General features: G+C 46.1%; 7 protein-coding genes and 2 long non-coding RNA genes across 42 annotated transcripts; 3 read left to right on the top strand and 6 right to left on the bottom strand.

The window, feature by feature from the left end:
* Positions 1–7717: 7717 nt before the first annotated feature.
* On the top strand, positions 7718–19184 carry ARHGEF15 (Rho guanine nucleotide exchange factor 15). Of its 4 annotated transcripts, XM_032617601.1 has the most exons (17): positions 7718–7798; positions 7882–7978; positions 9716–10374; positions 10603–10935; positions 11193–11247; positions 12058–12116; positions 12219–12430; positions 12559–12719; positions 12892–13044; positions 13179–13308; positions 14651–14725; positions 14828–14920; positions 15013–15173; positions 15257–15409; positions 15570–15652; positions 15763–15867; positions 17333–19184. In XM_032617601.1, exons 3-17 carry the CDS (start codon positions 9765–9767, stop codon positions 17482–17484), a joined length of 2535 nt encoding a protein of 844 aa, XP_032473492.1. In that variant the 5' UTR covers positions 7718–7798; positions 7882–7978; positions 9716–9764; the 3' UTR covers positions 17485–19184. The 4 variants fall into 4 exon arrangements, 3 of the variants coding, with proteins under 3 accessions (XP_032473492.1, XP_032473493.1, XP_032473491.1); XM_032617602.1 differs by lacking the exon at positions 7882–7978 and having other exon boundaries at positions 7751–7798; XM_032617600.1 differs by lacking the exons at positions 7718–7798; positions 7882–7978 and adding an exon at positions 8086–8341 and having other exon boundaries at positions 17333–17870.
* An 18131-nt stretch (positions 19185–37315) lies between these two features.
* On the bottom strand, positions 37316–43422 carry KRBA2 (KRAB-A domain containing 2). Of its 4 annotated transcripts, XM_032617648.1 has the most exons (6): positions 42627–43422; positions 41906–42071; positions 40922–41128; positions 40692–40824; positions 40315–40500; positions 37316–39326 (listed from the first exon to the last, which is right to left on the bottom strand). In XM_032617648.1, the coding sequence occupies exon 6, from the start codon at positions 39300–39302 to the stop codon at positions 38067–38069; it is 1236 nt and encodes a 411-aa protein (XP_032473539.1). In that variant the 5' UTR covers positions 39303–39326; positions 40315–40500; positions 40692–40824; positions 40922–41128; positions 41906–42071; positions 42627–43422; the 3' UTR covers positions 37316–38066. The 4 variants fall into 4 exon arrangements, with proteins under 4 accessions (XP_032473539.1, XP_032473541.1, XP_032473540.1 ...); XM_032617650.1 differs by lacking the exon at positions 40922–41128; XM_032617649.1 differs by having other exon boundaries at positions 40692–41128; positions 41965–42071.
* A 1343-nt stretch (positions 43423–44765) lies between these two features.
* Positions 44766–49684, bottom strand: RPL26 (ribosomal protein L26). Of its 2 annotated transcripts, none has more exons than XM_032617753.1 (4): positions 49584–49684; positions 48608–48780; positions 47344–47484; positions 44766–44937 (listed from the first exon to the last, which is right to left on the bottom strand). In XM_032617753.1, the coding sequence occupies exons 2-4, from the start codon at positions 48773–48775 to the stop codon at positions 44809–44811; spliced, it is 438 nt and encodes a 145-aa protein (XP_032473644.1). In that variant the 5' UTR covers positions 48776–48780; positions 49584–49684; the 3' UTR covers positions 44766–44808. The 2 variants fall into 2 exon arrangements, with proteins under 2 accessions (XP_032473644.1, XP_032473645.1); XM_032617754.1 differs by having other exon boundaries at positions 48608–48695; positions 49584–49616.
* A 957-nt stretch (positions 49685–50641) lies between these two features.
* On the bottom strand, positions 50642–54525 carry LOC116746334. The gene is made up of 3 exons (XR_004347678.1): positions 54458–54525; positions 53628–53703; positions 50642–53109 (listed from the first exon to the last, which is right to left on the bottom strand). It is a non-coding gene; the product is annotated as an uncharacterized LOC116746334 (long non-coding RNA).
* A 2299-nt stretch (positions 54526–56824) lies between these two features.
* RNF222 (ring finger protein 222) lies at positions 56825–57462 on the bottom strand. The gene has a single exon (XM_032617763.1). The coding sequence runs from the start codon at positions 57458–57460 to the stop codon at positions 56825–56827; it is 636 nt and encodes a 211-aa protein (XP_032473654.1). The 5' UTR covers positions 57461–57462.
* A 15951-nt stretch (positions 57463–73413) lies between these two features.
* On the bottom strand, positions 73414–73929 carry LOC116746447 (ubiquitin-conjugating enzyme E2 B-like). Its single transcript, XM_032618064.1, has one exon. The coding sequence runs from the start codon at positions 73850–73852 to the stop codon at positions 73415–73417; it is 438 nt and encodes a 145-aa protein (XP_032473955.1). The 5' UTR covers positions 73853–73929; the 3' UTR covers position 73414.
* Positions 73930–74815: 886 nt separating this feature from the next.
* NDEL1 (nudE neurodevelopment protein 1 like 1) lies at positions 74816–135516 on the top strand. Of its 18 annotated transcripts, XR_004347715.1 has the most exons (12): positions 91390–91550; positions 99697–99794; positions 101173–101326; positions 102239–102387; positions 104350–104486; positions 107517–107690; positions 112023–112114; positions 117310–117461; positions 130292–130475; positions 131175–132553; positions 133423–133519; positions 134207–135516. XR_004347715.1 is itself a non-coding variant. In XM_032618053.1 (11 exons), the coding sequence occupies exons 2-11, from the start codon at positions 99709–99711 to the stop codon at positions 124498–124500; spliced, it is 1050 nt and encodes a 349-aa protein (XP_032473944.1). In that variant the 5' UTR covers positions 91389–91550; positions 99697–99708; the 3' UTR covers positions 124501–130717. The 18 variants fall into 18 exon arrangements, 11 of the variants coding, with proteins under 11 accessions (XP_032473943.1, XP_032473942.1, XP_032473944.1 ...); XM_032618053.1 differs by lacking the exons at positions 131175–132553; positions 133423–133519; positions 134207–135516 and adding exons at positions 121034–121068; positions 122043–122105 and having other exon boundaries at positions 91389–91550; positions 124493–130717; XR_004347714.1 differs by having other exon boundaries at positions 131781–131927; positions 132371–135516.
* Positions 132656–270257, bottom strand: MYH10 (myosin heavy chain 10). 10 transcript variants are annotated; one of them, XM_032618040.1, is made up of 43 exons: positions 269843–269984; positions 262828–263204; positions 248206–248362; positions 234527–234554; positions 218665–218767; positions 218027–218056; positions 212024–212116; positions 198684–198747; positions 196879–196977; positions 194941–195084; positions 194592–194687; positions 190072–190190; positions 189289–189441; positions 185472–185645; positions 182932–183105; positions 182084–182198; positions 177654–177716; positions 168279–168472; positions 168065–168186; positions 165422–165491; positions 165173–165333; positions 164052–164160; positions 163816–163947; positions 162724–162930; positions 158654–158791; positions 157372–157495; positions 155911–156082; positions 154305–154517; positions 151794–151938; positions 151006–151212; positions 149806–149910; positions 148516–148668; positions 147924–148172; positions 147429–147641; positions 145650–145862; positions 144424–144585; positions 139803–139931; positions 139354–139442; positions 138325–138448; positions 138047–138255; positions 136618–136726; positions 135068–135240; positions 132656–134282 (listed from the first exon to the last, which is right to left on the bottom strand). In XM_032618040.1, the coding sequence occupies exons 1-43, from the start codon at positions 269856–269858 to the stop codon at positions 134138–134140; spliced, it is 6072 nt and encodes a 2023-aa protein (XP_032473931.1). In that variant the 5' UTR covers positions 269859–269984; the 3' UTR covers positions 132656–134137. The 10 variants fall into 10 exon arrangements, with proteins under 10 accessions (XP_032473931.1, XP_032473940.1, XP_032473933.1 ...); XM_032618049.1 differs by lacking the exons at positions 177654–177716; positions 218027–218056; positions 269843–269984 and adding exons at positions 197848–197926; positions 269575–269791 and having other exon boundaries at positions 198380–198747; XM_032618042.1 differs by lacking the exons at positions 177654–177716; positions 269843–269984 and adding an exon at positions 269575–269697.
* Positions 149889–150999, top strand: LOC116746448. The gene is made up of 3 exons (XR_004347718.1): positions 149889–149969; positions 150198–150274; positions 150765–150999. It is a non-coding gene; the product is annotated as an uncharacterized LOC116746448 (long non-coding RNA).
* Positions 270258–285907: the final 15650 nt, after the last annotated feature.

Raw genomic sequence — 285907 nt, 5'->3', positions numbered from 1 at the left:
CAAGGGGGCACAGCTGTGTGTGAGGCAGCCACCATAGACTCAGAGGCCTTTGGAGTTCCAGTTTGGGTCTTCCTGCTTACCAGCTGGGTAGCCTTGGGCAAGCTACTTAACATCTCAGAGCCTCCTTTGTAAAATGGGAATGATAATTATTTATTGCACAAACCTGAGTGAAAGTGTTGCATTTTCTCTAGATGCTCAATTATCAGTCGCCCTGTGCCCGTGTGTATCCTGTTCCCACTGCCGGTGAAAGTCCTTGCACCCTTATTTTGGTGACCTCCAAATCACTCTTCATCTTGAACTTCATCTCCTGATCCTTGAAGCTTTTTAGCCACTTCCATCCTGCTTTGCTCCTCAGGCATTTACCCTTGTTTCTCATTTGATTAGCAGTTGTTTACTCTGAGTCCTCCAGTACTCTGGGAGTTCTTGGATGCCCCCCCACCCCCGCCCGGGGCTGAGGGGCTGAGTCTGGGTCTTATCTCCCCAGTGTACTGCTAAATCATTGAGCCTCTGGGCTAGGCACGAGGGGTGGAGCAGATAACGGGGCTTCTCAGGAGAGGCTCTGAAAGGGTCCCCTGAAAATTTCCAAGGAATGCTTCCCAAATGCCTCCACCTGCTGGCTGGGATTGACACTCAGAAAACTGAATTCATCTCTTGGTGAGTGTCGAGTCAAAAGACTCAACCAAGCCAAAGAGCGGGAGGAGGAAGGATTTATAAGTAAGGAGAACACAGGGGATCTTTCCCAAAGCAGTGTCTCCCGAACAGCAAAATTGGAGACATTTTAAGCTAAGGATACATGCATATTGGTGAATGGGTTTGGGTGGTGTATGCTTATTCGGGAAGGGGCTTGAGCAGAAGAGGAATCAACATAGAATAGGGGCGAAGGTTGCTGGAGTCCAAGCTTTAGTTGATTGAAGTCTAAAGCATCTGAAGAAGGTTAACATCATTAAGTTCCCACCAGTCTGCGGTTTTAGGCCCTAGTTACTTACCATCCTCCACCTGCATGGGGGACCTTGGTTCCGGTAGAACAACTGAAAAGATCAGATTGTTATGCATATCCCTTGAGGAGGACCTAGGACTGTTTTATCGCTGAATTGTTGCTTCTTGAATGCTTTGCCTTTGTTCCTGCATTCTTTTGTTCCCCTAAGATCATTAATTACTGAGACCTGCTCTAGGGCAAGCATTGTGGCCAGGCTGAGATCACAAAATGGCTTAGACCTAAAATGGCTTCTCTTACGTCAAGAAAGCCATGCGAGGTTCTCTTTCTCCGGGACCCCCTACCCTATCTGCTTATAGGATGAGAGTTCATCATTGTTTTAATCTTTGAGTTTATACCAGTGATTCTCCAAGTGCAGTCCCTGGAGCAACAGCAGCAGCACCTGCGGACTTACTAGAAATGCAGATTCTCTAGGCCCATCCTAGACCTCCTGCACTGAAGGCGGGGGCCTGACAGGGGCTTAACAAACCGTCTAGGTTATTCTGATATGTGCTAAAGTTTTAGAACCACTGCTGAAGTCTCTCATTTTTAATATCCAGATGTCCTACAGATAGACAACTTTTTTTTTTTTTTTTTGCGGTACGCGGGCCTCTCACCGTTGCGGCCCCTCCCGTTGCGGAGCACAGGCTCCAGACGCTCAGGCTCAGCGGCCATGGCTCACGGGCCCAGCCGCTCCGCGGCATGTGGGATCCTCCCGGACCGGGGCAGGAACCCGTGTCCCCTGCATCGGCAGGCGGACTCCCAACCACTGCGCCACCAGGGAAGCCCCAGATAGACAACTTTTAAAGTGTTATTTTTTTTTAAAAATAAGCTTAAGCTTAATTTTTATTTCTTAAAAATTTTATTTATTTTTGGCTGTGTTGGGTCTTCGTTGCTGTGCGCGGGCTTTCTCTAGTTGTGGCGAGCAGGGGCTACTCTGTTGTTTCGGTGGCTTCTCTTGTTGTGGAGCACGGGCACTAGGCGTGCGGGATCCAGTAGCTGTGGCATGTGGGCTCAGTAGTTATGGCTCTTGGGCTCTAGAGCACAGGCTCAGTAGTTGTGGCTCACGGGCCTAGTTGCTCCGTGGCATGTGGGATCTTCCCGGGCCAGGGGTTGAACCCGTGTCCCCTGCATTGGCAGGCGGATTCTTAACCACTGCACCACCAGGGAAGTCCTTTTCCCTGTTTTTTCTTTTAACTGGGTTGTTTGTTGTTGAGTTTGAGTTATTTGTGTATTTTGGATAAGAGTCCTTTATCAGATAAGTGTTTTGCAAATATTTACTCCCAGTCTATGACTTGTCTTTTCGTTCTCTTAATAGTGTCTTTTACAGAGCAGAAGTTTTAAATTATAATAAAGTCTAACATCAATTTTTTTTTCTTTCATGGATCATGTTTTTGGTGTTGTATCTAAAAACTTATTGCCAAACCCAAGGTCACCTAGATTATCTCCTATACTTTCTTTTAGAAATTTCATAGTTTTGTATTTTACATTTAGGTCCATGATCTTTTTTGAGTGTGAATGATGTAAGGTCTGTGTCTTTTTTTTCTTTTTTTTGCGGTACGCGGGCCTCTCAGTGTTGTGGCCTCTTCCGCTGTGGAGCACAGAGAGCCTGGACGTGCAGGCTCAGCGGCCATGGCTCACGGGCCCAGCCGCTCTGCGAGATGTGGGATCTTCCCAGACCGGGGCACAAACCCGTGTCCCCTGCATCGACAGGCGGACTCTCAGCCACTGTGCCACCAGGGAAGCCCGGTCTGTGTCTTTTTTACATATGGATATCAGTTGTTCCAGGAAGTTTTGTTGAAAATTCTATCCTTTCTCCATTGAATTGCTTTTGCTCCTTTGTCAAAAATCAGTTGACTCAGGGAATAGAGCCAATATTTTATCATAACTATAAACGGAATATAATCTATAAAAATTTTGAATCACTATGTTGTACACCCAAAACTAATATAATATGGTAAATCAACTATACCTCAATTTTTTAAAAATATCGGTTGACTATATTTGTGTTGGCCCATTTCCATTGATCTATGTGTCTGTTTTTTCACCAATACCATGCTGTGTTGATTATCATAGGCTGTTATCATTTTTTTCCCCCTGGGTATGAATGTCCTGAGACACGTGTGAGAGGAGTGGAGGGGAAGCACAAAGATGGCCCCAGGTCTGAGAGAAGGGGTGAAACCACAGAGAGGGGAGAGTGAACGATGCAGAGGCCTGGAAGGCACGGAGCTGTGCCTCTTCTGCACCTCTACCTGGGGCGGCCTAGACACCCATAGCTTCATATTGGCTGCCAGGCCCCATACCTGATGTGCTCATCCTCCACCTGGTGGCAGTTGGACAGCATCCTCTATCCTCGCACAGATTAGAACCTGCATGGATTCCCAGAGCAGGCCAGCGTTTCCTCACTGCCCGCTTCCTGATTTATCCCACACCACAGGCAGGCTACCTACCCCTAATAGCTTTCTAGACAGAAAAGAGGGCCTAGGTGTTTTGTACTCCATGAAGGATTCTGTTGGAGTTCAATGTCCTGGCCCTATCAGAGGCCAGTGGGACTCAGCACTTCTTTCATCATGAGCTCCTCTCCCATTGGAAGGGATTTTTTTTGCATGAATTAAGCTTTGTCCCTGCTTGGGTCACATGCTCACCCCTGAACCAATCTCGGTAGCTAGGGAAGAAGAAATGCGCGGACTGGCTGCTTCTGGGCCATACATTCCCCCCAGAATGGGCCATGTGGACCTAGAATGATGGAAGGGCGGGTTCCCAAAAGAAAACTGGGTGCTGGTACCAGAAGAGGGGGAATGGGTGGGGAACTGGTTAAAACTCCTGCCATCCACTCCTCCGCCTGCTCAGAAACCTCAGTGCCTCTACTGCCCTGTCCGGTTGCCTGTGGGGTGGCCTCTACATGTTCCTCCAGCCTCATACCCCTCTTTTCATATCAGCTAAGCTACCCTCTCACAGTTCTCCAGATGGGCCTACTCTCCTCTTCACTGCTTCTCCACTTCTGTGGTCTCCCCAGATGGTCACCCATGCCTTGCCTCTTGGCCTGGCCAAACTTTACCTGATTTTCCTAACAACCAGGTGAGTGACGTAAGGAGGACTGAAGGAGGGTCGAAGCCACCTGATGTGGAGGTAAAAGGGTGAGATAGAAAGACCTAAGGACTCCTCCAACCTTCCAGCAAAGAATCTTTGGGCAAAATCAAGACCAACCACCTTGAAGCTTCTGGGGCTACTTTGTTAATCATTTTTATTTTTTAAGATGTTTATTTATTTTTTGGCTGCACCTCACAGCTTGCAGGATCTCAGTTCCCCAACCAGGGATTGAACCCAGGCCACGGCAGTGCAAGCCCGGAATCCTAACCACTAGGCCACCAGGGAACTCCCCTTAATCATTTTTAAATTGAAAGTATTTTGTTTTTCACAAAGATGTTTACTGCAGCATTAATTGTAATGCCAAAGAGAATTGGCATTATAGCCAATGAATGAATTATAGCGTTTAAGATTCTTTCAACAGTAAGTGACAGAAGCTCAGCTCAAACTAGCTTAAGCACAAAAGGGAATTCAGTGGCCCCGGAAACCGAGCAGTCCAAGGGGCTTAAATGATGTCAGGCCCCCTCCATCTCTTGGTTCTGCTTCCCTCCGGTGTGGGGCTCATTTTCTCTCACTATTGACTAGTTTCCTCCATTGTGGGGAAAGGGAGGCTAAGACACAGATTGCTCCAGACTTATATTATTCCTGCTTTGTGACCTTGGAAGAAAGAGAAAGATGCCCTTTCCCAGAGACCAAGGGCAGGACATCCTGGCATGGGTGATTTGCTCATTCCTGGGCCAGTCTCTGTGGCCAGAGGAATGGGATCCTGTGATTGGCTGAATCTGGTTCCGGGGGGCAGGAGGAGGTTGCTGTGACTGACGGTTGCACCGGAACCACATGGAGTGGGGTGGTGGATGAAGAGTTTCCCAGAAGACTTTTACTGCTGTTACCAGGGTGACAAAATCTAGTTGATGCAATATTACATTCCAGGAAAAATTATAATTACAAAGTCCATGTATGTAGTGACATGGCAAATAGTTATGAAGCAGAAAACAGAATTGAAACTATGATGGCACGTTTGGAAGGTAGAAAAAGAGAAAACTTTTGCTTTGTTGGGGTGGTGGAAGAATGTATCATTATATTAAAAATCTTCTGGGACTTCCCTGGTGGTGCAGTGGTTAAGAATCCACCTGCCAATGCAGGGGACACGGGTGGTTCGAGCTCTGGTCCGGGAAGATCCCACATGCCACGGAGCAACTAAGCCCGTGCACCACAACTACTGAGCCCGAGTGCCACAACTACTGAAGCCTGCGCACCTCGAGCCCGTGCTCTGCAACAAGAGAAGCCACCACAGTGAGAAGCCCGCACACCTCAATGAAGAGTAGTGCCCGCTCACTACAACTAGAGAAAGAGTGTGCGCAGCAACGAAGACCCAACGCAGCCATAAATAAATTTATATAAATAAATAAATAAAATAAAAATCTTCAGTACCTTTGCAAAAATATTTGTACAATAAATAAAAGGTGTTTGTGCAAAAATAATCTGGCACATATCACATGATACGATTTTCAGAGCTAAGTTTCTTTTTGGAATGAGATGGGGCATAAATAGATGGTGATTTGTATAGATCTGAAATGTCATGCTTTTCATCTTTGTGGTTGCTTTGAGCAGGGGGCCAAATGGAACCTCTTTGTCAGGAGTGTTAGAACATTCTCAGTGTAGCTCCAGCGAACTTTAGTTCCCCAAAACATGCTATCCTGCCTTTGGGAGCAGAGGAAGTCTCTCCCCACCAGGCAGGCAGGTGAAAAGCCTTCAGGTGGGTCTCTGATAAGGACAGAGAGAGGACAAGGAAGTAAGCTCAGACGAGCCAGGAAGGACAGGTAAAGGTGCATGGGCGGCCCAGCCCACCTAATTCCCCTTTTTGTGCCCATACCCCCATGCAGAGCTGGGGTGGTTCATGTAGTACCAAGTGCCAAGATGTCTGCAGCCGACAACCAGCATTTTGGGGTTAGTTATCTTTTTATTTTTTTTTTTGGCCGTGCTGTGTAGCTTGCTGGATCTTCCTTCCCCAACCAGAGATGGAACCCGTGCCCTAGGCAGTGAAAGCGTGGAGTCCTAACCACTGAACCGCCAGGGAAGTCCCAGTTATCTTTTTAAATGTTATTTTTGTAAGTAGTAAAACGAATAAAGACACTCCTATTTTAGTAAAAACAAAAAACAGGATTTGTTTTGCTACACACATGTATGTAGCTTTCTTGATAGGGTCTCTGAGGCACTCTTGTAGAGATTTTGTCTCCCTGGAATCTGGGGGGGGGGGGGGTGAGAGAGAGAGAGAGAGAGAGAGAGAGAGAGAGAGAGAGAGAGAGGAAAGGAGAGCCAGGGGAGTAGTGCTGTGGGGAGGATTCAACTCAGTTTGTTCAATTCATCAAAATATTAAGCACCGGGCTTTCCTGGTGGCGCAGTGGTTGCGAGTCCGCCTGTCGATGCAGGGGACGTGGGTTCGTGCCCCGGTCTGGGAAGATCCCACATGCCGCGGGGCGGCTGGGCCCGTGAGCCATGGCCGCTGAGCCTGCGCGTCCGGAGCCTGTTGCTCCACAACGGGAGAGGCCACAGCAGTAAGAGCCCCGCGTACTGAAAAACAAAAACAAAAATATTAAGCACCTCTTATTATGTGCCTGAATTTGTTCCATAATTTTAGGGTATATCAGTGAACAAAAAAGATAAAGATCACGCCTCCAGGAAGCTTACTTTCTTCTTTTTAAAATGTCATCATTTATTTATTGACAGGAAGCTTACTTTCTAATGTGTATGTAGCTATAAACATACTATGTCAATTTAATAGTAATACACTATATGCTATAAGGCATGATTGCTATGGGAAAAAAGGCAGGTCAGGAATGTGACGCAATTTTAAAGAGTGGTAGGGCAGCCTCACTGAGAAGGCGATATTTGAGAAATAAGGTGAGGGAATCTTTCATGGGGATGTCTTGGGAAGGGGGTCTCCAGGCAGAAGACACAGCCAGTGCAAAGGCCCTGCGGCAGGAATGTGCCTCAGAGGAGAGGTTTAGGTTCATTGTTGGACCTTGTCTTTTACTCTGGACTTTGTCTTTTACTCTGAGGAAAAATGAGTTAAAATATATGTTCTAACCCAGTTTTCTGGCTTTTCTTCTTAGTGTCTTGTTTGGAGTGTGTGTTTGTGTGTGTGTGTGAGAAAGTCTGGCAAAAGCAGGCACCTGGGCGTGGGCAAAGGCCCCCTGAGTTCCTAACTGCCCTTGCATCTTCCTCTCATTACCCTACTTCCCAGGCTGGGGTGTGGCTCATTCCGCCCCCTCAGTTGTTTTTATGACACACTCTGAGCCCTGAGAACTCAGCTCTTCAATCACAGAGCAAATTAGAGGTGAGAGGGACCCCTGCCCACTGCCCCCGCCCCCAGGGTACTGGCTCCCAGCCAATCAACATCAAAGCCTCCCAGGGGGACAGGGAGAGTCAGGGGCTGGGACCCTGAGAGACAGGGACTGAGAATGGGGAGCAGGCAGGGGGCTCAACAAAGGGCATATCCACCTGGGGTGCACTGAGATCTCACACCGACCCCTTGGTCCACTACACACACACACTCGCCTGACACAATGGCCGGGTGGGGCTGAGGAACTGGCTTCCTCTGCGGAGATCTCAATCTGGGCCCTCAGTTCCCGCCCCAGAAACACAGGAACAGACCATCAGAGACCTGGCCCTGCGTTCCTTGTTCCAAGGGGCAGGCAGGACGGGCTGAAAACAGAAACCGCTTCCAAAAAGATAAAGGTAAATTTAGGGAGGGGGAAACCGGGGTGGGCGGTGGGGTCCCTTGGTGTGAGATAACGGGCCGACTCATCCCCCGGGGACAGGTTGGATGCGAAAGGGACAGGCTGTCATGCGAGGTGTGGAAGAGATGGTCAGACACGCCGTCGAGGGACACACACCCCATCCCTCAGCGATCCAGAGGTGTCTGGAGCCCACGCCCTCCCGCCAGCCCAGCCAGTGCCATTGCCACCCTGTCCTCACCCCCACCCCTGTCCACCCCCGGCCGCTGTCCACACAGCCATGCGGACCCAGGACAGAACGTGCACATACAACGTACACAAACAGTCCACTCTCCACGGCTGAGTTTCATCCTTTCCCCAGACTCTGTTATCCTCTGAAACCCGGCATTCGGGGTCCCTCACATCTTCCAGAGCCCCAGTGTGCGCATGTGGAGTGTGGTGTGGTTTGAGGGGGGGGTGTCCGGTTGGGAGGAGGATCCGATTCCTGTTTCCTGCCCCTACTCACTCGCCCCGGGAGGTGACCGAGAGTGGAGAGGCCTCGAGGGTGAGTGCTTGGGCCGAGTACCTGGATCCCTACGAGAGGCCTGAGTGGGGGGCGGGGGAAGGAAGTTAGGGCAGGTACCTGAGGGGGGCAGGGATCTCTGAGGGGGGCAAGGCTGGGGAGGAGCTGGCCAGCTGGCGAGGCTACTGCCCTGGGTCACCTAAGGAGCTTCCTGCCAGAACACAGAGGCCATTGAGCTGCAAGACTCCCAGCCTACAGCTCCCAGCCCCACCCTGCATCATTTCTCAAAAACCAATCTGGGGCCTGGAGGGATCTGACTCTCCTGCTGACTCCACAGGGGAGTTTGGGGGCGCCAGGTCTCCCAGCCCGGACCTTGCTGCCTTCTCAGGATTACAGCGCCTTCCTGGCGGGAGGAAGTGAGCCCAGGCCCCAGCGTCTTGGCACCATTGGTCCTCACCTTTAGTCTGGCCTCCTGACCACCCTCTAGGCATCCTGGCGGGACCCAGGCTTCCACCGGGGCATCTCTCCGGGACCAGGTGGGGGGCTGGGAGACAGGCAGGGGTGAGGATGGGGCAGGAGAGACCATGCGGGGGGCCTCCTGGTCTCTTGGGGTCAGAGGCTCCAGGAACCTTCATGGCAGGAAAAGGAGACTAAAAATAATCCGGAAAGGGAGAGTCCAGAGAGAGGAACTGGGAAATGGGGGCGGAGGGCCCGTTGGAGCAGGGAAATAGTGATGCATCCCTCACGGCCCAGGCACGGGTGGGCGCGCAGGCAGACGCACACCGCACATACGCCCCACACGACAGCACGGAACACACACACCCTTGCAGCCCCGTCTCACACAACGCGCTAGACACACTGTGTACTCCACTCTCCCACTGCATACTCGCGTGTAACAGATACACTCTGAAACACACCATCCAGCACCCCGGTCATGTAGCACTAGAAACACACCATGTCCACTCACGCTTAAACCACACACACAAACCTCCACAGCACACACTACAGACACAAAACACAATAAATCAGGTAGACACATAGCGGCTCTACCGGCACACCCCACTGCCCTTACGGATCCAGTTCTCTTGCGCCCCTCCCCCAGCCTGGGTCTCTACCCAGGTGCCCCAACTCTGGCCTCACTGTCTCCTCTGGCCTGACTGGGGCAGCAGAGGCTGAAAGACAGAGCGCAATGGAGGCTGGGGGTGCCAGGGAGGGTTCAGAGTCCTCAGGGAATGGAATAAGGAGGGGTGAGAGGTAAAGGGAGAAGACAGTGGAAATGGGAAGAGAGGAAGTGTACCCACCCGCCTTCCCTCCTGACTCTGAAATCTCGGCTCATTTACTTGCAAACATTTCTGCTCGCAGGCCTCAGTCTCCTCGTGGGCACTAAGGGTCTCTCTTTCTGCCCCTCTTCCTCAGGGGATGACTCCAGCAGTGTACCCCACTCCTTGGAAGAGCTCAGAGGAAGATGTCAGCTCAGTCTCTTCCTGCAGCAACACCCCCTACCCAGAAGCCCCCTCGGATCATCCGGCCCCGCCCCCCTTCTCGCCCCCGGGCTGCCCAGTCCCCGGGGGCCCACCACAACGGCTCCTCTCCACAAGAACCTCCCATCACTGCCAACGAGGCACCAACGCTGATGTGCACCCCCATCTTCTGGGAGCCCCCAGCCTCGTCCCTCAAGCCCCCAGCCCTTCTGCCCCCGTCAGCTTCTAAAGCCAGCCTCGACTCCCAGACTTCCCCAGACTCGCCTTCCGGCACCCCCAGCCCAGTGTCCCGGCGCTCCATCTCCCCAGAACCCGCTCCCCGGTCTCCAGTGCCCCCACCCAAACCCTCCGGGTCACCCCGAACGGCCCTGCCCCTGCTCCATTCGAACCGGGCCCCTGGCCAGGATGGCTCTGCCTCGGCCGCAGGCACCGTGCGGAGACTGGCTGGCAGGTTCGAATGGGGGGTTGAAGGCAAGGCCCAGGCTCCAGATGCCCTGGAGCCGGGTCCTCCTGGGGGACTGGATGTGAATGGGGAGAGAGAGACCACGCAGGGCATCCTCGCTGGAAGTGGGTCCCAGGAGAACGGCACTCCAGGTAAGCCCGGGCTGGCTCAATCCAGCTCCTCTTCTTTGTTTTCAGGGCTTTAAGATTGGGTACTTGAAGGGGCTACTTTTTAAAAACTGGATTCCATGTTTGGAAAATCTGGTTTTCAGATTTCGGGGGGTTTGAAGAGAATCAGGGTAGAGGGGATAGATGCTTAGGGCTGACCTCCACGTTCCTGCTGCTGGGCAGGTTAAGGGAGGACGCCCCTGTCTCCCACAGATGCTGCGCTGGCCTGCCCTCCCTGCTGCCCTTGTGTCTGCCACGTAGCCCGGCCCGGCCTGGAGCTCCGATGGGTGCCACTGGGGGGCTATGAGGACGGCCCCAGGGTCCCCTGCCGGGCCTCCCCACTGCGGACCTCCCGCTCCCGCCCCAGCCCTCCAAGCCTCAGCCAGCCCCCAGTCGTCCTCACGTCCTACCGCTCCACTGCCGAGCGCAAACTCCTGCCACCCCTCAAGCCCCCCAAACCAACTCGGGTCAGACAGGACGTCACCAGCTCCGGGGACACCCCACAGCCAGATCTCGATCTGCCCTCCGAAGATGGAATCCAGACAGGTACAGGGCCCCCAGGGAGTGGACCTCTGGGCTGGGAAGGAGCCTCTGGGCTCCACTGGGTGGAGGTGGAGCATTCTGAACACAAACTCACTACAGCCCCCAGCAGGCCCTGGGCTTCTTGTTCCTTCACCAGCTGCTGCTCTGGGACTGACCGGAGTTGTAGTTTTTACAGTAACAGTCTCTGCTGGGCGGGAGTCAGGAGTCCTGGGCTGGGGATCCTGGAGGCTTTCTCTCTCCTCTCTGGATTCTCTCTCTAGGGGACAGTCCCGATGGCGCCCCTCAGAACGATCCTCCAGCCACCACGGAGGGCAGGTACTAAACACTCCCACCCTTATTCCTACCTGAGAGCAGACTAACCTTCGGGTCCACCTGAATCCCACCCCCACAAGTGTGGAGTGAAGAAGGCCTAGGCCTCTAGGGACAAGCAGTGCCGGTTTCTAATCCCAGCTCTGTCCCTTATCAGCTGTGTGACCTTATACAAGTCACTTAACCTTTCTGGGTCTCAGCCTCCTCACCTGTGAAATGGGGGTAAACATACCAAATACTTCATAAAGTTGTTGGGGTCTGATATCGGTGACGAGCCAGGGCCATAAGAAACCATTTTAGTTCCCCCACTTTGAGCTTCTATCGAAATTATTGCCTGCGAATCCATGTGTCAACCGGGAACATCTCTCCTGTGTTATCTGGGCCTGTTAATCATTTCACCACCATTATCAGAGTTAATCTGGGCCATCCATTTATTCAACATACATTCACTGGAGTTTATTCTCCCGGGCTTTTACTTTGGGTGAAAGGGTGCATGGTGGTGCCGATGACCAGAACAGAGCGGGGAGGTATAAGAGCTGGGTTTGCCCATGTTGAGTTGTACCGAGGCACCCATAGGACATTCCAGACAATGGTCATTCCATGAAAGCCCTGGAGATGGAGGCTTGGAAGTCACCGGTACACAGTAGTTGAGACTGCAGGAATGGATGGGGCCCACTTAGTACAGGGCCTCACATACAACAGGCACATAAAACGATCCGGGCTTTGGTCACAGTCCCTGCACACAACCTGCATGCAGGCCGTGTACCCCCTTACACTGTCACGTGAGGAGCATTCCATCCTTTTCTCTTTCCACAGGGAGGCTGAGGAGCTGGAGGAGCTGAAGGGGCAGAACTGGGAGCTGCCCCTGCAGGACGGTGAGGGTCTCTGCACCTGGGGCGTCCCTGCTGAGACCGTCAAGCAGTGGGCAAGGGTTCCGGGGCACTGGACTTCGCTGATGTGCGACATCTGCTCTCCAGAACCCCTGTACCAGACCTATCGAGCAGCCGTGCTGTCAGAGGAGCTGTGGGGGGTCAGTGAGGATGGGGGACCCTCTTCAGCAAATCCTGGGGAAGCTCCCCCCTTCGCCCGGCCCCCCGGACCTCGCAACACGCTGTGGCAGGAGCTTCCGGCTGTGCGAGCCAGCGGCCTCCTAGACACCCTCAGCCCCCAGGAGAGGCGCATGCAGGAGGTGGATGCACCTGGGGTCGGGCGCGGCGGGGGTGGGGTGGGGTGGGGTGTGGGGGAGGAGCCTGGCACCCGGCGCCTGGGCTGCCTGGGAGCTGGGCTTTCCGCTAAGGCCCTGCTGTTCCTCCTCAGAGCCTGTTCGAGGTGGTGACATCCGAGGCCTCGTACCTGCGCTCCCTGCGGCTGCTGACCGACACCTTTGTGCTGAGCCAGGCGCTCCGGGACACGCTCACCCCCCGGGATCACCACACCCTCTTCTCCAACGTGCAGCGCGTCCAGGGAGTCAGTGAGCGGTCAGTGGGGCCGCCACCTCTCCGCAAGCGGGCCTCGGGAGGAAGCACTCCTCAGCGCTCTCCTGTCCCCGGGCCTCCCCTCCAGGGCCCACTTAGTGCCCAGCTCTTCCCTCGAGAAGCCGGGACACCTGGCTCTCTGACCCCCTCCCTTACTTGTCGCCCACTCCCCCAGGTTTCTAGGGAAGTTACTGTCCCGTGTGCGCTCTTCCCCCCACATCAGCGACCTGTGCGACGTGGTGCACGCCCACGCCGTGGGGCCTTTCTCCGTGTACGTGGATTACGTGCGGAACCAGCAGTATCAGGAGGAGACGTACAGCCGCCTGATGTGAGCGTCCCAGGGGCGGGGCCACGTCACCCGTGCTGGCGGGAGATGGGGAGCAGGGTTGGGGTCCAGGCCAGGGCGGGTTGCGGGGAGATCGGGGCCTCGAGGCAGATGCCAGCCTGCGCCTGCTTCTACAGGGACACGAACGTGCGCTTCTCCGCGGAGCTGCGGCGGCTGCAGAGCCTCCCCAAGTGCCAGCGGCTCCCGCTGCCGTCCTTCCTGCTGCTGCCCTTTCAGCGCATCACGCGGCTCCGTATGCTGCTGCAGGTACCCGTCCTGGCTTGGGCCCTTTTCGGCCCCACCAACCCCGTTGGAGAGCTCACCCCAGGGGCCTCCTGCCCCACCATCACCATTTCTCACGCCACCACAAACACAAGAATCCCCTAAGTCAGGACTCCTAATCGGGGCCTCTCCATCCAGGACCCACCAAGCCCTACCTGGAGCTACCCAAACGTTTCAAGGAGCCGTCTGGGTGCAGGCAAAGAGCCTCTGGCTAGAGACCTGAATTCTAGATTTAGCTCTGCCACTAACTGGCTGAGCGACCTTGGGCAAGTCCCTTTCTCTCTCCAGGTCTCGGGGGGAATGTGATGAGTGGTCTTTGAGGTCCTCTCAGTCCTGCCTTTGACCGTACGACTTCCCAGTGGGGTGATATCACCCTCAAGGAGGCAAAAACTCGTTCTTTGGGGGGCGAAAAAATCTTAAATATTCCAATGGTTTGTGGTACTCCAAAGGGCCAGGGTGTATAAATAGATATACAGTATATTTGTGGTATTAAAATTTGATGGGGGCGGGGGGAACGATTAGGGAAAAAATGTCTAAAAAGATTCCTTAGTGGGTTGATACTGAAAAAAGGGGTGAGAAACACTCTTCTGTTGCAGAGTAGAAGCTTCTCCCTAAACTAGGTCTCCTGATGTGGGGATCTCAATATGAAGAGTCCCCAACTAGATCATCAGTGCGCTTGCCTTATTCAGCTTTATATATCCCCAGTGTAGACAACAACAACATAATAGTGATGATGATATTAATCATAATAGCTAAACAACTGTTGGGTGTCTGTTCTAGACATGGTTCTAAGTGCAATACGCTCGTTTAACCTTACCAACGACTATGTGAGGGTAGGAACTATTATTGACCCCACTTTATAGATGAGGAAACTGAGGCTCAGAGAGGTTAAATAACTTGCCACAGGTCACACAGATAATAATTGATGGAGACAAACTTTAAATCCAGGCACTCTTAACCCCACGCTATATTGTTTGTACTAATAGCTGTGGTCAATAATTATTAAAATAATAGCAACCCTCTTTTCAGCATTTACCATGTCCCAAAGACTATGCTACGTACTTTACGTATATTTGCTTGCAGAATCCTCACAACAATGCTAATGGTATGGAAGGTGGGAGTTCTCCCCATTTTACAGATGGGGTAACTGAGACTCAGAGGGGTAACCTGACTTGCTCAGGGTTATGCAGACAGCGAGTGGTGAGGCTGGTCCCCCAGCCCTGTGAACCCCCAAATGCCAAGCCAGGCAGGGTCCTCTGAGCTGCAGCCCCTCTGAATCCCAGAGCCACAGAGCAGGGGCCCAGTTACCCTTCTTCCTCATCCCCAGAATATCCTGCGCCAGACAGAGGAGGGGTCCAACCGCCAGGAGAATGCCCAGAAGGCTCTGGGTGCTGTCAGCAAGGTTGGAGGGGGATGCTGGGGCTGGAGGTGGTGAGGAGGCGGTAGGGAGGGATGGAAGGGGTGGAAGGGAGTGGGGGTGGGTGACTTGGCTCCCCTTACCCAGATCATCGAGCGGTGCAGCGCCGAGGTGGGGCGCATGAAGCAGACAGAGGAGCTGATCCGGCTCACGCAGAGGCTGCGCTTCCACAAAGTCAAGGTCGGATCCTGCCCGGGCTCCCTGCTTCCCTTTCCCCCGCGGTGGTGCTCGTGCTGCAGGGAAGTCAGAACCTTTTCCCTGCTTCCTCACAGGCCCTGCCCCTGGTCTCCTGGTCCAGGCGCCTGGAGCTGCAGGGGGAGCTGACTGAGTTAGGATGCAGAAGGGGGGGCGTGCTCTTCGCCTCCCGCCCCCGCTTCACCCCCCTCTGCCTGCTGCTCTTCAGTGACTTGCTGCTCATCACTCAGCCCAAGAGGTGGGTCTCAGGGAGGGAGGCAGCCCAGGCAGGATTCCAGCTGGACCCCTGCTCTCCCTCTGAACTTCCTCTTCCCTGGGCAGTGGGCAGCGGCTACAGGTTCTGGACTATGCCCATCGCTCCCTGGTCCAGGCCCAGCAGGTCCCGGACCCATCTGGACCACCTACGTTCCGCCTCTCCCTTCTCAGCAACCACCAGGGCCGTCCCACCCACCGGCTACTCCAAGCTTCATCCCTGTGAGTTGTGTCTCTTTCAGAAAACACCCTGGGGACCCTCACTTGACCTCTCCGAGTCCACCACCCTCCTCCCTAATCTCTCTTCTCCGAAGCCCGTGCCTAACTAACCCCCAGGAGGATCTCCGGGGCCAACTGTGACCCTTCCCTATATTCCCACCAGATCAGACATGCAGCGCTGGCTGGGAGCCTTCCCTACCCCAGGCCCCCTTCCCTGCTCCCCAGGCACCATCTATGAGGACTGTGGTGAGTGTTCCCTAGAGGGGAGGAGGGAAGGAAAAGTGAGTCTTCAGGGGAAAATGGGGAAAAGCTAAAAAGAGTCTGGATCCCACTGTAATGTCACCCACCCTGACCAGATTGTTCCCAGGAACTCTGTTCAGAGACTTCCACACCTGCCAAGACTGAGGGACGGAATCTGGAGTCCAGGGCTCCCCACAAGCACCTATACAAGAGCCCCGAAGGTGAGAGATTCTTTTACTTATTCATTCAATAAGTATTTATTAAGCACCTATGAGGTGCCACTCGCTGTTCTCGGCACCAGTGAACCAAACACGCAGATATTCCTGCCCTGCTGGACTACACATTCTAGTGGAGGAGAAACAATAAAGAATAAACAAGATAAATAAGTAACATATATACAATGGAATATTACTCAGCCATAAAAACAAACGAAATTGAGTTATTTGTAGTGAGGTGGATGGACCTAGAGTCTGTCATACAGAGTGAAGTAAGTCAGAAAGAGGAAAACAAATACCGTATGCTAACGCATATATATGGAATCTAAAAAAAAAAAAAAGGTTCTGAGGAACCTAGGGGCAGGACAGGAATAAAGACAGAGACATAGAGAATGGACTTGAGGACAAGGGGAGGGGGAAGGGTAAGCTGGGATGAAGTGAGAGAGTAGCATTGACATATATACGCTACCAAATGTAAAATAGATAGCTAGTGGGAAGCAGCCGCATAGCACAGGGAGATCAGCTCGGTGCTTTGGGACCACCTAGAGGGGTGGGATAGGGAGGGTGGGAGACACAAGAGGGAGGGGATATGGGGATATATGAATACATAGAGCTGATTCACTTTGTTGTACAGCAGAAACTAACACCACATGGTAAAGCAATTATACTCCAATAAAGATGTTAAAAAAAAAAAAGTAAGTAAATTATACTGTCTGAAGGTGGTAAGTGCTGTGGGAAAACGAAAGTGGAGCAGAGTCAAGGGGAGTCAGGAGTCCCGGGGTTGGGTAGGCTTACATGTTTAAGTAGAGAGGTCAAGGGGGACCTTGTCGAGGAGGCACCGTGTGAGCAGTGACTTGGTGGAGGTGAGGAATTTAGGCACATGGTGTCTGGGGGAAGAGTGTCCCAGAGGGAGGCAGGAGTCAGGCCGGTGTATTTGAGGAGCAGTAAGGAAGCCAGTGTGGCTAGAGGGAGTGAGGAAAACGGGGAGAAGCAGATGACATCATAGGGGTAACGGGGACCAGATCACGTGGGTCCTCGTAGGTTCCTGTAAGGAGTCTGGCTCTCACACTGCGTGAGATGGGCAGTCAACGCAGGGCTTGACAGAGGAGGGAGCCCGATCCTCTTTTCTTTTTTTTCTTTGACTTGTTACTGGAGTAGAGCCTATTAACGATGTTGTGATAGTTTCAGGTACACAGCAAAGCGACTCGGCCATACATATCCATGTATCCATTCTCCCCCAGACTCCCCTCCCATCCAGGCTGCCACATAACACTGAGCAGAAGGACCCCGACCCTCTTTGATGTTGATGTTTCCTCCACCTCTAATGGCCTTTTTACCAATTCTCCAAGGCTTCTCCACTAATCCCCGCACCCGCCATGACCTTCAGGCATTAGACCCCACTGGGACTCCTCTCCGTCCTGACCTGCCCCCTGCCCCGGTCCCACTTAGGCCCTTGTCTCTCTTTCCCCAGGCTGGCTGAAGGGGCTTCCTGGGGCCTTCCCTGCCCAGTTGGTGTGTGAAGTCACGGGGGAACACGAAAGGAGGAAGCACCTTCGTCAGCACCAGAGGCTCCTGGAGGCTGTTGGGTCCTCTTCAGGCTCCCCCAGTGCCCCGCAGCCCTAATGCAGGCTGGGGGGACGGGGTGGCGGCACAAGTTGGGACAGCTGGCAGCCTGGCACAGAGGAGACAGAGCCCATCCATCCATTGGATTTGCTGTCAGTGGAAACGCTACCTCAGTGGCAACCAATAGGGACCGAGCTTCAGGACTGGGCAGCCAATGAAAACAGGGCCGTCTGAGCCCACGCATGAGGGAGAATGAAGATGGCTTGAGTGGATTGCCAGTGGAGACAGAGGCTCAGTGCAGAGTGGCCAGTGGGTGCTGAGCTGGCTGAGCCTCTGGCCAATGAGTATCCCTGCTATGCTCACATCCAAGAAAGAGGAAGCTAGGTCAGTGCAGCTAAAAGAGGGCTGCACTGGAGATAAAGTCCTAGGATAAAATAGCCAACAGCAGGGACACATCCAGCCAAAGAAGATGGGATCTGGGCCCAAGAGACCAGTAGGAACCCTGCTTGGTGCTATAGCAACGACCGTCCTTGCCTTTTGAGTCTGGGAAGTATTAGATTCCATTCCTGGGGTGCCTCCTGTGTCCTCTTAAGCCACTGCCTCTCTTCTAGAAGAATCCAGAGTGTGTGTCTCAGAGAATCTGTGTGTGTGTGCATATGTCTGTATCAAGGAAGGTGATTCTGCCGAACATGGTGTGTGTGTGGTCTTGCCCCCTTCCCAGATGATTGGATCCTCGATTTCTCCCTCACTCCCCATTTTCCTATTAGTCTCCTCAGGAAAGACACTAGGTCTGAGCCCCAGAGGAGAATGTGCTGGGTGTGGTTGGCAGCCAGAGGCCAGAGCTGGGGATGAGAGGCCTGGGTTCGGCCTCCATAATCCCTACCTGCAGATCCTCCAACCTGAACTATAACCAGCCATTAGGCTCAGCCTCGGGCTTCAGACCGGCTCTGGGTCCCAGGGTTGAGTGAAGAAACGGGAGCCGTGGATCTCGGGCCAGCTGAGCCTCTAGGGCTTTCTTGCCTTCATCCCGGTCCTTTCACAGAAACACTGGGCCAAGCAGTGGGGAGAGAACAGAGAACCAGCATTACTGCCTAATCCCACCCAGAGCATCTGCTTCCAGATGAGAGACTGCCCCCGCACAATGCCAGAAGGAGGTGAGGAATGGAGACAGAGCGGAGCAGACAGTTGCTGGCAAGTGGGGGCCCGGGCCTGGCACAAGGTCATCCCTGAGCTAAGCCATCACACCTTCCCTTCAGCTCATGCATGGCAACTTGCCCAGGACAGAAACTGCCACGCCGACCACTGGAGGTGCAAGGACTCTGGGAGACTGAGAGGGAGAAAGGCACTGGCATTTTGGCATGTCCATGACTTTGGGGATTCACCTAGCACAGTGCCTGACATATGAGAAACCCTCAATAAATGGTGGAGCTGCATTGAGGCTCTCCTGGGAGCATGTGCTTAAAGGAGCAGTGGCTTCCAAATGTGACTTTATTAGGGGGGAGGGGCTGGTTGAAAAGGGATCCTTTGAGAGCAGGGGTTAGCTCTGCTGGGAACTGGGGCTTGGAGACCAGGTGCAAGGTGTGTTGGCGCACTCATAGCTCCTGAGGGATCTATGGCGGTGTGATGGGAGGAGGGTTGCAGATGCCGAAGCAGAGAGCTGCTGCCGGTTGGGGAAGAGGACTGGCAGAGCCAGATATGGATGGGGCTCTGGTAGGGGATGAAGATGCAGCAGGAAGGACACAAAGGGCAATCAGTCAGCAATAAAGATCCTTTACTGACCAGCCAAGCATCTCTGTGTCTAATTTATTTCAATTCTACACCTATTTATTGAGTGCCTTCTGTGTGCCAGGCACTCTTCTAGGACCTGGGGACACAGAGATGAAACAGACAAAGGCCTCGACCTCAAGGAGCCTACATTCTGGGGGAGCAGGTGGGGGGAAGTTACTAAGTAAACAAGTTAGTAAATAAGAAAAGATCAGGTAGCAGTGAATGCTATGAAGAAAATATAGCAAAGGCTATGATACAGAGTGCCGTGTGTGTGTGTGTGTGTGTGTGTGTGTGTGTGTGTGTGTGTGTGTGTGTGGCTTTGGGGAAGACCCTGGAGGAGGTAACACTGAGCTGAGACAAGAAGGGAGCATCTGGGAAGATCTGGGCAAATGGCACTCTAGGGGTGGTCTCAAGGGGATTGAAGTCCAGGAAGAGAAGGCAGAGGGCATGGGGAGGGAGCTGGCCTACAGGCTCCTTCCTTTCCTAGTGCGGGAGTCCCTCCACACAAACTCCCCTCTTCCCCCGACATAGAGAGACAGACACACATCCAGAGGCAGACACAAAGCTGCACATGTGCCCCATGTATGTTCCATCTCAACTCCTCACTCTCTCCCCGAGTCCTGCCACTTAAGGCAGCCTCCAGGCTCCAAGTCAGAGGTTCTAATATTGGGATGATGGGGAGATGGAAACCAGTTAAGAATTGTTTGGGGGAAGTAAAGACACAAAATATAACCACATTGTTCCAAAGGGATGGAAAGACAGGGAGTGAAGGGGACTGTCATGTTTCTGTTATCTCAGAGGCCCCTTTCCATTTTGGGGTGACCTGAGTGTGTGTGTGTGTGGTCCTGGAGGGGTCTGCATTCTGCAAGCCTGTTGGAGAGGGTAGAGGGGCATGAAAGAGGCAGATGTGAGGGAGCGAGGACCACCAGTAGCATGGAGAAAGTGGATGGGAGAAGGAATGGGGCCCTGGTAAGAAAGACAGAGAAAATGGAATAATGGATGGTGGGGGCGGGGGAAGGTTTGGGATGTCCCTGGCAGTCAGAGGTTAAGAGTCCGTGCTTCCACTGCAGGGACCGTGGGTCTGATCCCTGTTGGGGAACCAAGATCCAGCACGCCTCGCAGCGTGGCAAAAAAAAAAAAAAAAAAAAGGGAGGGGGTACAGGTGGCAGTAAGTAACTTAGTATTAGTTCCCCTAAGCTCTCTCGCTCCCTTTCCTGAACACCCTCTGCCAGGCATCAACTTCTCTGTGTATACAGCCTCCTCCTGATGTCCATCATCCGCTCCATCCTGTGTTGCTCCTCCCCTTTCTTGCCCCTCTGGCTGCCTTCAGCAATTTCCTTGTAGGTGTGGCATGAAGACCCATGGGAGAAGTCTCTCTCAGTGCTGCCCTGTCTGGCATTCCAGGCACGGTGGTGTTACTAACATCCCAGGTGGTAGAGAGGTACACTGACTGGCTTGGGGCATCCTGGAGCTGCCATTGCCCCATTCCTTCATATTCTATCATTCTGGGGAGGTGGAAGAAACAAACATTTTCACAGGCTTAGGAAAGGCTCACGTGAGGTGGCGGAGGTGACTGGGGAGACAGATTGGGGAAGCCGGGCTCTGGTTGCGAGGCTTCCTCTGAATCAGTACGTGCTCTCTGCACTCACAGCCCTGCTCCTCATATCTGTGGCCTCCATATTTGGGGAGTCGATGATAATGCAGATAGGATAGGGCTCCGACCTCCCTTTGCACTGGCCCTTCTATGGGCTCTGGGCCAACATCCTTGTGGCCATTGTCGCAGGTGAGGCTGGTTGCAATCATGACCTCAAGCAACAGGTGTTTGAGAGGAGCCCGCTTCTCCCCACAGCCTGCTCATTAGCGTTCTCTCCTCTCCTTTTAGCCCCACCGACCCCTCCAGCCCACTTCCTGCGATCCATTCCACAGCCCTTCAACCTGGCTCTCTGTCCATCCCTGAAAGCTTTTCTCTCTCCCTCCTTCCTCGCAGGGCTCGCATCTCGTCAGCTACAGTGGTATCTGCTGGTTCCTGTCCTCCGTGTTGGCCAGTCGCCCAGGCAGGCATAGCATCCCCGTGCAGGAATACCTCTCCTCCGACAGCGTCTCCAGAGAACTCCCGGAGGCCGCCCCGTCCTGGCTCCCCAGTACGCCCTCTCCAAACTACCCGCTCTGCACCCTCCAGCGGCCCGAGAGCGTCCCAGGCCAGAACAAGGGAAGCAGAGGGGCAGAACTCCCCGAGGATTCACTGGGACCCAACCCGTACTCCCCTCACCCCCGGGCGTGGCCAGGACCCTCCACGGCCCCGCCCCCTGGATTGGCCCCGCCTCCAGGCCGAGCTCCGCCTCTCCCCGTGAGGCTGAGCTCTCCCTCTCCCTGCGGTGGACCCAGACCTACTGGACGAGGAGAGCTTCCCGCACCCGGCCTTAGCAGGACATCTGGCCAGGCTCGGTCTCCTGCTTCCGCCCCCACGGAGGAATCCTCACGAAGTTGAGGCGCAAGCTCTTCGTCTGCAGTCAACCGCACGCCGACGCCCCCTCCCCGCGCTGACCCGCCGAACTCTTGCTGTCGCCCCACCTTCCCAGGGCAGGCGTTTAGCAGATTATCAACTTCGGACCCTGTTGGTCACCTGGGCGCTCAGCTCCCGAGCATCGATAATCGGAGGCCGGGTTGGCATTTTCCATCGGTCCCTGCACGCACCTCTGTCACTGGGAACTCAGCCTTGCCTTGATGCTTTTCCAGATTCACAAAGGGAGGCAACCCTGAGTTTAGCCGACTCTAAACTAAGAATGCATAGAGGCAGCCTGTCTGTGTCCTTCAGTTTATTGCCCAGGCCACAGAACTACCCTGAGCTCAGAAGCATTTTCTCTTGGGGAGGAAACTGATTCATTTCTGAAAATTTGTTTTCTATTCATATTTAGGGTGAAAAGAAACAAAGTAAGATGAGAAGAGGTGAGAATCAGAGAGAAGTGCTGACAGGTGTTGGGGAAATGTCAATTAAAACCAATAAACATTTCCTGAATCTCAGCTAAGTGCCCAAGTCAAAAGAAGGATGGAATGGAGAAAGAGGAAGACAAAGTGGGTTAGAGAGAGAGAGAGAGAAGAAACGTAGGAGGGAGGGCTTAGTAATGCAGGGGTCAGATTCTGGCCTGCAAAGGCAAAGCGGCCTTGGATTCAGGAGCAGGACCAGAGACTGATTTTCCATAAAGCTAATATTGCTGATTTTTTTTCTAGGATGCTTTGAATATACCCAAAACTCTCGAGTGAGACTGTCCAGATTCAAATGCTGGCTCTACCACTTATTAGGTCTGTAACCTTAGCCGTGGTTCGATACCTGGTGGGGGAAGATCCCACATGCCGTGGAGCAACTAAGCCCATGCGCCACAACTACTGAGCCCGCACGGCACAGCTACTGAAGCCCACACGCCTAGAGCCTGTGCTCCGCAACAAGAGAAGCCACTGCAATGAGAAGCCCGCACACCACAACGAAGAGTAGCCCCCGCTCGCCGCAACTAGAGAAAGCCTGTGTGCAACAACAAAGACCCAATGCGGCCAAAAATAAATAAATAAATAATAAATTCATTAAAAAAAGAAAAATTAGAAACTGGCCGTTTGTTTTCCAAAGTGTCTGTACCATTTTGCATTCCCACCAGCGATGTATGAGAGTTCTGGTTGGTATCCTGCTCTGTGTCTTGGCCAGTACTTGGTGTTGTCAGTTTTGTCGTTTTTGTTTTGCGTGCCGGTCCATTAGGTTGTGTGGTGCTATCTCACTGTGGTTTTAATTTGTGTTTCCCTAATGACTAATGATGCTGAGTATCTTTTCATGTGCTTCTTGGCCATTCACATATCTTCTTTGGTGAAGTGTCTGTTCAAATATCTTGGCCTTTTAAAAACTGGGTGGGTTTATTTTCTTATTATTGTGTTTTAAGAGTTCTTTAAATATTCTAGATATAAGTCCTTTATCAGATATGTGATTTGAAAATATTTTCTCCCAGTCTGTGGCTTACTTATATTTTCATTCTTCTAACTGCATTTTTCCAAGAGCAGAAATTCTTAATTTTGCAGTCATTTTTAAAACAATATATTTATTTATTTGTCTGTGCTGGGTCTTAGTTGCAGCATGTGGGATCTTCATTGTGGCACATGGAATCTTTAGTTGTGGCATGCGGGATCTAGGTCCCTGACCAGGGATCAAACCCAGGCCCCCTGTATTGGGAGCATGGAGTCTTAGACACAGGACCACCAAGGAAGTCCCTGCAGTCACTTCTTGCTTTGTTTTAAGCCGCCATTTTTTTCTTCCTACTTCTGTTTAGTTGGTATATAGAAGGAAAGGAATGTCCCACAGGGGCAGAACCAAGCAAGCAGGACACACACTTGCAAGTGGGTCTGCCCATCATTCTCCCATGTGCCCAAAGCCTCAAGGTCAAAGGGCATCCTGGGAGGAGAGTGGACCTAGCAACTCAGATCTTTTACAGTCTCATTCTTTACTCAGTGTGTTATCCTTGGGCTGGCAGCATGGGCACCACCTGGGAGCCTGTCCGAAGGGTGGCGTCTGCATTTTAATGAGATGCCCAGGCCAGGAGTACACACATTAGAGTTTGAGGAACACCAGCAACGACAGGCCCACATGAAGGAAGGATGCATATTTCATAGATGTGAAAGGGAGGGAACATTGCAGCCACTGAAATGAATTCTGGCCACTGAAATGTCCTAGCAATGCCACGGGTCTGGGAGCTCACCACAAAGGAGATTCATGCTGGTGTTTGTACCGGGATGAGCTGGCCTGGGGTAGGACTGTTTCTGAATGTAATGCAGGTAGCAAAGCACGTCCACGTGGACAGTCAAGGAGTGACCAATAAGCCTGTGTTCTCGAGTCCATGTTCTAAGCTCAAGTCCATGTTCTCCAGGTCGGCTTTGCCCATGGGCACTGAGAGGCTATTGTCCCCTAAGGATGTCTAAGCACCTGCCCTTACGGATGGAACAGTGGGGCACCGTCCTTCTCAGAAAGCTCCCAGCCTTGCACTCCATTCTGGCTGCATCTCTGTACCTGTGTGAGCAAGTGATCATTATTTGCTGACCACTCAGCTTCCTTTCTTTTGGGGAACGATCCCTCCCCAAATCCATGTGGTTCTGATGGGCTGTCAGTCAAGGCATCCTGGCCAATCAGACTCTTGGGATTTGGAACCCTGCCCAGGAAGAGACAAGGATGGAGGTTTGGGGGGAACAGGAGGGAAACAGCGGGAAGAGAGACCAGCTCATGCTAATGATACGTCCATGCTCCCCTGGTCTCTGTTTAGTTCTAGGCCTGGATGTTCTGCTTCCCCCCCGCCCCGCCCCAAGTCTGTGTTTATTCAGTATCACCTCAATACATTCCTTTTTTCTTAACTTCGTCTGGGTTCGCGCTTGCAACCAAAGAACTCTCACTGATACAAAACCTTGCAAGATAATTGGCCAGGACTTCCCTGCGGTCCAGTGGTTAAGATTCTGCGGTTCCACTGCAGGGTGTACGGGTTCGATCCCTGGTAGGGAAAGATCACTCATGCTTCGTAGTGCTGCCAAAAAATAATTTAATTTAATTTAAGTTAAAAAAAAAAGATAATTGGCTAGCACGGCTGCTAGCTCATAAGGGGTCTTTGTGCCTTTAACCTTGTTGTTAAAAGGCAGCTCTTCTGGGCTTCCCTGGTGGCGCAGTGGTTGAGAGTCCGCCTGCCGATGCAGAGGACACGGGTTCGTGCCCCGGTCTGGGAAGATCCCACATGCCGCGGCGCGGCTGGGCCTGTGAGCCATGGCCGCTGAGCCTGCGTGTCCGGAGCCTGTGCTCTGCAACGGGAGAGACCACAACAGTGAGAGGCCCACGTACCACAAAAAAACAAAACAAAAAAACCCCACTTTAATAAAAGGCAGCCTTTCTGAATAGATGGAGGGGTAGTTGACTTGGCAGAGAACAGCACTTTTATGAGATACAGAACAAGGCGCCTCTTCCTCCAGGCCCCTGGAGCCCCCTTGGCGGGGCTCGGCTTGTTGAGCAGAATGCTGGCTGGAGTTCAGTTCTCACTCACCTCCTTTGCTGCGTGCTCTTGTGCAGTGCCCATCCTGCACAACCTTACGTGGAGACTCTGTTGTCAGGTCGCCCACATTTCCCTTCGGCTCTTTCTCTTCCTTCCGCCTTCTAGTTTACCTCTTCTAGGCTTTTACTGTGGCAACATCAAGGTTGATAACAGCTATGTTTACTTTCATAGCTGTAGTTAAGTTTTCCGTGCTTTGTCCATCTGTTGATTCTAAAAACTGAAACTCGATGAAGAGTGTTTACCTTACATACTGTGACTGTATAAATATCTTTCATTGCAGAGCTAGTAATCACTAACATTATATTTCCTTTCTTGAGGAGATGCTGTTGGACTACTTTTAATTACCTTTTGAAAAAGAACATTTGATACATTCACAGGGTTATATGAAATATATGTTAGTTATAAATGATTCCAATATAATGAATACCCGTGTACCTTTCACCCAACTCAGGAACGTATTACCTATTGCCAATAACATGTTATGTACCAGTGTAACCCTCCCTGTCCCCTTTCCCTGTAAACTGCTTCCTCAGTTTTGCATCAGCGTTGTCCTAACCTGCAGCCAGGGAAGCTCGGGAATTTGCCCACCAATTCCCTATCTGTCATTAGTTCATAGGTCAGCCTCCAGACCCGGGTGACCCTGACCATGGCTAATGGGATGGCACTTGTCCCTGGCAGGGCCAGAGAATGTTTGGGCTTGGGACGGAGAGACAGCCCACAGCTCTGGCGGCTAAGGACAGCCCACGATATAAGGGCCACATTTCTCACCACGTGGACCAGAGGAGGAGGTTGGTTTGCAGAGAAAGAGCAACATGGTCAGGGAAGGGACTTCCCTGGTGGCACAGTGGTTAAGAATCCGCCTGCCAACACAGGGAACACGGGTTCAAGCCCTGGTCCGGGATGATCCCACATGCCACGGAGCAGCTAAGCCCGTGCGCCACAACTACAGAGCCTGCGCTCTAGAGCCCGCGAGCCACGACTACTGAGCCCACGTGCTGCAACTACTGAAGCCCGTGTGTCTAGAGCCTGTGCTCCACAACAAGAGAAGCCACCACAACGAGAAGCCGGCGCACCACAACGAAGAGCAGCCCCCACTCGCTGCAACCAGAGAAAGCCCATGCGCAGCAACAAAGACCCAACGCAGCCAAAATAAATAAATATATTAAAAAAAAAAAAAGAAGCTATATGGGGACTTCCCTGGTGGTCCAGTGGTTTAGGGTGTGGCGCTTTCACTGCCGGAGCCCGGGTTTAATCCCTGGTCACAGAACGAAGATCCTACAAGCTGCACCAAAAAGAAAAAAAGGAAGCTCTATGAATCCTACAGGTTCACAAGACCATTAAGAGAAAGGCCCGTTATCCATGCCTCTGCCTGCTTGACCCGAAAGCCTGTGTCTTAACCTCATGTATGTGTTTAACCTCATGCATGTCTTTGCAAAGTGAACCACCACTGGTGGGATCCAAACTCACATCCCAGATTTGAAAGTCTCCTTCCTCACGAGAATTCCAGAGGCTGACTGAGGTCTGGAAGGCGTGGTGATCAGGCTGCTGCGGGTGACTCCGATTTATTTTCCTATAGCTTAAAAGGGAGCTTAGAAAAATCTTCTCAGACTGTGTGACACGCCCATGTTCTCTCCTCATGCCACAAGGGCCTCTTCATGGGCTGCTTCAGGGCTAGCTGCCCCCAGAGTGAGCCATCTAAGAGAGCAAGCTCCATTGCCTTTTATGACCTAGCCTTGGAGGAAAAACACTGTCACTTTCATCATATTTCTATTTGTTGGAAGCAAGTCACTAGGTCCACCCCACACTCAAGGGGAGGGGAATTAAGCTTCACCTATTGAGGGAAAGAGTATCACGAATTTGCGGGGGGGCTTCCCTGGTGGTCCAGTGGTTAAGACTCCGTGCTTTCACTGCAGAGGTCGCAGGTTTGATCCCTGGTCAGAGAACTAAGATCCCGCATGCAGCCAAAAAAACCAAAAAAAAAAAAAAAAAAGGAATTTGTGGGTATATTTTAAAACTACCAGAGTCTGCCTTCTGGTCACAAATTACTTACATTCCTCCCTCATAACAAATATGCTCACCTATCCCAAGGTCCCTAAGCATCTCATCCCATTCCAGCATCAACCAGCTGAAAGTCCAGACTCTTGCTGTGTTGTAAGTGGGGGAGTTAAGCCCCATTTGTGGAGTCTTTGAGGATTATTCCAACGTGGCTGTGGCAGTGCCACCTGAGAGGCGTAAGAAATTAGAGGTCCTAGAAGAGGGGCGCACGGCATGCCACGCAGGGGCCACATGGGAGGAGCACCCAGGGAGCGGGCTCAACCAAGCAGATGGAGAGCTGAGAGCGAGAGTGAGGACCCGTGGGCAAATGTCTTTACGGGGTCAGGGTGGAGTCCACAGGCAAAAGGCACGAGGGGATTTCATTGGTGCGTTTGAATGTCACTAGGTCACAGAGAGGGGAGACCAAGAGGGGAAATTGTGCCAGGAACCAAACCAGCCTGATCACACTGGTGCACCTGGTTACCTGGTGAAGCATCAGGGAAATATGAAGTTTCAAAATTTTACAATACATTTGCCAGTTGTTATGGGCTGTTGTGTCCCCCCCCCAAATTCATATGTTAAACCGCTAATCCCCAGTACCTCAGAATGTGACTGTACTTGGAGATACGGTCTTTAAAGAGGTGACTAAGTTAAAATGAGGCTATAGGGTGGGCCCTACTTGAACTGACTGGTATCCTTGTAAGAAGAGGAGATTAGGAACAAAGACACCAAGGATGTGTGCTCATAGAAGAAAGACCATGTGAGGACTCAGTGAGAAGGTAACCATCTGCAAACTAGGTAGAAAGATCTCAGAAGAAACCAAACCTATGTACACCTTGATCTTGGACTTCTAGTCTCCAGAACTGTGAGAAAATAAATTTCTGTTGCTTAAACTGCCCAGTCTGTGGTACTTTGTTATGGCAGCCCTAGCAAACCAATACACCATCTCAATCAAGTCCAGGTACAGATGAGGCTCTTTGGATGTAATTCCTTAAGTACAGCTCCTGAATACCCGTGAACTAAAGAAACAAGTGATCATCCCCCGCATACCCAAAATACAATGGTGGGACAAAGGATAACCATTGTAGACATTACTGTTGTTTTTTTTTTTTTGCAGTACGCGGGCCTCTCACTGTTGTGGCCTCTCCCATTGCGGAGTACAGGCTCCGGACGTGCAGGCTCAGCGGCCATGGCTCACGGGCCCAGCCGCTCTGCGGCATGTGGGATCTTCCCAGACCGGGGCACGAACCCGTGTCCCCTGCATCGGCAGGCGGACTCTCAACCACTGCGCCACCAGGGAAGCCCTCTATCAATTTTTTAAAAAGGAGAAAACCAAGTGTGAAGAAAGAGAGAATCTAGAGTTTAATTTTCTACAATGGTGAAAACTCAAGGGTTATACTTTCCTGCCTCCACAGAGCATTTGACAGAAACAGGTTGAGAACCCTTGCTGTACAGCAAGGAATGTCATTGAAGGATTGAACCACTGGGAAGGAAGAATTATTCTCTGTGGGGGACCACTGTTTGAGGGTGAAGCTTGGTCAGTGGGATAGAAACTGTCCGTGGTATTTGTGAGAATTCTGGCTCTGTGTCTGTTTATCCACACAGGGATTTGTCGGACACTAAGTTCTACTGAATCCCTGAAATATACTTATGTACGGAGGGGAAAATGGCACAGGGGCTGGGGGCTTTCAGTCACCTTTTGGGATCTGCAACCTGGGCGATGAAGACTGATTGCATGGGAATTCCCTGGTGGTCCAGTGGTTAGGACTCTGAGCTTTCACTGCTGGGGCCTGGTTTCAATCCCTGGTCGAGGAGCTAAGATTCCCCAAGCTGCATGACGCAGCCATGCTTGCATGGAACCCTGCTTCTGCAAGCCTAAGACTTACTGCCCTGTATCCCCATGTTCACAGGTCCCCAGGCCTAAGGACTGGTCACAAGAAGGCAAAGCTGTCTGTCCTCTTGGTGGGACTCTGACAATTAAAATAATTTGTGGTGGGGTGGAGACACCATTTCAGAGTTACAGAAAAGTTGCAAGAACAGTACAAAGAATTCCTCTATATTCTTCACCCAGATTTCCCCAAATGTTAACATTACTACCTTGCTTTGTATCTCTCCCTCCCTCCCTCCCTCCCTCTCTCTTTCTACACACATGCACACACACATACACACTTATTTTTCTTTACCATTTAAGTCGCAGACATGATGCCCCTTTCCCTCCCAATACTTCAGTGCGTATTTCCTAAAAACAAGGACATTCTCTTCCATAAACACAGCACAAGTCTCAATATCAGGGAATTAACATTGATATAATAATATAACATCAAATTTTGCCAATTGTCCCAGTGATGTCCACTGAAAAGAAAGTCCTGGCTCATGCACTGAATTCACTTGCCATGTCTCTTTCACCTACTTTAACTGCAACAGTTTCTCAGTCTTTGTGTTCCTAACATTGACCAATTATTTCGTAATATGCCCCACCATCTGGATTGGTTTCATGTTTCTTCATAATTACATTCGGGTGATGCATTTTGGGTAGAAACATCAGAGAAATGTCGCTGTGTTCTCAGTGCATCGTATCAGGAGGCACCACGAGTTGTACCAACAATGATGGGATGCTCATTTGATCACTGCGTTAAGGTGGTATCTGCCAGGTTTTTCTACTGAGGATCTTACCAGGTCTATTTCCCCTGTAAGAAGTCCTCTGATGCAAAGGAGGCAGAATGGAGAATGTTCACTGGTGAACTGCAAACAGTCCTTCAAAACTCAGCTTAAGTGGCCTTTGTGTGGGTCCCTTGTAAATCTTTGCTTTGTGCCCTGTTTCAGCATTTAGCACTCTCTATCACGGCCAGTGACTTGATGGTAAACCAGCATGATGTCTGGCACATGGTTGGTGTTTATAAATGTCAAATGGATGGATGAAAGAGAGGCTAGAGAAGTGGGTGGGTGAGGAGAGATGCAAGAGGGAAAGCCAAGACTGATAGATTTCAAGGAGGCTCTCTCCCTCGTACAGAGAATGCCTGCATCTGGAGATGCAGAAGGGTGGCAGCTGCCAGGTGTCAGGACTGGCTCCCTCCACTCCACTGAGGGCAGAGACAGTGTTTCAGGGTTATTACTGGTGATGTGGGTTAAGTGTTGAGGCAAGATCCTAGGGGTCCCTGCAATTAAGGCAGGATTCCTGTCACTGCATCAGGAGAAAGGCATAGGGAAAGGGGATATCCTCCAAAGAAGAGCAAAGAGGGGGGCAAACACCTGGTCACTGCATGGCCCACCTGTGCAAAACCCATGGAGGAAAGGCTCATGAGACCTCATCTGCTAGTCATGTCAAGGGAAGTGTCTAAAAGTGAAAAGAAACCCTAGACCAGCAGAGAAGTTATTCTGAACAAGGAGCTGCTCGACAGAAAGGATGTACCAGTTCAAGTTAAATAGAACAGGAAGATTCTACAAAGGAGACTTGGGGAAGCAAAAGACAAAATGTCAGGACCAAATTTCAAATGGAAAAAGAGAAACTATAATTAGATCTAAACCAAAAAATACATATATTTAATCAATTATAAATAAGAAAAGTAGATATAAGATAAATGCGTCTGTAAAAGGCAAAGCCTCATATTAAAGCCGAAAGCCAACTGCCTCAGGAAGCTCAGATTTCCTGTCCACTTTGTTTGCTAGGAAAACACAGCAGAGCAGACCATCTGGGGTAATTAATTCTGGGGTAAAAATATCAGAGCCTGGGTAAACAAAGATTAGTGCCAAGATAACAATGATAAAGTGGAACCAGGAACCAAAAAAAGAAACCAAGTTTCAATAATTCAAAGGAATAGAATTTTGGATAAAATTCGGAAGAAGATTCCAGGGACAAACTTATTCTGCCATTGGCTAACTTGTGCACAACAGAGGGTTCTTACTCTTTTATATTTCAAAGTATCTCAGGTTTCAAATCAATTTCTGGAAAATTTCTCCAAAACAAAAGGAAAGATGTGTAAAGCACATATTTAAAAACGGCTCCCCTCCCCACCAAAGTGTTTCCCCTTAAAATTCTATTGATACAACCCAAAGCCACCAAATCTGAAAAGGTTAAAATAACTAGGCAGAGGTAACTGGCCCACACAGTGTTGAACCTCACCTTGGCAAACCCTGCTTTAAATGGTCTGTTGCACAAAAGTCCAGAAAGCATGCAGAATAATTTGGAAGCAAGAGTTTAAGTCTGAGCTTCTCAGACACCTCCCCCTTCCTGTCTCAGAGCTAACTAATGACATTCCAACGTGTAGACTCAAAAAAAACTACCGGGAATAGAATCTCAGAAATATCAAAAGAAAATGTTTTTTCTTCCCCTACAGCTGCAAAAAAAGCAGATTCTATTCCACAATATTAGGCTAGTTTTGATAAAGTCATAAGTGGAAAATATTCACTAAAGCATCAGTCTCTGAGTCTCCCATCTTCTCTCAAAATATTTGCAAACCATATATCTGATAAGGGGTTCATATTCGAAATATTTAAGGAACTCCTTCAACTCAAATGCAAAAAAACAAATAGACCAATTAAAGAATAGGCAAAGGGGAACTTCCCTGGTGGTCCGGTGGTTAAGACTGCGCTCCCACTGCAGGGGGCTCAGGTTTGATCCCTGGTTGGGGAACTAAGATCCCGCATGCCACACAGCAGATACCACCTCACACCTGTTCGGAATGGTATTACTAAAAACAAACAAAAGCTAAGTGAGTGTTGGCAAGGATGTGGAGAAACTGGAACTCTGGGACAGTGTTGGTGGGAATGTAAGATGATGCAGCTGCTATTAAAACAGCACGGAGGTTCCTCAGAAAATTAAAAATAGCAATTAAAAGAACATAAGCCAGCAACCCCACTTCTGCATATTTATCCAAAAGAATTGAAATCAGGATCTGTATATGCACGTTCATGTTTGCTGCAGCATTATTCACAATAGCCAAGATGTGGAAACAATCTAAATATGTACTGACAGATGAATGGATAAAGAAAATGTGGTATACATATAATGGAAGTTGATTTTATTCGGGCTTAAAAAAGAAAAAAATCCTGCTACATGTGACAACATGGATGAATCTTGAGGACACTATGCTACATCAAATAAGCCAGTCACTGTGTGATTCCACTCCCACTCACGTGAAGTATTTTTTCAAATAGTCAAACACATAGACGCGGAGACTGAATGGTGGTCGCCAGGGGCTGGGGGGAGGGGGAAATGGGGAGTTGCTATTCAAGGGGGTATAAAGTTTCATCTTTGCAAGATGATTAAATCCTAGAGATCTGCTATACAACACTCTGCCTATAGTCAACAATACACTTCAAGTTTGTTAAGGGGGGTAGATCTCACGTGAAGTGTTCTGACCACAGCAGAAGTGTGTTTGAAAACCAGAGTTGCTCTGTCCACTGCACTCCTGAACCACCCCGGGGGCAGATGGAGAACCGAGGTGCATTCAGCCTTGAAGGGTTGAGTGTGTCCTGACCCAGGGCTCCAGGACAGGCCTGTGGCTTGGAATGTGGCTGGACGTGTGAATATGCAGAGGGCGCTGAACCTTGTGCCAGTGGCGGAAGCCAGGAGGGAGGACCCAGTCCAGCACAGACTCGACTGGGACTTGCCCACATTGGCTGCTTTCCTGCCTCCAAATCTCTTTTTTTTTTTTTTTTGGAGGAAAGGACTTGCCTGTTTGGCTGGTCATCCTGGGTAGAGACGGAGCTCTGTGAAAGCTCCCTAAACTGGACGGAAAACAAGCCCCTCCCCCCATGCCCCTCCTCTCACACACTTTATCACAATTGGGATCATTGTTATCATCATCCCCATTTTACAGGCGAGCTTTGAGCTCAGGGGATTTGTTCAAGGTTACGTATCAAGTTTACAGGCTTGAGCCTGTGGGGAAAAAATGCTGCAGGACCCTCACTTCACTGTTAAGTCAAATCATCTTTAGCCCATTCTCCATTTACTTTTCCTAGTAAAATTGAGTTCCATAGGCCACAGAACAGAATCCCAGAGATTAGTCTTAAAAAATGTTAAGTCTTCATAATTAACAAAAGGAGCCTCAGAAAGATATGGCAATATTCCCTCTCTCCTGCGGACGACGTGGAGGGAGAGACACTGTTTTGCATTTTAAAATTAAGCCAAGGGGAATTCCCTGGCGGTACAGTGGTTAGGACTCCGCCAAAACAAAGCCAAATAATCTAGTTGGACAAGGTATTAAATTAAGATCTTTCTCAAGAACTGATGTTGGAGATTTGTATGAATGTTTGTAACTGGTAACTCATTTTTTCTGTCTTCTGTTAGAATAAATCTGCCCTTGTAAGTATCATTTAAACAGGAGGGTTTTGTAAGTCTTCTAAGACCTTGGAGGTTGTTGCCATACCTCATAAAAACTACCTCTTAAAAAACTGTCATACTGATTGGCTCCTGCTATATGGGTTGAACTGTGTCACCCCAAAGATGCTGAAGTCCTAACCCCCATCTCCTGCCCTGTACCTGTGAATATGACCTTATTTGGAAATGGGGTCTCTGTAGATGATCAAGTTAAAGTGAGGTCATTAAGGGTGGGCCCTAACCCACTATGCTAAGGGGAAATTTGGACACAGAGACAGACACGCACAGAGGGAAGATGATGTGAAGACATGGGGAGAATGTCATCTACAAGCCAAGGAACACCTGAGGCCGCCAGAAGCTAAAAGAGGGGCCTGGAACAGATTCTTCCTCACAGCAATCAGAAGGAACCAACGCTGCTGACATCTTGGTCTCACACTTATGACCTCCAGAACTGCGACACAATAAATTTTTGTGCCACTCAGTTGGTTACGGCAGCCCCAGGAAATGAAAACTGCTGTCCTCAATACAGTATAACCATTACTGTAGTTCCTTATCAGTCAGATATCTGTTAAAACAAGACAGTATCACTAAACATTTTTCTCCTCTCCCCCATGCATGGCAGAAAAAATAAAAACCCTCAAATAACTTGAATCCGTTTCATATAAATGGACAGTCCCGATCTGATTACAAGTCCAGTGCACTTCCATCCCACCACAGCTGCACCAGGGCACAGCTACCTGTTTGTTTTTCTTCTGCAGTTAACCTCTGCTCTTTCCTTTTGGCCGCTCTTCTCATTAATTTATAAGTGCTCTTTTAAAAATTAGGTTCTGTGCACAAAGAATGTCGCCTGCAGTATCAGTAAACAAAGGATGTTGTGACCATCAAGTCATGAGTCCCTGCAGCCGCCCACGACTGTGCACGCTGAGGAGAGTCAGGATGGAGAAAAACAGGATACTGGTCCCTAGTTAAGATGCGTATCAAAGGGATAATTTCAATAAGCCCAGACTCTTGCATCTTCCCATACATAGAAAAGTGCTAAACTCATTAACTTGAGATGTCTGTTTTTTTAAAAAAAATTAGCAGTAATCTTTTGATGTTTGATTACCTGTTTTGTTTTGGGGTTTTTTTTTCTGCCAAAACTGCTATATATCCTGGCTCCTCCCTTACCTCTTTGGACCAGTCCCTCAGAGCTATCTGAGAAGCTGTACCCCGGGCTTAAGTCCTCAATAAGTCTGCTGAATAAGCCATAATTCTCAACTTTTAGGTTATGCATTTTTTTCAGTTGACAGTCCCTTATGTCTGTTTTAGATGTTGCAAGTATTTTCTTCCAGCCTGTCATTTACCCTTTTCTCACTTTTTAAAAGGTATTATTTTTCATAGATATTTAAAATTTTTATGTAGCCAAGTATACTAACCTTTCCTTTTATGGCTTTCTCCATTCCAAGATCCCCCAAATCTCCTTTTCCCCCAATATCTTTTAGTTTTGTTTTTTATATTTAGGGATCAGACTTCATTTTTTTCCAGTTGGATAGCTATATGATCCAGCACCGTTATTTTTTTTTAATTGAGGTATAATTGACCAGCACCATTAACTGAATAATACAACCCCTCCCAGTTGTGAAATGCCCCTTTTATCATAAATTCCTAGAGGCATGGGTCTGTTTCTGGCCTTTATTCACATTCTGACTTCATTTGCCTTTCTTTAGCAACAGGCCACAGAAATGCATATGCAAAAATGCTGCAATGGCCCAGATGGTGGCCAAGTGTAGAACGCAGGCCTGCTTCCTGGGGGTTACCACTTGGTCCTCTGATGCCGTGCAGAGATGCGGGGGGCCAGATCTTCCAAGGTTTCAAGAGGTGCTGGACATCCAGATTTTTATATGAAATCTTCTGTTTTGAAAGTGATGGCAATTAATTTTTTACATTTTAAAAACATTAGGTGGGGCTTCCCTGGTGGCGCAGTGGTCGAGAGTCCGCCTGCCGATGCAGGGGACATGTGTTTGTGCCCCGGTCCGGGAAGATCCCACATGCCGCGGAGCGGCTGGGCCCGTGAGCCATGGTCGCTGAGCCTGCGCGTCCGGAGCCTGTGCTCTGCAACGGGAGAGGCCACAACAGTGAGAGGCCCGCGTACCGCAAAAAACAAAAAACAAACAAAAAAACACATTAGGTGGACAAAATATATTTGCAAATTGAAAGCAGTCAGTTCTGTTCCAGATGCTGAAATGTGTTAATGTAGAGTAAGGCTGGACCGGGTCTAGGTGTCCACTCCCGCTCTCTCCACTGTGACCCTAAGGACCAAAGGAGGAAGACAGATGCAGCAGCTCCGGAAGCCTAGGTTATTTGTGGCCACCCCCGGGAAAGGCAGTAGTGTCATGCCTCATTTCACCTCCCACCCACACGAGTTGATGATGTGGTTCCTGGTTTGCTCCGCAACCAGGAAGTCGGCATGCGGGGAGGGCTGACAACATCAGTCGAGTTGGGCCTCCGAGGCCCTGCTAGCCTGAGTGATACAGAAAGGATGGAACGTGAGGTGCTGGCCAAGGATAGAGGAAGATTCTGGTACCCCCCCAAACAAGCTGGAAAGTGATATCATCTCCTTTCTAATAATAAAGCAGCCTTCCTGGATATCCAGCTTGACACTGTTTAATCAGCAAAGGAATGGCAACGGACAGAGATCTCCAAAGCTCACAAGGAGGATAAGATCTGCTGATAGCAAGGACAACTCACATCTAGAACTTCACATGCAGCGCCAGGGGCAATCAGAATGGTTTTGAGATGCAGGAGGAATGAACGGGAGAATAAGGGACTGCAGCCCCCTTCTCCTCCCAGTGTCCACCTCTGAAGAATCATTTGTTCACTCAGCAAATCCTCTCTGAACACCTCTGATGGGCTATGTACTCTTCCAGGCCTTGAGAATACAGCAGTGCACAGATCCTGGGCATTACTCTCCCCTTTACTCTGAACTATGACCCAGACTGGCCTTTGCTCTATTCTTCTCTGGTTGGAGCAGTGACCTCAGGCCAACTTTTGTATTTTGCTCCGGAGTGCTTAATTGTTTCCCTGCTACTAGTCACTTCCTGGAATGCACTGACCCCTTTCCAAGAATACATGTTGTGCCGTGCCTGAGGTATAGAAAACTGGCAGACTCAGACCCAAATCCCAGCCATGCCTTAATTTTGACCAATTTTAAAAATGTTTCAGACACATCACACAATAATCCCTGTGGGTGCCATTCTGAGAGCAGGCATGGTACACCAGGTTTCTCTTGAAGCAGGCAATCTCTGGGGCATGTTAGATCAACCTCTTCTCGTTATTTGTCCTTCACCTACATCTTTCTCTGATGCCCCCATCTTTTGGGTTATGTGTCTAGAAGCAGGAACAGGCACTAGATATATGTAAGGCAGTCCCACCAGCTCTACAGGCTTCAGACCCCATCAGTTCATGTTCTGCAGGCAAACATACTCTTCCACTGACTGTAGTTGGTAGAACTGCAGCCCCCCAAAAAGATACGTCCAAGTCCAAACCCCTGGCACCTGTGAATGTGACCTTACTTGGAAAAAGGGTCTTCACAGATGAAATTAAGGATCTTGAGGGATTTCCCTGGTGGCAGAGTGGTTAAGAATCCCCCTGCCAATGCAGGGGACACGGGTTCGAGCCCTGGTCCGGTAAGATCCCACATGCCATGGAGCAACTAAGCCTGTGCGTCACAACTACTGAGCCTGTGCTCTAGAGCCCGTGAGCCACAACTACTGAGCCCACGTGCCACAACTACTGAGCCCGTGTGCCACAACTACTGAAGCCCACAGACCTAGAGACCGTGCTCTGCAGCAACAGAAGCCACGGCAAGGAGAAACCTGCACACTGCAACAAAGAGCAGCCCCCGCTCGCCGCAACTAGAGAAAGCCCACTCGCAGCAACGAAGATCCAATGCAGCCAAAAGTAAATAAAAAGGATCTTGAGATGAGATCATCCTCAATTAGGATGGGCCTTAAGTCCAATGACCTAGATTTGGTGTCCAACAGTGTCCTTGTAAGAGACAGAAAATGAGCACACAGACAGAGGGGAGAAGGCCACATGAAGACCCACGTGCAGACGAGGCAGAGAATGGATTTGTGCTACTCTAAGCCCAAGGGATGCAAGGACTGCCGGCAGCCACCAAAGGAGAAAGGCATGGAATGGATTCTCCCTCAGAGCCTCCAGAAGGGACAAACCCTGCCAACACCTTGACTTCAGACCTCTAGCCTCCAGAACTATGGGAGAAGAAAGTGCTGTTGTTTTACGCCTCCACGTTTGTGGTAATTTTTTATGGCAGCCTGAGATCAGAGACCCATGTTGCTTTCCCCCTGTGAGCCAGGACTACCATGGACAGCTTTCCTGAGAGTGTGGCCTTCATTCCTTTCATCTGGGGCCTTGGCAACAGTTCTCAGGTGGCTACACGGTGCCCAGAGGCAGGTGTCTGTTCACCAGCAGAAGAGACCTGGGGCCCCTTGGGAGGTGCTGGGCTCCGCAGCTTTGGGAGGAGTGGAATTGACGTCCTCGTCCACGTCAGATCGGTCTGCTCCGACCTCAGCTCTTTCTTCCTGCCTGATCCAAAGGCTGCTTTCTAGCTGTTCTTCAGCAATTTCTAGTTCTTCTTCTGTTTGTAAAACAGCCACGGTTTCCCGGGGTAAGTGTGAGGAATAGAGTCCAAATTTGGCTTTACAACCAAACATCGCCTCATATGGACTTTGCTGCAAGGAAACATCAAAGGCCTGATTCCTCACCATCTGCATGAATCGCAGGCCTTCGGCCCAGTGACGTGAACAGTTACTCTGCATCCAGGCACTGAGCATGTTCTTGACATCACGGCTTGCTCGCTCCAGGGAGCCCTGGCCTTGCCCAGGGTGGTACTTACCAGGGACAATCTTTAGGTCTGGCCATACCTCATTGAGCTCATTGACAACCTGGTTTGTGAACTCCAAGCCACTGTCAGATTCTAACATCGTGGGTGTACCAAGAATTGTGAAAATATCCAACAGGACAGCGACCACCTCATGGGCCTGTTTGGCTTTTAATGGCCGTAAAATAATAAACTTGGTCAAGTGGTCCTGGTAATATAAAATAAACTTGAACTCACCATCAGCATTTGACTGCATGTCAAGGATTTCAACTTGGCATCTGGAGTCAATGTCCTTAAATGGCATGGGCTTGGGTGCGAGGCCTCTCTTGGATACTGGGTTCTTCTGGTGGCACTGTTTACACAGAGTCAGATATAAGACAATGACTTCTTTGGTGACGTTCCCATATTTTCCTTGAAGCTCCTTGAGCATGCGCGTCCGCCCGCCATGGCCAATACTGAGATGTGTGTCGTGAAGAATGTCAAACAGCTCTTCCTTGTGTACGTAATACCGTATTCGATCTCGTTCTCCGTGAGTCGCCTCTATTAGTTTCTCTGTGCCCTGTACAGAGATCACGTCATACTTTGCTGCACGGCGATAATCACGTGATGACTTCCTCCCCTTCTCCTTAGCTTCTTTCACTTCCTTTATTGTTTGAAAGTACTTTTCTTTGGAAAATACCTTGCTGTTGTAACTTTTGCTTTCCACTAACTTTGTCACGCTGATAAGAAACTTTTCTCTCATGTTACTTATCTCCTTTTCCATTTCACTTGGATTTGAAACCCCAGGGGGATCATTTCCAGCTCTCTGTGGCATCATGGAGAACTAACTGGAAGAAGGAACCTAAGAAAGGTAGAAAGAAACAGAACGAGGTTAAATCTGCTGATATTCCATCTGGAAGACTTTCCCTCTAAAGTTCCTCATCAACTCTTTCATCTGATTTTTGAACGTATGGAAGAAGAAAGATTACTAAAGTAATGGTATAAAGCAATAACAGAATAAAGATAACTAGAGGGACTTCCCTGGTGGCACAGTGGTTAAGACTCCGTGCTCCCAATGCAGGGGCCCCGGGTTCAATCCCTGGTCAGGGAACTAGATCCCACATGCATGCCGCAACTAAGAGCTCGCATGCCACAACTAAGGAGCCCACCTGCCGCAACTAAGATCAGGCACAACCAAATAAATAAAGAATAAAGATAACTAGAGGGCCCACTGGGCCCATTCATAACCAGAGCATGTCAACAGAATTTTAAATCAGCAAGATACATATACAGATATGTAGTAATTTTTGACTTTAGGCAAACAGAGTAATTAATAAAACCGTTAGCTCAAACAGTGAAACCTATTAATTCGTCTTTGCTAACTGAAGAGGAGAGGATAAATGGAAATGCCTAAGGCAATAATAGGCTGATATCTCATCCTCCATTCCTTTTAAAATAATATAAATGCGAGAACGTTGCTAGAAGGAACCCACATAACAATAGTAAGTTGTGAACTTGAAGTTAGCACCAGAGACGGCTTTTCAGCTTTCCTACAATCAACTTAATTTCTTGTGGCTGAAGAGTCTGTCCTCATTTTAGGAGACTCAAGGAGAACGCGGTGGGATTTTGGGGGGATTTTTTTGGCCGCACCACGTGGCTTGCGGCGGGGTTGCAGGGGGAGGGCGGGGGGGGGAACCTTAGTTCCCCGACGAGGGATCGAACCCGGATCCCCTGCAGTGGAAGCGTGGAGTCTTAACTACAGGACGGCCAGGGAATTCCTGGGATATTTTTAAATGATGGTTTTCCCCATCGATTGTACACAGGATTAGTAAATGAAGACAAGTCCTTACGCTGAGGGACTGGCTTCTTGCAACTGTCCAGCATTGTGTCCCTGCTGCAATCCTTCTGAGAGGCCTCTTGACACTTCCAATCTCTGGCCACATCCTCAAATGTCACTGCCTCCTGAAATGACGCCAGCTGCTGCCACAGGGACGGTTCTGTCTCGGGTCCTGGGCTAAGGAGTAGCTGCAGCAGGACTAGGAAAGAGACAGTAGAGGTATTGGGAACAAAGGCGTGCCCACACGCATGACTGAATGTCAGTCATGTGAGTACTACACAAAGAAAAGATAACGGAGGGAGAGGAAAGGTCTCATATCCAGCAAGATGAGTCCAGCTACGTGGGTGAGGAAGAGGGGTTTTGTCCTCCTGGGAGGTCTGTAGGCCTGACCTGTTTTGACACTGCCTGAGCTGAAGCCCACATATTTCCAGAACGAAGCAGAGAGTCCAAGAGGACTTGAGCACTCCAAGGCCGGGAGACACTTTCAGGTACAGGCTTGATGGTTCTGACGAGGCAGCAGGGCCTGTTTCAAGAAATGAAAAGATTACATCTAGGGACACAGAGATATGTCAGGAGATTATCATGCCAAAGAGATACTCCAAATGGAGTCCACACTCCACCGAGATTGGAGAATTCCTCCGGAAGAGAACTTGATACTCAGGTATCTAAACCGAGGTTCCTTAGTTAGAACAACTCTGGAACACAGGATGGTGATGAGGCCAGGGGAAGAGTTCATGTGATGATCACAGGAATTCCAATAATCTTAGGAAAACAAGATCCCCGAGATGCCAGCCATCAGATGAAGAGCTGAGGGGTAGGGCAGAATCCTGAGAAGCAGAGAAAGATGGAAACATTTTTAAATATATATATATATATTTATTGATTTATTTGTTTGGTCATGCTGGGTCTTAGTTGTGACACACAGGATCTTGGTGTGGCATGCATGTGGGATTTAGTTCCCTGACCAGGGATGGTACCTGGGCCCCCTGCACTGGGAGTGTGGAGTCTTAACCACTGGACCACCAGGGAAGTCCCGATGGAAACAATTAAAAGCTCTGAGCAAGAGTCTCAGTTAAGCTGAGCCTGCTTCCAGATCCGTCCTCCACTAAAAAGGCTTCGAATTCCCTCAACTGGCCTCACTGGTTAACCATGGAACATTCCTGATTCTAAAGACACCACTGACTGTAAAACCACTGACATAATGACAATTTTCTTTTGAGAGGAAAAACTGAGGCCCTATATTAAATGAACATATCCAGATGGTTTTTTTTGCCACGCTGCACGGCATGCGGAATCTTAGTTCCCCAACCAGGGACTGAACCCGTGCCCCTTGCAGTGGAAGTATAGATTCTTAACCACTGAGCCGCCAGGGAATTGCCCACACATCCAGATTTTTTAAAGGTGAAAAATATGCATTTCAGGATCGAAGAAACAGAATGTTTATAATATGCTCTTTAAGCCTGAGCTCAAGACCCTCAGTGCAAACTGACATTTTTAAAGGCTCTGAGAAGTCCTGCAGTAAATAAACCAGTCTGTTTCATCCACCAGTCCCATATAATCATTGACATGGGGCTTTGTTTCCCAAAGAATATGTATTACTATACCACAGTCCTTAGAAGAGACTTGAAACCACAAGATATTCAACGGAATCCAGGAGGAGCACCTTCCAGACTCCTCACTGAAACCAGCATCTCTCAGAAATTGGCTGCACTGGCTGCTATTGGAGGCCCTTCAAGGAACTACACGGGAAGGAAAGGCCTCATCTCCATCCTATAAAAGAATGAAGAAGACACGCTAGAAATAGTTTATAATCAAAGGATGGAAAAATCTCAATCTTTAATATGAGAAATGGTCCTTAGCCTATACCATGAAATTCTAAAGCACAGTCCTAGAGTCACATTTGGCTAATAGACGTATGTTGGTTAGTCTACCCAGTGTTTGCTTTTTAAAAATTGAATGGTTTACCTATATTTACAGACTGGGGAGTTCATATAAAAATCTAGGTTTCTGGCTTTCATGAAAAATGGGACGATCCAGTCATACTGGGAGCTTTGCTACTTGGCAACAACTGGCTGGAGTAGAGAGGCAGCCACTCCCTTTAGACAGTCTACACTCTGTTTCCCACAGTCTTTAAGCCAGCTACTAACTATTCACCTTAGCTGCCCACCCCTGTAGTTACCTGAGTTTTCAACACCTGTTCTAAAGCAAAAGGAAAGAAACGAGGCCCCAAAGAAAGATGGCCAACTTCCTGGTGTGATCTGTGCTGGTGGGCTGATAAATGAGCTTGTTTAGAGAAGACTGGAAAGATCTTCCTTCCTCACCCACCTGCGAGTCTTTGCTTTGGCTGTCCCGGACCTGGAACAGGTTCTTCCAAATCACACCCAGCTCAAATCAGCATCCTTCCTGATGCACTCCGGCTGACTGCCATCTCTCCCGCCTCTGAACAGCCTGCACCACTCACTGGAGCGCTTTGCATTTTCAGTCGACTGGTTCAGGTGTACAAACCTAGAAGGCAGGGGCTGAGGCTTCTACCTCGCTGTATCCCCTCAGAGGGCAGATGAATACAGAGCTGAGACGAAAGATGTTCAAAGGGTATTTGTCAAACACTTGGCTTACAGGTATAGAAGAGAGGCTTTGCAGAGACATGGTAAGTCAATTTCTGACGCTATCATTTACTGTGTGAGTAGGCTGGGCAAAGTTACTGAGGCTTCATTTTCCGCAACTATAAAATGGGGAGAATACCACTCTCCATCACAACGAGTTGTTGGGAAGACTCGGTGATAATGCAGTGTCCCCGCACCTTCCACAATACAAACTCCCGATTATTCCCGAAAACCTGGTTCGGGCATCAAGTCCTTTGTGCCGTCCTGGGTTCCGCGGTCTCGGCACCACAGCGCCAGGCTCCACGCGGGTTCCGCCTGCTAGTCGGGCCCGCCCACTCCTCCAAGGGCAGCCAACTCCGGGGGAGGAGTGAAATGAATGAGCCAGGCCAGCGGGAAGAGAGGCCGATCCGGGTGGTTTTGCAAGAGAGGGAGGTCCGGAAGGGAAAAGGAATACTCCAGGGCCGCCGTGCCTGGACCCTGCCCCACCCACGGCTGCGTCCACCAGCGCCGCCCGGTCCTTTCCCGCCCGCGTGGGGCCGCCGCGGCTGAGGCCGGCCGTGCCGGCCGGAAGCGGCTCCGCGCCGGCCGGAAGCCCCGCCCCTCCCGAGGGCCAGTCCGCAGACGCCGCGGCGGGAAGAAACCTTACTCCTTTCCTCGGTTACGAAGGCTGTGTTCGGGGGTCCTGCCCAGCCTGCAGCGTGCTCGGCGGAAGCTGCGGTGAGTGAGATCACCGAGGTGATAGCTGGGGCCGGCCCAGGTGCGACCTTGGCTAAGCCAGCCACTAACTCAGGTCTCCGGCGGCGGCAAAATTGGTCACCTATTTCCACACGTTGTCGTAAAGGCTCCAAGATAAATAAATGCTCGCCTCCAGCCTGGAAAGTAAACCCCATTCATCGTCCTACACGTTTAAATGCTTAAGTCTAGAGTGAGGAAGGTGTTGCCAACAATTACTCTGTGCACGGTATCGCTTAATCCTCTAGGAGAAACTGCATTTTAGGTGAGCACTTTTTGCTTCAGATTGTAAGCTAAAGATTCGTTTTGGTCTAACAGCACTCACACGACATCAGTGCAGAAAACAAGGTTGTAAAGGGGGTCCTCGGGTATTCAGCTTTACCCCAAAGTGCTGCTGCCTCTGTAAAAGAAAATCACTATTTTATCAGTCCCGATCTCGGAATATTGTTAGAAAGCATTTCAATCATTAAAGAACTGGTGCTTGGGACTTCCCTGGTCGCGCAGTGGTTAAGAATCCGCCTGCCAATGCAGGGGACACGGGTTCAAGCTCTGGTCCTGGCAGATCCCACATGCTGCAGAGCAGCTAAGCCCGTGCGCCACAACTACTGAGCCTGTGGTCTAGAGCCCGCGCTCCCCAGCAAGAGAAGCCACCGCAATGAGAAGCCCAAGCGTGGCAACGAAGACCCAACGCAGCTAAAAATAAATTTTTTAAAAAAGAACTGATGCTCAAAGTTGGTTAAAAAACCAACTCTCGGGCTTCCCTGGTGGCGCAGTGGTTGAGAGCCCGCCTGCCAATGCGGGGGACGTGGGTTCGTGCCCTGGTCCGGGAGGATCCCACATGCCGCGGAGTGGCTGGGCCCGTGAGCCATGGCCGCTGAGCCTGCGCGTCCGGAGCCTGTGCTCCGCAACGGCAGAGGCCGCAACAGTGAGAGGCCCATGTACTGAAAAAGAAAAAAAAAAAAAAAAAAAAAAAACCAACTCTCTCTAAACAGTACTTTTCATTACTGGAATCAAGCCATATGATAAGGGTAGTCCACCCCTAGATAGCTAACATCACCTGAACTTCCCTGAAAACTGACCCACCGAAATCTAGTCAGCATCTCAAAGCACCACACATAAACAAAGACTCTTCATTTTAACAGTTTTTAATGAAAGTTGTAAACAAGATCACTTCATTCCTGCATCTTCTCAATTGTTTCTTCCTTATATTTGCCTTTTTCCTTCCCTACTTGGCGAGACTTGGCTTTACGTTCGAGGATCTTTTTGCGGTCTTTGTCCAGTTTTAGTCTGGTGATAACCACCTGCAGACAAATAAGAAAAATGCTCCTGAGCTTTAAACAATTACCAACACAGAACACACGGGAAGCCCAACATTCAGTGCCATTCCCCACACCTGTGGGAGTGGATGCCTAAACACTGAAGCGCCATAAATGATTCTTTACCCCCAAGCCTGGCTTAAATTTAAATGTTCACTAATGCTCAGCCAACAAAGGAGAAGGCAACGTGGCACTGGTGGTTCTTCTCACGTCCTCTTCTGTGCTTTATTAGAAAATCAGCTTTTTCTACTGCAAAACGTTTCAACTATTCCACTCCTCTCAGTTTTATAAGCTAACAAAGTCACACACGTTTTTGTTTCTATAGTAACGTTAGTACCACAAGGTTGGAAATTAAATGTAGCCTTCACATATGCTTCAACCTGCAAAACCTTTAGTGAAGTCATACAACAGACCTTATTCCAACAGATTTGTCACGAAAGACACCCAGATTGTGATAAATTTTAGTCTTAGAGAGGAAGGTGAGGGAAGGCAAAGACAGCACTGAACAAGGTCTGGAAATATAGCATAGCGACCAAAAGACAATCTCCACCGCCATGGAGGTTATATCTAATATGAGATGGAATGCTGGAGGACAGGGGCCAAATCATAATCGAGATCAGGCAAAGCCTCACGGAAAGGTCTATATTTGAACAGAGACCTGATAAGAGGGGTAGAGTATTCCAAACAGAACAGCAAGCACAGAAGTCCAGAGGCAGAAGAACTTCTAAGTTTAACAGGTGTGTTTCTCAAATTTGAGTGTGTCTGGAGGGCTTATTAAAATAGACCCCTGGGTCCCACCCCCAAATTCTGCTTCAGTAGACCTGGGAACAGAATGTACAATTCTATGAAGTTGCCAGGTGATCCTGCCAACCAGCAGACACACTGAGTAGCATGGCTGTAGGAACAGTAAAGAGGCCAGTGGACTAGAACACGGAGAGTGGAATAAGGTGACATCAAGAAGTAGCTGGTGATGGGACTTCCCTGGTGGCGCAGTGGTTAAGAATCCGTCTGCCAATATAGGGGACACGGGTTCGAGCCCTGATCGGGGAAGATCCCACGTGCCGCGGAGCAACTAAGCCCGTGTGCCACAACTACTGAGCCTGTACTCTAGAGCCCACGAGCCACAACTACTGAAGCCCGTGTGCCTAGAGCCCGTGCTGTGCAGCAAGAGAAGCCACCGCAATGAGAAGCCGGTGCACCACAACGAAGAGTAGCCCCCACTCGCCGCAACTAGAGAAAGCCTGTGCGCACTGCAAGGAAGACCCGATGCAGCCAAAAATAAATAAATAAATAAAAAGAAGTAGTAGCTGGTGATCAGTCTTGTAGGCCACTCAGATGGTAACAATATTCTGGATACAATGTGACAGCAGTCAACAGGTCTTATCGACTGATGTGGGGTATATAATAATGACATTTTGGCCTGAGCCATTAGGACAAAGCTGCCACACACAGTGACGGTAACAAACTGCAAGAGGGTTCAAGGATAAAACCAGGAGTTTAAACATGTCAGGTATGAGATACTGATTGGGTATCCAAGTTGACATGCAAACTAGTCAACTGGATATTGAGGTTTGTCAGGAATAAGAGATGAAGATGAGCCACAAAGAGGGAGATCAACTGTCAAATGCTGCATTAAGTTCATAAAACACTAAGAATTGGTCACTGGATTGCTGACCTTGACAACCGCTCATCTAGTGGGGGGCAAAAATAAGACTGCAGTAAAGAATGGGAAAGTCTTCGTTCTTAAGAGATACACACTGAAGTAATTAGAGGTGAAGTGCCACGATGTTTGTAATCCACTAGTGGGTAGGGAAAAGGGCAAAGAAAATGGTAGTTGTGAATTCTAGGTGAAAGATATGCAACAGCTGTACTAGTCTTTCGACTTTCCTGTAGTTTGAAGATTAGATTTGTGGTGCCAACTCAAGATCTTAAAAAAACGAACACCTCATTATTTGAATAGGCACCAAGCACATTTATTACCTTTATATTAAACATATTTTTTTAATTGAGAGAAATTAGACAGCTGTATTGGAGAATTCACATTAAAGTCCAGGACATGAGAATCGGACCATTATCTTCTATTTTGGCTTAGATACCACTATCAATGGGATCTAGACTCTGAGGTCCAGATTTTTTCCATCTGCAAATGACTTAATACCTACTTTGCAGGGCTGTAAATGTGCCTTACTGTTTAGTCAGTTCTGTTTAATACACAGGGTATCAGCTCCATATCTAAAAATTACCCGATTTCCTATATTTTACGACCTATTCATTTTTAGACTGATCCATCAGCTTACTAATAGCTTTTAAGGAAAAGGTACATTAAATACACATACAGAATAACTGTTAAAATTTCCTTCTCCCCTCTCAAGCATTCTTAAAAACACCCACCTTGCTGGGGTGAATGCCCACGTGGACAGTTGTGCCATTAGCCTTCTCCCGCTGCACTCGTTCAATGTAGATGACATACTTCTTCCTGTAAACCTGGACTACTTTGCCAATTTGCTGCCCTTTGTAGTGCCCTCGTACAACCTAAATGCAAATTCAAAAATAAAAGATATATGTGGTTAAAAGAATATTAAACTTGAAAATCAGGAAACCTATGAATCAGATAAACATCATTCACTTTACAGGATCTTCCAATTTTGAAAGACCTAATCATTAATGGAAATGTGCCAATAATTCTATCTCTGGCTTCAATTAACCTGGAAATAAACTATGCTCCATATAAATCTACAGTGATGGACAGTGCATCTTACAACTGATGACCCACCAGCAGTGGTGGGCTTGTTAAAAGGTTAAAAACGAGGAACAAGCCCACCTTGGTTTTTTGTACCAAGTTGACAAGGAAATTGTCACTCCATCTCAAAGGGAACAACAGGCCATAAATATTAAATTCACAACCCATTAAAGGGCCCAGCTAAGTGCCCAAGAGTGGGCAGCAGCTAATATTTAAGGAAACATGCCACTTCTTTCCCTGAGGTTAACTAACATCGTTCTGTACCCGCAAGTCCCAACGACCCTCAGCTTGCCAAAGTGCTTCTGAACAGATGTTTCTTCCCAGTTGCAGAAAGCAGAGGAGACTGCCTCCAAGACCTACTGGCAATTTTAGCACCAGCCCAGGAGCGACAAATGGCTATTCATCTCATGAAATGCTGGTAACGTGTAAGCTGCTTTAGAGACTGAATCTTAATCACTAGCTGCAAGTTACAGCTAAGAAACATTAATAGGAATTTTCGCTTAAATAGACTTGACGGATTATTTACTGGTCCTCTCAAACAATCATATGAAACTACAGCTCAGTTGTAACTTATATATGGATTTTGATTCAGACACAGAATTGTTTACTGGTCCTCAAATGCCTCTCCAATGCCCAAACATACCCAGAAAAAGATAACTCCAAAAGTAAGATTCTGGTTCCAAACCCCCTGTCTTCTGTTTAATTATGACTGCATCTGATGCTTGAGACAACTGATTTTCACCAAAGTGTAAAGGTGAAGAAAGCTGCATACTTTGTGTTTAGTCCCCAGCTCAACTCCTTTTGCAATCCTGTCCTGGGAGCGAACGTCTCAGATGTATCACTCTCAGAATGCAATCCATCGTCTATGCCTAACGTGCGGGATATTCGCCAAGATGACCTGAACACGGCACATACCTGAACTTCATCATCCTTCCGGATGGGCATGGATCGGACATTGTACTTCTGTCTCAGCTCTTTAGAAAGAGGGGAAGACATAATTTTCCTGCGAATGTGGGAAGGCGCATTGAAATGCCTTTTCCGGTTCTTGCTTCGGTCAGAAGTCACAAAGGGATTGAACTTCATTTCGGCTAAATAAAAAGTTAAAAGAGGTGCAAACCCTTAAATGACCAAATCTCACTCAGTTTACAAACAAGTAACTGCAACAATTTCATCTGGAAAGTTTAGAATGCTCACAAAAGCTGTCACATTCTTTAACTTCATCAAAAACTGCTTGTAGTGAATTGCTTTACTGGGATGTTTTCTTTATTTACTTATGGAACAGAAGAACGTTCCATTACCAACACACCTGTTGTAATTAAACTTTTTGTTTACACTCTCAAACTGCATAACTACTGCGTAAGGAAGCTAAAACAGGCCTTATATTTCCGCTGATTTAGGGCAAAGCAGACTGACAACTCAAACATCACATCACGTTTTAGAAAGACCAACTAACGTTAATCTGCGAACTTGAGCGTGAACCCATTTAGCCCCATCCCAAATGAATGAAATCAGGCCCTCATCCCGAACCTGGAAAATGCACATAACTCGGATCCAAAAAGCCTTCCAATGGGCGAGCGCCGTCTGAAAGTTCTGTAGATTTACCAAGAAGCTATCCCGAGACCATTCTTTAGGAAACTACACTGCCCAGACTAGACTCCATCACCATAGGCCCTCTCCCCTTCAGCTCCCGTTGCCAAGTCCCCAAATCCTCTTTCCTCCTCCCTTCCCCACCCCGGCGGGCCTTGAGCTAGAAGAAAGATCGAGACCATCCTGGCCCCCCTTCCCGGCTGCTACTCGGCCACCGGGACAGTATCGGGGCCCCCGGGGTCGAGATACACCGTGCCCGTGAACGGATGGCTGCGGATTATACGCGTTGTCCCAGCAAACTCACCCCTTGGCGCTTCAGCGATGGCCACAAAAGGGAAGAGATCCACACACAGCTTCCGGTTTTGTAAGTTTCCGAGAGGTCTCGCGAGACCGATGTTTCTTGGAGCGAGAGAGGCGCAGAGTTTGAACGCGGACGGAAAACTGGGAAAGAAATTGATCACTAGCGTCATCTCGTGGCTCGGAGGGGAACTGCAGAGCCCTTCTCCAGGTCCTGGTGCCTTCCGTGGGAGCTCTGGGTTCTCCAGCTGCGTCCTCTGGGAACGGTGGTTCCCGGGCAAGTGGCGGGGGCTGCTTGGGGTCTGACTGCCCCGGCGGGTGTTGAGGGAGCTAGCGGCCCCAAGGGACCCGTGTCCCTTCACTCGAACACCGAGCAGCGGGTACTCCCTTAGCCGGGAAAGGGCAGGTCCTATATTTGACCGCCAGGTGGCGCTGGGACTCCGGCCGGCCGGTCACCTCGGTTACCTGGACCCCGGGCCAAAGGCGTGGGCCTGTCGAGTGTGCCTGACAGGTAACCAGCCAGCTCCAGCCGGCCGCCCGCAGCCGCCCCAACACCAATGTGTGTGCTGACTGCTCCGCGGGGCCCGTCCGAGGTTCGGCTCCCACCGGCGAGGGGCCTTCCGAGAACTGGGGCCGCGGGTCCGCCCCCGTCCCGCGGAAGTAGGTCTGAACCCGCGTTTCTAACGAGCTCCCAGGTGATGCCGAGGGTGCTGGTCCGAGACCACACTTTGAGGAGCGCGGCGTGAGGAAGCTTTTCCACGTAGAGAACTGTGCCCTTTTCTTTTTTTTTTTTTTAATTATTTATTTTTGTCTGCGTTGGGTCTTCATTGCTACACGCCATCTTTCTCTAGTGCGGTGAGCGGGCTTCTCATTGCGGTGGCTTCTCTTGTTGCGGAGTACAAGCTCTAGGCACGCAGGATTCAGTAGTTGTAGCTCACGGGCTCTAGAGCTCAGGCTCAGTAGTTGTGGCGCACGGGCTTAGCTGCTCCGCTGCATGTGGGATCTTCCCGGACCAGGGCTCGAACCCGTGTCCTCTGTACTGGCAGGCGGATTCTTAACCACTGTGCCGCCAGGGAAGCCCCCCACTGTGCCCTTTTCTTAATTTTACCGCCTGCTCACATTCAGTTCAGGATCTGATGGAAGCAGGGCAAGGGGGTGCGCCCTCCTGAAGGATTGCAGTGCGGGGTGAACTCCCGCCGCGTGCCTGGCCGCGCACCTAGTAAGCGATCGGTTTCTGTTGAATGAATAACGCAGGTGTCATACTAGGGGAAGACACACGTTTCATGATACTTAAGACGTAGTAAGCTTGCAGAGTCTTAGGGACACCCTTCTACTCACTGCCTTTTTAGCTCCTTTAATCCACCAAATAGCCTTGCCATCCTGGTATTGTTGTCCTGTTTTACAGATGAGGACCCTGAGCCACAGAGAAGTGAGAGGAGCTCGTGCAAGGTTATACAGAACCCATAGGTTATAGACGAACCCATGCAGGCTGGCTTCCCAGCCCCTTCTGATAATTCCCTATATGTTTCCAATTTGTAGGAACCCACTGGGGTCAAGTCAAAAAGTGAGAAACCATATCCTTGAGGGCCCAGAGTGGAGTCGGTGAAGAACATGTGTTTTCATGATTTAAAAATAGTTGTGTTCTTAAATATGCTGTGAAGATATAGCCCCGGATTTTATTTGTTATTCAAAACTTCAGTGAGAGCAGAATTCTGCTGCTGCAATTCTTTTCAACAAATGTTTATGGAACATCTTTCATGGGCCAGCCACGTTGCACCCTGGAGCTACAAAAGGAAATTAGTCAAAGTTTCTGCCTGCAGGAAGCTCACTGTCTAAGAGATGAGATAAACAACAAAATTTACAACCACAGGACCCCAGAGAAGTGCTCGCTGAGCCTGGCTATCCTTGGTGCCTGGGTGCTTCGGGAAGAGAAGAGAACTCTGGGGTCCGGGAAGACCTGGGGTGAAGTCGCCCTTTAGTGACCTTTGAGGAATGTTAAAATTAGCTCCAGGAGGCAGAGAGGGAATAGCCTGAGGGAAGGCGTGGAGGTGTGAAGCCCATGACACACTGTCACCAGGTGCCAGGTCCCTGTGGCTGGCATGAGAGGGATTCAGAGAGGAGCCCATGAGGCTCTGGGGTTGAGCTGAGTTTGACTTGGATGCTGAAAGTCGTAGGGAACTGCTGAAGGCTCCTGCCTCCCTTTCTGGTCTTCACTTTCTCTTTCCTCTTACTGTCTTTACTAGTTTCCTTCATTGCCTCTTCTTCAGGCCTCCCCATCATCTTTCTCTCTGGGGTCCTCTCAAAGGTCCTCTCTGTTTCTTCAGCCTCCCCATCATTCTCCACTGTCACCCAAGCCTCTCAGGCCTCCCTCCCTCCATCCAACACAGTCATCGAAATTAAACTCCAGCCCACCCACCATGTGGAAGCATAACCACTTTATACAGTGTGAAGACTGTTGGAAATTGTACCCACTGATGCAGATGACTGCTAGCCTAGTCATACAGTCTGTTTATCTTCACAAGTGTCTGTTGGACATCATGGCTCCACCCTACACGAACCTCTGGCCACCTCGCCTGGCTGTCCTCTCTCCACATTCTTCTTACGTGAGTCCTTTTTTTTTTTTTCTGAGTCTTAACCACTGGACCTCCGAGGAAGTCCCCAAGTGAGTCCTTTTAAATTGGCTCCTTCGGGTCATTTTGAGGGTGGTCTTTGTGTAGCCCTAAGACACACCAAAGTAGGTATTATCCAGGCTTCATGCCTACATCCCTGGACTAAACTTTTTTTCTGGACCACAAACCGTCACATTTACTTGTTCATTTGTTCATCCATTCATTCCTTCACTCATGCATTCTTTATCCAGCTTCGACTGTTTCCTAAATTCTGTGCCAGACGCTTGGTATGATCTTAGCAAGATCAGTTAAGATCTAGCCTCTCGTCAAGGAGCACATTGTCTAGGAGGAGACGGACTTGTCAACAAACACGCCATCATCAAGTGTCTCGGGAAGATGGTGGAATGCAGCAGGGGACACAGCACAGGTGCGGCCAATTCTAACCAAGGTAAGGGTTGGGGGAGGTTTTATAGGTAACCCATGAACTGTTTCTGGAAAGCTAGGTAGGAGTTTTCCAGGTAGACAATGGGGGAAGCGTGTTCCAGGTGGAGAGAACTACCCAAACGAGAGCCCGGAGGCCTGCACCAGCATTGCTTGTAGGAACTGCCAGTAGGTTGTGTTGAGAATTAGTTGTGGTGCTCCTTTGTTCTGGGTTTGAGGAGGACGAAGGAAAGGGACAAGTTGTGAGGGTGGGCCAAGGTTGTTTATTTTGTATCAAAAAAGGACATTTGGATTGTGAAGGTCAAAGAGAGACTGCCTTCTGCCTTGCAGAAGAGCTGCCCGCGTCCTCAGGCTTCACTGAGGGCAGAGGTCACGGGCCGAGGGGCAGAGCGGTCTCTGATGTGCCTGCCCAGACTCCTGGCAGCTCTGGCCTGGGGCCCACCAGTGAAGTATGGATCCTTCGGCTCGCTGGGTCGGCCTAGACTGTGTATGAGAGTTAAAGGTTATTGTAATGGGAGGTGGCAAAGGGAGTGAGTGTGTGTGAGTGTGAGAGTGTGTGTGTGAGTGTAAAGGCGGGGGTATGCCGCTGGACAAGGGGAGAAAGAGAGGAGTGACAGTTTATGTTTAACCTCGGGGCATCCGTCTGCCTGTCTACCTATCTATGTTATCTTCCTGTAGTGCCCTGACCCCAGGGTGGTTGCTTAAAGCGAAAGATTTTATTTGAGAAAGAAAAGGAAGGATATCAAAGAGGGAATCAAAACAGGGAATTCCCTGGCAGTCCAGGGGTTAGGACTCCCACTCTCAATGCCAGGGGCCTGGGGAGTTGGAGAGCTAAGATCCCACAAGCCGCGCAGCACAGCCAAAAAAATCGAGAAAGAGGGAATCAAAATGAGCACATTAAATGGTGGGGCCCAGAGAAATCCATAGGAACTTAGGAACGCTGAGAATATTAAACATTTTACCTTCCTTCCTGGGTGCCTGTTAAGCCTAAGATGTCATACCTCGAACGACACACATCAGCTGACACGCTGGAACCACGGGTCAAGCAGTCTGGCGGCTCTTGGGGCCGACTCCTCACTAGGCAACAAGTGTGTACACTGAAGATATCTTTAGCTTCTAATATAATTTTTCAATTCAATGTTCAGATAACACCTACATTTACTTGGTTCAAAAATCCCAAAATACCAAAGGTAAAGGGAGAAGTTCCCTTTCCATCCCATCATTTTCTCATCCCCATCCACAGTTCACCACTCATACTAGTTTTTTTGGAATATTCCCAATTGCTTTATGCACAAATAAGCAAATCAGAAAGTAGATTCTTTTTCATTTTTTTGGGCACGCCACGTGGCATGTGGGATCTAGTTCCCTGACCAGGGATCGAACCCGTGCCCCCTGTAGTGGAAGCACAGTCTTTTTTTTTTTTTTTTTTAACATCTTTATCGGAGTATAATTGCTTTACAGTGGTGTATTAGTTTCTGCTGTATAACAAAGTGAATAAGCTATACGTATACATATATCCCCATATCTCCTCCCTCTTGCGTCTCCCTCCCACCCTCCCTATCCCACCCCTCTAGGTGGTCACAAAGCACAGAGCTGATCTCCCTGGGCTATGCAGCTGCTTCCCACTAGCTATCTATTTTACATTTGGTAGTATTTATGAGTCCATGCCACTCTCTCACTCCATCCTAGCTTCCCCTTCCCCTTCCCCGTGTCCTCAAGTCCATTCTCAGCGCACTCTTAACCACTGGACACCAGGGAAGTCCCGGAAAGTAAATTCTTATGCCCCCACTTTCTACACAGGTTGTAGTATCGGATACCCAGCGTTCCACACCTTGCCTCTGCCCATCGGCCATTGGATCTTGGAGACTTTCGGAGTCAGTTTGCAGGTCCTTCCTTGTTCTTTTTACAGCTGCATGACAGTTCCTGCATCTTAAGTTACACAACCAGCCCCTTCTGACTGGCATGCAGGGTTTCCCAATTCTTTGTTTTTAGGAACAACACTGCAATTACATATGTCAATGCCGCAGTATGCAAGTGTGTCTGTCACATACCTTTCTAGAACGGGAATTGCTTGGTCAAAGTGGACATTTGATAGATAATGTCAAATTTCCCCTCCTAGGGGTTTTATCAGTATCCCTTCCTATCAACCTCACTTGCTTCCCTCAGCGTTGGCAGCAGGGTGAGTTTAGACAAGCTAATAGGTGAAAAATGGGATGCCAGCAGAATTGTAATTTGCACTCCTTTCACAAGTGTGGCTGAGTAAATGTTTAAGAGCCATTTGCATTTGTGTTTTCGGATGGTCTTTTTCATTTAAAGTGAATTATCCTAAAAGGCCAGGCTCATCGCTTCCCACATGCATTTACAGTGTGTCTGGAATCTTTGAGAAAATATATAGCTTTTGACATTCTTTGAAAATAAAAGGAGTGCCATCTACAAGTCACGACTGAACAATATGGAAACACTATAGGTATTTCGAAATTAACTTTTGGCAAACACAACAGAATCTGAAAAGGCTAAAAGCAGGTCCCCAGACATTCATGACACTGTTTGAAGCAGCCTGGGTGTGGTTAAAACTGACTCAGTAGAGTCTTCGTAAATTTAACATTTTAATTCCTGTAATAAACATTTTTCCCATGAATCCACCTGTACCTCCCCCAATAGCACCTATGCTCTTCTCTAATCTTGAAAAGAAGCCCATAAGTGCATTAAATCAACTCTCTCTGTGTCCCAATATCCCCTGCAGGTGGATCCCATCCCCGAATGGTCCCCAAATGACCACCATTACAGGCTTTTAGGAACTAGGTAAGAGGGCGCTACTTCTTTCCCCACAGACAGCGAACTGCGCTGGGAGAGGCAGAGGCTGTGGAGAGCTTGGCTGTTGGCACACCTGGGCTCTGAACCACCCATTTCAGAAAACAGCTTGAGGTTTTTGCTGGTTTTAGCCCTAAAATTAAGATGATGGCCCACTGACTTATGGGCCTTAGTAAACAGAAAATAGCTGTCCCCGAATGGCTCGCTCCCCAGACAAGACCCAATCTGAGCTTTTTCTAGTGTCCTCATCAAGGACCCCCAGCATAGGCGGGGTCCCCAGGTGATGTGACCTTGGCCAGCGCCGACAACATCTGGGTTGTCTCTGCCAAGCACCGCTGTCTTCTTCCCCACCCTTCCTCACCCAGCCCAGCCTGGGAATCCACCCCGGGAACTGGCCCAGCTGGTGTGGCCTCTAATGAGTGGTTGGTCATGAGGAAGAGGAGAACCTGGGCTGGGAGGAAGCCCCCAGGTGTTCGTTTGCCCACATAGTTTTCAGCTGACTCAAGTCCCGGCCACCAGGCTTCCCCTGCACTGCCCGCCTTCCACACTATCCTTGAAAACTCCAGGACTCAAAATTTGGACCATTCTTGGGCCGGGGAGGCTTGGGGAGACCTCTGGCTCTGTGGGCCATTCTGCTGGCCTCAGCCTCTGTCAACAAACTTCCGACTCCTGATGTGGCCTCCGCTCCCCTTTTCTGTTCCTTCCTCCAGGAGCTCCCTGAGATCAGCTTCTCCCTCAGGGAACACCTTCCAGGCTGGCACCCCTGCCCAGCTGTGGGGTGTCACGGATGGGGGCTGAGACTCCAGGAAACACAAGTGCCTTTGGCCCCTGCGCCACCCCTTCTGTTTATTGCTCGGAGCGGGTTGGAGGACCCTGGCCGGGAATTCTGACCTGGAGGAGTCCTGCCCTTGGGCCCCTCCAGGATGTACCCCACGCAGAACCCCAGCTGGCCTCAGGCAGGTCACCTGGCAGGTGAGGACTATCCCTCGGGGTTGGTGAGCCCACAGGACGGAGCAGCCGCCCATCTCCCTGCCTTGCTCGGCTCCAGCCTAGAGGAAGGGTCAACATCCCCGGAGGGTATGCCCCTGCTGCTGTTTCTGAGCAGGGGTGTCCATCACGCTTTCCTCCCTGGCCTGGAGCCTGGAGTTTCCATTTCATTCAGCCCAGAGCCTGCTGCTCAGCCCAGCCCTGGCCTCCCTGTTCTCCCTGAGACGCACTGGGAGCAAGGAGCCCGGGGTGGGGAGATGCCACTGGACCTCCAGCCAGCACCGCCCTAACACCCTCTCTGCCCCTGGCCACCCCACAGGGCTCGGCTGGCCCCCACCCCCAGGCAGCCTGGCTGTGTGAGTGGGCAGCTTCCAGAGCGGCCCTCGGGCCGGTGCCCCACTCACGCGTGCTTCCTCACCAGCAGCACCCAGGGCAGGATGGCAGGCACCATGGCCACCACGGCAATGAGGATGATGAGCAGTAGGGCCTGGGAGCGGCTGCAGAACGACCGGGTGGAGCTGGGCACCGGGGAGGCCTCCAAGAGCTCGGCCTGGCTGCGCCCGGGCAGGATGCTGTCCTGCTTCCCCAGGGGCATCCCGTGGCAGCTGATGATGAAGATCTGCGGCTCCTGGAGTAGGCCGGGCGGCGGGTCCAAGGTCAGCTGGACGCCCTGATTCGGGGACGGCCTCCAGAAAGGCTGGGAGAGGGCCAGGGAGTTGGCGTGGCCTAGGGTGTCCGGCGGTGGCACGGGCGGCAGGCCCATGGGCACGGCCAGGGTCTGAGCGCTCTTGTCCAGCTTGGAGGGCCAGGAGGAGCTCTTCTTGCCGAGGAAGGTGACGTAGCGGCAGACGGGGCAGACGACGGTCCTCTGGACCTGCCCGTCCACGCGCGTGGAGAGGAGGTACTTGACCAGGCAGTCATGGCAGAACATGTGGCCACAGCTCAGCGTCCGGCTGGCGCCCTCCATTTCGCGGAACTTCTCGTAGCACACGGGGCACTCGCCGCCCGAGCTTTCCTTGCTCTCCCCCTCGGACATGGCCGCACGGGAGGGCAGGGCCCTGGCTGTGGGCGAGAAGGGCCAGAGCATCAGCGCCTTTCCCTCCTTCGCTCCCCTGCCGGACCCCTCCGGGCCTCCCGGCACCCCGCTGCCTCCGCCCCCTCCTCCCGGGTCCTCTCCCGCTGCTCCTCCTCCAGGGTCTACCGGAAGTAACCCTGGACCCGCCGGAAGCGATGAGGGGCCGCTTCCGGAAGGGGGATTGGGAGACAAATAGCGAGAGCTCCCAGCCACGCTGGGCTCTGGAAGGAGGTGGGTGGCGGGGAAGGTGTAGCCTCCCACCTCCAGCCCGACGGGCACTCCCTGTGAGGTCACCCCCTCCCGCTTCCTGGTTCCAGGCCCGAAGTGGAGGCCGGAGGACCCATTTCCCAGGGGAAGCAGGTGGCTAAGCGGATGCACCCGCGGCCTCAGTGCAGGCCTCAGTGTGGGCGTGTGCCCAGAGTGGCCGTTTTCCAGAACAGCCTCTGCTGCTGCTGCGTTTCCCCGCTCGGGCTGGCCGACCCACTGGGTTGTGTGCAGCCCCTGCGCCGCACTCCTGTGTGCCACGTGTGGCTGTAAAGCAATGAGGGATTTGAAAATGAAACTCCAAACTTAAACATCCAAATGACGGCTGGCTGGCCGCGCGGTCACGTCAGGGAGCTGTGGGCTCCTTCCTTTGCCCATCACAGCTCACTCATCCTTCAGACTCTTCCCGGAGGCCTACCCGAGGCTGCGAGAGAACCTTCTGATTAACCTCTGTGAAGGCAGATTTTCATCCTTCGAGGATACGTCTGGTATTTGGAAATGGCCAAAAGTCACCGGGTGCCCATTCTGGTGAGAAGGCAAATGACTGATCAAGTGGCATGAGATTGTTTTAAATCAAAGATAAGGAGTCACCATGATGCAACAGGTGGGTTTCTAACATTATCTGAGCGCTAAAGAGAGGCTCCAGCGATGCTGTCAGCAACGGCGACATTGTTGGATTTAGTCCAGTTTTCCAAGGTGTAAACCTTGATGGGAAACACCTCTTTGGGTATGTGATGTGGTCCAAGTGTTCTCATTATTCAACGTGTCCCCAGTATCACAGCTGTGTCATCTAAACTCCTCTAGAACAGCCTCTTCCTGTTATTGATATATTCTTCCATCAGTGATGTAGACAGAAGACCCCTGGACACACTGATAACTAGAGCTGTGTGGCAGCCCCCAGGTCTGAGAGATGACGTAGTGAGAACAAGATTAGTTACTAGGAAGGACAAACTAGAGTTGGTTCAATCACAAATCTTTTGGAATCTCTCCCCGCTCCTGGCTTGGTTCCCAGTCCATTTTGCCAAGTTGAAAACTTGGTCCCATAACCAAGAAAGAGCAAAAATATGTAGAGGGAGGGGTAGGGGACTGGGGACCCTGGTGGCAACACCAAAGCCTTTGCAGGGGTTTTCAAGCTTTGGTCTCTGAAGTGGTCAGTGTGGCCTCCAGGCTGGGGTGAGGGTTCAAGTGCTCAGACTCTGAAGCTGGCTTCAAATCCTTGATATACCCAAGGATATATCTGTATAACCTGTCTGAGCCTCGATTTCCCATCTCTAAGGTGGGGTTGATGATAATCGTACCACCTTCCTCTCAGTGTTGTCCAGAGTATTAAGTGAGGTAGCATGAGTGAAGAGTCTGGCTCGCAGTAAGTGCTCAATAAACGGTAGGTGTCATTGTTAAGGCCGGCTGAGCCCTTTCCCCTCCTGGCATCTGCCTTCCGGCCTTCCCTCTCCTCCCCAGATGTTCCTTATTACATAAGTGACTAAAGAATATCACACCCCTGACAGAGGGCAGCTCCCATCAAATTAGAATAACTGAACAGGATGACAATAGATTAGGTAAGTGATGGGCAATAGATCATTAAGATGGTGATTCCAGAGTTTCTCAGACTTTTTACTTTTTTGTTTCATAACACACTTGCAAGTGTCTAAACTGGGGTTATTCTCAGGATGACCTTGATTTTCTTAAGCCGACCAACTGCTAAAATGTCCCCCTGCATCTCATTATTCCCCACAGGCATATGGTGGCAATTCCATCCATCCAATTATTCAACAAATATGTATTGACCGCTTGCTGCGGGCTAGGTACTGAGCCAGGCATTGGAGATAAGCAGTGATCAAGAAAGCCCTTCCTGGGGCTTCCCTGGTGGCACAGTGGTTGAGAGTCCGCCTGCCGATGCAGGGGACACGGTGTTTGTTCCCCGGTCCGGGAAGATCCCACATCCCACACGCCACAGAGCGGCTGGGCCCGTGAGCCATGGCCGCTGAGCCTGCGCGTCTGGAGCCTGTGCTCTGCAACGGGAGAGGCCACAGCAGTGAGAGGCCCGCGTACCGCAAAAAAAAAAAAAAAAAAAAAAAAAAGCCCTTCATGAAACCCTAGAGCCTAGGGGACATTTATAAGTTTTCTTGAAAAAATATTTTTTTAAAAGGAGGGATGATCAATCGCTTAAGTTGTTTGGGTAACTAAGAAGTAAGTTATCAAGACAGGCAAGAGAAGTAAAGCAGGGATTTCCCTGGTGGCGCAGTGATTAAGAATCCGCCTGCCAATGCAGGGGACACGGGTTCGAGCCCTGGTCTGGGAAGATCCCACATGCTGCGGAGCAACCAAGCCCGTGCACCAGACCTAGTGAACCTGTGCTCTAGAGCCCGCAAGCCACAACTACCGAAGCCAGCGTGCCTAGAGCCTGTGCTCTGCAACAAGAGAAGCTGACGCTCATCTACAATGAGAGAAAGCCCACGTGCAGCAACGAGGACCCAATGCAGCCAAAAATAAATAAATAAATAAATTTTAAAAAGGAGAAGTAAAGCAGTTAGATAAGAGAATGCTGGGGGAAGAAAGGACTTCTGAGGCCATTTAGGAAAATCTAGTTTTATAGGTGAGCAGTCCCGGGTCCAGAGATGGGGAAGTGACTTGTTTGAGGTCACCTGGGAAGGAGAATGGAGAGGGAGATGGGAGAGAGAGAGAGAGATTTCATAGATAGTATAGAAAACATTAGAATCAGTTGATAGATTGGGTGGGTGAGTAGATATTAGCCAAATCAGGAAGCACTTTCCTCCTTGGGATGAGAAGGGGAGCAGGGAGGACTGAGTTTGAGGAAAAATTAAAAGGATGCAGGGGATGCAAAAGACATCCCAGGTCCCCACTGGTGGCTTCTCTGTGCAGTCCCTTCCCCATCGTGTGCTTCGGGAGAGGCATGTCACTCACGTCTGGACAATGCCACCCGCCCTCCATCCCCACCTTCTCACCTCCCTTTCTCATTCTCCCTGATGCCTCCCTCCTTGCGTCCCTCCCTTTCTCTTAATTCCATTTCATTCTCCATCCTTGAGTTCCTCTTACGGGCGTGACTCTGTCTCGGGTGCTGGGGCAGGGGAGAGGGCAGCAGAAGAAATGCAAGGAATAATGCTCTGATTTGGGCACAAACTAGCTAAATAACAGTGCAAGACATTATCTACCAAAGGCATCCCCATTGGTGCTTCAGGAAATTTCGGGGAAGGAGGGCTGAAAAGTCTTCCTAGGTGAGATGGGACCAGTGATAAATAATTATAACAGCGACTGTTTATTGAACACTAGTTATGTGCTTAGCATTTTGCATGCCTTCCTCATTTCATCATGACAGCGACTCTGGGAGGGGGATATTATTTCCATTTTACAGATGAGGCTGCCTCTCCAGCCTTCTGGGAGGCAGGGGAGGACGAGGGCCAGCTCAGGGGGAGCCGTCCTCATGAAGCCCCAGTGCCTAGTTTCACCCACAGCAGCCCACCTTGAGGACTGGAGGGGGGTGTCACCAGCCCAGATGATCCCCGCGCCCCACCTTGGGACAGTGAGCCTGTGAGGCAGAGTGAGACTTGTGGGCACCGGGTTTTCCTCCTGGATTCCCAAGGCAAGGCTTTGTTGACCACTTCCTCACCCCTAGACACCACACACACACACACACACACACACACACACACACACACACTCCACACACTCTCTCACACCCTGGCATCACTCCAATGTCAGTGCAGAGCCCTGCCAAGCTCTGACTGGATCCCACTCCTTCCCTGCCCCCAGCCCGGACCCCAGACTCACTTTGGCTGGGACCAGGGCGAGCAGCATCTGCCTCTCCACCCGGGGCCTCCATGGAGCAGGTCTGAGCCACCCAGAGGTGCTGGGCGGGCGGCACGTCCTCCTGCCGCTGTCACTGTGACAGCCGCTGCCTCCAAGGCATTTCCTAGTGACTGAGCAGGTCGGGAGGACAGCACGGGGAAGTGAATGTCGGCCAACCCGTTTGAGGCTGGGAGGCTCCTGGCGTTGCCCAGGGGTTTGGCCCCTGCTGGAGTCAGGTGGTGTCGATGAGGATGCTAGGAGAGGAGGGGCCCCTGCCTAAGGAGGAGCCCAGGGATGAGTGCTGGAGACAAGCAGAGGGTCTCACGATGGAGGCGGTGATCCAGGAGCTCTTTGACTGAGGCTCCCCAGAGATAGGTCTCCTCAGCCCAACAATAAAAGTCATACAGACCTTCAGCCTCCTGGATCCATTTCTGCGATCCTCCCCCAGCCCCCTGCTCCCCTGCCATGATAGGGTGAAGGGGTCAGTAATGCTTTGCCACCGAGTCATACACAAATATTTGGGTGATGTGCTTATGTACATTTGTCCTTCATCTCACACTCAAAGGGGCTCAGCGCTCCAAAGACCAAACACCATGGAGATAAAGAAGGAGGCAGAGTAAAACAAAGAAAGTAGGGCTTCCCTGGTGGTGCAGTTGTTAAGAATCTGCCTGCCAATGCAGGGGACGTGGGTTCGAGTCCTGGTCTGGGAAGATCCCACATGCGGCGGAGCAAGTAAGCCCGTGCGCCACAACTACTGAGCCTGAGTGCCACAACTGCTGAAGCCCGCATGCCTAGAGCCCCTGCTCTGCAATAAGAGAAGCCACCAATGAAAAGCATGGGCAGTGCAGCTCGTCGCTTAGCCTGCATGCAGCAGCAAAGACCCAACACAGCCAAAAAAAATAAAATAAATTTATTTTTTAAAAAAACCCAATAAAGTAGAAATGCACACCTGCTTGGAAGGAAGTCCCTGATATCACATGAAACAGTAAGTTTCAGGACAGTCTCTGTGATTCTGTTTATGGAAATGATGATGATATATTATCATTTTTATAGAGGAAAAATCTGGAAGACACCTCCAACTTGATAGTTTTATCTCTGGAGGAACTTTTTCTTAATTTATTTATTTTGACTGCTAGGGGTCTTAGTTGCAGCATGCAGGATCTTTAGTTTTGGCATGCAGGATCTAGTTCCCTGAACAGGGATCAAACCCGGGCCCCCTGCATTGGGAGCACAGAGTCTTAACCACTGGACCACCAGGGAAGTCCCTGAAGGAACTTTCTGACTTATACATTCCTGTGATATTTGAATGTGTGTTTCTTTCAAGATCAGGAAAAAATAATCAAGAATAAGGCAGGGACTTCCATGGCGGTCCAGTGGTTAAGACTGTGCTTCCATTGCAGGGGCACAGGTGCGATCCCTGGTCAGGGAACTAAGGTCCCACATGCCGTGTGGTGAGGCCTAAAAAAAAAGAATAAGGCAAGAGTCCTTGAGAAATTGGTTTTCTTCTGACAAAGGAGGTTCCTGGATCCAAGGCACAGCCAAGCATGAGTGTGACCACCCCATGACGGCCCCTCCCTCACCCAGCCAACCCTGGCCTGGCTCCATGACCACCTTGAGGCTGGGGCGGGGGAGGACGGTCAGGGCATCGCACCTGGTCACCTCGCCCACGGACGCTGTACCAGCTGTCACAACGGTCTCTCACGTTCTTTCCCCAGGAACTGGCTGTGAGGAGACCCAGGCAGGCCTAAATTTAGCAAATAGAAATGCAGACTGGGGACTTCCCTGGTGGTCCAGTAGTTAGGACTCCGTGCTTTCACTGCCGAGGGCCCGGGTTCAATCCCTGGTTGGGGAACTAAGATCCCACAAGCTGCGTGGCTCAGCCCACTCCCCCGAAAAAAGCAGACAGCCCAGATGAATTTGTATTTCAGATAAACAATTTTTAGTATAAGGGTGCCCAATGCAATATTTGGGACCTACTCATGGGTAATGGGGATCGACTGTATGGTGACAGACGGAAACTAAACTTTTAAAAAAAATTATTTATTTATTCATTTATGGCTGTGCTGGGTCTTTGTTTCTGTGCGAGGGCTTTCTCTAGTTGCAGAGAGCAGGGGCCACTGTTCATCGCGGTGTGCGGGCCTCTCACTATCGCGGCCTCTCTTGTTGGAGCACAGGCTCCAGACACGCAAGCTCAGTAGTTGTGGTTCATGGGCCTAGTTGCTCCGCGGCATGTGGGATCCTCCCAGACCAGGGCTCGAACCCGTGTCCCCTGCATTGGCAGGCAGATTCTTAACCACTGCGCCACCAGGGAAGCCCCAGACGGAAACTAAACTTATGGTAGTGAGCACGCTGGAGTGCATACAGAAGTAGAAATAAAATGTTGTGTGCATGAAACTTACATTATAAACCAAAAAAAATTAATACTTAGGCTCTATTTATACTAATAAATTATCCATTGCTTATCTAAAACTCAAATTTCAGCAGGCATCCTATATTTCGTTTTGCAACTCTAGTCCCAGAGGGCTGGCCAAATCTTTCTCCTTTTATCAGCACCTCCAGGGGCACCTTCAGCAGTGTGGCTTCTGACTCTGCCAGGGCTTCCTGGGGGTCCCTGAAAAGAAGCCCCAAATACCCAGCATCAAGGCTGTGTGTGTCTCCCAGGGAGGGGACTGAGCCAGGCCAGGCTGTCCTTCGACTCAGACTAACGCAGCGGTCCCCAACCTGTTTGGCACCAGGGACCGGTATCGTGGAAGGCAGTTTTTCTGTGGACAGGAGGGCGGGGGGGTGTTCAGGCGGTAATGCCAGCAATGGGGAGTGGCAGATGAAGCTTCACTCACTCACGGGCCGCTCACCTCCTGCTGTGTGGCCGGGTTCCTAACAGGCTGGTACTGGTCCGCGGCCTGGGTGTTGGGGACCCCTGGTCTAATGTGATGTGGTTACAGTGGAAAATCTTTTCCACTGGTCCTGCCCTGCCATGAAGCTTGACTTTGAGGATGACTTTGAATATATAAGTATTTATTATCATAGTCTGTCATGGTTTTGTGTTCCAAAATAAGAATTCCACTTTAAAAATCATAGCTACATATGTATGTATATGTATGCGTACACACACACACACACACACACACACACACACAAACACCCCTTACCCACTGAGAGAGTAAGTATATCAGCTGGGGAAAGCTTAGCTTGAATTTATTTATCAGGTTGCCTCTAGCCATCTAGCAAGGTCCTAACAGAGTAGGACGTAGGACAGTTTTTAAAAATATATATTTATTTATTATTTATTTTGTCTGTGCTGGGTCTTAGTTGTGGCATGCGGGCTTCTTAGTTGCCTATGGGATAGCCTTAGCATCACATATTATGGGGTGGTGCCCCCTCATTTTTGACCCCCAATGAGCCTTTCTGCACATGTGCAATGTTTCCCTTGCTCCAAGGATAGGAAATGTATGACCTCTTGATCTTTTAACAGAGTTCAGTCCCACTCCGTCCCTGCCATAAAAATGTCCAATGTATGGTTATTTACCCTATTTCTGTTGCTGGTTTTTATATCGAGGTGCAGATCTCGAAATATACACAGGAGTCTGGTCATAAATATGTAGTCCTGCAGCTCGTGTGTCTCTTGCTTCAGGAAATGTAAACGGGGCTGGGGGCTGGTAGTGAATGTCCGGGCTGGTAATGAATGTCCCGCCTGGAGCCCTTCTTCTTCTCACCCCAGGAAGTGTAAACAGGAGGCTAGTTGTAAATGTCTAACCTGGAGCCCATCTATCTCCTGCCTCAATCAGGGAAATGCAAATCAAATGTCAAGTGCCCACCCCTGCATCCAGTTGCAGGGGGCCCTGCTTGGTTCCAGCCAGCGCAGAGGCTGTTTTGGGATTTCAGCTCATTCACACCCCTGAAAAATCTCACTCTGTCTTACCTGTTCCCTTTGTCCCCTGGGCTCTCCCCCACCCTTATTACATAGCCTGGGGCTGCTGGTAGCACAGGGGAGACCTGGGGCCTTTGAACAGAACGCAGGCCCTGCCAGGGCACCTGGCTTGGTAGGCGGACAAGGGCTGCTCTCATTCCCAACTCGCCCCCCTTGGCCCTCAGCCCCCTCAGTCCAACCTGCAGCCCAGCACACAGCAGCCAAAGAGCATCTTCACAGATGTTACCCTGCATCCCTCTCCTCCCTCTGAAAACTTCCATGGCTCCCCACTGCCCTCAGTACAAAGCCCACCCTCCTCAGCCGGCACATGAAGGCCTCACTGCCTTTCCCAGACTGTCTCTGGACATCCCATTGCCCTTGGCTGTCTCATGCCACACGGCGTGGCCAAAGTGCTGGCCTTTAGTTTAGATACCTTGAAGGCCTCAGGCTTTTGGGGCTCTGTGATTTTTTTTTTTAATGCCTTTAAAAAAATGTTTTTTTCCTGGCTGGAATGTCTTTCTACCTCATCACCTCCCCTCTGGCATCTTTAACTTTTAAGACCTTGTAGGAGGGGATCCTAACTCATCTCTGCCCATTTTTGTGGGCCTGGTGTCTATCAATAGTGCTCAATAAATCAATGTGGTTTTTTTTGTTTTGTTTTGTTTTTTTCTTTTGGGCCGCATCAGGCAGCACGCGGGATCTTAGTTCCCTGACCAGGGACTGAACCCAGGCTCTCCTCAGTGAAAGCTTGGGGTCCTAACCACTGGACCGCCAGGGAAGTCCCTATCAATGTTTGTTAAATGAATAAAGGTAACCTCTGAAGCCTAGCTCACGTGTACGGGGTGTGTGTGTGTGGAGGGGTGGCACACAAGAGAAGTTTGGACAATGCATTCTCTCAAAGTTATTCTCCTTTCTATTCTAGACGCCTTTGCAATCCATACCAAGTTTCCCCCCTCAAAGTCATAGTGGACTGAAAACCTCAGGTCTGGCTGGAGACAGGAGGATGCGCCCACCACCGGGGTAGAGCCTTACTCAGCCACTGTACACCAATGTTGTTCCTGAAAAAGCATGATCTTGGACAGGTTCTCCAGGAGGTGAGTCTGGGGAGAGGAGGGAAGATGGGCTGGGGAAGAGGGAGGGACTTGTGGCGGAATCTGGGGCTATTAAAGGAGGAATCCCCCCGGGGAAATCTTAATTTAGTGGTTTGTCTTGGTAATTTTTGCAACATCTAAGTACGATTGTTTACTTGATTTTTCTTTAAACAACAGCAACAAAAACCTACCCTCTCTCATTCTGAGCATCCATTCTGTGAAATCACAGGTCTGATGCTCTAATTATATTCTTAATAAACAGCAAAATGAATACATACTGTTAAGTAAAAAAAAAAAGTTTCTCTTGTGTACCACCGGAAGTCGTGGCGCGCACGGGCCTTGGCGCACGCTGATCTGAGACGTACGATTGGGGGATGACGACCCCCAAGGTCCGGAGCCGATCTCAGAGCCGAAAGAAGCCACTTCAGGATTTTTCAAGGCTGAGCCCGAGGCTGGCTTTCAATGCTTGAGAGCCTATTGGACGGGAAGCCACAGAGTGGGGTCAACCGAAGGAATCCTGAGAAAAGGAGAAAAATAGCTTCGACTTGCGAATGAAACTGGCAAGGACGGACGGTCACCCGAGGGTGAGGGCTGCGGGAGGAGACAGAGGGCAGCAGGGGTGGGGTACTGGGAGAGCAGGAAGGCTGAGTCACGCCGCAGCCGCGCACGAGCCGCCTTGGGCTGCGTCCTGCAACTCACCTGGTCTGCGTGCGCCCCGCCCCACGCCCTCCCACCGTCTTAAAACACACAGACCCCAAATCGCCAACTGCAGGGGGCCGAGATGCTCTGAGACAGGTGGGGGAAGGGAAGCTAAAGAGCGGGGAAGCCCAGAGATTTGCTCGCTGGGCGGTATGTGGAAGGGAAACCTCTCCCCACTTCCTGGGCGTGGTGGCAGCTGCAGAAGAAAGACTGCTTGAAATCAGTCTTTGTTGGAGGATTTTCTGAGTCTTCACTCTTCATCCCAGAACTGAAAGCCTCCCTGACAGCCGAGAGGCCTCAATGCTTGCGACAGGTAAGACCAGGGTCAGGGACAGAGTCAGGAGTGAAAAAAATTTTTTGTATTTTTTCTGATTATAAAAATAGCATTAGTGTTGAAAAAAAGTGGAAATTTCATACAAGCACACGTGAAAAGGAAAAACATAAGCTCTATACCACCTCAACACATAGCTATTATAACTATTTTGGTGTTTATTCTTCCAGCCCCTATATATATTATTATATATATATATGATTATGCTAAAGATAATTATATATTATATAATATATAATTATAATATGTGATGACTTAAAAATAAGTGGGATCACACTGAATAAATACTTTCAGGATCTGATTTTTTTCAATTGTTATCTTGTGATCCCCAATAAATTTTCTTTTACACCCTCATTTTTATTTTTATTTATTTTATTATTATTAATTTTGGGCCACGCCCTGCAGCTTGCGTATCCCAGCTCCCCCACCAGGGATTGAATCTGTGCCCCCTGCAGTGAAAGGGAAGCTCAGGATCCTAACCATTGGACTACCAGGGTACTCCCATACACTCTCATTTTTTAAAAAAATTTATTCATTTTATTTATTTATTTTTGGCTGTGTCGGGTCTTCGTTGCTGTGCATGGGCTTTCTCTAGCTGCGGCGAGTGGTGGCTGCTCTCCGTTGCGTTGTGTGGGTTTCTCATTGTGGTGGCTTCTCTTGCTGCGGAGCATGGGCTCTAGGCCCGTGACTCCAGTAGTTGTGGTGTGTGGGCTCGGTAGTTGTGCCTTGTGGGTTCTAGAGCGCAAGCTCAGCAGTTGTGGCACATGGGCCTAGTTACTTTGCAGCATGTGGGATCTTCCTGGACCAGGGATCGAACCCGTGTCCCCTGCGTTAGTTAGCAGGCAGATTCTTAACCCCTGCGCCACCAGGGAAGTCCCCAGAGTTATCTTTTTTAAAAATGTACATTAGTTGAGTTTTGCTTGTGGTCATGACAGAGTGGCTTGTATCAGGCTAGGATTCCTTTAGAGAACAATGTAAAAATTAGATTCCCCCCCACCCCCGCCACACACTCACAGCTGTTTTAAGGCTTTAGAGAGTAGCCAAAGTGGGCAGAACTTAAGTAACCAGGATCCTGTACAGAAGGAAAACCCTTTGAAGTGAGGGGGATCATCTCCACTGCTTTCCTTAAGGAAATTCCTCACAGTAATTTGCTGATTTGCTTGGGAGGCATTGAGGCTGAGCAGGAAATGGTGGCCTAAAGTTTTGGCATTATCACAAGGCTCAGGAGTTCAGGAGCTGACAAGAAAGAGGGACCTGAGAAACACTTTAGGGTTTCAGCTGAGACCCCTGAAGGGCTATGATCTAGGAGCAAGGGCAATCCAGAAACATACCAGCCCATACAAAGCCAGGAACATCTCAGTTCCTGATTGTATTAAATGACTTAACCCTACTCTAACTGCCTGGAAACAACAACAACAACAACAACAAAAACCCACAGACAACAACAACAACAAAACCGCCCCCCAAAACAAAAGAAAAACCCCAGAAATTGCCATCTCTTCTGGAGAAATAACATAATACAGAGCCTCTATGGTTTTTCGTTCTACACAGCATCCAACATTTAACAAAAGTTAACAGATATACTAAGAGACAAGACCAAATGAACAAAAACCAAGAGAAAAAAATAAATAGTAGACCTGAAGGAGAAAAAGATATTGGTATTATTGTACATGGACTCTAATACATTCAAGAAAGTAGATGGAGAACTAGAAACAATTTTTTAAAAAGAACCAAGTGGAAACTCTAGAATTGAAAAATACAATTACTTAAAAACAGAAAAAAAAAAAAACCAACCCAAACCAAAACAAAAAAACTCTATAGATGGGTTTAACAGCAGTTTTTTGTTTGTTTGTTTTTGGGCCACACTGGGAGGCTTGTGGGATCTTAGTTCCCTGACCAGGGACTGAACCCAGGCCACAGCAATGAAAGTGCTGAGTCCTAACCACCGGACCGACTGCCAGGGAATTCCCAACAGTCAGTTAGATATAACAGAAGACAGGATTAGTAAACTGAAAGACAGGTGGGTAGAAAATATTCAGTCTGAAGCACGGGAGTGGGAAAAAAAAGATGGAAAATACAGAAAAGAGCATAAGAGAGTATGGAATGTGATGTAAAGGTCTAAATACATTTAATTGGATTCAGGGAGAGTGAGTGAGTTGTTCTGAAGCAATAGGTGAAGAGTTACTGATTACAAATTTTACAGTATTAGTGAAAGACATTAAAACACAGATTCAAGAAACTACAAATCTGAAGCAAAATAAATACAAAAAAATCCCTACCTGGGCAAACTAGTAAAACTTCTGAAAACCAAAGTCAAAGATTATTTTAAAAAATTGACTGAGGGCTTCCCTGGTGGCGCAGTGGTTAAGAATCTACCTGCCAATGCAGGGGACACGGGTTTGAGCCCTGGTCCAGGAAGACCCCACATGCTGCTGAGCACCTAAGCCCATGCGCCACAACTACTGAGCCTGCACTCTAGAGCCTGTGAGCCACAACTACTGAAGCCCATGTGCCTAGAGCCTGTGCTCCGCAACAAGAGAAGCCATGGCAATGAGAAGCCCACGAACCACATTGAAGAGTGGCCCCTGCTCGCCGCAACTAGAGAAAGCCCGTGTACAGCAATGAAGACCCAAAGCAGCCAAAAAAAAAAAAAAATTAAAAAAAGACCTTAATTAATTTAAAAAAAATGAAGGTGGAACAAAGAGGTTTACAAACGAAAATAGAGACTTCATTGCCGAGAGAGCTGAACTAAAAGTACTACTAAAGAACATTCTTTAGGCAGAATGAAAGTGAACCCAATGGAAGCAAAGACATGCAAGAATGAATGAATGACAAGAGGGAAATGTGTGGGAAAAATACACGAATATTGACTGTATAGAATAATAATATTGATAATATCTTAAGTTTAAAAATGCATGAAAAATTAAAATGCTTGACAATAATAGCCAAAAAGCAGGAGGAGGATATATGGAGTTAAATCAATCCTAAGATTCTTGCATTAGCTGGGGAGTGGGATTGCTTGATAACCATTAAAATAATAGTGAAAGGGCTTCCCTGGTGGCGCAGTGGTTGAGAGTCCGCCTGCCGATGCAGGGGACACGGGTTTGTTCCCCGGTCCGGGAAGATCCCACATGCCGCAGAGCGGCTGGGCCCATGAGCCATGGCCGCTGAGCCTGCGCGTCCGGAGCCTGTGCTCCGCAACGGGAGAGGCCACAACAGTGAGAGGCCCGCGTACCGCAAAAAAAAAAAAAAGAAGGTAAGCAAGGTTTAAAATAGGGACATTTCTTAAAAATGTCTTTGACTAATTATATTTCTTCTGCTGTGAGCTTACCTGTATCTTTTGCCCTGTATACTCTTCGGATGCTTTCCTTTTGCTATTGATTTTAGATGGATTTAAATATAGGTAAGTAGAAATATGTCCATGTGAATGTTGCAAATACTTTCTTATAGGGATCAGTTTTAAATCTTTATGCCTTGGTTGTAACACTAAGGGCGTGGTTTCACCACTTGCTTTGATGTTAGTGAAAAGAGAAATGGTCAGGTCTTAGGCTTTACACCCCTAATCAATTGAACTGAACTGAGCTCAAGGGAGCAAGCAAACCTGAGGTGCTGCATTCTTGTCATTTAGAGAGTATGGAGTTATCTGAACCAGTGATAGGAATAACGAATGGTGAATGTTGAAGTCTAAAGAAGGAAGAGAAATAAACCGGGCTGGGAAAAACTACAAAAATCCCCAAGAGAAGGCTCAGTCGCCGCACACAAGTAGCTGCCGCATAGCTGCATAGCTAAGACCAGCAGGTGGCGCTCTAAAGCCGTCCGATTGCTCTCCAGACTTCCAGAGTTGAGATTTTGCTTGAGCACCTAGAAAGTGGAAACTGAGGCCCCGGGAGCTTCGGACCCCTAATTTTTGGCTCTGTGATTCCTCTAGAGCAGCGGTCCCCAACCTTGGCACCGGGGATGGGTTTCTGTGGAAGACAATTTTTCCACGGACGGGGGTGGGGGTGTGGTTCAGGCGGTAATGCGAGCCACGGGGAGCCATGAGGAGCAGCAGATGAAGCTTCGCGGGCTCGCCCGCACGAACCCGTGTCCCCTGCATTGTCAGGCGGACTCTCAACCACTGCGCCACCAGGGAAGCCCAACCCTGTGGGGTTCTTTTTCTATGCTTGCTTTGCCTGTGGGCGCCTGAATTCCATCATCTCTTCAATTCAGTGGCTCAAACCTTGACGAGCAAACCGATCACCTGGTTCTCTTGTGAAAATGCAAATTCTAATTCAGTCGGACTGGGGTGGGGCCTGAGGTTCCGCGTTTCGAACTAGCTCCCTGGTGATGACTCACACTCAGTAGTTCCGAAACTTAGAACATGCTGACTCTAAGGTCCCTTCTCTGCGATGTGGGAGGTGGGGGAGTTTGCAGCTTCCTGGAGTAAAATCCCTGGAGTAAAATCTGAAATGTCTACAAGTTAAAGTTGGACCAGTTGCGTGACCTCTTGGGGTCTCAGTTTCCTCATCTGTAAAATGGGAATGGTGACGGCTTTACTTAGAGAGTTATTTGAAGGTTAAAGCAGGATATTGTATGTAAAACACCACAGTGCCTGGCGCCTAGTAAGCCTCAACAAGGCTTGGGGTTACACTATGAGAAGTATTGAGACGGGCAGCCCTGGTGGGGTGGTACCTTGGAGGGAGCAAGAGGTGAGGGGCAATCCTTAAGAAGGTGCCATCTTAGCTATCAAGATATCTGTCATCTGAAAAAAAGGGGACCTTTTTGTCATCTGGCTGAGGACAGAGAGCCAGGAGGAGAGCAGGTCTCCTGATCAGGTTGTAAACGTAAGGCTGCTTTTGAGGGAGATTTAAGTAGGCTGCAGGCTACGCGGGCTTCCTTCGGGAGATGGGGGCGGGATGGGAAGCAGTAGTTCCAGGCAGCTTGAGCTGCAGCTTTCATCACACTCCCCCATTTCACATCTCTAGGGGCTTTAGGGGTTGTGAGAAGAGCTAAGAGGAGCCAGGGATCGCCCTGGTCCTGCCCTCCTGCAAGGCTCTGCTACAGCCTGCAAAACCATTGCTATGGCGACCTCAGCCCAGATGCCGGAGTTTACCAAAACGCTTTAAATAGGGTGGTGTTTCCATAGCATCTTTTTTTCTTTTTATACATTTATTTATTTATTTTTGGCTGCACTGGGTCTTCGTTGCTGTGCGCATCTTTATCTAGTTGCAGCGAGCGGAGGCTACTCTTCGTTGCGGTGCATGGGCTTCTCATTGCAGTGGCCTCTCTTGTTGCGGAGCACAGGCTCCAGCCTCGTTAGCTTCAGTAGTCGTGGCACGTGGGCTCAGTAGCTGTGGTGCAAGGGCTTAGTTGCTACACAGCATGTGGGATCTTCCTGGACCAGGGCTTGAACCCAGGTCACCTGCATTGGCAGGCGGATTCTTAACCACTGTGCCACCTGGGAAGCCCCATAGCATCTTTTTTTTTTTTTTTTTTGCCCTGAAGTTATGTATTTTAACAGCTTTACGTGTAATGTTCATATATAAAAAACTTTAAGTGCTTTCCTCCAATTAAAAAATCTAAAGAATTAAAAAATAAGGCATTCAATATTTGAAAAAAGTACAGATTTACAGAATGTGCAGATTCTGTCTTGAAAACTCCACACTAACATTATACACTTGGAAAAAATACAAGCAGGATATATTACACCTTTATGTAAGCAACAACTTAGTTCACACCATGCAATAAAAAGTACATTAATCAAGATACACTAACTAGCTTTTGTAGATTCTAAACTGAAGGACTTTTTTTTCCTGCAGAATCCTGAAAACCTGTGGCACTTAAAATTTGTTAGCCTTTCTACTGCGAGGTAAATTACACACAACAATGATGAAAAAGATGAACAGACCAGTTGTGTATTGTGAATCATTCCAGCTTTGTTCAATAACGGCCGAAGCCCTTTTCTCATCTCCTTGTTTGTTTTCCTGATAAAGCTGTGCTGCCTGCCTATTGGCTGGACTATTTGGATTCGGTTCATCCAGCAGGGACTGAATTGATGTTAAGAGAGAAGCTACTTCATGTATTGGACTCCATTGATCCTGAAGGATCTCTAAACATATGCTACCATCAGCATACACATTCGGATGAAGCATTTTGGATAAAAACCTAACAGCTGGCAGTATATTTGGATACTCTTCAGAAAATTCTGTTACTGGTTTAAAAGTACCATCTTCAAAGGATGTCCCTTCTGGTCCGAATATAACTGCATCCCAGTGCATGATGTTGCTTTCAGATGGTGCGCCACTGACACCCACAGGTGGGTCCTCTGGCAATCACTTGAAATCCCGCATAAGCCTCCTCCAGGGCGGGTCGGCATGCTCCCCAGCTGCCCGCAGTCAGTCTGAAAGCCCCATAGCATCTTAAAGGTCCATGAATATTTATGGACTAACTTCCAGTGCTCTGCTGGATGCTCCTGGGGATACAGAGACAAATCCATGCAGCCCTTTCCCTCTCTGGGTGACCTTGGGGAGATAAACATCACCATGGGAAGGAATGATCAGTGAAGGGCCTCAGTAGCAGTTCTTAGCAATGGTGCTTGTCCTACGTGGTGGGACTTAATGACACACGGGACCTGCAGCCGCTGTGGAGGTGAGAGGTGTTTGGGGTGACTCTTCAGACCAGGATGGTCTGACCTGACAAAGACTTAAGGAGTGGGTCAGATTTGGAGAGGCAGAAAGGAGGGGGGACGCCACAGCCCACTAAAGGGACTAATTGGATGTATATGAAGCCAATTACACACGTTATCTCATTTAAGCCCAAACAATAGTGTGAGGTCAGTACGGCATTTCATTTTGGGAAGATGCAGAGACGCACGGCAACCCGTTCAAGGTCTCGCCGCTAAAAGTGGTAAGTGGAGGCTATCTGACTTCAAGTTCTTTCTTTTAAGTACCACATGTGTGCTCTGCCAGGCTCTGTGCATCTCTTCTTCCCCTCGCCTTTCCCCTCAAATACAGGGCCGGAGACATACATGCATATAGTGGACATGGGGAAGCTTGAAGTTCTGGCTAAAGAGTTAGGGCTTGAATTTCTTTTTTTCCCTTCTCCAGCCCTGAAGTCTTGTTCAACAACAGCTGAGCGATGAGGCTGGCAGGGTTGCCTCACTTCTAGAAGGCCGGCCCCAGCCTTCCTGGCCTGAACCCACTTCCTGTCCTTGTGCCTCTTTTGTCAGAAGGTGATTCTCACACTTCCTGTTGATTTCTATTTTGTTTCAGCGGCTTCAGCTCCGGCTGCTTTGTGCTGCTGTGGATCTCATCAGCGAGGGCTGGGACACGGGACCAGGTACGTTGGGATGGGGGGGAGTTGGGGGGTCAGCTTGGACAAGGTCTGGGCCAGGTGAGGGCCAGCTGGCAACACGCCAGAGTTGGGGTGGGGGGCTCCTGGTGGACCCTCTCTGTCCATGTGGTCGGGGGACTGTCAGAGGCTGAGGTCAGTTTGTGAAGTTGGCTGTGTCCCTGTGTGTGGGGGTGATACCAGGGGTTGGCTTTGGTGGTTTGGTGGTTTCCTGAAATCCCATCACCTTGATTTGGTTGCGTATTACCTGAGCTGCCCAGGTAGCATTTTTCTGGGTTGCAGAGAGGTTTATCTGAGGTTGACTGAGACACTGCTGGTGTGCTGCTTGCAGTTTTGCCAAGCTGACCAAGTTGGGGCTTGTGATTAAGTCTTGGCTTCTTGCCTTACTTATGGGCAAGTCACTTTCCTCTGAACCTGTTTTCTGGTCTACACAGTTGTAAAATGTCTCTGCTTTGTGGGATGTTTGTGATGCTTTAGCAGGACAATGATTGTGAAAGTGTTTTGTAAACTATAAGACGGCATTCTCAGGGTTTGAGGTTGCTTTTATTTCATTTTCTTTGTTTTTAAAAATAAATTTATTTATTTATTTTTGGCTGTGTTGGGTCTTCGTTGCTGTATGGGCTTTCTCTAGTTGTGGCGAGTGGGGGCTACTCTTCGTTGCGGTGCGTGGGCTTCTCATTGCTGTGGCTTCTCTTGTTGCGGAGCACGGGTTCTAGGCGCGCAGGCTTCAGTAGTTGTGGCTTGCAGGCTCTAGAGCGCAGGCTCAGTGGTTGTGGAGTATGGGCTTAGTTGCTCTGTGGCATGTGGGATCTTCCCTGACCATGGCTCGAACCCGTGTCACCTGCGTTAGCAGGCAGATTCTTAACCACTGCGCCACCAGGGAAGTCCCAAGCCATCTCGTTCTGTTGAGAAAGATTCTCTGATCTCCTGCCTGGAGGGTAGAATCCAGGCTGCCAGCATTCTTGGAGGGTCAGTAGGGGAGGGAATTTGGGGGTCTCATCGTTTGATATGAAGCCTTTGAAGAATCCTCCCTCCCTTTATCCCACTTCCCTTTCTAGTGTAGTGACAGCCTTGCCCTCTGGTGTGCCCAGTGTCCCTAGTTCTGGAGCTTCTCTGGTTTAGTTTCTCCAGAGGAGAAGCCTTCTCCTCCTGCTGGGCAGAGGGAGAGCTAAATGCCTTGGCTGGTCAGTTACCTGGGCTGTGAAGTCTGAGTGCTTTGTAAACACACTGTGCTTTCAACAGCCTTCCTGTTTTTGGCTCCACCCCACCCCGTCTTCTGACATAGCTGGTACTTCCAATTCCTGGGCCTTTCTGCAGTTCAGAGGCACACCCTGCTTGCTTCTGGTTGGCATTCAGTTTCCAGCCTTCTCTGATGCAGTCCATCAGCTGCCAGTCATCATTCTGCTTTCTGTCTTCCAAGTCTGTTGACGTCTGCTCTCCCGTACTCTGTCCTGATGGGTTTCTACCTTTTGGAGCTTGTCCTGGGCTTCCCTGGTGGCGCAGTGGTTGAGAGTTCGCCTGCCAATGCAGGAGACACGGATTCGTGCCCCGGTCCAGGAAGATCCCACATGCCGCAGAGCGGCTGGGCATGTGAGCCATGGCCGCTGAGCCTGTGCGTCTGGAGCCACAAGAGTGAGAGGCCTGCGTACCGCAAAAAAAAAAAAAAAAAATTTGTCCTGTCTTTTTTGTGATGTTTCAGGAGGAAGTGGAGATACTTGTATTCAATCCATTGTGGTAACTGCTATAGTTGTAGCGTTTTCACTTGGACCAGTGTTGTCTGAGAGTGTTGGCTTCCTTACACTATTACCAGAACTGGGTATTATCATTTGTTTTATTTTTTAAAGTTTTTTTTTTTTTTTTTTTTTTTTTTTGCGGTACGTGGGCCTCTCACTGTTGTGGCCTCTCCTGTTGCGGAGCACAGGATCCGGACGCGCAGGCTCAGCGGCCATGGCTCACGGGCCCAGCCGCTCCGCGGCATGTGGGATCTTCCCGGACCGGGGCACAAACCCGTGTCCCCTGCATCGGCAGGCGGACTCTCAACCACTGCGCCACCAGGGAAGCCCCTAAAGATGTTTTTTGATGGACTATTTTTTTAAAGTCTTTATTTAATTTGTTACAACATTGCTTCTGCTCTATGTTTTTTTTGTTTTTTTTTTTTTTGGCTACAAGGCATGTGGGATCTTAGCTCCTGAGCAGGGATCGAACCTGCACCACCTGCATTGGAAGGCAAAGTCTTAACCACTGGACCGCCAGGGAAGTCCCTATCATTTGTTTTAATCTCTGCTAATTTGATAAGTAAAAATATCTCATTGTCATTTTAATTTACATTTTAAAAGTTATTAATGAAACGATTGAGGATCTTCTCATGTGTTTATTGGCCGTTCGTATTTCTTCAGTGAACCATTTATTTATGTTCATTGCTCATCTTTCTACTGGAGTAGAATAATTGTTAAATTGTTAACACATGGTCAGCTCAGGAAAGAGGTTTGTGGTCGATCCCTTATTTTCTTGTATATGCGTTCTCAGAGCATAGGCTTCAGAAAACAGCAGTTCTTAATGACTATGTCAAGAATTTGATGAATGTTTTTCTCCGTTGGATTATAAAAGTAATCTGTGTTCACTGTAGGAAATTTGGAAAATACAGATAAACACAAAAAAGAAAATATAAATTGCCTAGAGATAGCCACCAGTTACAAATATATCCTTCCAGTCTTTTTTTTCCTGTGGGTATATACTTATAAAAATAAAAGTGGAGTCATTTTATTTTGTATTCATGCTTTCGACTTACTAATCATAATTTGTTCTCATATTATTACACAGTGTTCTATTACATTATCATTCGTGGCTACCTGGTATTCCATTGTGTGGATATATGATCATTGATTCAGTCAATTCCCTTTGATGGACATTTAGGGTCTTACTGGGTTAAAATTTTCATTAACAATTTCCTCTTTTGGTCATGCCCTCATATAACCTTGTTTTCCACTGTGTACCTGCTTAGCAATTTCTTTTTGGGGGGGAAAGGATGAAGGTAAACGTTAATCCTTTTCTGGTTAAATTATTACTCATTCCAAATTATACAGACTCAGGGAGATTTTTCTAGCACTTTTTTTTTCTGTGGGTCAGAGGGAGAGATGGGGAAGGGTCACTCTGGGATTCTCATTAGATTCCTCCACAGCTTTCAATTAGAGAGAAAATGATGAGGGGCAAAAGTACCAGGGAGGAGAGATGTATGCAATAATGAGAAAAAAGAAGCTGACCAGGCAGGCATCTGAAAAAAATCATCCAAGAGATAATAGCTTAAGAGAGAGAAAACCTGAAAGAATAAACTGGTCTGAGAGTTGAAGACCTGAATTTTGTCCCTGAGTCTGTCATTAAACTGTGTGTCCTTGGGCAGGTTGCTTAACCTCTCTGGTTTCCTCATTGGCATTCCTCATCTCAGGTAGATTTCTAAGTTCTCTTTTATCTTCTGAGGTTCTATGAATATAGACTTTGTCACACTAGCTGTGTGATTCTGGGCAAGTTGCTTAACTTCTCTGAGACATGGTGTTCTCAGCTGTAAAACAGGAACACTAATAGCTACTTCATAGGGCTGTTGTAAATGGATGTGTGTAAAGCACTTATCACAGGACCTGTCCCAGATGAAGTATCCAATAAATGAAAACTTTAAAAAAATTTTTAATAGATCTTTATTGGAGCATAATTGCTTCACAATACTGTGTTAGTTTCTGTTGTACAACAAAGCGAATCAGCCACATGCAGACACATGTCCCCATATCCCCTCCCTCTTGAGCCTCCCTCCCACCCTCCCTATCCCACCCCTCTAGGTCATCGCAAAGCACTGAGCCGATCTCCCTGTGCTATGCTGCTGCTTCCAACCAGCCAACTATTTTACATTCGGTAGTATATATACGTCGATGCTACTCTCATTTCGCCCCAGCTTCCCCCTCCCACCCCATGTCCTCAAGTCCAGCCTGTACGTCTACCTCTTTATTCCTGCAACTAGGTACTAGGTTTATCAGTACCTTTTTTTTTTTTTTTGATTCCATATATATGTGTTAGCATATGGTATGTTTTTCTCTTTCTTACTTACTTCACTCTGTATGACAGACTCTAGGTCCTTCCACCTCATTACAAATAACTCAGTTCGTTTCTGAAAGCTATTTTTATTACATGCCAGTTGTTATGTAAAAGGAGGGCAATTATATCATCCCACAGCCTGTGTACTGGAAAGGAACTCTGTCTTCTTAAAAGCTGTTTCCAGGTTCAGTCAGCAGCTGGGACACATGCCAAGGGGCACAGTACAAAGTCACCACTGGCCTCGGACCTCCCTTTGCAGTGCATTCCTCCCTGGGACCTGGATGCTGTCCAGATATGGGTCAAGTAAACACCCTCTGCTCAACACAGATAAATAGGATGCGTGGATGTTGGTCCATAGGGGAAGCAATAGGAAACCCCACTTTCCAAATATAAAATATCCGGGAACGTAGCCGAAGGGGAACTGAGCCCTAAATGATATGAATCACCAACGCGAGATGCTATTTAGAAAACGCTGACATGCTTTCAAGCTGTGATTAATGAGCACGGAGACAGGAGGAAGAAGTCGAGGGTGTAGCTGCAGTTTTGCTGTTCGCTGCTGTGCCTTCTTGGATAAATTACCCTATTCTGTAAAATCAGGAGGCTGGATTCTATTTTTTTCCCCCAAAGGACAGTCTGTGTACTACTGGTGGCACGCACAGTGATGTTATGTGGTGCAGAGATGAACATTTGACATTTTTTTTTAACATTTTATTTTGTATTGGAGTATAGTTGATCAATGTTGTGATATTTTCAGGTGTACAGAAATCTTTCCTAATGTATATATATATATACATATATATTTAAAAATTTTTATTGGCGTATAGTGATTTACAATGTTGTGTTAGTTTCAGGTATACAGCAAAGAGGATCTGTCATACATATACACGTATCCACTCGTTTTTAGGTTCTTTTCCCATATAGGCCATTACAGGATATTGAGTAGAGTTCCCTGTGCTGTACATAGGTCCTTGAACATTTGACATCTTAATAGTCATGTATTTAACTTATGAAATAGTAGGGAAAATATGACTAGCAATCAATTCTATAATTTCATAGATATGATTGTTTTTTTTTTTTTTGCAGTACACGGGCCTCTCACCGTTGTGGCCTCTCCCGTTGCGGAGCACAGGCTCCGAATGGGCAGGCTCAGCAGCCATGGCTCACAGGCCTAGCCACTCCACGGCATGTGGGATCTTCCCGGACCGGGGCACGAACCCATGTCCCCTGCATCGGCAGGCGGACTCTCAACCACTGCGCCACCAGGGAAGCCCCGATATGATTGTTTTTTAAAAAAAAAATATTTATTTATTTGGGCTGCACCAGGTCTTAGTTCTGGCATGCGAGATAATTGTTGCGGCATATGGGATCTTTTTTTAGTTGTGGCATGTGGCATCTTTTAGTTGTAGCACGTGGACTCTTAGTTCCGGCATGTGGGATCTTGTTCTCCGACCAGGGATTGAACCCGGGCCCCCTGCCTTGGGAGCTTGGAGTCTTACCCACTGGACCACCAGGGAAGTCCCCAATATGATTATTTTTTTAAGTTCATTTTCTTAGAAAGTGATTCAAAGAAAATTCAAAGATGGAAAGCAGAAATGGCAAATATCGTGAAGGTGGTAAAATTGGAGCATCAGATGTGGTGGGCAGAATAATAGCCCCCAAAGATGTCCAGGTCCTAATCCCCAGAACCTGTGAGTATGTTACCTTTTATGGCAAAAAGGACTTTGCGGTTGTAAGTTAAGGATTTTGCGATGAGGGGATTATCCTGTTAAGAAGAGCTCTCTGATCTCCTGCTTGGAGGGTACAGGCTGTTGGCATTCTGGGAGACCATCAGGGAAGGAGGCTGGGGTCTCATTTGATATTCAGCCTTTGAAGTATTCCTCCTCCCTCTCCGGCTTCCCCCCCACTTTTTAAAAAACATTTATTATTTATAATATTTGGCTGTGCCAGGTCTTAGTTGAGCGTGGCATGCGAGATCTTCGCGTGGGATCTTTGTTGTCGTGTGCGGGATCTTTAGGTCCCTGACCAGGGATCACACCCAGGCCCCCTGCATTAGGAGCACGGAGTCTTAACCACTGGACCACCAGGGAAGTCCCCCGCTTCCCTTTATATTGTATTGATTCAGCCTTGCTCTCCCGTATGCTCAGTGTCCCAGGTCTGGAGCTTCTCTGGTTTAGTTTCCCCAGAGAATAAACTTCCTCCTCTTCCCCCTGCTGGGCTGGATTATCTGGGTGGGCCCAACGTAATCAAAAACGTCCTTATAAGAGGGAGGCGGGAGTCAGAGAAGGCAATGTGATAACAGAAACAGCCACTGGAGTGATGCGGTCATGAGCTCAGGAACGCTGTGGCCCCTAGAAGCTGCAAGTGGCAAGGAACTGGTTCTCCCTGGAAACTCCAGAAGGAACCAGGCCTGCCAATACCTTGATTTTAGTCCCATAAGTCTCATTTTGGAATCTGACCTCCAGAACCGTAAGAGAATCAATTTGGGTTGTTTTTAAGCGCTAAGCTTGTGGTAATTTGTTCCAGCAGCTTCAGGAAATGAATACACCAGATGTTAGATGCACTTGAAGGCGGTTTATTCTGCAAGTTCAGCAATCCTGAGGCATAGCAAAGGAACACTGGCAGGAATGAGACTGTTCTTGGTCACCTACCCCCACCCATCTAGGACGGCGCTGACCCTGCCATCACATTGGGCAAACTGGCCAAGGAGAAGCAGGGTCTAAGCGCCCCAGGAGGGTGCGGGAACTGTTATCATCTGGTCCAACCTGCACAGTTTACAGATAAAGAAACTGAGGCTCAGAGAAGGGAAGCAAAATCACCAATGATGGAGCTGATTCTCCAGAGAGGAGCAAGCACCTGAATTCCTAAGGTGGAGGTTAGGGAAGACGAGCAGGCGGGACTGGGCTCTCACACCAGGGTGGGGAGCCCTGAGAAGGGGTGGTGCCTGCACCTTTGGCTTGAGGTGGAGGGTGGATCTTGCCACCCTTTGATCACCTCCTCTGTGTGTCTGGGCCTCTTGCTTTATATCTTTTTTTTTTTTTTTTTTAATTTTTTTTTGGCTGTCTTGGGTCTTCGTTGCTGCGCAGGGGCTTTTTGTAATTGCGGTGAGCAGGGGCTACTCTTCGTTGCCATGCGCGGGCTTCTCATGGCGATGGCTTCTCTTGTTGCGGAGCATGGGCTCTAGGCGCGTGGGCTTCAGTAGTTGTGGCTCGCGGGCTCTAGAGCGCAGGCTCAGTAGTTGTGGCGCACAGGCTTAGTTGCTCCGAGGCATGTGGGATCTTCCCGGACCAGAGCTCAAACCCGTGTTCCCCGCATTGGCAGGCGGATTCTTAACCACTGCGCCACCAGGGAAGTCCTGTGCTTCCTCGAATATCTTTTTATCAGGGTTTTAACAACCATCCTGTCAACAGAAGACTTTCAAAAATTGTTGAAACAGCAACATGCTTGAAGAAAGGGCTCCTCTGCTCCCCGCTTATCCTGCCCTCAGCACTTTAATTAATGTCTTGTCTTCTGCCTGGGCTGCATCCCTCCAAAGGGATGCTTCTTTTCTTTTTATAGAAGGGACATTTCTACTGTGATTAACAGCAAACCTAGGATGATGTTTTATTTCTGCATTTCAGCATTTATTCTGCATTTCAGCATTTATGAATCAAAATTGGCTTCTGTGGCCAGGACTCTCCTGAGTAAAGCCCTTTCTCCTAATTTTGAGCAGAAGATATTTTCCATGTAGAGGCCCCCAAAACCCCCTTGTTGAAATTTTCAAAGTGGACATCAAGGCCTGTGTTGTTTTTGTACAGGAATAGATGAAAACTAGCGTGAAATTGCCTCTGAGGTCCCATGGACTGTCATTTTACCATATTAGGTTATAATTATAAATGGTCAGGGTATTGATCCCCTTATTTATACAATGGTCACCAGACAAGTGACCCCTGGAGAAGCAATCCTTACATTCCAGATTACCTAGAGTTGACATCCCAGATGGTTCTATCAAAGTCCCAAATACCATTATGTCATCAGTTAATGGATGTGTAGAAGATATGACATTTAAAAGATTGTGGGGTGGAAACTTTACGCCTGTGGAACCAGCACATGTATGTTTACCGGAGAGAATAACATCAGATTGGGCTAACTAGGGAGTCATAGCAGGAGAAATTAATTCTTTGGTTTTTTTTTGGCCACGCCACGTGGCTCGCGGGATCTTAGTTCCCTGACCAGGGATTGAACCTGCGCCCCTGGCAGTGAAAGTGCAGAGTCCTAACCACTGGACCACCAGGGAAGGGAATTAATTCTTATGATCTGTGCTATAGAATTAGGAGCCCTCCTACTGAAGCTTACTGACCCCTGAGTGCCATGTCACTCTTGTATCTGCTAGAGTGACTTGGCTGAAAGGCTGGATTTTAAAATGGGCCTAAAGCCACAAACTTAGGAAAATCATTTGGAAAGAATTTTGAGGAAATGATCTTGCTTTGTTAAGTTTGGATGCATTCTTTTTTTAAAAAAACTTAAAAAATTATACAGAAAAGAAACAAAAAAATATTTAATTCTGGTTAAAAATACAGAAAAGAAACAAAAAAGGAAGGACAGATGAGAGAAAATTACCTGTGATCTCACCTTCCATAGATGACCACTGTTAACATCATTTTGGTATCTATCTTTCCAGACATTTTCTATGTAGAACGTATGTATGTATTTGTTTTACAAAAGTGGGATCCTATTATACATATTGTTGAGTTAACTACTTTATTCATCTGTTTCATTGTTAATATTCTTTCATACCATCATTGTTACCAACTATCTACTATTATATTGTGTGGCTATCACATAATTCCACTTAACTGATCTTTTCGTGTAGGTTATTTCTAATTTTTTTTGCCAAACAGTGCTTTGATGAACATCCTCATGGATAAATCTTTGCACACATCCTTGATAACTTCTCTTCAGGTAAATTCCTAGGAGAGGCTAGATCGCAAGGGCTGCATATTTGTAAGTTTCTGGCTCACGCCACTAAACTGTCTGCCAGGAAAACTCACACATGGGGCATCCCCTTCGCACCGTACACGAGAGTGCTGGTTTCTCTGTGTTCTTGTCTCCACTTTGTAGTCTGATGTTTTAAAAATCTCATATGTCTGTTGGATGAAATATAGAATCCCTTCTTTGCTGTGCTACTTTGAATGGTTTTGATTTGGAGCAAGGTGGAATGTGATATGTTTGTTAGCCCCCTGTGTTTCTCAATTTTGTCAATTGCTCATTTTTTAATAGGGGAGTTTTTTAGTAGAGTTCTAAATGATAAAAGTGCTTTGATGAAAGAAAGAAAAAGGAGAAAGACGGAGCAGCAGAAGAGAGCAACGAAAATAACTCAGAACCTAACATTCTCTGCAAGTTTTTTATTCACTCAACAAATGTTAAGGGCCTACCACACGCCAGGTGCTGCCTTAAATGCCACCCTAAGTATAAAATATTGAAAAGTCCTGGCTCCTTTCCTCCTCAGTACTTATAACTGTCTGACATGCTAACGTTTCTTTACCTGTTTTCGGTTTCCATTCTTTCCCTTCTTTTCTGTAAGCTTGTTTTGCTGCCTGCCCTATCTCTGGGGCCTAGAACAGTGCCAGGCACTCAATTATGTTTGTTTGATGGTTGAATTCATGATCTTTCATTCCTGGTAACTTTGACTCATTGGTTTACTGGTAATGGGAGTTTGGCTGAAATTGCCTGGTGACAGTCAGCTTAGGTTGGTAAGAAACATTCCATTTCTTCTAAGCCCTGTCATTTCATTAGGATGGTTTGGGAGTAGGCAAAACTGGTGCCACCTTGTCTGTGCAAAGGTGAATGAGCAGATACCGCTTTTGTCTGGGGACAGTTACACTGTTTATGTAGGTGTGATGTCAGCAGCCCTTGGGGTTGCCAGGTGTTAACCAAATTAGCAGTGTTGTGCCATCCTATTCTGTGGATGTGGCTGTCACTCTGGGGTGTGGGTAGTGACCATGATGGGGCTGGGGTGGGGGCCAGGGCTGACAGTGAAGACCGAAGCTTGGGGGAGTGGAGGCTCTGAAGCCAGGAAGCCCACGAGGCTGCAGACAGCTCCAGAACAGGAGGAAGTCCACAGTTCAGGTAGGTTTCTGGGGAAGAAATGGGGAAGCTCCAAGAGATTCCTTGGGGCACGGCAGGATATCCGGGTCCATTGATAGGGGAAAGAGACTCTGGCAACCTCAGTTTGCCCCCCAGATGAGGACAAGGGCCCTTTCTTTCCTGCTACCAGTAACCAGGGCAGGACCCTGGCAGGAAGGCCTGTTGTTGCAGGCTTTACCTAAATTGTCCTCATTTTTCTCACCTGCAAGAGCCACTTGTCAGCGAGCTACACCTGGAGGCCCTCAGAGGGCGAAGCATCCTGCCAGGGCCAGAAGCAGGCCGCATTTTCAGACACCACAGAAAGGGAAGGAAGAGCAAGGAGATTTGGAACCTAAAACCCCTCATAACAAAGTCATCGTACCCACTTCCTGCCTTTCTGTTGACTTACAGCCAACTGGAGTTTGAAATTTAGGGGACAAATTCTATGGAAGAGCTGAGGTTTGGGAGCCTGAGTTGCTTTGGGTAGTTGGTGAGCACTGTTTGCTCAAGAAGCTACCGAAGATGCGATAAAGGCAACAAATGGAAGTTCCTTTTCCCTTCGGTACAGGGATGCCCTAGGCTGAGCTCTTGATGGCTGGCTGGGTCAAGGGTTAGGGACCCACCAGAAGTGGGCATTTAAAAAAAATTTATTTTATTGAAGTATAGTTGATTTACAGTGTTGTGTTAATTTCTGCGGTACAGAAAAGTGATTCAGTTGTGTATAGATACACACACACGTTCTTTTTCATATTCTTCTTGAAACCATATGGTTTATCACAGGATATTGACTACAGTTCCCTGTGCTATACAGTAGGACCTTGTTGTTAATCCATTCTATGTGTAATAGCTAGCATCTGCTAATCCCAAACACGCAATCCTCCCTCCCCCACCTCCCCTCCCCCTTGGCAACCACAAGTCTCTTCTCTGTCTGTGAGTCTGTTTCTGTTTCGTAGATAAGTTCATTTGTGTCATATTTTAGATTCCACATATAAGTGATATCATATGATATTTGTCTTTCTCTTTCTGACTTACTTCACTTAGTATGACAACCTCTATGTCCATCCATGTTGCTGCAGATGGCATTATTTCCTTCTTTTTATGGCTGAGTAATATTCCATTGTATATGTATAGATATATATATACTTCCTCTTTATCCTTTCATCTGCTGATGGACATTTAGGTTTCCATGTCTTGGCTAGTGTGAGTAGTGCTGCTGTGGACACAGGGGTGCACAGGAGTGGGCATTTTTGAATCAGCCGTGACCTGGTTATCATTCCTTATCTTGGAAGGGGAAATTTACCATCTGGTTGAAGGCTCTGGCATTCTGTAGACCACCTAGCAAGTCATTCATTCAACCAGTACTTACTGAGTGGCCACTCTCTGCCAGGCACTAGGATGGAAAGTAAGATAAACTTCTCTATTTAAGGCACCTGCACATATTTTTACGTTCTTAATTTCACATCTCTGTTGCCCTTTATTTTAAGGGCCTTGACAGTTTTACAGAGAAGAATCCCCTGAGCATTAAGCCCTATTTTCCCTCAGGCAGCAGCCCCTGCCACACCTTATCCTCTTATCCTGGTGTGTTTCTTTATAGTACTTGTCATGACCTGACAGAAATAAATTTGTCTATTTGCTTACTGTCTTCTCCATTAGAATATGAGCTCTGTGGGGGTGGGGTGTGCTTTTTATAGTTATATGGTTGAAGCTCCAGGGCCTAGAACAGAACAAGCACTATAAACCCATAGCTGATGAGTGAAAGGCTTTATCAAATCACTTCTCACCTCAAGGTCCAAGTGTATAGTTTTTTTAAATTAAAAAAAAAACAACTAGTAGTTATTGTAAATTACAAAAGCAAAAGATGTTGCTTTGGAGATTGTGGATGCTATAGACTGAGGTTTTTTAGTATTTATTTATTTATTTATGCCTGCATTGGGTTTTTGTTGTTGTGCACAGGCTTTCTCTAGTTGCGGCAAGAGGGGGCTACTCTTCATTGCAGTGTGCGGGCTTCTCGTTGCAGTGGCTTCTCTTGTTGCGGAGCATGGGCTCTAGGCGCGCGGGCTTCAGTAGTTGTGGCATGCGAGCTCAGTAGTTGTGGCACATGGGCTTAGTAGTTGTGGCGCACAGGCTTAGTTGCTCCGTGGCCTGTGGGATCTTCCTGGACCAGGGCTCCAACCCGTGTCCCCTGCGATGGCAGGCGGATTCTTAACCACTTCGCCACCAGGGAAGTCCCTATAGACTGAGTTTTAAGTTTGGGGCTAGAGAAAAGTCATAATTGCTCATGATCTAAATCCCAGTTCCTTTGTAACCGAGCATCCCCTAAGTTCAGCCTTTCAGACCAGTGAAAATCTTCTCTCTATATGGTAGTTTTGCTCAGAATGTGGGGCATTTTCCAGAAAGTGCTGTCAGTCTTGCATTTGGAGTTATTGCCACCAAACCATTGATTCGTTCTCTCACCTGCTGCACTGTGTGGCTTGCAGGATCTTAGTTCCCCAATCAGGGATCGAACCCAGGCTCTGGCAGTGAAAGCGCCGAGTCCTAACCATTGGACTGCCAGGGAATTCCCTCTCTGACTTTCACTGAAGCATGTTAAATGAGTGTTTGCCAAGTGCCTGTTGCTGGCAGATACTAGGACAATCAACATTATTCCTATGTTCAGTGAGCTTTGGTTCCTTGGGGGAGGTCAGACACCTCCATGACCAAAAGGCTGTGTTCAGTAAGTCTCCTGTGAACTATGCAGGGTTCTACATAGTTCCTTCTTCCTGAGAGGAAGGAACACTCACTTTGGGGCTTTAGGTATCAGGGAAGGCTTCCTGGAAGAGGTAGCAATGAGTGAGACTTCAAAAGGCAGAGAAGAATGCAGGCTGGCTCTAGGGAGCAGCTGTAGCGCATCGGGCAGTAGAAGTCAATAAAAGGCCCAGAGAGGAAGGGAATTGTCCATTTGGGGTACACAGTGGAGGGTCTGATTAGACCCAGCTAGGTAAACTGCAGGGCGGAGACAGGAGAAGTGGGTTGGAGTTGCTTTGGGAGGTCCTTGAAGGCCAGACTTCATAGTGTGTATTTTATCACAAAGGCAGTAGGACGCCAAAACAAGTTTTGTTGCCCGTGATGCTCTGTACACAGTGGGATTTTAGAAAGGTTATTCTGATGGCGGTGTGCACTGCAGGGCTGGAACAAGAAATTTGAGGGAGAGAAGTTCAGGAAGGGATACTTTGGACTGGGGAGATTCAGGGGCAGAAGACTGGAAATGTATTTGAGAATTTATGAAGGGAAAGTCTTTCAGATTTCATTTCACGTGAGTGAAGTGAAAGCTGGGGAAGGGGATGATGAAGGGTGAGTTGACGAGGCTTTTGTGCCTTCCTGACTAGGGGAGTAATGACACCATTGGCAGAAACGTGAAACCCTTTCTGGAAATTTCAGCTGTGGCAAGTGGAGAATCTCTTTGAGGTTTAGACACAAAGAGAGGGAGGTGGTGATGGGAATCTCGTGGACGCATCCAGCAGGCCATTAGTAACTAGTGGGCCTTTGGGAGTCCCTTGCCCAGCTTGATTGATGCCCCTATAGCTTAGCAGAAAACAGTTGGCCAAAGAGATACGGAGATCAGACTGAATCAGACCTTTGAGTTTGAGGTGTCTGCTCCCCTGATTCACTAGCTTCTTCACATGCCCCATCTCCTCAGAGTTTTCACGGCAGGCCTGTGTGCACCGTATCACCTTTTGTGAGTGTGTGAAGTGGCTGGAGTCCACATTCTCAGTGGCTGGAGTCTGTGTTAGTGTCCAGACCTCTCCTAAGGCAGCTGGTCAACCCCTCCTCTTCCAGCGTTGGAACCTGGCCTCTGTTTCCCGGGTCTTGGAGTTTGTGGTAGGGAAGATAGGATGCTCTCAGGGACTGTGACATTTGCCCACCTTGGCTTGATCCAAGAAACACCTTGGATTGGGACCCATGCCTCAGCAAACCCCTTCCTAATGGTTTATGAAGGCAGAGGGTGGGGCAACCTTCACTCACCTTTCTACCTTCACAAAGCTGATTGTAACTTCTGTTCCCCTTAGAGGCTGCCTTCTGTCTTTACCTCCACTTTATTTTTCCGGGATGGACAAACTGGAAGCAGGGAGTGGGGCAAAGGTTGCTGTTACTTTGGAGAAAACTCAACCAACACAGAGGAGGGAGATCAGTACAGGGCTTTGATACCTCTGAGAGCCCTGCCAAGCAAAGGCCATTCATTAAGATGGGGCCAACACACTAGTCCTGACAAATACCAGTTCTGGTCCAGGCTGGGTGGGAGGGGTGGTGGCCTGGAAGATGATGCCCACATTTTCTGCAGGGCCTGGCCTGCCATTAGGTGACTCAGTGTGTTTCCCAGGACTTGGCAGGGACCAGAGCTGCAGCCTTTATTTGCTCTTGGGGTGGGACTGTTCCTTCTTGGCACCAGATGCACAGGAAGGCCTCCCTGCTCATCACCTCTGGGGCTCTGCTTTCCTGGCTGAAGCTGTGCCCTGATGGATGAGGTCACAGGCTTCCATGATGTCCCAGGTCACTGGGCTTGCACTAAGACCTGCTTGGGTTTAAACCTCAGCTCCCTGAGCCTCAGTTTTCCAGTATATAAAATGCATGTAATAATTTTAGCCTCCCAAGCTGCTTGTGAGGAAATGTATGTAAAGCTCTTAGCACAGGGCTCTAGCCCAATAAGTAGTCGTTATTAATAAGTGGCCTCTCACTGTTGTGGCCTCTCCCGTTGCGGAGCACAGGCTCCAGACGCGCAGGCTCAGCAGCCATGGCTCACGGGCCCAGCCGCTCCGCGGCATGTGGGATCTTCCCGGACCGGGGCACGAACCCGTGTCCCCTGCATTGGCAGGGGGACTCTCAACCACTGCGCCACCAGGGAAGCCCATCCCCTTTCTTGAGTGGCAGTAGAGTAGTGGTTAATAGTGTGGTTTCTCGAGTTAGATAATCCAGACTAGGTGGGTTTGAACCTTGAGTCCTCTTTTTTCTAGTTAAGTGACCTTGGGCAACCTCATCTTACTGGGTCGTGGTCTCCTCTTTGGTAGACTGGGAATAATAACAGCACCTATCTCATGGGGTCATTGTGAGAATTAAATTATGCAAACCAAGCACAATTGCCAGTACATACAAATGGAACAACAAAAGTGAACTACTCATTATTACTATCATGATCTTTTCAGAGTCTAGTTCGAGGTGCCATCCTTCCCACAATCCCATTAATTACTTCTTTGACTTTCATTGATTTGGACACCTCTTAGAATCTATCTTGCACTGCTCCTGTTTATGTCCATGCCCTCAAAAATATAACTGGACCTCCCAGGCTCACCTTGTTCTCACCTTGAGACCTTACACATCACTGTGTCCTCACAAACCCAATCCCAAGAGCACTGACATCAGAGAATTACGTTATACATTACACAGCAAAAGTTCCGAAAATTGTTTTAAAAACAGCTCTATTCAAGTTTTCACTCCCTAAGCAGTTGCCCATCCTCCTCTATCTCAGCCAGTTCACCCCGCCCCCCCTTCTCCAAGTCTTCTGTACGGGAATATGTATAAATAAAATGGATTCCATTAGTTGGGGGCCCAAGGGAATGAAAACACATACGCATATTTACATGAATAAATATACGCTTAGATATATAAAATACACAAGTGGAAATATTTATATTCCCTCGGTCCCCTCAACGAGTCCAATCATTCATTCAGCAAATATGTGAGCTCCCACTTTGTGCCTGGGACCAAGCTATCTGCTGGGATAAAAAAGGAATGAGGCTCCGGTTCTCGTGGAACTTACATTTTTACTAGAGGAAGACAAGAAGTAGTATAAAATTTCAGCTAGTGGGAATGCCGTAGAAACAACAGAGGTCTTTGTGAGAGGGAGTGACGAGGGGGCTAGAATACGCCTGAATTGGGTGGTCGAGGTGGACTCGGAGGTGAAATCTGAGCCGAGGTTCTTCTTATAAACTGGAACACTGAAACAGACACTTGGAGGACTTGATGGCTGAAAACCGGGAGGCAGTTGTCATCCACGGTGATGCCACCTTCCCGAACGTAGGGCCTTTTTGAGGAACCACGAAGGTCGCAAACGACACGCAGTGGGGCCCAGAACACCGGCGCAGAAGGCCGCCGCCGAAGGCCGCCGCCAGCTTGACGTCAGCGCGCCGGGTCCGGCGCGGCCCCGCCCCCCGTGACACCATTCCCGCCACAGCTCCGCCCAGGCCGCCCCCGCGCGCATGCTCAGAGCCCCGCCCCCGTGCGTCACAGTATGGCCTCGGATACCCAGGCAGCCTCTGACGTGTCAGGGAGGAGCTGGGCGCGGAGGTGCGCGGAGTGGAGCTCTAGGCTGCGGAGGGGAGAGGAGCTGAGCGGCTGGGCGGGCCTGGCCAGGCCAGCGGAGAGGAGACTGCGGTCGAGCGGCGGCGAATATGCGCTTTTGACATATTGGAGGTGAGCCTGTGGTGCGGGGCCGCTCCCGAGGGTGCCGCGCCGAGCCGGCGGCGCCGAGGCCTGTCCCCGGGGAGCCTGCCAGCCCGGGGGAAGTGTCCGAGGCCCCGCCGGGCCGGGCCCGGGTTCCGGGGCGACCAGTCCGGCGGTAACTGTTCCAACCGCTCTAACTGCCCCTTCCCGCTCTGGTCCGAGGTGTGGCCCACCGGGGCGCCTGGAATGGAGTGAGCCGGGCGGTCTCCCTAGGATGTGCCCCTGTTCGCGGGTGGGGTGAGGGATGGCACGGACGAAGGCCGGGACGTGGCACCATGGGCCCGGGCGCTGGTGGCGCAAGGAGCGGCTCCGTTGGAGGTGGTGGCGGCAGCTTAGCCATCCTCCTCCACCGCCCCTCCCCCATCCCTTCAGCTGGGGGTGTAGTTCGGAGCCGGGTTGGATTTAGAACTCCCCGCGGGAGAGAAGCGAGGGGCCAGAGCGGAAGCAGCCCACCTTGGGCTCCGGTGGCATTCCCGTGACTGCCTGTCCCGAACTGCTCATCACCCCTCTTGGAGTTCAGAAGAGTGTCACCAAACGGGTTCGGGTTGCTTGTGCTGGCCTTTCTTTCTTTTTTGTTGTTGGTAAGCAACGAAGTAACCCTTTACGTTTTGCCAAGAACTGAGGGTTCTTTTACTCCTGATAATTTTGTTACATTTCTGTAGCGCCTTTACTCGTTTCAGAACACTCTCGCTATCTCCTTTGAACCTCATCACCTGGTTAGTGGCTGTGCCTGATTCTCTTCTCGCCATTTGACGGATGGGGAAATTGAGACCAGATGGGGTGGGGGCTTAAGTGATTTCTGCTGTGGATTCTACCAGCCGGTGAGTGGCTTCGCTTGGTCCAGGATTTACATCTCCCGGCTTGGAGTTCTCGTTTCTTTTTGTGGGATTTTTATACCCTTCTCAGCTAGAAAGCAAAGTAGAAAATTTGCCAAAAATATACCAGAAGCTAGTAGGAGATGTGTTCAAATGTTTTTGAGCAGACCTACCTAGGATAAGAACTGCTACTCATTTGTGAGAGAAATCCTACGCTGGTACTTGGTCATGGTTGCTGGCTAATTATTTTGTCTGATAAATTGTGCTGCTTTTAATCCATTTATGAAACAGGGTAATGGCTTTGCTAAGTTATGAAGTTGGTGGGGGTAAAATGCAGCATTAAGTCATGTGTTGAAGAGAATAAAGGGGAACTAAAATATCTCCTCTGAATCTTTATTAAAGTTATTATTTAAAATCAGAGATCAGAAGGAACAACAACAACAAAAACCTTTGGTTAGCTCTGGTTGAAGTTGACTGGGTCCAGATAGAAATCTTGTGAAGCAGTTGTTTTTTGTTCTGTTTCAGCTTTTTAAGTTAAGTAAATTGAAATTGGATGAGGAACACTTAAGTAGAAACCTCAGTAAAAACCTAGATTGCTTTTGTGACATCTCCAAAACTTATTTTTATTCTCATTTTAAGTCATACTGGGATAAATTCGGTTACTAAAGCTTAAAATTACTTCTGACGTAAGTTTCTGAGCACTTCATAAGGTAGAAGAAAGTTTGATAGGACCAAAGGGGAGACCATATTTATGATTGACTTTGAAAAGTTTAAAATTCTGTATGTGTCACCTTTGGGAGTAGAAGAATTTTGGTAAAAAGGTATCTATTATCTATTGTGAGTTCCAGAAGAACTCTTTCAGTCTCACTAGTCCATTCTACAACTATTAACAAGGAGACAATATCATATAAAATGGATTTTCTTAGCATTGCACAAAGAATAGTTTCTTTGTAAATAGAGCATTTGGGACAGGCAGTTTTATACCCAAATGAGTTGATTTGTCAGTTGCTAGATATCTAAAGGTCACATACAGTATCGTAATGCCCCATGTAGAAGCTGTCATACTTCTGGGGTTCACGCTCCGTCTGTATGGGACAAGGTATTGAGGGAAGATTTGGGTAGTGGGGAAGAGTATATGATTATCTACTTTCATTTCAGCTTCAGAAGATTGTAGATGTGTCATTAAAGCTTTTTCTCTTTTTTGGTAGCAGTATAGTTTTCTGTATTGACTTTCTGTAGTCTAATATCTCCAGTTACATAGTTTCATATAACACAGTGGACACATCCTCCTGCTGTAACTTGAAGCAAAATGAACAGATTGTCTTTATAGCCCCTGAGAAGGTAGCAAATTTTTGTTATTTGTAAAAAAATCCAATTTCTGTAAAGGCTGAGTCTCGTGAATAAAATTAGAGTGATAAAGCTGGATAATACCAATTAGGCAGTAGAAATGAAGTATGACCACAAAGAAAGAGCTTTTTGTTTATTTTTTAATCTGGTTCTTCAAGGCTATTCCAGAAGAGGTTTTAGAAATGTTTTCAGTAATGGTGGTATCACTGAAATATGCACATAGCTTCCAGAAGTGATTAATTTTAAGGAATCATTTGTATGTTCTAAATTCTGAAGCACATTTATTTTGTGGTTATACTTCAAAGGTCTGCAACTGAACGACCAGTTTTTAAAAATAATTTAAGGACGCAACTAAGACCCGGCGCAACCAAATAAAAAAATGAAATTTATGCTGCGTTTACTGTGCCAGACTCCGTACTAAGTACTTTCCAATGTTAACACACTTGATCTTCATAACAACCCTATTTTAATTATTATCCCCATTTTACAGGTGAGGAAGTGGGTCACTGAGTGGTTAAGTAACTTGCCCAAGGTCAACTAGTGAGTAGAGGACTCTGATTCCAACCTGGGCAGTTTGGCTCCAGGGTCAGGGCTCTTAACTGCTATGCTGTGCTGCTCCTACCACTTGATACCCTCTTAAGTGTTTTTAATTGGTTTGTTTGGAAAAGCTGATGGTCATTTTAGTAAAAGGCTTCTGGCAGAGATTACTGTTTGAGGGACCAATAAGTGACTTGTAAAAGTAGCCTGTTAATTAGAAAAATTGTAGTCTATGTTCAACTCACATAAGATTCAGCAAGAAAACAGAAGCGAGTGTGAAATAAAAACACGTATTAAAATAATTTGGCTAGAATTACTTGACACTGAGCTAAGTAGTTGGACAAGGAAAATACAAGAAATAGAACTAGATTCTCAAGAAGTTTCACACGAAAGGCTATTTAAAACCTGAGTCGCCAGGGGACACTGATGGAAAAATTGGTAGTTGTATTAAGAATACGGCCCTATTCAAGAACCAAAAAACAGGGACAAATGGACACTTTATAGTATACCCAGAGGTGTAAACAGTGAGATTCCTCAGGGAACACTACTTAGCTAAGCACTCTTCAAATTAATAACAGCTGTAGGTCCTCTGATACTGTATAAATGGGTCAACAACAATGAAAAACAGCCTCACACAGAAGAGTTTCAAACTGGGCATGTGAACGATAACATTTGTAGATAAAAACAACCCTAACCCTATTTGTAGAAGGGTTGGCTCTACAATTCAAATACATTCAAATAAATGTTAGATGCCAAGGGAGGCATCTAGTAGTCATTATGAACTTCTATAAGGACTTTGGCCCATGGACCAATCGCCAGAATCATCAAATACTGCATAGTAACAGAAGGAGTACTGGAAACTGTAAAAGTATCTTACCTGCGAATAGAATGTTGACATGCTGAAGTAGCATCAGTCACTGAACTCCAGAAAGGCACGTTTGTAATCTAGAGAAGTTCCAGAGCAAGACAACAAAAATATTTAAGGGATCCAGATGGCTGCCAAGTGAATACAAAGCTAAAAGGACAAGAAATATTCACTTTGAGAGGACCAAGGCTGAGAGGTATTATCATCAAAGTCTACAGAACTAGGGCCTAAAAAAGAATACAGACTTGTTTACCAAATCCTAGAATCTTTAAAGGGAGCAACACACTAAATGTAAATTTAAGACCAAATATACTGTGTTTTGATTTCTCTGGAGTTTCCAACTTGCTTTTTTTTTCTTATTGACACAAGAGTGATGTCCTTTTATCATAACCTCAGGTTTATCCAGCTTCCCAGTCATGGTGTCTGTTATGGGGTTCCTCCTTTTTCCTGGAGCCATCCATCTGGACTGAGTGACTCTCGGGGCGTGATGGACTAGGCTTCATCTTGGGATGTTTCTTCTTTGCAATCCTGGGTTGGAGCCACTATTTCCTATAGCCTGTGCCATCCAGGTCTTGTTGTTCTCTCTTTTGTAGCTGTCTCAGGAGATGTGTAGGAGGTAACCCTCCTGAGTTCTTGTATGAGAAGAGTTCTCTCATTTCCTGAATTACCAGTTTCCTCTAGGTTCAGTAGGTCCTAGGATTTTCTTACTCATGCTGCTGGCTTTTCTCATTTGTCTGGTGGTTCTTGGTTGTCCATTTATATTTAAGAATTGAGGGCTGGACAGTGATTATTTTAGGTAGCTAGTGTGCAGTAGTTATCGCCAAGGCTGTCCCCCGTAAGTCCCAGCAGCTCCCTATTCTGTGATGTGGAGCCTATGCTGAGCTATATAAGTGTCTGTGAATGTGGCTTGGCCTGCCTCAGACTGATAATTTTGTCTAGCCGAGAATGATAGGTTTTATAATTTTGTTTTAATACATGGTGGTGTGTTGTGAGGTAGAAATAAACTGCCCACACATCTTTTGGCTTACACCATTTCTGAAATAGGAATTTCGATATTAATAAAGGAAAGCAGTACTTTGAAAGCAAAGAGGGAATAATAGGAAAAAAAATTATAAGTCAGATTCAAATATTAGACTTCTACGGCATTCCATGTTCCTGGCGAGGCAGAAGGGATTTATAAGACACAGGTCCTGCCCTTGGAAACTACCTGGAGAGACACAACCTTTCATCGCTCTTCAAATATTTCTTTTTTTTCTTTTTTTTTTGTGGTACGCGGGCCTCTCCCATTGCGGAGCAGAGGCTCCGGATGCGCAGGCTCAGCGGCCATGGCTCACGGGCCCAGCCGCTCTGCGGCATGTGGGGTCTTCCTGGACTGGAGCACGAACCCGTGTCCCCTGCGTTGGCAGGCGGACTCTCAACCACTGCGCCACCAGGGAAGCCCCAAATATTCCTTGTTTAAAATAAAGTAGCAGCAGAACTTTGCTTCTTGTGTCCCTTAGATCTTCATAACGTTTTGTAATACCATAATTTATTGATTGTGTATGAGAAACTGAATATTTGAGCTGCACATTGATACATGGTTGCCAGTGTTCTAGTGGCAGATGTGTCTCTCCAGGTTTGAGGACCAGCACCCAGGAGCTTCTTTACGGCTGGACTCATAGATTTCAAATGTAATTAACTTTTTTTTTTTTTTTTTTTGCATTTTGGGAAAAGACCTTATGTAGAGCATTCAAGGGACACAGTGATTGTTGCCTCACCCTGAGGCGCTTCTCTCATGTGTTCTGTAATTATATCTTCAGCTGGGTTGTCAAGGAGACTTAGGCAATGAGTCTGAGGGGTTTTTGATACCATGTGGTGATGCCCTTAACTGCTCTGGATACTCTTCTGAGATCCAAATAAACCTCTTGCTACTGGATTAGCCTCATCTTCATTCACACCTTACTACAAATTAAATTACAGTTACAAATAAGATTATCCCTACATCTGGGGAAATTGAATAGGAATTGGGAACTTTGATGAAGAGTTAGGATTATAAAATTAATCAGTATTATTTACTAACCAGTATACATATTTGAAGAAACAAGTCAGCTAGTATAGTCCAAACCCTTATTAGATGGAAAAACTGAGACTTTAAGAGATTAAGCAGATTGCTTAATTGCCATTAAGGAATTTAATGGCAGAGTGGAAACCCTAGAACCCAGTCTCAGCAGGACTCCTAACTGTGGGTTTTACATTTTAGTATGCTGTCATGCTATAACGGTATCTTCAAGAGTAGAAAAACAGACAAAAGTGTGCCAGTGTAGGGGTAATAAGATAAGAGGAGGGTGCATTTGGTCCACTGAATGTTTATCCAGCACTTAACAATGTCTGACACATTGTAGGTGCTCAGTAAACGTCTGTAAGCACTATGTACTTTCTCTGAGCAAAGTGCTGTGCTTAGTGCCAGGAAGAGATGCCATGTATGTCAAGGACCATCTCTTTTCAGAGAACTCTTAGGCTGATTGGTAATTTAAGTTAATTAGAAGATTGACTAATATGCCAAAAGTAATAGTAGACGATGTGGTCAGGAAAGACTTGACTAAACCCGGAAGAAGTCACAGTAGGCCGCAAAAGCATCACACTAAATGTATATATTGATAGTTACATTTTAATTTTATTCAACTAGAAGCCATTCTTGTGTCTCTTTGGTATACCTACCCTCAAGTTGAATTTGTACTGTATTTGTTCTTGTCCATGTCTTTTCCAAACATTCGTGAGTAGTGAGTCCTGCTGGATGAATTCCGTATTCTCTACAACTTCAAGTTTTAATTTACTTTTAAAATTTATTTTTGGCTGCTTTGGGTCTTCATTGCTGTGTGCGGGCTTTCTCTAGTTGTGGCGAAAGGGGGCTACTCCTCGACGCGGTGAGATGGCTTCTCTTGTTGCAGAGCACAGGCTCTAGGCGTGTGGGCTTCAGTAGTTGTGGCACGCGGGCTCAGTAGTTGTGGCGCACGGGCTCTAGAGCGCAGGCTCAGTAGTTGTGGCACATGGGCTTCGTTGCTCCACAGCATGTGGGATTGGACCAGGGCTCGAACCCATGTCCCCTGCATTGGCAGGCGGATTCTTAACCACTGCGCCACCAGAGGAGTCCCTATTAATTTACTTTTAAAGCTGGCCTTGAATTCTTGCTACCCAGTATGGATTAGGTTGAATCAATTTTGGTTTAATTTAATAAATATTATTGAATATCTGCTATGGTGCAGGCAATGTGCTGGGGTTGAAATCAGTAAGAATGATACACAGCCTAATAGGGGGAGGTGTAAGCAAATGAATTATTATGTGGTAAATATATGCATGAAAGCATATTCATGGGGGCCAAGAGTTTGGGAGATTTTAGTGCTGTCTGGGTGAGGACAGGAAATGATTTCTGGAAAAGGTGACAGCTAGGTTTTAAAGGATAAATAGGAGCTTTCTAAATGCACAAGGAAGGAGAGCTATTCCAGGTAGGGAAAATATCCAGACCTGAAGCAGAATGGTGCATTAGGACAATTTTGAACAGTATTGCTGGAATATAAAGTAGGATGCTTGGGGACAGGGTTGTAGGAGGTAAGACTGAAACACTTAGGTGTGAATCTAGGACAAGCCCCAACGTCTTTGGTATTCCATTGGGCCTGACAGTTAGTTGGGAATTTTAGGTAGCCAGTCTGAATGCAAGGTTAACTAAATATATATATATATATATATATATATATATATATATATATATATGTTTTTTTTTTTTACGGTACGTGGGCCTCTCACTGTTGTGGCCTCTCCTGTTGTGGAGCACAGGCTCCGGACGCGCAGGCTCAGCGGCCATGGCTCATGGGCCCAGCCGCTCTGCGGCATGTGGGATCTTCCCAGACCGGGGCACAAACCCGTGTCCCCTGCCTCAGCAGGTGGACTCTCAACCACTGTGCCACCAAGGAAGCCCTAAATAGATATTTTTTAACCCACTCTGAAAGCCTTGGGAGAAGAACCAAGGTGAAAGAACATTGAAGTTGGAGAATTAGTGGACTTACGGAGGAAGCTTGGGACTTAAAAGATAATTAACAGGAAATTTTTAGAAATGTAATGATAGTAAATTATTGGGAATGTGGTCCCTGATCTCCTCGAAAGGCTACCTGGTATAAAATGTTTCAAGCAGGTGTTTTGAAGCAATTGTACAACAGAGAAGGGCACGCAGCAGTAGCAACTCTTAACAGTAAGCTTGTTTTCTGTTACCTGATTCCCAGAAGATCAGTTCGCTGCGAACCAGCTGCAGGATGATTCTGTGGGGTCAACTCCCCAGAACCTAGTGCCGCCACTAGAAGCGCTTCACGTGGCTTCCCACAATGCTGGTGGTCCCTGTGAGTGGGGCAGTGAAGTGATTTAGGTGCCTGAGCTTATTGTAATAAAGAGCTAACTGCTCTTAGAATCTTTCATGTTTGACTCCCTCCAAAATGCTGCAGATTTAGTGTTGTCCCAGACTTTATACTTTTACTAAGATTCCTATGTTCTCTATTAATTTATTTTCATCTTTAATATTTCACAGGCTTTCTTGATCATGGATGGTGAAGATATACCAGATTTTTCAAGTTTAAAGGAGGAAACTGCTTATTGGAAGGAACTTTCCTTGAAGTATAAACAAAGGTAATGTTGAAAAGCATCCTAAAAATAGGAGAGGGCTTTGGAATACATAATCTCTAGTTTGTGCCTTTTTTTTTTTTTTTTTTTTTTTTTAGCAAAGCTAAATTTAGAGTTTCTGATATAGGATTGGGATTCTAGAAATAGTCATAGCATTGCTTGTATTTAAATAATATAAAAATGACATAAATCCTTATATTACTCGAATTATTAAAATAGTAAGAAAGCTGTCATTTGTGATTTCTCCTGGTAGTTTACCTCCTTTTATAAAGCTTATTACTGCTCTTGGCCATCTTTGGCCTGCTCGGTGTACAGATTCTGCCTCATTTTGGTGTTTTGGAGATTCTGATAAGCTCTCTAGGGCTTCATAGGGTAGACTTTCTTCAGGCAGGTGTTATCAGTGTCTGGAGCCAGCAAAGCTTTGAGGGAGGGGCAAGAGCTTCAGGGGTATATGGAGCATTTTATAAAATCTCAATCATTTCACTTAGTTGGGAAAACTTGTAGATAACCTTTTAAGTACCAAAACTTATCTTAAATTTCTTTTTAAAATGAAATCTTTCTAAAATATATATACATCTTCCAACTTTGGTTAACAGTTTAGTAAGACTCATCAGACTTTTTTTTTTGGGGGGCTGCATTGGGTCTTCATTGCTGTGCATGGGCTTCTCATTGCGGTGGCTTGTCTTGTTGCGGAGCACAGGCTCTAGGCTCGCTGTCTTCCGTAGTTGTGGCTCATGGGCTTCAGTAGTTGTGGCTCGTGGGCTTAGTTGCTCCGCGGCACGTGGGATCTTCCCAGACCAGGGCTTGAACCCTTGTCCCCTGCATTGGCAGGCGGATTCTTAACCACTGCGCCACCAGGGAAGTCCTGTCAAACCTTTTATTGCTATTTCACTGTTGTTGCTGAAGCCAGTTACTGTACTGTGCTAGTGGATATGGGAAGTGTGCATCTATGGCAGGGGTTCTTAGTCTTTTTGTGCCATAGGTGCCTTCATAGGCTGGGGAAAGCCTATGGACCCCTTCTCAGAATAACATTTTTAAACGCATAAAATTAAATAATAGAATTACAGAGGAAGCCAATTACGTTGAAAAAACAAATCTAAATGTTAAACTAATTTGTGGATAGTAATATGTGCTTCTTTATGAATATGTTAAATAAGAAAGGGGTGAAGTGTATAAAAAATGAATCCTTCTGAGGCTTATAATTTATTTTCATTGAATCCTGAATATAGAGTAAGAGATGCAAAATAGATGGCCTTTATTGTTTAGTATATTTTATGGTAGCATAACGTTCAGGCAAAAATTATTGAATTGATATATAATCATCTTCAGGATGATCCTTATGCTTCCTACTATAACTGATCTTTCCCGCTTTGTTTCTGATTAGCTTCCAGGAAGCTCGGGATGAGCTAGTTGAATTCCAGGAAGGAAGCAGAGAATTAGAAGCAGAGTTGGAGGCACAGTTAGTACAGGCTGAACAAAGAAATAGAGACTTGCAAGCTGATAACCAAAGACTGAAGTATGAAGTGGAAGCATTAAAGGTAATTGTGGCAGTAAAAGCTGGTGTCTCATTTGCTGGGTTTTATTAAAATGAGAAATACATTCTTTTAGGTGGAGCTTAAGAGCAGCAGGCAACATAAAAATGTAAAAAGGCCTAAAGTGAATTTTTGACAAAAACTGTTTGCTTTCATGGAACCAAGGGAAAGGTGGTTTAGAGTTCAGGAGTTCACTTGGAAACTGTAGCTGTCAGTTTTTTAGCTGTAATGTTCCTAGCTATAATATTACGTTGTAGTTCCTATATTTTCAAAAGCTGCCTGATTATTTGTTTTGACACAGTACCTTATTGTGTGGCACTTTAAAATTATATTTGTATGAAATACACATTTATTTCATTATGGTTTGCAGTCCCTTTAGTTTTGGAGTTTAGTTTTTAAAAATTCCCTTCTAACAAGGAATTTTCAGGAGTGAAAGATTAACCCCTTTTTGCTGCTCTTCCTCACATGCCTAAGCCAGATGCTTGGGGTGTTCCTGTGTCTGGGCAGTGGGGTAGATTTGGGGAAGGTGAGGTATAGGGAATTTGAACTCTTGTCAGTCAGCTTCTTTGTGCTTACCCTGGGCTGCATTCAGCCTAAGAACCCGGAGGTTCCCCCACCAAGACTGAGGTTTTTAAGGCAACGGTTTCACTATTTTACCTCTTTTCAAAGAGATCATTATTAAATTTCTTTGAGAGGAGAATGATTGACTAATTTTATATGAGTTAAGGCACTTGGAATGAATGTGTCATTGTTTTTAAATAGTGTAAAAAGGAGAGAGGGGTACCACCAACTCAGATTGTGGGTGAATCTCTTGGATCCCACCCGCCCCCGTCCCACCCCTTACTTGGGTTACATCCTTTATTAAAGAAAACTATATGTTGATGACACGTGCTTTCCTTCCTATACCCACACCTTCAGGAGAAACTGGAGCATCAGTATGCACAGAGCTACAAGCAGGTCTCAGTATTAGAAGATGATCTAAGTCAGACCCGGGCCATTAAGGAGCAGCTACATAAGTACGTGAGGGAGCTGGAGCAGGCCAACGACGACCTGGAGCGGGCGAAGCGGTACGTGAGCGGTGTGCCTTCTGTTGCAATGACAGAAGTTGGCAGTCAGTGATTAGAATTTGGTTTTAGGCTCAACCTATCACCTAGATCTTAGTTCCAGAACATTTCCTTTTGGTATTTCATGTCACCTGTAACTCGTCACATTGAAACTTACCAAAAATCCTGATCTCCCCAGGTAATGCCCTTCCAGGCTTTTCTTTCTGGTTTTCCTTCTTCCTCCTCCTTTCAGGTACCATTGTTGATCCTGTTGGTTTTTCTTTAAAACATGTCTCATTCATTCCTCCATCTTCCCTGTATGTTCTCAGTACTACCACACTTCTTGAAGGTCCTCACATCTTATACCTGAATCCTGCAGTTAATTCCTAGCTGATCTGTCTTTAAATTTTCACTGCTTTTTATTCTCTTCTGTTTTAATACTGACCAATGAATTGTCTCAAAATAATGCTTTTATTATGATTTTGCTGAACAGCCTATAGTGGCTTGCCGTTACTTTGCCAAGATTGCATATATCTATAATTAGTTGTTTCTTAACCATTCCAAACTTAATTCCTATTACTTTACAATGATTGTCTGATATTCCTTTCCTTAGTATCTGAGTGACACTTAAATGCTTGGCATGATGCTAGAGTTGAGGATACAAAGATAAGCTAGCCACTGCCCTTAGGCGTGACAGATAGGGACAATCCACGTGGTAAACACTGGTACAGAGGAATGTACAGACTGCTCCAGGGCATAGAGAAGGGCACAGCTAAAGTACTCTGTGGTAACTGGGGAAGCTGAGTCTGCAAGGAGGAGTAGATGTTAACCAGTGGAGAGAGAGATGCGAAGGCAGAGAGGCAGGAAAGTGCATGAGGTATTAATATTTCACTTTGACTGAAGTGTGTAAAGACAATATGGCTGAACAAGATGAGACTGGAAGATGTTTGGGGCCAGGTTGTGGAGAATCTTGTGCTCAGCTATGTTTGAAAGTCATTCTGTAGGCAAAGAGGTGCTCCTTAAGAATTTTTAAGCAAAGGAGTATTATCAGATTGTGATTTGGGAAGATAATACTGAGGAATTGAAAGTAGGGAGGAGGAGATGTAGGAGGAGATGTGAAGACCATTGAGGAGTAATCCAGGTGATGTATGAAGAATTAAGCCAAGGGCAGAAGGTTGGAGGAGAGCAAGTGGAATTGAGAGGCATTTTGACAGTTGACGGGAGGTGGTAAAATTGGACATGGCATTGAGCAGCGGTCCCCAACCTTTCTGGCACCAGGGACTGGTTTCGTGGAAGGCAGTTTTTCCACAGACAGGGACGGGGGTGGGTGGGGGTGGAGTGGAGGGGGTTTTCAGGAGGTAATGCGAGCGATGGGGAGTGGCAGATGGAGCTTTGCTCACTCATGCCGCTCACCTCCTGCTGGGGACCCCTGGCATTGAGAGTTCTAACTTGAGGTTAGGAAATTTTATTTCTGTAGCACATAGTGGGTAGAGGGCACATAGCAGGTACTTGTGAATGTTTGCTGAATAAGATGAGAAATGCGGGAAGAAGAAACCTTGGTAGGAAGAAAGTAAATAGAGTGGGACCTGGGACCGCGTTTTAAACTAATTCTTAGTTAATTCTTAACATACTCTAAAACTATTGAAAAGTTTTCTTCCTGAAAATATGTAAACTTCATTGACTCATGTTTAAAGTCCAATGGGGAGATATAAATTGTATGATAAGTAGGCTTCCTTTAAGAAACTTGAAGGAATTTAGATGGGAATTTAAGAGAAAAGAATACATTGAATGGCCCCGAATGGTGGTAGAGACACTAAATGCACCAGAGGTCAGAAGGGGGCGAGATCATTCTCTTTTAACTGGGCCAGGCTTTCTAGGTCAGGAAATGGCATGAGATAAACTGACAGTTTCCTTTTGTAGTAGCTATTTGCACATTATTTATTTAATTCATGGACTTTCTTTTTTTTTTTTTTTTTTTTTTTTTAGGGCAACGATAGTTTCGCTGGAAGACTTTGAACAAAGGCTAAATCAAGCCATTGAACGAAATGCATTTTTAGAAAGTGAACTTGATGAAAAGGAATCTTTGTTGGTCTCTGTACAGAGGTTAAAGGATGAAGCAAGAGGTAAAATTTATACTTAAAGAATATTTATTACCTTACTGTCCCTGAGCCAGAGTGCTAAGCTAGCTTCAGGATCAGCTTTTTAAAGCTACACGTTTGTATGCTTTTGTCAAACACAATGCTAAGTACTTTGAATCTGTTTATTCAATATCTACATCATCAACTCTAGGAGGCAGGTACTGTTATCTCCATTTTGTAGGTCAGAAAACTGAGGCACAGAGAGTTTGAGTTGTCAGTAGGGATTCAAACCCTGGTCTATTTCCTAAAGCCTTAACCATTACCACTGTGCGTATATACTGCTTGGTTTGTTTGGAGTTTTTCCTTTTTGCTTGTCCTAAGTAATTCTGTCATGCACATATTAGCATTACATATGTGTACATATTGCTGTATACATATTATACATATAGAGAATATATACTTTCTTTTAAAATTCTCCTTCCCTCCCTCTGTTTTTCTTTCATGCACGTTAGAATGCAGAATGTTGTAAAGAAGAAACAAAGTCTCTGTCAATCCCTTTATCTTGAAAGAACCCACTAAGAGTTTGGTGTGTTTCTTTCCACTCTTCCCTGTGACTATACATAAACATACCTGTATATTTTTTTCCTTTATATAATTGGAACCACATTATATATACATATATATTTTTTTCTATCCTCCTTTAATATAGTGAATGTAATCCATGCCATTAAAAAAAATCTTTTGAAACAGGTTTTTAAAAATGTATAATATTCTATTATATATGATTTTTTTTGATGGGTCCTTTATTATTGGTGGTTAATTTTTTGCTGTAAATAGTGTCCTTGTACATAATATTGGGGAGTATCTTTGATTTTCTTAGATTCTTAGAAGTGGCAAAGGATACAAGTATCTTTAATGGTTGTAATGGATGCTGCTAAATTACTTTTTAGAAAGTTGGTAACTTTACACTCTGGCAGTGACTGAGTGTCCTTCTCACAATGTTTACTAGTATTGTGAATAATAAAAACACATTCTTTCTTTCTTTCTTTTTTTTTTTTTTTTTGCGGTACGGGAGTCTCTCACTGTTGTGGTCTCTTCCATTGCGGAGCACAGGCTCCAGACGTGCAGGCTCAGCGGCCATGGCTCATGGGCCCAAGCCGCTCTGCGGCATGTGTGATCTTCCCAGACCGGGGCACAAACCCGTGTCCCCTGCATCGACAGGCGGACTCTCAACCACTGTGCCACCAGAGAAGCCCCAAAAACAGATTTTAAAATTATTTAAAAATCTATTTGAAAGTTGTAAATTGATATCATGTTGTTTTTAATTTGTAGTTCTTTGGTTACTACTTGTGAGAACTTTTTGCTAATGTTTATTGGCTCTTCTAAAAATTGTTTTTTTCATGACATTTCCTTTTTTGGGGGAGGGTTTATTCATCTGAAGAACTCATAATTTATATAATGTATAAAATATTAACTCTATCCTATTTTTAAGTTTACAATTCTGGTTAAAAAAAACCACGTAACATAAAATTTACCATCTTACCCATTTCTAAGGGTCCAGTTCAGTAATGTTAAACTATGTTCACATTGTTTTGTAGATCTCTAGAACTTTTTTATGTTGCAGAATTGAAGCTCTTTGCCTATTGAACAACAAATTCCCATTTCTCCCTTCCCCAGCCCCTGGCAACTGCAGTTTTACTTTCTCTCTCTCTTTTTTTAAAAATAAATTTATTTATTTTTATTTTTGGCTGCCTTGGATCTTCGTTGCTGTGCGCGGGCTTTCTCTAGTTGCGGAGAGCGGGCGCTACTCTTCCATGTGGTGCGCGGGCTTCTCATTGCGGTGGCTTCTTGTTGTGGAGCACGGGCTCTAGGTGTGCGGGCTTCAGTAGTTGTGGCATGCAGGCTCAGTAGTTGTGGCTCACGGGCTCTAGAGCACAGGCTCAGTAGTTGTGGCACACAGGCTTAGTTGCTCTGTGGCATGTGGGATCTTCCTGGGCCAGGGCTTGAACCCGTGTCCCCTGCATTGGCAGGCAGATTCTTAACCACTGTTCCACCAGGGAAGCCTTGCAGTTCTACTTACTGTTGTTAGGTATGACTACAGTAGTCCCTCCTTAGCCGAGGTTTAGCTTTCCATGGTTTCAGTAACCCATGGTCAGCTGCAGTCTGAAAATATTAAGTGGAGAATTCCAGAAATCAACAATTCATAAGTTTTAAATTGTGTACTGTTCTGAGTAGCAGGATGAAATTTTGCACCATCACGCTCAGTGGACATAAATCATCCACTGAGGGTCTTAGAACATATGTTCCTCAGATAAAGGAGGGACTACTGCACCCTAGATACCTTATATAAGTGAAATCATACAGTATTTATCTTTTTGTGACTGGCTTATTTCACTTATCATGTGTCCATAATGAACATGGATGTGCAAATATCTCGGTGTCCTACTTTGAATTCTTTTTGATATATACCCAGGAGTATGGTAACTTTGTATCTTTTTTTTTAATATAAGCAAGTATTCTGTAGGTCAGTTGTATAACTGGAAAAGAAAACATTAATTTTGGGTTAAAAATTGAATATTTCAAAACAAGAAAACAATTTGCAACTATTTTGACTACTTCCTTTCTAAAACAAAGTATTTCATAGGATAGTTAGAAAAAAAAAAAAAAAAAGCCAACCCATTTAAAATGACAAAAATACACTTCATTGATTTTGTAATAATCCCCAAACTACGTCATCATTTCAAAATAAATGCAAATGAGTTGGTAAAGAATATTTATTTTTGTGTCATATATGTTCACTGTGAGTTCTACTTTGGACTCTGTCCTATTTCTTTTTTCATATAGGCATAAATAATTGTTCTGTTAACTTTATAGCATTTTTAAAGTCTAAATGATCATGTAGACAGTAGGGTTGTTGTCATTTTTATTCCCCTGGAAATAAAAATTGTTAAATAGGAAATTCATTTTTGAGAAGTAATAATTTAGGAAGAGTGTCTTTATGCCATTTCAGATGTGACTTTGCTTGATGTATTTGCTTCCTCTAGTGAATATTACTACTTTTGCAACATTTTACAGATTTAAGACAAGAACTAGCTGTTCGGGAGAGACAGCAGGAAGTAACTAGAAAGTCGGCTCCCAGTTCTCCAACTCTAGACTGTGAAAAGATGGATTCTGCTGTCCAAGCATCACTTTCTTTGCCAGCTACTCCTGTTGGCAAAGGAACAGAGAACAGCTTTCCTTCACCAAAAGGTTTGTAGTGTCTTTTCTTTTTGAACCTGTGGTTGATTATCCACTTAAGAGGCTTTGCTGGTGAAGCAGGGGTTGCTAAGGTTTAAGCAATCATTTTAATTTTTTTTTTTTTTTTGGCCATGCTGTGTGGCTTGTGGGATCTTAGTTCCCCATCCAGGGATCGAACCCACGCCCCCTGCATTGGAAGCACGGAGTCTTAACCACTGGACCACAAGGGAAGTCCCTAAGCAATCATTTTAGTTTAAAAGTTGGTTAAATCTAGCACTGAGTGAAGCAGAAGGCATTGTTCTCCTAGGCCAACTCATTAGTAGGAAACAGTGAGATGAGGGCTACATTTAAGACAAGAGCAGCTTAATAAATTGAAATTTTAATAAAGGTTTTTAAGGGAAATTTATTTTTTGACTATAGCAGCAATACATGTTCATGTAGAAAAAATTAAAAACAGAAAAAATAAAATCCATCTGCAATCTTAGGGCTCAAAGTCAACTCTTATTAACACTTTGAATTTTTTTCTATTGTGTGTGCTTTTTTGTGTTTGTGCCACCTTGTTACACACAAGTTTTGGGATTGTATTTTTTTTTTAATTAATTTTTATTTGAGTATAGTTGCTTTATGGTGTTGTGTTTGGGATTGTATTTAAATGCAGTTTTATTTCTTTTGTCACTTGACATATCATGGGAGACTAGAAGGCTTTATACACAGGAAGTACAGAGACTCACTGAGTTACCATTCAGACTTGTCTTAAGATTGGCTTGGGTGGACATGTCCATTCTATAACATGCCTCAGTAGCTGCCATTTTCATAGGTGATGTTCAGAGTAACTGATGAATAGTACAGAAAGAATATGCCTTTTGCCATAAGTCAGGGTGTTTTTTTAAATCCAGGTAAGCTGAAAAACGATTTAGTAGCCACTAGATAGAACGTTAAGAATGGAACCCTGAAGCTCTCAATTGAGATTTATTTAGTTTTTGCAGCTTGGAGATCATATTTCAGCTACTTCCACAGCCCCCCTATACTTTCTTCTCCCCCAGTGGAAGCTGTCTTTCTTCACACTTTTTTTAAAAATATAGGACTTTATCTTTCAGAGTGATACGAGAAGGTTTCTGTCTGGGTGGTTAGTGCACTCCATGTTTGTGCTGCCCAATACAGTAGCTACTCCAGTGTGACTATTTAAATTTAAAATTTTTATTGATTTAAATGAATTAAAATTTAAAATTGAGTTTCTGATTGCGTTGGCCACATTTCAAGTGCTCAGTAGCCCTTGAATAGATAATTCACCCTATTTTCGTCTTTTTATGAGCTGAGGTAAGGTATGTGAAAATTCTGTATAGTTAGTTATTGATTGTACTGGTACGTGCTGACTCTGCTGCTGAGAATACAGAGCAGGCAGTATATAGATTACAGCAGTCATCAGAAGCTCTCGTTTTTCGGAATGGCTGCTTGTGTATTTGAGGACCTTAGAATTACTTGCATTTGAGAATTAACAAAGCTTTGCTTTTACGTTACTAATTAGAATTATGCAGATAAATTCTGAAAATTCTTTAGTTGAGCACTAATCAGAATAGTCTGGAACCTCAAGGGGATGTTAGTAGGACATAGAGCTTTGCTCTGGCACAGTTACGATAATGTCAGCCCTAAGGCAGTAATATTTGTCCAGACAGACAGGTTTTTCAATTGGAACTGATAGCATGAGCTTTCACTGACCTAAAAGCTGCCGTTTCATGACAAGAAAGTCTGCACAGACACAGTGAGAAGCCAGAGGTTAGAGAAATCAGTGGCAAGATTGAAGAGCTGATCTCTACGAAGTGGTCTAACTCTAATTGTGTTTTATTGATAAAATGCCTGTTTCCAAAAAGCATTCAAGACAACTTACCATAAAAGTACAGATTTAATAATACCTAAAATATAAAATTCGAGGGGAATAGGGAAAAACAAGATCCAGAAATTCCTGCCAAGAGAAGTATAGCAGTTTATTTGTATCACATTGAGCACCTGTTATGTGTCAAGTATTACTCAGGATGTGGGGAGGATAGTGGTCTAATAAGACTAAGTTGCTACCTTCATTGTGATTATATTCTAGAGGACAAGGATAGTAGCAGCAGCAGCAACAAAAGCATTTTACCTGCTGATTACAACTCTGTAGAAAGCAGATAAAAATAATAGTAACATTTATTGAGCACTTACTGTGTGCTCTGCATTTTAAAAATTTATTAATGAATTTAAACTTAACAACAACTTTATGATTTAAGTGCTATTATTAGCCCCCTTTCACATTTGGTTACTTAAGGTCACACAGTTAATGGCAGAGATGGATGTGTATCTAGCAGTTTAGCTCCAGAGCTCTTAACCGCCATGCTTTAATATCTCAAAAATAAATTGAAGAAATGTGCACGACTGAAAACCTTTGCTGAGGTGCATGAAAGAAGATGTGAATAATTTTCATGTTAAATAAATACCATGGTTCAGAATAGGAAGACTTAATTTAGTTGCAATAACCATTTTCATGTTAAATACCATGGTTCAGAATAGGAAGACTTAATTTAGTTGCAATAACCATTTTCATGTTAAATACCATGGTTCAGAATAGGAAGACTTAATTTAGTTGCAATATCCATTTTCATGTTAAATACCATGGTTCAGAATAGGAAGACTTAATTTAGTTGCAATATCCATTTTCATGTTAAATACCATGGTTCAGAATAGGAAGACTTAATTTAGTTGCAATATCCATTTTCATGTTAAATACCATGGTTCAGAATAGGAAGACTTAATTTAGTTGCAATATCCATTTTCATGTTAAATACCATGGTTCAGAATAGGAAGACTTAATTTAGTTGCAATAACCATTTTCATGTTAAATACCATGGTTCAGAATAGGAAGACTTAATTTAGTTGCAATATCCATTTTCCCCAAATCATTCAATAGTTTAAATTTCTCATAAAAATCCTAATAGGATTTTTAAAGTTGTGAAGTTCATTTTAAAGTTACTCTGGGGCTTCCCTGGTGGTGCAGTGGTTAAGAATCCGCCTGCCAGTGCAGGGGACACGGGTTCGAGCCCTGGTCCGGGAAGATCCCACATGCCGCGGAGCAGCTAAGCCCGTGCGCCACGACTGAGCCTGCGCTCTAGAACCCACGAGCCACAACTACTGAGCCCGTGTGCCTAGAGCCCGTGCTCCACAACAAGAGAAGCCACCGCAATGAGAAGCCCGTGCACCGCAACAAAGAGTAGCCCCCACTCCCCTCAACCAGAGAAAAGCCCACGTGCAGCAACAAAGATCCAATGCAGCCAAATATAAAATAAAAATAAAACTTTCTTTCTTTATTTTCTATTTTTTTGCGGTACACGGGCCTCTCACTGTTCTGGCCTCTCCCGTTGCGGAGCACAGGCTCCAGACGCGCAGGCTCAGCGGCCATGGCTCATGGGCCCAGCTGCTCCGCGGCACATGGGATCTTCCCAGACCGGGGCAGAGTAACTTTATTTTTAATAAAGTTACTCTGGAAGAGTAAATGTGCAAGAATAGTCAATAAAAGTTTGAAATAGGTTAGTAACAAGAAGAGGCTTTGCCCTTTAGGAAATATATTTTAACACTATAATAACTAAAGCAGCATATTTCTAGTAGAATAGACAAATAATTTAATGGAACTTGAAATGTATAGAGAATTCAGTGTGGTTTTAGTGCCATTTCAGATGAGATAAGTCTTTTTCACTAAATGGTGTTATGACAATTAGATGTCCATTTGGAGGGGAAAATTTTAGATATTTGATGAGTTTACTAATCTAAACTTGGTGAAAAGTTTTTTAGAAAAACATTAGGAGAAAATGTGGGGAACATTTTTATTATGTTGCAGTGAGGAAGCCCAAGGCTCCCCCCAGACCACAAAGTTGAAGAGATAAATGTCACACTGGGAAGTACAACATATTTAAGAGAAAAGGTGAATATCTATAGTGTATAGTGCCCTTGCAAATTGATTAAAGACAACCCAGTAGAAAAAAGTGCAGAGATTAAATAGATGACTTCCAGAAAAAAAGATTCAAATGACTCTTTGATTAGGGAAACAAAAATTAAAACGAAGTGACTGTCAAATTGGCAGGAAATCCAGAAATACTTGTCTAGATGTTTTAAGGGTATATGTCCTTTTAGCATTGTTTATAATGATGAAAAATTGGATATAATCTAAACATCCAGCGGAGATATTTGTGGTATCTCCACTTTATCCACAGTTTGGAATACTATACTGATTTTTCATTGAGTGTGTACTGCTTTGTAATATCAAAACCCAAATGTAAAGGGAACTGCAAGAGTAATCACTCACCTTTTATTTTTCTCTAGCTATACCAAACGGCTTTGGTACCAGTCCACTGACTCCTTCAGCTAGGATATCAGCACTAAACATCGTGGGGGACCTCTTACGGAAAGTAGGGGTAAGCCTTTAATTATTTATCACTAGGTGTTTCAGCTGCCAAGGTAATGAATTATTTCTTAATTTGCAGCGAGGGAAGAAAAAAGGATACCTTCCTGTGGTAAAGTCTGTAATTAAGCTGAGAAGCAAGAGCATCCAGTGACCAGCTGAGACTGAACACCTCCAGGGCTCAGCCTTGCCAGTGCCTCTGCAGAGGGTACCTGCGCTTAGCTCCCAGGTTCCCACTGGGCCTTCTTCATGTTCCCCATGGCTGTTACTAAAACATCGTGATTCCTCCTTCTTCCTCTAAGGCTGTGTGTCTTATACCGCCCTCTGATCCTTTTCTTTGTTCTGCCTGCTGTCCTCCTGGTCATCCCTGGGCTTTCTCTTCATAGGACTTCCGCATTGGCTCATGACATGAATTTCTTCTCTTAGTCATACACGTCTTACTGCTGCTTGGCCCCCTCAACTCCTGTGCTGTCTCCTTGGCTCTAACCTTGCATTCCAGAACATTTCAGCTTTTGGAATATTAAACTTGGTTTTGTGCTTATTCAGTTTTTTACTCTGTGTAATACCTACTCTTTGACTTTATCGAGAGCAGTACTCTTGTTTTGATTTTTCGCTTATCTCTTGCTTTCACTTTGTTCCTACTCATCTGTGATCCACGGATCGCTTACTCTGCCATTGTTGACTCATGGGCTCTTTGGCCATGGAAGAGACCTGCAGCCTGGATCAGTCAAGGAACTGGATTTCTTTCATGCATCCAGATCACAGGAAACAGTTATATGACCCTGTGGATTTTTTTTTTTTTTTTTTTTTTTTGCGGTATGCGGGCCTCTCACTGCTGTGGCCTCTCCCGTTGCGGAGCACAGGCTCCGGACGCGCAGGCTCAGCGGCCATGGCTCACGGGCCCAGCCGCTCCGCGGCACGTGGGATCCTCCCGGACCGGGGCACGAACCCGTGTCCCCTGCATTGGCAGGCGGACTCTCAACCACTGCGCCACCAGGGAAGCCCGACCTTGTGGATTTTTAAGCCACTATAAAGTTAGCATTTCTAGCATTAGTCAGTTTTCTTTCCTGTTTCCCTCAGTGACTTTTCTCTTTTCAATAATCTACCCCTGAAACTTCCCACTTTCCACCGCCCATTCACTTATTTGTGTGTGTGTGTGACTGAAAAAAGCAGAAATTGCATTATACTTTACATAAAGAAGAAATGGGAGGCCAAGATAGAAGGTCCTATTGTTACCTTTTCTGGCTCGTAAAATTATTGTCTGACCGTCAGATTAACTCTAAATCTGCATTTTAAAGTTACTATAAAAAGTAACGTGTACAAATCATTCATACATAGAGTAATCTTCCCTTACTCCTAACATAATTTCTTTAACCTAGCTGTCGTAAGAGTTGCGTTGTAACAGTGTAACCTATTTTTTTGTAACCTAACTTGAAGTAATGTGCTTGCTTTTCAGTATCTTAGCAACTTTAAGCATAAAGATGAGGAATTTAACTTACATCCTCCTAATTTTTTATTTTTTGTTCTTCTGTTGGTTATTTTTATAACTTTAAATAACATGCTTAAACCTATGTTTATGAATTTATTAGACTGTATCTCAGCTCCCTGTTGTGTGTGTGTGTCTCTGTCCCTTCTTGAGCTCTCCATTGGTTGGTTCTGAAAATGAGTCAACAGCACCTAAAATATCATGCCTACATGTGTATTATTTACTGAATAATCATAGAGGAGGAGCTGGGCTCTAGGGCTGTTTTACTTGTGCTGCTCAACAGGTGTTTCAAGCATTTTGTTCTTTACCTATTATTTACTCAAAACCATATTAGGTTTTTTCATATTTGTATCACAGTTGACATGTATGTCTTTTTCTTAACATTTTTTTAAATTGGCCATCTTTTTTATTATTTTCACTGCAAAACAATTTTTACAAGATCACAATAAAATAAATAAAAAGAAAAAAGCTAAAATCCTGTCATTTCAACGAATTCAACCATTTTTATTTATTTTTTTATTTTTTTATTTTTTGTGGTACATGGGCCTCTCACTGTTGTGGCCTCTCCCGTCGCGGAGCCCAGGCTCCAGACGCGCAGGCTCAGCGGCCATGGCTCACGGGCCCAGCCACTCCGCGGCATGTGGGATCTTCCCAGACCGGGGCACGAACCCGAGTCCCCTGCATCGGCAGGTGGACTCTCAACCACTGCGCCACCAGGGAAGCCCCCATTTTTATTTTTTAAAATTACATTCAGCCTTTGTATGCATATATAATTTGTATATCATTGGATATTTTTGTTATCATGGGTCTTACTTAGCATTTCTGATTACCTTTGTTTTCTTGTGGAGGGAAGAAACATACACTTTCTTTGCTATATCTTGTATCTTCCGGTTTCTTATTTACTGAGTGCTCTGATATGCTTCTAGGGCTGCTGCACTGCTGTCAGCCTTGAATTTCTTTTCATTATACTCCTGGGTTAGTTCTGCCTGTTCCTGGACCCCATGTTGTCATCTTCGTTCCCTGTTTTGCTTTAGTACCTTAAGTAGTTTATTTAGAAATGGTGCATGAAAGTTGAACTTAGAGTCCTTGCATTGTTTACACATTCAGCTGACAGTTTGTCTTTTAAGGTGTCGTTAGAATTTTTGGTCTGCTGTTATCCTCCAGCCCCTGCATACTTTTATGAATATTTCATTTTCTACTTCTTCACACTACTTTGTCCACTGACTTCACCTGGAAGCCCCATTCCCACTCTTGCATCCTCTTCCACTGAGAAATCAAGGCCATCTATTTAAACTTTGTTTTCCTCTCTTAACCTTCTTTTAGTACTCTCCTATTATTACCTCTGTGGCTGTTCTTCCTTTTTATCTCAGTGGTAAAAGTATCACATTCCTCCCATGGCTAATTTTGTCCCTCTGTGCTTTGGATCTCATTCCTTCCAGCCTTCTCATCTTTATGTCTCCTGTATCTTCAGACTTTTACTATATGTTTTAATATTTATATGCAATATTTATATATAATGTATTACATATATATACTTTATATTTACTATTTCTACTTTATATCTAATATTTATATATTACATATTATACACTTTTTAAACCTTAAGAGCAAAAATAAAAGCAGCTATTCTTTCCTTTTACCCTGCGTCTCTCTTTAGCTGTCATTCTGTTTCTCTTTTCCCTTCCCAGCCGAGTTTTTGAAAGCATGTCTCCATTTATTGTTAGCATTTTTGATGGCATACACACTCCCCAGATAGCCTAGTCTGGGCTATGTTTCCTGCTCACTCCACTCAAATTGCTCACTGATGATCTCAGTGCTGTCAAATCCAAGGGATGCTGTTCTGTCCTAATTTTACTTGAAACATTCAACACTGACTTATTTTTTTGAAATGGCCTTCTTTTCTCTGCTTTTCTGATGCTGTGTCACTGTGTCACGTCTGCTTGCCTTCCTGCCTGTTCCTGTTGGTCACCTTGTTGGGTCTTCATCTGCCCACCCTTTCGGTGTTGATTTTGCTCAGAGTTCTGTCCTTACCTTTCTGATCTTCTTCACAACCACAGTTTCATCTCCTACTTGGTGTGGATATGGTCTAAATCTTGATTTCTAGGCCACTGTGTTTGACTGCCAGACCCAGTGCTTGCGTTAGGCTGTCTCACCGACACCTCAGATACAAGTTGTGCCTGTTGTATGACAGATTCTCAGCAAATATCAGGACAAATAAATGAGTGTCTTGAATATAGGAAATTAATGGCTCTCAATTTTTGTTGTGTATGTGTCTATTTAAGAAGATGCTGAAAAAATGCTTATTCAGAGCTTGTCCAACAAGGTCACCACCTCTCTTCCTTCTTTCGTTGTTATTTTACTAGGTTATGGTACTTTTGTTTTAAGAAAGGAGAAGAGAAAGAAGTTTCAGTCTGTTTCTGTTGCTCTGTCTTAATAGCTGTTGTTGAAATGATGGGGGGAGGGTTCTCAGAGTGGAATATGTTATCTGTGGATTTAATTTTTTTAAATTTTATTTTATGCATTTATTTTTGGCTGTGTTGGGTCTTTGTTGCTGCGTGTGGGCTTTCTCTAGTTGCGGTGACGGGGGCTACTCTTCATTGCGGTGCGTGGGCTTCTCGTTGCGGCGTGCGGGCTTCTCGTTGCGGTGGCTTCTCTTTTTGTGGAGCACAGGCTCTAGGCACATGGGCTTCAGTAGTTGTGGCACGTGGGCTCAATAGTTGTGGTGCACGGGCTCAGTTGCTCCTCAGCATGTGGGATCTTCCCTGACTAGGGCTCAAACCCACGTCCCCTGCATTGGCAGGCAGATTCTTAACCACTGTGCCACCAGGGAAGTCCCTGTGGGTTTAATTTATCTATGTATTCCACATTCCTTAGTGTCATGGATAATAGGATTGGACTATTTTTTGTCTTTTTTTTTTTTTTTTCGGGGAGAGGGGTTTGATTTGGTAAAGGGGGAGGGGTTTGATTTGGTAAAGGGGGAGTTGGTGATATTTGTGAGCAGTGGAAATTGATGAGAAACTTCTGTTCTCTTCATGTCATCTGTTGGTTTGTAGAGCCTGGCACTGACCAGGTGTTGTGGTGACAGGTGCTAAGCAGGCACTCAGTTTAGAGGTAAATGCTAATGGGCTGGTGTCATTTTCAGGTGAATTATTTAATTATAGACGAAGGGTATTAGACGTTTTATAGTGTGCTCTCAGAAGTAGAATAGCATTTAACTTCATGTGAGGTGTTGTAAATGAACTTACCCATTCTGATACAGTAGAAATGACTAACCTGAAGCCCTAAAGAAAGAATTGGCCGCTTTAAAAATTTTTCAAGTGATGTTTTTGCATTCTTTAAAATGCTTGCTCCCAAAACACACACACGCACACACCCAACTAGCCAACTAACAGTCCACAACTTAGAAAGAAACAGTGGATAGGGCCAAGAGACCTGGGATACATCTCTGTATACTGTGCCACATTTTTCTTAGTTGTAAGGTGAGGATTATATCTGTATCCCTCAGTAACACTGAGAGAAGTGTATATTCTGAGTTCATTAGAAAGGGAGTCAGCATAAATATTCCCTCTTTCTATTAGAAAGGTGATTGATATGGCTTAAACAGCCACCATTATCAACTGAGAGAATAAGATTTGAGTCTTGAAATAGAAATGGTTTGAAATGCAAATTTTTATGTGCAGCTACTGTTTTGACAACCAAATCATTCCTTCTTCCTTTTGTAGGCTTTAGAATCCAAATTAGCAGCTTGCAGGAATTTTGCAAAGGACCAAGCATCACGAAAATCCTATATTTCAGGGAATGTTAACTGTGGGGTGATGAATAGCAACGGCACGAAGTTCTCTCGATCAGGGCACACGTCTTTCTTCGACAAAGGGTAAGTCTTGGAAATTCTAAACGTTAATTTTTTGGGTAGTGAAGTTGCCCATTATTAATTGAGCTTGTTGAACTTTGAAAAGATAAACTCAGTTTGATAAACCTACCTGAAGCGTTATCATTGAGATCTTAGGGGACATGAAGTCTGTTGTCTTCTAGTCCCCATGGAGTCTGTTGCCCTGGGAACCCTGACTCTGAAGCTTCTGTCCTGGGAAGCAGACTCTTGAAAGGCAGCTGTGTTAGACTCTGGGGATTTAAAGATGACTATGATACAGTCCTTGTGCTCAAGGTGCTTACAGGCTAGTAGACTTTCTTGGCAAATATTTGTTAAGAGTAGAAGAGAACGTGATGGTCATGTATGTGTGAACTCTTCAACAAACCTTCTGTCTGAAGATTTTAGAAAAATATAAAACCACTGGATCAAGTACAGTTTAGGAGATACAAGTTTTGTATAATGTGAACATGCTTTTTGGGGAATTGAGAATTAAAAAAAATTGTAAGATTAAAGCGGTGGTACATCCTTAATACAAAAAATATGTCAGTTGGTACAGAGTATATAAAGTAAAAAGTGTTTTCCGTTTTCACAGTTTTTGCATCCTTATGGTTATTCCTAGGCATGTAAAATCATATTTTTATGCATCTGCTATACACTTTTAAAAACTTACGGGCTACTTTATTTTATTTATTTAATTTATTTATTTTTGGCTGTGTTGGGTCTTCGTTGCTGCGCGCGGGCTTTCTCTAGTTGCGGCGAGCGGGGGCTACTCTTCGTTGCGGTGCGCAGGCTTCTTGCTGCGGTGGCTTCTCTTGTTGCGGAGCACAGGCTCTAGGCACATGAGCTTCAGTAGTTGTGGCATGTGGGCTCAGTAGTTGTGGCTCGTGGGCTCTAGAGCGCAGGCTCAGTAGTTGTGGAGCACGGGCTTAGTTGCTCCACGGTGTGTGGGACCTTCCCGGACCAGGGATCGAACCTGTGTCCCCTGCATTGGCAGATGGATTCTTTTTTTTTTTGGCTGCATTGGGTCTTCGTTGCTGCACACGGGCTTTCTCTAGTTGCGGCGAGCGGGGGCTATTGGTGCGCGGGCTCCTCATTGCGGTGGCTTCTCTTGTTGCGGAGCACAAGCTCTAGGCACGCGGGCTCCAGTAGTTGTGGCTTGCGGGCTCTAGAGCGCAGGCTCAGTAGTTGTGGTGCGTGGGCTTAGTTGCTCCACGGCACGTGGGATCTTCCCGGACCAGGTCTTGAACCCATGTCCCCTGCATTGGCAGGTGGATTCTTAACCACTGCGCCACCAGGGAATCCAAGCAGACGGATTCTTAACCACTGTGCCACCAGGGAAATCCCTGGGATACTTTAAATACTGCTCTACAATATGCCTGTGGTGACTTATATTGCCAGTATCTTTCCGTGTCAGTACATATTGTTCTACTCAATTAAAAAAAAACAAACCAACAAAATGCTGCATGCATATACTCTTGTATGGGTGTGCCTTGGTCTAGGTAACTGGTTAGGACCTATGGTCTGAGATGCTGACCGTGTGACTTAAGGTAGCTGGTAGTGGAGCAGCAACGGAGGCACCAGTGGTCCCTTGCCACACTGTCTCTGCTTTGAGTCATAGAGGCAGCTTGTCCTTGTTCTGTGAAAGCAATATAGAAATTTTCACAACTTCTTAAAGGAACTTGTATTTTCTGCTTTCCTCAGTGGCACATTTGTGGAGGCCTTGATTTGATACATAGTCCACTCTAAAAAGCTTTTTGTGTTCATCCTTGTGGAGTGGAGTGTTCTGGTTTTTCTCTCTCCCTTAAGAGAATTCTACCTTGAAGTATATGTATTTCATTAAGGAGCACATTCTAAAATAATATATAAATCAGGGCTTTCTTTATACACATTTCATTAAAAGCACATTCTAAAATATCAACATATAAATCAGAACTTTATTCTAACCGTTGAGGAGTGTCATTTTTTTGTTCTGTTTTTTTTTTTTTTTTTTTTTTTTTTTGTGGTACGTGGGCCTCTCACTGCTGTGGCCTCTCCCGTTGCGGAGCACAGGCTCTGGACGCGCAGGCTCAGCGGCCATGGCTCATGGACCCAGCCGCTCCGCGGCATGTGGGATCCTCCCGGACCGGGGCACGAACCCGCGTGCCCCGCATCGGCAGGCGGACTCTCAACCACTGCGCCACCAGGGAAGCCCAGAACAAATTTTTAATTGTATTCTTTCTGTTAAGAATGAAATATGGTTTTGTGGGTTGGCTTTTTCTCACGTGTTTAGTTTACATGGTAAATGGATTGTATATGCACACTCAAATATTAACCTATTCTTGCTCGAGTTACGTTTGTAGTTGCCATCTTCCTGAGGATAACTCTCGTGTGGGTTTTGCTATGTTCTTACTTCCTTGCTGCTTTGCTTTGATTCTGGCTTCCTTTTGGCCTGCCTGGCTTTTTACCTCTGGCCTTCCTTCCTGCTCACCTGGTGACTAGATAAAAACCATGATGGCATATACCTGCTGCAAAAGGAAGGGGTAAATATCCCCACTCCCAGCTCCATTATTAGACCTGGCTGGTTAAAAGCATAAATGACAGTTCTTGTAGAAGTGTAGCTTGTAGTTTCAGCATGAGAAGAAGCTTTGCATTTAAAAAAAGCCTTTGGCTCTAGAACTTGCCTGCTGCCTCTCACTCCTAAGGAGTCTGTCTGTAGCACTGTTACTGTTTGGGAGAGTTTGCCGAAGTTGGTTTGCGTGCGTGTGCACGTATTGAATGTGTGTGTATACACTGTGCGCTCCTGCTTCCCTCAGAATCTTGAGATGAAGCAACGCCTTACCACGTAAACATAAAGCCTTATTGTTATGTATTGCTTTATGGGATCTGAAAATAGTTTGTAAGTTCTGATTAGTTGAGGGCTTCTTGGAGTCAGGATTTTATCTAGTCTGATCACTTCAGTCCCTAAAATGCGGGTTGCTGGGCCTACTTCCCTTTTGTTGCTGTTTCCTCCAACTGCTACCAGCCGTTCATATCACTCATCCAAAAGGACACCAGTTCACATGCAGTGCAGTCATTTGAGTTCTCTCAAAAATGTTCTTGGGGCTTCCCTGGTGGCGCAGTGGTTGAGAGTCCGCCTGCCGATGCAGGGGACACGGGTTCGTGCCCCGGTCCGGGAGGATCCCACGTGCCGCGGAGCGGCTGGGCCCGTGAGCCACACCTACTGAGCCTGCGCGTCTGGAGCCTGTGCTCCGCAGCAAGAAAGGCCGCGATAGTGAGAGGCCTGCGCACCGTGATGAAGAGTGGCCCCCCGCTTGCCACGACTAAAGAAAGCCCTCGCACAGAAACGAAGACCCAACCCAGCAAAAATAAATTAATTAATAAACTCCTACCCCCAACATCTAAAAAAAAAAAAAAAAAAAAAAAATGTTCTTGTTTTCTCCATAGCTTTTGTTTAGCTTCTTACCTATCACTTGTCCTAATTTTGTAAGCCAGTCTGATTTCTTTTGGGTTGGGTGTAGGTGAACGTAAACTAATTTTAGGGCATGGTGTGAAAATAGTATTTGTATTACTGTTTAATATTTTTTCCTTTCTTTTACTAGGCAAGAAAAAGTTATATTTCCCACGTTGTTCATGGGTAACTGAACTTGTTTGCTGTGCTCTTTCATTCTTAATCATGGTGTGTGGTGGAAGACAAGTTAACATTAACAAACTGGTTTTACTAACTGCATGGGGCTGACTGCTTTAACCAACTTCCAGCCCATGAGTGAGCTTTCGAGTTCCTGTTTGATTTGACTGTGCACCATTATTATTGGTTCAGCTGTGCAAAACAAAAACAAGTTAGCTGTAGTGGTCCTGGGGCGGTTGTGAAGTGCTCTGATGGTACTCCTGTTACAGGTGGGAGTGTGGTAGAGATGACGCCAGCCGTCTTGGGGCGGGGGGTTGGGGGTCACTGCCAGGCCCTGGGACCCGCATATGACTGCCTCCACGGGCCTGGGGTGCTTCCTGTTACCCAGTGTCTTCTGTTTTCTCAAAGCAGCACTAATGATATTGGATTCTTGCTGTGTGGGGACTTTCCTCTGTGCTCACGCTTGTGTTCCCTCAGGACACTGGAATGGTAGATGGGGACGTGTATAAGGGCTGCCTTCCTTTTGAGGAATGTAAATTTCAGTTTGCAGCGCCTGTGCCGAGGACTGGCGCTGTGCTGAGCTTCCATTTATCCATATAGCTGGAAGACTCGGGTCTGGAGTGTGTCTGCCTGCTCTCCTGAATTAGCTCTAGCCCAATCTCTTCCTTTTCTGTCCTGCCCTCTCAGTTGTACCTGTCCTTGCTTTGACAGATTTAGTCCCCATGCTTTATCTATATGGTGTTAAATTATTATCCTCCTGACCAGCTTCTAAACATGCATTGGTTCTTTTCCCTCTTTCACGTCTTCTGTTGCCATTTACAGCTGACCTTAGTTCCTTATCTTAGCTGGATTCTCTATTTTTCAGACTCTTAAACTAGATTTTTGTGGTATGATCAGGAAATTTTATAGCTTTTGGAACCTTTTTTACTTAGATGATTCCCAGATCTGTATCTCTATCCCTGCCCATTTCTTTCTCCATTCAGTCCTGTGTTGTCCACTGGGACATTGCCCTTCGGCTCTTTTGCTGCTCCCTAAAACCAAATGTGGTGAGTATGGAGATGTTTCTTTTCTTGGAAACCTTTCCTCATTGCACAGCTTTGCGGTTCCCTCAAGGGACCTCACCAGACTGATAATTCTGCCTCTAGGTTCAGCTTTCTCCTTCCTCCTGGTCTTTTACTTACTAATTCTTGACTCCAAGAGGGGTGCTAGGTAAGACCCTGGTGGATTGTTATTCTCTCTCTCTCCCATAGAACTTTCAAATCCAGAATTCCCATTTCTGTCCACACAGAGAAGCTACTTTATCTAGTTTCTTGTTTTCCCTTTATATTTTGGATCGCACTGCTTATTTTTCCCATTAGAGCAACCTGCAGTGGGAGCACCAACTTGCTTGTTCACTGGAGCCTGTCAGGTGTCCCTGGGCCAGGAGGAAACTGAGAAAGGATAATGGCCTGGGCATCTGGAGGCAGGTTGTGGGCCCAGCTCCCCATTGACAAGCTCACAGGGTACACTCAGGTGAATGGCTGGACCTTCTCCTGCTTTTGTTTCCTTGGCAGTATAACAATGGGGATGAACTTAACATTCCTTAAAGGTCCATTCCTGAAAATGCAGGAATCTCGGTCCTAAACCTGCATGTGGAGCCATCCTCACATTTGCTGCTTTTGCACGCCTGTGGAACAGGTGCCAGGTTCTTCTTGGCACCCAGCAGTGCTCCCTTTCTGACAAGTTTTGGGGACTGTCTGTAGCCCTGCCTTCTGCCGTGCTCTGTGCAGCTGGGAATCTGATGTCCACACGTGTAAAGCTGAAGCTGTTTGTGAGGCCTGCCTAGTTAGTTCTCCCTGAGGTTCTAGGAGAGGCAGGCATCAGGGCTCTGGGACCAGGCAGACAAATGACAGACAAATGGCTTATTATGTGAGGGCTACAATGGCATGTAGGATGTGGGCTCTGTCCCCAGAAGAGGCGAAGGCATACAGCCTTGGAGGATGGAGAGGGATGATTTAAAGTTTTCAAATGTGATGAAGCTCAAATATCAGACCTCCCCAGCCCAAAGAGAAAAGAGAAAATCTTGAGCGTGCATCACTGAGGTGGAAAAATGGACAACAGGGAGAGATTGCACTGGTCAGAGCCCCTTCTGTTGCTCTTGGCCTGTGTGGGTAGCATGATTTCCAACTCAAAATCCATACGCAGGTTAGTTTCTTCAGATGTTAACTGTTCTTCAAAGTAGTCAAGGGTCATTAGTCAAGTCTCTTTGCATGCCTGTTTCTCCAGGAGGTTGCCCTCCCCTCTTCAGTGTATGAAACTGTCATCTTGATCTTGGTGGGGAATGTGTCTGTGTTTCGTTTTTTTAAGAGAACCTCTGTCCATGAGTCTGTATTCAACTCCCTGGGCCCCTCTGATGAGTAGGCCGGTGGGGACAGTGGTGGGTATGTGGGGGGCAGTCCGGCCCCTTGCACTCGGTGGCATCTCCCAAGTTGTGAGTGGGACACATTTTCCTAGGAAGTTTGTCAGTATGGAAGGACTGCGGTGGTGTCCTGGGAGGGGCTGCAGGCCTTGCACTCATTCCCTCATTGCTTCCTGAGGCTGTGCTGCTGGGCACTGGGGCTGGGGCGGGGCTGGGTCCTGGCTGCCGGTGCTTGGCGCTGGGCGGGGCTGGTGTCTCACAAGGTGGCAGAGAAGCCTACCCATCTGGCTTTGCTTGCTGAACAATTTAAAAATTATTTTTCTCCCCCTTATTTAAGATGTTCCTGTACATTGTAGGAGATTTGGAAAACAACAGAAAAGTATAAAGTAGTAAATAAAATTTACCCACAACTCAGAGGGAAGAAGCGTAACTATTGTTCCATTTTCCTTCTGTAGTATATGTGGGGGTGCGTGTGTGTGTCCACACGTTCTAGATTTAGCTCTGGGTGGTAATGTCTAGCTGTATAAGGGGCTGTAGTCCAGAATATATACTACTCACTTTTTTGCCTTCATATTATGGAGCATATCCAGTTTGGTAACCTGATGCTTTTTCCACCTAGCGTTAATTACATTCGGAATATTTTCCGTGCTGTTAAGAACCCTGGAATGTGTTTTTAATGGCGGTATGATATTTCATTGTTGGTTTGTACCCTTATTTATTTAGGTAGTTCCCTACTGGTAGATGTTTAACCTGCTCTGTTGGGAAATCAGTCAGGGCTGTGGCTGCCACGGCCAGTGTGATGAAGTTGCCGAGAAGGGAGCAGTAGTGTCATCACCCCCAGGACCACGGGCTTCTCAAGTCTCTCACCAGCTCATGCTCTCTAGGCAGCTCTCTCCCCTGGGCATCAGGATTCTGCTCTAGGCCGGGAAGAGGAATAGTTGTAGAGAGCAAATGAATTTCGCTGTGTGTCGAGTGATTTTAAATGACAGTCTCTCTTTCTCTTCCCTTCCTTCTCTGCTCTGGCCACCCCCACAGGGCAGTAAACGGCTTTGACCCGGCTTCTCCTCCTCCCGGTCTGGGCTCCTCGCGCCCGTCGTCGGCACCGGGTATGCTGCCTCTCAGCGTGTGAGTGCCTGGCCTCCAGGTCGGGGCTCCCGCCCTCCTGCAACAACCCAGGACACCCACGCCTCACCCCTCGGTGCCCGGGCCCAGCTCGTGCCCCTCCGTCTGCCTCCCCACGGCTGGCAGAGGGCAGGCTGCATGCAGTGGCGGCTGCTGGGCCCTGCCCAGCCCCAGGACTCTGCGCGACATCAATACTGGCTATTTTCTCTTCTCGCCGTAGTGCCGTTGGTTTCACATGATTGCACTTTTGTGGGTCACAAGGTGATACATACACGTATTACTTGGTCACTGGATGCAGAAGTACCCATTCATCACACCTGCCTCATAGCCCCCTCCCTGCTGTACTGATAGGATTTAGTTATGTTTAGGACATTGCAGATCTTCTAGAGGTTCTCCCCCAAATCAGGTCGACGTGTGCTCTCCTCCTGAGCTCCCACCCAAGCATCTCCAGTGCTCATGGATCATGTGTCCCCCACCTCCACCCCCACGGTTTGGGCCTGTTGCTGGCAAAGAGTCAGGAAGGTCACTGAATTAGGGAACATTTTCTGCACCTTCTGGTTTTACTTTAGCAGTTATCATTCCATAGACTAGCCTCCCAGAGCAGCAGAATGCCTGTCTGAGCCCAGGTGGCAGGAGCTTCTGGGACCTGGGCACGCGCAGGGCTGTGCCCCTGCCGTCTCCTCCTCCTCCATGTGCCTGAGACTCGGAGCAGGGGGTGGTGGCAACCTCCTCGCCAGCTCTCTGGTCCTTTAGTTAAATGACACCTTCAGAGTGTTTTTGTTTTGTTTTCAGAGGGCCTGTCCAGTTGTGTTAGGAAGGGTTGAGTGGCCTGATTCCAGGGGCTGGCTGGTGCCAGCTCCTGGGGGCAGACTGACTGTAAGTGGTTGTCCCTGTGCATCCTTTGATTACTCTCATGCTGCATTTACTGTTTACATTTGTTTTATTGTACATAGGTTTGTAAACATTATTGCCTAAGATATTTGTATATAACTTGGGCTTTGTAGCTTTTATTTATTCAGAACTCATATGGCATGTTGAAGACTTATGATGTGTCCTACTCTGGGCAGCTGTGTAGGATCATCACGTGGTTAAAAAATACTCCCCCTCAAAAAATCTTTTAATGTGGAAACAATAAATTTCACAGAAAAAAAGAAAAAGGATTGAGGTTGCTTTATTGGGTTTCTGCCATCCTGGGAGAGAAGAGCTGGAGTTGCAAAGCCAGGTTCAAATGTCCCTTCTGTTGTGACATGGGACACGGGGATGGACAGCAGCTGTGGAATAGGGCAAAGAAAATTCAGGCGGCCTCAGGAGGTGTGAACAGGCATTCTCATGCTGACTGTTTTTATTTATTTTTTTAAAAATTGAAGTATAGTTGATGTCCAATTTTACACAAGTTACAGGTATACAATATAGAGATTCACAATCTTTAAAGGTTATATCCCATTAATAGTTACTACAGAGTACCGGCTGTGTACCCCGTGTTGTACAGTATATCCTTGTGGCTTATGTATTCCTCGTGCTGATTCTTGATGCTGGTTTCTGCTCTTAGCTGTGATTTCCAGGAGCAGCCTGAGAATAGCCCTGGCCCCGTGTGGAAATCTGGGAGGAAGGACCTGCACTTTGAGGGAGGCAGCTTGCTAAGTCTTGGAGTAACCGCGATGGATCCAGGAGCTGGTCCTCCTGCTGGGTTGCTGTTCATGACACGTGCTGGTGTTCTGGGATTAGAGGTTACTTGGATCCGGGCTTCTCTCCTCGTCCCTTGAGAGAAGGTGCCAGATGTTTAGTAGCAAGAGACAGGGTGACTGGACTTGAGCAAGTTAACTGGGGCATCTGTACTAATGTGTCAGATTCTGAGCACTGCTTATAACAAAGAGCATAAACGGAGTAGTTTGTAGTTTGAAGACTACATGTAAATGAAAAGTAAGTGAATCCAGTTCCTAAGTGAATAAGAAACATTAAGGTAGGATACATTAAACATTTTTCTTCTGTCAGCATGCAGGCAGGAATAGCTTCTATTAGTTGTTCCTGGAGATTTCATCATAAGTTGACTCACGAGACACGCTTGTCCTGGTGTGTGTGTGCTGTGCCCAGCTCTGCTGGCCGAACAGTTGAAAAGGAAACTCCAGGTCTCTTACTGATGGGCAGACTCCCAGCTTCTTTCCCAGCCATCATTGGAAGGGTTGGATTAGATCAGAGGTTTCAACGTTTAGCAGACCTCTTTGTTTATGCAGGAACCCCAAATCTAAAACATAACAAACAGAGCTACTCTGGTTAAAGTAAGGATGAGTTCTGGAGCTTCGGTCCTTTTCCTTGGCTCCCCAGCGATTTCTCACTTCCTCTCCAGCTGCACACCCCTGGGATCATCTCACCGGTGGTTATTCAGGCAGTGGCTGGGAGTAGGGCCCTGGCTGCAGGGGCCCACGTGTTATTCACTGATGTCACCACTGCTTTGGGTCCAGGAGAGCACAGGCCAGGTCTGTGAAGGTACGGAGTGTGCTGCTAGGCTTATTTCTGGCCCCTTCAGGACTCCCACATAGTTTTGGTTTTTGATAGCTGCAGCAGCCCTTGGCATATGACCCCCTGAGGAAGCTGGTTGATTCCCCAAGCCTCTTTTAGCTTTCTCCGTGGATTCCAGACCTTCCTCCACTTACAGTGGGATTATGTCCCAGTAAACCCACTCATTGTAAATTGAAAATGCGTTGAATACACTTAACCTACTGAACATCATAGCTTAGCCTCGCCTACCTTAAACATGCTCAGAACGCTTAGACATTAGCCAACAGTTGGGCAAAATCATCTAACACAAAGCCTATTTGATAATGAAGTGTTGACTATCTCATCTAATTGATTGAATAGTGTACTGAAAGTGAAAAACCAAACGGTCGTCTGGGTGCAGAATGGTTGTAACTGTATTGGTTGTTGACTCTCGTGATTGTGTGGCTGACCGGGAACTGCCCTGTCCAGCATTGTGAGAGAGGATTGGGTTGCATATTGTTAGCCTGGGAGAAGATTAAAATCTAAAATTCAAAGCATGGTTTCTATTGAGCGTATCGCTTTTGCATCATGCTAGAATCAAAAAAAATCTTAAACCATTGTAAGTCAGTGACCCTCTGTATCTGGTTCAAGATGCTGCTCTGTACTTGCTCAAATAGAGCATTTGCTTCCTGGTATGAAAGTTCTACTGACTGCTTGCCTGTATAGCTAAAGATCCTCTGAGTGGGTTCTCTTCCTAGGGCTGCTCGATTGCCAGGTTTGCGTGGCTCACACTGAAACCTTCAGGAATGAGCTGCCCCTGGGCTGGGTCCACATGGTCTCCCCTGCGTGGAGGGGGCTGATTTTCCAGGTGGCAAAGGACAGCTTCTTGTCTCCAGATATTTTCATCTCACCACCCATTCCCATCCCTTGCTCCTGAAACATCTTCCTGCATAAAATAGGAGCCAGCTGAGTGCCCGGAAGTGATACCCCACCAACTCAGTGAGGAGCCAGAAGCCACAGCCGGGGTGTTGAGTCACAAGTAGGCAAGTGGCAACTAGATACAGTGACCTGGGCGCAGGATGAGCTGGTTTTGCCTCGGTCTACAGATGGAAAGGCGGGCCCAGGGTTTAGGTGACTGGCCTAAGCTCACACAGCTGGTTCACGGAAGAGCCAGGCTTGGAAAGGAGCCCAGTGTTTTTCTGCTGTCTTCACCACCTTGTCAAACTCGAGGCCTCGCTGGCTTTGATTCTGTCTCATGCCTCAGGAGGTGAGCTGATTCTGAACGCTTGGAAGTGATGCACACGAAGGTGACACAGCCTTTGCAGCGGGAGGAATGCGGCTCATCCACCCTCCTCCTCTCCCAATCTTGTCTGTTGTGTGTGGACTCTTTCTCTCAGAAGCTGTCTTGGAGACGCCATTGGCATCTCCTGCGAGCCAAGGTGGAAGCTGGCACCTCTGGGGAAGGGGACATGACCTGGGGTGCGGCAGTGGCTTTAGGGGGCAGCCTGTAGCCAGGTCTCTCCTGCCTGGCCGGTGGTGGGAACAGGGCCTGAGGGGGGTTTGGTCCAGGCTGTCAGTTGTCCACACTGTTTGCCTAGAGGATGCTAAGATAAGCCTTTTCTACATTCTGACTTTTACTTCATCGGTTGTTTTTCTCTATTTGCCTCAAAGTTTGAAACAAATTGAGAGCACTAGCTTGGCCTTTAAAATTTGAATGTGTTTACTGAATTCTTTTCTAAAAATGGGAGCGGGGGCAGGAGGCATCTTTGTAAATCATCTTCCTGTGACTTAGAGCATCTTATCTAACAACTGGTCCCATGACTTAAAAATACGATATATGGGAATACAGTAGCCCTTTTTTAATTTTAAGGAAAAACAATCTCTAGTAAATATTAATGTAACAGACTTCTTTTATGAGATAGTGCATGCGAAGAGGCCAATTGGAAAACAGAGCGAAGCTTATGGTGCTGGTGTTTGTGCCATGTGGGGTTATGATTTGGAGTCATGCTTTATCCTGCTGCCCACCTGCACCCACAGGAGTTATGTTAGTGTTTGGAGACTGAACAGATGTTTCACTTGTTTACCTGTGGGGTGTGTTCTACTCCGGTATCAAGTTTGCTGCCGCCATTGAAATATGGGCCTTCTGCTTGGGTCATGATGTGCAGGTGGAGGCCTGGGAATGAGGTGCTGGGCTGGCGGGACCGGGCAAGTTTTCTGTGCAGTGGATCAACAGCGACGTCTGTGTGAGGCTCAGAGCCTTGTCAGTAGATGGAGCTGTGAAGCAGTTTTTTGCTTCTAAAAAAAGTGAGTGCTTTAACTGCCCACCCTCCCCAGCAAATCCTGCTGTCACCTAGAATTTAGGGGACTAGGTACACTTTTACATATTGGTGTCACTAAATTAGCCTCTGTAAGTCTTGACTCAGTCTAACAGTGTGATAAGCTGTAACAGCTCTTCATCTATGGTAGTAAGAACAAACAAAATCGGTCTCAACAGTACTAATATAGATGTCTGATGGCAGGGGAATGGAATGGTTGGGATGACTTGTCAGCTGAACAAAAGACCCCAGAGCCACTGAAATGTAAGTGTGCAGTTGTGCTGATCTGTGGGAATGGAAATGATGAGGACACAAAATAGATGAGCATGCAATTGCAGCTTTATAAAAAAAATCAGAGGTGAAATGAAAAGATGAAAATAGTTTACTATTTGTCAAGGGTTCTAAATTTTCCTGTAAAGTTGCTCAAATTTTTTAAAAATTGAAGTAACGAGACTGATTTTCTTTCACTGCCCCAGTTGGTCTGAAGAATTGTGCTGAGTAGTTCTGAGAGTTGACCAAGTAGCACAAAGCAGGGGGCTCCCTGACCTGCCAGATGACCGGGCTGAGTCATACTTGGGGAAATTTTAAAATGCAGATTCCCCCAGGTTCCACCCCAGCAGCAGCCTAGGGAGGAGAGTTCTGTATTTCATGGACTCTCAGACGTTAGCAATTATAAGACACACCTTTCTTTTGTAAACCAGTAAGAAAAATGTGCCAGCTGGAACTATGAAAACGCCTGTCGTTTAGACTTTGTGTTTATTGAAAGTCTGAGAGACTTCTTTATGTAGATTTTCATCATATCACACTTAACTCATACACAAAAAGGAAAATGTGAGAGATACTCCTAAAACTTCATTGTGATTCCAACGTTCTGAACTACATTTTGACCCAGAGTTGTCCTTGTCCGTGTTTTCCCAAGCAGTGTCATCCTCTGCGCTGCGGTGAGCACTGGTGATGCAGTACTTCTGAAAAGCGTATTCTACTGCTGGCTCCAGAATTACGCTCTAAGCTGCTGACACTCATTCTACAAGATCTGACGCTGGGCTTTATTGACCTTACCAGGAGTCAGGCAATGACAACCACATGACAACTGCCACCTCCTGAAGGTGATTATGAGATGCATGAGCGTACACGTGAGAACAGGAGCATCTTAGCTTCTGTGCAGCATGGTCCTGTGAAGGAGCCAGCGCTCTGCTTGGATGTCTCAGTCAGACCCAGTGTTTAATAGTCTGATTATGTCACGTTACATCTTGAATAAGCCTTCGTGACATCCAGTTAGCCGGGACGGATTCCATTATTGGGCGACTTTGAGAAAAATAAACAGACCTCACTGCTGTCATGCATCAAATAGGATTTGTAGTCTTGGTGTTCGGGGTGAAGGACGTGTTCACACTTCGTGCATATGGTACACAGGCACTGTAATTAGTTAACGTTGTCTCTGGGAACTGGCGTCGTGTCATTATGTCTTTATAGTGTTTCACGTTAGATTTCTGAAAAGAACTGTACGATTTGCTAGATTTCCAAATGACAGGTGGCTACACGAGGAAGTAGACTGCCTGGTTGGTCCTGACCGTGCACAGGACGTAGCATTCTTGCAAATGCTCAGCCTTTGGGAAAGCTCTTGGTGAAGATCTTTTCCCTCCTGGAGCCACTGGGAAGCTTCTGTGGATGGGGACTCGCCTCGGGTCTCAGCCACGGGCTTCACCCAGGCCTGCCTGAACTAGGGGGAGTGGAGCCATGTCTCCACCTTCTAAAGATTCCAGCCTATGGCCTGTTGTGACTTGGTTTTTTTTTTTTTTTTTTAGGGGCGGGGCAGGAAGTGGTGGTTCCTAGCCTCAGACAACTGTGAGCTCTTTTCTTCCGCAGTCTTGACAGACATGTCTATTGTCATAGCAACGTTGGCGTCAGGAGGAAGGGGCCATGGGTCAGTGATACCCAGAGCCATAGGGAGGACCGGTTGTAAGATACCGGTCTTCTAGCTCATTTCGTCTTCATTGAGGTTTCCAGGGATGGGGAAGATTGGTGACAGAAGTAAATGTGATAGGGCACTAGTCTTTCTGATATCAGAATGCCCAGGACAGTCAGGCTAGGCACAGATGTGTTATCCGTACCAAAGTAATTTAAAAGAATTTCCTAGAATGTCTGCAATAAAAAGAGCGGCAACTGTGGTGTGGCAAGGGCAGACAGAGCATTTAAAGTGTACGTGACAGAGTTAAAACCCCAGCAAGAGCGCATCTAAACTTCATTTCCACAAAAGGCTAAGGCTTTCCCACGTCTTGCCTGAGTCCTTCCTCACGATGGACCATACACCTTTGGGGTGGGAGCTGGCCTATTGCTTTGTCTTTGACACTCAGAGCCCGGCTCCCAGGGATTGGAATCTGTTCATGTAGATTATATGTTTCTCCTGATAGGCTGAGTAGTTGGGAAACAGTGTGACATTAACACCAGTTAAACCAGCCAGCAGGGAAGGATTCTTTTTGAGAAAAACAAGCCTCTGAATTCCACAAACCCCTGGACTGAGATATTGAATGCAGGGGTGAGAACACACCTGAGACATGGTAAGTGCAACTCACCTTTTTTTCCTATGGTAGTGACACAGGAGAAAGGGAACACTTTTGCCCATTTTTCACATCCCCACAACTGCCGAGCAGCCTAGGTATATAGTTCAGACCACCAGAACCAGCCTAAGCTGAGCATATCATGGAAAACCCCCCAGCATTCTCTACATGATTGTGTTCCTCTAGTATTTCTCTCCAGCCTGTCCTAACGGGCTCATAGCTGCCCTTGGATCTCGTCACTGAATCCTCCCAAAAGCATTTTTAATGTGCATCCTGCCTGAAAATGTAGTCTGAAACATCTTGGACCTCTTAATCCAGTAATGAGCTTCATTGGTTGGTGACTGGAAACCCTCCTCAAGGCTTCATCCTGCAGCCCTGCATTGCTCCCTTCTCCATTAACAGTTGGCGCTCCAGCTCCAGCAGCCCTTTCCTTCCTGATGCAGCTACACACGGAGGCCATCGGTGAGAACAGGATCTGTCACCACGACTGCCCAGACTTAGCCTGTCATCCGACAGTTTCTGCGAGTGCAGTGCCCTCAGATAAAAGCAGCCTGGCTGTCAGCATTTAAACTCTCTGTAGCTTCCAACCTCCGATCAGACCACAGGTGGGAAATCGAGAACAGAAGGTGAGAAAACAGATTTCACATTCACATGATTATTCTTGTTTATTGAGGTCTGTTTATTCTCAACGGGTGCTTTTTCCTCCAAGTAAATAGAGCAGGCGTAAATATCTATAATGAATAAATTTATTGTCTTACAAAAATCATTGTCTAGAAATATGGGAATACAAGAAAAGATATTTGCAGTCAGGTGTCTGGTGGTCAACAGCCAGTACAATTCATAAAGGGGGAAAATCAAAGATTCCAAACCCACATGACAAATTCTTCCTAACAGATGTTAAAGCTTTTAACCCAAAAGGTTTGTGTTTTCAAGCATGTTGCAGAGGATCAAGGATTTATAATTAACACTGATTCATTGTCACTGAATGTTTATAATACCACTTTGACTAGAGAGAGGTACATGATATATGAAGCACAGTCAAAACTTAATACATTAGATTGTTACAGAGGCAAATAATATATTTAACATTGTCTTAGTACTGTAGTGTCTAAGGCACTTTCTGTAATGTCAGTTTGATTAACTGTCAACCAAAAACAGAATGCTAAATGTTCACTGTAACACTGTCCCAAGGGGGAGGGGAAAGGAGAAATCAAAAAGGAGCCACATCCACTGGCATGTCAACATTCAGGCAGGTTCTGTCAACCTCATCAACAAACTTGGAACAAGTATCGGACACAAAACCAATATTCCCATTTTGGGCTCAAAGCAGCGGCTGAATTTGCAAGGTCAGCATGAGAGCCTGGCTGGCGAGGGAGGGTATCCCCCGAGCTTCTGCTCCGGGGCCTGCAGCTGCTCGCTCCAGAAGTGAGGAGCACACTGGGGATGCCGGGGCCTCCGGAGGCCCTCCTGCAGTCACTGTGATGGCTGCCCCCAGGGCCTCAGTTGGGTGGTGGCCGCTGTTCTTCCTATGCACAGACCGGGCCGAGGACAGTTCACGTGAAGAGATGGGAGCACACCACGACTCGAGGGAGGTAGGCATGGCCACCCCACACGGATGCCGCTTCCCCACATCCAACCCACCCCTCGTAATCTCTCCAAAGCCCCTTTCACAGTTTGCTCACTGAAATAGTGTTGATCATTATTTGAAGGAAATGAGAGCTACAAGTGCAGTTTAGGTTCCACAACGTTCTAAGAGACTTGACGTGGCTGAGGAGGCAGGGGCCACATGAACACAGAACTAAGGTTAAGGTAGCTGTCCGTACGACAGAGCATGCAGAGCGACTGGGCAGCAACCCCGGGGCTGCCCCAGCGACCGGCAACGGGGTCTAGAGTTTGTTTGAAAAAGGGTTCTCTTCTTAACATGTATTATAAAATGGTCTCTCGATGGATATATGGAAAATAGACGCAATCATGAGACGATCTGTTTAATATGTGTAGGTTTTGTGTGTATATATATAAAAAGGGGAGCAATTGTACCTAAATCTGAAGCAGGAGACAGTAGTGTAGGCTGCAAGTCCTTAAGACACAGTTGATCTCTCAGGAGTCGTGCGGTTCGCCAGTCCCCCAGATCTGCAGGGGGCCCCAAGGCCGGGGCACTGGGTGACTTTCCTGCGTGTCCCTCGGTATCGCCTCCCCCGGCTTCCTCGGATCTACTCAGACTGGGGCGGCTGCGTCTCATTGACGTCACTGGTCTTACTTTCTGTGTCGTCATCCGACAGCTCCAGGGAAGCGCCCTCGATGTGCAGCTGGCGCCGGCCAGATCGGCTGGCAGAGAAGCTGATCGGGCCTCCTCGCCTGGAGAGCAGAGAAAGTGTGTGGGCACGACCGCAACAGCTCGTGGCTGGCAAGTCGTTCAACCACCTGACAACTCAACTTCAGCCCTTCCTCAAGACGCACCAGCTGGGGTGGTGGGCAGATCAGGAGCAGCTCCGTGCTTTTCCACCTCTCCCACACCCGCCTGCGGAACATCATCCTGGGAGGGCCCCGGAGCCCTGGGGGGTGGCTGGACTCAGCCCCCTGCTCTGTGATGGACACACTGAGGAAAGCGTCACCTGCTCACCATGGGCCAGCCTCTCCCCAAAGGGTGGAGAGTAAATGTTCTATTTAGGCTTTGTGGGCCACCTAAGGTCTCTGTTGAACACTCTTATTTGTCTTTTTACAGCCTTTATAAACGTAAATACCATTCTTAGCTCCCTGGCTGTACAGGAGAGCAGGGCGCAGACAGGATCTGGCCCATAGGCCACGGTTTGCCAACACCTGTGCTAAGCTGTCCTTCTGGGGGAGAAGGTGTAGCCTTGGCTCCCCGTGTTCTGCCCTCACCCGGGACGCGGACAGACACCTGGGCTGGCTCCCAAGCCTCGAGCCATGTATTCGCACAGCCCACTAGCAAACGCGGAGCAAATGAGTGGTCCTGTTGCTCCTCCATCCTCAAGGACTACTGACGGTCAGGGATCCGGAACAGGTAAACAGGCAAGAACGAAGAGCTGGACAGGAGCCTGAGAAACCACTGCACCCGGAGCCCATGGACGCAGCTGTTTGCAGGCTCTGGGTGTGACCTCACGGAGGCCCGGGGCACTCACCTCAGCCGGTTCTTCAGCGTGCTGACCTCGCGGCTCAGGCCCTCGTTGGCCTCGGTGGCGTCATCCAGTTCCCGCTGGAGTTTGCGCCGAGACGCGTTGGCACGTGTGGCTTCTTCCTCTGCTTCCTCCAGCTGCCGTTTGAGCTGCTTCATCCTGGCGTTGGCCTTCTCCATCTCGGGGAAGTTACACGAACCAAGTCACACCAAACCGGTGAATCCAAACTCGGCATCGCTGCATCCTGAGTGTGTCAGCATAGGCCTCTGCCCTGCCAGCCACGCGAGTGCACACACGAGTGTACCCACACACACGGCAGGCATATATACGTGCGAGTGCACTGATACACAAGACTGGGGCCTGGCCCAAGGCCTTTTGACCAGCCTGCTATTCTCAGCAAAACCATGTCTATGCAGCAAATCATGCTAAAGGACACTTAAAAAAAAAAAAAAAAACACCCGCCTTTCATCCCTGAGTTTTCTGCAGAAAAATGACAGTTTAGTATCTTCACACGAGTGCCCTATGGGACTGTGAAAGGGAAGGGCTAGTCCCGCAAGATGCAGAAGAGCCAACAGTGTGGACAGTCTCCAACCCCAGGAGATGCTCCATTCATTTTACACCTATGTTCAACACAGGTGTGTTGACGTTCTGTTTGATTCAAGTACAAAGCCACTCTGGAAGACCTGACAGGAGAACTCAGCCTGCCCACTGGATCCCTCACTCCTGAACCACAGAGACTGGCCAGTGCCCTGCGGGTCCAGCTCACACCCACCCAGAACTGCCCTCGGTGTTGCTAGGCCCTGAGCGTGGGGGTGAGAAGGGAAGGCCAGGCTGGGTGCCCGACTGGAGCAGGGGAGGAGGAGAGGAGGATCTGGGCCAGAGGCAGTGGATCCTCAGCTCCAGCCACGGCGGCAGGTCTCAGAGAGGACCGAGAGCCAGAGGAGAACACAGCCCCCACCCTGGTTTTAGCCAGTGCAGACCTGACCACAGTCCAAAGCCCTATCAGCACATGCCCTTGGCACTGAGAAAACAGATGCCTGGACGCAGACAAGGAGGACCACTCAGGTTCCACATGCCGTACATTTGCTTTCTCTTCCCTTTTCATTCAACAGTGTATCCACCCCTTCATCCGGCCAACCTTCAGTGACTACCAGCTATGCCCAGAACTATTCTAGGCATTCAAGAGACGACTGGGTGAAACAGGCAGAAATCTCTGCACTCATGTAGCGTCCATTCTAGTGGAGGAAACATAACTGTAAGGTCAGTCCAGGCCTTACACTTCAAGCCTTCCTGACGTGCTCTCGCCCACTCTGGGGCACTTGGGGGGACTCACGGGGCAGGGCCAGGTCCTAATCACCTCGGTATCCCCAGCACCCGGGAGTGAGTGGCAGGAACAAGGAACAGCACATGTTTGTTGAAACGTCAGAATTAAGAGTTGCAAATAGCTCTTCCTCATTCACCTGGTCAAATGGTAACATGGCTGGCTTTGCATCCGTCTCCTTGCTACAGCATTTAGAGTGGAAGACGTGTTCCTCCTACCTGCCTTCTGCCCTTACCTGTTCTTTATACTGATCGGCGTGGCGGCGTTCATCCTCGACCTGCATGAAGATTTCCTTCAGCTTCTTCTCGGTGCGACGGACTAGTTTGTTGGCAGCTGCTCTTTCCCTATGAAAATGAAAATGATCAACACGTTAGTTTTCCCAATTCTGGAAATGAATATTTTTTTTAAGCCCTTTTCTCTGGAAGATGGCATTTGTTAGCGTGCTTTCCGGGACCTCTGTATCATCGTGATCAATATGGCCCAGAAACGTTTCCCTTCTGGTCAAACTGTGGATTACCTTTAATGTATTCTAATGCTTGACAGGTAGAAAAACTGCATTATTCCTTCACACACATGTTAATCACTTTGTCTAATGATCTACCAAAGATCAAATGTTACATACAAGCTACCTGTCACGTATTTGAGTGTAGAGTTTTTGAAGACAAAAACCTTAGTTGGTTACTCTAATCCCCTAACTTTTCAGCCTGGAAAACAAAACAAAGACTCGATTTATTAGGCGATGGTTTCAATTTAAAATTTACTGACTACGCACGAAGATGCTAGAGCAGCTGACACTGAAACAACGCCCCCATCCCTCCACGCTTCACGTAGGAGTCAAAGCACCATGTTTCTAGACAGGCCTCCACTGTCCCACATGAAGCAGAGGTAGCTTATTTGTAGGACTCCACTGAAAACAGAAAAAGTTCTTTTGTACCTCCACAAATGTTATGCAAAAAGAATAGTGATGGAGTCAGCTGAAAGGGCGAGTCATGTTAATTACAACCAACAGCAAACAAACCCTTAACTGTTAGAGTTGAGTGCAGGGGCAAGTCTGGGTTGCCGGTTGCAGAGGATGTCAGGCTCTGAGCACAGACCCTGCATTTCTGGGCCCCAAGCTCCCCGACAGGAGGGTGAGCTGAAGGGCTGCTCTAGCTCTGGCAGTCTGTGATTTCTATCCTCATAGATTTGCAAATGCCTGCCAAAGGCTGTGTCGTGCAGCTCATAAACTTCAGAGCGGTTTACGACAACAGAACGGAAGCTGTCGAGCAGTCCCTTCCTCAGGGAGCAAAAAAGCTTGTATTTTTGTCATACTGCATTTCTTCTCTGCCAACAAATTGTAGCATTTCACGTGATGCCACCAACTCGGGCAGTCGACTTTGGGTAGAGATGTAAACTATGGAACCAGGAAGTCACGGGGCACAGTGCGATGAGCCCTCAGCTAAGTCTGGGAAGAGCTGACAGGTGAGCCCAGCGTACCCTGAGGGCTCACACCACCACCTCTCTGGTTACACGTGTTCTTGTCATTCTTCCCCTGCCAAGGGAGCTCCCATGGGACAAGGGGCACGTCTGTGTCATCTCTGACTCACAGGCTAAACCTGGACCTGGTCTGTGGCAGACACACTGTAAATACCTTTCTTTGGTTTACAGCTGCAGAAACCTCTTACTTGGCCTCCTGCTCAAGCTGCTCCTCCAACTGCCCAATCTTGGCTTCCAGGGCCGAGATGGTGGCCTTGAACTTGGACTTGACAGCACCCTCCAGCTCCTGCAGCTTGGCCTTCAGCTCCTTGTTCTGCCGCTCCAGCTGCTGGCGCGCATTGTCGCTCTTCTGGGCGGCGCTGCGCTCGGCCGCCAGCTCTGCGTTCAGCGTGTCCACCTGGAGAGGAGATGGGTCAGTCGTGCGGGGACGGCGCGGCCCTCCCTGGGGCGGCCGCTGCGTGCCCACCTGCAGCGTGGTCTTGCGGAAGCGGTCATTGAGCAACTCCATGTTGCTCTGCTCCTCTTCAAGCTCCTCCTCCAGCTGCGCTATCCGTGCCTCCAGACGCCGCTTCTCATCCAGCAGCGCAGACCTGCCAGGCGAGGAGGCAACAGCTCAGAACCGGTCTCCACGGCACGGGAAACTCCCAGAGGGCGCCTCCACCCACCCTGCTGCTGGAAGCTGAGCAGCATTGTTGACTTTTCTCTTTCCTCTGTTCCCACCCCAATCCGCCATGCCTAGCTGGTTACGCTTCCAAACACACCACCCACTTTCCATCCCCAGGCCTACCACCCAGGCCAGGCCCCATCATCTCTCGTCTGGACCGGTGTGTAGCCTTCCAGCTGACCGCCCTGCTGCCTTCTCCAGCTCTTCTCGGCAGCCAGTGTCAGCTTTAAAAGTGCAAAAACATCCTGGCATTCCCTAGCTTTTCTAGTGCACCGAGATCAAATGCCAGGTCCAAATGATGGCGTGCTAGAAAATGACCACGATGAATACTCAGTACAGTAATTGAATGGAGAAAGCAACCTCTTAATTGCAAAAAAAAAAAAAAGGGGGGGGGGGGCTTTTAATGAAAAATGCATCCAGGGTAAGGTAAGTCTAAGGAATGTGCTTGTCGAACCTAGTGAATCTGAAAGCGAAGACTTGCGTTGCAAGGCTGTGCACCCTATGGAAACCAGGCTGGTTCTGAATGTCTTTCCTGCACACCTATGTGGGCATGACTGGCACAGGGAGGTGTGACCTGCCGGGGTTGTGCAGCCAGCCAGGGGCCGAGGCAGGCAGCCCGGAGGCTCAGCCTCTCGTGCTCATCTTTCCAGACTGAACAGATGAGCAAACCAACTACTGACTCCTAGATGCCAGACGACCCCCATGGCTGTCTCAGTGCCATGGGCGTGCCCCAGGGGAATGGGCCCAGTGCCCATGAAGCCGGGGGCGGGGGGCGCCTCACCACCGATTGTGAGATGCCCGTCCCTTCCCACCTGTTGCCAGGAGACTCACTTGCCAGAGGCGCTGTTGGCGATCTCATCCGCCAGCTCATCTCTCTCCTGCTCCGCGTGTCGGCGGGCTCGCTCAGATGAGGCAAGTTCCTGAATAAGTTCAGACCGTGATGGAAGCTCTGGCTGTTAACAGTTTCCTCAAGTGTGAAATCCGACAGTGCCTGTAGCTGCGGCCACCTTGCTCGAGGCACTAAGTGTGCCTCAAATTGCAGTCAGACTTGAGAAATTAATTACCCATCAACGTCTGTGACGTTAGCCAGGTAGAACAGTGTCAAAGTATGACCACTTTGTTTGCCTAACTGAAGCAGTAAGATGGTCCAGTACCATATTAAACATGGATAGTGAAATTACACTAGGCTACAAAGATACTAAAATATATTTATCTGGTCTTAGAGAAATTTCAAGGGCAGATATATTTTTTTGAACAAATGGATGAATAAGTAGACAAACCTCCTGCAGTTGAAGGATTTCTGCTTCCAGACTCTTGAGTTTCTTTTCACTCTCTTTGGACTGAGCAAAAATCTCATCCCGGGATGCACGAGCTTCTTCTAATTCACGTTGGTAGTCCTTCATCTGAGCCTAAGATTAAATAGGAAGAAAGTTTTGGGGTAGTGTCCATTCTTAGTTTTTAAACATGATATTTTTCTCCAGATTATAATATATATGCATTTATTGTAAATATAAAAGTATGTGGAAGTGACAGAAATAAGACAGGAAAACATTCAGGCCAATATCCCTTATGAATACAGATGTAAAAATCCTCAACAAAATAGTAACCAATTGAATCCATCAACATATTAAAAGAATCATACATTGTGTATATTTATATACCATTATACCCCACCATCCAAGTGGGATTTATCTGAGGAATGCAATGTTGATTTGATATCCAAAAAATGAATTAACGTAACTATATGATCATCTCAGTAAATGCAGAAGCAGCATCTGACAAAACCTAACACCTTTTCAATATAAAAACACTCAGTAAGGGAGGGAGACGCAAGAGGGAAGACATATGGGAACATATGTATATGTATAGCTGATTCACTTTGTTATAAAGCAGAAACTAACACACCATTGTAAAGCAATTATACCCCAATAAAGATGTTTAAAAAAAAAAAAAAACAGTAAACTGAAGGAAACTCTGATAAAGGGCATCAGTGAACAACCAACAGCTAATAGTCAAAGACTGAATGCCTTCCTCTAAGATAAGCAATGAGACAGGGGTGCCTGACCTCGCCCCTTCTGTGTGGCACTGTAATGGAGATTCTAGTCAAAGCAGTTAGGCCAAGACAAAGAAAAGACATTCCGATTGGAAAAGAAGTAAAACTAGCTCAGTTTGCAGACGATATAACCTTACATATTGAAAATCTTAAGGAATCCACTGAGAAACGATTAGAACTAATAAACGAGTTCAGTGAGGCTGCAGCATACAGGATCGATACATAGTCAGCTTTTCATATCTGTGAGTTCCACATACGTGGATTCAACCAGAAGTGGATCAAAAATATTCAGGGGAAACAAATTCTCAGAAAGTTCCTAAAAGCAAAACTTGAATTTGCCACATGCGCAGCTATTTATATATCGTTCTCCTTGTATTAGGTAGTATTATAAGTAATGTAGAGACGATTTAAAGTATACGAGAGGATATGCATAGGTTATATGCAAATAATACACCATTTTAGCAGGGTACTTAGGAAGGGAAGGAGAGACCTTTTTTTCTCCCCCCCCCCCCCCCCCCCCCGCCACCTTTTTTGGCTGTGCTGCACGGCACGTGGGATCTTAGTTCTCTGACCAGGGATCGAACCTGTGCCCCCTGCAGTGGAAGCGTGGATGCCAGGAAGTCCCAATACAGCATTTTACATCAGGGACTTGAGCATCTGAGGATTTTGGTATCCATGGAGTAGGGGGGTCCTGGAACCAATCCCCCTTGGATACCAAAGGACAACTGTACAAAAATCAATTATATTTCTATATACTAACTATAAACATTCTAAATATTAACAAAGCAATTACACTTAGCATCAAAAAGGATAAAATTTAGCTAAAGTATGACTTGTACATCAGAAACTATAAAATAAAGCATCGTTGAAAAAAAATTAAAGAATAGCGAAATGAGTGGCATGACAGCCATGTACTGTTAAGATGGCAGTACTCTCCAAGTTGATCTTCCAAGTCAACACAATATAAGAATCCAAGTGGGGGGCTTTGGGGGTTGGTAGGGGGAGGCAGAAATTGACAAGCTGATCCTAAATGGAATTGCAAGGAACCCAGAATACAGTCATGAGAAAGAAGAACAAAGTTGGAGAAGTCACACTTTCCAACCACAAAACCTGCAGAGCTATAGTAATCAAGACTGTGTGGTACTGGTGGAAGGACAGACACAGAGATCAATGGAATACGACTGAGAGTCCAGAAATAAACACAAGTCTACGGTCAGCTGATTTTTGACAAGAGTGCCAAGACAATTCAAGAGGGGAAAGACTAGTCTTTTTAACAAGTGGTGCTGGGACAACTGGATATCCATATCCGAAAGAATGAAACTGGGTTCACATATGAAACCATATAACAAAAATTAACTCAAAAGGAGTTTCGAAAAAGAGCTAAAAATATAAAACTCTTAGGAGAAAACACAGGACTAAACCTTCAGGACTTTGGATAAGGCAGAGGTTTCACAGACATAACAAAAACAGAAGAAACAAAAGAAAAGATAAATTGGACTCCATCAAAATGAAAAACTTTTGTGCTGTAAACAATACCATTGAGGGAGTGAACAGATAATCTAGACAATTAAAGAAAATATTTGGAAACTCTATATCTCCTACGAAACACCCAGAATGTATACAGAAATGTTACAACTCAATTACTGAAGACAACTCAAAAGCTTAGCGGAGGACTGAGACATTTTTTCCCACATATGATATTGGCCAATAAGCACATGTAAAGCTTTTCAACATCATTTGTCATTAGGGAAATGCAAATCAAAACCACAATGAGGGACTTTGCTGGTGGCGCAGCGGTTAAGAATCTGCCTACCACTGCAGGGGACACGGGTTCGAGCCGTGGTCCGGGAAGACCCCACGTGCTGCGGAGCAACTAAGCCCGTGTGCCCCAACTACTGAGCCTGTGTGCCACAACTACTGAAGCCCACGTGCCTAGAGCCCTGCTCCACAACAGAGAAGGCACCGCAATGAGAAGCCCGCGCACCACAACGAAGAGTAGCCCCCGCTCGCCACAACTAGAGAAAGCCCGTGCGCTGCAACAAGGACCCAACACAGCCAAATATAAATAAATTTATATTTAAAAAAAAAACCACAATGAGATACCACTTCATACGCACTGGGATGGCTATAATTAAAAGATGGACAATATAGCAAGTGTTGTTGAGGATGTAGAGAAACTGGAATCCTCATACATAGCTGGTAGGAATGTAAAATGTCGCTGTGGGAAGACCGGGCAGTTCCTCAAAGTTAAACAGAATTACCGTATAACCTAGCAATTCCATTCCTAGGTATATACCCAAGAAAATTGAAAACACACATCCGTACAAATATATGTGAACGTTCATAGCAGCAGTATTCACAGTAGCTAAAGAGTCAAAATAACTCAAACGCCAACTAATGAATGGATTAATAAAAAGAATATGGTATGTCCAAACAATGGAATATTATTTGGTAATAAAAAGGAATGAAGTACTTATTTATGCTACAACATGGTGAACCTTGAAAACATGCTAAGTGAAAGAAGCTGGGCACAAAAAGCCACATATTGTAGGATTCCATCTGTATGACATGTCCAGCATAGGCAAATCTAGAGAGACGGAAAGTAGATTAGTGTTTGGTCAGTGCTGGGTGTGGCAGAGATAGTGTGGAGTCACAGCGAATGGGCACAGGGTCTCTTTTAGAGGGAACCAAAATGTCCAAAATGAGACAGTGGGTGATGCTTGCACAGCCCCTATGAATATTCTAAAAAACAGCAAAACACTCTAAATGGGTAAATTGAATGTTGTGTGAATTATATCTCCATAAAGCTGTTAAAGTCATAGTAATATAATTTATATTCTTTGTAATTAACTGGTCAAAATAAAAACCTTTGTATTTAGCTTTTGAAAAAAGTGTAAGGAAGCAAGTAAGCTACTCATAAATCTATTATCCAGAGATGACGTTTCCTTCTAAACTTTTTTTCTAAATGTGTATATCTGCCTGTCTATATATAGAAAAGTTTACACACATGTGTGCTGAGTTACAAACTAAACTGCCCTCCCTACACTGTATCTTCCTGTGTCACTGCATACATATCCCCATCATTTGAATGGCTGGCAGTCCACCTACATTTAGGTTATTTCCCATCATAAATAACACTTCAGCTATGATCTTTGTATGTAAGTACTTCTCCTCATATTTATATTTTGTTAGAATAAATTCTCAAGATGCAGAATCACCAAGGTCAAAAGGAATGGAAACTTTCTAAAGCTTCTGTCCTAACAAACTTCCCTCCAGGGAAGTTGTGCCTACTTATATGAAAGGGCCCATCACATCCTGCCAATACTGTGAGTTACTATAGAAATCACTTTTTGTCACTGTGATAGTGAAAACCGGCACACCATCTGGGTAGCAAAAGTGATGATTCAATGAGATGGAAAGGCTCACTAAAGCTCACGGCGCTAGCGGAGGGAAGTCGACACCACTCTCCTCTTGGTGGCTCAGTGGCTGCATGTTTAGTTGAACATCAGAAGCTGTTCAGAGCCCCAAAAGCTTGTCCCTGGTGGTTGCCGCCCTGCTGGTGACTCCACCCCGATCAGTCCAAGTGGGGCAAGCACTGGCCCACTGTAGACACTGGAGCTACACACGTGCCATCTTTATGGCCCGTGACCCCAGCCCACAGCCGAGGCTGGTGGCTGCACTGTGCTCTCTGCAGGGGTCACCTGGCAACCCTGAGCCTGTGGGCAAGATGGCAGGCTGGGTGCTGCCGGGAGCCCTTCTCCCCAGCTTCACGGGCCATGTTGCACTTGATCTAAGTAGGGCCAGATAACACCTACCACCACCAAAGACTGACGGCTGGCCGCACTTACCTGAAGTTTGCGGAGCTGCTTGATCACTTCATCCCTAGCTTTGTTTGCAGCCTCGATTTGAGCTTCCAGGTCCTTCAGGTCTATTTCCATTTTCTTCTTTGAAGCCACAGCAAGGGCCCGCTGTTTCCGCTCATCCTCCAGCTCAGCCTCCAGCTCCCGCACCTAATGGACCGCATCGGGTTACGTCTGGTCAGACCCAGGTGCCCACACAGAGAACCGGCACGTGAGGGCTCGGGTCACTCTGGAGAGGTGCTGCCTGCCACTGGGCAGTTATTACTGTTATTAGCAGTTAATTTGTACAGAGAGATCTTTAACCACCACCACTGGTACAAACCATTTCCACCGACCACAGCAAAGGCACGTAAGGAGGCAGAGCTCATGGTCTCGGTGATGCAACGAGACTGACCCACGTGCCCAGAGCAGCGTTCTCGGGCCAGCACCCCGTGGGCAAGCCAGCCAGGATGCAGACCCTCCAGCCCCCGTCGGGCCTTCAGGTGACACACCCTGCTAAGTCCATTCTGAATTCCTGACCCACAGAAACTCAGTTAGTGCGTGTTGTTTTAAGTCACTAAGTTTGAGGTAATTTGTTATCTAGCAATAAATGACTAATAAGTATTAGTGGACTGCAAATAACAAAGCAAAATTAAAAATATCTCAGATCCAAGACTTGATACCATCAACTCCAAGGGACTGAGAAAATATCCACAATTAATTTTTAAAGTAAACTTTTAAATTAGAAGTTTAACATGCACTCAGGAAAGTATATAAATCATAAGTGCCCAAGCAACTTCTTAAAATTAAAAAAAGTGTAAATACCTAGAGGTATTTATATACCTTTAAAGAGTGGCTTAATGAGGACGTGTGATCTGACCTTCGGAATACTCTGAATCACCTTGTCAGGTACATATTGATTCTTCCCTTTATCGATACTCATGAGACTCACAGAACTTGAACCTGACTACATGTCCCTGGAGATTCCACTAAGGGCTTTTCAATGGATATCCTGGCTTGTAAGTAGCAGTGATATTATCTGAGAAATAGGAAATCAAAACCAGTTGTATTACATTTTAAAGAATAAAATTATCAAAAAAAATATTATCAAATGACCAAATACATTTCCTCCAGCTGATATGTTCCAGTGTGAATAAATAAAATATTGACCCCAAACTGGGCTTTGAGAACAAACCAGTTCCTGGTCCGGGGGGGGGCCACTCTTCCAGACCTACCTGTTTAATGAGTAGCCGCTTCTTTTCCTCGTTCTGCTCATCTCTGGTCTGCAAGTCCCTCTCGAACTGGGCCTTCATGGCCTGCATGTTGACCTCCAGGCGAAGCTTGGCGTCTTCTGTAGCCTGAAGCTCATCTTCCAGCTCTTCCAGCTGGGTCCTCATTTCCTCCACCTGCTGCTCTAGGGCCCGTTTGGATTTTTCAAGTTCATGAACCTGGACCACAGGAAGCACAGGGAGGGGATGACCCTTGGTGGAGGGACAAGCAAGGACAGCAGTTCTGTTTATAGGCACCCCACCCCCATATGCATCCTCCGCTCCCACTGCAGCTACACCAGTCCTCATTTCAGAACGCGCCATCTGAATGACAGGCCTGATTTCTTTATTCACATGTGCTCTAGAGTCGATCAATTACTCTCCCATGACCTTGAAGCCGAGAGATCTTTAAAAGCCATGAACAATAAAAAGAGCATGGTGTCAGGGGAGTCGCCTGTTGACTGGCCACTGTGTCTAACATAGTACGTCCCTCTTGCTGTGGAAGAAGTCATTTGTATTGAAAATGCACATGTGGAGACTTACGTACTAGGTGTGTGAGGCCCGCAAAGCAGGGTGCAGTGAAAAAGAGGTTTGACCTTTCTCTGCGCAAAGATCGCCACCACACACGTTTACTAAGTTCTCGGTGCCAAGCGCTGTGCTGGGTGCTCCCCCTTCACGTCCCCTCTGATCCTGGAGACAATCCTTAGGCAGGCGTGCGCAGGTGCTATTATTATGTGTCCCTTTGGGGTTCACTGCCATGTCAGTTCTCACGCGGGCAGGAGAAGCCTTACAACGTGAGGAGGGCCTGTGTCTCTTAGTGTCTGGCACTTCACAGGCACAAAGGAACGCTTGTGGAATGAATGTGGGACTGTCGATTGTTCTAAAGAAAACTAATACGGAACAAGAAAATGGAATCAGTCGTGGAATTCTCTTTCTACGTTTTACTACGTAATCCTGGCCATTTCTACTCTAGCAGGCCTCTTCTTGTCCACGGGGCCGGTCCCCAGGCTGTAGGAGACTCAGCAGGAAGGCAGGACAGTCCTTCCTCCCTTATGATGTGGCCAGAGAGTCCGTGTCCCAGGAAAATGAGCTTTTATCTTTAGAGAGGACTTTATGCCTTTCAGAGCACAGCCGCAGCAGCTTCATGAAACAGGCAAGTATCACGTCCATTTGACAGAAGAGGAAACGTAGGCTTAGGCAGGTTAAATGGGATCTTGGGGGAGAGTCAAGCCCCGAACCTGTTCTGATCCCCAGGCCTGGGTCCCCATCACTATCCTCAACACCTCGTACACTAGGGGAGGGGGGTAGGGTAAATAAAAATCCCAGCAGCTCTTGGGGGAGGCGTGTGCAGTGGGAAGACAAGAGGGTCCCACCTCTCGTGGCTCCTCTCCAGCTTCCCCACTCGGTGCAGGAGACAGATCCCACTACCCCCAATCTGAGGGGACTTCAGGTACTTGCGTGTGATAACCACCTGAGGCTCAGGAACAGAGAAACCCTTCATTTAAAGGACCCCTGTCAGGATGCAGCTTAGGGCGGGGAGGGCCTGTGAAAGCGACAAGAACTCCCCGCCTGGCTTTGGCACAGGTAACCGAGAACAGACTGCAGAAAACCTGATGGCTTATCCTGGGAGTCTTTAACCCCCTAATTACATACAGGCCAAGACACTCCCGGTCCGCTTCGCCGTAGGGCTGGGCCTCCCCAGAGTCGCCTGCCTGCCCCGAAGGCACCGGTCCCCGGGACACTCACGTTCTTGCCCACGTCGTCCTTGGAGCTCATCAGGTCCTCCATGTCTGCCCGCAGCTGCTTGTTCTGCCGCTCAGACTCTTCCTTGGCCTCCAGGGCCTCCTCAAGGGCACGGGCCAGGGACAGGGCTTTGGTTTCCTTCTCTCTGGCCTCTGCTTCGGCCCGGTCTCGCTCTTCCGCGTAGCGGGCAGAGATGTTCTTCTCTTCTGCTAACAGCTACACGGGATGGCGTTGGGAGACAGTAAAAATCGATTTCAGAAGCAACAGAGACTCCTCTCATTTGCTACGTGCCTGCATTATTGCTAAGAATATCAGGCGTGTTCTCCTGTTTCCTTCTTTATGCTGGTCTGCTTTTTCCAATTTTGCTATAAATACATATTGCTCTTAAATAAGAAAGGATTATTTTAAGCCGAAATGACAAAGGCGAGGGCTTTGCCAGGAGGAAACACGTGTGGCGCTGGCCCTGGAGCCCAGGGGTGGGGAGCGCCGGGCACCCACCTGATCGAACTTCTTCTGCTTCTTCTCCAAGTTGGAGACGATCTGGCGCTGGTGGTCCAGGTCCACCAGCAGGTCATCGAGCTCCTGCTGCAGGCGGTTCTTGGTCTTCTCCAGTTTGTCGTAGGCCAGGGCCTTCTCCTCTAGGCGCTGGCTCAGTGCTTCCACGTCTTTAAGGAGCTTCTTCTTGGCTTCTTCCAAACTTTCAATTGTCCCCAGGTCATCATCTACTTTCTTCTTGGTATCTGTCAACTGAAGGAAAAAAGATCACTATTAAAGAACTCAACTGGATTTCACACTTGAGGAATAAAGATAAAACTTGTTTTCAGTATTCTGTCAGAAGAAATAATACAAAGCAATACTATGCGTTTCTGAGCAAATGGATCTTAGACCATAAATGTCTTCGCTAATCATCTATAAAAGGATGACTGGATTGGAATTTACATAGTTGACACAGTCCGAGGGTCTTCACCTTGCTCCCAGTAAGACCCAATTAACTGTCCCAAATGGAGCTGAAACCACCCAGCAGGGCAGGGACGTCAGCTGCTAAACACACACACTGAGGCCACGCGGCGTCCCGAGTGGATGCACGCACCTGGGCCTGCAGGGCCAGCACCTGCTTTTCCAGGTTCTTCCTGGCCTCTTCCTCCTCCTCCTGCTGCTCCTGGAGGCTGTTCTTCTCCTCCTCCAGCTGCCGGATCCGACTGCTCAGGTTCAGTTTTTGGCGTGTCTCTTCCTGAAGAAGCTCCTGTTTATTTTTATAAACGGTCAGTACTTAGGTTATGGTAATCACCCAAACCACAATGCCTCTGTTAAAAGAAACAGAGTCTCAGTGTGTGAGAAATACCCAGTGATATTAACAAACAAGTGATTTTAAAACACACCTGATCATTTAACAAGTGCCCTTAGTACAATATTGCTTTAAAGTTGTTCACGAGGGAATTCTCTAGCAGTCCAACGGCTAGGACTCCGCGCTTTCACTGCCGAGCGCGTGGGTTCAATCCCTGGTCGGGGAACCAAGATCCCGCAAGCCGTGCAGTGTGGCCAAAAAACCCAAAACAAACTTGTTCACGAGCAATGGCAGCGTCACCCCCCCCCCAGGGCCCCAGGCCAGGGACCTGCGAGCTTCCCTTTCCCACATCTTTTATCACTCCTGGAATCCTTTCCTGTTTCCCTCAGGTCAGCGTTAATGAACAAACTCCATGAGAAAATGTTTAAAATGGCCAGCAGTGCACAAATGTATAACAGGACCGCCGCCTGGTGCACCGCACCCCAGGCAGCGCCCGGCCAGACAGCAAGAGCCGCCTCCCAGGCACCCACATGCCTGCCAGACACAGGAACCGCAGGCTCTAGATATGAGCTCAAAGGTGAGTTCCTGAGCATCAGGGCTGGTTTTGCTGCAAGATGGTTGAAAATAAACGTAGAGCAGAATGACTTCCCTGGTGGCACGGTGGTTAAGAATCCGCCTGCCCATGCAGGGGACACGGGTTCGAGCCCTGGTCCGGGAAGATCCCACATGCCGCGGAGCAACGAAGCCCACGTGCCACAACTACTGAGCCTGCGCTCTAGAGCCCGGGAGACAACTACTGAAGCCCGTGCGCCTAGAGCCTGTGCTCCACCACAAGGGAAGCCACCGCAATGAGAAGCCTGCGCACCGCAACGAAGAGTAGACCCCGCTCGCCGCAACTAGAGAAAGCCCGCACGCAGCAACGAAAACCCAACTCGGCCCAAAATAAATAAATGAATTTATATAAAGAAAAAAAAGTAGAGCAGAAAATCAGAAAGAGGTGATAAGAGGGCAGTTGTGGGAATAGCACGTTTCACCAATGTACAGATCACAGAAACAGCAGAGTTACTATTAACACTCCACCCCCGGGGGAAATACCTGTGTGTCCTGGAGTTGAGACTCAAGACCAGCTGCGTCCTTGGCAAACTTAATACCCTTTTTCTCTGCTTCTTCTAGAAGAGTTGAGACATTATCCAATTCATTCTGCAAGGAGGAGTGAAAGGTTACGACTCACTTCAGCAGCAGGCAGAGAGAAAAGAGTGGTGGGTTCTGAACCCTAAGTGCACACAAAGCGAGCATATCGCAGGGAGGAGGAGGGGTCAGCCTCAGCTAAGGAGGGCTCACCACCGAGAATCTGCCGCCCCCGTGACCAGGCCCTGAGCCAGCCACCGCAGAGAGCCTCCACCTACGACCCGGACAGGGAGGCTTAGGACGGCTGAGCCCACACGTGGAGGGCGTTCTCCTAACTGGCTTGCTATCTTGTTTTTCAGCGTCAAGAGACAAAAATTACACCAAATCCTCTGAAAGAGTGGCTGCTGTCCTATGTGAGGAGGCTCAAGATCAGCAGGTGTTTTATTTTAACCCTTTTTCACACGAAGATGCACCATTCCTATACTGGGGGAAGGTGGGCAGGGGGCGCAAGTGTAATTCATTTTCTTAGAGAACTTGAAAACTTTATCACACAGATTCAGAGAAGTTTAAATTCTTAGAGTCACAGCCCACAGTTCTTTTTAAGCTGAAAGAAAATCTGGTATGATATACTTATCATGAATATGTAGCTATTTCTTATGGTCAGATTTTATGAATAATGCGGTAAAAATGTTTTTTTCTTTTCCGTGCTTAATTAACCATAGCTCTAAAATACCTCCCCCCCTAGAAACCCCCATGGCGTAAGACCTTCTATGTTTTTTGTGGGGACAGTGGGTCGTAGACAAAAGGAACAGGAGCTGCCCTTCGTTCTAGTCTGTCCTCTAGTCACGTGAGCAAAGGGAAGGCACACGGAGGACGTCTCTATACTTGCAACTCCAGCTGATGGCATTTGTTTTTCCTCATTTTAGCAATGCCCTTCAGAGATCCCCCCACTTCGTCAGTCTCGGCAGCGGCGGGGCGGGCTGCGGACTCAGCAGAGCCCAGAGGCAGGCAAGCTTCTCACGTCCTCGTCCACCAGACTCAGCCGGGGGGGCGCTGTGAGCTTCAAGTGGGAGAGCGACACGAGGAGCCTGATGTGCACCTGGGGCGGCCCCTCCCCACCCCGCCAGACACTGGGGGCGACGTCCAGGAAGGGCTTTCCGGGCCTACCTGTAACTTATTCGCTTTCTCGGCCAGTTCCACCCTGAGTCTGTCTCCTTCCGAGACCTTGGCGTGGAGCTCCTGGACCTGGGCGTCCAGCTTCTTCCTCTTGTGCTCAGACTCGGCCTTGACCTGCTGCAGCACCTTCACCTCGCACGCCAGCTCCTTGTTGTCCGTCTCCAGGCCCTGCTTGTTCTTCTCCAGATTCGCCTTGAACTAGGAGAGAGATAAGGGAGGAACACTGCAGTCGCAGTTTTACAACGGAGGACGCAAAGGGCGCGGCCTTGGTGTCCGGAGAACCGTGCCGACACGGAGTGAGCCTGCAGTCAACATCTGTTGCATAAATGAAGGAAGACGCCTGCTGTTCTCAGAGTGTGAAGACTTCTGTGGGCGGAGCACCCCTGTACACCCCGCTCAGGACAGCAGACACAGTGTGGGGGGCGCTGGCAGCACCGCGGGGGGCCAGCACGTGAGAGGCGGAGGCGGGACGACGAAGCAGGGGCGACGACGTGTGCGGTGCCTGAGGCAGACTGGAGGCGGGAGGGGCGGGGGCAGGGCACCAGGGGCACCCAAAGGGCCTGGCGGCTTCCGGGCAGCAGGTGAGCGAGAGCAGGACGTGCAGCTGCTGAAGCTTTAGGGCTCAGTCATCAGGAGGGAGAGGGCTATCAGTGAGGGGAATGTGTGATTTAAAAATAAAATCAGGGGCGCCTGGCTCTCCCAGGCCAGCACTGTGCTCTCAGAGAGCGGCCGCTGTGGGAGCACCTGGACCCCCGCGCTGCCCAGCGACGCGTCCCTACCCTCTTCGCCTGCTCTAGCTGCTCCGAAAGCTCCTCTAGGGCGGTCGCGTGTCTCTGCCTCATGTCCTGGATCTGAGCCTCGTGGTTCTTCGTTTCCTCCTCGAGAGCTTTCTTCAGCTCTGCCACTTCTTGTTCACGTTTGGTACTAGAGAGACATAATTTTAGAGGAAGAAGCTCAGAATTAGTTGAATGACTAAATTAAACGCACATTTTTAAAGTTCTGCTTTTGTTTGAAACATGACATGGATTCCAGGAGGCTGGCGTGTCTGTTACTGTGGTAGCGGGAAACCTTCCAGAACCAGCATGACCCCCATTCCACATGCGACTTACAGTCGAGACACGGCGTAACGTCCCTAAGGGTCTTCGGACGTCCGGGGCAGCCTGGGTGTACCACAGGCCAGGCACTGCTTTACACAAGATGCAAAAATGCCTGCCACAGCGCCCGCAGGCATTTCAGTAAGACCGGAAGAGGCTAAATCCCCAAAAGGGCTGGTAAAGGCTCATCAGGCAGGACACTGCACCCCGACAAAAGCGGGGCTGAGCACCACCTTTAATTTAAGCGCACAGCTTAACACTGAAACCAGTTAAGGTAAATGCCACTCCTGCCGAGAGCTGCCGTAACACCGAGAGCTCAGAGAGCAGTAAACCCTGGCAAACTTGCTCTAAAACCCGCGGCCAGTCAGAGCAGTGACGTATATGCTGATTGCCGTGTGGGCGCACTTTCCTCTCTACAAGGAAGCAAAATCTAGGGGCTGCGACCAGCTGCGCAAAGAGAAAAGGGGCCCAGGTGGCTGCTAGCCGCGTGGTGGCAGGTCACCAAAGGGAGCCACCAGAGTCGCGGTGGTACAGGCTGGCTCGGCCACACGTTCACTGGAGGTGAAAGGCGTGCGGGGGTCTGGCCTTGTCCTCTGCAAGCTTCCATGCAGAGGAAGGGATGGATGCTGGCGGTGGGGGAGGGGCACCGGCATCCAAGCATCAGCCCGACAGGACAGACTCCATCGAGGTTACTTCAGTTCACCCCCCATCTACCAGATAGCAACACCATTTCCCCTGACGCGTCGGAACTGCAGGCCATGCGACCCCTTCACCAGCAGAAGCAGGGAGTGCTGTGTGGGGGCACATCCACGGTTTTAACCAGTATGCACATACTGGACTTCCCTGGCGGTCCACTGGTTAAGACTCCGTGCTTCCAATGCAAGGAGGGTGGGTTTGATCCCTGGTTGGGGAACTAAGATCCTGCAAGCCGTGCAGTGTGGCAAAAAAAAAAAAAAAAAAGCGGGTATCATTGGTACTTTTTTTTTTTTTTTAAACAAGAGTTGAAGGGAAGAAGTGAGCAGAACCTTTTTTTCTACCGTGGTTGAAAGCTCAGCTGAGAATGGCTATTTCAACCAAGTCTAATCATTAGACTGTGGGTTCCAGCCCACAGTTCAGTGGTTTCCAGATATTTAAAAAGCAGGTATTTCAAAGACAAGGCCAGGACTTAAAACCGCTAAAAGCAGAGCTGCTCTGTGGAGGCGGGTAGGAGCCTCCAGCCCCACCGGCTCAGGTGGCTCTGCGGGGACACACCCTCCTGTTGCCGAGGCCCTGCGTGTTAGCGGGCAAAGTCCCTGGCACGTTTTCAGGCTCACCTCCTCCGTTTCTTCAGCACTGAGCACTCGCTCCAGACACCCACCGTCTGACCTCAGCCTGTCGGCTCGGCACGGCTTCTCTCCAGGCCCAGAACCTGACGGGCACACGCCCCTACCCACCTGCCTCTGTAAATGACCCTACTGCCCTCGCCTTACTGCAGGCTTTCCCTTAGCCCCCTTCTCGGGGGCAGGCTCCCCTTCCCACCACGCGCAGCCTGGGACAGGTGGCAGGTGTGTGCGTGTGCGAGCAGCCAGGTCTACCCGCCGAGGCAGCCTGGGGATTCCTGGGCTGGCCTCGCGCGCCCAGCAGCTTGGGTCTTAAAGAGGGAGGAGCCGGTCAGGAGGCCAGCAGGGGCCTCAGGCAGCCCACCTGCTCACCGCTAGTTGCGCGCGCTCTCCCGGGACTTCCCGTGAGTCGTGTCTGGCTGCGCTCGTCACTTTCCTCTTGCCTACGCTCGGCGGCTGGCCCATCTGTTATGTGGGTACCTGCACTCACCTGTCCTTTTGTCTTTGTGGACACGGGCCTCCTCCTCGTCTGTTTCCTCACCACTAGTTCATCAGACCGATTGCTGCAGCCAGCAGATGCCCAAACACCCCCATCTCCTCCTGTTTCTGTGTCGGTCCCCTCTAGCCCTCCTGTCCCTGCGCCCCCCTTACTTGGTTCAGGTGTAACTCTCCCTCTAGCCAGGTGTGCGTACCTGGCTGTGGTGCATCCACCCGCCCTGTGCTTTCTACCAACAGGCCGGTTGGTTTCTAACCACCGAGATTTTGTTACTGTTCCACGTGCCACTGTTTCCAGGAGGGAGAGAGGATGCTCGAAGTGACAGCATACAGGAAACACCCCACTCCCCGAGGACGAGCATCCTGCCCTGCCCCCACTTACCGCAGTTCCTGCTGAGCTGCCGTGGTGTCCAACGTGTCCTCAAGCTCTGTCTTCAGCGCTTCCAGCTCCTCACTCAAGTCCCTCTTCTGCTTTTCCGCCTTGTTCCGCGAAGCCTTCTCGGAGTCAAAGTCTTCCTGCAGCTCAGCAAGCTGGGCTTGCAGCTCTCGCGCGACTTTAAGTGCGTTGTTCTTCTGCAATGTCTCGTCGTCACCCCTGCGGGGACACCCGGGCACGGGAAGCGCTCAGAGCCGGCACCCGGGGGCTCTTCCCACAAGGAGACCCTGAGACACCACCCCCAGCCCACGGCCCACGGCTTGGAGGCCCAGAGCTGGTATCAGGATGGAGTCTGGGTCCTGTCCAAAGGGCTAATAAAGTTCTCCGTGAAAGCGTAGGACCATCTCACTTTAATGATCATAACATTTAAAAATTCCCTCTCAAGCAAATGTTCTTCTAGTTAAAACACTGCTCAAGGTAGCGGTCTTGTCCGTCAGATTGGTTCCAGCCCACGGCAAATGTGCAAATTCAGAGAAGCTCTTGGAACAAAGTGGAAGCAGACCCGCCACCTTCACACCCTCCACACTACGCCTCCTCTATCCTCTGGTGCATCTTTTTGCTCACGTGTGATTTAATGGGGGTGGATGTTCTGACCGGGGATGGGTGGGAAGTTTGAGATGAGGGAGGGGAAGCTGACACATGGGAGCAGGTGGAGAATTTTAGTTCTGGGTCTCAGCCCTCACCTCTGTAAGTGGCCGAAGAAAGACTAACAGTGACAGAGGCAGAGAAGAATTTCTGTTATAAGATCTTCTTGATTGTAATAAATTATAAATTAAACTGAGCCCTATGACCATGTAACCAAATAGTCATTGGTTAAAGAAATGAAATGAGGGGAGGGGGAAGGGTGAGTTTTGACAGGGCGAGAGAGAGTCATGGACATATACACACTAACAAACGTAGTAAGGTAGATAGCTGGGGGGAAGCAGCCGCAAGGCACAGGGACATTAGCTCGGTGCTTTGTGACAGCCTGGAAGGGTGGGATGGGGAGAGTGGGAGGGAGGGAGACGCAAGAGTGAAGACATATGGGAACATATGTATATGTATAGCTGATTCACTTTGTTGTAAAGCAGAAACTAACACACCATTGTAAAGCAATTATACCCCAATAAAGATGTTTAAAAAAAAAAAAAAAAAAAAAGAAATGAAATGAAATATTAGCATAAATGTATTTACTACATATGACTTACATTCTGTAACTGAATGGTTTAGGACTGAGTAGCAAATCATGCTACAAGAGGGGAGAATACTTCTGAAAAGTGATTTCCTCTAAACTTCTAAATCATATTGAAATTAATCTGTAACGTACAGAAACCAGAGCATTTGATACGGTTAAAACTGTTGGTTCAGGTGTGAATTTCCAAGGATTTCATGATATGACTCGTGATTTTTAAGGGTAAATACCAAGAAGGACTGATGAGATTTTCTGGCTGCCCCAACACGCGTGCTCCCTGGTCTCCCAGGCCCGTGTCACACCCAATGACGAGGAAGCCATACGTTGGAGTCCCGGGGTCTCTCTGTCGGGACCCCCTCCAGCCGCATGCCTAGCGCAGACCTGGCCAGGGCGCCCTGCAGCTCCTCCTCCTTCTTGGCCACCTGGATCTTGAGCTCGTCAATCTGCGCCTGGAGCTCGGCGATCTGGTCCTGCAGGTCTGTGGTCTCACCGTCCAGTTTCCTTTTGGCCTTTTCCAGTTCCTGGCGGGTCTTCTCCTCCTTCTTCAAGCGCTCTTTAGGGCAAGAAACAAGAAGCCCTTCAACACACTGAATGTCACTCCATATGGACAAATTCAAAAAGTAAACTGATTTAAGTTGAAAATTAGCCGTTGCATTCTAAAGCACGTCGCTTGCCAACCGCTCCATCACCTGAAGCCCATTAAGATCAAACGGAAGGCGAGATATATCAGCAGGAGGGTGGAATTTTCAGGAAGAAACTGGGAGGATTCTAAGGATATCCTTCCACAGGGAGCGGGCCCCCGCTCTCAGAGCCAAAGTGACCTGGACCCCGTGCTGTGCCCGGGATCGCAGAGGGCTTGGCAGAGGCTGGGTGGCATGTGACTCCTGTCCCCCCCCGGCTCCCCTTTCACCGGGAATCCCTGGTTTGAACCCAGACTGCAGTTCCTGAGCCCTGAGGGCGAGAGGGCAGAGTGTGGGCATCTCTCCGCCCGCCCTCTGAATCCTGCAGTGATTCCTAAATGAGGGCCGGGGATGCTTCCCTTCACACACTGTCCTCACCCGCCCAACAGTCAGGTGAGAAAAGGACAGGCCTACCTACCCTTCCCAGAAGAATCGCCTACAGGTAAGAATGGTTTATGGAAAGAATTTCAGGCTGACAACAACGAGGACAACAGAATCCTAAATGTTGTTTTAGAAACGACTCATTTTCTCCCCGTTATAAACGACCACACGACAGCAAGGTGTTAAGAGCCAGGTTCTTCCTCCTCTGTCGATGCCAGTCTCCAGCTGCGGGTCAAAGGGAAGGTTTTCTGGGCTCTTTCCAACTTCCACCCTCTTTTCTTATTTCTTTTGCAGAAGGCAGTGATCCATTTTGCAAAAATCCTAGCATTTGCTGACATGACTTGGGCCATAAGAGTGAGACACTGCTACCGGGCACAGAGTCTCCTGTCCCTGTCAGGTTTTGTGTCAGCAGCCGTCCCTTTGTGAAGGGAAACCTAGGCACCTCGACGCAGCATTTAGATTGAACACATACAAATTCAACGGCCTGTACAGCTCAAACTTAATTTACGTCCCAACTGTGTCCACCAAAGGGCAATCTATTTTACTACAGGACCTAACTTTAAAAAGTAAAAGTTTAAAGATAATCTAGTGCCGTTTGATGGCACTAAATACTTGGTGACTAGGCAAATGACAACACCATATAAGAGGGCTATTTTAATAGTTGAACCCAAACTGATGAGCGATCCCCAAGCACATTTTCTATCACAGCAGGTTCTGATTTAAGTAGAATCTAAAGGCTCACGTGTCCTAGCCCTAAATTTCTCTAGCCTCCAACACTCACCTTCTAAGTCTGAGATCATCACTTCTTGCTTATTCCTGATCTTGGCCAGGTTTTTTGCCTTTTCTTCCTCTTCAGCCAGCTGAGAGGAGCACTCAGCAATGCGATCTTCCATGAGTTTCTTTTCCTGAAGAGGAAAAACGGCTTCAGAAAAGGCATTCAAAATGACAAGTGGGGGCTTCCCTGGTGGCGCAGTGGTTGAGAATCTGCCTGCCAATGCAGGGGACACGGGTTCAAGCCCTGGTCTGGGAGGATCCCACATGCCGCGGAGCAGCTGGGCCCGTGAGCCACAACTACTGAGCCTGTGCGTCTGGAGCCCGTGCTCCGCAACGAGAGGCCACAACAGTGAGAGGCCCCCGCGCTGCGATGAAGAGTGGCCCCTGCTTGCCACAACTAGAGAAAGCCCTCTCACAGAAACGAAGACCCAACACAGCCAAAAATAAATAAATAAATTAAAAAAAAAAAATGACAAGTGGGTTTGGTTATTACTTAGAAAACAAGTAACGTTGGCACTGTCTCCCCCAGCAGACCGTATTTTCCAAAAAGGCAGGAAAAGGAGGCTCATGACCCTCCAGAGCTTCGCCCGCCCGCCCGGCCTGCAGTCCCGCAGCCGGTGCTGAATGTATCACCGCCCAGATGGGAACAAGTCGTCTGCGAGTGTCCAAAGGGCACAAAATGTCCACGTTCAGTCATCTCAGGGATTAAAAGGATGTTTGGTGGATTAAAAAAATTAAATAGTTTCTGTCTTTAGAAATCTATACTGACTATAAATCTGTAGAGACTTAGAAAACTGAATATATGAACTTGAAATCTTGAGAATTTCCTGTTTGAAGCCACTTTCAGTGAGAGCATTGACACAAGTATTTTCCATATTCTAAAAGCAGCTCTTGGACTCCCCTGGTGGCGCAGTGGTTAAGAATCTGCCTGCCAATGCAGGGGACACGGGTTCGAGCCCTGGTCCAGGAGGATCCCACATGCCGCGGAGCAACTAAGGCCGTGCACCACAACTACTGAGCCTGTGCTCTAGAGCCCGCCAGCCACAACTGCTGAGCCCACGTGCCACAACTACTGAAGCCCACGGGCCTAGAGCCCGTGCTCCGCAACAAGGGAAGCCACTGCGACGAGAAGCCTGTGCACCTCAACGAAGGGTAGCCCCTGCTCGCTGCAACTAGAGAAAGCCCGCGCGCAGCAACGAAGACCCAATGCAGCCAAAACTAAATAAATAAAATACATTTATTAAAAAAATAAAAACAAAATCAGCTCTTATATGGAAATAGTCTCTTACTTTGATAAATTTGGAATTTTGGTCCTCGAGAAGCAGAATCTCCTCTTCCATCTTCTTGATCTTGGCCTCTGCCGTCACCTTCTCCAGCTGCAGTTTCTGGCGAGCCCCCTCCTCCTCGTCCAGCTGCTCCTCCAGGTCCTTGGGGAGAAGTACATGCGGTCAGTCTCCACACTTTCTCTACGAAATTCTACACATGCTAACAAGCAAGGTCAAAATGAAAGGCCAGTGTTTGATTTTCAAAATGGCAGGGTTATTTTTAAAAATATAAAATGTAATTATGGGAAACAGACACTTGTGTCCACTATAGGTTAAGTACAAAGTGGGTCAGTCCTTCTAGAAGCCAACATGGAAAAATGCAGCAGCGCTGAAAAAGAGCATTTCTTTTAAACCAGCGATTTCAGGAAAAGGCACAGATGTGATTTATATTTAAACGACCTGTGGCAAAGTGTTATTTATCATACTGAGGGACTATGAACATACTTCCAAAAAGTCCTGGTGATTAAAAGTGGGTACATTTGTAAAATGGGATAACGTGTAGTTATTAAAATCTGTACTTTAGAATAGCAGTAACACAGGGAAACTGAATGATACAGTCCAACTACATCAAACACGTAAGAGAAAGACAACTCAGAAACAACCATGGAAAGAGTACAGGTTGGTGAGAATGGACTGTCTCAGGTCAGGCGTGCCGTGCCGTTCACAACATGAGTGCATCACCAAACTGGGTGGGATTCCAGAGTTTACACATGGTTTTCCTATAACATGCTTCTCTTTATTTCATACCCTACGTTATTGTAGCTAATAAACATATGCATTACAGAACAGAGTTGTACATACAAATCAATATATGGCCAGTTTAAGAAATTTTCAAGGGACTTCCCTCGTGGCACAGTGGTTAAGAATCCACCTGCCAATGCAGGGGACATGGGTTCAAGCCCTGGTCCAGGAAGATCCCACATGCCACGGAGCAACCAAGCCCGTGCGCCACAACTACTGAGCCTGCGAGCCTAGAGCCCGTGCTCCGCAACAAGAGAAGCCACCGCAAAGAGAAGCCGTGCGCTGCAACGAAGAGTAGCCCCCGCTCGCCACAACTAGAGAAAGTCCGTGCACAGGCAACAAAGGCCCAACGTAGCCAAAAATCAATAAATAAATTTATTAAAAAAAAATAATAAAAGCTCATAAACACAGAGGTTAAAAAAGAACTTTCAAGGGTAATTCTGGCGAAATAATTTATCACGGTTGACTCTGTACTGAAACCTCTGCACAAGATTAACCTTTTTTGTGAAAAACTTCAAACACACATATAAGTACAGGGTAGCATGGTGATCCTGACACAAATGCATCAGCCCAAGCTTAACAAGCATCAGCTCATGGTCAGGGGTCACTTCTAAACCCCCAGCTTCTCCCACCTCCACTGCGTTATTTTGAAGCAAATCCCAGACATCATATTTCACCCGTAAACCTTCAGGCTCTATCTCTAAAAGATGAAGACCATTTAAAAATACACTTGTTTGAACTGGAATCCAAATAAGGTTCACACACTGTGATTGATAAGACCCTTAAGATTGCTTTAATCTCTAGGTTCTCTTAAATTTCTTTCTCCTCCCTTTTTCTCACCATTTATTTGTTAAAAAAAAAAAAAAACCAAAAGGGCTTCCCTGGTGGCGCAGTGGTTGAGAGTCCGCCTGCCAATGCAGGGGACACGGGTTCGTGCCCCGGTCCGGGAAGTTCCCACGTGCCGCGGAGCGGCTGGGCCCGTGAGCCATGGCCGCTGAGCCTGCGCGTCCGGAGCCTGTGCTCCGCAACGGGAGAGGCCACAGCAGTGAGAGGCCCGCGTACCGCAAAAAAAAAAAAAAAAAAAAAAAAAAAAAACCCAAAAGAACCCCACAGGTCATTTGTCCTACAGTTTCCCAGAGTTTGGATTTTGTCCACTGCATCCCTCCCTGCACTGCACACTCCTAGGTGTGAACAGACAGTGGGTCCAGAGTAATTCAACTGCTAAATGAATCCACATGTACCTGTTCAGAAAGATATGCAAAAACATAACAGGGATTAACGGGATGATGGGTGGGAGGAGACTTACAAGTGCGATTTTATATTCTCTGGGTATTCTACAATATAGTGTTATAATCAGGGAATTAATATTGAAAACAAAACAAAAACCAAAAACAGCTCTAGTAGTTTTTGGTTGAAAAGGAGACAGATGAGAAATCCCTGAAAGCCTCACTTGTGCGGGGTGGGGGGGGGGGGGGGAAGGACAAGAGACCAACAAGGTTGGGTTTTGAGAAATCCCTGAAAGCCTCACTTGTGCAGGGGGGGGAAGGACAAGAGACCAACAAGGTTGGGTTTTCCCAAGAGCCATGCAGTTAATATAGAATCTCAGATATTCCATAAGAGGGGGAAAAATATTTAATAATAACATTACCATAAATATTTTATAATGTGTTTGAGTTTACAATGGAGATATTAAGATAACAGTGCAAAAACCCAGTGAAAGAGTCTAGAGTAAAGGCTATGAAGGTGGAAAGTATTGAAAAACAAAACAAGCAAACAACAACAACAAAAACCCTGTTCTTACAAGGAAATGCTTGTTTCCTAAAGAGAGAAATGCGAGCATTTCATGTGAAGTTGTTAAAACGTGGAGCGTAAAACAGTAGGCTGGGGAGACTGGAGATGACTCTGGGTGTCCTTACCCTGTGTGAGTAAAATATTATCACTGAAGTGAGCACATGCTCTGAAACAAAGAGAAAATCAAAATGGAAAACGAATTTGAAAAAGGACACGTGTCTATGTATAACTGAATTACTTTGCTGTACACCTGGAACTATCACACCAGTGTTAATCAATTATACTCCAGTATAAAAATAAAATGTTTAAAAAAAAAAAAAGAGAAAATCAAAACTGTTGGTAATACCACCAGAACTCACTATTACTGGTGACTATTATTCTAGATCTTCTGTACGTCCCCTTATAAAACTCATACATAGTTTGTAAGTTATATACTTTTAGTTAGACCTTACTGTGTATACTCTTTCGCAACTCCCCTTACTAAGGTATTATAAATACCCATAAAAACAGACATCTTTTAAATTTATAACTGTATATTATTACCGTGGTTTAAGAATCCCCTATTGTTAGATAATCAGTGGGCTTCCACTGATTTATGCTTTAAGTCCTAGAACCAGAATAGCTGGATTAATGTGTACTTTTTACAGCTTTCGTGATATTTTGCCAACCTATTATGGGATACTGGAAGGCTGTTTGTGTTGAAGAAGGGAGAGGGCCTGGACAATTTATTGTATGGGGTATTTGCCAAGGAAATAATATGATATCTTTTGCGGTTCTGAGAAATGTCTGAAATGTCTGTGCTTTGCAAAGATAAGCTAAGGGGTGGGGATAAAATTAAGGGAGAGATCTGGAAGAAAGAAAGTTTGGTACTGGACCCATGAAGCAGTGGTGGCAGATACAGACACCCTGACACTCAAGGCCATACTGGATAGGCTGGGGTGGGATTCACGGAGGACGTGTCTCAGGGCACAGGCACAACCACTGTTGTCTGGATCACTCATCTGGGTGTTCACTCACAGGGAGAGCTGTGCTCCGTGTGAGGACGGCTGGGTCTCAGTAAGGAAGTGGCTACCAGCAGGAAGGGCTAAGTGTTTTATTCTGATTCCTGGCCACCTCCTGCGTCAGTGCTGAGCCTTTATCATGAACCACACCACCTCGTAGGTGTCTGTAATGAATGGAGTGAGCAGTGGAATTATTACTGAGAACACAACGAACAAACTCCGTCCCCGCAGACCCTGGGACGCATCCTCTAAGATGCCACATCAGAACATGAAAACGATTCCTGTTCAAAATAACAAATCTGCGTTTGAAGGCATCTATTATATGTGTGCTTCAAATGATCTCTGAAAGGGGTGGGGGGGCGGTGGGGAGAAACGACTTATTACTTAGGCTCCTTTTGCTCCTCAACGGACACAAGAATCCAAACCCATAGCATCTCTTCACGCAACAGATCCATTTGGAAAACCCAAACTATAACCCTAAATGAAACTTATCACAGATACCTGAATATGTGCTTGCATTTTCTTCTTTTCATTTTGGAGGATTTGGTTTCTTTCCTCTTCTTCTTCAACCCTAGACTCCAAGTCATGGAGAATCTCTTCTAATTCCTGCTTCTTCGCGGCAAGTCTTGCCCTCATCTCTTCTGCTTCAGCAAAGAGCTCAGTCTCTGCTTGTAGCTGCTCTGCCAGGATATTCTTCTCTTCTAGCAGCTGCAATCACAATAAAGCGTCCGGTGCTATGACTGGCCGGTTATGCACAAGAGACAGTCACTGGGACTGCAGTGGTCAGTGCAGGTCGCCCAAGAAACCCGGAGTTAAAAATATATCACGTCACTCGCAAAACTTTCAAATATATCTTCGGCTCTAGCAAAATAAGCTGGGTGAAAACTTGAGACAACAGAAACGACGGAAAAGGTTATCCTGAATAATACATATTAAACTCATGCTATTTTAAAGAATTCCCTTTCTTACTGTTAAAGTCATTCAGAAAGGGACCAAAGAAGAGGCGGGGAAATATGATAGAAATGCTATGAAGTTCACGGTGACTGAAGCCATCTGGTATCAAATGATATCCTGGCCTCTACCGTTAAAACTTTTTGGCCCTGAACACACCAGTCCTATCACTGTCAACTACAAACATTTCCTGAGTCTCTGCTTTGTCCATGAAGCACAGCTCCCTGAGAACGGGACGTGGACTCAAGACCACTGTGGCTGGAGAACAGGCAGGGGGGTGCCTTGTACTGTCTCATTCTTTTACTTTTTTCTAGGTCCCTTGTGAGCAGTCACAGGAAGGTGCTAATACCAGGAGAAGTGTCACCGGTGTTAAACGCACACCTGATAGCAAACTTGATCATCTGGGTGTCCCAAGGGTGACAAAGGCAAAAATGCAAGAGGTCGAGCTGATTTCAGTTTATATATACCCCAATGCTTGGCCTAATACACCTGCTACCTCTATGCTCAAACGTCTATGCTTTGGAAAGGAGTGAAAAACACACATAAAGTAAGATGCTGTTTATTTGGAATTCACTGGGCGGGTCCCTATCCGCGGGCTCGCGCATCCTCTTTCAGGGCTGAGCGGCAACTGGTGAGCTGTACCTGTTGGTGCTTCCTCTCCATCTCCTCCAGCTCCCCTTCCACCTTCGTCTGCTTCTCTTTCACCTTCAGCAGCTCTTCGTCTTTGGCCTGGAGCTCCTCCTCTTGGCGAGTGACTTGTAGGAGCGGCTTCACCTACGTTCACGACATTGGACACTGACTGTCGCACCCTGCGCCTCCCCGCCCCTGGGCTTCTCTTGGTCCCGTGCGTGCCACCCCAGGGGGAGCCGGGCGCCCACCTTGGTGAAGACGCGCCACCACTGCCAGTGCCGCAGCTTCAGGTACGCGGCGCAGTTGCGCTGGAGCACCTTCAGGGCGCTCAGCTGCTGCTGCTTCTTGGCGAAGGCCCTGAAGAAGAGGGAGGAACACTCGTTAAAGTAAACTGTGGTTTTGTTTTGCTTGATAAACAGCCATCATCTATTCCTCACAGTTCTGGAGGCTGGGAAGTCCAGGATCACGGCCCCGGCAGATTCCGCGTCTGCCGAGGACCCACTTCCTCACTGACAGCTTCTTCTTGCTGTCGCCTCATAGGGGGGAAGGGCAAGGAAGCTCTGTGGGGTCTCGCTCATGAGGACACTAATCCCATTCGTGAGGGCTCCACCTTCATGCACTAATTACCCCAAAGGCCCCACCTCCAGACACCATCCCACTGGGGATTAGATTCTGGCACACGAATCTGGGGGACACATTCAGTCTACGGCAAATAAGAGGGAACTGGCTTTGACAGCTGCCGTCATAGGAGACTTCCTAGAGGTGAACGTTCTCTGTGGGCTGGGCTGGGGATCGGGGACATGACCACGTCCCTGCCGGACGGCGGGCCTGCTCCGCCCACCTCAACTCTGGTCACGGGACCTGGCACCCTGTTCACAGACGCTGCCGGAAACGGCCCCTGCCACCTACCCCCAGACACACACGTACGTACGTACGTGCGCGCGCGCACGCGGGTGTGAGCAAGGCCCTGCTCTCCCCTTCCCTTTGCTGCGCTCCTCGTCCATCCTCTATTAGATACGCGTTCCTCTTTGGATCTGTCACAGGAGACACACCCCTCTTTCTTTCTAAGGTGCCCTTTCTCCTCCTTCCCTCCTGGACTGGACCTGCAGATCCTCATGCTGGCACCTCTCATTTACAGACGCGCTCAGAGAAGCCCTCCCCGAGGACCCACGCTGAAGCAGGACCCCTTTGTTGTCTGTCTTGGCCCCTTGTTCGTATCCTTATTTAGAACGTGTATCTGCTTACCTGGCTCTCGGTCCCACAGGACAGGGACCTCAAGTCTCCCGCGCTCTCGTATTTTTCGCACAAAACACATGCTTATTAGCACAAGCACACTCTCTAAGCATTTAATACATGATTTCCCACTTACTTTCTGGCTAAATAACCTCTGCAAACAGCCTGAAAGAAGATAATGATATCGGTAATTTTTAAATCTCTTTCTTCCTCTAAGTGTGCCAGAACTCCAGCTCTGAAAAATATCTTGCTCTGTCCAATCCTGTACAAGTTTGGGTCCAGTTCTAAAGCCCGGATCTGAGAGAGAGAGAGTCTGTTTGTTATTTGTGCTACAGGAAAGATTGTGTCAACAGCCCACGAACCAGAAAAATCCAGAAGAGCTTACCATGCGCTCACAAGCCTGTTTGCCATCCATAAAGCCCTTAGGAATAGCATTTGGAGTTAGGATCTCGTATCTGTAAGAAAAGCAGCCCAAAAGCCTTTTGTAAAAATCTGTGGAAATGTTTACCTACTAACTATGAGTTCTGCTTCCCCTAAGAGGCAAGGATATAATGGGCAATCAGGTCGAATGAAGAGTAAAGAAATGACCAGCTGATAATCTGAGGTTTCCTGCGGATCTAGTTTCTAGTTCTTAAAAGCAGCAGCAAAATGAAAATGCAGTCATTTCTCCCAAGTCAGAGACCATGTTTAAGAAGTTGTGGTGGAGGGCTTCCCTGGTGGCGCAGTGGTTGAGAGTCCGCCTGCCGATGCAGGGGACGCGGGTTCGTGCCCCGGTGCGGGAAGATCCCACATGCCGCAGGAGCGGCTGGGCCCGTGAGCCATGGCCGCTGAGCCTGCACGTCTGGGGCCTGTGCTTCGCAACGGGAGAGGCCCCAGCAGTGAGAGGCCCGCGTACCGCAGCAAAAAAAAAAAAAAAAAAAAAAAAGAAGTTGTGGTGGAGAGGAATCAAAAGCATGGTGATTTTAGAAACTTTTTGTTTTTTATTTCCCACAAAACGTCCACATCCTTAAGATGCAAGGAGAATCTGGCTCTTTGCGTGTTGAGTCACTGTCAACTTGTAGGCATTTATTAGATAACAGAAAAGGCTGTAAGAGCAATGCTTGGAGGGCCTCTGTTTAGAACAGGAGGAAGGGGACTTCCCTGGTGGCGCAGGGGTTGAGAATCCACCTGCCAATGCAGGGTACACGGGTTTGAGCCCTGGTCTGGGAAGATCCCACATGCTGCGGAGCAACTAAGCCTGTGAGCCACAACTACCAAGACTGTGTGCTGCAACTACTGAAGCCTGCGCGCCTAGAGCCTGTGCTCTGCAACAAGAGAAGCCACCGGGATAAGAAGCCCACGCACCGCAACAAAGAGTAGTCCCCGCTCGCTGCAACTAGAGGAAGCCTGCACACAGCAATGAAGACCCAACACAGCCAAAAATAAATAAATTAAAATTAAAAAAAAAAAAAAAAAAAAGCACAGGAGGAAGTCTCAGGGTGACTCAAAATAGCACTGGGCTGGGCGCACATATGTTCACCGACCTGCACACCTAGGTCTGTGCATTTACTATATGTGTGTTATACCCAAGAGAATAAATTTTAGCACAAAGACAGCGGCTGTATTAAAAGATGAATCCTGGCTACTTCAACCAACTTTGTATTTTGGATGCTAGTTATGTTCCATTTTCTTCTATCAAATAAAAAGTGAAGGGCTTCCCCGGTGGCGCAGTGGTTGGGAGTCTGCCTGCCGATGCAGGGGACATGGGTTCGTGCCCCGGTCCGGGAGGATCCCACATGCTGCGGAGCGGCCGGGCCCGTGAGCCGTGGCCGCTGAGCCTGCGCGTCCGGAGCCTGTGCTCCGCAACGGGAGAGGCCACGGCAGTGAGAGGCCCGCGTACCGCAAAAAAAAAAAAGTGAAAACCTACCAGCTCGTTTATCATATGGTGGGGCCATAATAAGGGTTTCCCTGAAAACCTGTAGGGATTGAACAGTTTTTCAACTGGATTCCCTCTGGGAGAAAGGGCTACTCTTCGACCTGCAGCACTGTTTACTTTATGGAAAAACAAATGCTTCGTATTTGGAAACTTGATTTCCAGGAGCAAAGAGGAAAAAGGCAAACTAGACTAACTGTTAAAGAAAATTACATAATACACTTTAAAAAAAAACTGTTGCCCATCATATGTTTTCATCCATTTCTACTGCACACTGATCTTCTCCCTCTTGTTTTTTCCCTAATTCTTTTCTAATCTCCACCTATTTCCGACCCTACTTTAGTAAAAGGATTGTAAGAACACACACACGGGCACACACAGTGGGAAAAATAATATACATACACACGTACACAGATATATTCATTGAAAAAAAGATGGAAAGAAATGTCCCAAAGTGCTTTTAGGAGTCACACCTGAATAATTTTTATTTACTTTTAACGTATTTAAAATTTTTCCTAAAAGGAACATACGTTATTCCTATATTTTATTTTTATTTTATTTTATTTCTTGCGGTACACGGGCCTCTCACTGTTGTGGCCTCTCCCGTGGCGGAGCACAGGCTCCGGACGCGCAGGCTCAGCGGCCATGGCTCACGGGCCCAGCCGCGCCGCAGCACGTGGGATCTTCCCGGACCGGGGCACGGACCCGTGTTCCCTGCATCGGCAGGCGGACTCTCAACCACTGCGCCACCAGGGAAGCCCCCTATCTTTTAAAACATCAGTTTTAAAAAAAGTTATGCTTAAATCCCAGGCAGAACTGTCTGAATGAGTGAACTGTAAGTTCTCAGCTCTGTGTTTCCTCACAGCCGCCTCAGGGCCCCAAGGCCCCAGTCTTTGCTGCGCCCAGAGAAGTTATGAGCACCCCGCCTCTTTGTCAAGTAGGCACTCAATATTCCCGACCAACGATAAAGGGAATAATGATGACCTCCCTCCTGTATGAAAAGAGAACGGAAACCCTCCAGGGAACAAGGAAGAGTCTTTTCGCATCATCTCACGGTTTGACTCACATTCAGATAAGCTTCGATACACACAGAACCCAGGTAAAGGTGAGCAATACCTCTGTCTGAATTCCTGGAAAACAATCCGGTTGGGGAATCCCTGGCGACAGATCCTGATCCCTTCCAGGACACCGTTGCAGCGAAGCTGGTCCAGCACTAGGTGCGGGTCCAGTTTTCCAGCCTAATCGAGCAGATGACAGTTTTAGAGCTTCGCCTCTGGGACCGGACCTCGATCCGCCTCCGACACCCGCCTCCGTTCTGCCAGGCACGTACCCGCTTCTCGTGGTTCGGAATGATGCAGCGCACGAAGTTCGGGTTGGTGTTACGGAGCGTCGCCATCAACTTGGTGAGCGATTCCTTGTAGAGCTGCCCGACTGTACGGAACATGCCCTTCTTGGTTTTGTAGGCGGAGCCAAAAGCTGTCTCCGTCATCCCCGTCACTTGGTCCAGACCCACGATCCGGTCCACTGGTGGAAATGAAGAAGACAAGCGAAAATAAGGCAACTCTAGCTCCTGAGCAGGGAAAGAAAAGACAGAGTGACAGAGCAGCAGCACAAGCTTTGTGGGACAAATGATAAGAGATGCCATAGAGGTAGGGCAGTCAGCATATTTAGACACTGCACAAGCCGTGGACCTAAAAGCCACACACTTCTGGGGCGGGATACTGTAGCGCTTTGAGAACTTCGTACCGCACACCAGCAGGTGCCTCCCGCTGCGCTAGGTTCAGGAACTCACTGCCTGATACCATTGGCCTGTCACGTATACAGTTATTTGGTAGATGCAAGATTACTGGCTGGCATTGATACACAAACCGACACGGTGACGAGTCTCAAAATAGGAAATGGCTTCTAAAAATGTACATTAAGATAGACGTTTATACAAAGCAAATCCACTTAGTGAAGATGCTCAGCAATTAGGGACCAGAGTCACCTCTTACGGGTCATTAGATTTCCAAAGAGAAAGGCCAGCAAATGCAGGAAGATTGGATCACCTCAGCTCAGGTTTTTAGGAAGGAGTAAACTTCAACTCTCTCCTCAAAGCATGGATGACACTCAAGAAAGGGCAAGGACGCTCCATCGGAAGGAGTCTTCTGAAAAGTAATCAGTGCCTGAGCTGAGTTCAACGATGGCTAAACCTCTCAGACGCTACGCTCTTATTAAAGCCGCGGACAGTGGCCACTGTCCACACACCTAACGCTTCCCGCGATGGGATCACACGCAGAAGCCCGGCAAGTGCACCGGCCGCCAGCCGAACATTCGGTGCCTAATACGCTCTCGTCAAAAAAAATCTGATGAATGAATGAAACACACAACTGAAATACTTCTTTAAAAAACCAAAATATCAACTGAACTACCCCATCAACGCTCTCTGCGACCCCAGCAGTCCCCTCCGTTTCTTCCGTTTGCGCCCCAGGGCAGGAAGCACGTGGGGACCTGGCACCACGTGAAGTGCTCTCTCAGCAACACCTCAGTCTTGATTCCAATCCTTGCTTTCCAGTGAGGTTTTTATGGAAGAGGCGACCATGGCCCAGGAGGTAAGGGAACTTGTCCAAGTCACGCAGGCCTTCCGCGGAAGCTGCGAGAAGGGTGGATGACGCCTGCACACTACCTACACTTTCCCCTGAGTGAAGCCGCCAGACTCGAGGGTTTAGGTCAAAGCTAGCCCTGCCTGTGCCCCTTGGAGACCAACACTCTCTCCTGGGCCTTCAGCCCGTCTCTCCTCACCAAGCCTGCCCCCGCACGCGCCATGACAATGAACTTCCGTGAGCCACCCGCTTCTGTCTCCTCAGAGCCGGGCCTCTTTCTAGGCGGTTCCCACACCTGCCATTCCTCATCCTTCCCGCCAGTTCCTCACTGTGCAGCCGACTGGCTTCCAGGCCACCCTCTCCCCACACCCCGTTCCACTCAGGCCACGACAGGCCCGGGCCTTATTCGACTTGACCCTGGTCCATTTACCTGTTGACCATCACAGCAGCATTCTAGAAACTCGCCACGCCTGGCTTCTCTTGTGGACTAGGGACCCCACCTTCTCCTGGCCCTCGACCCACCTCTCTCACTACCACACTCTCCTTGATAACTTCTCTTTTGCATTTTCTGTACATCACGACGCTAAGGGCCCAGACTCAGCTCACCTAAAATTCTTTCTAGAATAAGACAGGACACAAGTGCGGGCAGATAGCACTTGACCAGAACTCCTCGAGCCCCAGTCTCATCCTGGGCGATCACATCATACCTGACCTCCCAGCACCAGTCACTGAACACCTATATTCTCCTGTCCACCCGGAAGTCACACAGCTGCCTCTGCCTTCCACACAGTGCCTCTCACGTCTGCTTTTCTCAGTATCACCCCCCTCTAACCTAGTGCGACGCCTGGCATATAACATGCTTGATACATGCATGTTAGCAAATAAATGAAGTAAACGTTAAATGCTTTCACAACTACAAACAGTGAGAAATGCACTGAAAGAAAAGAACAGGATGCTACGAGAAGGATGGGCGGTTAGAGACCTCTCTGGAGAAATTACGTTTAATGCCTTAAGGGTAAGGACGAGCCAGTGCGGAGATAAGAGCGGGCGTGAAGGACCAGAGGCAGGAAGAAGTGCAAGCGGCAGGTGCCAGTGGGGCCTCAGGGGTGAGGAGGTGAGGACACGCACGCAACAGAGAGTGGACTGGGGGAGGGGTCAGGGAGCAAGGCGTGGCCTATGCTGTAGTCCAGGCTCTGAGAGAGATGATGGGAGGCTGAACCTGGAAGATCACAGAGGAGATGGTGGACAAGGAAGATTCCAGATGTGTTTTGGTGGCAGGACCGCCCTGCTCTTAGGATGAGCTTGGTATGGAGAACATGGCGGAGGGCGAGGGCAAGAACTCCTGGGATTTGGGCTTGGGCAGGCAAGTGGCTGGTGGCACCACTGGGAAGATGGGGAGAGAAGGGGGTTCTGTGGGTAGAAAGATGGATCCAAACTCTATTCAAGTTTGGGGCGCCCGTGACACGCTGAGGCGGAGATGTCAAGTGGACAGCGGACAGTCTGCTGCTAAGAAGAGAGGTCTGAAGGAGAAAAGGTAGATCTGGGAGTTGCTGACTTGCAGCTAGGATTTAAAGTTACGGGACTGGATGAGCCCCCTAAAGGGCGAATGACCAGAGATGGGGGCGTGGCGCAAGCCCCAAGGAGCTGGGGCAGGCGGAGGAGTTGGATAAGGAGGACGAGAAGGGGCTGGACGTAGGGGGGCCCAAGGTCAATGTCCTAAACTGAAGCACATTCTCCCCGTCCCTCCTCCTGTGTATCTAGTGCAGACGTGGCCACGGGTTACTCAAGCCAGAAACCGGGAGTCGGCCTCCATGCCCCTCCCACATCCAGCTGCTGATTTACCGGAACCAGTCAGGACAAGCTTCCGGAGTCTTCAGTCCATCCCTCCTCTCCACTGCCCTGGTCTGTGCGACAACGCCCTACCGGGTTCCTTCCTCCAGCCTCACTCTCCCATTTCATCCTCCACCCCTGCAGCCACAATGTGCTTTCCAGTTACACCTTTGTCACGATTAACAGCTGTGTCTAAAACTAAGCAAGCTCCTTGCTCCTAGACTTAAAATCCTTCCATTCCTCCTACAGCTTGTAGGAAACGGTCCAAATAACAGCCCAACAGCAGAGCACAGGGATGAAGAACTCTACCCAGAGACTCAGAAACACCTGCCACCTACAAGCTGCGTGAACTTGGGTCTAGTTACCCATCTTCTCCCAGCCTCAGTTTGTTCCTCTGTGAAATGGAGCCTTACAGAACCGAGGTGCCTAGAAAGCATGAAGTGCTTGGTGAAGGGACCTCCTGTCACCTTCCCTAGACGCCAACTCTACAAACCAGCTGCATTTTCTCAGACACAAAGCTCTCAAGTCTCCATCCTTTTCTCTCTGCCAGGAACCCCGCCTCCTTGCAAACTCATAATGGCTTTTAAATCTCCATCCCTTTCCCTACCACCTCTTCCTGTCCACCTGCCTCCAGGCTAAACAGGCCACTCCCTCCTCAAAGCTTCAAATCACATACAGACGTCAGACCCTGGGATGACACTTCCACTCTGTTCCCTGTATATTCCTGCTGGACTAAGCTTCCGGGGACGTCTCTCTCCAGCATGGAACGCACACGGGGTCCTGAGAGCAGATTCCTGGTGCCCCTGGACCCCTCTGATCACCAGCTCAAATGGCTTCTTCTGCCTTCCCCACGTCCGGACGTTGGCCTGAGCATGGTCCCTGGCACACAGTAATTTTTTTTTTTTTTAAACAAGTATCCACTGAATGAACACAAAATTACCCACAAGAACAATTCACGCCCATAACAAGAGAAGGAGCCCCACGCTGACTGCGGGGGTTTAGCCACACTGGTCTGCGCTCTTCCCCTGAAGGGGCAGCTCCTCTTCCACAGGGCAGGGTGGCAGGGAGCCCGCGATGCAGCCCCGGGCAAGGACAACTTTTTTGTTGTTTTTTAAGTAATAAACAAAAAACATAATCATAATGAGCCTGATTTTCAAATTTAACTTTAATAAGGGTAATCCAAAGCTGAATATTCAGATTTTTAAAAAATTAATGCTCCAAACTTTCAGTTTTTTTTTTTTTTTTTTTAAAATTCAAATACTTAAACTCAGGGTTAGTTTCTACCAATGAGTAAAATTATTGGGTAAAAGAGAAACACTTTGGGAACTTCATTAAATGATTTGGGCCACACTAATCATATACGATTTCACTCAAAAATCAAGACCTAGGGCTTCCCTGGTGGCGCAGTGGTTGAGAGTCCGCCTGCCGACGCAGGGGACACGGGTTCGTGCCCCGGTCCGGGAAGATCCCACATGCCGCGGAGCGGCTGGGCCCGTGAGTCATGGCCTCCGGGGCTGCGCGTCCGGAGCCTGTGCTCTGCAACGGGAGAGGCCACAACAGTGAGAGGCCCGCGTACCGCAAAAAACAGTGAGAGGCCCGCGTAACAACAACAACAAAAAATCAAGACCTAGAAAAACCTCTGGGTATTTTTTTTTTTTTTTTTTTTTTTGCGGTACGCGGGCCTCTCACTGTTGTGGCCTCTCCCGTTGCAGAGCACAGGCTCCGGACGTGCAGGCTCAGCGGCCATGGCTCACGGGCCCAGCCGTTCCGCGGCATGTGGGATCTTCCCGGACCGGGGCACGAACCCGTGTCCCCTGCGTCGGCAGGCGGACTCTCAACCACTGCGCCACCAGGGAAGCCCAAGAATGGCTTTGTTTATCCTCCTCCTCCATCCAGGAAAGGCTGGTTAGGCTGCTGGTGGGCACTGCAATTCATTACTTGGTTGCCCAGTGGCCTGAAAAGAGTTCCAAGTATTTTATACTAACAACTTATTAATCAATAAACCCTACGCGGACAGTCAGAAATGAGATGAGCTCCACAGACCTGCGATCTCTAAGGGCATATTCATAGTTTAGTTTTACGTAAGGAATGGTGTCGTCTGCAGCCGGAATGCTTAACTGGCCCTTCTTCTAGTGGATGGTCTCAGGAGACACGAGGAATACATGAGATTTTTGTGTTCTTTAAATCTGTCCGTGGGCCAAAATACTAGTGCTATTATTTCATTTGAAGTATTTAAGCCAGTTCTTCAGAAACTCTCTCTAGATGATAGAGCTGGAAACCAAAAAGGGGGGGAGAAAACTGTCTTAATGTTAACTTCAATACCCAGACACAATGATTAGGAACTACATCACACGCTCCTATCCTAGAGAAGGCTCTAGTCCCCAGCACCGTGCCAGGCACATGGTGGATTCTCAGTGCTCATTTCCATAGACTAAAAGACTGTTCTACTCTTAAGGTACACTAAAATGTTACCAACAGTTGAAAATGATTCCGAAACAAATATTCAACTGCTATGAATTCCCAGAGACAATCTTAACATCGAATAGTCTATCTCCAGGGTACGGCTATTACACAGTAATAAAAAATTTACAGCGGTTACATAACTGGGCTGTAGAACCGACCTGTTAAATGTTCTAGAGTGTTTGGCAAGTTTGAGAAAACTTCCAGGAAGTTCAGCAGTTGATGGGGAGCGTGTGATCCAGGAAGAGAGCAATCTGGCCTCCCCCGAGCGCCAGTGTTAAGGTGACCTGAAATTTGTCTCCCTTACCCACCCTCCCCACCTGTACTTTCTGCCCCTGCAGAAGCCAAAGTCTGGGCACACAGGGAGCCCCCACACCTCCCGCCAGCGCCTCCGGCACGGCTACTCCTGCCTTCTCCCGCGGGCAGGTCCCATGAATACGATTCATGCCCACCCCGCGCAGCATGGCATGACTGCCTGTCAGCGGGGCCTCGGGGCACTGGGAAGAAAAGAGGACCTGCGTGAGACGATGGCCGAGGAAATAAGCATTTCTTGACTTTCTCTGTTTTTTATAATTAGAACAGCAGCAGCAACGAGGGTACGACAGCAATTACGGCAGCTGCAGAGGCAGCCACGGCAAGTGCAAGGCCAGGCAGGCAGCGCGTACTCAGGCACCTCCCGGGCCGGGTCAGGCTCTCGCTGCCTCGGCTGATACTCGCGGTAACCCTGAGAACTAAGTGTCACTGTCCCCACCGGACCTCGGGAACTGGAGGTGCCGTCCTCGGAAGCTGCTTCTCCTCGAGCTCCCAACTCTGGTTAGAACTCAAGATAAAGAAATAGGAAAGAGTAGAATATGCAACGACGTATAGAACCTTCATCCACTGAACACGAAGACAACGAAACTGCGTACAGAAACCGGATCAGACCTAAACCAGAGAGTCTAAAAGGCACTAAAAATGGGGGTTAGGACCAGTGGATATAATCTACACGGAGATCCAATGATGACCGTTTTTATCAGTCGTGCTACTGGATACTAACGACTCACTGAAGGAAAAAAAAAGACTGGTTCAAAGTCTTCGAAGTCAGAACGTCATCATTTCTGTTATGCCGAGAAGGAAGGGAAGAATTCCGGGGCCACTAGGAGATGAAGGGAGACCCCAGTGGGGCAGCCCTCCCGCAGGCCGGGACCCAGATCTCCCTGCTGATTCCCAGCCCCAGGTGAATTGCTGTCACCACGTTTCAAGTGCTGCTTCTACGAGAGATTGAAAAGGGTGGCGGGAGTTCTCTATCGACGACGAAAACTCGCTTCCTGTACTTCTCACAATGTCTCCGGTGGTCACCCTTCCAGACCCGTCAGCTGCCGTCCAGCACTCGTGGGGGGTCAGAGAACCTTAGGGTACTCACTACCCTGTGAAGGACACGGCAGGTGTCCGCCAGCATCAGGGCAGATTACGCACAACCGTCCCTCCGACACAGTTCGCATCAGGACCTAAAGCCACAAACTACCACCCCTATCGTCACAGGCCCTTTTAGTCTAAAAAGCCCGCCCACCACTTTGAGGTTAGGAACCCGCTTTGCTAATTCATTGCATCCTCCATTACTAGTTTATCCCAGGAGTCTAGAGTTTCAAAATATATTTGGAAGAAAACAGTCCTTTGGTTTATAGCAGAAACCTGTATGACCTCCTTATTCTGCCTCTAGGAATTCTGTTCCTTTCTCTCCTGCACTTGCTCTTTGATGGTTTTGGAAACCTCTCTTTACCCCCATCTCTCATCTTTCTCCTCAAAAGCCCGCACATTCTTCTAATGCTGTTTTCCTAACCTTATGACTCTACTTAGAAGCACAGGGCCCGCGGTAGCTCTCTGTCATCTCATTGAGAGGCACCGCCCACCTCAGTGCGTCAAAGGCCATCACCATTTGATCCTGAGGAACCCCTTCACCCACCGTCTTCCGAGAAACCACTGAAAATACTAAAGCCCATGTTTTCATTTAAAACCCGTTACCCCTCTCTGGGGTTTGAATCCACGAGCATATGTTGAGGAGAACATTTCTGCTGGAGAAATATCAATACTACCTACAACTTCGAAGACCACCTGGGGCCATGGTGGATGGAAGGCCCCCCGGGGTGGGGAGAGATTGAGACCCCGACACTCGGGTCAGCCGGCTGACTCGGCCAGAGGCCACCTCATGAGAGAGACGGACCAGGCACGTTTCCAGTGCCCAGGCAAGCAGACGGGAGGAGGGAGCCGGCTCCCCTCAGGGAATGGTTTTGTCTAGGATGGCCCTGTACCTGATCCTGCAGGTACAGAAAAGCACCTGGTCCACAGACCCCGGCCCCAGAGGAAAGAGCATCTGTGCTGCAGGAGAGGGAAGGCCATGGTGGGAGGGGCTGGGCGAGGCTGCTGCCCCTAGCTGCTGGGTGTGGGACACCCACCCCCAGACTTCACGGTGTGCCCGTCTGGTGCCAGGAGCGGGGGAGTGATGGGGGCCCACGGGCTGGAAGTCTCTTAAACGGTTAGAAATCCAAGAGTTGGAGGAATGAATTTAAAGGGGGAGCTCTACTTTGGGAGAAAGTCCAAAAGCTCGAGCGCCGACCTTTCAACAAGGCGTAAGTCCCAGGCAGACCATAAGCTTCTAACGACCGGCTCGCTCCTTTCTCTGCCCACTTCCTCAACTCTCTCAGTACCCACAAGGCCAAAGATGACTGACCTTGAAGATTTCTCCTGCGGACTAGTCATCCCAGCTCACGGAGCAACCCTGGGCATCATCTCTCCCTCCCTCCGCCCCCTGGCTTGCAGCTTTCTTCTTTCACAGTATATGAGCCAGAACTGACCCCAGGAATCTTGGATTAAAACGGGTATGTTTCTTTAACATATTTTTAAAACACTTTTTTGAGATGGGTTTGGGTCTCAGCATTATGTTCCAAAAATCATGAAGGAAATTTTATAAGATGAATTTGACTTTGAGTTTTTACTGCTTGACAATTTCACTAAACAACTGGAAGGTTAGGTGATCTTCATTTATATTAGGCTTTTGGGGGGCCTCTTCGCCATGGTTAGGCTGTATTCTTTCCTTCCTTCCATCTATCTATCTGTTTTTAAAGTACAGTCGATTTACAGGTTAGGTTGTATTTTAAACAGGTCTAAGGATTCAAACCATAAGGCCCAAATGTGTGAAAATCCATTTCAGGTTCAAGGTACAGGTTCTAACACTCCACTCTTCGTATCGACGTGCACACATCAAGCCTTGTAGATAGTTTCATGGCTTTCAGTTCAAAAGAAAAGGGCAAGTAGCCAGATATGCACATAAATCCCAAATAAAAAGCATAATGATGAGACCAACATACGTGAGATTATTATATAATTATTTCTTCACTAAATGTTAATGACTTGAAAAAAGAAAAAAAAAAAAACAACCTACTCCTCCTTGGAGTTCCTTAGAGTTGAAAATTTAAAGGTAACTCAAAGACAAAGGAGATATTACTGGGCACATCGGTGCCTAACAATTCCCTTAGAGGACTGCGTATCAAACGGCACTACTGGAAAAGGTAGTGACAGACCTTTTGCTCTGCGGTGCTTACGGGCTACGCATAAAAGAAGCAATGTGTAGGCAGCAGCAACTGAGTCATTTATGCGCTCAAACAGTTGCCTTGAAGGAGAATAAAACTGAGCATGAAATGAAGGTTCATGCAGGTCTATGAGCAAAACAAAAACAAAAACCCAGAAACCAAGCCCCCGTCCTCCCAGGCCACCCTGCCAGGCCCCCCACCCCGCAAGTTCTTCCTCTGGGCTGAAACCCCTTGTGTTTGGAAGACCTACAGGCTTTATCCATTCACCTGGTGGCTCATGAAGACCAGAAACACTGTCATAGAAAGAAGCTCTCTGAATATTCTGAATCTCTAAAGCAGAGAAACAGCAAAAACAGGAGGACAGAAGGGCAAATACACAAACACTTCAGTTAGTGTGAAAGACATTCGACATCACAAGTCAACTTTGCAATCGGGCTAACAAAAGCAGCTAGTCCAGGGCAGACCCCATGCAAACATTACTATTTAGAGAATTTGCACATCTGGACAAAGTTCTGTATAAAATAAATGTATACAGCGGAATCATTCCCAACTCCAGGTGTGAGCATTATATCATATTAATGTCAAATGGTTACCCCCATGTAAACGCAGGATGAAACTGAAGAGTAATAAGGTACTATCTGCGTTGTCTTTCATAAAATTATCCTCCAATTAGCAAATTAGGACAAGACTGCAGCAAGTTGGACTACTCTGGAAAAGGTAAATATTAGTGGCATTTACTGTCAACAATTCACAGTGCTGTGTAATTTTATTTCCCATCCCGATTTTGGAAATATAATTTACTTCAAATACAAACTACGAATAGGTAACTACCACTAAGGAAAACAAAATTCCATTGTAGCAAGTTCTATTGTACAAAATGTTAAAGCAACTTCAAATCGTAACTAAGATGATACCTATTGATCATACCGTTACTCATGAAAATATCACAGGAGATACATTTACATGAAAATGTAATTTTTAGGTCTTTTCTTCCTTGTACGTTAGCCCCGAGGGGTGGCAAGAAATCCGTGTGCGGCTGGGAGAGAGATCGCAAAACATCTTTCAGCAAAAAAGTAGGGCACTATGAATCTCTAGGGCAGGGCTGCCACCACTAAATCGTATTTCTCCTGGTTTGGCCTGGAGAAAACTCTAACACACAGTTTATTTTAACATGAAATGTCTTATACTCAAGGCATTGCACCTTCACAGGCAAACTATATTCATGTATCATATAACTCACACATTCAGTCAACCTGTCATTTTCTGCCTTTTCACTGATGTGGCTGTAACAAGAGAAAATAATCACATGCCTTTCCAGGGCTATTTTCTTTTCCTAGAGAAGAAGCTCCCCTTCTCCCAAGACATCTCTACGTCCAGAGTGAGCGTGGCGAGTTCTCCACCCTACGACCCTCTTCTAAGTCCTGAGCCTGCCGCTGACCTCACGCGTGCAACACAAGGTCCTCGAAACCGGAGGGGCCTGGCATTAGGCTCTGCCTGCCCCTCCCTCCGATGGTGGGTCACCTCTGAGAGCCTGTCACTCAGATTAAACTGAGTAACCGTCCACCTGAGCTGACGGATGGCAGGGCTTCCCACTAAGAGAAGCGATACCAGGAGAGCAAACACACAGGATGAGTCCGGAGTGGATGCCGGCACAGCCAGGTCACAATGGGGAGGGGATTTCTGCTCAGCCCATTTGGACAAAAGTGGCCACACGTGCTCCCAAGCTGGCCACGTGGAGAAAGGTGAGGGCCCCGGCAGGGCCTGAGCTGTGGGCCAAGGACAGGTGGACAGGGCTTGAGCCAGGACGGGAGGGCCCCGCAGGCCACACGCCTTTCCTCTCAGAGCTTCTGCCATCAAGTGAGTAACCTGTCTGTAGCTAGTCCATGAAAAGCACAGAAAGGCAGGTAAGGGCTCTGCAGATGGGGTCCTACCTGTGAGACACGTCACCCGCACCTGTGACACGGAATGTGCATCAGATCATCACTGCAGCTGCAGCCCCCATCTCCACCCTCACCTGCCGGATCTCACATTCCTGGCACTTCTGAGCCGCTGCTGCCAGAGGCCCTGCCGTACCTGGACGGTGAGGCGGGGAGTTAAAGGAGCCTGGAAGGAGGAAGCCGAGGCAGAGGCGCCTCGGTCCCGTTCCCGCCTGTGTGCGTGTCCTGAGTTTCCATCCGGAAGAAGGCCCTGGGCAGCAAGGGAACACGCCGGTTGTGGTTCCCGAATCCACCTCACTGCTGACAAGCGTGGGCGGTGAGCTTGTCCAGCGTGGCTGGACGTGCAGGCTCACAGGAACAGGTCAGGGGCTCCAAAGGTGTTCCCCACAATATTGTTTTTGGTTAAGAAGTGAAAAGACAAGAGTCAAAAGTGGCTCACCATGTCAGAACCAGTGTGTAAGCCCGGGACCTGCTGTCGTGATTCCCCAAACACCTGCTTCTCTTCTCATGCAAAATGAAGAGAGAAAATCTGTTTTTGAGACTTCAGCGGTCAAATGCTAGTTTCCTCTGTTTCTCTTTCCTTCCACGGTCACCTCGCGCTGAACTCCCCGCTTCCGGGGTCTTTCACCCCGATCCATCCAACAAACCACGGCCCGCTTTGCTTCTTCAAGTTCACACTGTGTCCCTGCCCTGGGCCGTGAAACTACTGATGCCATTTAGTCATCGAAGTCAAATTCACCTGAGACTGGCCACCGCGTTACTCCGTGCTCCGGCCTCATTTCCTGCTCACTCTGCCTCCTGGCCCCAACCCTGCCCTAACGCCCCAACGGGACACTCACCCCGGAGCTGGGATTTTCCACTTCTGCCCTGTGATGGTTCCTTCTACTGGCTTCACCCCCGCTTCTTCCACACCAACATCACTCCTAGAAATGCCATCCACCCCTAGATGAGTGGGTTCGCAGAAACCTACTCACCCTCCATGGTTAAGGCCCCAACAGGATGTGAATGTTCGTCAATGGGTGCTGGGAGACTGCCTGGGCCCTTAGCACGTGCTCAGGAAATGCTGGCTTGCTTTGTTTGTTCAACAAAGTATTATTTTTCAAGGACAAGGAAAACTGCCTCATCCTTCATGACATCTGACCTTAGCGCCCCAGGAACAAGGCAGTCCCCGCTCAGCTGTCCCCGTGGCATTCATCTCAGGGGTCTGCGACACTCAGCCGTCTGTCCACATGTCTCCCTTCCTTTGCCCTGATATCTGAGCGGAGCCAGGAGGAGGGGTGGGCGTGGTGGGCTCCGTGGGCCACACTGCCCTGGGCAGCACAACGGAATCGACTCCGGATTGAACACAGCATTTCTGACGGGCAGCGTTACTCCTTCCTCCTCTTTCTGTGACGTTTCCTGTGCACCTTTCCCACTGACCTGTGCTGCTCTTCCCAGCCCTGTGGACCCGGTGGCCACCAGAGCTCAGGGTCCCTTTTTCCATGCTAGATCCATTTCTCAGACCCACTCTCACACTTCCCAGAACAGGGCCAAGAGTCCCTCAGCCGCGTGGGCAGCGCAGACACCACCTCAGGGTCCTGCTCTCGCCTCAGTCCTCACGGGCCCCCCTGGGCTGACCAGGTCACCACAGGTGACAGCGAGCACGCAGCAGCCAGGTGAAGACCTCCATCCAGTGGGACAGTGATTAAAAGCTTCTGTTTACTTGCTGGAAACCTAACCCTTCCCCCAGCCCCTCCCTGTACACAGTCTCACCCACACGATCTCTCCCCAGGACACGTGCGTGTACGTGTGCGGTGTGCCCACCCCTGCAGGCTCCCTCGCACTTGTTGGAGCCGATGTACGTGACCTCGACTAGGCTGTCTTTGGTAGGGTCATCATCCCCCTGCTCACTTTCTCTGTGGTGGCTCTTCTCTTTCTGTCTCTTTCCTTTTGTCCTGACTGCCCTAAGCCCTCTGGGTTTCTTTCTCTCTACCCGAGGAGACAGCTAGATGGCAAGGTCTTGAGATGCTTATAGAAAAAGCAGAAGCGAGCCAGGTAACTGACAGACCTGGCCTCAGGGTCAAAGCCTAGGCAGGGGCAGATCCAGAGCTAAACTAAGGTACTGCATGACCTGAGGCCAAGCGAAGCGGTGGCGACAACCAGGACGAAAGCGTGGAGAGAGCTAAATGCCACAAGATGTTGGTCCCACTACACGCACAGACACACAGCTGCTTTGTTCTTCTGGTACCAGCAAAATCTCTAGTCTATGACAAGATCACCAAAACCCTCACCCGAGGTTCGTGTAAACCAAAGACCTGTGAGGACTGACGGAAATAAAAACAACTGATCTATATGCAGATGGCCTGAGTTTATTCACCAGCCACTTCGCATGTGTGTGGAGGGTAGGGCACTGGGGGAGGACGCAGCTCGGCTGACCTGGACACAACACAGAGAAGATGCACAAGGCTTCTCAGGTTTTGTATCCCAACACCCTTGGATTACAACTGCACTGGGACCAGGGTGGCCTGAGGCAAATGTGTAGTTCTTTATGGCTCTGCTACTAGAATGTTCCTACAGCACCTGACCAAGAAGGCAGATGTCTTATTACCCAAGTTTTCTGAAAGTGGGTAAATTCCGATACAACGGCAGCCCTGCTCTAGGGAAAATAAACAGCTTTAAAGTAAAAAAGTCTACACACGTCTATAAGTAAAAGAACCATATATAAGCCTTAACTGTAAAAGATTCGGCCAAGTTTGATTACAAACGCAAGCACATTCTCACCATCCTTCCAGAGCTCCGCCACAAATCTGTCAGAGGACTGATGCAGGAGGGTGGCCACGTTGTCATTCAGGGGGTCCATATTCTTCATCAGCCACTCGTCCGCCTTATAGTCCACCTGCCGGGCCAGAGCCGGGTGCGGCAAGAGGGAAAAGACAAAGACAAGAGACATTTCCAGCCTTCACCTAAAACGTTCACAGGACCCCCCACCCAGGTGGAGGACGGCAACTGCAGGCTCAACCCAAGATTCCCGGAGCCCCGCCCTGTTCCCCCCCCCCAACAACCAATCAGAAGAAAGTCACACACCCAGCAGCCCTCACCCCAAATTTTACCTATAAAAACCTTTCCCCCAGGGGCTTCCCTGGTGGCGCAGTGGTTGGGAGTCCGCCTGCCGATGCAGGGGACACGGGTTCGTGCCCCAGTCCGGGAGGATCCCACATGCTGCGGAGCGGCCGGGCCCGTGAGCCATGGCCGCTAGGCCCGTGCGTCCGGAGCCTGTGCTCCGCAACGGGAGAGGCCACAACAGTGAGAGGCCCGCGTACCGCAAAAAACAAAACAAACAAAAAAAAAAACTTGCCCCCAAACTCTCGGGGGCTCAGGGGTTTTGCGCACGAGCCACCCGTTCTCCTCGCTTGGCCCTGCAACAAAACTTTCTCTGTACTTCCCCCGTTCCACCCCCAAATAAGTTCATAGAACAATCCAAAAAAATGGGTTGTCTCGAAGGAAGTGCATTTGTAATATGTACTATATGTAAGGGTCTGTAAGTGTATATCAGCACAGTTGTTACAACCGTCATCAAATGTAGCAACATCTCAAACACAGCACTTTAAATGGAGTTCTTTCACTCTTACCTTCCCTGCATAATGTATAATGCAAAAGTCAGCTTTGTCTTTCAGTTGACGAGGTTTCTGAAACTTGGAGTGGGACCCTTGCTCTTGAACTAGTTTTTCAACAAAGGTCTTATCTGTGGCTTTAGGGAACCAGCACTCTTCATCCAAAAGGGCCAGCACACCAGGAGGGTTAGCCTGATAACAGAGGCAAGAAGAACTGACACATTTTGCACGTCACTGTACATACAAGGATGTTTTCCACTGGGTTTGGCAGCTTAAATTCCAAAACAGTTAGAGCTTCGTGAAGATCTGTGCAAATCAAACTGCTAGGGTAGCAGGTAATGGCAAATCGTAACTATCAATGCAAACACTGAGATCTCAAACTGCTCAAGAAGTACTGGTAAGAAAATGGATGAGCACTGTATCTCAGAAACTTATAAAAAACTAATTCCAAGTAGATAACTCCCCCAAAAGTAGCAAAAAAAAAAAAAAAAAAAAAAAAAAAGACATCAGAAAGGAACTGAAAGGTGTAGAGACAAAACTGAATCTTTATATTCAATGACTGGCTGGATAAATTGTTATAAACCCTCAACTAGCTGGAATGCTTCAGACATTTTATACCCCAGTCAATTTAAGTTTCTATTTAAGTGATGATTAAATAAAACGAGCACTTCACACTTGGTGAAATATTTAAAACTACTGTTAAGTAGAATATATGGAAGGTGATGAAGTAATTTATCAATTACTTCATGGGTTTGTTTTATCAACAAATAAAATAGAGCCTTCATTTCACTCAACTAGTTCACTGAAAAAAGCCTTAGAGACTTAAAGACACGGAGACATAAGATAGATTAGTGGCCCAGGGGCCGGGGGAGGGGAACAGGAGTGACTGCCAAGGGTAGGACGTTTCCCTCTGGGATGATGAAAATGTTGTGGAATTAGCGGTAATGGTTGTACAACTCTGTGAATATGCTGAAATTCACTGAATTACATACTTTAAAAGGGTGAATTTTAGGATAGTGAATTATGTCTCAAATTAAAAAAAAAATGCCCAGAGCTTGCCATTCTCTGGGAGCTCGGAAATCAATGGAACGACTTCTTTTTTGGAGGAAAGTGGGGCACACATGAAAGCTAAATGAAATATTTAAACAACGATGGCCTATTTTATAGTGCTTCGGGGGTCATCGTTTATTCCCATACTGCAAATATGGCAAGTTTCTGATACAAGGCTGAGCGTACCAATCCTAGGGCACAAGGATGAAATCAGCTTTTGGAATAAATCTCTTCAGACCAGTTTTCCTCAACCCACAAGGCCTTTACGTTTACCGCAGGAGAGCTGGCTCTGCGCAAATATTGCTTAGAAAGTAACCGGGGGTTCTAGTTAAACGTGAATGAAACAGTGTAATAACGTGGTCACAGGAAGGCAGAGGTTAACGGAACAGAGCAGGTAGAAGCAGCAGAGAGAATCCTCCCCGCTCCGGGAGCCCAGGACTGAGACCCTTACTCCCTGGCTGTCTAGTTTGTGGCCCCTCTACCTGAAAGGATTTGCAGGGTTCAGAGCTGCTGAAAGAACACTGTAATCAAAGGCCACTAGGCTTAGGTGATCCTAGGGTCCAGGACGGCATTTAACCCGATTTACCCCACTCGTCTGACAACTTTGAGAAATGAAGTTCTGGATTAGGATAAGTGAAACACCCATCTTTCTGCCACAATTTCTACATTTTTAATCTATTTCAATGAAAATATTTCTAAATTCTGAAAAAGGAGCCAAATATAATCCAATCTTTTCTAAAGGACTAAGTGACAGCATGATTCAGAAGATCCATAATTTTGTCTCCTTTGCATTCTTCCTACTTCATCTTTCAATGTCAAGATCTCTCATCCCTTTTCCTTTTCACTGGGGATTTCTAAAGAGCTTTAAGTTTGGGAGACCAGGTTTTGTCTCGTGGTCAGAGTACTGTAAGAAGCCAGGCGGGGCCCGGGTTTGTGAGAGATGAGGGCAGACGCCCGGGACAGGCAGGTGCCCCGACAGAGTCGTTTTAGATGTTTTTCTTCTGGAAAAAGTTGTCCTCACTCTCCATTTTGAAAGGACCCACGATGGAGTCATGACGCCACATCGTTCTACATGCTATAGTTAAATTCCCTATGATTATAAACTCTTACAAGGTTTTGAAAAACCTTCTAAAAAAGCATCTTTGTACTTACGAGGATAAGCTTTAGGTACCCCCCAAAATGGATGTGCAAGACCTGTCTTATTCCCAGCTAGACACGGTGCCCCTTTACCGCCTCGGACGTGTGCCCAGGAGAGCCCCACACCCCCGACACGTGCCGAGCGCTGGAGTCAAGGCAGCTGCCGCCACCACCGCGGCGCCTGCGGGCAGCGAAGGCCCACGTCGGCCAGCGCACGGCCCCACGCGAGGACGGGACACGGCCGTGTAGACTAGAAAATTATCTTAGCACCCATGAGACAGGATAATTCCCGTCTCAGCTGATGGCGAGAGAAAGCTCAAGGCACCGCTTGCGCAGGAGCGGAGAGCCGGGGGGCGGGGAGGGGGTCTTACGGGCCTCTCGATGAGGTCGATGCACGGCTGCAGGTCGAGGCCGAAGTCGATGAAGCTCCACTCGATGCCCTCGCGCTGGTACTCCTCCTGCTCCAGCACGAACATCGTGTGGTTGAAGAGCTGCTGCAGCTTCTCGTTGGTGTAGTTGATGCACAGCTGCTCGAACGAGTTCAGCTGCGGGCGCAGGAGAGCCATGTTCCCAACGCGGGGCGGGGATGGGGGAGGGGTAACGAGTCAGCTGGTTCTCAAAGTCAATCCTCAGGTCTTGACTACCCTACTGAGTCCGTCAGATGACAGTGACTAAACCGAGGGGAGTCTCTACACACACACACACACACACACACACACACACACACACCCCACATTACTGCGAAGCTAAAAGGAGAAAACGACAAACGTAGCGTGCTGAGTATCTACAAATGAAACCATTTTGATTAGCGAATGGTTAATGAAGAGAAATGAATAAACGAGAAAGGAAGTGAGAAAAAGAAGAGAAACAAAGAGACCTGGGAAGGCCAGAGGCCAAGGGGGCAAGCGCGTCTCCGTGAGCTTTGAGGGTCCAGAGGACAGATGGGCTGCGGCCCCCTCTGCTCCTTACTTAGGCCACTGGCTCCAGAGTGAGTTAAGGAAAACAACAGTAGAAACAAATAATAACCTTTTCATCTGTTACAGACATTTCTTTTTCCCTCTCTGTGAAATCTGCCCACTTCTCTATTGTGCTGCTGATGGGATGAAACATGGATGGATGAAGTAACAGGGATAACTTTCTTAAAGCAGTCGCCTTATATGAGAAGTACTCAGCCTTTTCTTCTGCTTCCATGCTGCCCACACAAGTACCATGGGCCCATAAACAACCTCTTTCATTATAAAGTGATCTGTAATTAGGGAAGGTTTAATCAAGCCCCAAATAATAGATTTATAGCCTGAAAAAGCCATTCCAATCTTCCCTGGGAGGTGTCACACTCAGCGTCTTAGAACGAGGTCACGCTAGGGGGGCCAGGGCAGAGTCTGCCGTGTTCAACACCGTATTTCTAGTGACCCACATCAACACCTGCAGACCGCCCGATGGTGCGTGGTTACGTTTATGTGAATGGATTTTGCTCTGCCTTAAGATCATGAGATCTTAGTGCTCTATTTAGCCTGAGCCACTACATGTGATGGTATTTTTCGTTAATGGATTTCTACTTGTCTTCATATTTAAGCTACCAACTGTATTTTAAAATAATCGATTTTTAAATCGGTAACACATGGTATAAAATTTAAAATGTACAGAGAGCTGCGCTGAGAAGTCTCACTCCAGTCACCCACTTGCTCTCCGTAAGCAACCACTGTCACCTATTTCTTGAGATCCTTCCAGAAACAGTCTGTGCGCTCATAAATGTGTGTTACCCTGATTTTTAAAAAAACAACGCATCTTGGAATCTGTAATATAATGCCGCCTCATTCTTTATAATGGGTGCATAGTTCTCTATTGCATGAATATATATCGTAATTAATCAAACCAATCTCCTACGGTGAGCATAAATCTCCTAACAGTGGACATCTTCCATTCTTTTCCGTGACAAATAACACTCACTAAACAATCCTGCATTTTTAGCATCTAAAACATTTCCTTTTTTTTTTTTTTTTTTTTTACTGTCTGTGTATATTCATATGTCAAAACCATACAGCTTTATAATTTTTTATCTCAATATCCTCTTTTCATTTCTTTTTCAGAATTTTACTATCTATACTTTAATAACTTATTTTTCAAATTAGTTTTAGAAGCAGGTTGCCTAGTCCTCCTCTACCCCTTGAAACAGGTTTTAAACAAGTATGTTCACTTTAAAGATAAATTTGGGGGACTTCCCTGGTGGCAGAGTGGTTAAGAATCGGCCTGCCAATGCAGGGGACACGGGTTCAAGCCCTGGTCTGGGAAGATCCCACATGCCGCAGAGCAACTAAGCCCATGCGCCACAACTACTGAGCCCATGCGCCACAACGACTGAAGCCCGTGTGCCTAGAGTCCGTGCTCCACAACAGGAGAAGCCACTGCAATGAGAAGCCTGTGCACCACAACGAAGAGTAAGTAGCCCCTGCTCACTGCAACTAGAGAAAGCCCAAGCACAGCAACAAAGACCCAATGCAGCCAAAAATAAATAGATAAATAAATAAGATAAAATCTACGCTCTTCTTTCTTGATGTTAAAAACATATTTAAAAAAAAAGATGAATTTGGGGAAGATTTACACCTTTACAACGCTGAATTTTCTCATCCAAGAACAAGCTATATTTTTACATTTCTTTAAGTCTTTCATTTTTTCACAGTTGCCCTGTAAAGTTGTCAACTAAATCTTGCCCATTTCTTCTTAGGTATTTCATCTGTTCTTGTTGGCAGCTGGAAGTGGGGGTCTTTTCTTTCACTGTATCTTCTGATTGTTTATACACAGGAAGGCAACATGCAATTTGCACGCAGCCACCTTTCATGGTTTTTCAGTTATTCACAAATCAATACATATTAAAGCAATCTTGGGGCTTCCCTGGTGGTGCAGTGGTTAAGAATCTGCCCACCAAGGCAGGGGACACGGGTTCGGGCCCCGGTCCGGGAAGATCCCACATGCCGCGGAGCAACTAAGCCCGTGCGCCACAACTACTGAGCCTGAGCTCTAGAGCCCTCGAGCCACAACTACTGAAGCCCGCTCACCTAGAGCCCGTGCTCCACAACAAGAGAAGCCACCGCAATGGGAAGCCTGTGCACCACAACAAAGAGGGGCCCCCGCTCGCCGCAACGAAAGAAAGCCGGCGCACAGCAACGAAGAACCGACGCAGCCAAAAATAAATAAATTAAAAAACAAAAAACATATTAAAGCAATCTTTTATAGTGTCAGTGGCAGTTTGGGGGATAAAACTGCTTATACCAGTAACAGTTCAAATTTTATGAGGACAGACTTATATAGTCCAAAGGGGTTCATTTTAAAATAGGACAATTCAGTATCCAACTGGTCAAAGCAGCACAGTGACCCCAAGAAGTATTTAATTCAGTATTTGTGCCTTGCTATACAGTGTCTATCAAAGGAGAGATAAAGATACACATTGTTAGGAGACCAAAATTTTATCAGTGTTTAGCAAAACCACAGCAGGTATGTGACTCCAAACCTTTGATGGATTGATGGTGAGTGTCTGGAGAAATCTAGTCAGACTAGTAGTGAAATATATTGAGATGCACCACCAAATCCTGTGGGTGTATCTTCAGAACAGAGTCCACTGTGTTCCCTCATCTCTTGATCTCACACAGCTGCTCCTGACTCCCGCTCAAGCCAGTGTCATCTGGCCGCCAGGCTACGGCAACGCCATCCTCCACTGGCTCCCAGCTTCTGCTTTTCCATCTCCCACTCCATGTCTCCAGCTCCTCTGCCCCTCTGGTCAGCTACCTCTAGTCCCACTGGCTTTCTAGCAGTTTCTCACATCTGACAAATTCTCTCCCATACAGGACCACTGGACCTACTCTCATTATGCTGGGGCTTCTTCCTGAGGCCGGGGGCTCCTCGTGCTCCACTCTCACTGCTGCAGACACATCTTCCACAGTGGACCCCCCCCACCGCCAGTTCCTTCTATCACAGCCCCCCCCCCCCACTTCATTATCCAAAATTCTGAGAATTTTGGGTTTCTGTCACTCCATGTTTGACTCTCTACTATCAATGGAATGGCAGGGACTGTACCTACTTATCTACCATCATATCCCTGGTGGCTGGCACTGCAGCTGGTACAGAGGGAGCCTTAAGTGTTATTGGTGAAAAGGGTAAACAGAAGGAAGGAAAAGCAGGAGGGGGAAGATATACCTCGAAAATCTCAAATCCAGCGATATCCAGGATTCCAATGAAAGACGCCCCTTGCCGTTTGGTCCTGTCCAGAGCTTTATTGATGCGGTGCACAAGCCAGCGGAAGAGCCGCTCGTACGTAGCTTTTGCCAAAGCTTCTACTGCAAAATCTGCCTGTAATTAGACAACATCAACCTTTTATTCCGGAAACAATCTCAACAAAACACTAACAGCTGTTTGATGGAGGGAGTTTCATGATGTACAGCGCCCCCCAAACCCTAAAAGAGCACTTACTGCTTAATCCTCTCTGAATTTTATACATCAACAGAGGGTATTAGTACAATTAAACGTACACTGGAGATAATCAATGTAGGAAATGGGTGGAGATGCCCAGTAAAAATAAACTCTTCCCTCTGCCCCTGGGGTTCTAGGCGGCGCATCTGCCCAGAGTCCACCAGGAAACGGGTGAATCCGACGCCTGCATTCTTGGCGCTGTCTCCCCTCCCCCCAACAGGGACAAGGGAGCAAGCAGGGCACCCCCCCTGTTGGGCGGGACCCCGAGGTACACGTCCTGGGGAACATGTATGATCCATCTACCTGGGGAAAACTCACGGTGATATTTCAGATTTCCTTTTTTACAAGTCACCTCTAAAAACGTTCTGAGAGAAAGTACTCAATTAGTACCAAGAAACATCCATACAATAGAGCTTCTGTTGATTCGGTTTGTTACGTGCCCATCAGAAGGTCTAACGGCCACGGTTATCATTCAAACAAATGTGTGACAGCAACTGACGTTAAACTTACTTGTTCTTTGGTCTGCGCTTTCTGCACGTAGTCTCGGCCGACCTTGATCCGGGGGGTGAGAATAGCCCGAGTGAACTCCATCACATTCATGCCCAGAAGATGGCAGAGTTTCTGGGCAACTAGAGGGTAAAAGGTCTCCTAAATACTAGGCTTCTACTTACGATCTAGTCACCATATATTCAGTCAACACTGGAAACACCTGAGTAGTTATCAAATTGTATTAAGAAATTAAATACAAGGCATAAGGTTGGGCAAGTTTTAGGTCTGATGAGAACTACCTTCATCCTTTCAAATTAATAATACTCATCCTTAGGCTACATAAGAGAAGATTAGTCAGCAATTACTTACTCTGGGTAACTTAATGCAAGTTACTAAGTCTTAGAACCCATGGATAATGCACAGAATGAGAAAAACGGTGTTTAAAACAGTTTAAATCATCATGTTACCAAGACAACTAATCATGCCCATATAGTGATCCTAATAATAGTTTAGTAGGCAAGAGACCTAAAGGTTATTAAAATTATTTGATTCCTCGGCTCACATAGAAAGCCGCTAATTTTGTTACTGTTGATTCTCACCAGCATTAGGGCACCCACCTCAGCAGAAGTTCACTGTCTAATGTCACTAAGGTCCAACAAGTGTTCCAATTATTACAATAAATGTCTGATTAAGTGTTAAAATAACAATAAAATTCTATAAGGGTAAGTACATTTTAAATCACGTTAGAAGCATAACCAAGTTCCTTCTCAAAGGCGCACTGCGGGCTTCCCTGGTTGAGAGTCCGCCTGCCGGTGCAGGGGACTCGGGTTCGTGCCCCGGTCCGGGAAGATCCCACATGCCGCGGAGCGGCTGGGCCCGTGAGCCATGGCCGCTGAGCCTGCGCGTCCGGCGCCTGTGCTCCGCAACGGGAGAGGTCACAACAGTGAGAGGCCCGCATACCGCAAAAACAAACAAACAAAAAAAACAAACAAAGACGCACTGCATCCTACCCCCCTGTGATCCAGGTGAACCGTTGGAAACCTAGCAGCACCCTGGGTGGGCAGGGCAGGCCGTGCCTCAGCGAGCACTTCCTCTGGTTTGTGACTCTTCTCGCCAGCTTTTACCAGCTGCCCTCCTCAAGCCCTACGTCCTGCCTCCTTTTAGTTAACCTACATATGTGTGCTTGTGTGCACGTATTGAATGGGAAGTTGAAAAATACAAAGCAGCAAAAGGAAATTGCCTACACTCTCTTGCTTTATCACAATAAACATCATTTTAGCAGTGAAAAAACGGACTTTAGAGTGTGGTTATACCTTGGCTTACTTTCCTCTACCAGGAAAACAAGTTCCCTTACAATTGCATCACATTTTCTACTTCTAAGCCTTATTACCCTCTTATTTGCCATTTATGCTTTTTTAAAAGAGTCATACTCAATCTAAAAGGTAGTGATTTGCCAATATTGCTCTGAAGGCCACTCCAGGGAGGCGCACGTAAATGTTTCAGCATCACCGGCAACGGAACCATTCACCCTGATTGCACCCCGTGGTCATTTAACATGTGCCTCCGGCCTCTGTTCTCCTGCAGATAGGTGGTTAGATCTGGCAGTCTTTTTCTGGTTTCCCCTTTTGTTTTTGAAGCAGCAATAATGACCCTAATTTCCCAGCTCTCGCTTGGTCTGTCTGTGATTGTTTTTTTCAGATTCTATCTGGTTTCAAAGTGCCTTATAGCCAAAGCCCAATAATCAAAACGTGCTCTTCCTTTTGGTTCGTTATTATGTTTGTGATAAATTTCTGTGATTAAATGTATTTTTTTCTTTTGAATTTGTGGTGCTCTGGTACTACTGGTTAACAGCCATTTGCTATATTTACCTTATTCATGGGGCGGGGAGTGGATAAGGAGGAATGCGCTGTAGAGATTCGTATGTTTAATAAAGATAATTTTACTTTTAGTACTATAGACAATAGTAGAGAATAAGTCTTTTATAAGAAATGCCAGTTTGGTACCAACATGTAAACATGCCATGGGAAATTAATGTATAATAACATATTAATAACCCGATGAAATACGCCAGTCACAAAAGACAAATACTGAATGATTCCACTTCTACGAGGTGCCTAGACTAGTCAAATTCATAGAAACAAACTAGAATGGTGGTTGCCAGGGGCTGGGGGAGGGGGAAATGGGGAGTTGTTTTAGAGTTTAAGTTTGCAAGATGAATTCTGGAGACTGATCGCATAATGATGCGAAAATACATTACTGAACTGTACACTTTAAAAATGGTCAAAATAAATTTTGCTATGTGTAATTTTATCACAATTAAAAAATTTTTAAATATCGATAACCTGAAAAACTCTGTAAGAGAAAGAAATATCACCAATACTAAAAGAAGTCCAAGTGTATATGCTCATTTCAGGCCCTTATTTTTTGACCCTGAGTCAAGCATCAGACTGAAATATTTACAAATGAAGTATCTGGGATTTGCTTTGAAATAATCCAGAAAAAGGGAAGTGAGAGGTGGTATGAATGAAACACAACAGGCCGTGAGTTGGTGACTGTCTACGGCAGGTGACGAGAATGTGGGGAGTTCTTTACACTCTCCTATTACATGTTTAAATTTTACTGTAATTAAAAAGTACAAACTCTTACACACTGCAACACAGCAAGTGTTAATTAACCACCACTACCTGATATAGGTAATAATTTGAGAAAAATTATTTATAGAGTTGTAATTTTTTAAAGCTTCTCATACAATTAGAAAGAGATTTATTTTACTTTCATTACTGGTGATGTAGTGAACAGCAATGAAGCAATGACACTGGAGCCATTTTAGTTGTTTTTTTTTTTTTAAAAAAAAACAGTTGTTCTGTAAAAGAAGCAGGAAAAAAGGAAAAAGGAGGGAAGGATGGAAAGAAAGAAAAATAAAGTTAGAAAGAGATAAAGGAAAGAAGAAAGGAAGAAAAGAAAGAAGGAAAAGAATAGAGAAAAAACAAAGAGAGGGAAAGCCTTGCCATCATGAGACATTTCCAGATTTTCAGGGAAATTTTCAAATGCCATAGTCTATAAAATCGTATGAGAAAGTAACAAATCAAGGGCATTAAAAAAAACAAGGAAAACAAAATCAACCATTATAAGCTAAAAGTTATCTTAAAATAACAAGTAGAGGACTTCCCTGGTGGCGCATTGGTTAAGAATCTGCCTGCCAACGCGGGGGACACGGGTTCGCGCCCTGGTCCAGAAAGATCCCACATGCTGCGGAGCAACTAAGCCTGTGTGCCACAACTACGGAGACTGCACTCTAGAGCCCGCGAGCCACAACTACTGAGCCCACGTGCCACAACTACTGAAGCCTGTGCGCCTAGAGCCCGTGCTCCACAAGAGAAGCCACTGCAAGGAGAAGCCCGCACACCACAATGAAGAGCAGCCCCCACTCGCTGCAACTAGAGAAAGCCTGTGTGCAGCAACGAAGACCCAACGCAGTCAAATAAATAAATAAATATTTTTTAAAGGTTAAAAAAAATAACAAGTAGAAAACCTATCACATTATATTTTAAAAAGTAGAAACACACTTGGCTGCCTTGACTTTCAGAAGGGTGACCTGATTCTCTTCTACCTCTAGGTCAAGATCTCCAAGCCAAGTTACACTAATACATTTCTTGTTCTAAATCTTAAACTGCTCGATTTTAAGTCTTACTTAACCACGTGAAAGCTATATGGAAGAAGCTGGCCCAAACGTCAATCAAAATACTTTGACTGAATGATATAGTTCATGATCCTGGAAATCTAAAGATTTAGGATGAGGTGCAGGGGCTTTGTCAGGAAATGGTGGTGATGAGGTATCAGGAGACGGACAGGTCCCTTAAAAGGGTTACACAGAATTAAATTAATATTGGTTACAACAAAGAAGGCCGATTTCCAGGGCAGAGACTGTGATGCATGTCAGCCTTCACTGGCCACGGTGGATCCTGTGAGGCAGGATAACGTCCCCGGGTGATCAAGCATTGGAGTCAATACACTGATTCCTCCGTTTTCTTTTTGTCTCCAGACCTTCAGAAGCAGACCCCACAAGGCTTGCAAACACATTTTATGATTCACAAACTTCTGTCCTCGACCAGTGCGAATTTCAATCCATTTTCGATATTTAAAAGCTTGAAGATTTCATATTAAAATCTAGGTTTCCACCTTTCTTCGAAAAATCAATTCTAGTTGGCAGCCCTGGGCCTATACTGCTGCCAAGGAGAAAACTGGCTATAGAACCTAGCAGCTGCAGCTCCGTTTCAGGTGAGCCCTGTGGTCTCTGCAGCCTGTGCCCCCTTCCACCCCCCAGTCCTAATGCCCCATGGCTAAGGCAGAGTCTCCACTGCCACGTCTCACCCTGCACCCCATTCTCTTCCCTCCTTTATGGAATCAGAGTGACCCTTACTCCTAGGCACGTGGAGTCTCATGGGAAACACTTCAGGAGGGCTTTTATGCTTGCGTTGTAACATGTTTTTGGAGAACACGACAACAGACCACGGAAATAAAATCAGTATTCATCAATTTACCTGTATTCTCCGGCATGGAAGCTTGATCAGTGTTTCGCTCCTTTTTGAAAGAAATATTTCCGAACTGTAGCACTGAAGATACCACTTTAAGCATTGCTTTATGTTGATATAAAAAGAAAAGAATTAATTAAGATACTGCATCAAAATGTAGCAGAGACATATTCTAACTTATTTTGTGCTAAAAATGAGCTATACAAAATTTTTCAGTAAGACAAATCTTAGGATTTCATAAAATTACAGGCAGTTCCCATTAGTTTCTCAATCATTTTCTAGTTCAGGTAATTTACCCCCAATTTATAAGTCTTATGAAAATTGAGCATCAGAATCTTATGAGAGAAATCACACATACACAGAATCTCTTCGTGGGAGAAGCCCATTATATGCATTGCTTCCATCGTCTCTTGAAAGTTGTCTTTGTCTTGCTGTCCCGGAATAGGAATATAGCCGTTGGAGAGAAATCTGTAGTTATTAAATCCTTCAAGGAGCAAATCAGCTGAAAGAAAACGTAACAGAATACAACGTAATAAATAGTCAGCAACAGACTCAAGCACATCCCCACCTTCCAACTGCACCCACACGGCAGAAAAACATGCAACCCATCACCACCACGTACTTCTTCTTTCTTTATATGCTCATGTTAAATACACAGACATAAGACAGTTTTCCATTGTCTGTACAATGAAGGAAAACGATGATGTAAACAACAAACATCTAAACAGGGGCTCTGGGGAACAGCGGTTTGTATATTATATTTGAAATCAGAAAGCTGGGGTACGATAACCTTCCAGATAACTCAACTTGATTTTCAGATTTAAATATTTTAGGCATCTTTTGAGGGAAAGCTTTCAAACCCATATTCTATGTTCCTATATTAGCAAGGAGTTTATAGCAAACACCATGAGGTCAATGTGAAGACTGCATGGGCTTAGATAAAGACTTGGATATGGAAGGTGTAGAATATGGACCAGGCAAATGCTGAGCCCAGACAATGCCTTGAAACTGTTTCTCCAAGTCAGTCTGTTTAGTGGTACATTGCCTCTGAGAGTGATGTCTGACACAGTAATAGTCTGACAGGGTATTATAACGGATACTCCCACTGACTCTATACTTCAGGGTCCATGAGTTAGAGAGAACTCAACCGACTCCTTCAAGAAACGTGTTCTTAAGAGCAGAAGGACGTTCTCAGGAGCACTCAGAATAGTAAAACAGGTTGTCATCCCTTCAGCAGATGTTATCACGTGCTCCTAGCTTTCCGTGGAACTGGCTCTGCCGCAGAGGATTTCTCCCGATCACCCCCATCCCTTAAGTCTTATTTACATCACACTGAGCTTCTACTGGGTATTGCTTGCTTGCTTTTTTTCTTTTTAAATCTCCTTCTTTTAACAGTTTTGTCTTTTTTTTTTTTTTTTTTTGATTTACTATTACTTCAGAATGCCTGCCAGTCTGAAAGCCTGAGGGTTTCCTTCCCTTCAGCGTTACCTAACGGGATAATCTTGAATTTTTAGTCTCTCCCTGTCAATTACTCTATTTACTTGCTGCTTATTATTATTTTTTTTTTTCCTCTGCAGGTCTTTCTTTAACTGATTTCTGGGTTTAACGCTTCCACAGATGACCTATGGTTAACAAAAGCCTAGACCCCAGATGAGAAGAGTATTACTGGCTTTTATATGTCTGTTGTGATATCTAAATAATATACATACTAATTCTAGAGAAGCAGCGTGGACTTTGAAACTCAGAAGAAACTGGAAAGTTGTGTACCTTCTCCTCTCCCTCCTGACCCAGCAAAACTCTGACCCAGAACAGAATTTACTTTTTTACCCTGTCCAACCCTAAACTTGTGATTCACAAAATAAATAAATAAAAATCCGCACAGGTTCTTTCTAGTACTACTGGAAGCGTAACACATATTCAGTTGTAAATCTAGGAATATACATATTTATCCCAGTTAATTTTATTAAGTAAATTTATTTTCTCTTACTTTTGTATTTATAAACTTTGAAATGGAATGTGTATGAAAACACATCATTTGTCTTCTAATTTAAAATTATTTTAAAAGAAAAGAAACAAAAGTACAAAAGATAATATAACACCACCCATATGCTTGCCACTTAAAGTACTGATCCCATGGCTTGGAAGTTCAACATCATTTTCGTAATTTAACCAGCTAGAATTCTGGTGTATGTGTATAAATCTGTTTCCCAAAACTGTTCTCTTTCTCAAAAAAAATTTTTAATATTAAAAAAGATACTCAGCTGAATATAAAATAGTAAAAAACTTTGTAACTTACACTTCAGATGTTCTCCTGCTCCAGATAACAATTGGTAAAAGATATGAAAAGTACGTTCATCTTTTGCTTGACGAACAGCACGAGATTTTTCCAGAAGGTCTGAGCAAAGGAGGTTAAGGGTGACACTGAAGGCAGGAAAAGCCTTTTAACATCAGAATTACTATCACAACTTCACAAATAAGAAAACCAAGGTACAAAGAAATTACTCAAAATAACACAGCTGGGACTTCCCCGGTGGAGCAGTGGTTAAGAGTCTGCCTGCCAACGCAGGGGACACAGGTTCAATCCCTGGTCCAGGAAGATCCCACGTACCGCGGAGCAACTAAGCCCATGCGCCACAACTACTAAGCCTGTGCTCTAGAGCCCGTGAGCCACAACTACTGAGCCCGCCTGCCACAACTACTGAAGCCCGTGCGCCTAGAGCCCGTGCTCCGCAGCAAGAGAAGCCACCGCAATGAGAAGCCCGCGCACCGCAACAAAGAGCCTGTGAGCAGCAACGAAGACCCAACGCAGCCAAAAATAAATAAACAAATAAATAATAAAAATGCGAAGCATTGTATGTAGAAAAACTTAAAAAAAAAAACCCACCAGCTAATAAGTGGTAGAGGTACAAATCAAAACTTTGTTGAACTCCAAGATTCACGTGCATAACTCCTGTCCTACCCCCCTGAGTCCCCACTCAGCACCTGCACGTCACAACACCACGCCTCCGCCTGGGTATCAGGACGTACATCTGGGGCCTGCTTGGGTTCTCTGTCCATGGGGCCTTGATGCTCCCAGCCTGTCTCTGGGTTGAAAGCCACACTGGACTCTCAGAGTCTCAGTTTCACTGCTTTGGGAGAGGACTGCCTCCTCTGAAGTAAACCTTCCCAGGGGCCACCAACGTGAATTATGTGGGTGCCACACAGCCTGATTTTAAATCAGACTATCCCAAACACATCCTCCACATTCGGCGAAAAGTACACTCACATGAACGATGCTCCCCGGTATGAAGAAACTCTAGCTCCATTCGCCTGTCATTTTCAAGTGCTTCTTGTGTTTTCTGGCTCTGAGCATATTTAGAGACATAAAACACAGTTCTGAATTAACAGGAAAAGTTTGATTTATCCCTCACCTGAGGGATAGAAGCAGTGTATTTCTATCACTAAAGAGTAGTTAACAAGTATCAGAGGATTGTCACCTGTATCTTTCCTAACGGGCACATTATCATTCAGAATCACTTCTAATTTATTATCTCTTAAATCAAATTAATTCTTTATATATCTATCATTCTTTAAGGTCATTCTATGCATGCGACATTTCTTAAGACTAGTCTATGTATTTGACTTTTTTTTGCCTCTAGTTTTATTCTGCTTAACACTAACTGAAACTACTTCAGCTCTGTACATCAATAAGGTTTGTTTTGGTGGGACATGCTCATCTCACTAGTATCAGAAGTAGATGGTAAAAAATGGGCTAACGCAGCAGTAACTGAAGATGTTTTCAACGTATCGGTATTCACCTAAACGTCCTTACAGCACACAAACACTTCCTGGGTCGATGTACAGGTACCCTCACCTCAGTGGGACTCTCCACTTCCCCAGCCATGTGACCAGATCATGACCTGGTGTTAAAAACAAACAACAACAAAATACCACTTTGGAGTTCATATTCTGAAGTTGAAGGTATGTGAACAAGTCACAATCTCTCTGGGCTAAAGTTTTATCATCTGGATAATGGGAGAGGTACCACAGAGGGTTGCCACGAGGCCATAGGAAGATTAAATCATTCTCTATTTCGAATAATGTGATTATGAAAAAGGATACATGTTTCAATGTTGGCCCCAACGATATAGCCAGTTACGTCAAAGTTGATCCGAATAAACTTGCCCTGAAAATAAATCACAAAGAGAAAACTGAAAATAAATTAAGGACACAGGAGATCTGAACACTATAATAAAACAATAAGCCAAAGTACCCTGTCATGTATCCATGAATTGCTTACAAAAGCGGATCTTACATATTGCCCCAAATAAAAAGAAAAAGCCTCAATACATTTTTTTTAAAATGTAGGGTTAGGATAGGTTACTCTCCTTGACGTAATAAAAATGAAACCCTAACCATCTAGAACTTTTTAAAAGTTCTTCTAAATAATCTGAAAGATTTTAATAGCTTTAAAGGAACACTATGCCCAGCCCTATAATGCTAGACTTGAAAAAAGTAAATAATATAGATGACTTCCTAAGAAAACAGAAATCCATTCAGGAAAACAAGAGAAAACTTGAACCGACCATAATCATAGAAAATAATAAAATATAATTACTCCTTTAAAAATGATGGATTGGTCTTAAATAGTTTTGCAAATTCCTAGGGAATATTTGATTGCTTTACTACATAACTGTTTCAGGGAAACAGAAAACAGTGATTCTTTCATAATTCATTTTATAAAGTTACCATAACACTGAATACCCAAACTGGTAAAGATATCATAAAAAAGGGAGAGCAATATAAAAGCAAATATCTTACTTATAAATACTGATATAAAAGGCCAAATTAAATACTTTGCAAAATAAAGGAACATAATAATGATAAAAAATTCCAGGACTGCTAAGGACTGATACTGGTAAACATACTACTGTTATTCAGCAAATGAAAAGGCAAGGGATTGGAAGGCTTTCTTTATAGAAGTGGACAGGCAGATTCTAAAATTTAAGGGAAATGAAAAAGATCTAGAAAAGTCACAACAATTCTGAGAAAGAGGACCAGAGCTTGAGAACGTGCACTACTGGATTTCAAGAAGCTATAAAATTATTAAGACACTGTGGTATTGATTAAAGGACAGAGATACAGAACAATGGAGCAGAGTCCAGAAATAGACCACGCACATTCGGTCAATTCATCTTTGACAAAGGTGCCGAGGTAATTTAACAGGGAAAGGACCAGTCCTTTCAACAAGTGGTGCTTGAAAAATATGCAAAATGAAACAAAAAGAACCTAGACCCTTACCCCACACCATATACAAAAATTAACTCAAAATAGATCACAGGGCTTCCCTGGTGGCGCAGTGGTTGAGAATCTGCCTGCCAGTGCAGGGGACACGGGTTCGAGCCCCGGTCCGGGAAGATCCCACATGCCACGGAGCAGCTAAGCTCTTCATTTCTACACCGTCTACTTCCTTCCAATCACTTTCACATACAATTCTGCCTTCAGCATTTGTCCCTTTACAAACCATACTGCATAAATGCTGATCCACAAACATTACACAAGATGAAAGAACACTGTCACATGGCCGTTTAGTAAAACCAGCGGTCCAGATTCTTCTTACAAAATTCTGAGTTAGGAAATCCTTCCTGTTGAATGACTATAACTGGATGCCAATGACACATTTCCTTCTTGTCTTTAGAAACAGATTGTTCTTGAGTTTGAGAAAATTCAAGGCTACACCATTTGAAGACTCAACCTGAGACAGAACCAATTTCACTGTCATCAGAGTCTACAACGCTGCCTGTCTCTTTGCATTCATCTTCGGATTCATCTATTATTTGTGAAATGTGTTCCTCTGTCACTTTACCGCTCTTTGTCGTTAAGGTGAAAACTTCTGATTTTTTCAATTACGTTCACTGAAATCTAAAATCAGACTACAAAAAAGCTGTCTGTAGCATTCTTTCATACCTTCTTGAAAGATAATGCAATTCTTTGGGCAATACAATAAGCAAACGAAAGGATGATGCAACAGTCACTGTTACAGCCTCCTTCTAGGCAATTCCATTAGTCTTATTATTTTAGTCTTTTTTTTTTTTTAAATAAATAAATAATTTATTTATTTATTGGCTGCGTTGGGTCTTCATTGCTGCGCACGGGCTTTCTCTAGTTGCGGCAAGCGGGGGTTACTCTTTGTTGCGGTGCCTGGGCTTCTCATGGCGGTAGCTTCTCTTGCTGCGGAGCACGGGCTCTAGGCGCACCCGTGGGCTCAGTAGTTGCGGCACGTGGGCTCAGTAGTTCTGGCTTGTGGGCTCTACAGTGCAGGCTCAGTAGCTGTGGCACACAGGCTTAGCCGCTCCACGGCATGTGGGATCCTCCTGGACCAGGGCTCGAACCCGTGTCCCCTGTGTTGGCAGGTGGATTCTTAACCACTGTGCCACCAGGGAAGCCCCTATTTTAGTCTTTTTAAACACTGTTGGGAATAACTGATGAGTAATGATGAATCAATTCCAAGGATGATGAAATAGCAAAATGTTACAAAATACAGAAAAAAATAAGATCACTAAAACCCTTAATTTTTCTTAGATTTATAAAACAGCCCAAAGGACTCATATGGTAATTATGAGAGAAAATGAGTTTTATGGTATTTTTAAAATAAGTCATTTTTGTTCTTGTTTTGTGGAAGACCCTTAAGAAACAATAAAGTTCAAAACTATCAGTCCTTACAAATCATTAGAACTGCTCAAAAAAAAACCTCAAAAACTAAAATCAGGTCCTGATGTTATAATGAGGACTAAAATTCTTTCCAAATTTTAAACAGCTGTATCATCTATACACTATTTCATTAATAAAAAATTACTATTTTAAGAGAGAGTAGTCAAGACAATGTTATTACTTCAAAGCTGCAAAGATTACACTGCCAACACAACTGCTCAAACAGATACTTTTTCAAACTTCTCACTTTAACCCTGCAGAAGGGTTAATCAAAATCATATCATTTCACCTAATTCTTACTGAATATTTCACTTAAAAATTCATTATATAGTAATAAAAACGTTCAGCTTTCAATAACTTGTCTAATTTATTATGTATTTATCTACATGCTGTTTAAGCTTTCAACTTCTTATACTACTTCCTATTCCCTTTTCTTTACCACTCTACATTAGAAGTTCAAAATTCATTAAACAAAAGAAATTCTTTATTTGGGCAAAAGGACAAAGTTATCACACTGGTAATGTTGAACTCTAATAAATTTTTAAATTGAACACTGTCCATTTTATATTTGGTGAACTTATTTTTCCTTTACTTCATGAGAAAATAATAAACTAAAAAAGGAAGTTAGATTCAAAGGAGAAAAAAAAACAAACTAAAGTTTTTTAGTTCTTCTGAACTAAAAACACGGGCTTCTGAACAGGTAACCTAAAAAGAAATGTCCCCAAATAATTTAGACATGTGATCACTTACCTGGATAAACAAAGTCACCAACATACAACATCTAATTTGCTCATCAGTTCCCTAGCCAAATCGGTTCCCTTTCCTTTTTATAACTGGCATCCGTAGTTGCTCTAACTATTACAGCTAGTGCCAGAGAAATATCTTTCGGCTAAAGGAAAAGCGCCAGGCAAAAAACTAATGAAAAAAGAGGATGGAATGAGAAAGCCTACATGTGGGAGAAGGCAGAGTGGACTGGGGGTGTCCCTCTGGCCCTGTCCTGACCCCAAAAGAAACCAGTAACTGTGAAAACAACCTACTCAGTAACTAATAAATCTTGGTTCTATTTTTAAAACACTTTAACAAAACAAAAAAAAACCTTATAAAGTTGAAAATTATCAACTCTCTATGCTAAGTGATACTCACGTTCAGCTATTTTACGAGATCTACCCAAGTATCGATACTCTGACAATAGAAAAAAGCAAAATTTCTGAACCAAAAGGAAATACTTTACTGAATATCCCCCAAATGGTCTAGGATTTAAATATTTCCCTTCATGTTGAACATCCTGGCAAATTAGGTAAGAGGCAGGCCAAGGGATGTGAAATCACTTCAGTGTTAGTCTTGGGGTGGGGTCAGGGGAGAAAATAAAATATATAGGTTGAAAAGCTTTTCCGTCACATACATAATACATACTCTTTCAGAATTAACGTTTTTATTAACATACAAATCTAAAGTGGAAAAGAAGCAGTTTTACTTTTAAATGGGTTGGGTCCTCTCATCTTTTAGACATGATGTGAAGAAACTTGGGGTGAAGATGCCCACACTGTATTTGATTCCCATATAGGTCAGATTATGGTACTCAGAATATTCAACCAGGATTTCGCCAATAAAAACAAAAACAAAGGAAAAGCAAAAAATAGGACAAGTACATTATGTGTTAATGATAGAGGATGCATTTTGATGCCATGCACATTGCTTCCCAATCCAAGGACAACTAAGACAGCATGTTACTGCAAGAGTCTGAACAGCAAAGATGGCTAGAATCCTCTCTCTTATGTAAAACAGAAACTAAAGAATTTCACTCAAAAGGTGCAATAGGACAACTTGGATATTTTGATACTGTCAAGAAAATAAGAAAATCATCTTACTTAAAGAATTTTATTCCTTCTGAATCGACACTGACTTTCTGGAACTTTTTCGGTGGGTGGTTAAGACGTATCCATAGTTATTAACTCTAGAGGGTTAGCAACTTACTGCAGGGACAATGCAGGTTTGTTTCATGCTCTGAAAATACTTTCCCCCTTCCTAATTTGGTATTTAAAGTTGTCATAAGATCTGTAATTTACCTGAAAACATGTTAGTATAGATAGCGTGCTATGGACGTGTATTAGTTTGCTCCAGGTATAGATAGCGTGCTATGGACGTGTATTAGTTTGCTCCAAGGTATAGATAGATAGGCGTGCTATGGACGTGTATTAGTTTGCTCCAGGTATAGATAGCGTGCTATGGACGGGTATTAGTTTGCTCCAGGTACAGATAGCGTGCTATGGACGGGTATTAGTTTGCTCCAGGTATAGATAGCGTGCTATGGACGTGTATTAGTTTTGCTCCAGGAAATATCTCCACTCTGGAGGCAGCTATTTGCCCTAAATGGGAAAACCCATTCGGGAAGTAATTAGTTAGGATTTAATCCCAAGGCCAGATGGCTATTGTAAATGCTTCAACTATCTTAATCTCCAGATTACACCAGAAGCTTTGTTAATTAGTAAAATGAGTTTTCTTGTGAACTAAGTGGCCCTGTTACTTAGTGTAACGGATGTTAAGAAATTCCTGGGGAAAAATGAGTGACATTAATAGCCATGGACTGATTGGAAATATACAGACGTCCGCCAGCCAGTCTGGTGTGGGCCGGGTGTCAAGGCTGCAGCGAGCCCCAGGGGCTGCAGGGTTGGGAGGGCAGCCGTGGATCTGGAGGATGGGGGTTGCGTGGTGCAGACCACGTTCTGTGTCTGATACTGTCACATTTGCCTCGGTAAATCTTTACAGAAAGGCTCAGTGAGACAACACAAGACAGAGCAGCAACTGCGTTCGATTTACCCACAAAATTGATTTTGGTGCCTGCTCGGATAATACACGTGAGGGCGCAGAATTCTGACTCACTTTCATTGTAACCTGGTAGCCAAGGGGTAAGGAGGCACCTGGAGGCTTTATCTAGCTTCAAAAATTAGAGGCTAATTAGCTACCACAAGGTACATAAAACGGAACTGCCAAATTGGCTTAAATCTTTGCAAAGGAAAAAAAAAATAGAAGAAATAAAGGAAAAGATTTGTGCAGATATGGAAAGTGATCCCTACTAAAACTTTCTAAGATGAGATGTATCTGCTGATACAATCATTTTGAAACTGAACTCCGTTTCTAAAGTTTCATTACAAGACATTCATTTTACATAAATCTCCTCCATCTGGAACGCATTTCACTTGTCCATAAACAGAGAGCTGGACTAATTGTGAACGATTATTTTCATAAGGGCAATGCTCTCCTAAAGAATCCCCTTCAATACAAACCATGAGCTAGTCACCCTTGAAAGAAAAGATATTCTTCAGGAAAGTACTTGTCTATATCAGATCAAAGAAATGGAAACAAGTGGATTCTAAAATTTACAGACTTTATAGTTTCTAATATTTTCACTGCAGGCATGTGGCTTGTAAGTAATGACCACACGGAATTCCACTGTATACACAACTCATCTTCTAACGTCACGTCACTCTTTCGGTCTGACGTCCAACCCCAATCCCAGCCCCAACCCCAGGCTGGCCTGGCTGTGGGGCCAGCAGCTCCCACGCACCTTCTGCCCACACTTCTAAAACTGGGGCATACGCACTATGGAAAGCAGGGTGGAGGTTCCTTAAAAAGGTAAAAATAGTTACCATATGATCCAGCAATTCCACTCCTGGGTATATATACGGAAAAGACGAAAACTCTAGTTTGAAAAGATACGTGCACCCCAATGTTCACAGCAGCACTATTTACAGTAGCCAAGACATGGAAGCAACCTAAGTGTCCAGCAACAGATGAATGAATAAAAAGATGTGGTACATATGTACACAACAGAATACTACTCATCCATAAAAAAGAATGAAACGTTGCCATTTGCAGCAACGTGGATGGACCCAGAGATTATCACACTGAGTGAAGTAAGTCAGACAGAGGAAGACACATTACATGATGTTGCTTATATGTAGAATCTAAAAAATAATACAAATGAATTTATTTACAAAACAGAAACAGACTCGCAGACATAGAAAACAAACTTACGGTTACCAAAAGGGAAGGGTGGGGAGGGATAAATTAGGAGTATGGGACTAACAGATACACACTACCACATATAAAACAGATAAGCAACAAGGATTTACTGTATAGCACAGGGAACGATATTCAATATCTTATAATAACCTATAATGGAAAAGAATATGAAAAAAATGTGTAACTGAATCACTTTGCTGTACACCTGAAACTAACATGATATTGTAAATCAACTAGGCTTCAATTAAAAAAAAAAAACAAAACCAAAAAACTGGGGCATGCATATTCTCAGAGAGCCTGGCACGTGCAACACTCCCTGAGCTCAACTGTACATGATGGCATGTCATCAAAAACACATTAAAGGTAAAACTCAACTGAAGGTGAGCTCTGTGAGGATGCAGACCTTTGTTTTGTGCACTGATATATTCCCAGGGCATAGAAGAGTGTCAAGCGCTTAGTAGGCAACCACACTGTAACAATGGATTCCATAAATACATATACCTACTATGTACTTACACGTGGGAGGCAGAGGCAAATAAGGATCCAGAGAGCAAGGTGGATGGGGTCCCTACCGCCAGAGATCTTACATGCTAGCAGCAGAGAGATCACAGATGAGCAGAGTGCCGACTACAGTCTGTGCTACAAGGGAAATCAGCAGGACACTGGGATAGAGGATATAGAGGAAACCTCCTCAGACCAGGTTTGAGACGAACAAGGAGTTTAAGGAAGGGAGAAGGAGAAATGTGGACAGATGTGAAATATGTCCTGGAGGTGGAACCACAAAATTCACTCCTGGCTTGGTGGGCCATCCTCAATCGAGGATGATTCCTAGGTATTTTGTTTTTCTAGGTTTTGTTGTTTTTATTTTAAGTTTAAGCAACTGGGTGACTTGATGGTACCACTTACTGACGTCAAACTTAAAAAAAGAAATTTTGAACGAAAAAAAAGTTCCATTTGTTAATTCAAGAAATCCATTAGACATCCAATGGAGATAACAAGTAAGCAGCAAAGTGCCTGGCAAAGAATAGGTGCTTAACAGTTATCTGAAATGCACAACAAAAAATCTAAATTAATAAAATTTAATTTAAAAATGAGTCTACACTGGCTACTCTCTAACCCCCTGAGATACAGTGTTGGCAACACCCACAGGAAACTGCTAAAGGGTGTTTTAACTGAATATGAGTCAGTCAACGGAACTAATTACTTCACTATTCTTTATGGACCTGCTAAAATCAAGTTCTTGTTGTATTGTGCATTTAATGCCTTATGATAAGAGTAGCTAGCTACTAAACTCTTTAAAAAAATACTGTACGTATCAATATAAAGTTGACTTTCTAAGAATTAAAGCCCAAAGTCAATATTAAAGATACGTTTGTTTCTTGGTTGAATGAATAGCTAAGAATACTGTCTTAATCAAAAATCTTTTCTAAAAAGATTAGCTTTTATACTACAAAACTACAGTAATCAAGACAGTATGGCACTGGCATAAAAACAGAAATATAGATCAATGGTACAGGATAGAAAGTCCAGAGATAAACCCATGCACCTATGGTCACCTAATTTATGAAAAAGGAGGCAAGAATATAAAATGGAGAAAAGACAGTCTCTTCAATAAGCGAGGCAGTGGAAAATTGAACAGCTACATGTAAAAGAATGAAATTAGAACACTCCCTTACACCATACACAAAAATAAACTCAAAATGGATTAAAGACCTAAATGTAACACCTGATACTGTAAAACTCTTAGAGGAAAACATAGGAAAAATACTCTGACATAAATCACAGCAAGATCTTTTTTGACCCACCTCTTAGAGTAATGAAAATAAAAACAAAAATAAACAAGTGGGACCTAATTAAACTTAAAAGCTTTTGCACAGCAAAGGAAAACATAAACGAGACAAAAAGACAACATTCAGAATGGGAAGAAATTTCACAAACGAAGCAACTGACAAAGGATTGATCCCCAAAATATACAAAACAGCTCATGCAGCTCAGTATCAAAAAAACCCAAACAACCCAATCCAAAAATGGGCAGAAGACCTAAACAGACATTTCTCCAAAGAAGACATACACATGGCCAAGAGGCACATGAAAAGATGCTCAACATCACTAATTACTAGAGAAATGCAAATCAAAACTACAGTGAGGTATCACCTCACACCTGTCAAAATGGCCATCATCAAAAAATCTACAAACAATAAATGCTGGAGAGGGTGTGGAGAAAAGGGAACACTCTTGCACTACTGGTGGAAATGTAAATTGATACAGACACTATGGAGAACAGTGTGGACGTTCATTAAAAAACTAAAAATAGGGCTTCCCTGGTGGCGCAGTGGTTGAGAGTCCGCCTGCCGATGCAGGAGACACAGGTTCGTGCCCCGGTCCAGGAAGATCCCACAGGCCGCGGAGCGGCTGGGCCCGTGAGCCACGGCCGCTGAGCCTGCGCGTCCAGAGCCTGTGCTCCGCAACGGGAGAGGCCACAACAGTGAGAGGCCTGCATACCAACTAAAAATAGAACTACCAACTAAAAATAGAACTACCATATGAATGAAATTAGAACACTCCCTAACACCATACACAAAAATAAACTCAAAATGGATTAAAGACCTAAATGTTAAGGCCAGACACTATCAAACTCTTAGGGGAAAACATAGGCAGAACACTCTATGACATAAATCACAGCAAGATCCTATTTGACCCACCTCCTAGAGAAATGGAAATAAAAACAAAAAGAAACAAATGGGACCTAATGAAACTTCAAAGCTTTTGCACAGCAAAGGAAACCATAAACAAGACGAAAAGACAACCCTCAGAATGGGAGAAGATATTTGCAAATGAAGCAACTGACAAAGGATTAATCTCCAAAATTTACAAGCAGCTCAGTATCAAAAAAATCAAACAACCCAGTCCAAAAATGGTCAGAAGACCTAAATAGACATTTCTCCAAAGAAGATATACAGACTGCCAACAAACACATGAAAGGATGTTCAACATCACTAATCATTAGAGAAATGCAAATCAAAACTACAATGAGATATCACCTCACACCTGTCAAAATGGCCATCATCAAAAAATCCACAAACAATAAATGCTGGAGAGGGTGTAGAGAAAAGGGAACCCACTTGCACTGTTGGCGGGAATGTAAATTGATACAGCCACTACGGAGAACTGTATGGAGGCTCCTTAAAAGACTAAAGATAGAACTACGATATGACCCAGCAATCCCACTACTGGGCATATACTCTGAGAAAACCATAATTCAAAAAGACACATCCACTCCAATGATCATTGCAGCAGTATTTACAATAGCCAGGACATGGAAACAACTTAAGTGTCCATCGACAGAGGAATGGATAAAGAAGATGTGGTACATATATACAATGGAATATTACTCAGCCATGAAATGGAACGAAATTGGGTCATTTGTAGAGATGTGGTTGGTCCTAGAGTCTGTCACACAGAGTGACGTTAAGTCAGAAAGAGAAAAACAAATATCGTATACTAACGCATATATGTGGAATCTAGAAAAATGGTATGGATGAACCTATTTGCAGGGCAGGAATAGAGACACAGACGCAGAGAACAGACATGTGGACACAGGGGCGTAAGGGGAGGGTGGGACGAATTGGGAGGTTAGGATTGACATATATACACTACCCATGTGTAAAATAGATAGCTAGTGGGAACCTGCTGTATAGCACAGGGAGCTCAGCTCAGTGCTCTGTGGTGACCTAGATGGGTGGGATGGGGGTGGAGGTGGGAGGGAGGTCCAAGAGGGAGGGGATATATGTATGCCTATGGCTGATTCACTTCATCGTGCAGCAGGAACTAACACAGCGTTGTGAAGCAATTATACTCCAAAAAAAAAAAAAAAAAGATTAGCTTTTACTGTATTAGATTGAGCATACTTAATGATGATTATTCAGTAGTACAAGCACTTTGGAAGGTGGAACCTCAGCTGAATCAGGGTTTGTTGAGAATTCACACTGAATGGGTGATTCTTGCTAGAATCGATCTCGCTAGGAAACAATCTAAGAAATTCTTCCCACCAGTAGAATGTAAAAGAAGTTCCCACCAGAATTATTTTATCAACCTTTGGAACAGGATGCGTCAATAACAAGCATTAAGGAGACTTGAAGTGGTCAGCTTAATTTAGACTACAAGTTAAAGGGACAAACTAGAGCAGAGTTTCTCAACCTCCATATAACTGACATTTGGGGATAATGCTGTTGTGGGGCCTGTCCTGTACACTGTAGGATGTTTAGCAACATCTCGTCGGGTCTCCACCCACGAGACGGCAAACGTGGGATCCCCAGGGGACCCCAAATTGAGACCCAGCGATCTAGAGTAATGCAAATTACAGATTGTAACCTACATATGTCAATATGGAAATCTAATGATCTCTGGTAGCCAACTTCCAAGATGTGCTCAATAACCCCTACCTTCTGGTACTCGGGTCACCCTGCTCTGGGGGATGCCGGCTGCCATGTCGTGAGCAAGCGTCACGTGGCAGAGAGGCCACTGAGGTGTGGAACTGAGGCTTCTCGCCAAAAGCTACCCAAGTAAGCTGGGAAGCTCCTCCAGGCTCAGCAGGCGTTCAGATGCCTCGGCGCTAGCCAATCACACGGTAATGACGACCTCATGGGAGACCACGGGCCAGAACCAGCACTCAGAAACGCTGAGACGATAAACGTTTTACGTCACTAGGTCTTTAGGGGAATTTGTTACATAGCAACACATCTATCTGTCCCAAACACAAAAACCTCAGTAGATGAATCTTTACCACTTAGTAACAGAATCACTACATTCTTTACCAAAGGACACACATGACTGGTTAGTAGCAATTTATCTTTTCTAGGCAAAAATGAGACAAATGGGTACAAAAGTGTTTTTCTTGAATTTAGAGTGTGGTTTGGGGGGGGGGGGGCTAGAAATCAGAATAGACTGGTAACTTGATTTATGTGGTAAAAGAAAACATTTTCCACTAAGAAGTCCTTGAAAATCTTCACGGAGATTCACATACCAAAGCTGGTAGCTCACTGTATCTCCCATCCCAGGATACAGCCACTAAACACAGGGCTTTCAGGAGGAAGAATTTCAGATTTAATTGTGGCTCCAGCTCAGTGCTGACGATCCACAGAATGATAGAAACTCACAAAGCAGCTCAGTTTCCCAGAGCCAAAAGTCACAGCCATGCTTCCTACTGACACGGGCACATTTGTTATCCCACTTTGTACAGAAAAAGCTAAAATAATTACTAAATGAACTTGGATTAAGCAAATCTTCAGATTTTATCTTACTGGGAATAAACAATATTCCAATCAAATAGTCCCATACTTCTTACATAACTTGGCTAAAGTCTCTTGCACTTAAACTACCTCTGAGGGTGTTACGGGCTGAGTCGTCCCCCATCCCCAAATCCATATGTTGAAGTCCTAACCTCTAGTAGCTCAGAGCATGACTGTGTTTAAAGAAAGGGTCTTCACAGATGTAATTAAGCTAAAATGAGGTCACTAGGGTGGGCCGGATCCAATATGACTGGGGTCTTATGAGAGAAGAACAGACACAGACACATGCAGAGCGAAGAGCACGTGAATTCACAGGAGACGGCCGTCCACAGGCCAAGGAGAGAGGCCTTGGAAGAAACCAACCCTGCCAACACCTTGATCCCAGACTTCCTCCAATTGTGAGAAAATACATGTCTATTGTTTAAGCCACCCAGTCTGTGGTGCTCTGTTTTGGCGGCCCGGGCAAAGGAATACAGAGGGTTATCTAGCTACCTTTGTATTTCCTGGCTCCTCTGTGATCTGGTGGCATCTCCTAATCACAGAAACCACATCGTCAGGAGATTAACGTGTGGACCCAGAGTAAAGAATGTCACAGTGAACCCGATCTCCAGAAACTGCCCATCAAGGGATTGTTAGAATTGAAGTCTCTGATTCTGGCCTTCTTAACTTTAACCAAGACATCTAATATCAGAGGAGGGAGGAAAAACATAGAATTAACTCGAATGACTTAAGTAGAAATAACAGAAGTTGAATGATTTGCTATTAAAGTGTCGACTCTAAGCAGCTGGAAAGGGGAGGGCCGTGTCCTGTAAGTCACACTGAGCAGGCTGTCACTCAGGATAACGTCCCCAGACTAGGCGTGCAAGCCGGTCAGGCTGAGGAAGAAAGTAAAGCTTTCAGCGAATTAAGGGAGTCGAACGGCTGAGAGGAAATTTTTGAGGAGACAAAATATGAGGGACAAATTATTCTGAGGTCCACATCCCATAGAAATGGTAATGTATGAAAAGAACAATTTACCACATCCAATTCCAACTTCGCTTGTTGAGTGTTCACTGTGCCTGGTTCTGTGTTAAGTATTCAGCACGCATCTCATTTAATCTCCACGCCAACCTCATAATTACATATCATCCCCAATCAAACACGAAGAAATAGGTTCAGAGAGGTTATATAATTATACATCCACAGAATACATAACTATCTATATACATAACTATATATAATAAACATATGATGAAAATTACTTTCCCATTTGTTTTGCTTTTTAAAATGTGACTACTAGGAAAATGTTAATTACACGTGACTCGCATTGTATTTCTATTGGACAGCCCTGTTCCATACTACATCTGTTAGGAAGGAAAGTACTTGATTTGCTTAATCATAGTAGACATTCAACTAGAAGAAGTCTGAGGAATGAAAAGTTTCTGGTGCTTTTAAACTTACAAAACGAGATGAGTTATCATTTTTCACAGTCTTTGCGTTTCCAAATGATTCCAGGATTGGATTTGCTTGCAAAAGCTGCCGTTCAAGTTCCCCCTAAAAGACATTACATACACGCACACACACACACACACACACACACACACACACACAAATAAAAGCAAATATATGTTAATCTAACATGTCTACTCCAGTCCTCAGGGAAAAAAAACAACAAAGCAAAACCAAACACTGCCTCTTTTGCTCAGTATTTTCATTTTACTTGCCATCCAGCAAACTCTGTTGTTGGCTTCTTACCTTGGTCTTATGGGCTCTGCTAAAGGAAAAAATTAGCATCTATCATGTGCTCACAAGGAGAAGAAAATGTCACATTGCACAGTGATGGTAAATTTAAAGATGGGGCACGTAAATTAAGTGGAGAATTTTTAAAATAAAGCGAACTGGTTTTCATGAAATGAAATTTAGAATGATACTTCAATTAAGGACATATTAATACTTATACTCCTGCTTATTTCTACTTTGCCTCGTTCCAAAGATTTAAGGCAGCAAATTCTAATAATTTCCACTGTACTGGTAATAAGACTTGCCATTTTTCCAAGGGTTTCACATAACATCTTAATGATGTAGACAGGGCAATGTCCTCATCTCCGGTTTCAGAGACGACAAAGATGGCGATGCTACTGAATTCTTGTACATATTTAAAAAGCTAAGTATACTGTATTTGGTATAACGGTCATTACTTATATGCAAATTAAGCTATAAAACAGATTTTACAAACAAAATACGTTAAGTATATATATGCTTTAATCATGAAACACAACAGAAGGCTGTATGGGGAAGCACGAGGCACTTCTGTATCCCTGGAATGTAATTTCAGAATTACACTGTAGGACTTAAATAAATCTGCTCTTTCCAAACACAAATCTTACCCCTGTATTTTAAAATACCCACAGTATACTAGACCTCAAGAAAGAAAAAAAACTGCTAGCTACTGTGATCCTCTAAGCAAAAGAAGAGTACAAGGAAGCTCACATAAGATTTTAAAATTAATGGCCACCTGCCCTGTGACGTATTACACTACCATCGACTCCAAAATCGGGAACAGATCTATGCCACACATGCAGTCTCGGCATCTGACCCAGGTGTGGTTCACTCCACTGAAAGGGTAGGAAATGTTCCTGAAGCACGTGACACAGCGAGGCGCTGCAGTGTTACACGTCTACTCTGGAGCATTTATGTGGATTGTCCGATTGTCTGGATTATTTTCCCAGGTTTTATCTATAGTCTACTGTTGTGTTCAACTGAAACCAGTCAGGAACCAGTCCTGCCATGTGAATGTCATGACATGGCATCAACTCACATTCCTGGCTTTAGATAATATGCTCCCTGTACAGGGGAATCTTCCCGTTTATGGACTTCAAGACACCAGACTACTTCTGATGTAAATTTTTCTAAACACTACATGCTATCAAAGTTTCTTAAACATGGTGTCCTGAACCAATGTTAATGGCTGAAAGTCATCACTACGAATAGCAGCCATTGTGCTGTGACGTAGAAGTGCCCTTCCCCTGGAGGTTAGCGGTCACAGCCATCACTGCGTCTGTGCTAACATCTCGCAAAGCTCTCGGTGCACTGGCACCGCAGTAATGATTTGGGCTCTAGAATCCCTTAACCTCACTCAATCTGTGTGATCAGGGCGTAGAAACCGTCAGAAAAACCCGGACTTGATAAGTGGGGCACTGCCTTTACCTGACACTCCTACGGTTAGATCAAGGAGTCAGAATACAGATTCCTTAAAATTACACACTATCCTACCAGATCATAATAAAAACACTTTCAATAATAATCTACCTTTAAAATATTTTCCTAACTTGGAGGTAAAACAAATATTATATACCTCACTTTACTATTCCCTAGACATGGCTTCAAGAACTCTTTGGGTCAAGTTTACAGAGTCTTTTCTTTTCTCCTTCGTGTGTGTATGTGTGCGCGTGTGTACACGCACGTGTGTGCATGTGATCCACTGATCCTGATTCCATTCTTTCTTCTCTTGGCTTAAAGGCACCGGCTGTATACCCTACGTGAGGTTAGTCAGTATCACGCCAAAATGATGCTCCGTGAATGTCTGCTGAATGGATGGGTAATCAGTGGTCTGAAGACATTCTAGTAGTATTGGGGGAGGGGATGGTGGTGAGCCAGAGGTGGAAGTAAGATTTGGGTCAAGGGTCCTCATAATCACTGTCGTAACCACAGGCCTGGGTCCCTGCTTTGGAGGCCACAACATTAACAGGAATGTGGTGGGACTCCTCTTCCAATGGATTTTTGACATCGAGACCAAGTAAAGATCTCAAAAACTCATAAATGAATCACAAAGAGCTTGACACAGAGCGAATACTATAAAGCACACAAAAATGATCTTTAAGAAATTACCACTAAAATTTGACCACTTCTGCCTTGAATAATTTCACATTTAGATAAACAGGGCTAACAGCTCTCAACCAAATTATGAAACCATTTACAAACCATCAGGGGACAGTGACTAAGTGCTAACCTTTCTGCTGGGACTCGGATGGGCAATGTCCCTTTTCTATTCTATATAGTAATGAGAAATGTCACTTGCGAATGTGGGGAAAAGAAATCAGCATTAGCTATTTAAATTATTTTTAAAGTTCTAAGTATTTAGAATTATATGATGCTTTAAAGGTTTACCAACCGTGATGAAAACTATACCCTTGTGTTTATTACACAATGTATTATATACACTTGCCATATGATAGATATAGGGTGAGTTTTAAATTGGTTAAAAAAAAATTATATATGTACATACACCTCTTTCAAAACTCCAGTTCAGCCGGCAAGGGGACTCGGGCTGGACTCTTGCTGCACCTGTAGGCCTGATGGGCAAAGCTGCAGGCGTCCCACTGACCGCAGAGTACGGTTGGAAGCTGGCGGCAGCAGTCAATCGCCATGTTTAGAACCAGACTCTCATCTCGAGTGGCAGGCTCTAATTTCTGTGCTTGTTACCTGCTATCTATCACCTTTTTGTCTTAGTTCAAGGCAGTTTAGACCAGTAGATAAGAGTCATCCGGAAGCTGCCATCTAGAGGTGGATGACTCAGGAGTCAGTGGGCAGGTGGGCTGGCTTGAGCGGGTCATTCCCAGGGGATGGTCCAGTTTAAGAAATTAGTCGTCCTCAAACCTGCTCTGAAATCGTACCACGTCCAGGCTTTGGAGTGGCCCTGAACACTGTGCCAGACATCGAGGGTCTGTAACAGTGACCTACGATGAGGGAATATGGGCACTGGAGCTCTACTTGCTGTTGGCCGGGGCATTAAGCCAAACGAGGACTCATTGTGTTATGGTAAGTAAAAGTTGAGAGGTAAATGGTTTACTTCTTAAATACTGTGACCTTAATTTTGAAAATTTATTTCTTACATTTGTTCCTATTTCTATAACGAAGTTATAAGGTAAACATAAAAAAATCGGTCACTTCACACTGCTAGGATGGCCTTAATAAAAAGACAATGACAAGTGTTGCCCAGGATATGGAGAAACTGGCCCCCTCAAACACTGCGGGGAATGTAAAGTGGTGCAGCCTCTATGGAAAAGTTTGGCAGTTCCTCAAAATGTTAAACAGAAAATTACCACAATCCAGCAATTCCACTCCTAGGTATACACCCAAGAGAACTGAAAATGTATGGCTACGTGAAAACTTATCTATTGCAGCATTATTCATATTGGTGCCAAAGTGGAAACAATCCAAATGGCCATCAACTGGTGAAGGGATAAACAGAACGTGACAAATTTAATATAACTGGTTATTATTTGGCCACAAAAAGGAATGCGGCACTTACACAAGCTCCAGCATGGATGAACCTTGAAAACACTATGCACAGTGAGAACCACATATTATATGATTCCGTTCATATAAAATACACCGAATAGGCAGACTCAGAGAGACAGGAAGTAGATGAGGGATTTCCAGGGGCTGGGAGAACATGGAAGGTGATTCCTAATAGGTATACGGTTTCTTTTTGGGGTGATGAAAAATGTTCTAAAATTAATTGTAGTGATAATTGCATAACTCTGGGAATACACTGAAAAAACAAAACAAAACACTGACCTGTACACTTTAAAGGAGTGAATTTTATGGGACATGAATTTGAATCTTAATAGAGTTATTTAAAAAAAGGAATGAGCAAAGAGACAAAGACTCACAAAATCAGGAGCCTACAAATGCCTTCCACTTTGTTTTTACAATTTATACTGCTGTTTAGTGATAAAATGCTAGCAATTGACACAAACTGTTCCTGGGAATCTGAGTTTTGCCAATAAAGTTCAACATAAATTTGGAAACCAGTGACATTAAACCAAGAGAAACACTGCCTTTGCAAAGTATAACCATTACTTTACGGTAGTCATCCTCAAAATGGGGCGAGGAAGGCATGCCTGCGGGCGCCCGGGAAGGGCAGGGGGTGTGGGGAGAGGAGTAAGTTCTCGACTCAACCCTCCCCAGGGTGTGAGCAGTCCCCATGCTCAGGAGTATCTCATATTCCTCAGGTGCGCCGGGGAAGAAAAAGTAATTGAGAACCAGCAGTCTTCTCATGTTTCTAAAAACATGGCACAGCTACTACTTGACCAGCTTTAACACAACCTTGGGGAAAGCAGCATGGAGGATTCTGCGCGGAGTGCGAACATGCAACAAGACATGCAAATCAGTAACGACAGCGCAGCGCGGCCCAGAGAAGCTGTCGCCTCGCCTTCTTGGAGGATACCTGCTTACGGGGGTTCATTTGACCCAAAGTAAAATCTAGGGGTAGGCATGCTACTCACACACCACAGGGATCCGCTCTGCAGTTTAAGATGACATCGAAACAAAATGTTAACAATCATGATTTATGTAATCCACAGAGGATTTGGAAAAACGAAATCTGTACGTTAACTATTTAACACTATTTTTGCTAGTGATCTAAGTACATGTTAAAAGGTCATTTAGCGTGTACTCTAAAACACAAAGAAAAGCTGGTTGCTGGTCTAGAGATTCCTTCTTTAACTGGCAAAGAAGCCTTTAAATATCATATAGGATAATGATTATTTCATTCATCCTCCCAATGCGTATCACTGGTCTGGTCTACAGCTAAAAGCAAAAGGACATCCTGGGCCTTCATAGGTATAGTACAGCTTTAGTGTCTGAGAATTTCTTAAGAATTCTAAAAAAGATATCTGAAAATCTCAGTATCTGGGACTATTCCTTTAGATGTTTCTGATCGTTTATGTTAAGAGACTGTTTTCATAACACTATCATTTCTTGCTTTATGCTAGCTTTGCACCACTATGCTTGCGGAAGACACACCAGAACCGTTCCAGTGCGAGGGAATGGGATGTCCAAGTACAGACGTCCCATTCTATCCAAGGCATCTGGCTCAGCTCCGCCCTCCCTCTCTTGTCAAGTAGCAGGAAATGCTCCGGTCCGTGGTTTGTTCATTGCTATGCTCTGCGGAGCTAAAAGGCGGGCATCTGATAATTAGGGAAAATAACATTCCTCTGCTACTTGCCCTGGATAAAGAAAATCCTACATTTATGTATTAAATACAACGAGGCTTTGGGGTTAAAACACTTACCAGGCCCTACAATGTTAACAGACCAGAAATTTAACGTGTGGCATGAAGTTAGGTTTCCACCTGTTTAGGGAGTATTAAAGTAATTCCACCTGGTAGCGGACACATGAAACCCTAAGTTCACAGGCTTCATAAACATATGATTCAATGTCATGACGAAAGGGTAAATAAATATTAAAATTCCTCTAGAAAACAAAGGTAAAGCAAAAGGGCATGCTGCTCTTCAGGAAAGAATAAGCCTCAAAGCAACACAATTACGAAACTAAATATTTTGTTCATAGGAGATTTTGCTCAGAACTAACGGTATTTGTTTCTAGTAGAGATTCAATCCAAAGACAGAAATTAGTGCAAACACTCATGACTTAAGAAGCATAAAGAAAAGCACTTGCCTGGTGTTTCACTGGTTTAGGTGATTCCTGCTGCTCGTTACAAACAGATAAATGCAAACGTTAGCGAGTTTGGGTCTTTTCCTAGCGGTAAAGCCACATCCAAAGCACCAAGTCAATGTGCGGTTTAGAACCGTGAAAGCTGGTATGCCTGGCATCTCTCAGGGAGTGTTAACTACTACTTCTCATACCTACAGATTAAGGATAACTGACGTTTACATTCTCACCCCTTTTCTATCATCAATTCTCCCCAAATTTCTATCCTCCCCTCGGGCTGCTGTGGGTGGTAGCTCTGTAAGTTCAGGACGAAGCGCTGAAAATATCTGAGGATCTTCTTTTGGTGGAAACGAAGAAGCCTTCCTAAGCACTGCTCGTCCATGTTTAACAATCCCCACCACAGCTTTGTAAGAAATTAGGCTTCGAGTTACAACCGTAATTCCAGTTTGCCCTGGTGGAATCGCTAGTTACTAAGAATTTCCTGATGCCCTAGCTCCCTCCTTGCTGGGTGGGGAGTGGCGAAGACAAGGGACCTGTCGATTACAGCAGCACACTGAGGACGCTTGCTTTCTGATTCTTGTTTCTGAAATTACAGAAGAATAAATCTAAGGGTTTGAAAAAACAACAGCAGAACAAACACTTACAGGAATATTATGGTCCTTTCGTCCTTTGTGTGAAGAAGCGACATGAGCAAGGTACTGAATGACTTTCTTAGTATTTTCTGTCTTCCCGGCACCCGATTCACCCCTGGAAGAAATATTAACACAGGCTGCTTTACGAAAAGCACAGCACACACATTCCCAAACTATAATCGACAAAATTAAACTGAGTTGGAACAAGAATTAGTAGGAAGTAAAGAGAGAATAAGTAGGGAAGAAGAAGAAGAAAAAAAACTATCACCAATAGTTGGAAAATTATTATTTTTAAATGGCATAAATTAACCCAAATATTGTTTTGGTAGATGCCGGTAAGGGGACAGAGGAAAATGTTCACAACGATTTGTTTTTTTTTTCCCCTTGGAATTGGGGGCTCTGCCAGAGAAGTGAAGTTTATTAGAATGTTTGTGAAGCAATGTTTCAGCACCAGAAACATATCCAGCACTGGAAACAGAATTCCTAAAACAGTTAATTTAATCTGAAGGAGCTGAATGAACTCTGGGATGTCCGCTGATTACTGACAGCATCTTCAAGGCCACTAGACGCCCTCTTGGCTCATCCCTCAGACCAGGCTGACGGTGGTTCTCTCCCCTAGACCCACACAGCACCTTGTACATACCTCATACACAAATCTTCACAGTGATCGCCAGCCTCACCCGAGGTAAGGATAAGGCCCCATGCGTTTGCTGATTTGTATGTTTGTGTAGTTTCTTTTCTTTTTTTTTTTTTTTTTGCGGTACGCGGGCCTCTCACTGCTGTGGCCTCTCCCGTTGTGGAGCACAGTCTCCGGACGCGCAGGCTCAGCAGCCATGGCTCACGGGCACAGCCGGAGCCGCATGTGGGATCCTCCCGGACCGGGGCACGAACCCGCGTCCCCTGCATCGGCAGGCGGACTCTCAACCACTGCGCCACCAGGGAAGCCCTGTGTAGTTTCTTTTTAATCCACGTAACCTTGTGCAGTGTTGACACACAGCCAGGAAGTAATTTGTAGAGAAAATGAAGGAATACTACGAATTTTGTTATGAACTGGGACAAATGCTATCACTTCCTATGTTTTCTATTTTCAAACGAGGCTGGCACATTTCAAAGGTTGCTTTTTATTCCTACTCAGTACTAAGCTTGAAATTCAGGCAAGCTGCTAGCATACAGTGTGATACTTGAATTGCGGCCTCTCTGATCAAATACCTGAGGTTCCCCAAGACCCTGGCAAAGCAAACCTACCTGGACAACAAATAAAATCTCAATTTGGATTAAAATAAAAAACTGTAATATATAATTAAATTAATTTTCCAAAAATCAACAACAAAAACACCCCAGGAACTCAAAAATGTTATTATACACACGGCCAACTAGTGATCCTCTATGCCTCTTTTATTTAAGGCTTAAAAATCTATTTTTTCGAACTCTGACCCTTTCTTGAAATTGTACTTGGAATTGTACTATCTGAACTGTCCCCAACATGAGTCCTTTAGGTTTCCTGGTTGCATTACCTCTCTAACTCTCTGCACCCAAACACCACCGAGGTGTTGGACAAAAGGGTCCTATTGATCACTTAGTTGTATGGCTTTGAGTAAGGAAATTAACTTCTCTGGAAATGGACATCATCATTGGTAAAATGTAGGAATAGGATTAGACCCTTTCCCGCTCTAAGATTTGATGATTCTAGATACAACCCACTTACTGGTGTCTAAGAATATTTTACATATTAAGCTTATTAACCACCATCTACTGTTGTATTAACAACTGTCCCCTTCTTTGTTTTGTCATCTAAGTCTAGTCTTAGGTACTCCAATCCACCAAACCTTCTACTAAGGTTTCTTTTCTGCCCGCTATTCAGGCTTAGAAAGGCCTTTCCTGCACTAACATTATATCCATCTATATTTTCATTTCTATATCATCTATATTATTAAAACCATCTATATTTTCTTCCAAGACTTTGATGGTTTCACCTTTTACAACTAAGTCTTTAAGTAATTTGAAAGAAAAAAAATGTATGGTCTGAGGTCAAGATTGAATCTCATTTTCCCCTCAAATGATTCAGTCCACATCCCAACATCAATGGTTGACCAAGACACTGATTACCCAGCGATCTGAAATGTTATCTTTACCTTACACTTATGACTTATTCCAAAGCCAGTACCACACTGCAGTAGTTTGGAAGTATGACTAACCAGAGCACCCATCACTGTCTTTAAAAAATAAATCAAGTAGTCTCTGAGGTTAATTTTTTTCAGATAAACTTCAAATAATTTTGTTCTGCTATATCCCTCTCCCATCTCCTCCCGCCCGCCACCCCCATAAAAATAGTCAAGACAAAATTTTGAGTTAAATAATACACCTGCTATTTTTAAGAGAAATGATGGCTTCATCTCTGTCTCAGTTAAACTCTGTATTTCTCTAAGTTCAAAACAGGCAAGGACCACGTTTGTCTTATTCACCTTTTAAGTCACAGTGCCTAGCATAGCAGGTACTTGCTGAAATCTGTTAAATAAATGAATATACGTCCTACACAAATTTATTTCTAAGCTCTATTTGATAAGTTTTTGTTCCTGTTATTAATTTCACCACCATTATATTTTCTACCCGGCTACCGTTGGTACATAGATAATGATCTTCGTTCATTCATTTATTCAACACATATTTGCAAATCATCTCCTATGTGTCGGGCATCCTTTTAAGTGCTAGATAGAGCAGTGGACAGGGTCCTTGTGCAGCTCAAGATCAGCAGAGACTTAAAGTAAACAAGAAAAACAAATGGGATAATTACATGTGAGGGAGGCGACGAAGGGAACAAGGAGGCGGCTGAAAGGGAAAAGGCAGAAAAGCAAAGGACAACTCCCTGGAGATGCCATGGCGGGAAGGAGCCTCCTGAAAGGTGAGCAGGACCAGGCAAGAGAGGGCCTGGGGCAGAGCATCCAGGGGGATGGGAAGACAAATGCAAAGGCCTCAAAGCAGAAAAAAGCTCGGTATAGGGCTTCCCTGGTGGCGCAGTGGTTGGGAGTCCGCCTGCCGGTGCAGGGGACGCGGGTTCGTGCCCTGGTCCGGGAGGATCCCACATGCCGCGGAGCGGCTGGGGCTGTGAGCCATGGCCGCTGAGCCTGCGCGTCCGGAGCCTGTTGCTCCGCAACGGGAGGGGCCACAGCGGTGAGAGGCCTGCTAACTGGCGGCCAGAGTGCAGGATTTAGATAAATAACTAGCAAGGCAGACAGCGGCAGTACTTCCTGCCGAGGTGGGAAGGGGTGGATGTGATGTACCCTGGAGCCACGGGAAAGAATCTGGATTTTATTCACGTGTAATTTGGTAAGAGCCATGATGTCGGTTTTCTGTGTCTTGTTCTTAACTTTATTCAAAACGCCTAGTGTTTCAAGCTAAGCATGATGTTGGCTGTTGGTTTCAACCAGATAAGTTTTCATTAGATCAAGAAATGAGCCTCATATAGCCTGGTGATGACTTGTTTTGAAAACAGCTGTGATTGGTACTCGTCAGCTTGGTTCACCTCTGAGGTTTCTCAGCTAACCCCTCTCAGCTGGACATGCTTCAGTGTGTCCTGGAAGCATTTTTTGCCCCCATCTGTCACGCTTACTTGGCTGTACTTGACAACCACCTATGGGCTCTGCTACATTTTCCATATTTCAGGTCTAAGGTACCTCTGCTAATAGAAAATATTGCTTCAAAGACAGATGTATTCCAATACCTTACGGTTGAGGTCCCAAGAGGGGAGACAGCTTTATACTCTCACCTCAAAATGGGGATAATAGCTTCTGACACGTAAGGTTATTGTGAAGGAAAAAAATACAGTCCATCTAAAACTTACAATTAGTAGTCAGTAAACATTACCCATTATTGTCCACTCAGCTGTTCACCCACCACATAGGAGGGAATTTGAATTACTAAACTCTCTATAGTGTTAGTAAAGTGGTTAAGAAGTGGGCCATGGTGTCCTGGTGACCTACTTAGATTCAAATCCCATCTACCACTTCCTAGCTTATGGGGCTTTGGGCAAGTTACTGGGCTCTCTGAGCCTCAGTTTATACTCCTTTAAAATGAGATCCGGTTACTTCAAAGGACTGAGATAATGCATGAAAACAGCATAGCATGGCACCCAGCCAGAAGTTTCTCCATAAATGTCAGTAGCGGTAATAACTATGACAACGGTCAACAGTGATTATAAAGAAATTGACAGAAGTAAAAAGGTGATAACCTCTGATTTGACTATGAAAGACGTGGCAGGATCAAAGGAATATAATTCTTAGAAAAGTTTTTTTAAGGGGAAATGGCACATCTGTCCCAGATGGAAAAGGGGGAAATAAAGCAGCTTGAACAAAAGTAAATGGACAGAGCTCCCCTGGGGGCGCAGTGGTTAAGAATCCGCCTGCCAATGCAGGGGACACGGGTTCGATCCCTGGTCCAGGAAGATCCCACAGGCTGCGGAGCAACTAAGCCCGTGCACCACAATGACCGAAGCCCACGCACCTAGAGCCCGTGCTCTGCAACAAGAGAAGCCACCGCAGTGAGAAGCCCGCGCACCGCAACGAAGAGTAGCGCCCACTCACTGCAACTAGAGAAAGCCCCCACGCAGCAACGAAGACCCAACGCAGCCAAAAAGAAATAAATATATTTTTTAAAAAAAGTAACGGTCAAGGGAAACACAAAGAAAGCTCAGCAGACTCCTCTTGAAGAAAATTAGGAGAATCCTCAAAGGTAACAACAGGCCAAGCCCTCAAAGAGTGAAGAAGACAAAGGGAATCCGACCTCATTTCCACCACCGAGACAAGATCTACCAATGCAGTAGTTCTATACTGTAAAGGACTGCTTGTTTCACTGCTGGTCTCTGGGGCACAAGTGCAAGGTTAACGGGGGAACAGAGCAAGCAGCCTGCTGGGTGGGGTGCCCTGCTGTCTGTTGCAGCACACACTGGATGTAAAAGATCAGGAGTTTCTAACCTGAAGGGGTTTGTGTTTTCTAGAGAGATCTGTGGCTTTCACTGGCTTCTCAAAGCAATGTGCGATCCAAACAATAACATAAAAAACAACAGTGGTGGGGCTTCCCTGGTGGCGCAGTGGTTGAGAGTCCGCCTGCCGATGCAGGGGACATGGGTTCGTGCCCCGGTCCAGGAGGATCCCACATGCCGCGGAGCGGCTGGGCCCGTGAGCCATGGCCGCTGAGCCTGCGCGTCCGGAGCCTGTGCTCCGCAACGGGAGAGGCCACAACAGTGAGAGGCCCGCGTACCGCAAAAAAAAAAAAAAAAAAAAAAAAAAAAAACAACAGTGGTGAGAAGCAGTGATGCAGACGGTTAACGCATGATCAGTTAGTTCCGAGATCTTTCTCTGAACCCCTTCTGGACTGTGGGTATTTCCCCAAAGAGAACCCTCCTTTCCCAGATCTTAATTGGTTTTGTTTTTATTCTCTCTGGATATTTGGAACAGCAAATTCAGTCTAGCTTCAAAAACACCCTTTGCCTGAAGTTCTTGCTTTAGATAACCTCAATTTGAAAAATAACACGTATTTTACATAAAACATATAAAAATACATATATATATAAATAGCATTACTCAGTGACTTCCTACAGTTTCAAAACTCTGTTCTATTAGAAACAGAGGAAGATCGAGATAGACTTGGGTTCAAGTCTTCTATTAAACACTAATACCAGCGAGTGTCAGCCGTGGTATGTAAATGGAGATAACAGGGGTATTGCAAAGATCCGTGGAGATAACATTTGCAAAGATGTTCGCTCCTTTTTCTGCAACATTTGCCTGGAACGTTTTAGACTTCTATTTACAAGTTGATTTGCATACTCGTTCCCCATAATATAGCTATCACTGAGATGCAGCCACAATGATCCAAAACCCCCACGTTTTAAGACTTGAGGACACATAAAGCAAAGAGTCATTAGAAAAGCAAACTGAGGTCTAGAGAAGCTGTCTGACCTAGGGTCATGGTAGAGCTGGGACAAAACCAAAAACCAAAACAAAAAAACCTATCCAACAACACAATGGTTTTTTAACGACAACACACTTTTTGCTACCTTCACTATTTTTTTTTTAAGGCTATCTTTTGGGAGCAATTTTAGGTTTACAGCACGATTGAGAGGCAGGTACAGAGATTTCCCTTGTAACCCCTGTACCCCCACACACAGCCTCCTCTGTGATCAACATCAGTCACCAGAGTGGTACATTTTTTACGTAGGATGAGCCCTAAGTTCATAGTTTACATTAGGGTTCACTCTGGGTGTTCTGTGGGGTCTGGACAAGTGTATAATGCCTTGTATCTACTATTATAGTATCACACAGAATATCTTCACTTCCCTAAAAATCCTCTGTGCTCTGCCTATTCAACTCCCCTCCGCCCCCCACTCCCCTGGCAACCACCGATCTATTGATACTTATTATCTTCATAGTTTTGCCTTTTCCAGAATGTCACCTAGCTGGACTCATATGGTATGTAGCCTTCTCAGATTGGCTTCTTTCACTTAGTAATGTGCACTTAAGGCTCCTCCGTGTCTTTTCATAGCTTGATAGCTCATTTCTTTTTAGCACTGAATAATACTCCGTTGTCTGGATGGACCACAGTTTATTTATCCATTTACCTACTGAAGGACATCCCGGTGGCTCCCGAGTTTTGACAATTACGAACAAAGCTGCTATAAACTTTCAAGTGCAGGTTTTGGTGTAGATATAAGTTTTTAATCCTCTGGGAAAATACCAAGTTGTCTGATTGCTGGATCGTATCCTAAGAGTACGTTCAGTTCTGTAAGGAACCGCCAACCTGTCTTCAACAGTGGCTGCGCCATTCTGCGTTCCCACCAGCAGCCAGTGAGGGTTCCTGTTGCTTCACATCTTCAGCAGCACTTGATGCTGACACTGCTCCAGATTTTGGCCGGTCTAGCAGGTGTGTAGTGGAACATCTTTTCAGGCGCTCCTTTGCCATCTGTGTATCTTCTTTGGTGTCTGCTAAGGTCTTTGGACCATTTTTTAATTGGGTTGTTTTCCTACAGTTGAGTCTTTTAAGAGTTCTCTGCATATTTTGGATAACAGTCCTTTATCAGTCGTGTCTGTCGCAAATATTTTCTCCCAGTCTGTGGCTTATCTTCTTGATCTCTTGACATCGTATTTTGCAGAGCAGAAGTTTTTAATGTTAATGAAGTCTAGCTTACCAATTATTTCTTTCAAAGACGTCTTTGGTTTTCTACCACAAAAGGCATTACCACACCCAAGGTCATCTGGGTTTTCTCTTATGTTATCTTCTAGAAGTTTTATGGTTTTTCATTTTACACTTAGGTCTCTGATCCATTTTGAGTTCATTTTTGTGAAGGGTATAAGATCTGTGTCTAGATTCTTTTTTTTCTTTTTGCATGTGGATGTCCAGTTGTTCCAGCACCATTTGTTAAAGAGACAATCTTTGCTCCATTGTATTGCCTTTGATCCTTTGTCAAGATCAGATGACTACATTTATGGGGTCTATTTCAAGGTTGCCTTAGCTATTTAATCAATTCTACCGATTTGGGTAACTTAAAACTTTTAAGGTATGTTACTTATAGCAAGAATCAACTAAGTGTTCGAAATCCAGGATGGCTTATCATTACCACTTAATGTAATATTTGTATAGGACACAAAATTCCTTAACAACAAAAAAAAATCTGTCACATCCTGATAGAAGACTGATATGAAGCAACCATTGTTTTATAATACAATTGTTACATTATATACAAACACACTTAAAAGGAGAAAAACTAGAGTTAACCAGCAGTTAGAGTCATAAAATGTAAGCAGAGTATTCTTTAAAAGGGGGCTTAGAGAACAGAGTAACTTCTTCACCAAGGGTGACTGTGAATTTTAATTATAATGAGAAGGAAAGTCAACATGAGGATTACACTCTTAACAGGATTTCACTTCCAATTACATTGGGTGCTCTCCCATGATCAAGGAAGTCCTTGCTGGGATACTAGAATAAAGGATCCAAGCCACCTGCTTGGTCGTAAGTGGGAGGGCTCACACTGCCTGGCCTGAGTCTGCAGAAGTAAAGGCTAGTTGGGGAGCTGTACGCAGATGAGGCCAGAGGGTACTTTACAAGTTCATCCTTTTGGGGGAAAAGTAAATTAGAGAGTAAATGACTAAAAAAGTAGAGCTTAAACAGGAGCTGTCAAACTACTTAAGTACTGTTTTTTTAAAAAAATGGTGCTTCCAAATGTATTTTCTCTTTGTGATACCTTTGCAAACATAGGTACTTAATATAAAATAACTACTAAATAAAACTGACTAGTTATTCTCATACAGAAATCTTAATTAGCTCAGCTGTGTACTAAACGTAAGAAGACCCAGGTTACATACTCCTAGAGTTCTTTGTTTGGTGGATCCTCAAAGGCACCAGGGAACATATCATATTTTCTTAAGTCTGGGATACCTTGTTTAACATTTTCATATTTCTCAAGTCACAATGTAGCTTGTAATAGATATAAGCATGAAAAGCTATTTGTGATTAAATATCATAACCGGTAGATTATTACAGAATTACTAAGAATTAAAATATGGTGAGGCTAAAAGAAGTGAGGGTAGGAATTGGCTGGATACAGGAGGGAACTTTCTGGGGTGATCATAAAGGCAACGTTCTCTATCTTGATAGGGGTTTACGTTACACAAATAACTCAGCACTTATATACTTAAGATCTGTGCATTTCATTATATGTAAATTTTATCTCAAAAGATAAAGATGTAAATATTGGACTTTAGTTAACTTTAGTTATGTATGAAGTATTTAGGGGGAAGTGTGCTGACGTTTACAAATGCATCAGATGAAGGGATTAACAGCCCATCAAAGTGGTTTTCAGTTTAAACTGAAAACAATCTAAACAATCAGTGGCCACAGAAAGGAATGCCATGACCCCTCACCTTAAGCAGAGCCTCCTGAAAATACAGCTGCCATGGACCCCCATCCCAGGGAGTTTCCGGATTGGGAGAAGTCTGACCCTTAGCAGCAGGAAGTGCAAATTCAGCTGTCCACTGGCATCATAAAGCCTGACAGAACCCTCCACACTTTCCCCCAGAAGGCCTAAGCCTCCTACAGCACTCCTCCTTTTGTTAAATTTAGTATTTAAGCCTTTTATTTCTGGTTTTCAGCAAGTTACTCATCACTGAGCACTGCCACACGCATGCGTGAATACACCCTCGTCTTTCCTCCTGTTAGTCTGTCTGTTGTCAATTTGCAGACACCCAACCACAGGACCCAAGCTGGAAAAGTTTTCCTCCCAACACAAACAATAAAATGGATCGACAGATGGACAGAGCAATGAACAGATCAGTATATAATAAAGCGGAGGCTTCCCTGGTGGCGCAGTGGTTGAGAGTCGGCCTGCCGATGCAGGGGATGCGGGTTCGTGCCCCGGTCCGGGATGATCCCACATGCCACGGAGCAGCTGGGCCCGTGAGCCATGGCCGCTGAGCCTGCACGTCCGGAGCCTGTGCTCCGCAACGGGAGAGGCCACAACAGTGAGAGGCCCGCGTACCGCAAAAAAAAAAAAAATCTATATCTATATATATATATATATATGTATAATAAAGCAAGCATAGTGAAATATTAATGGTAGAATCTAGGTGGTAGATATGTGGGTCCTGACTGCAAAATTCTTTCAACTTTGCTTTATGTTTGAAAATATTTATAATAAAATGTTCAGAAAATTCAATTTTAAAAAAAAGAAAGAAAAGAAAACAAACATGGTACTTCATGACTGCTACTTTGCGTCCACAAAGAGATAACCAGCTGCTAGGAGACTTACCTCATAAATCCAAGCTTATCCATGGACGCAAATGTCAGTCTAAAATGACAATGACCATCTAACTGCATGCCTGTAATGGGCACTTTTGGTGACATGAGTAAATCAGTGCCCACTAACCTCTGGTTCTGTCAAACAGCAGTCATCCCCTCCCCCAAGTGTTTCCTGCTTCCAGACATTCCAAACAGTCCTTATCCAAAATGGTCACCCAAGCTCCCAAACCACCCAACGAGGAGAGGTCCATGTCCTGCACCTGGTCCCCTGCGTATTGCATGCGGGCTCACTGCTACTGTGACACTGCAGACAGGAGGCACACAAGTTCTATTCCTCTCTCTCTCCTGAGCAGAAGGCAGCTCACTTAGTACGCTCATTTCACAGAGGTTCAGTGACTAGATTCTTGTGGCGACTTTATATTAACCGGTGCCGTATAATAAAGAATTGCTGGTGTTTGTTCCTGATTCCTGGGAGGGAGACTCTAAGTACCTGGAATGTCTTTGTTATTCACGGTGGGCAGTTCAACAGCTCCAGGATGGGGGCTGGCCAAGCGGAGAGCCCAGTCGGGTGATTAGAGGTTTGGGCTTTAAACCATGTGACATGAGCCTCACCTCTTGGGAGTGGATACTGATTCGATCAAACACACCTACATAATGAAGCCCAATAAAAACTCTGGACTTTGAAGCTTAGATAAGCTTCTTGGTTGGTAATACACACTGATGCACTCGGAAGGGAAGTGACCAGAGCATATGGCAGCTGTGCCTTTGGGAATCCCCAGACCTCAGCCTCTGTGTCTCTTCCCTTGCCTGCCTCTGACTTGTCATTCTAGCAAAGTATCGAATCTGAGCGGGTACTGGCAACCCCCAAACGTGTAGCTATTTATTTAGTCAGAGGTACAGGTGGCCCGGGAACCCCAGAGCTTGTGGCTGGTGTCTGCCCAGCAGGCCCACGTAGAGCAGCGTGCCCAGGAAGTCAGGGTCAGAAGTGCTTTGAAACAGTTTTAAAAAGACATTTGCAGATCATGTTCTAAATAGCTGACTTTTGGTTAGAATACAGCCAATGGAATTAAATAAGTAAAGCAAAAAAGTGAACAGACTATTCTAGAATATAGAATTAAAATGAAGAGATGTAAAGAATGCAAAGCGTGAGAGCCTGACAGGATTTAAAAGTTATGAGGAACATGTTGAGGACCGTTATAGAAATTCGAATATGGATTGTACATGAGATGACATTACTGAATCATCATCAATCTTCTCAAGTGTGACAATGGTCTGTGGTTATGCGGGAATGCCTTGCTCTTAGGAAACGCCTGCTGTGTACCTAGGGGTAAAGTGTCGGAATGCCTGCCAACTTGCAAATGGTTTAAAAAAAAAAAAAAAAGTGCTGTGTGTGTACAAAGAGAACTGACATTTAAGTGAAGGGTATACGGGCACTTAAAGTACCATTCTTTCAACTTTTCAGTAAAATTCAGGTTTGAATTTTTTAAAATAAAACTTGGGGGCTTCCCTGGTGGCGCAGTGGTTGAGAGTCTGCCTGCCAATGCAGGGGACACGGGTTCATGTCCCGGTCCGGGAAGATCCCACATGCTGCGGAGCGGCTGGGCCCGTGAGCCATGGCCGCTGAGCCTGCGCGTCCAGCGACTGTGCTCCACAACGGGAGAGGCCACAACAGTGAGAGGCCCGAGTACAGGAAAAAAAAAAAAAAAAAAAAAAAACTTGGGGAAATGCATAAGCAAAGGTTAAAAAAAAGGGAAAAAAATGAAGTAAAGTAAATGTAAAAATTAAAAAATCACTGAAGTAGGGGATGGGTATATGGGGGTCACCAACTATTCTATTTTTGTATAGGTTTGAAGTTCCCAAATAAAATGCCTTTATAAAATGCTATCAGAAAGGTTTTACCCTTTGGAGACACATACAGTATTCACTAGTTTCTAAACTTCCTAATCTGTACTTAAGCCTGTTTCTTTGATTCCTACTTAATTAAGAGACACATTCTTTTGTTTGCATTTTTATCCATTTCCTAAGTATGTTCAGTGTGCCAGGTTCTCAGGGGATAATTAAAAAGCAATGAAGGTGAGTCACAGTTTCTACCTTACTGTCTAGTTATAAAACAAGACCCACACGACCTAACTAGGTAATGAACTGCCGTCTATAAAAAAAAAAAAGGGGCCTGATGAGGGGAAATCAGTGTGGGCTGCAACTGGCTGTATCGATGGGCATATTTCCTCCCTGGAGGGAGAAAGAGGCTAAAAGGCAAGGAAATCAGCCAGGATCCACCAAGATGGGCCAGATAGTAGGTGCTGGGCAGGGCTAGGACAAGACAGGAGAAATGTGAAACGAGGTGACGACCAGAAATAGGGATATGAAAGAGAGCGGGGAGTCCAAACACAGGGCAAGATTTAAACCTTGAGTCTGGAAACACACACAGCGTTGATGCTGGAAAGGATATTGAGAGGATATTCCTACATCTTGTCTGTGTAGGAATAAAGGTTAATTTTTAGGCATGTTGAGTTTAGACTAGCATTTATTCCCTACTTCACACCCTGTGCTCCACGTAAGACCAAATTACGTGGAATTGCCTGACACCATTTCTCACCCGCTGTCCCCTATGCCTGAAGGTTCACTGATCCTTTAAGAAGTCCCGAGGGATTGTGACAAGGATGAGGGTCTAGAAACTCACCTGGCTGCATGGCTGCCCACCTGAGCTAGAAATCCCCTAGAAGCCAGTAAGGACCAGCCAAGGCTGCTGCCTCCCAAAGGCCCAGGTCCCCCCACCCCCACCCCTTCCCCAATGCACCACGGCCCAGAGATGAACTCTGCAGGGGAGCCTTGAGACTCACACCCCTGCCAGCCTTGTTCACTGCCTCAAATGTCCTTCCTCTGCTCTCATGTTGTGTTTTCTTTCTCCTGATCCCAAACCCCATTATTTCCTACTCCCGCCCCACTCTTTTCCTCCGTACTCTCTGGGCCCCCCATTCCACAGTGTGCAAATTCACCCATGTTCTCAGTGTCCTCACGGAACACTCCCTCCTCCGCTGGCCTTGCTCCACCATCACACACCTGCACACGTACACGATCAGGAAGAAAGTCAGAGGCAACCTTCTCATTCTCCCTCATGTCGCTTCCAGACCCTCTTGTTATAAAGCCTCTACCCCTCGCTCCCGCCTCTCTGAGGTCACGTACAGCCATAATGGTTGTTCTGACACTTGGATTTTTGCCTAGTAAGATCATGAAAAACAAACGAAAACCTCCATTCCCTTTTCAAAAAAGAAAGCACTTTTTATTCAAAAAAAAAAAAAAAGGAAAGGGTCTTATCTTAGAATAAAGGACATTCCTCTAAGTGAAATAGTTTAGCTTTTTGAAGGGTTTACTGGAGGCCACCATCCTCACACTATCACACGTGTGTGTGTGTGTGTGTGTGTGTGTGTGTGGTGTGGTCAAGCCTCTCCTCTCCTCATGTGAGTGACACACCCCCAACTCAGGCCCCTTGGCTCCTTGATACCTTCAACCCCGATGACCTTCACCCCCGATGACCTCCCGCTCCCGCTCTGCTTCAGCTGCCCACTCCTGTGGCCACACCGAGGTGCTCCCAGCTTATCACCTGCGGCCACACCGCCCACTCTCCCTGCTCCTTCTGCCCCGGTGTCCCCAGGGGGACCTGTCCTCTAGTTCTCTGACCCAACTCCTTCCTCCCTATCAATCCCCCCTCGTTTGCCCATATCCCAGGCAGGGTCCATCATGACAGTTTCTCTGGCCAATGTCCTCAGTTCTCTCATTTCAGTGACCCCCCATCTGCACCCACTTACAAAAACCATCCCAGCTTTTGTTGGATTGAATCTGGTTCCATTCCAACACCCTTGTGGGGGATGGTCCACAGCAACAGCCCCAACTGTTTCACATCCTGCTGTACCTACCCCCTTGGCTAGTGTTTCACACACCGACCTTGGCCTTGGCCACACATCTGGCTTGGGAATGGGGCGGCAGCAAGTGTGCACAGGACTCACTCTCCTGCTGCTCTTGGCACCTGTCACCATGTTAAAACCAGGGCTGGCCTGCTGGAGAATTAAAGGACCTACAACCAAGGCACCCCAGCCAGCCAGCCAGCAACTCCCCCCTTCCCCACCCCCCGTCCCAGGTGAGACAGCTCAGCCTGGCGCCGCTTAGCACAAAGGCCCAGCTGAGCCCAACCCAACGGCTGGGAAAACTGCTTTAAGTCATTAAGTGTCGGGGTGGCTTGTGGTTTAAGAAAAGCGAATTCAGGGGCTTCCCTGGTGGCAGTGGTTAAGAATCCGCCTGCCAATGCAGGGGACACGGGTTCGTGCCCTGGTCCAGGAAGATCCTACATGTCGCGGAGCAACTAAGGCCGTGCTCCACAACTACTGAGCCTGCGCTCTAGAGCCCGTGCTCCCCAACAAGAGAAGCCACCGCCACGAGAAGCCCGTGCACCGCAACGAAGAGTAGCCCCGGCTCGCCACAACTAGAGAAAGCCCACGCGCAGCAAACGAAGACCCAACGCAGCCAAAACTAATAAAATAATTTAAAAAATAAATAAATTTATATTGATTCGTATAACTCAGAGGCCTAAACAATGCTGAAGAAAACTACACAACAGGGAGACTAGTGTCAGCTGTTTCTGCTTCTCCCCTCCTCCATCTTATTAACACCAAAGTTTCTCTTCATGGGAAGGAGAGAAGCCACGAGATGGGAACCTTCTCAACTCCCAGCCTCCCTGTCGCTCTAGAGGCCTCGCGTGCCCCCAGGTCCCGGCCCAACACCCACCCCGTGCCCTCTGCGCCCCTCAGTTCTCTCTGCCCTGCCCCTATCTCCCTCTACAGCATTTAACCTCTCCCACATTAAACACACCATCAAAAACAACAGAAGTCGATTTCTCACCACTAATCCACTCATGCAATTTTCCCTTTCTCAAGCCCTGTGGAAGTAGCAGACCTACACTTGGCTTTTTGATTCCTTTTTAAACTTTTTCACACACACACACCCCACCCCCGTCATTCCTCAACTGCCATCTGGCTTTGACCTCCCTCCCCACCCCCAGTGCACCTCAGTCGACCACGGCCAGCCTCCTGCTCTAGCGCTAAATCCCACGCCCGTGGTTCTGTATATTTCACTCAATCTCAAGGGCGTCTGACGTGCTGACCCATTCTGTGGCCCACGGCTTGAGCGTCTCTGCGGCGTCTCACCCCCTTCCCCACCCTTGAAGGTCGCCCCTCACGGGGATCCCACACTCTGAGGTGCCCTCACTCACCGCGTGGCTGCCGTCACCCAGGCCGCCGGCTCTGCATTCCGGGGACAGCTCTGACTCCACGTTCACGGGGCCAGCGGCCGAGTGACAGCTCCTCTCTGGAGAGCCACAGTCACCTCAAAGTCTGTCCTCCACTAAACCCCTTGCCTTCCACCCCGAACCCGTTCCTCCACCGAACTCCTTACATCTTGAACCTGGCACAACTCCAGCCTCTCTGAGCTCCCCTTTCTCGGGCGTGTAAATCACCGAGTACCGCTGCGCCTGTCTCCTAAACTAAACTCCACCCGAGATCCACCCACTTTCCTCTGGCTCCACGACCACCTCTCCACCTGAAGTCACTTCCATTCCCTCGCGGAGCTAACTCAACAGCCTCCCACCTGGTCTTCGCGTGTTCACGCTTCCCCGTGCATCGTCCCCGCCGTAGCCAGCGTGACCTTCCTAACGTGCGAGTCTGACCGCTTCCTGCCATGAGTTCTCTTCAATCCTGACTCTCCAGCACTTCACACACAGCACACAGGCGCGTGATATTAATGCTTCCTGGGTGGTACGGGTAAATTCCCAAAATGTCCAAGAGGTCAACACTTGGACAAACAAACTAAAGATGTAAGTTTCACAGATTAACGTTATGAAATGTGTGAAAAGCCCAGTTCGACAACCAAAGAGTAACACCAAATTTAAGCAACTTATATATTGTAGTCTTAAAATAACAACTGCAAGGTTTCCATCCAACTCTTGACGGCTCTCCCTTCCCCCTCCCCCCATACAAAAAAAGAATGGCTTTTACTTTCCAACAGAAGCGAAAAGAAGTCTGAATGTTCAACATTTACTTACGTGCAAAGAATTGACTGGTCCTCACGATCTACAAAACAAAACAAAACAAACAAAAAAAAAAAGAAAGTGACCATTTGCCTGGTTTTTAAAAAATTTGATATAATAATAAAGTTGCAGTGATAGCCTCTAAAATGCTAGTAACTCTGCTGCTCTCAGGTCAAGTTAACTCTTCCCAACCCTATTATATATTATACAGTCCTAAATCCAGTCAAGTTCATCATTCTAATGCCAGATTCTCTGGGCTCAGATGACTGTACATGTCTTATCAACCTGGACTCTCCAGCCTGGCTGCCCATCAGAGTCAACTGGGAAGTTGTATAAAAATGAACTCCACAGAGCTCCACCTCCACCTTCAGGGGGAGGGACTGAAAACCCCTTTTTAAGTAGGTTCCCCAGGTGATTCTGATACAGGGCCAGGTCTGGAAACCACTGTCTTTCCAGAAAACCCACCACCAGAGGGGAATCATTATTAATTTGACCTTAAAGGAGAAAAACCCCCCAAAAGTATCAAACGCTGAGTGGAAAAGAAGATTGAAGGAGGATAAACGTCTATATGAGGTTTAACCACTGTCTCAAGTCAGAATGTTAGACACACCCAAAATAACAAAAGGACGTATGATGAAAAAAATCTAACATGATTTTAAAGTGATGAATGATTTAAGTATTCACTTTCAGCTAAATTTTTCAACTGAAAAGGTGAAATGCAAAGCCATGTGTGGTCCAAGGACAAAACCACCTGTGTAGGTTGTGTGACTTCCAATCACTTACGAGCATCATTATCTCTATTCTACAGACGAGGATGTTCTTTGAGGAAGTTAATCCTCCAGTCACACAGCTACTGGGGGACAAGGATTCAGGTGAGAACCCAGGCCTGTCTGCCTCCAGTGCCTGTGCCCTCAACACTCCCGACCAAGACTGTCACTGCCTCAAAAGGAACTGCGGTCACGCGGTCACGAGGGAGCATTTCCGTCGCTCCCTACGCTGTGCTTGCTTTTCCATCAGAAAAGCCATCACGTGCCCAATGAAGGTCTCACGACAGTTCAGGCGTAGATAACCTCCATCAAAGAGAAAATGAAGAGTTCCTTCACTACGTCATACTCTTTTCATATAATATTAAAAGAAACAAAATCCATTCATATCCTCTGTGTATAAACTGGGTTATAGCAAGAGCATACTACTGCCCGGCCCCTTGAGTCTAATTTAATTCTAATAATAGCTCCTAACCACTGTTTTCTCCTTCTTTCTGGCTGCCATGGGCAACATAGTTGATGTCTGCCCCTTTATTGGTTCACTTTCCCAGGGACGCGCCATCTCCTTTCTCTGGCATGTCCTTCCCGGATCCATGACCACTTGGATTACCTCCACCTGCCCTTCGTGCTCAGCTCAGCTGTATCTCCTCTGAGGAGCCTCCCCAGACCCTCTTCCTCAGGCTCCTCCCTGTTTCCTTCTTTAGACCACAGTATTCTGGAGTTAACAAACGATACTGCCAACTGCCTGCCCCACCAGCATGTGCTGCCTAAGATCACAGACTGTCTTGCTTCTTTATTCCCAGAATTAACAGTCAGCCACCTGTCCACGGAGAGAACCCAGTACAAGGAGCCAGGCCGGGCACTGGCAAGACACTGGAACTGGAATCTTCTGTCCTAGTTCCAGCCCCACCACAAACTTCCCACAGATCTATACATGAGGCATTGATTCCTTGCTGGTCTCGGGTTCTTCACCTATAAAACTAGGATTTTACCAAGTTTTTGCATATTATTCACTCTAAACATGAACCCTCACACCCCAAATTCTCCTGGACTGAGCAACGTCTATAGAACTCCACTTCATAGTTTACAATGAACTTTATACTCTAAAACCCTACAAATATAACCAGACACAACCTTATAGTGACATTTAAGGGAAATAACTTCATGTTCAAAAATGCAACTAGCCTTCTAAAGAGTAGAGACTCATTTGATAGCTCAGTTATTTTCCAAAGCACCTTTCAAAAAGCACATACGGAGGTACTCCATAAATCCTGTTGAATTAAATCATACTTTCAACAGTGAAAACGGTGTCAGATCAGTCACCTCAGCCCCTACCTTAAAAAACTAGAAAAGCACAGATTAAACGCAAAATAAGAAGAAAAAACGATAAGGAACAGAAATCAATGAAATGGGAAACAGGGGGAAAAAAAACAAACAAACAAGTGACCAAATGCTGGTTCTTTGAGATCGATGAAATTGATAAATCTCTAGACAAAATGATCAGGTATAAGACGCAAATTACCAGTAATCTGTAATAAGAAAGGGAAAACCACTATAGATCCCAGAAATACTGAAAGGATAATAAGGAAATATTAGGAACCACTTTCTACCAAAAAATCTGACAACTAGGATGAATGGGATAATTCTTTAAAAGACATAAACTACTAAGTTCACTCAAGAAGAAACAATAACCTAAATAGATGTAGAAAAGATATACAATAAAAACACCATCCATTCATGAGTAAAAACAAAAACAAAAAAACTCGGCAAACTAGGAATACAAGGGAACTTCAACAACTTGATAAAGGGCATCTACAAAACACCTACAGACAGTTAACATCATCCTTAATGGTGAAAAACTGCATGCTGTCCCCCTGAGACCAGGAATAAGACAAGGATGTCTGTTCTCACACCTATTCAACATCACAAAGAAGAAAAATAATTAAAAGCAGAGACTTGAAAAGGAGGAAATAACAGTGTCTCTATTTGTAGAGGACATAATTGTCTATAGAGATAATCCCAAAGAATCTACCAAAAAACCTTTCGGAATAAGTGACTTTTGCAAGGTTGCAAAATATGTCAATATATATTTTAAAAATAATATTTCTATATATTAATAGTGAACAATTGGAAATTAAAAATTTTTAAGTTCCATTTAAACACTACTAAAAACAGGAAATGCTTAGTTATACTAAGGGATATGTTATACTTAGATATAAATCTAACAAAGTATGTGCAATATCTACATACTAAAGACTATAAAATACTGATGAAATAAATTAAAGATCTACATAAATAGAGATAAACCATGTTCATGGATTGGAAGACTCAAAACTATTGTCAATTCTGTTCTAATTGTTCTATAGAGTCAATGCAATCCAATCAAAATGTGAAGAGTGGGACCTTCTTTAGAAAATGACAAGCGAATTTCTATAATTTATATTGCAAGACAAAGCAACTAGAATAGAGAAAATAATTTTTAAAGAATGATGGTGGAAAATACACTATTTGATTTCAAGGTTTACTATATGGCTATTGTAACCAAGACAGTATGATATCTGCAAAAGGACAGACATACAGATCAAAGGAATTGAGAATCCTGAAAAAGGCAATCCACTGGAGAAAAAAATTGCCTTCTCAACAAATGGTGCCAAGATCAACTGGATATCCATAAGCAAAACGATGACCTTCAATCCATACCTTGCACCATACATGAAAATTAACTCAAGATGGATCACAGAGTGAGTGGGAAAAAATTGCAAATCACTTACCCAATAAAGGACTTGCAACTAAAAAAGGACAAAGAATTCTCAAAAATGAGTAATAAGGGCTTCCCTGGTGGCGCAGTGGTTGGGAGTCCGCCTGCCGATGCGGGGGGACGCGGGTTTCTGCTGCGGAGCGGCTGGGCCCGTGAGCCATGGCCACTGGGCCTGCGCGTCCGGAGCCTGTGCTCCGCAACGGGAGGGGCCGCAGCAGTGAGGGGGCCCGCGTGCCGCAAAAAAAAAAAATTTTTTTAATGGTCAAAAGATTTGGACACTTCACCAAAGAAGACATACAGGTGGCATAAGCACATCAAAAAGATGCTTAATATCATCAGTCACTAGGGAAATGCAATTTAAGACCACAATGAAACATCACCACACACTTATCAGAGAGACTACAGTTTAATAAAAAACTGACAACGCCGAGTGCTGACAGGATGCAGAACTGGAACTCTCATCCATTGCTAGTAAGGTTGAAAAAATGGCACAGCCATTTGGAAAAAGTTTGGTGATTTCTTATAAAGTTAAACATACACCTACCACGTGACCAAGCAATCCTAGGTATTGAGCCAATGAAATTAAAACTTACACTCAAAAACCTGTATACAAATGTTTCTCTAGCGTCTTTACTGCCAAGAACTGGAAACCATCTAAGTGCCCTTCGAATGGTAAGTGAATAAACTGTGGAACATGCATCCAATGGAATACTACTCAGAACTAAAAAGGAGTGAAGTATTGGTGGGTGACGCTCAAATGTGCTATGATAGTGAAAGAAGCCACCCTCAAAAGGCTAACTTGTGTATGATTACATGATGTTCTGGAAAAGGCAAAACTATAGTGACAAAGGAAAAAAAAATCAGTGGTTGCCATGGACTAGAGGGGAGGGAATTACCATAAGGAGAGTGTAGAAATTTGGGGGGGGGAGATAGAACTGTTGTATATCTTGATTGTCGTTACACAACTATATGCATTTGTCAAAAGTCAAAAAACGATGCACTAAAAAGGCTGAATATTACTGTATGCAAATGATACCTACTAAAATTGTATATATTTAGTTCTCCCATCCAGCAACATGCTGTGCCTCTACATTTAAGACTTTAAAAAAGTTCTGCAATTTCTTATTCAGGTTCTGCCTATTTTTGTTTACTGCTACCATATATATTTCTGGCTAAAGACTAAGTACATCTTTAAACTTATCACCCAGTGAAATCCCTGTTTCATCCCTTCACTAACCCTTCACTCTGATGCCTGTACCACCTTAGTTTTCTTCATAGCACTTATCACTATGATATTGTCTTTATTTATTTTCCTGTATCTTCAATGAGATAACAGTCCTCTGTAACACAATCACTGGAAGGGTTTTCCTACATTTGACAGCCTCTCAGGGTAAGGAGTGTTACTGTCTCCCACTGTCTGTATTCCCACATTATAAGATTCAATACATAAGATTCAAGGCAACTGTAATTCATTATAAAACATTCCTTTTCCTGGCATAAAATAATGCCCTTTGTCCCTGTTTCTGCTGTGACGTCTACTTTAGACTTGAGATGACTTTAATTGGTGCTCCCTTTTTGTACCCATTTGGCCGAGGAAATGCCTATCACCGCACTGCTATTCTTTTTCTACTTTGAGATGTCTCTCTTGTAAGGGGCATATGATTATATTAGGCTCTGTTATTTACAGGGGGTTAAAAGTATTTATATTTACCGCTGTATTTGGTGTTAACCTGTTTTCTGACCTTTTGAAGCCTTCCTTGATGTTCCTTTTAAACGATGGTTTGTTTTCCTTACTTTTCTTTCTCCTAATGTAAGAGACTTGTATCCAGTTTCAACATTTTTCAAAAAGAATCCTTTAACCTACATTTTAAAGGTTCACATTTTGATGTATATCAATCCTAGTCTCAAAAGACTTATTCTTAAAACAAGAAAGGGGTAGGATATGTGCTTATTATACTAGGACATCCCTTGGTGTGTCAGACATCATTTCAAGACTGCTGCTCAGGATCCCACTATATAAATGAGCCATCCTTTTAAGGAATTACTTATTCGTAGAACAATTGGTTATTTCCATTGTTTCTCAGGAAGCTACTGGAGGTTATTCTCCATCCAAAATAACAGCGTATGGGATCCATAAATTAAGAAATACAACCACGGAAAGAAGCAAGGAGGACTTCCCTGGTGGTCCAGTGGTTAGGACTCTGTGCTTCCACTGCAGGGGGCACGGGTTTGATTCCTGGTCGGGGAACTAAGCTCCCGCATGCCGCAAGGCGAGGCCAAAAATAAAACACACACACACACACACAAAACACACATACCCTTAAAACACACATACCCTTTGATCCAGCAGTCCACAGAAAGAAGCAAGGAATTTCCAGAGCGCAGGCAAAGGCAAGTCTGAAGACCGCTAAGTACAGACTGGAGGATAAAGGGTCCCCAGAGGTATGTCTCCAAGGGAGGAAAGACACTGATAAATTATGGGATACATGTCTACGTATTGAAAGAAGACTTGTAGTTCTGTCAAATCAATGTAGCAATTGCAGTACTCTGTTCCCCCCAAACAGGAAAATTACTAACCCCGGGGAAAACAGCAAATTGTGTAAGAAAGGAAATGTGATCATAGGAGAAATAGTTTAAATGCTGAATACTAAAATGCCAAAAAATGTTGATTGGACTCCTATCAGGAAGATGGGGGCGGGCAGTTAAAAACTCTTCTGTCATAATAGGAAGTCTATAGAAAACACCGGAAGTTAAAAAAAGAAAGAAAGAAAGAATATCACAAGCCTGTTACTTAGAAATATATACATATACAAGAAACAGATTAAAATATGATTTCCTCTAAAGAGGAAATCCAGAATGGGCAGGGGTAGGACAGGTATCTCTTGTTTCTTTTTCAATAATGTAAGCCTTGACGTATGGTGTGTTTGCTTGTTTCAACTATCTTCACGTATTACTTTTTAACAAAAAGTAAAAAATTTAAGCATTCAAAGTTCTTTGACAATTTCTGATCTTGATGCTATCCAGACTCTTCTGCATTGTTTAATGGTCTAAAACCATTTAGATAACACAGGAATTATCTAGTCCTTGAGATTTGATAGACTTCACCACTAAAATTATCTGGGCCTTGTGTCTTTGAGACATAAAGGTAAAACCTCTGACCATCTCTACCATTTCTCCCACTGGCATTGTTCTAAGTTTTCCACCTTATTCTGAGTCAATTTTGTCTCTGTTTATAGTTATAAAACCTTTATTCTTTCTGGTGCTTCTCTCTTAGTCACACTTGCCAAATTGTTTGTCTATTTTACAGTCTTTTTGTGGAACCAGTTCAAGTTTTACTTAACAACTTTATGTTTTTCCTCTTGTTTAGGTTCATTTCATGCTGTACTTTTTAAAAAATTGAGGTATAACTGACATGTAACGTTATATTAGCTTCAGGTGTATAACACAATGATTCAATATTTGTATATACTGCAAAATGATCACCACAAGAAGTCTTAAGTTAACATCCAGGCTGTACTTTTAAAGAACTTCTTTTGTGTGTGTGAAATGACACACAGAAAAGCTCATGAGACAATACAGCTTAATAAATTATCATAAAGTTGTCTTTTATCTATCTTGTGAGTAAAAAGGCTTGTATATAAATTTTTGTTTACTAATAAAAATATTTATAGGGGCTCCCCTGGCGGCGCAGTGGTTGAGAGTCCACCTGCCGATGCAGGGGACGCAGGTTCGTGCCCCAGTCCGGGAGGATCCCACATGCCGCGGAGCGGCTAGGCCCGTGAGCCATGGCCGCTGAGCCTGCGCGTCCGGAGCCCGTGCTCCGCAACGGGAGAGGCCACAACGGTGAGAGGCCCGCGTACCGCAAAAAAAAAAAAAAAAATTATAGCTATGAATTCTTTCTTAAAGCAGTTTTTGCCTTAAGCCATCAATTTTTTACATGTGATATTTTGTTGTGGTTAACTTCTGAAGAACCTGTAATAGCAGTTTTGATTTCTTCTTTTACCAAAAAGCCATATAGATGAATGGCTAACAGCAAAAACAGTAAGAAGAACTCATTAAACAACACTCCTACAAAACAAACCCAGGTGGAAATCTATTAATACCTTGTCTTACTGCACTGTGGTCAGAGAATTGTGGCCTGATCTGAGATTTTTATTGGTGACTTAGCATCAAAATTACAAGCCAAGTTTGTAAATGTTTTCTGCTCGATGGGCAGTAGTACTGTGTATACATTTTCCAATTCAAGCTTGCTAAATAGTATTGATCACATTCTTCATACTCTTTCTTTTCCCTACTTATCTCAAATTCTGAGAGAAACACATTAAAGCTCCCTCTATAATTGTGGGTCACATTTCCCCTGTATTTCCAATAGCTGTTGTTTTAAGTCTGTGACACAATGTCAACAAACAGTATAAGTGGAAGTATTATCTGAGTCTTCTAGAGAATTATGTCACACTGTTCCTCTCTTAAATCTCCCGTCTCTGCTCCCTCCGCCTCACTCTCAGCTGGGACCCTGCTTCGCCTTTCCCTGAGAAAACAGGAGCGCTTTCACAAGTCCCTACCACCAACCATATCTACCCACCAACTGGCAGATGCTTTCAAGAAACATGGCTGTGAAGGGAAGGAGAGGATGGAAGAGAGAATTTTCTTTTTTAAAGTAATGGGGAAAACTTCAGCACATTTAATGCTAACATTAGGAGCCTCTAAAAAGGGAAGCAGAAGACAGTCAACACTGTGAGCTTCCTGAGACGGATTCCTAGGAGAGATGGGATGGGCATCAGAGGTGAAGGAGCTGGGAAGATGGCCTTCACAGGAGTGGGGCGCAGGACAGGACGGTTTTGTAAATCTGGCTCAGGAAGCTGCGGTAGCTCCTCTCTGGTGGCTTCCAATTTCTCCATGGATCAGGGGAAGAAGCCACCAGCTGGGGAGGAGAAGGGGACGCAGGGACCTAGGGAGCTGAAGTGGGCAGGGGCTTGAGACAATCATTAGGGAGAGTGAGGTTATAATCTTAATAGACAGTCAGGGAAGCAGTGTTCTGCGTGAAGTCTGGGCTCATGGTCACGAAATTAACAGCAGTATTGATCTGTTCAGCTGTATGAACAGAAGACTCCAGAGGCATCAGCAACCCAAGTAAGAGCCTTAAAAAAAGACAAATATCTTGATTGACTTAGGGTGAGAATTCTGCCAAATAAGTGTAAAAAAGAACAAAGGGACAGGGGGCATAGGATACTGACAGAAGATGCTGAAACGACAGACTATAAAATCTAAACTACACAAGGAAGAAAGTCAAGGCAGTACTGATAATCCACAGGGGAAAAGGAGAACAGCGTTTGGACCCAAGATCTAAACGGAGTCAAAGAACACGGTCAGGAGACTTGCTGACTGCACTGCCAGGACGGAAGGATTTTGCAATAGAATTTCTGAAATATTTGAAAATAAGATCATTTCAGAAGGTGGCACAGTCTAGGGTGTCAGCAGCGTAAGTCAGAAGGGAAGAAGATTAAGAGAAGATTAAGAGACCGGGGGCTGGGCGTTCACGAAAAACTAGGAAGTAACACAGGGTTATGGCAGGGCTTGAGGCAGGGAGGAAACGACAGACGTGTTGGGGCCAGACAGACGCACTAAGGAGGGAGGGGAGGAGGAGGGGAGGAGGGGGACCCAGAAGAAAGCTGCTACAAGAGGTATGGGGCAGGCAGAGGAGGGGCAGTGTTTTCAAGGGGTAAAGAGTATTTGTTAATAGTCCAGCAGATGCACTGCGAGTAAGGACACTGACCCCATCTCCTAGCGCATAGGATCGGAGTGGAGGGCCCATACTAGGGGAAAGCCAAGTTTCAGTTAAAGCCCGGAGGAAAAGAAAACACTTGACGAAGACATTGAACACATAGGGAAGTTTGCACATCACAGAGTAGGAGTTACCTGAGGCAGAAATGCATTACGGAAAACGAAGATGTGACTGGGAAACAAGGAGATGCGGATTTCATTCTAAGACTCCAGGAAGAAGGTAGAATCTCAGGCCTTAGATATGCATGGGCGCCACCCCCCCCCCCCCCCCCGGCCCCGCAACCCCGGAACTACTGTTAGCAGCAAAATTTGCCTTTACATCTGTCTAGGTCAAAAGAAGGTGGGTGGCAGTGTTGGCTGCTACTGAGTGGAAGCTGGCTGGGGTGGACGGCCACGGGGAGGGGCAGAGGACGAGGCGCACACGGGGTGCTGGGGGAGCCTGGAATAGTAATGGCCTTAGGTCCCCTCGCGTGATTACCTACCAGGCACAGGTCTCAGTGTGCTGCGTTCAGTTTCTAACACGCAGGACTGTGAATGAGAAGTCTGAGCCCACTGACGCCCTCTCCACCGAGATCACCTGATGTTGCCCTAGCTACACCACGTTGAGTTAGACCAGGCATGTGTCTCCTTTCAAGATCCCTGCCTGGGGGCTTCCCTGGTGGCGCAGTGGTTGAGAGTCCGCCTGCCGATGCAGGGAACACCGGTTCGTGCCCCGGTCCGGGAAGATCCCAACATGCCGCGGAGCGGCTGGGCCCGTGAGCCATGGCCGCTGAGCCTGCGCGCCCGGAGCCCGTGCTCCGCAACGGGAGAGGCCACAACAGTGAGAGGCCCGCGTACCACAAAAATAAATAAATTAATTAATTTAAAAATTAAAAAAAAAAAAAAAAAAAAGATTCCTGCCTGGCACTCAGAGAACCCTCTCAGCTTCAAGACTCAAGTCCTTCTTCAGCTCTGGTGAACTTTTTCAAAAATATCACTTCTCTCATGGCCCCTGAGAGTCTATACCACGTCTACAGATATGGAGAGTCTATACCACGTTTCCTACTCTTTCTGCCATAATTTCCATCAGTTTCTTTTGCTGTGTATTCTGGAAGAACTCCTTGAGTCGGTCTTCTAATTCATTGCTTTAGTCCAATTATGTCAATTCTGCTATCCCATGCTTTCAGAGTTGGTGACTTTTGCAAGCAAGTGTATGTCCAAGAACTCTACTTTCACGCATGCAGTCAATGAATATTTCTTGAACAACTACTATGTGCCAGGCACACTCTGCATTTTCTTTTTTTTCAAAGTCCCACTGGTTGCTTTTGGGGGGGGGGGGGCGTGCCACGCGGCACGTTGTCATCTTCATTCCCTAACCAGGGATCGAACCCATGCCCCCTGCACTGGGAGCACGGAGTCTTAACCACTGGACCACCGGGGAAGTCCCTCTGCATTTTACTGATGCAATATCCCCTAGAATCTAAAGTTAAGGAAAAAAAGTAAGCTCTCTTCTGTTTTTTGTGTTAAAAAACCAAACTCTGTTCAGTAGGACCATCTGCTCTGAATCCTCCACACGGTCCCCTGTGAAGCTACAGGTCCTCTTCGTAGGCCCACTGACGTTTAGCTGTTTGCTCACGACTGTAATTGAAAACCTAGATGGATAAGCATCGGTAGCTGGTCTGAGCTTCACGAGCAGTTGCTGTTGTTGTTGTTGACTGTTTGTTGTCTGACTGCTCTAGCAGACGTCCCACCCGACTGTGTTGTATCCTATATCGGCAGGTAGCCCCCTACTTATAGAACAAAATACAGCGGAATTGGTTAGATTGGGGGTTTTTTTTTTGTTTTTTGTTGTCTGTTTTAAATTATTACATAATCAAGACTATCAACCGATTCTTTTAACTTTCACGTGGCAGTTTATGATTGTGGATAAGGATGTGTCACGTTGCTTTGGTTTTGAATCCTTGTTCATACCTCTTACTACTTACATTTTCTTGGTCAAGTTATTTAACTTTTTGTGCCTCAGCAAAATAGGGACAGTAATTCTATTTACTTTATAGGATGGCTGTGGGTTAAATAATACACATAAAGCATTTAGCCCAGTGCCTGGCACATAATAATATTCAATACAGGTTCATTCTAGCATTAGTGATGGTATTAATAATACCATATACCGGTAAGCCACATCTTCCTCATTCTGTATTCATAGAGTTGGTTTGGAAACCCAGTAGTGGGGCATTAACATTTATCCCTCTTAACTAGAGTCAAGTCACCATTCAACCTGTCAAGAGCTTTTAAAAACTCTGTTTCTTTTCATCAAATGTATTTCTTTTTCCTCCCAGTTTCACGTCATCTATAAACTTTACAGGCATGCATCCTATGTCTTCAAGTAAGTTGATTAGGATGTTGGAAAGGGCACAAACCCCTTGGTGCACACCCTGACGCCTGGCCAACCTCTATCATGAACCAGCATCTCAGGCACAACTCTGCAGCATCCAACCACGAGGAGATCACAGGGGCCATGGAATGCCATGGAGAAGCCCTAATTCTCTGATAACACTGTCTACTAGATTTCCCTTCCTACTCAGTGTAAAGTAATGTGAGGAATATTTTCATGCTGTTTCTAGACTATTAACAGTAGATTCTAGAATCTTTCCTGGCAGGTATAGTAAGCTCAAGAGTGGGCGCTCTTGATCTTAATATAAAGGGGAGCCTCTTCCTCTTTTTAAAAGTTAGAATTATATAATGTGAGGCCATCCCAGCCTTCTGGAAACTCCTGTTCTATATACTACTTCAAAGAACAGGGGTTCGGTAATCTCAGTTGTGAGAATGTATTTGTTTAGAAGAGACAATAAGGATTCAATCAGAGGAGGAGTGTACTTTGGCCAATTTCTTCTCCCATATAAGGCAGTTTGCTCATTCATACAAATACTTTTCTGCATGTAAAGATCATTCTTCTTAATGGAGACACAGAATGAGACACAAAACGTAAGCCTGATGATTTTCCTTCTCCGTCACCTGACTGCAGTTTATCACAGTCATGGCCATTTCTTAACATTCTTGGCTCTGAACCTAAGAAAGAGTTATTAAATTGAATCTTTTTAAGCCTAAGCTCATTTTGGACTCTGAACGTCTTCTTACCCATCGATGCCACTATTCTAGTCCTAAAGCACTTCCTGTTTGCCTCCGAGGACCTGGTATATAAGAAGCATCCAGATGATACCTGAGTAGGAAATGGGTACTAACCCCCTCACACTACCCTTTAGACCCAGCACCCAGGCAGCCTTTCCAGGACCTGAGATTTGACGACAGGTGGATGCAGCATACTCTGCTTCCTGAAGACCTCGTAGATTTTATTTTACTTTACAGAATTCATTTTTAAAAAAATAAAAGGAGAGAAAGGGAGAGTTACTATAGAAGATTTCACACAGTGCTAGGAAGTCCCACGTTTAAATGCAGTCTGTATAACACAGAGAGCTATATTCAATATCCTGTGATAAACCACAATGGAAAAGAATAGGAAAAAGAATATATAAGGGAGTTCCCTGGTGATCTAGTAGTTAGGGGCCACCGGGGTCACTGCCGGGGCCCAGGTTCAATCCCTGGTCAGGGAACTGAGATTCCACAAGCCACGTGGCATGACCAAAATAAAAAAAAAAAAAAAGAAAAAGAAAAAGAACATGTATATGTATATAACTGAATCACTTTGTTGTACACCGGAAATTAACACAACATTGTAAATCAAACTATACTTCAAGAAAATTAAAATTTTTAAAAATTTAAAAGGAAAAAAAATAAATGCAGTCTTGTTACGCAATAATGTTAAATGCATTCAAAACTGCTCCATTCTAGTTTTCAAAAAAAATTCCTCCATAAATCATTGCGTCTGAAGCCATAATTCCAATTAAGGACTCTTCAAATTTATATTTCATTCAAAACCCAAAAAGAAAACAATCAAAATCTACCAACTCCACACATGCTGTTTAACTTTTGTTGTGTCCTTTTTCATGTATTTAAATAAAAAATATTTTATAATCTTTCTTTCCCCAATGATGCATCCACCTTTTCTATTATTCTTCCTGTTGGTTTTAAAAACGAATGCAGTAGAGCTCTGATTATACTGGCTTGTGGTGGAGACATCAAATATATATAAAAACTAGATGCTTCTTAACAGAAAAATTAACATGAAGTATTTATGAAGCACCAAGCATACTTACCGGATGCCTATAGAAAATGGTCATATTGCCTAGTCTAATCTTAAGAATTCATAATTTTTCTACAATAAACATCTATCACTTTTCTTTTTAATCTTAAAAAAAAAAAGTAAAGCCCTCTGTAGAAAAGATTGAGGCATTCTAAAAAAAACCAAATTATATTTAAGAAATTCTGAGTAGTATTCTAACATTTCCAGTTACCTTGAAGCATGCATCTGTAAGCAGACTCAGATATGGCATAGATGTGTGGAGGCATCTCGTGACGTTTCTTCCCTCTGTACATTTCAATAATATTCTCAGAGTAAATGGGAAGATTCTTGTAAGGATTTATGACTACACAGAAGAGTCCAGAATATGTCTAGAATAGATAAAAATAAAATACAGTGTTAAAAAAAAAAAACTGCATATATCCACAGGATCCAATCAGGAGACAAACCACACAGTAATTTGAACAGGGGACCTTTACCATTTGCACAATTAATCTATCCCTAAAATTAAATCTCACCCATAATGGGCAATTCCAAACCACAAGTAGTTCTCCTACAGAGAGCCTATTAAGTGGTACTTCCTAGATTCAATTCCCTCATCTGTCAAATGGAAATAATAATATATGCTTCATGGCTTCATGAAGCCACGGGTCATTATTCAAACAACATGTCATTTGCTTTTTCACACTCATTCTCTCATGAGTGTACGAGGTATGAAAAGTTCATTAAGGTAGTTTCAGATTCCATATTGCAACTCATTTTTAAGGAAATACCGGTGGCCAAGTTTGGGTACAGTATCAAAGGAGAATATCCACAATTATCTGGAAAGGTTATTATTAAAGAGTTGTTTTTTTAAGTGTAAAACATTTTTACTCTTCTAATTTTTTTTGCTTTGGAAAATATAGGGTCTTTTTTTTCATAAAAATAATTTATGTCAACTTGTTATAGGTTTATTTTTAAATGAGTTGATAAATATTTAAAATTTGTGTTTTACTTTCTAAACACAGTAAATATCATGAAATATAAACAAAAGCTCTTTGGGGGCCCTCAAAAAATTTTAAGAGCCACTAGTCTAGAAGATAAAAACCTTCCTCATCAGTAGGGTAATCATTACTCAGAATTAATACTAGGAGCACTTTTGCCTTTGGGGTTTTTTTAATTCACATGGAATGATTTCTGAGAACTGACTCTGGGAATTATGGAAAATCAAGAGCGGTTAGGATTGTTGCTAGATGCTCCAGTCCTGGTGGGGCTGAAGGCACCTCAGCTGCACCGGGAAGCAGACCCTTTACTTCGGGTGATTCTAAATCTAAAGGCAAGAGGATCTTAGAAAAGGCCGAGGACCAGTGGTGCTCAGCTCCCCAGGCAGTACTGAGGGGCTTCTAACCAACAAGCTGTGTTCAGAAAGGCTGAAAGTCCTGGCAGTGGCCACCAGGAGGCACTGTCGAGCCCACTCTATTCTGAACGTTGCAGTGAATGATGCTGAAAGGAGAAAGGCGGCCAAAAAAAAGTTTAAGTGATCAGAACCACCTCAGCAGCTGTTCTCCTTTATCTTTGCTTCCCTCCCAACGGAGGCTCGGATGTGGAATGCACTTCCTACCTAGATTAGCGCTTGGGAATAAGACAAAGGCAAGCAAGGGCCCTGCCCTGAGCTCACTGATTTGGGCTGTTTGCCTGATTCCTAAACTGATTACTGTTTGCCTGAGGCCACAGTAGTTACTTGCCCCTCCCTGGGTGACCGCTGGGCCTGAAGCCGTTGGCTTTCTCGCATCAGGCATCAGACCTCCAAGAACCCGGGCTGGCTCTCAGGCCACCCACCCAGCAGCCTGGCACCTTCTACCTAGTCTCTAGTCTAACTAGGCCAGCCTCTCTCTGCCACCCACAGGACAAAAAGGCAACGAGAGACAATAAAAACAGAGATTTTATTAAGGGTGAGAAAACTAAGGAGAGGCAGTCTCAACATTTTAATTTTTGATTGAGCTTAATTTATACACAGGAAATCTGACAAATCATAACTACACATCTCAATGAATTGCTATATATACAACTTCCACTTTTTCCTTCAAAAATGAGATAAGAGTCGATCGTGAAGCTACAAATTCTGCATGTCACTCTTTTGTAAGAGTTAAATAATTACAGACTGCCAAAACAAAACAAAGAAACCCAAAGCCTCCAAGGAAGTCAAAATACGCCAATTCCGTTTAACACTCCGTAGCATGTACGGCATGGTAACAGATCCTAATGAGGACATTTGCAATCAGAAATCATTCCAACGTGTGTGTCTATCATGTGTTGGGGACTTTTCTGAGCACGCAGATTACAGAGATGGGTAAATCTCACAAAAAAAACAAGGCTGAATAATCATCAGTATCCTATGCTTGCCAAAGAGAAGCAGTAACAGAGGTCTAAGTGGAAACAGTAAACTGAAGTGCTTAAACAGCTAAGCTTCTATCTTGAAAATTAGCTCAAATGTTGGGCTCCTGCACTGAAACCGGTACTGTACCACTTTTGGCCTCCCCAAGTCACACGGAAGGAGGGCGATGTGCTGTTAATTTCTCTGGAAGCCTTAAGTCCAAAGTAAACGTCAGTACTAAGCATTTGAATACATGCGGAAGATACTAAGCCCCTTCTTATACGCTCTAGGGGATGAGGACAATAAAGATACACTAAGCAAACAAGACATAATATAAGGCACTAAAAAGAGAGTGATACAAAAAAAGAAAGATGAACAAGCCTTTTAAACAGAGAAACCCTGGAGCGGAACACACTACAAACCCCACTGAAGGTCATGGTCATCTTGTCGGAAACCGTACAACTAGGTACTAAGTCCAGACCTAGAGGGTCTCTGATGTTCTTTTTAAAGACTAGTAGGTTAAAAGGACGGATAAAGGAATTCCTATTAAAATAGTACGAACGAGGGGCTTCCCTGATGCTCCAGCGGTTAAGTGCTCCCAATGCAGGTGGCCCAGGTTCGATCCCTGGTCAGGGAACTAGAGCCCGCGTGCCGCAACAAAGGTCCTGCATGCCGCAACAAAGGTCCTGCATGCCGCAACTAAGACCTGGAACAGCCAAATCAATAAGAATGTAAAACTTGGTGGCGGGGTATATCCACGGCAGAGAGAAGCGCAGTCTAGCTGACAACAGTTTGTTCCGTGGAAGGTGAGAGAAAAGAGCCCAGACAGGCAGATTTTGTCCACTCTAGGGGATCAGGTATCAGAGGTCCTGGAGAGAAGAGTGATGGAAGGAAAGAGGCATTCCTGAAACAGCATAAACCTGGCAGCCATATGGAGAAGAGACTGAAGGGGCAAGAGGTGGGAAGCAGGAGGTAGAGACCTCTCCAGGCACAGTAACAGGCCTACAGGAGAGAAAAACAAGACAAAAACGGAGCCGGGATGAGTCATGAAGAAAGCGGGCTGGAGATTCAACAGCAGTCAGGACTCTAAATAGAGAAAACCATTCAAGCCTCAAGGTAAAGATGACTCCAAGGTCGTCAAGTTAAACATGACTCCAAGGTTGTCAAGCTTTAGAGATGGAAAAGTAACAAGTGGACGGGGGAAAAATCATTTGATTTGTGGGCAGGTATAGACAGCAGTGCAATAGAGCAGATACAACTAAATCCCCTTTTAACATATTGAGATTGTGGCACGTTAAAAGGAGATTCATTACAATAAGGGAGCCCAGGAGAATGAGTGCCTACTGAACAGTTGGAAACACTGGAATCCTAAAGCCATGAGAACATTTTGAAGAACTGCAAAGCCTTGAAGAAGTTTGCAAAGGCTTTAAGACATCAAGTAACAGTTATTATACAAAAATACTAGCACCTTTGCGACCACCTAGAGGGGTGGGATAGGGAGGGTGGGAGGGAGGGAGATGCAAGAGGGAAGAGATACAGGAACATATGTATAACTGATTCACTTTGTTATAAAGCAGAAACTAACACACCATTGTAAAGCAATTATACTCCAATAAAGATGTAAAAAAAAAAAAAAAAAAAACTAGCACCAAAACAACCTTGAATTTTTCCCAACAGTCTGTGCTGCTTTATGCCTCCAGCCTTCTCCATATGCTGACCACTCTGCCGGGAATGCCCATCTCCTATCCAGTATTGGGAAATGTTGCTATCCTTTAGGGTCAGGCCTCAGTCTAAGAAAACAGGGATATGCATATACATTATTACTTCATAGCTTTGAAGGATTAGAGAACCAGGAAACAGAGGCAGGTATAGATATCAGTGCAATCGAGCAGATACAACAGTCTCTTATGAGGAACAGGGGATTGAACTGGGAGCATCACCCCAACCTACACCCCGACCGCAGCTCTCAGAAGAAATCAGACCGCCGCCCAAAAAGGAAAGGAAGAGAAGAAAGAATAGGTCGCTCACACCATTTGCAAACACCACACCTAGATAAAATTCACATGTGTATTTAAAAAACAACAACAGGGCTTCCCTGGTGGCGCAGTGGTTGAGAGTCTGCCTGCTGATGCGGGGGACGCAGGTTTGTGCCCCGGTCCGGGAGGATCCCACGTGCCGCGAGCGGCTGGGCCCGTGAGCCATGGCCGCTGAGCCTGCGCGTCCAAGCCTGTGCTCCGCAGCGGGAGAGGCCATGGCGGTGAGAGGTCCGCGTACCGCAAAAACAAAACCAAACAAACAAAAAAAACAACAACAACCCTATGTAATAAGGAAAAGATCATCTTCCAGAATATTCAGAGAGAGAAATGACCTCTGGACATTCTCTACAAAATAAGCTAAAAGAAAACTTTAGGGAATAGATTTATGGCTGCAACAGAATGTAATACAACATGGACTCTTAAAGAAAGAGAAAACAAAGGTAAACAATAAAAGAAAAAGAAGGCACAAAGATAAAACCAATTTAAAAAATACACAGAGGAGGGGCTTCCCTGGTGGCGCAGTGGTTGAGAGTCCACCTGCCGATGCAGGGGACACGGGTTCGTGCCCCGGTCTGGGAAGATCCCACATGCCGTGGAGAGGCTGGGCCCGTGAGCCATGGCCGCTGAGCCTGCGCATCCGGAGCCTGTGCTCCGCAACGGGAGAGGCCACAACAGGGAGAGGCCCGTGTACTGCAAAAAAAAAAAAAAAAAAAAAAAAAAAAAAAAAAAAATACACAGAGGAAAGATGAACATGGAGAGCAAAGAAAAGATAACTAAAATATTAATCATTGCTCCTTAGGGAGGAAAAAAGGTCAAAATTCTGCAGAAAGAACAGTAATCAAAAATAAACTTGAAGAAAACTGTCTGTGCCTGGTTGGGGCGGGGAGGTGTTGTAATACACATTGAGTTAAAAAACAAATTCATCAAGCTAATCATAACAGAAGGAATGATGACATTAGACTATCACCATTTTGCTTCCTAATGAAATGAGGGATCAGGACAGTGCCCACCACCGGCTCTAAAACCCTCGGGTGAAGGTAGACACTCCTAAAGCACAAATCAACCTGACGAAGCCCAAACTGAGTCACTGATCCATCTCAACATTGTAAACTGAGAGACAGCTGGCATCCTGCGCGTCCTGAATCTGAATCAGATCAAGCCGCCGCATCCAACTGCCAGTTTACAGAAGGCACCACAGGTATGCAGTCAACAAAATCCAGACTATGGGAAATTCGACAGCACAACAGACCTTGGTTTTTTGCTTTTGTTTTTGTTTTTTAAAAGCCACTCCGGAGGAGGGTAAATACGCCAGGCGTTCAGCTAGGACCCTAACTGCTACACCCTGAGAGTTTAGAGTATACCAGAAATAGACCAGCCCAAAGCCCAGTTGGGAAGGATGTCAATCCCTGACTGATCTACACGTGCTCGATCCCCTTCATCTAACTGCCTGCCCAGAGCAAAACTCTAGAACTAGCTTGGTGTCATGCAGAGCCTGAAATTAACGTCACAATTTTATATACAGTAGGTGGCACGTAAGGCAACAGTTGTGACTAAAATCCAAGATAATATGTGGATTCCCTGTGAGTCTACTTTTATTGCCTTGGATTATTATCTTGTACAATAATATGCTCAAGTAATTAAAAGAGATGATTGAGGTTAGTAAAATTGATAAACCTCTGGTGAGACTCATTTTTAAAAGGGTAGAGCAGATTTTCAGTATCAGGAGTGAGAGAACATCACTACAAATCCTACAGGAAAAAAGAGGGTATTATGAACAACAGTATGCCAATAAATTTGAAAATTTACATGAAATAGACAAATTTCCAGAAAAACTCCAAATAAAACTGACACCAAAAATTTTTAATCTGAAAAATTCTATAACTATGAAAGAAAAACTTCCCCACAAAGGAAACTGTATCATTATTTTAAAATGAAATAACATCAATCTTATCCAAGCTCTTCCAGAGAAAATACAAAGATAAAACATTCCATGATTCATTTTATAAAGCCAGCATAATCTTGATAGCAAAGTATGACAAGGACATCGTAAGAAAGTAAATTTTTAAGTCAATCTCATCTATGAATATAGATGCAAAAACTCTAAACAAAAATACCAGCAAACAAAATCCAGGAATTCAGTAATACATAAAAAGAATACTTGGTCCTTGCCAGGTTAGTCTTAGCACTAAAAAATATAGTATATAATTCACTACAGTAACAAAATAACCAGAAAATCACACTATCACCTGAGCAGAAACTGGAAAAACATGGGATAAATTAACAACCAATCAGTATTTTTAAAAATTCATCCATGCGGGATAAAAGCTAGGAACAAAAGGAAACTTCCGTGAATCTAATTTAAAAATATTCAAAACAAAACAAGTCATTCTTAATAGTGAAACATTGAAAACTTTCCCTCTGACATCGGGAATGATACAAAGATGCCTCCAATAACCACTACTATTCAACAAACATTTACACTTCTTAGACAATGCAATAAAGTAATGTACAAGAATTAGAAAGGAAACAATAAAAATGTCATTATCTGCAGACAACATGAGTGTGTTCAACACGACATCCAAAAGAATCCTCAGCTAAACTATTATAATCAATTAATAAACTTAGTAAGGTTGGTGAATACAAAGTCAATATACAAAAGTTAACTGTAAAAAAACGTGGCAACTGTATTTCTACCTAATGGTAACAATTTAAAAACAACACTTAGGGTGTCCCTGGTGGCGCAGTGCTAGAGAATTCGCCTGCCAATGCAGGGGACACAGGTTCCAGCCCTGGTCCCAGAAGATCCCACATGCCGTGGAGCAACTAAGCCCGTGTGCCACAACTACTGAGCCTGCGAGCCTAGAGCCCGTGCTCTGCAACAAGAGAAGCCACTGCAATGAGAAGCCTGTGCACCGCAAGGAAGAGTAGCTCCCGCTCACTGCAACTAGAGAAAGCCCGAGCACAGCAACGAAGACCCAACACAGCCGAAAATAAATAAATAAAATAAATTTATTAAAAAAATAAAAATTAGGGCTTCCCTGGTGGCGCAGTGGTTGAGAGTCCGCCTGCCAATGCAGGGGACACGGGTTCGGGCCCCGGTCCGGGAAGATCCCACATGCCGTGGAACGGCTGGGCCCGTGAGCCATGGACGCTGAGCCTACGCGTGCGGAGCCTGTGCTCCGCAACGGGAGAGGCCACAGCAGTGAGAGGCCCACATACCGCAAATAAATAAATAATAAAATTAAATTAAAATTAAAACACCACTTAAATAGCATTAAAAAAATCAAACACCTCGGGGCTTCCCTGGTGGCGCAGTGGTTGAGAGTCCGCCTGCTGATGCAGGGGACACGGGTTCAGGCCCCGGTCCGGGAAGATCCCACGTGCCCCGGAGCGGCTGGGCCCGTGAGCCATGGCCGCTGAGCCTGCACATCCGGAGCCTGTGCTCCGCAACGGGAGAGGCCACAACAGTGAGAGGCCCGCGTACCGCAAAAAAAAAAAAAAAAAAAAAAAAAAAAAATCAAACACCTAAAAATAAATCCCACAAAAAATAAATCCAACAAAGGATATACACGGCCTCTACAAAAAAAACCTAAAACATATTGAGAAAAATTAAAAACTAAATAAATGAACTAGATGAACAGATATTGTAAAGATCTCATTTCTCCTCCAAAATGAACTATAGAATCAGCCAAAACCCAATAAAAATTCCAATAAGGTTGTGTGTGCGTGTGTGTGCTTGTGTGTATATGAAAAACTGACAAGTGGGTTCTGAAATTATACTGAAATGCAAAGGACCTAACAAACAGAACCATCCTAAAGAATGCAAATGAGAGAACTTACCCTACTGGATACCAAGCCATAGTCTAAAGCTGCAATAATCAAGACAATGTGTTGTCAGCCCAAGGACAGGCACACAGACCCATGAAACAGAACAGGTCGTCAAGCACACATTTATGAGCATCTGATTTACAACAAAGGTGGCACTTCAGAGCAGTGGAGAGAGGGCTATGTTTCAGTAAATGGCACTGGGTCAACTGAATCGCCATTTGGGGAAAAAAAAGTTAACCTTGCCCCTACCTTATACCACACACAAAATTAAATTCCAAATGGAACTGAGGCTGACCCTAAGAAATATATCACCAAATTCCCTTCTCCTCTGGCTTCAAACTGAGTTAGGCGGCAGGCGATTGAAGGTAGGGGGAGAATGAAGTCAGGATGTTTATCCCCCAGGCCCCTCCCTGCTAGTTGTCTGCTTCCCTCTAAAGGCAGCCACAGGGCTTCCCTGGTGGCACAGTGGTTGAGAGTCCGCCTGCCGATGCAGGGGACATGGGTTCGTGCCCCAGTCCGGGAAGATCCCACATGCCGCGGAGCGGCTGGGCCCGTGAGCCATGGCCGCTGAGCCTGCGCGTCCGGAGCCTGTGCTCCGCAACGGGAGAGGCCACAACAGTGAGAGGCCCGCGTACCCCCCCAAAAAAAAATAAATAAAATAAAGGCAGCCACAATTCCTACCAGGAAGCCCTCTCCACATGGCATCCTCTCCCAGCTGAGGTAACGGCTCTTTGTTCCTTTAAAGATGAAGATGGGTCCAGGGCTCTCAGCCATCACTAGTGCTGGGATACTGCAACATTTCTGCATCTGTTTTCTAAACTCTATTCACATGTTTGTAAATCGTCCCCTTATTAAATTCACAGAATACTTAGTTAGAGGGCCTTCTGTTTCCTGCTGGAATCTGACTAACTTAGGCATTATCTAGAAAAGCTGAAGATATGGGTTAAAGATATGCATGTCCTATATCACCCAGAAATTCCACTCCTAGTTATATACCTTCTAGAAAGCCATGCTTATGTGCACCAGGACATGTCCGAAACTGTTCACGGAAGCACCGTTTGTACAATAATAGCCACAAACTGGAAAAATAAAATGTCCAAAGACAGCTGAGAGGATAAATAAATTGGGTCAAAAATCTTACAATGGAACATTACATTCCACAAAAAGGAACGAAACACTCAAACTTTTATAGTTCAGGGCCCTTTACCAGTCTTAGAAATTGTTAAAGATCCTAAAGATCTTTTGTTTTATATATTTTTACACAAATATATGTACATACATAGTTTTTAAATGTGTATTTATTCATTTAAAAATAACAATAAATAACATTTCTTATGAAAAATAACCTTTTGTTTTCCAAAATAAAAGTGAGAAGAGTGGTACGGTTTTATATTTGCAAATCTTTTATTGTCTGGCTTAATAGAAAACACTCAATTTTCTTAACAGAAAACACTCAACACTCTAGACAACACTCAACACTCTGTTTCAGCATTTAGTCTACTGTGATGATGTTTTGACTGAAACACATGAAATTAGCCTTACACTGATATTTAACTGGAAAAGGGAGGAGTAGTTTAACAGCCTTTTCATGTAATTATAGATATTCCTCTTCGATACTATACCAAAACTTGACAAGTAAGAATTTCTTAAAGATTAGATACAATGTAGCATCTGACACCCTGTCCATGAACTTTTCATACTCTGTTACATACATCAAATCCATTGGCTAAGCTTGCACAGGTGAATGAATCTTTTACCCAGGCATGATTTTCTAACATCATGTACACATCATTTGGAAAACTCTGGTTCAATGAACTGTTCAAGTCTTCCAAATGATGACATTTCACACTATATGACATTAAAAAAAAAAAAAAATCACATTCATTAATATTGCCATCTGTCTCTCATCGGGAAGGTTTTAAGTGTTGACAAGCTGTCAAGTTCACAGTGGCAGATACAAATTCTAATTTTCATGTGAAAACTCAAATTTTATCATTGTCAACAAATACATTCAACTGTTTCCTTTAAAATGACAGGCTCACTTTGTTCATTTTCAAGAAAATGTCTGCCAAATACCCCAGTGTGAATTAATCAAAGCTTATCTATCAGCCATTCAATCAAATAAAAGGTAGTCTATCAAACAAAGTAGCAAGTTTAGTTTGCAACTCAAATAGCTACACACGCGCTTTTTTTCAAAGCAACCATTCTAGTTCAATATGCAGCAGAAGTGATTTAGCATACTTATCATTTCATCACACAGAACATTAAAAGATGTGTTCTCAAGAGCTGAAATAAATTCAATCATCCCTCCTGCTTTACCAAGGACATTCTGGAGTGAAACTGGATTAGTATGACCACCAGTACAGTCTGGGGTCACTGCTTTTACCCACGATAAGGTGTCAGCAGTTTTCCTCACCGTTGCTTTTACACCATCAGTACCAATGTCAACAATAAAAGGGCAAATAAAGTCTTCAATAATCACGAAAATAGTTTGGACCTCAAGGATCCCATGAAAGGGTCTTAAAGAAACCCTAGGAGTCTGTAGAGCACCCTCTGAGAACAACTGAGTTACATCAACACAAAGTAATACGGGTGAATCTTAAAATTGTGACACTGAGCAAAAATACACAAAAAGGTATGTATTAAGAGAGGCATTCATATAAAAATTCATCAACAGGCAAAACTAGACTATACTTTTAAGGAATGCATACTTAGTTTGAGAAAACACACTGGGAGATTTTAAGACACTTCTCAATAATCAACAGACCAAGAAGAGAGAAATTAGTAAAGTTTAAACACAATTAAAAAACTTAGTCTAACGGCCACATATAGAACTCCACACCCAACAGAAAACACACTCTTAAACACACAGAACACTCATAAAAACTGACAATATGCTACATGAAGCAAGTCTCACAAAAACAAGGAGTGTTATTATATGGACTATACTAATGTAATTAATTTAAAAATCAATAACACAAAGATAACTTAAAAAACAACAGTTAGGAATTTTAAAAGTATACTTTAAAATGGTTCATAGGTTAAATAAGGAATAATAGAAGCTAGAAAATATTTAGAACTGAACACATGTCAAAATGTGTGAAGTAAGCTAAAACGTAGTAGAGAAGACATCTGCAGTTTTTAAGTAGTTTTATTAAGAAGATGAAAATTAATGACCTGAGAAGGTGGAAGTTGGGGAGATTAAATCCAAAGAAAATATAAGGAAATAACATAACCAAACCTGCTAGTAACTTACCTAAATGAACATATGTTATGTCTTATCTATAGAAATATGTCCCAGTGGACTTCCCTGGTGGTGCAGTGGCTAAGAATCCGCCTGCCAATGCAGGGGACACAGGTTCGAGCCCTGGTCCGGGAAGATCCCACATGTTGTGGAGCAACTGGGCCCGTGAGCCACGACTACTGAGCCTGTGCTCTGGAGCCTCTGAGCCACAACTACTGAGCCTGCGCTCTAGAGCCCTTGAGCCACAACTACTGAAGTCCGCGTGCCTAGAGCCCGTGCTCTGCAACAAGAGAAGCCACCACAATGAGAAGCCCGTGCACTGCAACGAAGAGTAGCCCCCGCTTGCCGCAACTAGAGAAAGCCCGTGTGCAGCAACAAAGACCCAACACAGCCAAAAATAAATAAATAAAAATAAATAAATTTATTTAAAAAAAAAGAAAAGAAATATGTCCCAAAGGTCCTATCCAAGTTATTATAGTGTCTATACCATGGTACCTCAATTGATCAATTTCAAGTGCTGGGTGAATTCCAAAGCCCAATACTATACCCTTCACTCAGTGTTCAGCAGCCACGGCCATCCACAGCCCCATTCTCTTAGGAGGTTTCTTTAGAGTCAAGCGCTCCAACGTGAATCTTCCATAGGAACCCTTTCTCCACCCCACTAATTGAAGGTATGATCCTCCCAAACCCTCACCTCTGCTGTGACCTTAGTACTTCAAGAAAAAACTCAAGAGACTTCCCTGGTGGCGCAGTGGTTAAGAATCTGCCTGCCAATGCAGGGGACACAGGTTCGAGCCCTGGTCCGGATAGATCCCACATGCTGCGGAGCAACTAAGCCCATGCGTCACAACTACTGAGCCTGCGCTCTAGAGCCTGTGAGCCACAACTACTGAGCCCGCGTGCTGCAGCTACTGAAGGCCACGTTCCTAGAGCCTGTGCTCCGCAACAAGAGAAGCCACTGCAATGAGAGGCCCGCGCACCGCAATGGAGAGTAGCCCCCGCTCATTGCAGCTAGAGAAAGCCCACGGGAAGCAACGAAGACCCAGCGCAGCCTAAAATAAATAAATTTTTTAAAAAAGAAAAAACTCAGATTCTCTTTCTGTAAAGCCCAGGGGGCCGTGCTTTGAAAAGAAACCCAGAAATTCACTTCTGTTGTCCCCGAATTAAGCTGGAAAAAAAATCAAACAAACTCAATAAAAGATACTTGCAAAGTCTTAGAATTATCATGAGAAATGGCTACAAATAAACTAAATTGTCTTTTCCCTCCTCCTTCCCTTTTACCCACAACTTCCTTCCCCTTTCTCTTTCCCTCCTCTCTCCTCCCTGCAGCAGCCCTGGAGGGCAGGGTGGGGTCTGGGGGCAGACAGGCTCCTTTGCAGCACTCCACAGCTTTTTGGTTACGTCCCTGCATTTCCAGTCTTTTGCAATTCACCGCACCAGGTATCATCCAAAATTGATTCACCTCTCAAATCTCAGATGTCAACATAATGATCTGACCACAATCTCTTAACTTCCCAGTTTTCTCACTCCCTCTCTCCACTCCTTTCTCTCCAGACAAAAATGTGGCCACCTTACACATTCTGTTATTCAGTCTCAGCTGGATTCCCAATGCTGCTCTCCAATTGTTTTCTTACCCTTGGCTTCCTCCCCTTTCCAAACCTTACGCATTCTCAAGCCACCTTCCGGACCCTGGTGCCTCTTACCCTTACTTTGCATCCCAACTCATAGAGAAAAAAATAAAATAAAATAAAAGAGACCACCAGGCTTGATTCAGACTCCTCTGGCAAAGGTCATGAATGAACTACTCATTCTCAGATGTTCCCATGGCTAGCTCCCTCCTATCAGTCAGATTCCAGCTCAGATGCTACCTTCTCAAAGAGCCCTTCCCTGACCCGCTGGGGAAAGCCATCCCATAGTCCTGTTTTATTTCCGCATAGGATGTACCACAAAGGCAGGGATCTGGCCTGGCCTGTTCACCACACTCTCTCCAGCACCTAGAACATAGTAGGTGCTCAGTAAACATCCACTAAATAAACTAATTCTATGGGAAACCGACTTCTGCTTTGCTGAAGTTCTGAATTATACATGGACGTTAGTACCACACTCTTTGTAAAAAATTCAACTTCTCTTTTCCAAATTCAGACCATAAGTGTCAACCTTCCCCTCTACTTCTCTTCATTCTAAATCTACATTCTATCTACCCTGCCTTCTTTCTTTTTTAAAATTTATTTTATTGAAGTATAGTTGATTTACAATGTTGTGTTCATTTCTACTGTATAGCAAAGTGATTCAGTTATACACACACACACACACACACACACACACACACACACACACACACACATTCTTTTTCATATTCTTTTCCATTATGGTTTATCACAGGATATTGAATATAGTTCCCTGTGCTATACAGTAGAATCTTGTTGTTTATCCATCTTATATATAATAGTTTGCATCTACTAATCCCATACTCCCAATCCATCCCTCTCCCCTGCCCTTGGCAACCACAAGTCTGTTCTCTATGTATGGGAGTCTGTTTCTGTTTTGTAGATAAATTCATTTGTGTCATATTTTAGATTCCACATATAAGTGGTATCATATGGTATTTGTCTTTCTTTCTGACCTACTTCACTCAGTATGATAATCTCTAGGTCCATCCATGTTGCTGCTAATTACCCGGCCTTCTTTAAATCATTGCCACCCGTGTCTACCATCCCTTCAAGCCTCTTTTGGCATTAGAGATTCTTTCAGGATCTGGCTTGCATTTTCCTCTCAACCCCGATCCCTTATTACTTTCAGGAACTTCTATATGGTCACGACACCGTCAGTGACTGTGACACATGTGTCAACTGCTAACCACAGGACAACCCCAGCCTCAATCTCACCCTGAACTGTTTCCTCTTAAAAACCTCAGCATTCAGCTTTCCGACTTCCCTGTACCCGATGACATTGGTCTTGCTCCTCACTGAAACCTCTAAGCTTGCAGCCCCGCCACTTTATACCCCCTGGATATACACTGGATTTCCTACCAATCTGCCATCTGTATCCTACCACTAATGCAACTCTTATTACCATATGAAAGTCCCTTATCTTTCTGCCACACGCTCTCCCCCCTCTTACTAAGCTCCAGAGCACCACTACACAAAAGTCTCAAATACCATTTTAGTATATTTAATTGCAGATTGGATTATTTTAAATTATGTGCTAAGATTTAAAGCAAAGCAAGACTTGGGTAAGCAAGGGACAATCATTCTATCTTTAATAGAAATAGACATGTTAAACAGAGAGTATGTGAGTATTCCACATTGATTAGGACAGTACGTCTAATTCCCATTAAGTCACCACTTCACATGATTACTTAGAGGGCATACTTACATAGATAAGTCCTGAATAGTAACGATCCTTCAGATTATGCAAAACAGAAGCTTCATTCAAGCACGTCAATTCTGCCATATCCTCCACCTTGGAAAACTTGGGTGGGTTCATCTTCTGAATATCATCTTTGTTGACCATCGCTTTCTTTCCATTCTCCGCCAACTCCACCATAACTTCATCTCCCCGCTCTTCTTTGATACTAGCTGCCTCGAAACCATGGCGCTCTGATGGAATCCACACCAGCTTTTTAGCCGTCCAATCCGCCTGAGTGGCAGGGTTGTAGATGACCGCCCTGTCCACAAAGAGATACCTCTCCGGATCTTCAAGTCCAGTTCTCTGTGCCATTGTGAACAGAAGGGATCCAAGGGCGACTGCCTCTGTGAGAAGAGGAGGAGGACAAAGTCAGATATTCCAAAATATACGATGGTTCACAAATTTTACTCTTCTAAGAAACCTAAAACAAACGCTTTGGTAAACAGAAAGCGTGAACTTTGAGTGAAGGAGCTGCGGTAGCCCTCTGCATGGCCGTACTAACTGGGTTTCCAAGGTAAATTTCAGGCCTGACCACAAATGATGACTCTGGTCGTCTGAGGACCACTCAAGATGTAGCCTGTCGCTGACGGCTGGAAAACAAGCAGGAGGGAAAAGCAAAGTTCCAGTTTCACCCTTTTTTCCCTCTCCATCTCCTATTTCACCCTTACCACAAATTAAACAGGGACTTAAGAAGGGAAAGGAAAAGGAAGAAAAAGAAAACAAAGTTTCATGACAAAAGGCCCATGGAGTGCTGCTGGACCACCAGGATGTACTGATAGCTACAGAAATGCACGGTGGCTGCCAGCAGACCGACCCTCAGGTCTAGAATGTGCCTCCCATCCTACCTTCAGACAACAGACTCGACGTTCTTCCTTACAATTACCCCAAGCCAGCCCCCTGCAGCTTCGCTATGGCCCATGTGGCCTCAGTGTGATCACGAGACCACAGGGGATGAGCGTGTAAGTTGGCATCACACCCAGCCTTTCAAGTATGTGATGGGGGCTGTTCAGGTCTCCACTCCCAGGCCCACAGCTGTTCCCCGCCAGTTCCTCTCCTGCATCCCGTCCTTCATCAGGACTCACTCCTCCACTCTGGTCTCTCGCCTCTAAACAGACTCCATGCCCCTTTAGAGTGTGGGGACTGGAAGCAAACAGAATATTCCAGACACAGTCTGACCAGTGCAGAAGAAAAGGAACTGTTCACAGCCTTAGGCCACACTGGGGAAAGCACTGCTTCTGTGACTTTTACAATGAACAGTATCTCAAGACCTAAGTGGTTTACTGAGCGCTCATTTACGGTTGGTTCACAAGGAACTGTCAGCGAAAGCTCCACTCATGGTCCTTGAAGCTACTTCTCCTCTTATACTTGTGGGATTGACTTTTTGGATCAAAGGACAGGATTTTACATTCGTCACTCACCTTTCTGACATGACGCGTCATTCCTGCCTGACACTATCTTTCTGGAATCCAACACCATCATTAAATACTTCTGTTATTACTCCAAATTCCAGGTTATTACAAATCTCATCCAAGTCAATGAAAGAAGGCAAGTGAGTAACCATCAAACCCTCCCAACTTTTCCCTCTCCCCAAAATGATGGGGATTCTTGGTAGGCAACAGAATGGAAGGCTGCAAGGGAAATCATAAAGTCATCCAAAGTTGTTACGAGGTTCTTAACCTCGAGGCTGTAGACAAAGTTTAAGCTCCATGAAATCACTGAAATGGTCTAAAAACGTTGTACAACTTTCTTGTATATCTGTGCTTTTCTGAGGAGAACACGTATAACTTTCTTTGGATTCTTAAAGGGATCTATTTATCTTTGTCCTAAAAGGTTAAACACTGATAGTGGGTACAAGATACTAGCCCTTTCAGTCCCAGCAAGAAGGTACTAGAATCAAATAGCTAAGATTCTTTAGAAACTGGTTGTTAACAATGTAAAGGATTACAAACACTCATGCCCTGGGGCATGGTTCTCAAACTTTGGCAAGGGCATCAGCAACACCTAAAGGGCAGACCGCTGGGCCCCACTGCCAGAATTTATGATCCAGTAGGTCTGGGGTGGAGGACCCGATAATTTGCATTTCTAACAAAAACTCCCAGATGCTGCTGATAATGCTGGACCACACTTCGAGAACCATTCCTCCACAGTTCTCTGGTTGCCATGGTGAACCACTGTTACTACCAGGTATGCTGGAGTAGAAAAAAAGGTTGAAAACCAATGTTTTAGACTAATTCATAACCTGACTTAAAGGATATGCTAACGTTTCAAGGAGTATACACTTGGATAAAACAAAAATCACAAAACAGAATAAAACAAACAAAAAAAATCACAAAACGTGTAACATTAAGACTTCTACCGATAGAATTGCTAATATGCTCTCTAACTATACTTGCAGTTGCCTTCTTAGGCATCCATGTGGGAGAGGGCAATAGAGAAAATATTCAAGCACACATGGACATTCTGAAGAATGGTTTCAAAAACCCATCACCTCTCCGGACTGCACTGATAAGATTATTAACAAGTTTTCTGTCTTCCCAACCTATACACTTGCTACCCACTGCTAGGAAGAGGATGGCTCTGAAATGGGAATTATCTTGGATGAATGTGGATACAGACAATAGGACACACGCTGCCTTAGGAAGGACAGTCTCTTAAAAGAGAAAATATCCAACTAGAACAAAATACGATAACAAGTTACTCTTATTCTTATTAGGTATAAACTGTATACCCCATACAACACTTCAGAAACTGCCTTGCTGCCTGTATGTATGCACACATTTCTTTACTTTTACATTAGACATGTAACTATATGCTTAGATTTAGCGAGTGACTATAAATTACAGTAACTTAACAGGTCATTTCTAGGGCAGGTCTTTCCTCTTTTTTTAAAAGTAAATCATGGATTTATAAATTATTTGATCAAATCAACACATTTTAAATTTATCAGTATGTCCTTTTTCTAGGTGGGGAACCACCTATAATTTAATATAAGGGAAAAAAACCCACAAGAGATCACAATAGTGTGGTTACAATATGCCCCCGATTTTGTGTGTGGGGGGAAACTTTTTTTTCTTTTTGTTTTAAAAGAAACAAATAGTCATTGGGTCTCCACTGGGTAGTGGGAAAACAAACTACTTTTAATTTTTACTTTTCCAGAGTTTTCTACAACTAACTAAACACTATGAGGATGGTTTCCTGTCTTTGCCATACGGTGAGCTTACCCCCTGGTCCACAGGAGGGCCTCTATATACCTACTGATCAATACTATATGAATGGTGCCGACCCTCAGTGTAAGCTTCAGCTTCTCCTCCGCCGCCAAAAGCTAACCATTCCTTCAAATCCTAACCCAACGCCACCCTTTCAGAAGTTCTCTTCAGGTCAACCTGGCAATTTAATCCTTAGCCTTCTCCTAACATTTTGCACCGCTCTCCTGGCATTCTTTTAACCCTCCCTCGCCTTTGTACCAGAGGACTCAGGTAGTAGGTGCTCAAATCCTTGTTTAGTTGACAGAGTCCCTGAGGCCAGTGAAGATGTTTTGTTCATCTTAACTCTTCACTTGTGGTTGCCAAATATGTTGTATTTTTTTCATTCCATTGTACATTTGGTACCTAATCTTGATAATGCTGGTATTTAATAGGGAAACCTCTCCCAAATGCTTTGCCTTTCGGAAAGGATAATACTAGAATTTTGAAAACAGCAGATACTGTTGTTACATACCACTAATCATGGCCAGGCACGATTCTAAGCAGGTTATGTATGTATTAACTCTTAATCCTCACAACAGCCCTACGTGGTAGGTACCATTCATATCTCCATTTTACAGATGAGAAACCCAAGGTTCAGAGAAAGCCAATAACTGGCTGGAGGTCACAGAGCTAACAAGGGGCAGAGCTGGGAGTAAACTCAGTTCAGCCCCAGAGCACATGCTACAAGGATGGAAGGTGAGAAGGAGAAAACTTTGAAGGGCATGTAGTACACTACATACTGCCTCTCGATCAATTATCAATCATGGCTTCAAGAGTACAGGCTCAGGGAATTCCCTGGCGGTCCGGTGGTCAGGACTCTGTGCTTCCACTGCGGGGGGCCGGAGTTCGATCCCTGATCTGGGAACTAAGATCCCACAAGCCGCCAGAAAAAAAAAAAAAAAAGAATACAGGCTCGGCCAATGAACGCACTAGCACAACCTAGCAAAGGCTTTGTATTTTATAGAAAAAAAAAACCTATATTGGGGAAAAAAAGGAATAAACAGGAACATCTTTGCAACAGACAGAATCTGAAGGTTCTTGGTGTCATCTGAAATAACTGCCTAATTACAGGTGAATCATTTATCTGTGCACCAATTAGCTCCCTACAGAGCCAAAGCCCCATCCCCTTCATTTGCTTTTAGACACACACACCCCTGGGCTCCATCTCCAAGGCCATTTTAGACTCTCAATGAAATATCACCCAGGAAACTTCTCGACTGCCTCCCAGCACCTACTATAGGTACAGGCACAGAAAAACAGTTTTATGAATATCTTGCATTTATATATATATATATATATATATATATATATAAAGCCAAACAAAAATGATGGATAAGGGATCCATATGATAGCGCATCTCTCTAAGACTAAAACAGAATTGTACCAATTTGTGTAACGCTACCACAGAGGTCACTTACATTACAGAGACCTGTAAGTCTGTTCATTTATCAGTATTCTGTTCAACCAAATGAGCAGAAATACAAACTAAGTGCAAAAGGACACTATCGCTATTCATGGCCCAAGCCACCTCTGTGAATATCTTTACACCGTGTTCAATGTTTCTGAAACGTGGAGCCGACACCAGGAATTTTTATTCTTCCTATATGACAAGTAAGTACATCATCCGCTGAAGCCTGTAGTCTTTCACCATACAACGTGCCCTTCAAAATTTCCTCCATCTCACCTTCCATCCAGCCTGTCTTCATTGAAATGATTTCCCTAAGGAGCCCAAATAAAAAGCCAACCTCTCAGGTCACATCCCTTTGCAGCAAAAGCTAGTGCTATATCACACAATTACACCATATGCTTTCTCCAGATAAGGACGAGAAAGAACTGAATTTAAGATGCAGAAGTAAGGAGCTGCATAAAATGGCCACTTTTCCAGCGTCCGTGACAGACAGGGCATACTTAAACATCAAAAGCATGGAACTGAAAGAGTAATTAATAAAGGTGGATTGATGAAGGAAATGAAACAATAAATACATTAAAGTTTTCCAGAGTGAGATACTATCAAGAATAATTAAGCCTGACTCAAAGAATCCTCAGCTTCAATGTTAAAAAACAAAAATCTCAGCAAAGCCGAAGTATTATATTTGGTATTATATTATTCAGCGAAAACAGCAGTCTTTGTTTCATTTGCAGTCGGGATCTACCCTGCCTGCTTTCCCCTACCCCACCCCACCCCCTTCCATCCACCGCAGTGATCTCGAAGGGAACTGCAGAGGCCCCAAGGAACAGAGATAACGGTCATAGGCAGAGGCCACGTTACCCAAAACTCACCAGCCGAGCTCAGACCAGAGTCGCCAACCTCCTTCCTAAGGCCCTAGTTGCCAGGCAGGCCAGGCTGGGCGCCTCGCCGGTCCCCGGGCCGCATCCACCCACCGCAGGCCCACAAAGCCCCCGCGGACGCCGGGACTCCGCGCCTTCAACTTCCCTCCGACCCCATTCCAGACCGATTTTATGGGATCAGGGTGTGACCCCCCACTGCAGAAGGCCAGGAAGAGACTCCGCGCCGAGCCATGCCCAGATCACTTACACAATAAAGGGATCCCGAGGCGAGGGCTGACCCTCCCCCCGCGACCGCCCTGCTGCAGCGCGCCCCCGCCACATTTCCCGCCTCGCCCCCCCCAAACCGCCCGGGCCTGGCTGGGTGTCCACCCCCGGCCCCCGCCGTCCCCAGAGCGCCTGGGAAGACGCCCCGCCCCGCTCTCTCGCCCAGCTCCCCCGGGACCAGCGGAGCACGACCCTCCCCTAGCCGGCGGCCGGCTGCTGAGACCCTCACCCGCCGCCGCACGCCTCCCGGGCCGTGCGCAGCCCTGCCCTCCGGTCCCTTCACCCCGCAGGTCCCGGCGCGCCGCCGGCCTTCCGAGCCCTCGGCGAACCCCTCACCGCACTCGGGATGCCGGACCCGGCCTAACTCACCCAGTGGCCCTTCCCGTCCAGCGCTCCCCCACCCCCAACCCGGATGGCGCTTTCCAGCCCACCCCAGGACTCCCTCCCCTCCCGAGAGGCAAGCACAGGCTCGCGGGACCCCCGGGGACACCCACCAGGGCACGAGGCCCCCCCCAACCCCGCGCCCCACGGATCCCGCACGCCTAGTACCAGGTCAGCACATGCCCACCCGCAGATCTCCATCCCCAGCCCCCCAGGGGTCGTCCTCCCGCACACCCAGGCCCTAATCCCTGCAGGGGTCTCACTCTCAAGGGCCTCATTCCCCGCCCCTCCAGGGGTCTCTCCACCCACCGGGGTCCCGTTAACCACCCCCAAGGTCCTTCCTTGCGCGAATCTACGGCCCCTGCAGCACAAACCCTCCGCCCAGAACCCCTTCTGTCTTCCCCAGCTCCCGCTTCGGCTCCTTTCCTGCCCTACAGACCCGCCCGGGCCCCCAGCCGGGGATCCTTTCCTCCCCCACAAACCGTCCCTCGGTCCCCGGCCGCCGCACTCGGACCCGGGAAGCCGCACCTCTCACCTTCAGCCGAAGATGGTGGCGCCGGCGCACGTCCCCAGCCGCGACCACAGATCCGGCGCCTCAGTCCAAAACCCACCGCTGCCTCCGCCGGGCTCCTTTAGCACTGCTACTCCGGGCTGCCCCACCCCCCTCCCACCCTCATTGGGCCAGCTCCACGCCCGTCACCACCGCCCCCAGACCCACTGGTCCGTTTGCGCGCCCATCTCCAAGGGAAAACGTTAGCAACCCGAAAGAAGCTACCTTCCCGAGGTCCGCTCCCTCCACCCACCTGAAATGATGCTCATTGGCTCCCGCTCCCAGCCCAGGCCGCCGAGACCCCCATCTCATAGGCTGAGCCGCACGCCCGTCAGAGATTCCGGGAGGTGCGGCCGGGGCAGTCGCGGGCGATTGGCTGGCTCGGGCGGAGATGGACAGCTGCGGCTGGCTGGGCGCCCCGCGATTCCGCGGGGCAGAGGGTGAGGACCCCGCAGCGGCCTCGGCCGTGCGGACCGCGGGGCAGGTGTGCCACGGCCGCAGCCCCGAGCTCCGCCTGGACTCGCCTCGCCCTGCCGTCGGGCTGCAGGGGCAGCCCAGTCAAGTGCCTCGCCGCCTCCTCTGCCTGTCGCAGCCGGCGTGTCCCGCAGCGGGACCGGCTTCCACCGCGGAGTCGCGGGCCTCGGGCCGCGGGCGCTGCCTGCAGGGGCGGGGCCGGAGCGCGGTCCAGAGGCCTTACGTCACTCCCGGGGCAGCTGGGGGGGGTGGGGGCCGCGGCTCGGCGGCTCACCTGCAGTGGGGGAGGGGAGGCAAGTCTCGGGCTGCTGCTCTGCCCATGCGCTCCGGCCCTGAAGCTGGGTCCCCGGCTTCAGTCGGCGGTCCGCGCTCCCGGCACTGTCGCGACCCCCGGCTCCAGGCTGACCCTGCCCAGGCCCTCTGAGCGGCGGCCGCCGGACAGCTTCCTCCGCTGCCGCGGTTTTGATGTTTGAAAGGGGAGACGTCTCCCTACCCAGACTCCTGGCTGGGCTGAGATTACAGAGGATTGAGAAGCGAACCCCCCTTGGAGAGAAGACTTGGGAAACGGGCTTAACCTCATTCATTCGTTCATTCATTCATTCATTCAATAGAGCTCCCTACTTGAGAGGGGCTATGAGGAGGTTCTGTAGAGCTGTCTTATCCCCCAGGGCCTATTAACTTTTCAAAGGCCTTAGAAAACGTTTGAGACCTGAAGAAGAAGAAGAAAAAAAGCTCCCAGATAAGGAAAGGGAACCAAAAAAATCAAAGTTAATCAATATTTAATGAAACGTCTGCAATATCTAGTCAACTGCAACATGACCCTTAATTAATTAATTATAAATATCATAAAGTTTAAGTCACAAGTCACAAAATCTGAAGTTTATCCAAATCTTTTCAAAAAAATTTTACAGCAAGATGTAGTTATTTCGTGTTGAATATGGGTGCATTTTATTATTTATGATGTAAGTGGCTAGGCCTAGGAAACTTCTGCTCTGGTAAAATGTGAATAAAGCAAAAAACAAAACAAGGCAGGAAACGATAAGGAGGGGGTGGTGCAGTTCAGAGAAGATTTCAAGGCAGCTGAGTGCAGAGTCCCTCCTGGGGAAGTCCGAATCAGGTCCTGTACTGTCCTTTGTCCTAGTGCATCTTGTCCCCCACCCCCATCAGCCTCCTGGAGTAAGCTGCCCTCTGTCCAGGTGTCTTGTGACTTGGCTCCATGAAGTCTGTCCTCCTTAATGCAACCTGCACATGGAGTACAAGTTAACCATACATAGCATGTGAACAGTATTCCTCTTCTGAATTAAAAAAAAAAAAACAACTTTTTAGAGAACACCAAACACTCCATCTCTAATGCCTGAGTCTCAGCTTTGCCAGCCACTGAAGTCATTTCTGAATGCTTAGAGCATTCACACACAAACAGCCCCATCAGTCACCAAGTCTGTGGTTTCCCATAACTTTAAAACAAACTCAGTGGACCATCAGAAGAGGAGGGCAGGAAGCTCACCAGAATTCAGCATCACAAAGATGTCAGTCTTGAAGAGAAATCAATAATAAGGAGACTGTCCCCAGGAATTCCCTGGCTGTCCAGTGGTTAGGACTCTGGCGCTTTCACCACGGAGGCCCAGGTTCGATCCCTGGTCCGGGTAACTTAGATCCCGCAAGCTGTGTGCTGTGGCCCAAAAAATATAGAAACTGTCCCCAAATGCATCTCTAGCCATGGCATCTCTGCAGCCCTTGGGCCCTACATTTTCAACTGTCTGCCAGAGGTCCCTACCTTGATGGGAGGACAACTGCAAAAGCAGGAAGCCCCAAACCTATTTTCTTCCCACTTCCACTTCATCCCTCCACCCAAACTCTTTCTTCCCAACTTCCCTTTGTCTGTTAATGAAACCAGCCTTGAAACCTCTTTGATTCCTTCCTCTCCCTTGCTCCCCCATCATGTCCCCCTCCACCTCAGTCATCTAGCCAGCCAGGCTCAGAATTCTAACTCCAGTCTCACCTCATGTAGCTCCATCCCTGAACCTCTTGCCATTTTGATCAGGAAAACGCAGGATTTAGGACCACATAGACCTGGCTTTGAATCCGTCTCTGCCACTTACTAGAGCTTTAATCTTTGACAAATTCCTGAACCTCATCTCTAAAAAGAGGATACAGGACTTCCCTGGTGGCTCAGTGGTTAAGAATCCACCTGCCAATGCAGGGGACACGGGTTCAATCCCTGCTCCGGGATGATCCCGCATAACGCAGAGCAACTAAGCCCGTGTGCCACAACTACTGAGCCCACATGCCACAACTACTGAAGCCCGTGCGCCTAGAGTCCATGCTCCGCAACAAGAGAAGCCACTGCAGTGAGAAGCCTGCGCACCGCAACGAAGAGTAGCTCCCGCTCACCGCAACTAGAGAAAGCCCGCCCACAGCAAGGAAGACCGAAGGCAGCCAAAAATAAGTAAATAAGTTTATTTAAAAAAAGAAAAGGGCTTCCCTGGTGACGCAGTGGTTGAGAGTCCGCCTGCCGATGCAGGCGACACGGGTTCGTGCCCCGGTCCGGGAAGATCCCACATGCCGCGGAGCGGCTGGGCCCGTGAGCCATGGCCACTGAGCCTGCGCGTCCGGAGCCTGTGCTCCGCAACGGGAGAGGCCACAACAGTGAGAGGCTCGGGTACCGCAGGAAAAAAAAAAAAAAAAAAAAAGAGGATAGAAATATACACCTGAAGGGCTCGTTCAACAAATATGTAACAGGATGATTTACTGGGGGAAAAAATGGCATTATGAATATATAGATTGAAAATTGTCCTTTTTTTTCTAATCTACAATTTCATTACAAAAGAGTGAGAAACCTTTGTCCTCTCTCCATAGTAATTTTTGCTGGCAGTCTAGGCTGCTTTTACCCCCAAAAGAAAAAGGTCACAGACCACTGTTTTGCAGAGTCTAGGTCACAAGTCCAAACTCATTCCCTCAGGGCAGTTCCGGCCCATGAACCTGTTTTGTTCTAAGCTATTTTGTTCCGTCTGTACAGCGCTGATATGAAACATTTTTATTTTTATAAATTTGAGTGAATTCCAACATTTAAAAGTCAAGAGCTATCCAACATCATTAGCCATTAGGGAAATGCAAATTGAAACCATAATGAGATACCACTTCACGCCCACTACGATGACTATAATCAAAAAGGCAGACAATAACAAATGTTGGCGAGGATGTAGAGAAACAGGAACCCTCAGTCATTTCTGGCAGGAAAATGGTGTAGTCACTGTGGAAAATGGTTTGCCAGTTTCTTAAAAGTTAAACATGAATGTACCATGTAACACAATTCTATCTTTCAGTATCTACCAAAAACCAACAAAAAAAGTAAGACATATATGAATACAAAAACTTGCACACAAAGGTTCAGAGCAGCATTATTCATAATAGCAGGAAAAAAATGGAATGTCCATCAACTGGTGAATGGGTAGCCAAATGTGGTATACCCGTACCATGGAATACTATTCGGCGATGGAAAGGAACACACTACAGTTTCATGCAGCAACATAGATGAACCTTGAAAACACTATGTTCAGATAGCTGGGGGGAAGCAGCCACAAGGCACAGGGATATTAGCTCGGTGCTTTGTGACAGCCTGGAAGGGTGGGATGGGGAGAGTGGGAGGGAGGGAGACGCAAGAGGGAAGACATATGGGAACATATGTATATGTATAGCTGATTCACTTTGTTATAAAGCAGAAACTAACACACCATTGTAAAGCAATTATACCCCAATAAAGATGTTTAAAAAAAAAAAAAAGAAAAGAAAACACTATGTTCAGTGAAAGAAGTCAGAGAGACCACATATTGTGTGATTCCATTTACATGAAATAGCCCCAAAAGGCAAAGCTATAGAGACAGAAAGTACGATAGTAGTTGCCTGAGGTAAGAGCTGGGGTGGGGAGGACAGTAAATATACATGTGGGATCTTATTGTGATGATGAAAATGTTCTAAAATTGATTTATGGGGCCTCCCTGGTGGCGCAGTGGTTGGGAATCTGCCTGCCAATGCAGGGGACACGGGTTCGAGCCCTGGTCTGGGAAGATCCCATATGCCGCGGAGCAACTAGGCCCGTGAGCCACAACTACTGAGCCTGCGCGTCTGGAGCCTGTGCTCCACAATGAGAGGCCCGTGCACCTCAATGAAGAGTGGTCCCCGCTTGCCACAACTAGAGAAAGCCCTCGCAGACCCAACACAGCTAAAAAATAAATAAATAAAAATAAAATAAAAAAATAAAATTGATTTATGGTGATGGTTACACAACTGGATAAAGTTACTAAAAGGTCACTGAATGTTATGCTGTGAATTACATGATTTTAAAAATATACCTTAATATGTCATGTTTTAAAAATATAGAAAAAAGAGTTCTCTCATGAAAATCCAGATTTCTGGCTTCCCTTGAAAACACAGAAGATCTGGAAATTCCGCGCCAATTCGCTGATGCCTTAGCTGCTGCTCATTTTTAGACAAAGCTTGTGTTCTATCTAGAGCATGCCTCAGTCACCACTACTCTCTGTTGTCTCTTGAAGCCAACCTGCTTTATCCATTGACATTCTTTTCCTGGTCTTTTTAGGCATCTATTTGCGTTCTCAGTCTCTGTCATGCCTGTCAAGGGATTTCACGTCAGATCATTCCAGAGATAAGAGAAAGGGTGGTATTTTTGAGTTAAAAAGCTATTTCCCTGACAGTGGTGAAGGAGTAGGAGATCTGGGGTGCCCATGAGAAGAGGCCCCGTTTCAACAAGATTCCTGGAAGCGGCAGGACTTCGGGGCAGAGGCTACTGTACCGAGCCCCTCACAGCCCACCTCGGGGAAATAATTCCTGACTGACAGGAAGGATCGATGCTCAGCTGTGGCATTTTGAAACAGCAGGAAGAACAGTTAAAAACAAACAGAAAACTTCTGATGATCTGAGAAAGAAGGAATCTTCCAGAATTTTCTTGGGCCCCTTAAGCTCTGGAGTTTTGGGGGGAAAAGAAAAAAACAGAAGTTTCCTGAAAATGACTAATTTAAGACTTCTCACCAGCCACGCAGGATAAGGCTAACTCAGATTTAATTTGATTTAGAAAAACAAAAGCGCGATAGTCCTTGCATCCTAATGTCTTAGAGCAACTTGTACCTGTGAGAAATGCTTACTATCCTTTGAATCTAGGAAGAGAGCAGGGGTTTTTAATCTGGAGTCTGTGGAAACCCAAAGAGTTTTAGGGGTTTTATAAAACCTCTGAAATTGTATGCAAAACGTATTGTTTTTTCTTCCCCCCCCCCCCCCCCCCCGCGGGGAGAAGCTGTACAGTTTTTAGTAGATTCTCATAGAGGACTCTGATCCAAAAAGATTGCAAGAATGCGATATGGAGCTTCCCTGGTGGCGCAGGGGTTAAGAATCCGCCTGCCAGTGCAGGGAACACGGGTGGGTTCGAGCCCTAGTCCGGGAAGATCCCACATGCCGCGGAGCAACTAAGCCCGTGTGCCACAACTACTGAGCCCGCAAGCCACAACTACTGAAGCCCACGTGCCTAGAGCCCATGCTCTGCAACAAGAGAAGCCACCGCAGTGAGAAGCCCGCGCACTGCAACGGAGAGTAGCCCTCACTCGCCGCAACTAGAGAAAGCCCGCGCGCGGCAACAAAGACCCAATGCAGCCAGAAAAAAAAAAAAAAAAAGTAATATGGCATGATAAGTACTACATTATGGGAAGTACAGCAAGATCCAGGGACACATAAGGGACACCTAACCGAGAATGGTGGCAGGAGTGGGGGTGGGGGAAGTTCCAGAAAGTCTTCTTAGAGAAAGTCATTTTGAAAATATAATCTGAAAAATAAGGCATTAACCAGACAAACCGAGGAAGAAAGTACTTTCAGAGAAAAATAATACATAGAAGAGAGAGTACAGGGCTTTCCAAGCTCAGAAAGAATTTCAGAGCAAAGCTACTGCAAAGTGAACAAGCGTGGAGGAGTGTGAAATAAGGGACTGAGGAGGTAGGCAGGGGCCAGATTGTACGTGTAAACCATGAGGCAGAATTATTTTATCTGGAGGACAGCGAGGGAGCTATGGGAGAGTTTTCAACTGAAGAGTAGAATGACCAGGTTTGTGTTTTGGAAGCATCCCTCTGGTCATAATATAGAGAATGGAATAAAGTGGGGGGTCAGGGTAGGCCAGTTAAGAGGCTGCTGCCACAAACAGTCCATCTGAGAGATGATGGTGACTTGGTCTAAGCAGCCTGGAAAAGATGTGGTCAGGTTGTGGTGATGGCGATTGCAAAGATTAACTGAGATACTGAAAGCGCCAAGCCAACGTATGAAGATGTTAAAGTGCCTCGAACGTGCATGAGGATATCCGCAAGTGCCTAGCAGAGTAGGAGTTGGTTCCCTTCCTCCACTTTCTCATGGCCTCTTGAATAAAAATAATCCCTCACTGTACCCTGTACACACATTTATCAAAACACCTATAAAAACTCCTTGTAAGTTTTTTTAAATCTCCATCCCTGTATCCTCCTTCGAAATGAGTGCTGTCCAAGAGAAACAGAATGGGAGCCACCAATGCAAGCACATATCTAAGTTTAAACTTTCTAGGGGCTACATTTTAAAAGTAAAGCAAAATAATTGAAATTAATTTTAATATATTAACCCAATATAAAAAGAATATTACATTTCAATATGTAAAAAAATCACTAATAGGCTATTTCGCATTCTTTTTCTTGTGCTAAGTGTTCAAAATCTGATGTGTGTTTTGGACCTACAGCACATCTCATTTCAGACTGGCCACATTTTAAGTGCTCAAGAGCTACATGTGGCTGGTGGCTACCAGAGTGGACCCCACAGTGCTAGACTGTAAACTCCGTGCAGGCAAAGTCAATGTTTTCAGCTGTATCCCCAGGAACTAGCTCAGTGCTTGATACAGAACAGATACTTAATAAATGCTTGTTGAATAGAAAGACAGAAAGATGGAAGGATTGGATGGATGAGTGGATGGATGCATGAGGAGATCCCTTCTCGCTTTCCAGGTGTCATTTCAGCTGAGCCTGAATCCCCATCAGGACTGCAGTGGTGGAGGATAATGGGCTGCAGGGGCAAGGATGCAAGGAACCGAAGCATGGGCAGGGAAAAGTGATACCAGGAGACGGTGGGAAGTAATAGTATTTGACTCAAGAATGGAATACTTGCTGCAGAAAAGAAGGAGAGAAGTAACACTGGAGGTTCCTGGAAGCTGACACTGAACCTTATACACATCTGGGGATTCCCAAACTTCCAGTGTAATTTCCATCAGTAAATATTTAAGGAACAAATGAAAAGAGAGGTGAGAGGACGAGGCAGCAGGAAAAAGACAAGGAAGCAAAAAGAGAAAGGGAAATGTTATTAGCAAAGTGATAACAACTGCTGGTGTGAATGTTGGCAAATAACAAACAATAAGCAAGTTTCTTAGAGGGTCCAGGTTATCTTGATGGAAAGAGGAACAGGTCACTGGAGAAGTCTGAAGTCTTGTCAATGGTTAGAGATGGAAACAGGGTCATTGGTCTCAGAGTATCTGTGGTCCCTGGTGGATCAGACCTGGTGCGAAGAGGGGGAGTCACATTTTGGTGCAGAGAACCGCAGTCTGAAATCAAGCCTGATTGCTATTATATGACGCAGCATTATTGCCACCTCGGCCTTAAGGAGCCAGGCCTGGTTTGCATTGGTCCTACTCACTAGGTGAAGAGAAAATCAAGAAATTGCCCTGGATTTGCTAAAAATGGGTATGACTCTTCAGAAAAAAAAAAAAAAAAAAGGTGTGTGGGCATCTCATTGGAGGTTGTTTTAAAAATCCAAATCAGTCTATTCTTGAAAGATATATTTTATCAAAGGCTTTTTTTGTTGTTGTTTAAAATAGTGGTCCCCAACCTTTTCAACACCAGGGACTGGTTTCGTGGAAAACAATTTTTCCATGGGGGAGCGGGGTGGGGGATGGTTCAGGTGGTAATACAAGCGATGGGGAGCGATGGGGAGCAGCAGATGAAGCTTTGCTCGCCTCCTGCTGTGCGGCTGGGTTCCTAACAGAACTGGTACCAGTCCGCGGCCTGGGGGTTGGGGGCCCCTGGTTTAAAACATCCTGCCTGGGGGACTTCCCTGTTGGTACAGTGGTTAAGACTCCATGCTCCCACTGCAGGGGCCCCAGGTTCGATCCCTAGCCAGGGAACTAGATTTCACATGCATGTCACAACTAAGAGTTCGCATGCCACAACTAAGAAGCCCACCTGCCACAACTAAGACCCGGTGCAACCAAATAATTAATTAATTAAGTATTTTTAAAAAAGTAAAACATCCTGCCCGGGAATTCCCTGGCGGTCCAGTGGTTAGGACTCCATGCTTTCACTGCCGAGGGCCTGGGTTCGATGCCTGGTCAGGGAACTAAGATCCCACAAGTCTCACGGTGCAGCCAAAAAAAAAATCCTGCCTGATAGTGGGTACGTCCTTAACCTCTCTGTACCTTGATTTACTCTTGTGCAAAACAGGGATAACAATACCTACTTAGTAGGGTGGCTATGAGGCTTAGATACAGTGAGGTAACACTTGTAAAGGTCTCGGCACAAACTGGCAGTCAGTAGCGTTCCTCTTTATCGTCACTATGATAGGCATCAGCAGTATCATTACCCTTTTGAAAGGACTTATACACAGACTTTCAGAGGAAGCTTATCGTGTTCTTCCATTATTTTCTCTAGATGTATATTAAGAGTATTGTCCCTGGCTTGGAGTTTTAAATGAAGAATGCATACCCTGTAGAAAAAAAATCATTTACGGCTATCAAAGTTCTTAGAAAAACTAAATTAAAAATATGAGGTGGGGGGCTTCCCTGGTGGCACAGTGGTTGAGAGTCCGCCTGCCAATGCAGGGGACATGGGTTCGAGCCCGGGAAGATCCCACATGCTGTGGAGCAACTAGGCCCAGTGCGCCACAACAACTTAGCCTGCGCTCTGGAGCCCGCGAGCCACAACTGCTGAGCCTGCGTGCCGCAGCTACTGAGGCCCACGCGCCTAGAGCCCGTGCTCCGCAACAAGGGAAGCCATTGCAATGAGAAGCCTGTGCACTGCAAGGAAGAGTGGTCCCCGCTCGTGGCAACTAGAGAAAGCTGGCACACAGCAACGAAGACCCAATGCAGCCAAAAATAAAAATAACTAATTTCTAATAAATAAATAAATAAATCCCTCTCAAAATGTTAAAATTATATATATATATATATATACATGAGGTAGGGACTTCCCCAGCAGTCCAGTGGTTAAGACTCTGCTGCCAATACAGGGGGTGTGGTCAGGAAACTAAGATCCCACGTGCCATGCAGTGCGGCCGGAAGATTAAAGAAAAAGGTAGACAAACAATGCTAACTGGAAGTTATATATACACACATAGACCTCACAACTAGCTTACCTATAAAGGTCCTCTCTGATAGACATACAGGTACCTCTACACTTAGGAGCATTTGCTCTGTACATCTAAGCAAGAGAAATGTGAAGGGATAATCTCAGGATTTGAAGTGCATCTCAGTGTCACACAGGGCCTCTCACGGTAGGTAGTATGGCACCACAGATAAACGTCTGGACTCAGCAGTCAGTTAAATTGGCTCTACCACTTACAACTATGTGACCTTGGCCAAGTGATACAATCTCTCAAAGCCTCAGTGTTTTCATCTGTATAAGGGTGATGATGATGGTGATAGCACAGATTCCACGGGATTATTTTAAGGATTAAATAAGATAATATTTGCAAAGGCTTGGCCCAGCATTTGAATCCTAGAAGGTCTTGTCAATAGAATCTAGCTATCCTTAAGTGCTCAAACTGGGATCAGATCAAGTCTCTGGACCCAACTACCAATTTACAGAAACTATAGAGGACAGAGGAACGTGTTAAACCATACCAGAGGAATGTAATCAGCAAAATCCAGACTGTGGGAAACATCACAGGACAAACAAGCTGGTTTCTTCAACAAATAAATGGCAAGGAAAAAATAAACAACAACAAAAAGATGAGGCTCTGCTGTAGATTAAAAGAGATTTAAAAAACACATCAGGGCTTCCCTGGTGGCACAGTGGTTGAGAGTCCGCCTGCCAATGCAGGGGACGTGGGTTCATGCCCCGGTCCGGGAGGATCCCACATGCCGCGGAGTGGCTGGGCCCGTGCGCCATGGCCGCTGGGCCTTTGCGTCTGGAGCCTGTGCTCCACGATGGGAGAGGCCACAGCAGTGAGAGGCCCGCATACCGCAAAAAAAACAAAAATAAAAACAAAAACAAAACATCAACCAATTGCAATGAAACCTTTTTTGGATCCTGATGCAATGAAACATTTTTTGGATCCTCATTCAAGCAATAAAACAAATTATAATAATGTGTGTGTGTGTGTGTGTGTGTGTGTGTGTGTGTATAAAATAAAATTTATGAAACAAATAGAAATTTGAATGTTGACTGAATATTGGATAATTATGAATTATTGCTAATTTTTTTATGTGTGGTTATGGTATTGTGGTTATATGACACTAAAGAGTCCTTTTATTTTTTTGAAATTTACACTGAAATATTAACAGATGAAAGAATACAGTGCCTGGGATTTAGTATACATATATATATATATACACACACATATATATATATGTCCCCCACCCCGCCCCACACCGCACAGCATACGGGATCTTAGTTCCCAGACCACGGATCGAACCCATGCCCCCTGTACTGGAAGCATGGAGTCTTAACCACTGGACTTCCAGGGAAGTCCATGGGATTTATTTTAAAATGGCAAAAAAGAGGGGAAGTGGAGAGGGTACAGATGAAAGGAGTTTGGCCATGAATTGTTGAAGTTGGGTGACGGGTACAGGGGAGTTTATTATCACTTGTCTTAGTCAGGCTGCTATAAAAGAAGTCCATATAATTGATAGCTTATAAACAACAGAAATTCATTTCCCACAGTTCTGGAGGCTGGGAAGTCCAAGATCAAGGTGCTGGCACATTCAGTGTCTGGTGAGGGCCTGATTCCTGGTTTATAGATGGCTGTCTTCTGACTGTGTCCTTATGTGGCAGAAGAGGGAAGGAGCTCTCCAGGGTCTCTTTTACAAGGGCACTAATCCCATTCATGAGGACTCCACCCTCATGACCTACTCATCTCCCAAAGGCCCCAGCCCCTAACACCATCACATTAGGGGTTAGGATTTCAACATATGGATTTTGGTCCCCCCAAAATAACATTCATTCCATTGCATTACTAGTCTCTCTACTTTTGCATATCTTTGAAATTCTCCAATAACATAAAATTCAAAAATTATTTTTGTTGATATGATTTCTACTGGAAGGGCTAGATTCTAAGGGAAAGGAAATGAAATCCTAGGAAAAAAAATAAGAAATTCCTCAGGGAATTCCCTGGCTGTCCAGTGGTTACGACTCCGTGCTTTCACTGCCGAGGGCCAGGGTTCAATCCCTGGTTGGGGAACTAAGATCCCACAAGCTGCACAGCACAGCCAAAAAAGAAAAAAAGAAAAAATTCCTCAGTTTGATTTTCACAATCATGCATAATATGAACTCAACCTACCTTCTCAAATTCCTGTCTCCTGCTCCTTCATTATAGCTGTTTCTCCTAATAATCACCTCTCCTTGGCCTCCTCCATCTGTCTTGCTTTTTTTTTCTGGCCATCCTCTCCCCTTTGCTTATGCTATTATATTTTCCATTGGAGGGCCCTTTCTCCACAAATCCACCTAGACAAGTCCTCCCAGGAGGACTTGTGTCAGGGAGCCTTGTTGAAGCTCTTCAGTGTGAGAAACACCACTGGGGAGCTCAAGCAAAGGCCCCTGTTCTCCTCAATTTTAGACTCAAGATTCATAGTTGTGCAGCATTTTTGGCATATTCGGAAAGGGTGGTTCCTGCTCTGCCCTTGAATGTTCTCATGAAAGATTTCCCAATTTCCTTCTATTGAAAACACTGATGGGTGTGAGCCCACTGATAATAATAATAACACTATTTTCCATACCAGGTATTTGAGAGTTGGCTGGCGGGAAGCAGAGGAGCTGGCCAGGAACCCAGCTTTCTCAAAGGAGCTCCAGACCTGCATCTGCCCTTCAGAGAGACATGTGGGAATCACAGAGTCTAGACCTTTATGGATGGAAGAGCCTGTAGAAGCTGCCTATTCATTGTTTCACAGATGAGACACTGAGTCAGGGACTTGCCCAATAGCACAGAGCAAATCAATGCAGACCTAGGACACAGCCCTAAGTCACCTGTCCACTCTCCATACAGGATTTTCTGTGTGTCATCATTTTCAGCCGTGGCAATTCTGTGGTGCACCTACTGTGTGCGGCACTCCTACTGCGTGCATAGAAAAATAATACAGAGCATCTCAGAAAGGGTTGTAGAATTCAGAAAATGCTCGTGGGTTTAGGCAGGAAGTGGGGGAGGAGTGGGGAAGAACTCATGGAAATAGGGCTGGTTCTCAGCTTGGACAGAAAAGGGGAGAGGATGGCACAGGGTATCAAGATAATGGGGAGGGCTTCCCTGGTGGCACAGTGGTTGAGAGTCCGCCTGCCGATGCAGGGGACACGGGTTCGTGCCCCGGTCCGGGAAGATCCACATGCCGCGGAGCGGCTGGGCCCGTGAGCCATGGCCGCTGAGCGCGTCCAGAGCCCGTGCTCTGCAACGGGAGAGGCCACAACAGTGAGAGGCCCGCGTACCACAAAAAAAAAACAGATAACGGGGAGATAGATCTAGAAGCCTGAGGGAGATTTAAGTAAAGGGATGCCCATTCTTCCCCCAAAGCATCTATTCACAAATCATGGAGACATCCAGTTACCTTCTCTTCCCTGCAATGCCTGACAGCCTGTGAAAATGCCTAATGCTTTTTCCAGTTGGGGAACTGATGGGCCAGAGGCTCTTGGCTCAAGGCCAAGCAGGTAATATCTAGATAACATCCAGCGTGATGATTAAACAGAGATGTTTTGGAGACACAGCCTGAGCTCAAATCCCAGCTCAGTAGTGACTTGACCTTGGACGAAGTCAAGTCCTTCCTACTTGTCAGGGTCATGGCATGAGTTCAGGAGCTGCTGTACATAAAGTGGTAAGCACGGTGCCTGGCACACAGGTAACCGCTTAGTAAATGGCAGCTGCTATTCTGGTACTTTGCTCCTCTGTCTCCCTCGTCCTGGCTGCTGAGTCAACAGGAAGTTGGCCTAGAGACAAATGAGCTCCCCGGAACATACCTGGAGTCAAGACCTATTAAAAGTTTCTCTCTCTTCATGACCACATCTTTCATTTCGGGGAAAATCTGGAAGAGCTAAACTGGGAATGGAAAATTTGCATCTAACGAAAGGTATGTGCAAACACATGTTTGCAAATGATGTCAAGGTTTCAAAATACCCCTCCTCTGACAGATGAGTCAAGGCCCACACAGTGGTCTTACTATTCACCGCACATGACAGCACATTCTCCCCGCAACTGATAGGGTCGTTCGCCAGGAGTTATATTGGAAGGAGTTACTCACTGGAAAATGTGGCTGCATTGCCCAGACTGAGATCTGAACTTGGACTTCCAGGGATTTCACCCAAAATAAGCTGAATTCCTCAGTTATAATTGTCAAAGAAACACAGCCAAGGAATCTGTGTGCCAGACCAACGCCAGCTCCTGCTGGGAAAAGTGTGGGTCCAGGCAGGGGATGCTCACGGCTTTGAGTAGGAAAGCACAAGGCACTGGCCTCTTCTGACCCTCACGGCATTTAGTCACTGCCCAGGACTGTGACCAATTGGTTGTCGCTCATCCTTTTCCTTTGAGATCTCTCTTCTCTTGTTGTTTCATAAAATTACTTACATCCCTTGTTGTTATTTAATCTTGCAAGCTCCTGTGAGGGCATGGATGACGCCTTATATTTTGTTGAACCGCCCCGCCAAATCTAATCCAGAGTCTACTACAGAGAAAGACTGTAGTTGTTCACAGACAAAAGATTCACATTCCGGGGCTTCCCTGGTGGCGCAGTGGTTGAGAGTCCGCCTGCCAATGCGGGGGACGCGGGTTCGTGCCCCGGTCCGGGAAGATCCCACATGCCGCGGAGCGGCTGGGCCCGTGAGCCATGGCCGCTGAGCCTGCACGTCCGGAGCCTGTACTCCGCAATGGGAGAGGCCACAACAGTGAGAGGCCCGCGTACAGCAAAAAAAAAAAAAAAAAAAAAAAAAAGATTCACATTCCTAGTATATTAGGAGCTTCTAAAAATGGAGAAGAAAATAACCAGTAACACCACAGGAAAATGAGCTAGAGATATGAATAGATGATTCACAGAAAAAAGAAATGAAAACAGTCCTTAATCATATGAAAAAATGCCCAAACTCATTCATAATAAGAACAACATAAATGAAAACTACACAGATATTATTTCCAACCTATCAGATTGGCCCAAACTCAAAAGTTTTACAACACACTCTTGGCAAGGTTGGTGGAGAAACAGGTACATTCCGCATTACCGGGGAACCATGTTTTATTATGTAAAAGTCTATTGCATTTGTACACTCTTTAACGAGTGTTGTGTTTGTGATACATGGAGCTCCCTAAAACACGGATTCTGGAGCAGGGACCCAGGGTGGGAATCCTTTTACCGAGTTCTAAGGAAAGTTCTGCTTTGGAGTCATCTCTAATGAAAAGAGCAAGATGGAGAAAAGTATGTACAGAATGTAAGAAAGGATGTATCTTTTTTTTTTATCACAAAAGTTTAGCCATACTTTATTATTTTTTTTAAAGTATCTATAGGGAGAGAAAGGAAAATAGAGTAGAGTCCCAAGGATAGAAGGTGGACTTCTCTAAATATACCTTGTTTGGTAGATATGACTTTGGAACCATGTAAATATTTTATATAACTAAAACAAAATTAAAGTTTAAAAAGGGTCTTGGGGCTTCCCTGGTGGCGCAGTGGTTGAGAGTCCGCCTGCCGATGCAGGGGACGCGGGTTTGTGCCCCGGTTTGGGAGGATCCCACATGCCGCGGAGCGGCTGGGCCCGTGAACCATGGCCACTGAGCCTGTGCGTCTGGAGCCTGTCCTCCACAACAGGAGAGGCCACAGCTGTGAGAGGCCTGCGTACCGCAAAAAAAAAAAAAAAAAGGGTCTTGGGGCTTCCCTGGTGGCGCAGTGGTTAAGAATATGCCTGCCAATGCAAGGGACATGGGTTCGAGCCCTGGTCTGGGAAGATCCCACATGCCGCGGAGCAACTAAGCCCACGCGTCACAACTACTGAGCCTACACTCAAGAGCCCGCAAGCCGCAACTACTGAGCCCACTTGCCACAGTTACTGAAGCCCGCGCGCCTAGAGCCCTGCTCCACAACAAGAGAAGCCACCACAATGAGAAGCCCGCGCACTGCAACAAAGAGTAGCCCCCGCTCACCCCAACTAGAGAAAGCCTGTGCAGCAACGAAGACCCAACGCAGGCAAAAAAAAAAAAAAAAAACCAAGCGAACAAATTAAATAAATATTTTAAAAAAAGGGTCTTCACTGAAAATCTAAAGTAAGTGAAAAAAAGAACCCAACTCTTTATCCAATTTGAGGCATAACCACACAGCCAAAAAGTATTCCAAGGGACCTGAAGGCATAGAAACTTGAGGGCACATTCCTAGTGGGATAATCCTAAGGACAAAGAGAACTGTTGGAAGGAAGGAACGAAGGGGGGACGGGGAAGAAATCTTGAACCATCTTCAGTAATCACATTGCTGGTGATAGGGTTGATATTGCTATTCTGACACTGTTACGTGTACTCTGTGGGTTAAACCTGATGAGTAATTCTGTTATATCATCAGGAACCAGGCGTTTCAGTATCGGAGAAAGCAGGTATGTATGTAAGATAGATGAGG

The sequence above is a fragment of the Phocoena sinus genome, chromosome 20, assembly GCF_008692025.1.
Source record: "Phocoena sinus isolate mPhoSin1 chromosome 20, mPhoSin1.pri, whole genome shotgun sequence".
In the NCBI taxonomy this organism is placed as follows: Eukaryota; Metazoa; Chordata; class Mammalia; order Artiodactyla; family Phocoenidae; genus Phocoena; species Phocoena sinus.
Note: the sequence above shows the minus strand (reverse complement) of the source record. Positions and strands in the feature narration are given on the sequence as shown.

Excerpts from the sequence above, each read along its gene's own strand:
- ARHGEF15 (XM_032617601.1), top strand. The coding sequence starts at position 9,765 with ATGTCAGCTCAGTCTCTTCCTGCAGCAACACCCCCTACCCAGAAGCCC. Across the intron at positions 10,375-10,602 it reads CCAGGAGAACGGCACTCCAG|ATGCTGCGCTGGCCTGCCCT; the intron begins GTAAGCCCGGGC and ends TGTCTCCCACAG. Across the intron at positions 13,045-13,178 it reads GAGACGTACAGCCGCCTGAT|GGACACGAACGTGCGCTTCT; the intron begins GTGAGCGTCCCA and ends CTGCTTCTACAG.
- KRBA2 (XM_032617648.1), bottom strand. The coding sequence starts at position 39,302 with ATGATGCCACAGAGAGCTGGAAATGATCCCCCTGGGGTTTCAAATCCA.
- RPL26 (XM_032617753.1), bottom strand. The coding sequence starts at position 48,775 with ATGAAGTTCAATCCCTTTGTGACTTCTGACCGAAGCAAGAACCGGAAA. Across the intron at positions 47,485-48,607 it reads GGAAGGATGATGAAGTTCAG|GTTGTACGAGGGCACTACAA; the intron begins GTATGTGCCGTG and ends ATTTGCATTTAG. Across the intron at positions 44,938-47,343 it reads TGGGCATTCACCCCAGCAAG|GTGGTTATCACCAGACTAAA; the intron begins GTGGGTGTTTTT and ends ATTTGTCTGCAG.
- RNF222 (XM_032617763.1), bottom strand. The coding sequence starts at position 57,460 with ATGTCCGAGGGGGAGAGCAAGGAAAGCTCGGGCGGCGAGTGCCCCGTG.
- LOC116746447 (XM_032618064.1), bottom strand. The coding sequence starts at position 73,852 with ATGCACTGGGATGCAGTTATATTCGGACCAGAAGGGACATCCTTTGAA.
- NDEL1 (XM_032618052.1), top strand. The coding sequence starts at position 99,709 with ATGGATGGTGAAGATATACCAGATTTTTCAAGTTTAAAGGAGGAAACT. Across the intron at positions 102,388-104,349 it reads GACCTGGAGCGGGCGAAGCG|GGCAACGATAGTTTCGCTGG; the intron begins GTACGTGAGCGG and ends TTTTTTTTTTAG. Across the intron at positions 107,691-112,022 it reads CAGCTTTCCTTCACCAAAAG|CTATACCAAACGGCTTTGGT; the intron begins GTTTGTAGTGTC and ends ATTTTTCTCTAG.
- MYH10 (XM_032618040.1), bottom strand. Across the intron at positions 194,688-194,940 it reads CTCCCACGAAGAGATTCTGT|CAATGCTTAAAGTGGTATCT; the intron begins GTATGTGTGATT and ends ATCAACATAAAG. Across the intron at positions 168,187-168,278 it reads TTCCGAACCACGAGAAGCGG|GCTGGAAAACTGGACCCGCA; the intron begins GTACGTGCCTGG and ends CTGCTCGATTAG.